Source organism: Sturnira hondurensis, unplaced genomic scaffold, assembly GCF_014824575.4.
Source record: "Sturnira hondurensis isolate 20B ecotype Veracruz unplaced genomic scaffold, ASM1482457v3 Scaffold0000256, whole genome shotgun sequence".
Classification (NCBI taxonomy): Eukaryota; Metazoa; Chordata; class Mammalia; order Chiroptera; family Phyllostomidae; genus Sturnira; species Sturnira hondurensis.
The window spans coordinates 2,808,282-3,096,639 of NW_028072887.1; the positions used below are offsets into that span (position 1 = coordinate 2,808,282).

The following is a 288,358-nucleotide window of genomic DNA, read 5'->3' on the forward strand; positions in this document are numbered from 1 at the left end:
GATAAAGTGCTTCTCAGATAAGGTCAAGTTCAAGGAGTTCATCATCACCAAGCCCTTATTATATGAAATGCTAAAGGGACTTATATAAGAAAAAGAAGATGAAAAATATGAACAGTGAAAGGACAGCAAACACACAGTTATTAACAACCACACCTAAAACAAAAGCAAACCAAGAGGACAGCTAGATCAGGAGTGGAACCATAGAAATGAAGAACACATGGAGGGTTAGAAACAGGGGAGTGGGAGGAGGAGAAGGGGGGAGAAGGCACAGAAAATAGCATAGATGGTAGGTAGAAAATAGATAGGGGGAGGGCGAGAATAGTGGGGGAAATATAGAATCTAAAGAACTTGAGACACGTGGTTATAAACTAAGGGGGGAGAATGGTGGGGGAGGGAGTGTACGGGTGGAGGGGAATGAAGGGGGGGAATAGAACAACTGTAATGGTATAATCAATAAAATATATTTAAAAAATTTAAAAAATTGTCTAATGATGCATTCCTCAAAGCGTATCCTGTCAATAAATGATGCAAGACTGTATAGTCTTTATTATGTTGAGGTACTTTCCTTCTATACACACTTTCTTGAGAGTTTTTAATCATAAATGGTTATTGAATTTTGTCAAATGCTGTTTTCTGCATCTATTGAAATGATCATATGATTTTTATCCTCCTTTTTTTTGGACTAAAAAAAACCAAGTCTTTATTGTATAAAACTTTTATAATAATCTTTTTTTAAAAGATTTTATTTATTTATCTTTAGAGGGGAAAGGAAGGAGAGGAGAGAAATATCAATGTATGGTTGCTTTCTTGTGAGTCCCCTGCTGGGAACTGGCCTGCAACCCAGGAATGTGCCCTGACTGGGAATCGAACCGCAATCATCTGGTTCGCAGGCCCGCGCTCAACCCACTGAGCTACACCAGCCAGGGCTTATCTTCCTTTTTTTTCAATCACAGTTTGTATCCAATATTATTTTGTGTTAGTTTCATGTGTACAGCATAGTGATTAGATGATCATCTACTTTACAAAGTGTAGGAGACCGGTTTGTCTTGGCCTGGCAAATGTGACTCAGCTCTGTATGGAAAATCTACAGATGGGAAGTGGTGGGCAGGAGCCAGACCTTCAAACCAAGTTTTTCCGTGGGAATCTGGCCTAGAAAATGCATACAGATTGTTATGGCTTGCTCTTGCTAAAACTCCATCACCCTGATCTAAAACAACAAATATGTATTGTCTATCTTCAAGGTAACATACAAAGCTTGTATGAGTTCTCCCAAGGACAGAGCTAATGAGCCCATCGCCATTCCCCTCTGCATGTTATTTTCATTTTCTTGATTGTACCCAGAATGTAGACAATAATATTCTATGTGATAGATAATACATCTTTCTATGATGTAAGACCCCAGGAAAACAATAAAAGCCTGTCTAGGCAAGGGTCGGGGCACTCCCCCCTTGAGGGAGTGGCCGAGGCACCCATAGGCACTCTCCCCTTGAGAAAGTAGTCGTGCCTGTTCCCTTTTTCCACACAGGATTGTTGTCGCCTGTGCATTCATTCTCGTCGTCAACCACAACAGGCGGACTCTGCTGGACAGAGTCTGCGACAACAAAGTGGTCTCCCTGATATTTCAAGTATCCACCTGGCACCAGATGTAGTTATTACAATATCATTGACTATATTCCGGATACTGTACTTTACATCCCCGTGACAATTTCGTGACTCCAAATTTGTACTTAATCCCTTCACCCTTTTCACCTAATCCCCCAACCTCCTCCCTTCTGACACCTATCAGTCAGTCTGATCTATGAATCTGTTTCTATTTTGTTTGTTCATTTCTCTCACTTTTTAGATTCCACATAAGTGAAATCATATGATATTTGACTTTCTCCATCTGATTTATTTCACCTAGCATAATACCCTATAGGCCCATCCATGCTGTCACAAAAGGGTAAACATTTAGTTCTTTTTAATGGCTGAATAGTATCTCATCACATACGTGTACCACAGTTTTTTTACCCAATTGTTTATTCATGGGCACTTGGGTTGTTTCCACACCTTGGCTATTGTACATAGCACTGTAATGAACACAGTGGTGCACATATTCTTTCGAATTAGTGTTTTAGGTTTCTTCGGATACATACTCAAAGAAATACCCCAGAAGTGGAATCTGTGGCTCATAAGCTATCCTTCATTTGGTTAATGTGAGGTATCACGTTGGTTGATTTGTAGACATCAAACCATTCTGGCATCCCTGGAATATCCATTTGGCCATGATGTATGATTCTTTTACTGTATTGTTGAATCCATCTTGCTAATAATCTGTTGAGGATTTTTGCATGTTAACAGGGATATTGGCCTATAATTTTCCTTTCTGGTGGCAACCTTCTCCAGTTTTGGTGTCAGGGTAATAATGGCCTGCTAACCTGAGTTTGGAAATGTTCCTTCCTCTTCTATTTTAAAGAATTTGAGAAAGATTGGTATTCTTTTTTTTTAAGAGTTAAAAATATTTATTTTTTAAAATATATTTTATTGATTATACCATTACAGTTGTTCTATCCCTCCCTTCATTCCCCTCCACCCTGAACACCCCCTCCCCCCTTACCTCCCCTTTAGTTTATGACCACGTGTCTCAAGTTCTTTAGATTCTATATTTTCCCTACTATTCTTGCCCTCCCCCCTATTTTTCACCTACCTCTATGCTACTTATTTTCTGTATCTTCTCCCCGCTTCTTTAAATGTTTGGTAGAATTCACTACTTAAACCATCTGGTTCTGGACTTTTGAAAGGTTTTTGATTATTGATTCAATCTCCTTCTAGTATTTGGTCTGTTCAGATTTTCCATTTCTTCATGTTAAGTCTTGGTAAATTGTATATTTCTAAAACTTTATGAATTTCTTCTAGGCTGTCAAACTTGTTGGTGTGTATAGTTGTTCATAGTGGTCTCTTATGATTTTTGTGCTTGTTAGCTGTAATGTCTGCTCTTTCCTTTCTGGGGTCCTTTTTTTAGTGAGTCTAGCCAAAGGTTTGTCAATTTTGTTTCCCAGAAAACTAAAAACCTAGCTTAGTTTCATTATCTTTTCTATTGTCTTAAAGTTGCTATTTATTTCCACTCTGATCTTTGTTTTTTTCTTTCTTAAACAAGCTTTGGAGGTTTGTTTGTTCTTTTTCTAGTTCCTGTGATATAGCGTTAGGTTGAGATCTTAATCTCGTTTCTTGATGTAGAAATTTACGCTTATGAACTGCCCCCTTAGGACTGCCTTTGCAGCACCCTGAGTTTTTGGTATGCTGTATTTCCATTTTCATTTGTTTTATTTTAAACTTTCTTCTGATTTTTTTCTTGATCCATTCAGTAGCATGTTTAATCTCCACATATTGAACTTTCCAGTTTTCTTCTAATTAATTTCTAGTTTCAGATGGTCAGAAAATATGCTTAATATAATTCCAATCTTAAATTTATCTAACTTGTGGCCTAACATATGAGCTATCCTGGAAAACATTCTATGCTTGAGAAGTAATGTTTATTCTCTTGCTTTTAGATGGAATGTCCCGTGTATGTCTATTAAGTCCATCTGGTCTAACATTTTTAGGGTCATTTTCTTATTGATATTCTTCTGCTTGGATGACACAATATTCATCCATTGACGAAAGTGAAGGGGGTATTAAAGTCACGTAGTATTATCATATTGCTGCCGCTCTCCATTTAGATGTTAGTATTTACTTTATATTTAGGTGCCTCTATGGCTATATTTGCATATTTTTTCCCAAGTGTCCTGGAGATATTCCCATTTCAAAGATATAGGTTTACCCATTTTTGTTTGTATATCCCAGGGGTCCCCAGGCCCCAGGCCTTGGACTCATTCGTCTGGAGCTGAGCCTAAGGGAAGCTCACCTGAGCTCTGCCTCCTGCCCACCACCACCCACTTCTGCCCGTGTCCATGGAAAGACTGTCCTTGGTGCCACAAAGTTGGGGACTGCTGGAATATCCCACAGCATAGCTATACCACAGCTTATGTAGTCATTTCCTTGCTGATGGACATCTGTTGGGACTTGGTTAAAAATACACTAACTTTATAGATTAGTTGACAATTTCAACATTCAAGTAGTCCCAGTCAGGAACATGTTACATGTACTCACTTATTAAATACTTCTCTAATTTTCTTCAAAAGATCTTATATGTGTTCCATCACCCATTGTCCACTTCACCTTCTTGACAAATAACATGTGGAGGTAGCGGATATATGGAAATGTAAGACTTTCTATTCAGATGTATTGTACAAAAACTGATTGTGTAGTAATTACCTCACCTTGCGGTGGAGTCTGCCCTCCCACTAATGGCAGAATTGAGAAAGGGAGGAAAGGAGGACTGATTCACCAAAAAGAAACTCATGTTTCCTAAGCTTCAAAGTTTTTCTCTGGGCTCCCTGACCAGGTTGCTCAGCTGGTTACTATTATCCTTATATAACAAGGTTGTAGGTTCAATCCCCAGTCAGGGAACATACAAAGATCAATGAATGCATAAATAAATGGAACAAAATCAATGTTTCTCGTCTCTAAAATCAGTTAAAAAAAGACTAGAGTTGTTAAAATTTTTTTCCTTTGGGCAAATATTTGATCAATTTAAAGTTCAAATTTCTGTCAGCCTGTTTCTCTTCTTTCAGGACCTCCTGACCCCATTTTGTCTACCAAGTTGGAAGTAACTACAGGGAGGGGGTCTGGCTATCTCCTACCTTTTCCCTAGAATGTTCTCCCTAATACCTGTTATTGAACATCCTGCCTGTTATTTGTCAATTTTTTATATCAGTATCTCTTGCTCCTATAGAAGCCTTGAGATCCTGCTCCCCGAGATTTCTTCATCCCAACAGCCTCTTACACCCTCATTAATTAGGAACATACTTTTAAAGAAGCTTATAACTCTTTGCCTGCTAACTGTGCAACTTCTCCATCCATTTCCAGTGCCCCTCATCCTATCGTTTTCAAACCAGTGAGAATGAAGTTACTCACATACCACACACAATCATTTCCTAACTGGCCCTGCAGGCTATAAGAATGACATCTGTTGTTAAAAGCTGCAACAATAGAAAGTGCTGTACTATCAATATACTGATCATAACTAAGCTTCAGGAAGCCAGTATCATAAACAGTAACAACTTTTACCTGGAAAAGAGCCACAAATTTAGAGATGGTTTATAATAGAGAAAATGACATACTTTTCTTTAAAAAGCAGTTAGAAAAGAACTCAGGACAGACAAGTTAAGCTTTTAAAGAGTAATGAAAAAGTAAAATAAACTTTAAGAAAATAAACTACTAAAAAACCTGGAATTAACCTTAGAAAGCCACCTCCAAGTCTCCCTTAGCATTCATACGAATTGTAATAAGGACTCCTCCCCACAGGACGGGATCCTGAAGGTTTAGCCTAATCCTTACAACCCCTTGCTTCAGAGTAAGCAAAAAGTGAAAGACTCATCATGGGGATGCATAATGCAACCTAGGGAATACAGTCAAAATATTGTGATAATCACATATGTGGCGCCAGGAGGGTACTAGAGTTTTTAGCAGGGAGATCATTTCGTAAATTATTTAACTGTTTAACCACTATGCTGTACACCTAAATCAAATACAAAATTAAAAAAGTGAAAGACTCATAGTCACAAGTATACAGAAATGATAGAGTACAAAGAAATCCAACAGACATGTGCAAAAGAGGTTATTTTATTTTGATCAAAAAAAAAAAAAGAAAGCAGTGGTTAGCAACTGAAAAAGTTATTTCCTCAATAAAACAGTACACATCATAAAAGGAATAGACCTTTTTTCCTACACACAAAAGCAAAGGTCTTAGTTACAGAATCCACACATTATCAGGTTCCAACTTCACGGAGATGAGAAGCACACTGAACAAAGTGCTAAAGCCCATGTTGGCACAGAAGTGTCATGAGGGGAATGTCACACACAGGACCATCAACTTGGTTCTTTTTATGCAAAAATAAATCTTCCCGAAGCATTTCTGTCCCTAGCAGAAAGAGGTAGAGGGCCACAGTTTCTCTGGTTAGTTGCTTCCAACATCTCAATCTTCAAGCAAGTAATTAGGGTTAACTACCAAGTAGGGATCTTCTTCATAGCTCTCACTTCCTTCGGTGGAACCTTTCAGTCCAGCTTGGGTGAGCTCAATCAGAACATGGTCCTGTGGAACACAAACACTTGTTCTCAGGCCTCCAGCATTATGATGAAAGCACCCAGGTACACAGCATTGACCCTTTGGAATGTTTGCTACTAGCATTTTCTTTGCTGCTAGCAGTTTCCCTCCAGAAACTGCTAGACAAAGGACTATAACTTCAGATCATTATAAAAGTTCTGCTAACCCTCCCCATTCCCATCAGGATGTAGACCTTTTCATACCATAAACCTTCTTTAAAAAAAGTAAAATATATGTAAGCAGGCTTAACACTGTGATTTTAATGAGGTTTCCTAGTGTATTACATCGAATACTTGTAAATACAATTTAAAAAAAGTCAAAACGTCATGTATGAATTTTAAGATTATGCAACTGGGTAAAATCCTCTGATGAATATGCTTATCCTTATGTTTATCACTCTAATGTAAGTGTTTGGTTTTAATTAATATTTGCTAATTTTAATTACTGGTCACTGAAGTCTTTCATATACTACCTATTCATTATTTAGTTAAGAAGCAGAATCTGAAGATAACATGCTGCCAGTTTGATTCTCAGTCAGGGCACACACCTGGGTTCTGGGCCAGGTCCTTACCCCCTCTCTAAAAATAAATCAATAAAAACGTGGGGGGAAAAAAGAGTATGCCATATGTCTTAAAAAAAAACTAATGACAAAAATTCAAGGCTATAATGTACCTATACATCAATCTAAAATATCCCAAATGAGAAGGTGGCAAAGTCCCAGAGAATGAGCACTAATGCTATTAAGAGGGACTGGACACTTTCAAGCACTCCTGTACTAACACACCTGCACAGAAAGAACATTTAATCAGCACAGTAGAAGTTCTCTAGTCTTTTGTAGCTAATTAACTCAGGCAGTGAGTAAAACTACCAATTTAGTTCAGTTAATTTCGCAATGTGTCCCAATGTAGATTTCTTGTACCGGTCATTTCATCTTACACTGATCCCAGGTGGCTCTAGGGAGAAAAGGGCTGGCCTGGTGCAGACCAGTGCCTACTGCTAGAAAGTGACTTCTGGGCAGAAGCTACCCTGATGCAGGTTTATTTTCATATATATCATTTACTAAAGTCTGATCTGAGAAGCTGTTCTTATCCGCCAACCCCATCAAAATCATATGCTCATTTGCATCTGCTCTCACACAGGTAAACAGTTTTTCAGATAGGACAGCTTTCCTATGTAACACCTATAATATTTATAAAGTGAGCACTGAAGTGAACTGTAGGACGGTTGAATCTCTCCCATTTGAACAGAAAAACTCAATCATTCAACAAATATTTGACTCCTCTTTGCACCAGGCAACACTGTACAACCTGGGGACACAGTGGTTAACAAGACAAAGCCCCTGCCCTCAGGGTGCTTGCATTCTAACAAAAGAGACGAACTAAACACTTAAATAAAGAATACACTGCCAGGCAATAAGTACGGTGAAGAAACACAAAGCGTGATTTTGAAATGTTAACCCTCACTCAAAATTTTTGGTGCTCAGAGCATCAAAAGAAGACTTCACTGGGTGTTGTAGTGGCTTTCTGATTTTGGTAGTCCATTGAAGGAGGGAGTTGAAAACTGTATACTGTTAGAAATTGTTTGCCCATGTCTTGTCTGAAACACCATGACTGTTCATGAAAAATATCTTTAATAAAGCTGGATATAATTTGGCTTGGGGGAATAAAAAGAAAAAAATGTAAGAATGATTGTTAGAATGCAAGCTGTGTAATGAAGGTAAGGATATGAGGAAGATAAAATGTAAAAAAAAATAGGTAATAGTGGTCGATGCTTGAAGGTTTATGGTAATTGGAATGGAAAACAAAGATTAAAAAGACACAGAAAATAAGACCCTAAACCCCTGTTCCCGGATTTAACTTATATTCTACTTATTTTAGTATAGAAGATAAGTCAATTACTGTTAACTCTTTTACAATTCATAATTCTGACTAGACCCCAATGATTTAAAATAAATGAGCATCTAATGAATCCACACATAAATAAGGCATGAGCTCCCTCCCCCACTAATACCCGAGCAAGCAGAGTTCTATACGTACATAGTGGGTGAGCCGATAAATGACCTTCTCAATGATTCTCTTTTTATTTATAAGTTCCTCTTCAGAATCTATTTCTGATTCAATTTCATTCAAGTACCAGTTAACAAGCTCACTCCTCTTTAAAGCCGACTCATCCTCTTCTGCAACAACAACAACAAAATTTTAATATGATTAAATTATCTTTCTAGAAAATTGTATTGTCAATCCTTGGGGTGTGCACACGCAAGAAATGTACAGATTAGATAACCATCAACCAGTCAGAAAGTACATCTGCTGAAAGAAGATTTGCAATGTTCTAGCATAGGCCTAAAATAACCTGTGATATTACTTGTATTAAACTACACCCAACTTTATCCTGAAGAGAAAAATCAAATTAAACAGAGACTGTAAAAAAATAAGTTTTTTAAAGCTACTAAGATTTCAGAGTATAAGGTGTTTCCTTCATCTTCATATGCTTCATCATCTATAAGAATGTTTGCCAAAAGCAACTGAAGGCATAAATTAGGAATGAAACAACAACAAGTAAAACATCTTAAATATAACTTTTCCTTTTTGAAAAAAGACTCTATGGAGGTCAACTGAGAAGTAAAAACCACAGGAATTCACTCAAAATGAAAAATTAACCATTTATTCCAGTAAGGTCTATTCATACTGAGTGAATGGGTATCAGCGGGGAGGGGGGAAGGGCGGGGTTGGGGAAAAGACGCAGGGAATAAGAAGCGTAATTGGTAGGTACAGACTAGACAGGGGGAGGTTGAGAATAGTACAGGGAATGGAGAAGCCAAAGGACTTACATGTATGACATACAGACATGAACTAAGGTGGGGGACGCTGGAGGAAAGGGGGGCACAGGGTGGAGGGGGGTAAAAGGGAGGAAAAAATGGGACAACTGTAATAGCTTAATCCATAAAATATACTAAAAAATACTTTGAGTTGGCTACCAAGTTTTATTAAGGCTGTATATTAAGTACTCACTTAACAATGTCCATAGGTTCTACAATTTTAAGCTAAATGATATGTAATAAAAACATTTTTACCATAGGTGAATTGATATAAATGAGAGTTAAGTTCCTATGGCATCTCATCAGTGCTATAACTAAAGGACATTATTTGAGGACCTGCTATACTGAAACTTGAGTGGTTTGTCCAACTGTTCTTGGTAAGTGACCTTGGTTTAAAGTTGTGATCCCTGTGCTGTCGACCTGAAGACTGAGAATAACTTATTTGATCGGATGAACAGCATTTTCTTTTTCAAAGAAAGGAAGATGTAGTAGAATTCATCTATGAAATGCAGACAGTGTCTCAGTGCTAATCATATCTTTGCCCCATCAATGGTCTGCCATATTTAAATCTTAGTTGTACGAGAGAGAAATAGAATAATAAAGTATTATGTGAACACAAGAATATGTGAGTTCTCAAATCTTTTTATATGAGAAGGGACTGAGGCTAAAACCTATCTGTCCCAGTAGCTTCTTTGCACTCTTCTCTCCCACTGGTCCACAGTTACCAGGAAACAAAGAGCCGAAATTACAGAGCTCAAATCTTCAGTAAGCTAAGAGAATCTCTGGCGTTCTTTTATTCCATCTCATAGGACACTATGATGACAGAATCTGTCTGAAAGTCAGCATATTAGAACTTTTAAATAAGAACTACCTGATGGTTAAACGCCAAATTAAAGTTTAAGCTTGACTCCTTGATTCCATTATTTTTCCTCCTACCTTAAGGCTAACTACAGGTTGATGCAACTTGGAACAGCACGGTAAAGCAGCTAAGGGTAGGAAACGTACTCATGCCCAGATATCACACTTTACCTATGGAAAAATGAGGGTTCTACTTTATTTCTTACTTTATTTCTAGTCTGGAATGTACTTGTGCTGATATAGGATTTTGAGTTCAATACTAGACTATCAAATATAATAACCCAGGAGTTCATACATTTTAAATAAAGTTGTTGTAAGGAACAGTGGTTTTACATCTGTAAAAACATTATAAAGTGCTTCTTTATGTATTATCAAATCCTAAACTCTGCTTTATAACTATTACAACTGGCCAACAACATCAATAAGTGTAATCTTTGACATTCTCAGACATAAACCTTTGTCTGAGAATGAACTTGTGGTGAAATGTCCAGGCTGGCAGATAGGCTGATGCCCTGCAGACTTTCTCTGCCAATGTGAGCTCATTTAACAATGTATCATCTCTTGTGACAAAACACAATCTTCAGAGATCAGAAATAGTCTACGTGACTAGAGCTTATGTAAACGAGCATACGAGCAACACCAGGTACAGCCTCACCTTCTTCCATCTTCCTGAGGTGGAGCACAATAAGGTTGGAGATTCGGCAGTATTCGGAGAAGCCCAGCCTTAAGGAGGCTTTCGGAACTGCATCTTGGTTTGTGTCTTCGCTGTGGCTGTTGATTCCATTCATAGGAGCAGGGCTGTCAGCATGACCTACGTGAAACATCAACCATCTGAGTCTTCTTTCTGTTCCTCAAAACTTCCCTATCAAATGTTTATAAATATACTACTTATATTTTAATACTAATTTCAAAACAAGCATACATGTATACTCAGTATTTAGTAATTTTATAAATAAAAATTAAAAGCAAATTTGTAAGTGCTGTTAGTGAAGACAAAGTAACTTGGAAGATATTGAAAGGGTAAGAGCTATAAAGATTTCATAACCTGAAAGTACATTTTCAATATTATATGCAAACTTTTAAATTCTGATAATTTCTATTTTAATGTACCTGAAAACATGTTTTTAAATCAAAAACAAAATAATAATACAAATAAGGCTGAGGAATTAAATCCACTATCACCATTTTGGTATATTTTGTCTTTTAAGCATATATATTTTATGTCAATTATTTAATTGAATTTTAACTGATAAAGAGTTAATTACAATTCAATATCCATTTAAAACCATCAACAAGTGCACTTTCTTTTTTTTAAATCTTATGTTTACTAGGATTTTTAAAAAAGATTTTTATTTATTTATCTTTAGAGGGGAAAGGAAGGAGAGAGGGAGAGAAATATCAATGTACGGTTCCCTGCTGGGAACTGGCTAGCAACCCAGGCATGTGCACTGACTGGGAATCAAACCGTGATCCTTTGGTTTGATCAATCCACTGAGCTACACCAGCCAGGGCTAACAAGTGCACTTTCACCACGACACATCAGAGAACATTCTGGTCTCTAACTCCAGAACTGTCATAAACAAGCACCTCACCATTGATGCCATCTGGGGCCTCATCTACCTCCATTTGGGCTTCTTCATCTTGATCTAGATTGACGTCGGGTGTTTCTACGCGAATGATCGACTTGTTCAATAACCTGAAAGCTTCTTTCACATGTTTAGGCTGGACCTAAACCAATCGAGATAAGGTAAATCAGGAAGTCAGTCTTCTTGATACACCAAACAGACTTTCTCCATACAAAATCACACTGGTATTTTGGCTCTCCCACACTACGCCTCTCTGACACACATAAAATATGAGATAGTACCGTAAAATCCCCAGCATGGCTAAAATGACCACCAATATTGAGTGTTGGATAAAATGTAGAACAACTTTCATTCACTGCTGGCAGGAATGTAAATTGATATGACCACTACAAAAAAACCATTTTGGTCATCTCCACTAAACTGAACACATGTGTACTACTACCAAGGACCCAATAATTCCATTACTAAGTATATATACCCAACAGAAATGTACATATAATAAACATCACATGGGCCAAAAGATACATATACCCCATAAGAACCCAAATTAGAAACTATTCAAGTGTCCATAAACAGAAGAATGGATGAATCATTGTGATACAGTCATTGATAGATTATCACATAGCAATAAAAACAGAACCATGGCACAAAAGTTAAGTAAGTTGTACAATATTAATCATTACAGTGCCAATCAAAATAGTGTTAATCAATATAGTGGGATTTACCCCAGAAATTCAAGGATGACTTGATATTAAAAAGTCTATTAATTTATTTTTCACATTAATAGATCAAGGAGAAAAAAAATAACAATGAACTCTATAGTCACTTAAAAGACACCTGGTAAAATAACCTTGTGGAAAATATTCAACATAGGAATAATAAATGTATACTTCCCATTGATAAAAACATCTCAGATACAGAGCCCATTAAAAAAAGAGAGAAAGAAAAAGATGGTCCAATGTCATTATTATTATTACACATATACTACAATTGCAAAAGCCAAAGTAAATTTGTGGAGAAAATGGAAAAATATTAAAATAAAGTTTATTTTTATTAAGACTGGAAAGATACATATTATTTGCAGACAAAAATCAGTATCTGGAAATCAAGAGATTTAATTCAACAACTAAAATAAAAGATGTTGGTAAAGTAAGAAACTAGATCAATATATACAAATAGATACACCATTTAAAAAGATAAAATAAAAAAGTCTATCTCATATGTAAAGAAAGAACCTTTATATTAGTCTGTATCTGAGTGACATGAAAAGAGCCCCTTGTTAACATGTAAACAAACACAAAGCATGAGCAGGAATAAGAAAGGAGACTTCTGGTCAAGATGGAGGTACAGGTAAACATGGCTAGCCTCCTTGCAAAATCACATAAAAAACAACTAAACTACAGACCAAAGATCACTCAGAACCATCAGAAATCAAGTTGAATGGAAATCCAACAACTATGGAACTAAAGAAACCACACCAATCCATAAGGGCAGGAGACATGGAGATGTGAAATGGGCAGGTCCCACACCCACATGTGGTGGATAAAAATTGAGGACGGATATCTCTGGAGAGAGGGGACCAGCCACACACTAGATCCCCCAGCCCTGGGTACCAGTGCCAGGAAGAGAAGCCCACATAATTCCTGGCTGTAAAAACCAGTAGGATTGGAGAGTGAAAAATACTACTGGACTCCTTGGCAGTTCCTCTTAAAGGGACATGCTGAATGTAATCAGACTCACTTCCTCTGAGTTCTGGGACCACCAGGGTAGCAGCCTGAAAGGGTAGCAGCCCCAAGGGCATACAGAAAGAAACTGAAGTGTCTAGCTAGCATCAAGGCGAAAGCTGGGAGACAGCTCTTTCCTAGACAGAAAGGTGTCAAAGGCCATTGTGCCTTTTTTGAGCCCTCCCCCAACAGAACCACAGGTGGGAGACATACCTGAGACTCCATCAACCTGGTTTACATTCTTTGTCCTGCCCCAGCATTATCTGAGTCTCTGCCCCGCTGATCTTATGCCAGCCCCCAGCCCCCATACCTCTGGCTAAACAGCCCCAGGGCCTGTACTAGCAGTAGTCAGTTTTGGATCAGTTTGGCTCTGCCTGGGAACCTCCAAGCCCAGCACATGTGGGCTTCTGGGGCTGGCAGAAGTAGCAGGAATCTGGTGATTGCTTTGTAGCTCATGCTGGGTGGTCCCAGGAGGGACACAGGTGGTGACCCTGACCTGTACCACCCAGGAAACCCCAGAGCCTGTGCACCCAATGGACAGCTATACATCGTGCTGGAGAACCATCACCCTGTCCCTGAACAGCTGATCCTCCACAGAGGGCAGAGATTGGCCAGTGATCACAGCCAGTCTTTGCGGCTGACTGGCCTGGGTAAACGCCTCCCATAGACCTGCCAAGAGCAAACAACGCTCAACTACGAGAGGAGGGTATACTCAGCCCACACAAACGGTGCACCTTGAGTACCCAGTTTGGGTGTTACGGAAGGCTGTGCCAGTGGAGCACATAGGGCACCTATTAAATTAGCCCACACTACTAAGACACGGAGTCAAAGCAGCTCTACCCAACACATAGAAACAAACACAGGGAAGATACCAAAATCAGGAGACAAAGAAACACGGCCCAAATGAAAGAACAGATCAAAACTGCAGAAAAAGAACTAAACAAAATAGAGATAAGCAATCTACAGTTGCAGAGTTCAAAACATTGGTTATAAAGATGCTCAAGGGGAGGACTTCCACCAAGATGGAGGCATAGGTGGAAACACTGTGCCTTCTCCCACAACCAAGTTTGAATACAACAAAGGTTTGGAGAACAAAGACACAGCCAGAAAACAGAAAATTGAATTATACGGAAGTACGACAACCACTAACCATTCAACGGGGACGGTAAGAGGGGTGGAGCCAGCAGCGGAGCAGGGTCGGGCAGGAAAGATCCCCAAACCTAGGTGTGCAAGTAGCCCGGACCCAGTCAGGGTGTGGGGCAGACTGACCTTGGTCCCACATTAGCGCACAGTGAGACGGACCACACAGGACACAGGGGGCGAGGGCTGACGGCGGTGGCACACTCAGGTGCAGTGGGACGAAACGCGTGGGCCCGGAGGCAGTGGCAGGTGCAGCACTTGTGGGGGCCCGCGGCGGGAGGCGGCAGACGGGACGCCGTTGTTCCTCTTTGACCCCACCCCCACATACAACTTCACAACCCAGCAACTGAGTTGCCCTGCTCTGGTGAACACCTTAGGGCTCCGATCGTGCTATGGAACAGGCACGAACAGCCCAAAAGATGGCGCAAGAAGAACTCAAAGTCCCAGAGCCAATTACTCTCAGCGACCAGGAAATAGCCAGCCTCTGAGAAGCACAGTTCAAAACACTGTTTATCAGGATGCTCAAAGAACCTGTTGATTATAGTCACAAATTAGAGGAACATATGAAGGCTAAACTAATTGAAATGAAGGGAGATGTCCAGGAAATCAATAGTGATGGAAAGGAAACTGGGACTCAAATCAATGGAATGGACCAGAAGGAAGAACAAAACATCCAACCAGAAAGGAATGAAGAAATGAGAAGTCAAAAAAATGAGGAGAGGCTTAGGAACCTCCAGGACATCTTGAAACTTTCCAACATCTGAATCATAGGGGTACCAGAAGGGGGAAAGAAACAGCCACAAGTGGAAAATGTATCTGAACAAATAATAAAGGAGAACTTCCCCAGTCTGGCAAAGGACATAGACTTCCAGGAAATCCAGGAAGCTCAGAGAGTCCCCAAGAAGTTAGACCCAAGAAGGAACACACCAAGGCACATCAGAATTACATTAGCCAAGACCAAAATGAAGGAGAGAATCCTAGAAGCAGCAAGAGATAAGGGGCCAGTCACCTACAAAGGAGTACCCATCAGACTGTCAGCGGATTTCTCAAAAGAGACCTTACAGGCAAGAAGGGGCTGGCTGGAAAGAAGTATTCCAAGTCATGAAATCCAAAGACCTACAGCCAAGATTGCTTTATCCAGCAAAGATTTCATTTAGAATGGAAGGACAGATAAAGTGCTTCACAGATAAGGTCAAGTTCAAGGAGTTCATCATCACCAAGCCCTTATTATATGAAATGCTAAAGGGACTTATATAGGAAAAAGAAGATGAAAAATGTTAACAGTGAAAGAACAGCAAACTCACAGTTATTAACCACGCCTAAAACAAAAGCAAACCAAGAGGACAGCTAGATCAGGAGTGGAACCACAGAAATGAAGAACACATGGAGGGTTAGCAACAGGGGAGTGGGAGGAGGAGAAGGGGGGAGAAGGCACAGAAAATAGCATAGAGGGTAGGTAGAAAATAGATAGGGGGGAGGGGAAGAATAGTGGGGGAAATATAGAATCTAAAGAACTTGAGACACATGGTTATAAACTAAGGGGGGCAGAATGGTGGGGGAGGGAGTGTGCGGAGGGAGGGGAATGAAGAGGGGGGAATAGAACAACTGTAATGGTATAATCAATAAAAAATGTTAAAAAAATAATTAAAAAAAAAAGATGCTCAAGGAACTCAGAGCTTCAACAGCAAAAAAAAGAGCCAGGCAGAAATGAAGGATATACTGATAGAAAGGAACAATCTACAGTAGAGTGGATGAAAGCCGAGAATCAAATGGATTGATACAGAACATACTGGAAACAAAAACAACCAAGTAGAGCAACAAGAAAAAAGAATCCAAAAACCAAACCAAAACAAACAAACAAACAAACAAATGAGGGTAGTGCAAGATGCCTCTGGGACAACTTCAAATGTTTCAACATTCATATCACAGGGGTTCTAGAAGGAGAAGAGGAAGAGGAAGAGTAAGAAATTGAAAACTTATTTGAAAAAATAATGAAAGAAAACCTCCCTAATTTGGTGAAGGAAATAAACATGCAAGTCCAGGAAGCACAGAGAGTCCCAAACAAGATGGATGCAAAGAAGACCACACCAGGACACATCATAATTAAAATGCCAAAGGTTAAAGATAGAGAAAATATTAAAAGCGGCAAAACCAGAAAATTACTTACAAAGGAGTTCCCATTAGACTGTCAGCTGATTTCTCAAAAGAAACTGTTCAGGCTAGAAGGATTGGCAACAAGTATTCAAAGACATGAAAAGCAAGGACCTACAACTTAGATTACTCTATCCAGGAAAGGTTTATTTTAGAATGGAAGGGCAGATAAAGTGCTTCCCTGACAAAGTAAAGCGAAAGGAGTTCATTATCACCAAACCATTATTATATGAAATGTTAAAGGGACTTATCTAAGAAAAAAGAAGATCAAAACTATGAACAAAAAAGTAATAAACACATACCTATCAACAACTGAATCTAGACTTCCGCCAAGATGGAGGCATAGGTGGAAACACTGTGCCTTCTCCCACAACCAAGTTTGAATACGACAAAGGTTTGGAGAAACAAAGACACAACCAAAGGACAGAAAATTGAATTATACGGAAGTCCGACTACATCTAACAGTTCAACGGGGACGGTAAGAGGGGCGGAGCCAGCAGCGAGCAGGGTCCGGCAGGACAGGGCCCCCGACCCAGGCGCGCAGGCAGACGGGAACCAGTTGGTGTGCGGGGCAGACCGCGGGCGCATATTTGCGCACAGTGAGACAGACCACGCAGGCCCCAGGGGGCGAGGGCTGACGGCAGTGGCACAATTGCGTGCAGTGGGACGAAACTCGTGGGCCCGGTGACGGCAGCAACTGCGGCACCGGTGACAGCCCGTGGTGGCAGGAGGCGGACAGGATGCCATAGTCCATCTTTGACCCCGCCCCCACATACAGCGTCACAACCCAGCGACTTAGTTGCCCTGCTCTGGTGAACACCTAGGGCTCCAATCCTGCTCCTGCTACGTAACAGGCACGAGCAGCCCAAAAGATGGGACAAGAAGAACTCAAAGTCCCAGAGCTGATAACTCTAAGGGACCGAGAAATTGCCAGCCTCTCAGAAGCACAATTCAAGACACTATTTATCAGGATGCTCACAGAACTGGTAGATTATAGTCACAAATTAGAGGAACAAAGTCACAAATTAGAGGAACATATGAAGGCTAAACTAATTGAAATGAAGGGAGATGCACAGGAAACCAATAGTGATGGAAAGGAAACAGGGACTCAAATCAATGGAATGGACCAGAAGGAAGAACAAAGCATCCCACCAGATAGGAAGGAAGAAATGAGAATTCAAAACAATGAGGAGAGGCTTAGGAATCTCCAGGACATCTTTAAACGTTCCAACATCCGAATTATGGGGGTACCAGCAGGGGAAGAGGAACAGTCATGAGTGGAAAACATATTTGAACAAATAATAAAGGAGAACTTCCCCAGTCTGCCAAAGGAAATAGACTTCCAGGAAATCCAGGAAGCTCAGAGAGTGCCAAAGAAGGTGGACCCAAGGAGGAACACACCAAGGCACATCATAATTACATTAGCCAAGACCAAAATGAAGGAGAGAATCCTAGAAGCATCAAGGGATAAGGGGACAGTCACCTACAAAGGAGTTCCCATCAGACTGTCAGCGGATTTCTCAAAAGAGACCTTACAGGCAAGAAGGGGCTGGAAAGAAGTATTCCAAGTCATGAAATCCAAAGACCTACAGCCAAGATTGCTTTATCCAGCAAAGCTTTCATTTAGAATGGAAGGACAGATAAAGTGCTTCTCAGATAAGGTCAAGTTCAAGGAGTTCATCATCACCAAGCCCTTATTATATGAAATGCTAAAGGGACTTATATAGGAAAAAGAAGATGAAAAATGTTAACAGTGAAAGGACAGCAAACACACAGTTATTAACAACCACACCTAAAACAAAAGCAAATCAAGAGGACAGCTAGATCAGGAGTGGAACCATAGAAATGAAGAACACATGGAGGGTTAGAAATAGGGGGGTGGGAGGGGGAGAAGAGGGGAGAAGGTACAGAAAATAGCATAGATGGTAGGCAGAAAATAGATAGGGGGGAGGGCAAGAATAGTGGGGGAAATATAGAATCCAAAGAACTTGAGACACGTGGTTATAAACTAAGGAGGGGAGAATGGTGGGGGAGGGAGTGTGCGGTTGGAGGGGAATGAAGGGGGGAATAGAACAACTGTAATGGTATAATCAATAAAATATATTTTTTTAAAAAAGGAAAAAAAAAAACAACAACAAAAAAACCCCAACTGAATCTAAAAACCAAACTAAGCAAACAAGAACAGAGACAGAATCGTGGATATGGACAGCAGTTTGATGGTTACCAAAAGAGAGGAGGGTTTGGGGTCATGGGTGAAGAGGTGAGGGCATTAAGAAGTATAAATTGGTAGTCTCAGAACAGCCATGGGGATGTAAAGTACAACAAAGCAAATGAAGTAGCCAAAGAACTTATATGCATGATCCATGGACACAAACAAAGGTAAGGGGGAGTGGAGGGGTGCTGAGTAAGGGGATGCAAAAGGGGAAAAATTGGGACAACTATAACAGCACAATCAATAATTTTTTTAAACGAAAAAAAAAAAAAACCACATACCATGAGCAAAAAATAAATGTTTCTGTTTAAAGTGGATAATACACAACCTAGATTCTAACTGCTATGTTTTCTTGGATAGGAAAAGCCATTATAAAGATATCTATTCTCCCTATTAATATAGAAATTTAATGTACACTTAACAAAAATATTAGTAATTATTTAAAGAAACTAAGCCAGATGATTAAGTTCATAAGAGCCAAGAGAGAACAATGCAAAGGGTATTAGCTGTATACTTAAAATACAAAATATAAATATTAAGAAGCACAAATAGGTAGTTACAGAATAGCCATGGGGATGTAAAGTACAGTACAGGAAATGGAGCAGCTAAGAACCCATAGTTGTGACCCACAGACATGAACAATGGTGTGGTGATTACCCGAGGGAGTGGTGGATGTTGGGTGGAGGGGGGCAAAGTGGGAAAACTTGGGACAACTGTAACAGCATAATAAAAAAATATATAATTAAAAAGTATAAAGCCCCATTGATTAAAATATTGTGGTACTGATGCAAACAGGAGGCTGATGGACCAATGGAACAGAACAGAAAGTCCAGAAAGAGATCCTAACAAATGCAAGAATTTAATGTATGACAAAGGCATACCAAACCAGTGTGGAAAAGGTGGATTGTTCAACAAGAGGTGCTGGAACTAGGAAACTGGCTGAAAAAGAGTCAAAGTGACTCATATCTTACATCTGACAGCAGAATGAATACCAAATATTTGAATAACTGAAATACAAACAACCAAACCATGTAAGTGCTTGAGGAAATCCTGGGACTACTTATAAAATCTTAGCATACAGAAAGGCTGTTTTAATAACATAAATAAAACATGGACGAAGAATATGATCACAAAAGGAGATAAAATAACTGTTACATATATGCAAAGATGCTCAATTTCATACTTCCGCCAAGATGGAGGCATAGGTGGAAACACTGTGCCTTCTCCCACAACCAAGTTTGAATACAACAAAGGTTTGGAGAACAAAGACACAGCCAAAGAACTGAAAATTGAATTATACGGAAGTCTGACGATGACGAACTGTTTAACGGGGACGGTAAGAGGGGCAGAGCCAGCATCAGAGCAGGGTCGGGCAGGATAGATCCTCAGACTTAGGCACGCAAGTGGCCCGTACCCAGTCAGGGTGTGGTGCAGACTGACCGTGGTCCCACATTTGAGCACAGTGAGATGGACCATGCAGGCCCCAGGGGGCGAACCCAGTGGAAGGCTAATGGCGGGTGGCGCACTCGAGTGCAGTGGGAGGAAAAGCGCAGGCCCAGGTGACTGTGGCAGCTGTGGCACCGGCCACCTGTGGGGGCCGTGGCGGGAGGCGGCAGACGGGACGCCATTGTTCCTCTTTGACCCCGCCCCCACATACAGCATCACAACCCAGCAACTGAGTTGTCTTGCTCTGGTGAACACCTAGGGCTCCAATCCTGATATGCAACAGGCACAAAGAGCCCAAAAGATGGCACAAGAAGAACTCAAAGTCCCAGAGCCAATTACTCTCAGCGACCAGGAAATAGCCAGCCTCTGAGAAGCACAGTTCAAGACACTGTTTATCAGGATGCTCACAGAACCTGTTGATTATAGTCACAAATTAGAGGAATATATGAAGGCTAAACTAATTGAAATGAAGGGAGATGTCCAGGAAATCAATAGCGATGGAAAGGAAACTGGGACTCAAATCAATGGAATGGACCAGAAGGAAGAACAAAACATCCAACCAGAAAGGAATGAAGAAATGAGAATTCAAAAAAATGAGGAGAAGCTTAGGAACCTCCAGGACATCTTTAAACGTTCCAACATCCGGATTATAGGGGTACCAGAAAGGGGAAAGAAACAGCCACGAGTGGAAAACATATTTGAACAAATAATAAAGGAGAACTTCCCCAGTCTGGCAAAGGAAATAGACTTCCAGGAAATCCAGGAAGCTCAGAGAGTCCCAAAGAAGTTGGACCCAAGAAGGAACACACCAAGGCACATCATAATTACATTAGCCAAGACTAAAATGAAGGAGAGAATCCTAGAAGCAGCAAGGGATAAGGGGACAGTCACCTACAAAGGAGTACCCATCAGACTGTCAGCGGATTTCTCAAAAGAGACCTTACAGGCAAGAAGGGGCTGGAAAGAAGTATTCCAAGTCATGAAATCCAAAGACCTACAGCCAAGATTGCTTTATCCAGCAAAACTTTCATTTAGAATGGAAGGACAGATAAAGTGCTTCTCAGATAAGGTCAAGTTCAAGGAGTTCATCATCACCAAGCCCTTATTATATGAAATGCTAAAGGGACTTATATAAGAAAAAGAAGATGAAAAATATGAACAGTGAAAGGACAGCAAACACACAGTTATTAACAACCACACCTAAAACAAAAGCAAACCAAGAGGACAGCTAGATCAGGAGTGGAACCATAGAAATGAAGAATACATGGAGGGTTAGCAAAAGGGGAGAGGGAGGAGGAGAAGGGGGGAGAAGGTACAGAAAATAGCATAGAGGGTAGGTAGAAAATAGATAGGGGAGAGGACAAGAATAGTGGGGGAAATATAGAATCTAAAGAACTTGAGACACGTGGTTATAAACTAAGGGAGGGAGAAGGGTGGGGGAGGGAGTGTGCGGTTGGAGGGGAATGAAGGGGGGAATAGAACAAGTGTAATGGTATAATCAATAAAATATATTTCAAAAAGATACTCAATTTCATTCAGAAAATATATTTCTGTATGTACATAAATATATGTGATTATTTTCATGTCATGTGAATTTGCTACCCATTCAAAGATGAGAGAGAGAGAGAGAGGAATCTATTAAAGATTTCCCAGGACACATGTCAATGTAATGAAACTTATTTCAGGAAACATCACAATGGAGAAAAAAAATTGCATGTCTAATATATAAAAGTAAGTAAAAGCAGGGTGGCTTTGCTTGAAGCAGAGATGATGGCTTGAATATCCTTCTACACTACTCTCTATTTATTCCGTAAACACCACTGACATGCACCTGTAGAACCCAGGGGTCAAAGAATACATTCATAACCATACATTATACAAATCAACAGAGAGCTCCTTTTGAAGGGGTCACATTTTTATATTTGAATTCCCAGCCCAGAGGTCTAGTGCATTGTAGGGTTTAAATAAAACTTTTTTTTCAATGAATGGCATTACCAGTAACTCAGTTCTATATGTATTCTGTAGTCTACCACATTACTATTAATCTAACTACTATTACTATTAATCTAATTACTATTAATCTCATTATTATTAATCTAACCACACTCAATAAATGCTTGGCAGCAACCCTCAAGGAAGAAATCCCCAAGGTCATGTATCCTATGAGCACTCAACAGTTATATAAAAATAAATCTGCAGCAAATGGTAGGATGTCCCAGATCAAAGATAAAAACATGTTTTAAGCCAACAAATCAATTTCTCTCCCCACCCGCTATGTTGGAGCAATTCTGGTACCTCATCGCAGCAGTGCATTCGAGCCATTGCCTCAGAGAGACGGATCATGCTCTCCAGCTGTCGCACTGTAATTCTCCATGAAGACTTGGCAACTCCAGAACCATCCCTCTGGCGGAGACGTTTATACTGTTCTACAATGAAGTCCTCCGACTCTCTGGAAATCTGTTTGAGGACATCACTGAAGTTGAGTATTTCTACTTGATGGTAGCTGTGTTAAACATACGTTCAAGGGCCTTCCAGGCAGAGATACTTTGGGGAACTAAGAAAGCCATAACTTTGAAGCCAATGACAAGGAATTAATACGGAAATGTCTTTCAACAGAAACTAATACTAAGGAAGGCTGTTAATTCCATGAACTAACTTCATGAACAGGAAGGCAGAAGGGCTGGTATTTAAACAAATGACCATTTCTAAAAGATATGTAACAAACCAAAGTAATGGGATAGGATATAAATAAATAATACCTTTTTACCCAAGATGCCAGAGCTCATTAAACAAATTAATGTTCAGGCCATTCTTGAGACTCAGTAAATAATCAATGTTTAAGAAAAAAGAGGTCAAAACACATAATATCATACACCAGCTATTTCAGTAAACCTTAATATTTGTTGAACAGTAACAACAAAATGAGGCATACTAAAGAACCCTCGGTTTTTCAGAACAAGAAACTCAGCATGTTAAGAAAGCGTGTGGAGGTCGCAGCAGGACCATATTCAGTCACAGAGAACAAATGCCCCTTCACACAAAAGTGACTCGTAACCCCCAGTTTTAAATGTCTCACTAAGCTTCTTTTGGGACAGTGAGAATCAACCCCAGTAGTATTGTGGATAATTAAGTGAAAATGATGGGATATTAAAATCTAAGAATAACTCCCAAAAGTCAAGCCAAAAAATAGTGTGTAAAAACTTAGAATCAACCAGAAGCAAAATTTTTTCTTTTCCTATTCTACTTTAGGAAAATGCCAAAAGAACCAGATGCATTATGAAGATTCTATTTATTTATTTAAATGGAGGTTTACTTAAAAAATAAATGTCCAAGTGAGTACCCTGGATCCAGTGCAGATTCAACCCAATGAACTACATCAATTACTATAAAATAGCAATCAGGTTCATTCACAATTACCTAGAGGTACCCAAGATTTTCCTTAAAGAATTGAGAGCATTCAGTGGACTACTGACTTAAACACATACACAGTTTTATGATTCTTAGGAATGGTTGAAATAAAGGATGTTCCACTTTACTTGGTTATTCAAAACCGTTACCACTGAAAAAAAATTTTTATTTTTATTTTTATCACCTAATAAGGAAAAGAAATGGGATTGTTCAGGTATTTTTAAAATGCCCTTTACTCACTCTTTGAAGAAGCAAATTGTTCTAAAAAAACGAAGAAAGAAACGACAAACAAAAACAACCCCCCCCAAAAATACTTAAGAAACCCCCCCAAACAAACAAGTACAGGTTCGGTTTTTTCCCTGCCACTCTTTTGTCTAAATGACACTTTAATATATCCATTATGATCATTCCAGTACAAAAAGAGCAGGTTACCTTTGGTTTAAACTGCCTTGCAAAGAGAAGGTATCTCCTGATATCATCAAGGGAATAGACACGATCAATCGAATCCTCAATTCTTGAATGCAAGTCTACTATGCGCCTGGCAATAGCATAATCTGTAACCTAATCGAAAGCAAAATAATCACTTTGATCAGTCATAGCAATATCCACTCCAGAGTATCCCAGGCATTAGGAAATTATTTATAGCTAAAAAAAAAAAACCCTCTAAGAGAGCAATGAAAGATGTATTCACAGGCACAAAGTTCCTGAGGAAAGTTTGGTACCGGTTTCATTTAAAACCAAGTTTAAACGTTTACCTTTGCCCCACTCAAAGAATATTCCTTAAAGAATTAGCTGACTTAAGATAACAATGGCAGAACTATGACTTCTATGACCCTTAGTATATGAAAGACACTATTGCCTGAAGGGTGTCTAACTCATGCGACCTTCACAAAAACCTTATTAAGGAAGTAGTTACTACCCACAGTTTACAAATGAGTAAATTGAGGCCCAGAGAGGTTAAGTAACTGGTCCAATGTCACACTAAGTAATGGGTCCAGGATTCGAACAGTCCAGCTTCAGAGTCTGTGCTGTTGGCTACTACATCATATTGCCACTTGTTAATACATGAAGATAATTATCATAAAATCATTAACATTGAGAAAAATCATACAAAAAATAAGCAATTTACTCTCAACTGGTACAGAAAAAACTATGTAGATGTAAAGAGAACAAATGATATAGTAAATGGAGCAAAATGTTAATATGCAAATAGAAAAAAAGGAAGGGTATATGGGTGTCATGTACACTATTCTGTTTCTTGCAACTTTTCTGTAAGTTTGAAATTATTTCCAAGAGTTAAAAAACTAATTTAATGGATTATATACAAACAGAAATATATACCCTCAGATAACTCCCAACTATGGGAGTTGGTTGAATTAAATATTTGTAAGGATTTATAAAGGAAAAAACAAACTAAAACATACAAAAACTAAAATCCTGCCAACACCCACATAATGGAACGTAGCTTTTATTTAGATAATAAAGTTTTGCTGTAAGCAAAAGATGTGCTGTGCAATATACGACCTCCATGCTTAGCAATTAACAGCACAGCTTACAATATTAGCTTCCACAGAATGTCATTAAAAAAATACTTCACTTATTTATTTCTTAGAGAGAAGGGAAGGGAAGGAGAAAAAGAAGGTGAGAAACATCAATATGTGGTTCCCCCCCTACTTCTCCCAGCTGGGGACCTGGCCCACAACCCAGGCATGTGCCCTGACTGGGAATTGAACCTGTGATCCCTTGGTTTGGAGGCTGGCACTCAATTCACTGAGCTATACCAGCCAGGGCCAGAATGTCATTTTGTACAATAGTTCTGGGCACATGTGGGCTGTGCAATATTGTTAAATATTTAAATATAAGTCTTAATAACTAACATGTTAGAATCCAAGTAAACTCACCACTTTATACTCAATCTTCAAACTGTTCCGTAATTAGGGAAAAAAAGTGATATACACTCAACTTCATGAGAACACATAGGAAGACTAATGACTCCTGATTTGGAGGGGAAAAAATTCTCCAATATTCCAATTTTTTTCAAGCTTACCAAAAAAACGCCAACAAGAAAAATTCTTATAAAAATCTTAGAGTATGGCTGGAAATTAACTGTAATGTTTCCTTTTTCTTCTGAAAATTAAAAAACATAGCAAAAACAAAAAACTGGATATTCTTCTACACAATTAAGTGGAACCAGAAATTCAAGTGGTTTTATTTTGAATTGCTCAACAAATCCTTGCCCAATCCTGTGCCACTCCGAGAGAAACAAAAGGTCTGTGCAGACACATGCATCGTCTGTTCAGCAGTATATATTCAAGCCTGTCTCAATCACTCAAACTGGAAATAGCAAAGGAAGACAAAAGTGACAGCTCATGTTGAATACCTCATTACATTCATCGACAAGTATAAAGAAGAGATCAAATCGGGACATGATGGGAGCCGACAAATTTATATTCTGTTTCAATGACTTTGATCTATCATAGTGTCCACCAACTGGATTTGCTGCTGCCAAAATGGATGTCCTGGCATTCAGAGTAGCCTGAAAACAACAGAAAGAATTGTGACAGGTTTAAAAAGACATCTGGAATGGCCAACATGACAAAATGCTCAATCTCTCTCATAATTAACTAAATGCTAATCAAAATATTGTTAACATTTTTCACCTACTGAATCATTAAAATGAAAGTCCAGTAACATATAGCACACAAGCACTACCATATGATGATGGGAGAGATGCTGTGCACACCCTTTAAGCCAGCAATTTCTTTAAAAAATTTTTATTGATGTTCAAGTAATTGTCTTCATCTTACCCCCCCTCACCCCACCCTCAAACCTACCCCCTTTGGCTTTGTCCATGTGTCCTTTATACATGTTCCTTGATGGATGGCCCGTCCCCTTTTATCCCCCATTATCCCCCTTCCCCGTCTCCTCTCTGGTTACTGTCAGTTTGTTCTTTAATTTGATGTCTCTGGTTGTATTTTTAAGCCAGCACTTTCTTGTTAGGATTTTATCTTGCAGCTAGGTAAAGGAAGATGTGTGTTCAAGGATGCTTACAATATTGTTTGTAATCAAAAGGCTGGAAATGACCCAAATGTCACCCTGTAGGAGTCTATTTGGGATACATACGATGGAAAACCATGCAGTAATGAAAACAAACAAACAAACAAACAAAAACAAACAACCCCCCCCAAACAACCACAAAACCCAGAGTGGATCTAATATGTGCTGATACATAGACTGCAAAAAAAAAAAAAAAAAAGAAAGAAAGAAAGAGACACACACACATTAAATGAGCAAGAAACAAAACTATGCATTATGTTTATTTAAATATAAAATATTCCTAAAATGGACACAAACTCAGCAGGTAATTCTGAGTATATACTAGTGCTGGGAGTTATAGAGGAAGATCTCTTTTTTTTACATTTTAGTGCACTGCTTAGTTTCCTTAACTATTTGAATGTATTACTTTATTTACAAAGTTTGATTTCTCTCTACTGTTGGTCACAATACTGTGCAGTCATGTGCCAATTAACAACAGGAATAGGGTGAGAAAAAGTTGTTAGGTAATTTCATGGCTGTGTGGAGATCACGGAATGCACTTACACCAACCTAGATGGTATAGTCTACTACACACTGAGGCCATACAGTATAGCCCGCCTACTGTCTAGGCTACAACTGTACAAAACAACATGGGCTTCAATCAAGCAAGAAAGAAAATGATATAATCAAGAGATACAAATGCAGATGTATGAGGCTGCTGCCTGTTTAACATGGCACACTGTTTTACAGTAAATGTTTTTTATAAGCAGAAAGAGAACACACTAAATTAACAATAAAAAGCGTGCCCTGGTTGGTGTGGCTCAGTAGATTGAGCGCTGGCCTGTGAACCAAATGATCGCAGGCTCAATTCCCAGTCAGGGCACATGCCTGGGCTGGGGGCGAGGTCCCCAGTAGGGGTGTGTGAAAGTCAATCACACACACTGATGCTTCCCTCTCTCTGGAAATGAATAAATAAGATCATAAAAAAGGTGTAGCATAATAAATAAATCAATAAAACAGTCATTTAATATCATTACCAAATATTATGTACTACACATAATTGTATGTGCTATACTTTATATAACTGGCAGCACACTAGGTTTATACCAGCATCAACACAAACCATGAGTAATGTGTTGTGCTAATATATTACAATTACTGAGATGTCACTAGATGATAGGAAATTTTCAGCTCTGTTATAATCTAATGGGATCACCACCATATACGTGGTCCATCTTTGACCAAAATGTTCCTATGTGGCACATGACTGTACTTAGATACTATTTTCATTTCAATAGTCTATGGATTATTTTGTTATAATTTCAGACAACTCACATTTTCTGATGAAAACATGCTTTATCAAAAAATGTAGAAGCTTTGTGGAAATTTTGAGAAGTGAAATGCTAACCTCGAATTTCTATCAAGCAACACATTTTCACAGCGCCCTAGAGAGCACAAATAGTTTGGATTAGTAATCATCAGGGCTGTGTTTTCCGTTTCAACAAACAGTATTTCATGTTGGAATAATTCATTTTACCCAGGGCAATGTCTCTAGAGCTACACTGATCCACAAGGCATGATGCAGTGGTACAGACGTGGACACACACATACCTTCACTCCCGCTTTAGTGATGGAGATGGTCTGCTGTTCCATGGCTTCATGAATAGCAACTTGATCCCGTATGTCCATCTTATCAAACTCATCAATACAACATACACCCTGTAACCAAACGTATCTAGCATGATACTGCCTTTCAAGTGTCAAGTGGGAAGTCAACTCAAAGTTTACACCAAAAATCTTTTAATATTCTCTAAATAACTCTAAGGTAGATAAGCAATCCTAATTCCCTCTATTAGATGAAGGTAGTACAACAAATCTCAGAGCTAAAAGGAATCATATGCTTTTGGCTCATTTTAAACTAAGATTAAGACTAAAGACATACATTTATTGCATTTTTACTCAATATAAAAACCTTGTGTAAATGTCAGGGTCAAAAATATTCTGGGTCGCTTCAGCACTGATTTTCAGCTGAAGAAGTAACAGGTGAAATTTACTGATATAATTAATGCCAAACACAGATTATTTACTAAAAATGCCCCCTTTAAAGGACATTTTAAAAATACAAATGTATAGGCCTTCACTGATAGGTAGGGAATAATCTGGTTTCTCTATATCCAAAAGTGTCAAATGTTCTTACATTATCAGCCAGCATCAAAGCTCCAGCTTCAATGACAAACTCATGAGATTCTTCATCTCTCACAACAGCTGCTGTTAAGCCAGCAGCACTGGATGCTTTGCCACTGGTGTAGACAGCTCTGGGGCTGAACTCCTCCACGTGCCTGTTCAAGATTATCATATCCATTAACATGTGACTACAAAGCATCCTTTCCAGGAATATCACCTGATAGCATTTATGACAATTAAGAATACAAACTTCTTTCTTTTAAAAAACCTAAGAAAAGCATTAAGCTATATAAACAATCCATAGATATATGCCATGAACTGAATATAAAGCCATAAGCTGAAAATAAAGACTTTCTCCTTTGGCCTTTTAAACAGATTTAAATCAATTCCTGTCAAATGTAAGATAAAGTTCATACATGATAAAAACATCAACTGTAAAGTTTTAATAACAGCTTAGCAATAATGATCTATTAGAAGGTCTTGCCCATAAAAAATAAGACAGAATTGGATATGAAATTTATTCTAAAAATGCAAGGTTGGTTTAACAGCTAAACATCAGTAATGCATCACATTAATAAAGGATAAGAACCATGTCAATGGATGCCGGAAAAAAATGTGAGAAAATCCAACATGCCTCCACAATAAAAACTCAACAAACTAGGAATAGAAGAGACTTTCTCTCGACCTGATAAAGGGTGCTAAGATCGTTCTAAAAGGTTAAAAGGCTGAATGCTTTCCCCCTAAGGTCAGGAATGTTTACTCTGCCACTTCTATTCAACATTATACTCAAAGGTCTAGCCAGGGCAATTAAACAAGAAAAGAAAAAGGCACCCAGATTTGAAAGAACAACAACTACCACTATTTGCAGATAACATGATCTTATAGATTGAAAACCCTATCGAATCCACTAAAACATTAGAATAAATGAGTTCTTACAAGGCTGTGAGACAAAAAAAAAAAATCAACAATTTTATTAAAATAGCACCAAAAAGATTATAAAACACTTAGGAATAGGTTTAACAAAAGAACTGCAAGTTTTTACCCTGAAACTTATAAAACATTGTTCAAAGAAATTAAAGAAGGCCTAAAAATGGAAAGATATTCCATGTTCATGGATCAGAAGACTTAAGATTTTAAATAGCCAATACACTTCAAATTGATCTATAGATTCAATGCAATCCCTATTAATATTACAACTGGCTTCTTTGTAGAAACTGACAAGCTGATCCTAAAATTCATATGAAAACTTGAGGGAACCAGAACAGCCAAAACAATCTAGAAAAAGTCAGACAACTCACATTTTCTGAATTTAAAAGTTAGTACAAAGCTATAGTAATCATGATAGTGTAGTGCTGGCCTAAGGATAGACACAGAGATTAATAAAATAAAACAGAGAGTTCAAAAATAAATCCTTATATTTATGGTCAACTGATTTTTGACAAGGGTAGCAAAAGAATCAGTAATACATCAGTAATTCAATGGGGTAAAAAAATCATCTTGATGTTGGGACAACAGGATATCCATTTGCAAAAGAATAAAGGTGGACCCCTACTTTATACCCTATTCAAAAATGAACTGAAACTAGATCAAGAATCTAAATTTAAGAGTCAAAATTATCCCAAAGAAACAAAAGCAGGGTCTTGAACAGATAATTTGCACACTGATGTTCAAAGCAGCATTACTCACAATAGCCCAAAGGTAGAAACAAACGGAATGTCCATTGATGAATGAATGGATAAACAGAGTGTGATAAATACACACAATTCAGTCTTAAAAAGGAAGAAAATTCCAAGACTCTACAACATGGATGACTCTTGAATATATTATGTTAACTGAAATCAACCAGTCATAAAAGGACAAATACTGTATGGTTCCGGTTCTGTGAGGGACCAAGAATAATCAAATTCAGAAACAGAGGTAGATGGTGGTTGCTAGGGGCTGGAGAGAAGGGGATATAAAGAGTTACTGTTTAATGTGGGTAGAGTTTCAGTTTGTGACGATGAAAAATTTCTGAAAATAGATGGTGGCAATGGCTGTGTAACTTGAATGTACGTAATGCCACTGAGCTTTTAATATCAGCACTGTTTATAAAAGCCAAAGTAGAAACAACCCAAATATCCATGAACTGATGAATGAACAATTAAACCAATTAAACAATTAATATGGTATATACATATGACAGGATATCAGGCAATAAATAAAAATAAAATTATTGATGCATGCTCCAATATGGCTGAACCTTGAAAACATTATGGGAAGTGGGAGAAGCACAGTCAGTCACTAAGGTTCATATAGTATATAATTCCATTTACATGAAATGTCTGGATAGAGACACCAAAGTAGGTTAGGGATTGCTTATGGGCAGTGGGGAGAATGAAGAGTGATGACTAGTAGTATAACACCTCTTTTTGGGAGATGAGAATGTTCTAAACTTACTTTAATTATGTTATACAACTGTGAATATACTAAAACCATTAAATTGTACACTTAAAAGGGTAAATTCTATGATATGTAAACTATATTTCAATAAAGATGGTAAAAAACTCACTAGGCTGAAAAGGCTATTTCTAAGACAGTCATGTACAATATAATACTGTTACCTGAGGCAACATTGTAGTACCATCTGTTGGTGGTGGTGGGGTGGGGGAAGTTGGGAGGTCGGAGCAGAAAAAAATTCCTTTTAATACAAGACGATTACCTTCAAATCTAGAAATTGATCTCTGATTTACTTGAAAGAAATATTTGATTATAAAACTTCAAACCAACTAAAAATGTTTTATGGTCTAGAAGAGCCACAAATTTCCCAAACAAAAAAAGAAAGACACCTTGAAATATAGTGTGGGAAACAGTAGGTTTATAGTTGTGAGTTCATGAAACAGTTTATACTGTATTATCTATTAATTATTGTATTATTTCCCATATAAACAACTATAAACCCACTTTTGCCCCATCCTGCAGTATGACCACATACTTTACAGTATACATCTGAGTTCTAATACTCATGGCTTAGTGTCACTTGTCAGCTATGAGAAAATGGGCAAGTTACTGAGGCTCAGAGAGGTTTTGTTTGCTTCCCTGAAAAAAGAGGGTAATATTACATATCTGCCTGGGTGCTGCTAGGATAAGACTAACACACACACCTTGATGAAAAAGGCTAAAAGGGTGCATCTCCACCAAACCAGCATTGCAAGAGATGCTAAAGAGACTGCTTTAGGAAGATGAAGAAATACAGAGAGAGAAACACAGGTACAAAGGGAAAAAATGACAATGAACACATACCCATCGATAATAACCTTAATTGTAAATGGTTTAAATGCTCCATTCAAAACACATAGAGTAAGAAATCATGACCCACATATAGGCTGCCTACAAGAGATCCACCTCAGAACAGAAGACCTACACAGACTGAAAGTGAAGGGCTGAAAAAAATATTCCAAGCAAAGAGACATGGAAAAAAAGCTGGAGTACCAATACTTTTTTTTTTTTTTTTAAGATTTTATTTATTTGTCTTTAGAGAGGAAGGGAAGGAGAGAAGGAGAGAAATATCAATGTATGGTTGCTTCTTGTGAGTCCCCTGCTGGGAACTGGCCTGCAACCCAAGCATGTGGCCTGACTGGGAATCTAACCGCGATCATGCGGTTCGCAGGCCCGCGCTCAATGGGTACCAATACTTATAATCAGACAAAATAGACTTCAAAACAGAAGCCATAACAAGAGACAAAGAAGGTCACTACATAATACTTAAGGGAGTAGTCCAACAAGAGGCTATACCTCTTGTAAACATATATGCACCCAACACAGGAGCAACTTAATACATAAGGAAAATCTTGGAGGACTTCAAGAAAGATATTGACAGCAACACAGTCATTGTAGGGGATTTTAATACCCTATTGTCAACAATGGATAGATCTTCCAAACAAAGAATCAATAAGGGTATTGTGGTATTGAACGACATGCTAGATCAAATAGACTTAATTGATATATACTGAAACTTTCACCCCAATGAAGCAATATACACATTCTTTTCAAATACACGTAGATAATTTTCAAAGACAGACCACATGGTAGGACACAAAACAAGACTCAACAAAGGTAAGAAAATTAAAATCCTATCAAGTACCTTCTCAGATCACAATGGCTTGAAACTGGAAACCAACCTCATGAAAAAAACTCAAAAGCTTTTAAGTACACAGGAACTGAATAACATGTTATTAAATAATGAATGGGGTAACAATGAGATCAAGAAAGAAATAAGTATCTGGAAACAAATGAAAATAAACATACACCAACCCAAAACCTGGGTTCTGGGACGCAGCGAAAAAAGTCTTGAGGGAAGTTAATAGCAGTACAGGCCTACCTAAAGAAGAGAGAAAAATCTCAAATAAATAACATACCCCTACATCTACAAGAACTAAAGGAAAAACAACAATCAAAGGACAGAGCCAGTAGATGGAAGGAAATACTCAAGATCAGAGCAGAAGCAAATGACAGAGATGAAAAAAACAATTCAAAGGATCAATGAACCCAAAAGCTGGTTCTTTGAAAATATAAACTAAATTGACAAACCTTTAACCAAACTTAAGAAAAAAGAGAGATGACCTAAATAAAAATCAGATATGAAAGAGAAGTTACAACCGATACCACAGAAATACAAAGGATTGTAAGAATCTACTATGAACAACATGTGCCAAGAAAATGGAAAACCTGGGCGAAATGGACAAATTTGTAGAAAAATACAATCTTCCAAAACTGAATCAAGAAGATGCAGAAAGCCTGGATAGACCAATAACAACTACTGATATTGAAACAGTAATTGAAAAAACCTCCAGGCACATGAAATCCCTGGACAAGGTGGCTTCACAGGTAAATTTTACCAAACATTTAAAGAAGAACTAACATCTATTCTCCTCAAACTATTGCAAAGAATTTAAGAAGAGGGAAGACTCCCAAAGTTTTTTTACGAGGCCAATATTATCCTAATTTCAAGACCAGGTAAAGACACAACAAAGAAAGAAAACTATATAGGCCAGTATCTCTGATGAACATAGATGCTAAAATCCTCAACAAATATTGGGATCCAGCAATACATTAAAAAGATCACACACCATAATCAGGTGGAATCCATCCCAGGGAGGCAAGGATGGTTCAATATTCACAAATCGATAAACATAATATACCACATAAATAGAAGGAAAAAAGTCACATGATCATATCAATAGATGCTGAAAAAATTTGATAAAATACAGCACTCGTCTATGATAAAAACACTTGGCAAAGTGGGAATAGAGAGAGTATACCTCAACATAATTAAAGGCCATTTATGAGAAACCTACAGCTAACATCATACTCACAGGCAAAAACTAAAAGCTTTCCCACTAAGATCAGGAACAAGACAAGGTCGTCCTCTCTCATCACTCTTATTCAACACAGCACTGAAAGTTCTACTCACAGTGATCAGATGAGAAAAAGAAATAAAAGGTATCCAAATAGGAAAGGAGGAAGTAAAACTGTTGTCATTTGCAGATGACACGATAGTGTACATAGAAAACCCTACAGTCTCCACCAAAAAAACTACTCAACTTAATCAGTGATTTTGGCAAAACAGTGGGATACAAAGGCAATATTCAGAAATTGAGAACATTTTTCTACATCAAAAATGAAATATCAGAAAGAGAGACTAGGAAAGAATCCCATTTACTATAGCAATAAGAAAAATAAAGTACAGTATTTTGTGGTGTATAATGCATACCTTTTTGCCCAAATTTTGAGGGGAAAATAAGGATGTGCATTATATATGGGTAGTACCTGAAATACCTTATATCCTTTCTTGTGTTTTGTAATTATTTGTTACATAACTTCTCATACCATAATATGTTGAAAAGTAAATGCTAAAATTCCCTTACGATACAAAAATATCTAAATATAAATAAAAAATTGAATTAAAAAGTTAAAAGATTTTTTTACTGAAAGTTTGGGCCAAAAACATAAATGTACACTATATTGGGAGTGCATTATACATGGCAAAATATGGTACCTAAGAATAAACTTAATCAAGGAGGCAAAAGACCTGTACTTGGAAAACCAAAGAACACTGAGGAAATAAATTCAAAGAGATACACATAAATGGAAGCATATACTGTGTTTGTGGATTGGAAGAATTAACACTATTAAAACGTCCACACTACCCAAAACAATCTACAGATTCACTGCAACTTTTATTAAAATACCAATGACATATTTCACAGATCTAGAACAAACATCTCAAAAGTTTATATGGAACCAGAAAAGACTCTGAATAGCCTTGGCAATCAGAAAGAACAAAGCAGGAGGGATCATAATACCTGATATCAAACTATACTACAAGGCCACTGTAATCAAAACAATCAGGTATTGGTATAAGAACAGACACACAGACCAATGGAACAGAATAGAGAGCCTAGAAATAACCAGAGTCTCTATGGTCAATTAATATTTGACAAAGGGAGCATAAGTATACAATGGAGTAAAAACAGCCTCTTTAATAAATAATGTTGGGAGAACTGGACTGGTACATGCTATAAAATGAAGCTAGACTGCCAACTTACACTATATACCAGAATGAACTCAGAATGGATAAAAACTTAAATGTAGGTTGTGACACCGAAAAAGTCTTAGAGAAAAAGGCAGTGAAATTTCAGATATCCCATGTAGCAATATTTTTGCCAATATAACTTCCAAGGAAAGGAAAATAAAGAAAAAAATAAACAAATGGGACTATCAAATTAAAAAGCTTCTGCACAGCTAAAGAAACCACCATCAAAATAAAAAGGGTACCCAACCGACCATATGGGAGAATGTATCTGCTGATATATTGAACAAAGGTTTCATCTCCAAAACATATAAAGAACTCATCTGAATCTACACCAGGAAGACAAGAAATCCAATTAAAAAAATGGGCAAAGGACCTGAATAAATACTTTTCCAAAGAGGACACACAGATGGCCCACAGACATATGAAAAGATACTCAACATCACTAGCCATCAGAGAGATGTAAATTAAAACCACAATGAGATACCACTTCACACAAGTCAGCATGGTCATCATTAATAAGTCAACAAACAATAAGTGTTGGCCAGGAAGTAGAGAAAAGGAACCTTAGTGCAGTGTTGGTGGGAATGCAGACTGGTGCAGCCATTGTGGAAAACAGTAGGGAATTTCCTCAGAAAAATAAAAATGGAATTGCCTTTTGACCCAGTGATTCTACTGCTGGGAATATACTCTAAGAATCCCGAAATGCTAACTCAAAAGGACTTATGTCCCCCTATGTCCATAGCAGTGCTATTTACAACAACCAAGTGCTGGAAGCAACCTAAGTGCCCATGAGTAAATGAGCGGATCAAAAACTGTGGTACGTTTACAGATCTAGTATTGTATTAATTCACAAATTAATGTAATATTACACAGCAGAAAGAACTCCTACCTTTTGTGACATCAAGGATGAAACTCAAGGATATTATGCTAAGTGAAATAAGCCAGTTAGCGCAAGACAAATACCATATGATCTCACCTATAAGAAGAACCTAATTAACAAAAATAACTAAGAAGCAAAATAGAACCAGAGACATGGAAACATGGAGCAGGCTGACAGCAACCAGAGAGGAGCAGGGAGGGGGATAATGGTGGAAAGAAAGGGAAGGGACTAGTCAAAGAACATGCATGAATGACCCACGGACAGAAACAACGGAGTGGGGATTGACTGTGAGGGTGGAGGTGTGGCCTGGGTGGAGGGGGGCAAAGCGGGAAAATGGGACAACTGTAACAGTAACAATATACAATTAAAAAGAAGATATAACATGCACATATATATAGTACAAGAACACAGGAGGTGCTCAAAAACATGTTGCGATCATTTTGACCTCTAAGTTTCTTAAAAAGTTAAAAGTAAGCCAGTACTTGTAGTCAATAAGTTTAGCAAAAATGTTTCAGGTTTATAGTACCCCTTTTGGAAGTGTGTCTTGTTTAATTAATGTTGTTTGTATTCTTAATCTCAGCAATCCTATAGTTTGAATTTACCCAAAGAAAACAAAAAAAGTAAAAATAGAAACTTACATATATCATGGTGCTGACTATATCTGCACCTATAATCATTAAAATAAACTATGACAAGCTAGGAAAATGATTTTGAAAGTTACAGTGTACCAATAAAAAATAGCTGTGAAACTAAAGAAAATGAAAAATATTTAGGGTATATTAAAATTGAATATATGTTGTGATTTATAACCCTGAAAAGATACAAAGACATGACACAAAGATAAAAAAGTTCTATGTAGGAACTGGACTATAGGCAATTTTTCCCTATTCCAAAAAATTGTAAAACATTGTTACGTTCTACTAAACAAATTAAGGTGTATTTAATCTAAATGAGTTGTATATTCAGCACAGTCATATTTATACTGCTGCTCTAGTAAAGGCACACTGACTACATTCTTGGTAGCACAGAGAGCCTGGAACTATGCACACTGTTTTCCCTATTGTACTTCTTCAGGCAAACACTTACTTGAGAAACTGGCTCTTAGCTGTACTGGGGTCACCAACAATGCAAACATTAATGTCTCCCCGAAGAGAGGTTCCTTCCCCTGTTGTCTTTGGGACACCACCAAAGAGCATGAGCAGGACACCGCGTTTTACTTCATCGTTGCCTGAAATGAAAATCCAAGGTATTTTTCAACATGAAGTTAACAATTCTCACAGGATATTAGAAAAAGGCATGTTGACCAAACAAAAGAGCAGATAAAGCTGAAGCAACCCATACATCAGACTTAAGTAAAAATTCTTGGCTTCTCATCTGGTTCTTGTTTTGTGAACTTAGTCACCTAGCCACTGTCCTGAGGTCTTCTCCTATGCCGCAGGTGCCACAGATGCCAATGCGCACCCTCCTAAGAACACTTTCTGGTCCACAAGTCTTAGTAGCGTACACAAAGCTTTTCTCTACATCTCTCAAACATCTCTCCCCATAAATAAACTATGCCCACCACAGCTTATCATATTTCCTAGTTCTTTCTAATGGCATGTCTCTCATTTCCACCAACAATTTGAGAAATGGTCCATGATTGACTCCTTTTTGTATTACCAACAGGGACCAGAATACAAATACATGCTAACTTAACTTATTGAGCTTCTAAGAACTATTTATAAATCCAATATAAGAAAATGCACGATTAGCTTTCGGCCAAGATGGAGGCTTAGGTGAAAACACTGTGCCTACTCACACAACCAAAATTAAGGAACAAAAACACAACCAGAACAGACAGAAAACTGAACTGTGAGGAAGTCCAACAACCATTCAACCAGACTGGTAAGAGGGGCAGAGTCAGTGGCCACGGAGAGGGGTTGCTTCAAGGAAAAGGCAGTGGCAGGCAGACCTCCGAGGGCAGGCAGCACAGGGCTGACCCCGGTCACACATTCGTGTGCAGATAAACAAGGCAAAAATGGGCAGTAAGATGGACCGCACAACCTAGGGCCCCAGTGACAGAAAATAAAGCCTAAAAGCACCAATTGAAAAGGTGCTGGCTTGTGGAAAGCAGCAGAGGGGACTGAAACCTGAGAGAGTGGAACAAGCACCATTGTTGCCTCTCTGACCCCGCCCCCACATACAGCATCACAACATAGCAACTGGGTTGCCCTGCCCGGGTGAGCACCTAAGGCTCCATCCCTCACTACAGAACAGGTGTGACCAGACCAAAGATTGCCCAATTATAAGAACAAATCAAAGCCCCAGAGCCAATACTTTTAAGCGACCAAGAGGTAGCCAACCTATCAGATGCACTGTTCAAAACACTGGTAATCAGAATACTCACAGAAATGGTTGATTTCAATCACAAATTAGAGGAAAAAATGAAGGCCACACTAAGTGAAATGAAGGAAAATGCACAGGGAACCAATAGTGATGAAAAGAAAACTGAGACTCAAATCATGGAGTGGACTAGAAGGAAGAAAAAAAATGACCAAACAGAAAAGAATGAAGAAAAAAAGAACTCAAAAAAAAAAAAAAATGAGGAGAGGCTTAGGAACCTCCAGGACATCTTTAAATGTTCCAACATCCGAATTATATGGGTACCAGAAGAAGAGGAAGAGCAACAAGTGGAAAACTTATTTGAACAAATAATAAAGGAGAACTTCCCCAAGCTGGCAAAGGAAATAGACTTCCAGGAAATCCAGGAAGCCCAGAGAGTCCCAAAGAAGTTGGACCCACGAAGGGACACACCAAGGCACATCATAATTACATCAGCCAAGATTAAAATGAAGGAGCAAATTCTAGAAGCAGCAAGAGATAAGGGGACAGTCACCTACAAAGGAGTTCCCATCAGACTGTCAGCTGATTTCTCAAAAGAGACCTTACAGGCAAGAAAGGGCTAAAAAGAAGTATTCCAACTCATGAAATGCAAGGACCTACATTCAAGATTGCTCTATCCAGCAAAGCTTTCATTTAGAATGGAAGGGCAGATAAAGTGTTTCTCAGATAAGGTCAAGTTCAAGGAGTTCATCCTCACCAAGCCCTTATTATATAAAATGTTAAAGGGACTTAGAAAAAGAAGGTAAAAAATATGAAGAGTAAAAGGACAGCAAACTCAGTTACTAACAACCACATCTAAAACAAAAGCAAACTAAGCAGACTCCTAAAACAGGAGCAGAGCCACAGAAATAGAGATCACATGAAAGGTTAGCAACAGGGGAGTGGGAGGGGGAAAGTGGGGGAGAAGGTACAGAGAATAAGTAGCATAGACGGTGGGGAGAAAATAGGGGGAAGGCAAGAACAGTATGGGAAATGTAGAAGCTAAAGAACTTGTGACACATGGACATGAACTAAAGAGGGGGAATGAGGGTGGGATGGGGTGTGTAGGGTAGAGGGGACTGAAGGGGGGGGAATGGGACAACTGTAATGGCATGATCAATAAAATATATTAAAAAACAGAAAATGCATGATTAAAAACAACACTGGATATTTAGAAATGTGCTATTAGAAGTGTTTTCTGTTCTTATGATTGTGACTTTCTGTGAATTCCATCAACAAAGTGCTAGGCACACTTACAAAATCCACTTTGTAAAAGTATAAAATTAAATAACCCATTCCACAAACAAAACATCTGACTCATGACCTCTGAAAGAAATGTGTTGGAGATGTGTTAGGTCAAATATATATATATATGATTTATTTATCTTTAGAGGGGAAGGGAAGGAGAGAGGGAGAGACATATCAATGTATGGTTGCCTCTTGTGCGTCACCCACTCGGAACTGGCCTGCAACCAGGCATATGCCCCTGACTAGGAATCGAAATGCGACCCTTTGGTTCATGGGCCCAAGCTCAATCTACTGAGCTACACCAGCCAGGGCTGTTAGTTTTTAAATAGCCCACAAATTCTTTGATACTCCTCACTTCAAGATGGAGCTTAATTCTCTTTTCCCTAAACGTGGCAAGACTTAGTGACTTGCTTCTAACAAACAGTGTATGTCCAAGTGAAGGTACGTAACTTATGAGACTAAGTCCTGAGAAGTATTTTGCTTCCTCCTTGATTTACTTTCTGGGATGACACACTCTGGAAAGGAAGCCAGCTGCTGTGATGTGAGAACACTCAAAGGGCCCTATAGAAGAGATTTATATGGCAAGGAACTGAGGCTTGCAACCAACGACCAACACTAACAGGTAGGCCACTGAGTGAGCCCCCGAAGTAGATCCTGCAGCCCCAGCTGATGTCTAAGCTGCAACCTCATGAAAGACTGAGCCAGGACCACCCAGCTAAATCTCTCTCAATTCCTGACCCAAGACTGGATAAGATAATGTTATTCTAAACCACTATGATTGAGTTAATCTATTATGCAGCTTAATTTATAGGAAAAGTAAAGCAGCATCAAAATTCTGACCCAATTTGTCAGAAAGGAGGACACTCTAAAATCCATAAATGATTATTAACATAAAGAATTTCAGTTTGATTTCATTAACTAAGCATTTAAATAGAAAAAGTTAACTGTAAATGATTTAAAAATATGTACCTAAGAGAAAAACCCATTATCTTGAGTTCTTGCCCTAACTCCAATTGAGAATGGAAAATAAGGATTTAAAAAATGGGTAAAGCATGAGGCGTGAAAATTCAGTAATATCTTTCAACATACAAGGGAATTTTTATGATAGCGAGCAGCTAGCAACCAAGAGCCAAGAAAACACTGAAGAGACCACCAATGGTACAGACAGGTATAACCAAGGAACATCAAGAAATCTCTAGCTCTGAAAATTAAAACAGATATTAAACTAGCATATTGGAATATACTGAAGTGCAGTTCTGTCCTACAGCCAGAAAAAGAGGACTGTCCTTTTCTCCATTTTAAAAAAATTCTGATAAAATACATAAAATTCACCATTTCAACAATTTTTCCTGATTTCAACCATTTTTAGTGTACATTTTAGTGGAATTAAGTACATTCACTATGTTTTATAACCATCACCTCTATCAATGTCTACAGCTTTTCTTTGCCCCAAACAGAACCCCCCATTCCTCTTCCCCCAGGTAATCTCCTTTCTTTCTGTCCCTATGAATTTGCCTCTTCTCGGTACCCCATTTTAAGTGGAATCATGTATCTGCTCTTTTATAAATGACTTGGAAAGACCCCTTCTAAATCTACTAAAAAACTTTCACGATCCGTTTAAAGAAATCATACGTTGCTGTTTTATAATCATTTCTTTGGACTTCAAGTTTATGCCATAGATGGATAAAATTCTTACCATGTATAGTAGGAAACAGGCTGGTACAAAGATTGTGGTATAGATTTTTATCTTGACTCATTTCAAACACTTTCTCCCACTCTTTCACAGTCATTTGGTTCTTAATGCTCTCAGCTGTCTGTTCTTCATCTCGAAGCTCTTTCCCTCCAAACTGAAAGATGGAGAAGGAACAATAATAGCATAGAACAATCAAAATCAAAATAATGTGAAAGAGAATAAACTTCATTACAAACAAAATATAGTCTCGGAGGTTAACTGCAGAATCTGTTGACTATAGTTTTTTTTAAAAAAAACATCTCTAGCCCTGGCTGATGTAGCTCAGCGGATTGAGCGTGGGCCTGCGAACCAGAGGATCACAGTTTGATTCCCAGTCAGGGCACGTATTTGGGTTGCAGGCTGGGGGCAGGGGACACATGATACACTGTATGTCCTTGGCAGAGGCAACCATACATTGATGTTTCTCTCCCTCTCTCCTTCCCTTCCCCTCTAAAGATAAATAAAATCTAAAAAAAAACCCCAAACAAACAAAAAAAACCCCCAAACATCTCCAGCCCTGGGGTAGCTCATTTGGTTGGAGCATTATCCCACACACCAAAAGGCTGTGGGTTCGATCCCTGGTCAGCTCACCTACCTAGGCTGTGGGTTTGATTCCCTGTTGGGGCACGTACAGGAAGCAACCAATGGATATTTCTCCCTCTCTCTCAAACCAATAAGCATATCCTTGGGCAAGGATTAAAAAAATAAAATACCCCAAATCCACAAACTAGTAAGGCCTTGGTAAATGAAAAACCTCAAGAGTTTGTTGTTAGTTTTGTGAATTAAAAACAATAAAAAAGCTACCACCACATTTTGTGTTATTACCTAAATAAATCTGAATGGTCAAGTGATGAGCCATAATCAAATGTTAGTCAAAGATATGAAGATGAAAATGAAGTGACAAAATACAGAGTAGATCAAAAAGTAGGTTTATAGTTGTTGGTATGGAAAATAAAATAATTAATAAATAATAATACAAGAATAAACTGTGTTTCATGTACTCACAACTATAAATACACTTCTGTTCTACCCTGTATTATGTTCAGAACAAGGAAAAGTCTTTTTGCAGAACAAGGAAAAGTCTTCTTTTTTTTGTATGTAAGAGCTCATTGCTTTAAGAACATCGGTACAAATTATCCATGGTGGAGATTTTTGTTTTTTAATTACCATGTTTCCTCTCTCATGCTCCTGGAGAAAGTATAAGATTTCATTTAGGCTTTCCCATTTGGGACACAGAATTAAGTTCTGAACAATAATAACCTCAGGGGTTCATTCTTCTCAGAAGCAGTTTACTTTACTTCCAAGATTACTAAATCTTTCTATTTGTATTTTCTCCAGGAGCATGAGGAACCATGATAATTAAATAACTACCCCCCTTCAGTGGATAATTTGTATAAATGCTTTTAAAGCAATGATCTCTTACATATGAAAACAAGAAGACTTTTCCTTGTCAGAAAGACAGACATGAAAAGATTTGATTTCAAAACTAAAAAGTCAAATGTAACAACTCCACACCTTTAACACTAACTAGATAACTCAGATGTTTCAGAAATCTATTAACTTTGTGGCAGCCTATGGGGGAGGTCTTTCTCAAGCTTCGCCATTCTACTAAGACTCACCCTTGGGTTGGTTGGTGCAACACAACAGGCAAGAAAGACCAGCCTGTATGAAAGGTCCCTAACACCAAGGGCCCGGAGTCCTCGAATGCCTTCGGTCTCATATCCATCAACACCACTGACGCGAGAATTAGTTTCTGCACGTGCTCCTGAAAGATGGAATAAGTTGTTTCATATCTCAAATGTTGAAGGTGCTGAGAGTCAGAAATGCTCAAATAAACAAAACCTATATGTCCAAAGATTTCATTGAGGCTGATGTTTTTCAGACCAGTATCTTTTGTAGCAAAGTCAATTTGTCTTTATTCTCATCAGACTTCCTTATTTACTTTCTGATTAGTAGCCAAAAATAAGACAAGGAAGATACAAGAAGCTATTGTAGATGTCTGCAGTTCAGGTAACAGAATTTGAGCCTCAGATTACCAACCTGGTGTGCTAAGCTTAGAGACATCAGGCACAACAATCAGTGTCCCTGTAAAGTCACACTTATCACCAGCTTGAGCTGACTCCACAGCTTCGGCCCTCAAGATAACTTCTAAACTTCGTGGGATACTTCCTCGAGGAAGTTCAGCTTGAGTCTCTTGAATACGAACCTAAACAAAGCCAAATAGCCAAAAGTAAGAAATCTTGTTCAAATGCCATAGAATCTAAATTAAATATCACAAATATTGACATATTCTAAACTATCTTACCATTTGAAGATTTTTTATATGTAAAAATTCTGTACTCTAAAGCCCCCTTCAATTTTATAAAAGCTACCTATTTAAAATCTTCACTTTTACTCTTATTAAAAAAAACAGTTTCCAGGCCCTGGCTGGTGTAGCTCAGTGGATTGAGCACAAGCCTGCGAACCAGAGAATCGTGATTGATTCCCAGTCAGGGCTCATGCCTGGGTTGCAGGCCAGTTTCCAGCAGGGGACGCACGAAAAACAATCATACATTGGTGTTTCTCTTCCTCTCTCCTTCCCCTCTAAAGATAAATAAATACAATCTTAAAAAAAAACAAAACCCCACTGTTTCCTCAACAACCTCAGTTTGATTCCCAGTCAGGGCACAAGCCTGCAGTTCCCAGCAGGGGATGCACAAGAGGCAACCATACATTGATGTTTCTCTCCCTCTCTCCTTCCCTTCCCCTATAAAGATAAATAAATAAAATCTTAAACAAACAAACAAAAAAACCAAACCACTGTTTCTCTTTTTTCTTTGTTCAGTTTGACTACATAGTTAAATATCTGTTCTGTGTTCCATCTACCTCTAAACTTCCAGGAAAATTTAATGAAAAATTTCACATAATTTATACTATCCATCTCAATGCATCTATTAACATTACTTAGACACACATTTTTACTGTATGAAACAAATTATAAATTATCTGAAACCAATTATAAACATCAAGATACTTCACCCCTAAATATTTAAGCATTGCTCTCCTAAGAATAATCTCCTATAAAACTAATACCATTATCACACCAAGAGAATTAAATAATATTTACTTCCTTGCCTGTTATTACCCAGTCTACCTTCAAATTTCTCCAATCGTCAAGAATGTCCTTTATTACAGATGTTTTTTATTTTTTCCCCTTCAAACCAGGGCCCAATCCATTCATAGTTTGTATGGGATTGTTATATCACGCTCTTTTTAAAATATAAAGCTTTTCCTACCCAGAGTTGTTGGTAGAGTATGTGCTTCCTATAACTAAGTATCAGGTTAATATAAGAAATCTAAGTAAGGACTAAAAACTGAATTAAATATTAATACTTTAGTACTCATTCTTCCATGCTTTAACTATTGCAACTTCCCCCTTTTGCAAGACCCAGAGTTACTAAGTCCTGCAGAGATTTCAGACACCACCCCATGCCAGCCCTTCATTTTTACTGCTCCCATCCAAATATTGCCCAGGACTACAACTGCCTAATTTTTAGTCATCTCCTGTTAAATACTATAAACCATTGTCTCACTAATCTTCCCTTAAAAAGAAAAATTCATATCCCCTAAAAAATATACTTCCCTTATTTATGAAGATAGGCCCAAACCTCTCAATTTGATAGTTAAGGCTCTAAGTACCTCCATGCCTCATACCAAACCATCTCAGATAAGCTGCTATTCGGCCCCTCTACTTCAGTCATGGTAATCCTCATTGCTATTGACAAGCATGGCATTTGCACCTGTCCTAATCATTCACGCCTTCTCTCTCCTTACTACCTACTCGAAGCCTTACACCAACAAGTTTCTAGTTCTCTAAAGTTTTCTTAACTGTAGTTAATAATAATAGTTACTATTTATTCTTTAACAAATACATTTTGTCACAGTCTGAAGGAGTTTTCAATCCAAGTTATTAAAGGTTACAACACATTTACATACTGATCACCGAAGTCGGCATTAAGAACTATTGGCTTAAATCTGTAGTCACATTGGATGATCTTTGACTTAAACAAAAACTGAGTTTAGCATTATCTATATAAGCTTTCAATAATAATTACAGGTCTCAAGGAGTGAATTATTAGCAGAGGCTCAATTTGACCTAACAGAAGTTAATACATACCTTTTGAAAGTCAACAAATCTTGATTTATTTGTATCTAGCAGGAATCTCCTTCTGTTGGCACAAACTGGATTCCGGCAGATGTTTGGTTGTGTGTATTTGAACTGCTGCTCTACATCCTTGATCACTGTCTGACAGTCCAAGCACAGGAAAGTGCCACTCACAAGCTCTGGGTGCACTGGATGCGTCCGTACTACCTGTCCACTGATGCGAGTGAGCAAACCAATTCTGGATGAGGTGAGTTCTCGAATTCTGTTTAAAGACAGATGGACCATCGGTGAATAAAGGATACCAAAGAAATAAAATAATTATAACGCAGGATGATCTCATCTTTGTTTTATAGGCAAAATTTTTTTGCTTACCTACAATTTCAAAATAAGCATGTATTACTTTTCATAGTAAAGTTATCATGGGGAAAAATTCTTAAACTCAAAGTTCAGAAACACTTTCTTTACTTCACAAACCCATTTTATATTAAATAGCTTGGTAAAACTTTACAAGTAATTTCAGTAGTTTAAGTTTTCAAAATACCACTTAAATTTCTTCCAGTAAACTCTTTAAATAACTGCTAAAGGAAAAAACTGTTTAAAATTTATGTCACTTAAACTCTGACAAAAATTTCCACCAATTTCCAGAATTTCTGTGACTGTTCTCAGTTTTCAAATTTTCTCATTACATTTTATCCCCAATGTCCTCTAAAAGGTATCCTAAAATATGACAATACTCAAAAATTGCTTCACTTTTTTCCCCATCCTATTTTGCTAGAAAAATATATTTCTTTAAAATTAAAAAAAATCAAAATTCAAGAAGCTCCAACAAACAATCTAACTTTACACTTAAAGGAACTTGAAAATTAACAACAAATAAAGCCCGAAGTGAGTAAAAGGAAGGACATAATAAAGATCAGAACAGAAATAAAATAGTCTAAAAACAACACAAAAGATAAAAAAATCCAAGAACTAGTTCTTTGAAAAGATAAACAAGACTGACAAACCTTTACCAGATTCATCAAGAAAGAGAGGACACAAATAAATAAATGAAAGAGGAGAATAATAACCGACACCAAAGAAATACAAGGAACTATAGGAAAGTATGAACAACTATATGCCAACAAACTGGACAACCTGGATGAAATGGATAAAATTCCCCAAAGCACACAATCTTCCAAAGCTAAATCAGGAGGAATCAGAGAATCTGAATAGACAGATTGTACCTACTGAAATTGAAGACGTAATTAAAAAACTCCCAACTAAAGCAAGCTTGGTCCAGATGGCTTCACAGGGAAATTTTACCAGACTTTCTGAGAACTGCTAACACCTCTCCTCAAACTATTCCACAAAATTCAAGAGAGAAGGCTCCCAAATTAATTTTATGAGGCCAGAATTATCCTAATTCCAAAACCAGATAAAGACACTACAAAGAGAGAAAATTATAGGCCAATATCCCTGATGAACACAGACGATAAAATCCTCAACAAAATATCAGCAAACCAAATACAACAGTGCATCAAAAAGATCATACACCACGATCAAGTGGGATTTATCTGGGAATGCAAGGTTGATACAGCATTCACAAATCAATAAATGTGATTCACCACATAAACAAAATGAAGGATAAAAACCACATGATCATCATATCAATACATGCAGAAAAATAATTTGATAAAACCTAGCACCCATATATGATAACAACTCTCAGCAAAGTGGGACTAAAGGTAACATACCTAAACATAATAAAGGCCATCCATATAAGACAAATCCACTGCCAACACCACACTCAATGGGCAAAAATCACAAACGTTTCCCTTAAGATTGGGAATGAGATAGGGATGTCTGCTTTCACCTCTTTTGTCCAACATAGTACTGGAAGTCCTAGCCACAGCAGTCAGATAAGAAGAAGAAATAAAGTGCATCCATATTGGAAAGGAAGCAGTAAAACTTTATTTGCAGATGACATGATGCTATAGAGAACCCCAAACATTGCAGCAAGAAACTACTAGAACTGATAAATGAATTCAGCAAAGTATCGGGATACAAAATTAATATCCAAAAAATCAGTTGCATTTTTATATGCCAACAACAAACTAACCGAGAAATTAAGAAAACAATCCCATTCCCAATTGCTACGAAAAGAATAAGATACTTAGGAATAAACCTAACCAAGAATGTAAAAGACCTGTACTTGGAAAATGAAGACAGTGAAGAAAGAAATAGAAGGTACAAGTAAGTGGAAAAAATATCATTATCCATGGATAGGAAGAATTAACATCGTTAAAATGTCCATATGACCCAAAGAAATCTACAGATTCAATGCAATTTCTATCAAGATTCCAATGATGTATTTCAAAGAACTAGAACAAATATTTCAGAAATTTATATGGAACCACAAAAGCAATAGGAATCCTGAGAAAGAACAAAGTCGGAGGAGTCACACTACCAAATATCAAACTATACTATAAGGCCACAGTAATCAAAACAGCATGGAATTGGAATAAAAACAGACAACATAGGTCAATGAAACAGAATAGAGAGCCAAGAAATAAACCCACACCTTTAGAGTCAATATCTGAGAGGAAGTAAGCACATACAATGGACTAAGGAGTTTATTCAATAAATGGTGTTGGGAAAATTGGCCAGATCTGTGCAGAAAAATGAAACTAGACCATCTTCTTACACCACACACAAGAATAAATGGAAAAATAGATTAAAGGCTTAAATGTTAAGACCCCAGACCATAAAAATCGCAGAAGAAAACAGGTAGCAAAATCTAGGATGTTGCTCGTAGCAGGATTTTATCGGATATATCTCCCCAGGAAACAAAAGAAAACATAAACAAATGGGACTACATCAAACTAAAAAGTTTTTGCACAGCAAAGAAAATCATCAACAAAATAAAAAGTCAACACACAGAATGGGAGAACATATTTGCCAACCCATCTGTCAAGGGGTTAGTTAATACCCAAAATTTATAAATAACTTAAAAAATTCAACACCAAAACCCCAAACAACCCAATTAAAAAACAAGCAAGGGACCTGAACAACACTTATCCAAGAGGCCATACAGATGGCCAATAGACATATGAAAAGATGCTCAATGTCATTGAACCACCAGAGAAATGCAAATTAAAACCACAATGAGAGATCTTCCATCTGCCAGAATGTCTGTCATCAATAAATCAACAAACAAGTGTTGGTGAGGATGCAGAGAAAGGGGAATGCAAATTGATGCAGTCACTGTTGAAAGCAGTATGGAGATACCTCAAAAAATTAAAAATGGACCTGCCTTTCAATCTAGCTATTCCACGTTGGGAATATACCCAAAGAAACCCAAAACACTAATTCAAAAGAACATAAGTACCCCTATGTTCACTGCAGTGTTATTGTCAAGATATGGAAGAAGCCTAAGTGCCCATCATTAGATGAGTGGATAAAACTATAAGACATTTACACAATGGAGTACTAGTTGGTCATAAAAAGAAAATTTTATGCTCTGTGACAGTATGAATGGACCTGGAGAACATTATGCTAAATTAAATAAACCAGTCAGATAAAGACAGATAAATGATTTCACTTATATGTGGAATCTAATGAACTGGAATAACAAGGAAAATGGCGGGGGGGGCAGACTCATAGATGGAGAGCAGGATGACAGCTAGTGGGGATGAGGGGATTGAGCAATAAAAGAAAAAGGACTCATGGACATGGACAACAGTGTGGTGATTACTTGGGGGAAGCGGGTATATGAGAACTATATGGTAATGGAGAAAAAATACAACAAAGATTCTTAAAAAAAAAAAACAAAAAAAATTCTGACAAAACTGCCTACCAATTCACAAATTTCTGACTGTTCTGTTTTCCAATTCTCCCACTTGATTAATTTTCCCCCAAATGTCCCCTAAAAGGAATCCTAAAATATGACAACACTCAGAATTACTTCATTCCATTTACTTCTTACCCCATCTCACTAGAAAAATGTATTTCTTCAATATTAAAACTTCTTGGATAACTTGGCGTAACTTTTCAAATCTAAGACTATAACCTCCTGAGTTTCCTGACAATTAAGTTAATGCCTACACTATTTGGTAAAGTCCTTTTCTTTCAAAGAAGGGTTTCTTACTTGTGTCTGGTAGGTAGGTCTTGGAATGCAACATAAAAATCCTTGGCAAGAGGAATCTCTTTACGGTCTTTGACGAAGGTTTTTAAGGCCCGACATAGGTAAGGATAAACTCTGAAAAGCAAACAACAATAAAAAAAGATCAACTGACATCTTCATGAGGCTTATTATTAGCAAGGCCTCATTCCCCTTTCATCCTTGCCAGCAGCCGAGACTATTAATTTCATCTGGTTACAACCAAGCCTTAGAATTTAACTATGCAGGATACTTATGTTACCTAGTCCAGGTTTAGGAGCCTCTTTCAATCCTCTCCTATCCCACCACAAGTAGATCTAAGGCAGCACAATCACCAAAGATAAAATGCTTTGTCTGAATATCCATGATCTTTACCTAATCATTTAGCAACCACAATGCAGGCCACTTCCGTGTCGAAGACTCTACCTGAATAATCTGGGGTGGTGAGGGGTGCTGTTACAATTTAGCAAGGCGGCCTTTCCAAGTATAGTATATTTTTCTAGGCTTAACTGATAAGAAATGGATGAGGTCAGGCAAGGAATGTGTGTACATCAGAAAATGGCAGAAATGTCCCATTTGATTTATTAGACTTAAGTGGCACATGTCCTCTGGATAAAAGTCCACAATAGCTGCTGCAGCTTGGTCTAAGTAGTGGGGTCTGAAGTCCTTTGAAAAATTACCTACTTTCATGAGACAGAACTGCTCCATGGCCTGTGCATGAGGTATGGAGATAGTTTTTCAATCACCAACCCTGATTTTCTACTTCCCTCTTGTCAGTAGAACTTTTACTGCTGCATGCTTTCACAGTCAATTCTGCTGCTTATCTTTCCAACATTTCTTGATGGTCAAATATAGCCAGAAACATGGAGACAAGTCCTCCATTTCCCAGTCCACTAGGTAAAGGAACAGGACTGTGTTTCCTCACTCCTGGGTCTCTGTTTCTTTCAAAATGGTCCACAATATTTATTTTAACCTAATTTTATTTATACAGATTGTAATATTTATTTAATCCAAATACAAAGATTTGTGTAAGAAAATCCTTCTTGTTTTATATAGCAATTAAAAATAAAATTTAAGCCTAAATTATTAAATAATTATTAATAATTATTAATTTCTGCCCCCCAAATACCAATCAGCTATAAAATATTTTTAAGGGATTTTATATGCCATGAAAAAAATGTTATACTGTTAAGTGAGAAGGGCAGGATGCTCTATCTGTAATGATGCCAATAATTAGAGGCACAGAAATATATCAAAATGTGCCAGGAGATCGTCAGAACACTGCAGTTGTAGACCTACAAAGCTCTTAGAACTCTGCTGCCATAAACCTGTAGATGAGGTTATCTGTGGGTGGTGGGATTACAAATGTACAGATGATTTAACTTTCCCTACTTTTCTCTATTTTCTCCAACATTCTTTTATAGTAAGAAAAGATTAAATTTTAAAAGAACAATGCCATTGCTGAAAAGGTGTCCCTGATTAAGAAGATCCACACACTTTTTCAAAACACCTACGGCATGAGTGGGAATGGGAAATCAAATGAATGACAGCAATAGCATTGAATGCCTGACACAATGTAAATGGTCCTCCTAAAGCTTAGGCAAACTATACAGAAAACAAAAGTTTTTAATATTTGCATGTGAAAAATATTTGGCTCCAGAAAGGCCTAAATTAGTTCAGAGAAATATTAAAATGACCACTGGCTGTATCAAAGGGCCTCTGTGACAGCTGCCCTTCTGCCTCACAAATGAACACTTACAGTCCAAAAAGAGCTGGCCTCCCAGGCTCCACGCCTATTTAAAGTAGAGATGACTAAATGCCATACCTATAGAACTCCTCTTGAATTGTGGTAGAAAGTTGCTGGTTAAATTGCTCCAGGTCCACAAAACTCACAACCAATGTATTCCTCTCAGGACGAATTAGCTCCTCTGCTAACTGCAAGTATTTAGTTTCTCCATCACTGTTCTGGAATCTGCAGATATATGTAAGAAATAATTAGACAGTAAAAAGAAAAATCCGCCTGGTAATTGGGTGCACTGGTTAAAGATCATCAGCTTGAAGTGAGACAGACCTATTTTAGTAAGTTGTGTAACTTGGGGCAAGTTACTTACCCTCTCCAAACTTGTCCCTCCCCTTTAAAAAAAATCACAAGAAAACAGAACAAAACAAATCAGGACATCACTTTACCTTATAAGATTATTGTGAAGATTAAATGAGAGAATACCAGTGAAATGTTTTATGCAGAGCCAGAACACAGAAACACTGGGTGTTCAGATTTTAACCTGAATTCTTCATTTAATATTTTCTAATTAACAATGCTAACTATTAGTTTATTATTGTCATGTATCACTAAAATTAGGAACTTAAATCAAGAAATTCAGGTCAAAGCCTAAAGATTCGATTTTTGTAGGGAAAACTGACAGATTAGTTGTTGGTTTAAGAACCAGAGAAAAAAAAGTACACATATACACACACACAATAAAGCTGGTATTTTTCCCCCCAAAGGAGTATCATACAAATACATTTGCTTTTTGTTTTTTAACATATGAAAATTAGTTTCGAAGCAAAATCAATTCCTCCTTCAAATATAGCATGTTCTAACTCTAATAAATATTAACTGAACAACATCTATCTACACCAAAAGCTGCAGATGAAGTGAGTGTTGTTCCTGCCCTAGGGTTGACACTCTCATAGGAGACACTCCTACTACAGAGAGGTACAAGATAACTGAAATGTCCAACACAAACGACTGAAGAAAATGTAGTATACACATACAATGAAATACTACCCAGCCTTAAAAAAAGGAAATTCTTCAATGTGTCAGTATGGATGAAACTTGAGGATATTAAGTGAAACAAGGCAAACACAGAAAGACAAATATCACATGATTCTACTTATGAGGTACCTAAAATAGTCAAATTCATAATCAAAAAGTGGAATGGTGGTTGCCAGAGGCTGAAGGAAGGGGAAAATGCTAACCTAGGTATAAAATGTCAGTCAAGCAAAATGAGTGAGTTCTAACAACACTGTATTGTACCTACACTCAACAATAAGCTATTGTACAGTTAAAAAATTGTTAAGAGGGTACATCTCATAAGTGTTTCTTCCACAATAAAATTTTTTAAAAGGAGGGGGAAGGAGGAAGTACAAAAAAGTGATAGGGTAGACTACTAATTCAACCTAACATCTAGAAAGGCTCCATACATATAAAAACACCAGAATTCAGCCTTGAGACTTATCAGTTGAAAGAAAGACAAGCGATGGGAGAAGTGTGGATAACGGACTGGTTGTGGAAGAAACCAAAAAGAAGAGCCGTGGAGAACTTGGACGTTTTCCATATGCAATGGCAAATCAAAGTTGGTACAGTGGAACTTCAGTTCTCAAACTTAATTTGTTCTGGGAAACTTTTCAAGTAGCAATTTGTTCAAAAACCAAATCTCCTTTGTTACCTGAGAGATGAGTGACTGATTATACCAGGTATCAGCACGAAAGGGCTGTCAAATAAAAAACTTAAGACCGAAAGTTTTGTTAAGACAACCACGACATTTTTTCTGTGAACGACTTGGTTGGGAACTGCATTTTTGGAGAACTGAGGTTTGACTGTATTTTGAAAGGGAGTAACATTTTCCCCAAATGAAATACATCATTATTATTCCTAGCATCTAGGTGTATGGTAAGTGCAAAGTTGTAAAGGTAATGATTATATTACTTGCTGAAATGAAACATGAATTGAGGACCTTTGCACTACGATGAGGTGGCAAGGATGGGATTTACATGGAAGATGAAGTAGTGGACAGGTAAAGAGACAAGAAGTTCTATTAGCAGCTATAATGGAAAATGGTGACCTGCGAACATAAAGAAAGGACTGGTGCTGCCTGAAAGGTTTACAGTTTCACAAAGGAGATATGAGGCATTGCCAAAGGTAGAGAAATATAAATAAAATTATGGTTTTTTAAGTACATACAACAGCAGAATTACTCACAAATATGAAAGTGTAGAAACAACCCAAGTGTGCATGGACAGATGAATGAACACACAAAATGTGGTATATATATGCAATGGAGTAGTAATCAGCTTTAAAAAGGAAATTCTGACACATGCTATAACATGGATGAACCTTGAAGACATGCTAGGTGAAATAAGCTGGTCACAAAAGGACAAGTGCTGTATGACTCCAAGTGTATGAGGTAGATTTACAGGCAGAAATGATAATGGAGATTGCCAAGTATTGAGGGTGGGGGAAAAGGAAAGTCATTGTTTAATGGGTGCGGAGTTCAACTTTAATGGATGCAGAAAAGGCAGAGTTCTGGAGATGGTGATGATGGTTGCCCAAATAATAAGGAGAATGTCACTGAACTCTATGCTTACAAAAGGTTAAAGTGGTGAATTTTATGCTATGCATATTTTACCATAACAGAAAAAAGCATTTCATAGGACATTCCAAAATGTTTACACTTCACGCTGGAGGCAGCAGAGCCCATCCTCTAAAAGTGAGTATCTGCACCTATAAGAACAGCAACTGGTGGCAGTGGTGGAAAGCCGGAGAGAGAGTGGGTTAAGAGAGGCCAGGAGCTCAGAAGGCAACTGAAAGAAAAAAAGAATAAAAGTTTGTGTGTGGGGGGTGGAGGTTGGAAGGAAAGGAAGGGATGGACGGCGCCTGTTCAGCGTCTTTTAAGCAGGGCAGGGCTCACCCGAGCATCTGTCAAACCACAGAATCCATTCTAGTACTTTCATCTCCACAGACTGCTTGGACCGCCAGGGCCCTCGGTGCCCACAACACCAGGGTCCTGGCTGTCTGGCTCCATCAGGCCTCTGCCAGGATTCCAATGTCAGTTCGGCCTCCTGCTCGAACCTGCCAACCAGTGGTCTAGCGGGATAAGTTACTTACCCTCCCCGCACCTCAGTCTTTGCACAAGTAATCAGATTGTGAAGATAAATGATGGGAGTACAGCTCGTAGCTTGGGGCGCTAAGCAGAATAGGAGTTTAAGGAAGGGCTCGCTGTGGATTTCAACCCTGGAAACCGGCCCAGCCCATCTCAGGCGCCTCGCAACGGCCTGGTTTAGCCCCAAGTGGGGGGCGGGCCGCGGACCGCTCAACAAGACGTGCGACCCCTCGGTTCCCCAGTATGCGCCAGCCCCACGCTTCCCGGGCTCCGGAAGTGGGGAGGGGCGGCTCGGGAAGTTCCGCAACGAAGGGCAGCCCGCGACTTACTCCTCCAAGAAGTCCAGGAAGAGTTTTTGGCACTTCTCTGCCACCTCATCGCGGACTTCTGGGTGCTGGCTACCGGCGCCTGGTTCCGCTGTCGCCGCGAGGTCCATCGCTGCCGGGCGCTTCGGTGCCACCAATGCCACACTCGATCGCCAAGAGTTGCTTTACCCCCACGCCGCCGCTCTGCGCGCGCCTCTGCCGCTCCTCAGGCCCGCCTCCCCGTCCTGGGGCAGCCGGAGCCAATCACGGTGCAAGAAATAGGGAATTTCGCGCCAAGTCCGCCCAATGAGCGCCGCTTCTCATTCGCCCCGCCCACGGAGCGGGGATTTCGCGCCAAATGCAAAGACCCAGAGAAAAACCAGCTTCTGCCTTTGCGCCTGCGTAGTGTGGTTGGGTCCTGCAGGATTTAGCTTCTGGAACAGGGTTGGTTGTTTGGGTGTCTTTTCAAACGTTCTTCAAGTCATTCCATTTGCATTAAATGAACCGAAGGCTAAGGCTCCAGGTCGAGAAAAATGACTAAGATTTTGATGTCCTGCTTGAGCCGTCTAACTGGAGGAAATAAACTATAAACGAGCCGGTAAAACTAAGAGAGCCAACACTGAAGTATATACAGTACTGGGAATGGGGGAGGGAGGAGTTGACATAGTTGTTCTGCTACTGTTGACCTGGGAAAATCAGCGGAATATTTAACACTTGATTTTTTTCAATTAAATTTTTTATGATTGTATTTATTATCATTTTAATTAGTGTATTTTGGCATCTTTTAAAAATGGAATTTGCTGGGGTGACATTGGTTCACAAAACCATACAGATTTCAATTGTACAACAAAATAAAACATCTGCACACTGCTTCCTGTGCCCTTCCCCTCAAAGTCTCTTTCCATCTCCACTTCCCCCTCCTTTCTACTACCCTTTCCTCCCACCCCATTTCCCTCTGGCTATCACCACACTTGACTGTGCCTGTGTACATGTTTTTTGATTAATCCTTTCAGTTTTTCATCCAGTCTCCCAACTCCACAGCTGTCAGTCTGTCCCATTTATCCATGCCTCTGTTTCTATTTTGTTGTCAGTTTCTTTTATTCATTAGATTCCATATAGAAGAGATCATACAGTATTTGTCTTTCTCTGACAGTTATTTCACTTAGCATAATACTCTCCAGATCTATCCATGCTGTTGCAAAAGGTAAAGTTTTCTTTCTTTTTTTTTTAAACAGCCAAGGAGTATTCTATTGTGTAAACGTACCACAGCTTTTTTTACCCACTTATCTACTGTTGGGCACTTGGGCTGTTTCCAGATCTTGGCAGGAACAGATAACGCTGCAATAAACATAAGGGTGTATATATTCTTTCAAATTAGTGTTTCAGGTTTCTTTTGATGTATTCCCAGAAGTGGGCTCGCTGGGTCAAAAGGTAGATCCATTTTTAATTTTTTGAGGTATCTCCTTTTCACAGTGGCTGCACCAATCTTCATTCCCACCAATACTGCAAAAGGTTCCCCTTTCTCCACATCCTCACCAGCACCTGTTCATTTATTGATGATAGACATTCCCACAGGTGGGAGATGATACCTCACTGTGGTCTTAATTTGCATTTCTCTGATGGTTAGTTATGCTGAGCATAGTTTTATGTGCCTATTGGCCAGTCTGTACCTTCTCTTTCGAGAAGTGCTTATTTAGGCCCTTTGCCCATTTTTCAATTGGGTTGTATGTGTTCATCGTGTTGAGTTGTATAAGTTCTCTATATTTTGCAAATTAACCCCTTATCAGATATATTATTGCCAATATGTTCTCCCACTCAGTGAGTTCCCTTTTTATTTTGTTAATGGTTTCTTTCACATGACTGGATAGAGGGAGAAGTTGAGCTGCAATGTGGTTGTATGGAAGATTTAAGCCAATCTTACTGGGAGCTCAGGAGGTCAGATGATCCCATAAAGTTATCCCAAATAAAGGCATAGGGACTGGGCCTTTGACTCCTGCATTAATGAGTTACCAGGTGCAGGCTGCCCTTGGGGAAGAAGTGCAACTTTAGGTATAACAGTTTATTTTGGTCAAAAGCAATTCTCAGATGGGGATATGGCTATGAGCCTTCAACAGCCAACACTCCTAGCAGCTTGTGGGGAATTAAGTCCTGAATAAGGGTATCTGGGTGGCACATCACAGCATCCACGACAGCTCACCCTTGCACCTTTCAAATCCACTTACTTTGTATAGTAACTCCACTGCATCTGGGTATAGCACCTCCTGGATCCTAGTTGGCTCTTTTTGTAGAGAAACTTGTAAAAGGGAGGTTAGGATTAATCACAGCCCTTGCTACTGGAGCTAATCATTAGTCTACAACAGATACTCATTATGACTTCTCTTCCACCCATTCTAGGTTCTCCTCTCAGCCAGCACCTCTGCTGGTTTAGGTGGCTTATGTGGTGGGGAAACAAACATTCCCGAGGGGGCTAAGCCTTTAGTCACCATACCTTTCTCAGGCCATGGCTAAAATTGAGTGGTTGTATGAAAAGAAGCCCTACTGTATTATCTGGTGTCAAGTATTCTCCCCCACCCCCAACCCCGACTTTGTAGCAGCTGCCCTCCCTCCTGCTTATCAGGTCAATTAAACCTGTCAGTATCGTGACTCTTCCTTGTCTCCTGATTTCTGGCCTGAGGACCATAAAACGGCAGAGTGGCAGCTGTAGTTTCAAGTTTATGGTGTTCTGTTCTTGCAGTGGAAGTGGTAACTCTCTGGGAATCAGGATCTCTAGGTGCAGAGCCTCAAGCTGTAGGGAAGGGAGCACACATTTCCCAAGTGAATCACTGGAATAGATGGCAAGCAGGGCCACTCTGTCCACCTTTCGTATCCTGGACCCTTGTATTCTACCTAATGGACCATGTATCTTACAGAGGTTGTTGATTTTAAGGTATATACCACGTCCTGGTTAGGTCATATCCCCTCCTTGCACAATATATCCACACTGGCATTTTGGATGATCCTTGAAAAGTTCCCTCTATATGACTTAAAGCTTCTGGGTGACCCTATCTAATAGGATCAGTGTCAGGAGCTCAGCTGAATTTGGAAGGAGCTGTTATCAACTGGCCAAATAGCTCATTAAAGCAACAAGCCCAAAATGAAAGCGTTAATAAGTTTTTAATCATTTACTGCAATGGATATGCAAACAACTAAAACCAGGGAAAGGTTCTGTTTCCCCTCATGGAATGATGGTGGTGGATGTGACTGTTGAGGAAACCTCAAACAAAAGGCTCTGGCAGTTTTATGGATCCTGCGGTAAGGGGGAATGGCTAAGAATGGATGAGTACTGGGTACTAAGTTGAAGTGGGAAAAAGCATCTTCAAGGTTTCCTGATCCTCTCTTCAACAAACAGGTCTCCCCAGAGGTACCTGAAGATTTCTGCTCAAAGCCTCAGATAAGGAGACCTACGAATGAATGAATGCAAATGTATGAAGACAGCCAAAGGAGTCTGAGTCCTTGACTTCGCCTCTCTTCAGAGACTGCAGTGCGTTGGCTGTGTACCAACTTTGGTTTGGGGAGGGGAGCTTTGCCCTGTGAGGCCTGCCTGCCAAGTCACATCTTTGTAATTGCCTATGGCCAGGCCTAAAAAAATCATATATATTTTTTTTAAAAAAATATTTTATTTATTTATCTTTTTAGAGGGGAAGGGAAGGAGAGAGGAAAGAAACATCAATGTATGGTTGCTTCTCATGCATCCCCTGCAGGGAACTGGCCCCTGCCGGAAACTGGCCTGCAACCTAAGCATGTGCCCTGACTGGGAATTGAACCGCGATCGTCTGGTTCGCAGGCCCGCGCTCAATCCACTGAGCTACACCAGCCAGGGCTAAAAAAATCATATATTTTTAACCAGCAGCTGGATGCCTCAAATCAGTAGATCCCACAATGTTGTCTCTACTGCTTGGCTATAAAGTGGGGACTCTTAGTCAAGAGTCATAGTGTGAGATCCCATGTTGGTGCATCAAATTTTGTAACCGTATGGGTACTGCTACTGGAAGAGACTTCATGGGCAGGAAGGAAAATCCATACCTGAAGTATGCATTGAGTCAAGATGAATTGCCCTTTCCAGGGTGGAAAGGTTCAATGTAATCAACTTGCTAAAAAAGTGAATGGTTGGTCTCCTTAAGAGATGGTTCCACACTGGAGCTCAGTGTAATCAGATCAGCCTTGGTGAGTGGAAATCACCCTGGGCCCATACCCTCTCTCTGCCACCTGGCTACTCTGGTTAAACCACTCTACCACTGCCTCTTCTGTGGTGGATGTTTTCTAGTGGGCATTAATTAACATGTGATACTAAGATCTTTACATTTTGTGCCTACTCCCATAGATCCATTTCTATACTTTTTCTATAAGCTTCCTTATCCCCAGATTTCCAATCTTATTCTTTCCTGGCCTCTGACTAATCAGCGTTGCCATTCACTGATGTCCACAAATGTACGCATAGTCTTACCTTCTGCCACTTCTCTTCCACAAAAACCGATAACCAGAAGCACTGTCCATTGGGAGGACTTCTAGTCTTTCAAGGACATCCTTGAGTAGTAATAGTGCAACCAATAAGCAGCAGCCAATTGCGAAGTCAGTCCAACCATAAGCCAAACATGGCCCTTTTCCTCCCCTGCCAGTTGGCCTTAAGGGAGTCTCCTTTGTCCCCTCTACCCCCACACATGGCTGTAAGTTTCAGCTGAGAAACATCAAAGCAATAGCAGTTAATGACAAGCTTTGGGAGTCCTGATTATCCAGCCTTAGGCTATTTTCTATTTATGTACAGTCCCAGATGTACCAACCACTATCTTCTGATGGACTGCTTTTGACCCTCATAATTTGATGGATCTGACAGAACTCAAAGCATAATGGGAAGGTCTGGCCACATGTTCACTTGATGTACTATAGTCAGGTGCTCTATCTCTACCACAACCTTTTAGCAAGCCAGAGGCTATTTACTGAATGGTATATAGTTCTCTGATGCAGATAACATAGCCTTGCTCCACGGATCTATGTTGTTTCTTCTGTTGGGGTCCCCTATAAACTCTACATGGTGCCTTTTCTCACCACTGAGACCACTAAAATTGTGGGTTCTGCTGCTTGAACCACAACCTGGGCCTGTTTAAGTGCCCTCTCCTGTTCTAGGCACCACTCAAACCTGACAGCATTCCAGATAGGTCAGAGCAGCATTCTATTTAGTAGTTATTTCCATGTATTCTAGACTTGGAAAGTAAAATAAAGTAGAATATTATTATTATTATTATACTTTTTGAAGGCCTTATAAAAAGTGGGGCAGCTGTAAAAATGTTATGGACGAAATCTCTCTTTAACCCACAATGCATTTTGCAAGTAGTGCAGTGGAAACTTCAGGGCAAAGGTAAGGAATTCTAGTGAACTGATCTTTTAGGATGCTCTTCTATGATAGGTTTCTTTAAAAACATTCAAGAAAGGTTTTACTTTCCTATCACCTTAAAACAAGTAACAAAACCTTCAGCATTTCAGTTTTTCTGATCCACCATTTGCAGTGGAACCACCACCACGATGTAGATTTTTGTGAAAACCCTTGACAGGGAAAACCATCACTCTCGAGATGGCACCCTTGGATACAGTAGAAAATGTAAAGGTCAAGATCCAGGATAAGGAAGGAATTCCTCCCGATAAGCAAACACTGATCTTTGTTGGTGAGCCGAAAGATAGACATACTTTGTCTAACTGCACCATTCAAAAGGAGTATACCTTCTACCTTGTGTTGAGACTTCATGGTGGTGCTAAGAAAAGAAGTCTTGCACCACTGCCAAGAAGCAGCATAAAAGAAGGTTAAGCCGGCTGTCCTGAATGCTGCAAAGTGGATGAGAACAGCAAAATCAGTAGCCCTCATTGGGAATGCCCTTCAGATGAATGTGGTACTGGAGTTTTTATGGCCAGCCACTTTGACAAATGTTATTATAGCAAGTGCTGTTTGAACCATTGCTTCAACAAATTGGAAGTAATTGAATAAGGGTTAATGAAAGATAACTAACACTAAAACGACCTTCAGCATTTCAAATGATAGTCACGTAGCCATTTTCAAAATCCAATTTGTATATATATTCAACACCTACCATGTCTGCTTGCCTTGTTAAATATTCTGGTGCCAGCAATAAGAATACAAAAGAATTCTGCAATTAGCATTTTAATGCTTCTCACAAGTGTAAAATTCAATTAGGTCTGGTTCTGAAGGAACTACTAAGTTGAATATGTGGAGGCTATGATTAATAACCAGTCAGAGCAGCAATAAAACTATGTTTGTTAAGTCAATGGTTTTCCTTCAAACAGGAAAAGTTAGCTATGCCAAATTGGATCCAGTGACAGCCCAGATGCAGGAGTCTGTCAGGGCATAAAGCATGTTCTAAGTTACTCTATTTAAGAAAGCAGACAACTAATCTTATTTAATTCCTGTAACTTGTCTCTGCTCAGCAATTCCTTGAGGCATGATCAACTCTTCTTTGTTAGAAGAGCTTTAAAGAACATTCGTACAGAGATATGTCTGGCTGAATGTTAAATACTAGAGAAATGAATTTGGAAATTTCTATAACAATTTGACTAAAGTAGAAAAATTATTACTTTAAAACTCAAATAATCTATCAATGTATGTAATTTGCTTATTTTAAAAGCAGATAGGAAAAAAAGCAAAGTGTTAAAAATAACATTACTGCCCTGACCAATGTGGCTCAGTTGGGTGGGTGTTAACCCACAAAGTGAAAGGTTGCCAGTTTGATATGCTTCCTGGTCAGTGCACGTGCCTAGGGTGCAGGTTCAGTCCCCAGTCAGGGCATGTATACGAGGCAACTAATTGATGTTTCTCTCCCTTTCTTCCTTGCCCCCTTCTTCTCTCTAAAAATAAATTTAAAAAAGAGCCCTGGCTGGTGTGGCTCAGTGGATCGAGTGCTAGACTGCAAAGCAAAGGGTCACAGGTTTGATTCCCAGTCAGGGAGCATGCCTGAATTGCAGACCAGGTTTCCGATAAGGGGCACATGAGGGGCAGCCACACACTGATGTTTTTCTCCCTCTCTCCACCTCTCTTTAAAAAGAAAGAAATAAAAATTTACCAACATATATATATATATATATATATATATATATATATACCTATATTTATATGGTCAACTCTTTTCTAAAAAAGTACCAAGGTGATTCAACAATGAAAGGATAGTCTTTTCAACAAATGGTGCTGGATCAACAAAATATCTATGTGGGAGTTGGGGAATAATCTTGCACTTAATATATATGATATATAAAAATTAACTTGAAGTGGATCACAGACCTAAATAAATGATCAAATTACTAAAAATATAGAAGGTAACATAACAGAAAATACTTGTGACACTGGGTTAGGTAGAAATTTCTTAAAAGTCACAAAAAACACAACTGAAAAATTAAAAACCTTTGTTCTTTATAAGGCAGTGCAGTTAAAGAAAATAGAAAAAAAGGCAGAAAATTGTACTTGAACAACAATAAAAATTAAAAAGAAAAAAACAAAAGGTAAGCCACAGACTGGGAGCCAACACACACATCTGACAAAGGATCACATTCCAGTATGTAAAGAGCTCTTATAATTCAAGTAGAAGACAATTAACCCAATAAAAAAATGAGCAAAAACTATGGCCAATAAGCACATGAAAAGATGTTCAACATCATTAATAGAAAAATGCACATTAAAGTCACAGTGAGATACAACAAAACAAGCATAATAGCAGCTAAAACTTAAAAGGCTGACATTCCTAAGTGTTGGTGTGAGATGAAATAGCTTCAAGTCTCATTTATTGCTGTTAGAAATGCAAAATGGTACATTTTTTTCTACTTTAGAAAACAGTATGACAGTACCTCATAAAGTTCAACACACTTCTCATATAACCTAGAAATTTCACTTGTAAATATCTACCTAATATGACCGTTGCTGGTGTGGCCCAGTGGATTGAGCACCAGCCTGCAAACCAAAGGGTTGCCAGTTTGATTTCCAGTCTAGGTCACGTACCTGGGTTGCAGGCTAGGTCCCCAGTAGGGGGCACATTAGAAGCAACCACACATTGAGGATTCTCTCCCTCTCTTTCTCCCTTCCTGTCTCTAAAAATAAATAAAAAACTATTTTAAAAAATCTACCTAATATGAATGAAAACATGTCTACACAAAGACTTGTAAACACTCTTCTGGCCAAGATGGAGGCGTAGGTGGAAACACTGCCTCCTCGCACAACCAAGTTTAAAGACAACAAAGTTTTAGTAACAAAAAAGCAACCAAAACACAGAAAATTGAACGGTACAGAAGTCCGACAACAATGAACCATTCCGCCAGACCGGTAAGAAGGGCAGAGCAAGCTGCTGGCAGAGCGGGGTCTCGCAGAAAAAAGTGGGCTGACTGACCCAGGCGGTTGGCAGATCCCAGGCGTGGGGTGGCAACGGGCGGACCCAGTGAGGGCACAAGGCGGCTGTGGACCGCAGTCACACATTCTTGCATAGATAAAGCAGGCAAAGGAGCGACCAGTGAGCTAGACTGCATACCCAGGGCCCCAGCACCAGGAATTAAAGCCTAAAAGCACCAATTGGAAATACTTTCAGGGTCGAGGTGGCAGGAGAAGCTCCCAGGCTCATAGAGAGTTTGATGGACAGACCCACAGGGTCCTGGAGGGTGCACAGGCCCCCACACCTGGGAGCCAGCACCAGCAGGGCGTGGTTTGCTTGCAGGAAGCAGCAGAGGGGACTGAAATCTGAGAGAGAGTAGAACAAACACCATTGCCCCTCTCTGACCCTGCCCCCACATACAGCATCACAACCCAGCAACTGGGTTGCCCCACCCTGGTGAACACCTAAGGCTCCACCCCTCATACCTAACAGGTACAAACAGACCAAAATATTATGGCTTAAGAAGAACAGCTCAAAGCCCCAGAGCCAATACATCTAAGCAACCAAGAGATAGCCAACCTATCAGATGCACAGTTCAAAACACTGGTGATCAGGATGCTCACAAAACTGGTTGATTTTAGTCACAGATTAGAGGAACAAATGAAGGCTAAACTAATTGAAATGAAGAGAAATGCACAGGAAACCAATAGTGATGGAAAGGAAACTGGGACTCAAATGAATGGAGTGGACCTGAAGGAAGAAAAAATGACCAAACAGAAAAGAAGGAAGAAACAAGAATTCAAAAAAATGAGGAGAGGCTTAGGAACCTCCAGGGCATCTTTAAACATTCCAACATTCGAATTATAGGGGTACCAGAAGGGGAAGAGGAACAGCAACAAGTGGAAAGCTTATTTGAACAAATAGTAAAGAACTTCCCCAATCTGGCAAAGGAAACAGACTTCCAGGAAGTCCAGGAAGCTCAGAGAGTCCCAAAGAAGGTGGACCCAAGAAGGAACACGCCAAGGCACATCATAATTACACTAGCCAAGATTAAAATGAAGGAGAGAATCCTAGAAGCAGCAAGAGATAAGGGGACAGTCACCTACAAAGGAGTTCCCATCAGACTGTCAGTGGATTTCTCAAGAGACCTTACAGGCAAGAAGGGGCTAGAAGGAAGTATTCCAACTCATGAAATCCAAAGACCTACAGCCAAGATTGCTCTATCCAGCAAAGCTTTCATTTAGAATGGAAGGACAGATAAAGTGCTTCTTAGATAAGGTCAAATTCAAGGAGTTCATCATCACCAAGCCCTTATTATATGAAACGTTAAAGGGACTTTTCTAAGAAAAAGAAGATGAAAAATATTAACAGTGAAAGGACAGCAAACTCAGTTATTAATAACCACCCCCCCACCCCCCTCAAAAGCAAACCAAGAGGACAGCTAGATCAGGAGTGGAACCATAGAAATGGATATTTCTATGAAGGGTTAGCAACAGGGGAGTGGGAGGAGGAGAAGAGGGGAGAAGGTACAGAGAATAAGTAGCATAGATGGTGAGGAGAAAAATAGACAAGGGGAGGGCAAGAATAGTATGGGAAATATAGAATCTAAAGAACTTGTGACACATGGACATAAACTAAAGGGGGGAATGGTGGGGAAGGGAGTGTGCAGGGTGGAGGGGAATGAAGGGGGGGAATGGGACAACTGTAATGGCATAATCAGTAAAATACATTAAAAAGGAAAAAAAATTAAAAAATGCTTCTCCTAAAAAAAAAAAGACTTGTAAACAAATGTTCATATTCATAGTAGCATTATTCACCATGGGTTAAAAACTGGTGTTACTTACATGCCCAGCAACTAGTGAATGGATAAGCAAGCTACTATTCTGTGTAATACTACTACTTACTCATCAATAAAAAGTAGTACACTATTAACACATGTAACAACACAGATGAATCTCGAAAACATCATACTTAAAGAAAACAAAAGACTGTATGTTATATTGTTCCATTTATGTGAAACTATAGAAAAGGCAAAAAGAATAGTGACAAAATTAGAGATGGGGACTGACTATAAAGATATACTATGGAACTTTCTGGGACAATGAAAATGTTCTGTAGTTTAATTATGGTGGTTACCTGACTGTATAAAATTACCAAAATTCATCAAACTATATACTTTAGATGAGAGAATTTTGTTGTATATATCAGTAGTACATACATAAAATAATACATGGTGATCATGTAGTACTTATTCCAGAGAAATATCAGGAATTTCTTCTATTATGTAACCTATCATGCTCAAAAGTGAAAGAAAATAACTGTAGCAAGCACAGAAAAAGTACTGACAAATTCAAGTCACATGTAACAGAAACTTGTAACAAATAGAATCTTCTTGAATTTGATAGAGGGCATTTATTAAAAACCTACAGAAAATCACACTTAATCTTGAGATTTAAGTACCTAAAAAAATTAAGTCAAAAACCAAGAAAAGCATGCCCCCATTACTGATTTACTCAACATTTGACTGAGGGTTCAACTAATACATTAAGTAAATATAAGAATTAGATAGGAAGAGAAAACTCCTTATTTGCCAGACACTATTCTATGTGACAAGCATTGTTCTAAGTGTTTCATACTCTTAATCCCCACAATAGTTCTATGAGATAGGATTATGCAAATGAGGAAAGTTGAGGATAAGCAAGTTACTCAAGGTTATACAGCTAGTAAACAGTAAAATCAGGATTTGAAAACAGACAGTGTAGGCAGAGAATTCACACTTTTCACTACACTGCTATCCTTCACACCCACCAGTCTAGTTTGAAAATACAAGATAGTCACAAACTATTAGAACTAATAATAGTTCAGGAATTTGTTGCATAAAAAAAAGCAACATATAAAAACTGGTAACTCAGTGTTCTCATGCCTTACTAACAATTTAAAAATTTAATAGAAAAAAATCCCATTCCCAGTGAAAACAAATTGTAAGGTATTCCAGCATAAACTAAAAATTAAAAAATGATTTTGAAAGAATTAAAGAATATTTTATAATTAAAGAAAAAATATCAAAAATGAAGTGATATAACATTCATTCATTAAAGGTTTAAAGAGAGGAAAACTCCAAGGCCTTTCAAATTATTCTATAAATTCAAGATAATTCCAATCAAAATCCCATAATATATCTTATCCAAAAAACCTGCAAAACAGTATTAGACAGTGTTTATAGAAACATTAAATTTAGTTAAAATATAAGAACATGGCAAAAAATTAAAAAATACTGAGTTGATATAGTAGTTACCACTATGGTAGGAAGAAACAGAATTATGGTGGGTACACACAGGAAGACTAACATGTATTCACAATTTCTTTTCCTCTAAAAAAAGAAAATATACAAGCAAATACAACAATGTTAAGATTTTATTAAGATGGGTATCAATTACAGGGATATCCTTTTTATTACGCTCCAATTTGGTTGGCATGTATGAAATACTTTATAAGAAAAATAATGAAATAAAAGATACTATAAGACTTTACAAACCAATTATTTTGAAAGAAGCTATAATTCTATGAACTTGAGAAGAATAACTCTAGGGCCATTTCATTATACTATTTTAGGGGCTGGGGATCACGCAATACAGAATAAGATGAACAATAGTCTGTTTTTCTTGTGTGGATTAAATTTATTAAACACCGTTGGGGTGCCTACTATACTCAAATGCTCTGGTAAGACATAAAAGATGTAACAATTGTGTCTCTATTTTCAAAGAGCTCATAGTCCAGATGATAAGATAAATTAAACTTTTGAGAATAATGAGCAGGTATTTATGGTCCAGGGGTTGAGTCCTACCTGTAGAAAAACATTTGCATTACATTGTTTTGTTCCTGACTATTCCATATGATTTGCTGTAAAATTAACAACAGCATCAACATATTTAATAATCTAGAGGAAAAGTATTTTTAATTATAATTCTTACACAGGAATTTATTTTTGGTAGGAAAAATAGGAGTGCATTTTTGTGACATTCAATAAATACCAGTACCAGTTAAAAATAAAAATTCTGCAATAATTTTTTAATTTATGTGAAATAAACTATTAAGCAATCCAAGCTTTCAGCTTTAAGAGCTCTATCCTCACACCCATCTGAACATATATCTTGGTATGAATACATGTTGTGAATATATCAGTTTTCATTTGTTTTAGGTTATTTACATAAACCAGTTGTATACTTTTTCTTTTCCCAAATTATAAAAGCCAAGAGCCAGTTATCAAATAAAGTTATACAAAGACAACTATCAGTGGCTTTCAAATTTTATTGAAATTCAGATTTAGAACTTAATACAGTATTACAATGAATATTTTCTAACCAGTATTCTCACCTGCTTTATATGATATCTGGGCACAACCTCTATGAATTGATACCTTTTGCCTAATTTTCCATAATATGCCAGTTATACATTGATTAAAATCTCAGACACTTCTCTAAAATTGTTCTCATTTCAATGTCAGAATTTAAAAAAATAAGCTCAAATATTGAGAATTTAAGACATTAACGTTGCAGCCACTGTTAGTATAGAAAAAAAAGTTTATAATCTTAACTGCTTAAAATTAACATTTATTTTAGTAATGCAATATCAATTTTTAACACCATCATATGAATTTTTCATTAAAATGTTCAACTATTTCCTATTGAAGCATGTCCAAAGTTATAGAAAACTTCTCTTTTAAAGTAACCTATATTGAATTAATCCAAAAGTAACTGTGGCACTTTAGATTAAAGACATTTGTGTTACTGCATACTTTCAGGTACCTAGGGTACTGCCTGATCAATTGCAGGTTACTGCAAAAAATAGAAAACAGCTTTCTTTAAGGAGTAAGTCGTTTAGGATCACGGGGGAACATTGAGGTCTGACGAATATTGTGTAATCCCAAAAACAGCATAGTAACTCGTTCCAACCCTAGGGAAAACAAAATAAATATTAATTCCTTTCCTGAAACCTCTCAGGGTCTTACTTATTGAAAACTACCAACATAATATCACTGATCAACAAAATACTTTTCCTTGTTAGAAAAGAAAATGACTTCTATTATTTTGAGCTTATTTAAAATCAAATGTTTTAGGTATGATTCTGAAATATAGAATCAGAGATGATGCTGTATGTGAAAAGGACAAAATGCGATATCCTTAAGTGGTATGGTTGTGAAATGTGAACTACAAAAAATCTATGTAAATGTCCAAAATTTATGATTTGAACAAACAAACAAAACCCCATTGTATTAATATAAGCCTGTATGTTTTCAAATGAAACTAGATTCTAATTTTGTAGTCCAGGTCATCAGTATAAGATGAGAGTTATAAAATTGTTCAAGGAAGTCATTAATACAAGTACCAGAAATTCATTGTAATTCAGTAAGACACGTGACATGGTGGTTCCTAGTAAATGCTTTGAGTGTAGAAGAAATGGACTTTGACATGTGACTTAAATACTATATTACTGATAAGAATTACGACCAAGTACCAGGTAAGAAAAAGTGTCAAACTAGCAAATGAAACTTTGTATCTGCAATTTGATTTATCTATTTCACTAAAGTTGTAGGAGACTAATATTTTACACAAAGAAAGGTCAGAGAATATTTTTATATAACAAAACTTTTAATTTTAAAGGATATATTTAACTCTAAAACAAATGTAAATAAAAGAATTAACATTTCTATTCCTATACCTTACAAAAAAAATCCACAGACATAATATATTTGAGCCATGTATTACAGTAATCTAACTAACACTAATCAAGGTGGTATTTTGATAACTATTTAAATGTCCTCTTTTATGAGTAAGATTAAAATTTAGATCATCAATCAGTCACAAAAGTTTGTAATATTATACAAAATGCACATTACTGAATACTCTTAAGAGAAAACAGTCATAAACATCTCATTAAAACTTAAATTATATCTTCAATGTAGCTTGTTTGTAAAAACAAAGGGCTGGTAACAACCTCCAGGTCCATCAATAAGAAGCTAGTTAACAAGGTTATGGTGTACCCTCCCTTTCAATGGAGTCTATGCAGTGAAAAAGAATGAAAAAGCTCTTGAACTGATAAAGAACAAGTTATGAAATATAGTTAAGTAAAAAATGCAAGGTACTGAATGGTTTATATAGTATACTACAATTTGTACAAAAACTATTTTAAAAAATGTGTATATTTTTGCACACACACAGACTTTGCATAGGGAGGTAAATGCACATTCCTCTACACCCTTTTAATTTGAAGTTTTTTGTAAGTTTATTACCTATTCAGCAAAACTCTCCCAAACAATGAACAAATTCAACAAAACTGTAAATTTGGAATTTGTCTTTGATATGGACATCCAAAAATTGAGTTAAACATTTACTCATTGTTACCTCACAGAGCAATAGATTACATATACTCTAGATAAAAGCGGTCCTAAAAATCAATTAAATTGTTACATTTCAACAAAAACATTTAGCAGCAAACTTGAGGGACAGCTTTAAATTGGGGCTAATCTGAATGAACTCATGGATGTGGAAAGAAAACAGGACATTCAATTTATAAGACGGTTTGCTTTTAAGCTATTAAGACAAAAAGGATGACTAGAAATTTATTAACAGTATTTTAGTTGTTCATTTTGTTCTTTGGAAATCAAATTCTCATTAAGTTATTCACTTAAAAAATTCATGTAACTCAAATTTGGATTACACTTAGCACTTATGGACTTATTTGTAAGCAGTAACAATATACAAGATTTACTTTCTGTAGTTTAGTGCTGAAGAAATTTAGTTAGAACTGAATAAACACTTTGCTAAATGAAGTCTGGGTTGGAGATATCACTGTCGCAATATTAAAGGAGTGTTACCAATGCCTCCACCGGCATGCGGGGGGGCTCCAAAGCGGAAGGAATCGATATACGCCTTAATCTTCTCCAAATCTAGGGGAAAAAAACAAATATAATTCATCATCTTATTTAGCTTTAAAAAGATATAAAAGCAACTACTGTTAAATGTAGAGTAAAACAAATGACTCTCTAAGGAGTCTTTATAAGGTTTTAAATATGTTATCTTCAGAATATTCATTATTCTACTAAATATATTTAAGTTGTTTACCAATCCCATGATGTAAAGCTCTCTCTGTTAGCAGCTGAGGATCGTGTATTCTTTGAGCTCCTGACAGTATTTCTTCTCCTCTCATGAACATGTCATAAGAGTTGGACTGTTTCTGTAGGGTAAAAAAACTAAAAACATCACTTTCCAAGTGGCTATCATTCTATTTCCATTGCATGTATGGGGGAAAAAACCTGTTACATTAAGAGTAAGTTCATTTTTTCCTACAATTAATGATGTACCTGGCTCCAATGAAAATAACTGTTTTCTCTAAAACAGGATTAAATTAGTGAGGGTTGAATAATAACTTCTTCCTTGACTCTCAGATTTTATGCTTCCCTTCTTCCACAACTTCCAATATCAAATCAGAGCACCATATCTAACTTATAAGTAGTATAATTCTTTTTTAAAATTTTATTTATTTATCTTTAGAGGGAAAGAGAAGGAGAGAGGGAGAAAAAATATCAATGTATGGTTGCCTCTCATGCGTCCCCTGCAGGGAACTGGCCTGCAACTCAGGCATGTGCCCTGACTGGGCATCGAACCTCGATCGTCTGGTTTGTAGACCCGCGCTCAATCCACTGAGCTACACCAGCCAGGGCCTAATTCTTATTTCACTTTATCAATAGAAATATATATTTTTAAAGATTTTATTTATTTATTTTGAGAGAGAGGAGAAGGAGAGAGAGAAACATCACTGTGCGGTCACCTTTGGAATACTCCCTACTGGGGACCTGGACCAAAACCCAGGCAGGTGCCCTGACTGAAATCAATCGGAGACCCTTTGGTTCACAGGCCGGCCCTTGACCCACTGAGCCAAACCAGCCAAGGCCAGGAGAAATATTTTTAAGTGGGTCACTTTTGGAACTTCAAATTATCAATTAAAATTTCTTATTCTATTTTAAGAAAAGCAAATTAAACATCAATTTACCATAGCTCAATCTATTCCCTATCAGGTTCTAACTTACTTTCCCTGTCTTTCAAAAACCAGTTCTGAAAATGTGATTCCTGGATCAGGAGCTTCAATATTACCAGAAACTTGTTAGAAATGCAAATTACCAAGCTCTACCCAAACCAGCTAATCAGAAAGTCTGGTAATAGGGACCAGAAATCTGTGTTTTAGAAAGCCCTCCAAGGGATTTGGATGATACACACTAAAGTTTGGGAACCACTGCAATGAGAAAATAGTAAAAGGCCACAAGACATTATTTAGATGAACTCCCAGGACAGAATGTGAATTCTTAGTTCAAGGTCAACAACAGACTTTGCTCATGTGGAAGGAGGGATCCCAGATGATGGAGGGATTATGTAGGAGCTGCACCAACCTCCTCCCCGGACCAAAGTGGATTCTGTCAATGTCTGCAAATCTAGTAATACTATAAATTTACATGTTTCTTTCTTATAAGTCTTCAAAATATGACATGAAAATGATTTTTAATGTAGACTTTTGGAGCTAATTTGCTAGAATATTCAGATTTCACGTTGACCACAGCTGACAGAAACTAGTAGTAATACATATAGCAACATGAACATTGAAACTACAAGTTACTAGTGAAAACCATTATTCCCATTGTACAATTTGACATAGCGACAATAAAGTTTTCTTTCTTCCCCAAACAGGCTATTTAAAATAAAATTACTTACAGAATTTCTTGGGTCAGGCATGGTATAGAAAGGTCTTACAGCCAATGGGTATTTATCAAGAATATAAAAATCTGTATCATACTATAAGAAAAATAAATACAATGAAAAGATTTACTAAAAGTTTAATGAAAGTAAAAAGGCTAATATTTTGGTAATTAACTGTCCTATTTTCTTATACATAAGTTTTGTGCTTCAAAATGAGTGTAATTGCACTGTATACACAGTAAGTATTGTCATAATGTTACAAATTCTTCCAATATTTAATTTTTAGGAGCTGCTGACTATTCAATCATACTGTAAATGTTCATTTTTCTTTTTTGGGGGGGACATGTAATCTCCAGTTTCTCCCCCACTGAAAATTATGCTGCAATAAGTTTCTTTGATTTCCATTTTTTCCTTTGCTTTTCTAGTTCATTTAGTCCTTCAGATGCATTTTATAGATGTTTATATGTTGAATTACCCCAAATATCTTTGGGTTATACGAAGAGTGACGAAAATAAAAAATCTAAATTATTTTGGGAAAAACTGACACCTTTATAATATTCATCTTAAAAAAAAAACACTGCTTATCTTCCCCAAAATTAACATTTTAGTTTAGATATCTAAAAGAAATTTGGTAGTTTTCTTCAAGTGAAAACTACAATGGAGATAAATAACAATTAACATGAAATTATGACAATTTTGTCAGAATACTTCCTATGTGACCTAGATATAACTAAAGAAACCAGTAACATTTCAACTGCTTTGACGTTAAACATTTTTGCTGAAACTGGAGTGTGGAGGGAATGTCAACAAAGCCAACAAACTAAAACTGGCTATGCTGAAATAGCATTTTAAAGCTATAAACTCAAAACTGCAGTTTCAGAAATAGTTCCCCAGTCAGTTTAACAGCTAGAGTGCAACCAGCAGGTGTGCTCAAGGACTGTTTTTATTTCATCACACAATTCCCTTAATTTCTTTTAACATCACACTAAGTTTAGCTTCTATCTTCTTTGGAGTTCTAGAAAATGAGATAGGAAAGTAGCTTTCAAACAAGAGGCAGAAAGGAAATCCATTCTTCCTCATCTTGTGGTCCCTTCTAACCCATCTGACACTCTGATATAGATACCACTTTTAGAGATACTTCAGTACACAACTCAGTGCAAAAAATAGAATACTAAGTTAATCAAAATGGGGAAAGCCTATCAGAATATTTTTCATTTTTCCAAGATTAAAAAAAGTATTGTCCCTTTTGGTCTTTATTCTGGAACCACACTATTCTAGGAAAATTAGTAACTGTTCCTTAATGCAACTGTTCTTTAGTACAGGATATTTTTCTGATTTAGAAAAAGAAATACAGTATGCCTACCTTTTCCTTCACCAAACGACCCAACAGTTTTTCATTTGGCGTACTGAAAAAAAACAATGAGAAAACCTCCAGCAACAACATGAAATCAAGTGTTTGATTAGCTCTTAAAGTGTTAATAATGTACCTCTTCTATTCAAAGTTATTAAAGGATAAAAAATTCAGCCAAAATACACAGTTGTCTATTCTGATCATTTTTAAAAAGGCAAGTACTGCTGGAAACTACTTATAAGTGCACCTGGTACAAGGACTTAATATTTAGTAGGTGCTGCTCAGTAACATTTAAATAAAGTCATAGACAGAATTTAGCAATTCACTGATTCAGAAATAGCACAGGTGAAATGATTCCCTTCCATAACATATAATAAAAGTTCACTATACCAACACAGGGTATTCTTGCCATTAAATGGTTCTACTTCAGAATGATCTCTCCTTTTTGTTATTCTTTATCAAAGGTTTGTAAAACAAAAAAATTAGTATTTCTGAGCTTTAAAAATATAATATTATTTATATAGACCAGTTAAATTTCTATAGCCAAGAATTTGATACTTTAGCATCTACTTTATTTAAGAACAATTTGCAAAATACTATGAAAATATTGTCTAACTTAAAGTAATTATAGAATGTATGGTTTGCCTTAAGATGTCATCTAGCAATGTAGGGGATGCTTAAAACCACACATAGAGATATATTTGTTAGACAAAAACAAAGGGTTTTGAGAGATATGTTTTTTTAAAAAACCCTAAAAAATAACAATAATCACCTCTTTTCCTCTTACATTCATGCTGTGTTGTGATGCCTTAAGTATTCTAACTTAAGAACCCCGAAATAAAACAGAAGTAGATAGTAATTTCACATCTTTATTATACACATAATTTGTTTTAAAATTATAAGTTGCATGATCTGAATTTAGATAATATAGTTCTGTATGTCAAACAGAGAACAGTGATTTTCATAAACTTTTAGAGATCTTAACAGCTGTCCACCCTAATCCTGTGTGGGGATGATTTAGACTGCTGTCCACCTCCTCTAATAACCACTGATGGAAAAGACAGATGACATATTAGATGACAAAACTCATAGGCAAAAGTCTCTATATTCTTTAAAGCATTACAAATTTGGAAAGGTACTAAAATAGTGTTTATTGAAGTATAGGCAAACCATATTAAATCATTATTTCAGATCATATATTAAATATATCATATAAAACAGCATTATACTATATGCCCCAAAATTAATAAAACTGGACTTATCAGCTTGGTAAAAAATTACTATTCATTAATATATTAATTTTTGCATATCTTAAACCTAGCCACTAAAGTTTTAAAAATCACAAAGACAAACCTCAGATCTTCTTCATCTCCCATTTCAATTCCAGCTTCCCTAAGCATAGCCAATGCTTCAAAATACTCTAGTCTTAAAGTTGGCTCCAAAAATTTGAATGGCTCACATGGGAACTGTTTATTCACCGTCTGAATTTCAGTTTGAAACCTATTTGAATAATGATTTAGAGTTAATAAAAATGTGTGAGATAAGTGTATTCTTTCCCCACAAGAGGTCACTGTGGTCCTGGCTGGTGTGGCTCAGTGGATTGAGTGCTGGCGGCCTGTGGACTGAAAGGTTGCTGGTGCAATTCCCCGTCAGGGTACATGCCTGGGTTGTGGGCCAAGTTCCCAGTAGGGGGTGTGGGAGAGGCAACTAATCAATTTATCTCTTGCATGTTTCTCTCCCTCTCCCTTCCATCCCCTTGCTCTAAAAATAAATGAAACCTTAAAAAAATCATCTCCCCCCCAAAAAGAGATCACTGTGCCAATACCTTTAAAAAATTATTTTTTTACTAATACTGCTAAATAAGAACATTGTTTTTACTCTTCTACACATTTGATAAACTTTTTTTTTCTTTTAACAAAGAACATTTTAAACATTTCATGGGAGCTACTATATGTGTGATGATGAGGAAAAAACAACCCGAGAAGTTCAGGGGTGGAAGCTCCATGGTTAGCTAATGACCTGTCCAGCTGAGCCACTCAGCCCCACAGACCTCCCTAGCTATCCAGAGAGTCTGTTCCTAAGGGGCCAGTTGGCAGGGACCCAAGGGCCTATATATAGTATTAGTTTTACACATTCCACTGATAACAATTTTGGAATACAGAGGTAACCAAAAGGAAATGCTTTCAGAGAAAAGCTCTTTGTGTAAAATCAGCCTCAGTGCAGAAGTTGCCAGGGGACTTTTAGGCTCTTCTGTAGTAGTAGCAACAGTTAAGAATAAAAAATACCTGGTAGTTTTTTGTGTCACATAAAATCATCTTTGAACCAGTGTATGTATCAAACAAATGTTACTAAGAAGTTATTTAAGTATGAAACTTAATCACTTAAAATATTTAATATCACTTCTCAGACTTCCATTGTCTGTCATGATGGTGGCATTAAAGGATTAAAACTTTCTTTATAACTCTTATCAGCTAACATTGTTAGAAACACAAAATACCTACTTTATGAGTAGGTATTAAAAAAATCTGACTTTTAAATCCTTTGGTTCACAGCCTGTGTTCAATCCACTGAGCTACACTAGCCAGGGCTGACTTTTAAATCCTTTAACAACACTTGTTACCATCAAGGAAGACCAAATTACGGAACGCCTGTCCTATCTTTCCCCGTGCCCAGCAGAGTGTAAGTTTGTTTAGGAGAGCACCAATTTTCCTCCGTTTTAATAATCACTTCAGTATAGTGTCTACCCTGTAAACATAGGCATAAGACAAATGTTTACTGCACTGACTTACTGCTATGGAGGATGATATTTTATTAAGATTACAAAATATATTTTTGCTGAAGTATTTATGAATGAAATGATAGCTGGAATTTGCTTCAAAATAAAAGGGGGTAGGAGGAATGGGTAAAACAAAACTGGCCATGGGCTGGCAATGGTTGAAACTGGGTGATGAATACATGGGGGTCATTTTTTTTAGGCTAACCTCCCTACTTTTTTGTTTTGAAATGTTCCATAATTAATAAAATTGAAAAAAGTATGTTTACATGAAAACATACTTTGAAAAGAGTAGAAATTAAAAGACTATCACTTCTAGTCCTGGCTGGTGTGGCTCAGTGGATTAAGCATTGGCCTGTGAACCAAAAGGTCACTGGTTCAATTCCTGTCAGGGCACATGCCTGAATTGTGGGCCAGGTCCCCAGCTGGGGGTGTGTGAGAGGCAACCCATGATGTTTCTCTTCAAACATTGATATTTCTCTCCCTTTCTTTCTCTTTCCCTCTCCCTGAAAATAAATTAAGTAAAATCTTAAAAAGAAAGAAGAAACACTATCACTTCCTGATTAGTCTTAAAGACTTTTCATGGGAGCAATGAAGCTTAGCTACTGATTTATTCAAATCCTGATATAAGAGTTGAGAAGACCCCAATAATTGATTTTTAAATTGTTTTTCTTTGCTTTCGGTATTAACTCCCATCATGTTTTTCAGTGGTAATACAAAGGCTATCAATACCTTCAAATCTATTTGAATATTACTCTTCTATTAGAGAAAATTTTAATGAAAAACATGAAAGGGAAACAACACGAGCCAGGTAACCCAATTTACAATTCACACAGAAACTTAAAATTCCTAAATGACTTAACAGAATATAGAAAGAAGGCTTTTATTTTCAAGTTGCTCCCTCAGGTTTACTAAAAAAGCCCAGGACTCGATTTATGGTTGGTCTGTTGTAATAGAAACCAAAGTGGAAATTTCATATTCCAATAGAGAAAATATCAATACCTAAAATAAATAGGTTTCAGGAACCTTTAAAATTGTAAATGTGAAAAGAAAATAAGAAAGCTTTTACTTTGTTATAGTTTCAAAGAACATGTTGTTTTATAAGAAAATATTACTTGTTCCCAGATTATATCTGAATAAAAGTTGCTTAAAATATCCTGTACTGAAATGTCTCAGAGAACAGTTTTTTTCCCCCAAAGGCTATCTACAATTAACTGGTCATCAAGTATGCAATGCAATGTAGGTAATGCCTGGAAAATACTGCTACATATTCAACAGCATTTTAATAAGATCAACAATTAATTTTTGTGTTCTTGAAAACACTTATTAGCCTTGCAACAGAGTACGATTTATAATATTTTTGAACTCTTTTTAGATATCAATGAGGCATATCCAAATATATCAATAATTAGTAGTTAAATCAGTGATCTTCAGATAGAAATTTCAAAGAGTCCTTTGTTAGGAATCAAAGCACTAGGTTAAGTATAATATAGCCTGCTTAATATTGAAGTACAGCCACCAGTATGGGGAAAGAAAAAAAAGATTCTCTTGATTCTATTTAACTTGCTTTGCATTTTCTTCTTCTTTTTTTTTCCTGAAAGACATCATTACAAGTAAACAACTTTCAATGATCTTTAAGGAAGAAATTATTTGCTAGTTTAGAGGGTGTACCTAAAGTAAACATTTTCCATACATAATTCAATTTTCTGAACATCAAGATTATGTCTAATAATTTTCTGTAAATATTGTCAATTCACCAGGCTCAAATAAGTTGAAAGTCCCTTCAGTGTACTAGTTCCTAATCTTTATTGGTTATTCAATGTAAAAATCAATTGATCTAAGAAGTAAACATTCTTGACACAGGCTTAATTTACATAGACAGATTCAGTAAAGATTAGAAACTAGTAGACTGAAAGAACTTTTTGCCTCTGAGGTAAGAATACTATTACCCTCACTTATACTAGCTGAGGAAACTGAGGCATCAAGTTAAATAACTTGCACAAGGGTCCATACAGGTAGGTAGCAGTTAGGGCCTGATCTTAGCTACCTAGATCTAGTCTAATCCAAGCTCATAATCACTACTCCACAGTACACCTCCCAAATAATAAAACTGCTATAAATGTAACATAGGCTCTATTTCTTGAGATATTCAGGATGTCAGTATAAAGGAAAATACAAATAGAGTTAGGCTATTCACAAGCTGGTAAACTTCCCCACCAAACGTGAGGTTAACTAGTTGAAGACAAACTTGACTTGGATCCAGAGTATTTTCCAGAACAGTGCGGATTTTTTTCATTAACTCTGACTAGCAAGCTTATATAACAAACACATATGTTCAATAAAAATTTGGCTTACGTGTTTCAATTCAAGAATCGCTTTATTTTGAAGAACCCAAACTTATTTGAAATTAAGTCCATTTAGGGATATAAAAATACATATTTTTTACCTTTTTTGAAGTCCTTTGAATATTTGTACTAAGGTGTCAGCAATTTCTTCCACAACTTCATGGTAATGGTAATTAAAAGCCATTTCAATGTCAAGGCCAACAAATTCAGTTAGATGTCTGTGGGTATTAGAGTCTTCAGCTCTGAATACTGTAACATTAATAAAAGAAATACACAGTAAACAGTGTTTTAAATTTGGGGGAAATTGGGATTTAAGTATAAAATTCTATTTACTAGTACTTAAGTGGTACTATTTTCATTATCATTACAAGCTTGGGAAAACTTCTGATAAGACATCCATTTCAGCATTCTCTTGGATGGCAAGTTCATTACAAACTCCTACAGTCATGTAGGAGTTTACAGTCATGTAGTAAAAGCTGTAACAAATGTAAAATAAAGGAGAATCAGGAGAACCCGGAGGGAATGTGAGATCCTGATGTGTGTCTCATAATTAAAAATATTCAGTATAGTGAGTTCTCAATTTTATTAAAAATTAACTCAAGCTAAATGAAATTTGTACAAATGAAGTAATATTACACATATTTTAGCCATTACCTCAGTCCAGCTCTGACTATCCTCACTGTACTTTCATCCTTTCCAGTCTTCCGTACTCTAGCCCTGCTCCATCTTTCACATTAACATTCCTAAAACACATCCTTGCTCATTAATTTACAATGGCTCCCAAATGACTACTGTAATAAAACAAAATGACAAAGTCTAAAACCTTCATGTTCCCATAACTTAATCGTACCCTGTATTTCCCATTTCTTCTTCATACTAACTAGTCTTTTTATTTTCTCCCATGCACTTTACTCATCTTGCTTCTTCTGACTAGAATGCCATCTCTGCTGTCTTTATCTCCTACTCTGTCCTTAAAGCCCATTTCAGTTTGAATTTTTGTTCATGGTAACTAGCAAACTCTACCTCCTTCCTCTTTTTATACTACTTACCCCACATAATTAACATCAATCTGCTGACTGCACAGCACAATCAGATTATTTGCTGTGAAAATCAGTTGATTATTCCCTGTGGCTGCTATATGTATGCACATCTTATTGTGTCTTGGGAGCAGGGACAATATTTATTCCCTTATCACTCAAAGAATGGTCTGCAAAATCAGCAGCACCAGCAGTAGGAGCCCGTGAGAATGCAGAATCTCAAGTCTCACTCAGACTTACTGCATTTAAACAAGATTTCCAGATGACTTGTACGCTCATTAACATTTGAGAAGTGCTGGTTAGATCTTTTTCTATGTACAAGGTACCTAGTGCAAGGCTACATATGCAGCAAGTGTTTAACAAATAATTGTTTAGTACATTCAGAAAATTAAGACATTTAGTGATCTTGCTAGCTTTTCTATTAGGAGATATCTATCTAAAGTTATCAAAAACCTTACATCTATAAAATAACTTGTTAAGTTTTAAAGAATGAAGTAAAGCTCATCTTTTACTTCTAATTATCTTCATAAAAGAACTTGCTTCTTGATTACTGTATTTTTCGGACCATAAGATGCACCTAGGTTTTAGAGAATAGGCAAAAAATTCTAAAGCAAAAAATGTGGTAAAGTATTTAATAACATAAATAACATAGTATTTTACCAATATAAATGTAAACAGAACGCAACAGCAGTATTAACCACCATTATTCCTCCCAAATTGGGGGTGCGGGGAAGTTTTATAGTCCAAAAAATAAGGTATGTGCCTATACTTGACTTTTAGCAAATAAACCTTAAAAATTATGTTAATATAATCAATTAAATCTAGATATTTGTTAGTAATTTCTAATGGGCTCTATCATATTATCAGCACTGAGGACAGTATAAACAGTAATAATAAAAAAGAGTAGCTTTGGGATAAATTGATAGCAAAGTAAGCAGAGGTACATTTGTAAACTTACAACAGTAAGTAGTAAGGGTCTATTAAGGAAAACAAAATTTATTACTTGGAAGACTGTAACTATTTCTTCTTCAGTACTGATGGAAAGGACAGTCCAAATGGGGACTAGTTCTATTCTAATTACACTTAAGTATAACAAATAATATACTTAGATGTATTTCAGAGGGTATATATTTTCAAAGCATGCATTTTTAAAATGAGATAACCCGAAGATATAAGTTTTCTTCAGCATTATTCTGTAGGATAAGAATTATCCTATGCTTCTATTCACGTGACTAATCCTCAGCTGTTTGAAGAACTACTAAACACACACATATATATATATTTTATGAAATGTCTCAATGCAAGCAACATTGTCATTTTTACCTCAAAGTCTAGTGTTTGTGTAGTCAGTATATAAAAGGATATAAGCTTTAAAAATGCCTATGCAAATGTACCATACTTTTTGTGGGTTTGGAGGGGGTGGGGAGAAAATGCAGATAACTGTAATTGAACAACAGAATAATTTAAATTAAAAAAAAGTCTATGTAAAATCTTCTTCTAAAACCCTAACTATGGTATAATTAATGAATTTGAGAAAACCTTAACTACTAAAACCTTACCTGGTCCAATACAAAAAACCTTCTCAAAATCAGCACAAATACACATTTGCTTGTATAGCTGCGGGGACTGAGCCAGATACGCATTATTTTTAAAATATGACACAGTAAATACATTGGCTCCTCCTTCACTGGCAGCTGAAATATAAACATTTAAGTTATTATAATTAATTAGAAGCTTATCAATGCAAACCTCTAGTAAACACAGTTTATATTTTTGATTCAAGTTCTTCACTTTAAAAACTAGAAAATCAAAAGTTGCAGAGAAACTATAGTCCAGATATCGAGTACACTCTGTATCTAGATATGTTTTATACCTGATTCTAAACAGTTTATAATACTAGGAGAGATTGGCTTCTCTGGCTCTATGTTCATTTTACTTATCTGGACATATATGCTCCCTTTGTGCATCAATTTTAAATCTATTAAAGCTACTTTAATAATTTTTCTAATTATCAAGAATTCAATGTTCCATTTTTAATTTACACCAGTGACACACTTTTTAGTATTATTTAAGCACCTCTAAAAAGTGTGAAATAATTAAGATAAGGTTCTCATATAAGAATGAGGATTCATGAGATTTCCCCCAACTCCAGTATTTAGTATTAATTTTACAAAAAAGTTTATACAAAACAAAATTGTAATTCCAACTTAAAAAGAAACCTTTATAATGAAAGTAGTTTCTGGTGCAACTTATATTATAAGAACGATCTTCCTTGGTGTGTTATTGCCTCATTTTATAATCACTATCATATAATTACACATGTTAGTGAGATGTGATTGCTGCTATATAACATAGTCTTTGAAATAGTCTCACAGCAATAAACCTTAAGAGATACTTAGCATTCTCAAATTAAAAACAAAACTAATAGTAAGCAACTTGGGCTAAAGTAATTTCTTAAAAAATAACAGAAATATCTTAAAGCATACCTGAGATAATTTTAGGAGTTTGAATTTCCACAAAACCTTTGTTAGTTAAAGTTTCTCGGAAAAGATGGCAGATGCCAGACTGGAGACGAAAGACTGCCTGACTAGTTGATGTCTACAAGACAATAATAAAATCTAATTAAAGCAATTTGACACATAAAGGAAATAAATCCGTGATGCCTCCTGGGTGGGGCAGGGCTTAGTAGAAAACATAATGCCCCGTCTAGAGTGCTAGCTAACGCTGCCATGAGGGCCCACTACTGCCACATTCACCCCTAACTTTTTAAAGAAAGCCATTTAGATCTAATGTGAAAACCCCCATTTTACAATGGTGGCAATGAATTTAAATTAAAGAAAAAAATGATGTGGGCCAAGGAAAAATATTCTTTGAGTCAAATTCTAGTGGTATAACCAATAACTTGTATGAACAAAGAACACAGGCAAACACAGCATTATGTTTAACCACTGTGGCCAAAATTATGAAAACCCTGAGGTTTCTAGTCAGTATCAAGAGGACTTTTGATTATTTCTAGCCTTTTCTATACACTACAAATTAATATGGAAAAGGTAGGAGTAGACAAAAAGCAAATAATCAGGGGAAACATGGGTATATGATAGATAAGGGCAGACCCGTGTGACTGCAGAAATGTTAGAAAAAACTTATAAAGTGACAAAGAATTTAAGCTGTAGGTGGAATATGTCATGGAAAGGAGGAAGATGCAATCAAAACATTAAGAAAGAAAGATGACATTGGTTTTACTACAATGATGAAACCACTGAAATCTTTCACTTGCCACCAAACCAGAAAGGGAAACAGAAGCCTATGAGATTACTGTATAAACCAAAGGACTAACTACTTCTCTATTATTAATTCTGTGCTCAGATCAAATTCAAAGGATGGAGGGATTAATTACTAATCTTTATCAGGTTGGTCTAAAATGTGCACATAATGTATTTCACAATTTTGTAGTGATATTAATGGTTATTATATTTTCACTTGCTTACTAATTTATCTAAAACAAGTATCACCCATTTACTAGCTTCATGTTCCTTTATTATTTTAAAACAATGCAACTCAATATCCTGTGAACTGTCACCTGAGTGCCCTTGCCTGCAATTCTTTATAGGGGAAGGGTCAGCTGGAAAGGTAAACTGGTTCTTGTATTACCATACATACATATAAGCAAATGGCAATTACTTCATCGAGCTTGAAACAGGTATGTTATCCTAGCCCTCCTTGATTTTAGCATAATCAAATCACTTAATAAATAAATGAGGCATACCCTAAGATCAATGACTCTGTTGTCTAATCTTGTATCCTGGTTAACAGTAGCTCTTCCTTCCTAAAAAACAAACAAAACCAAAAAAACCCCACAGCAGATTGTACTTTTTTTTTTTTTTGCAACATGAAAAACACTGTTAGAAGCCATGTTTACCACCCCCCCTTTTTTTAACCCTTACCTGAGGACATTTTTTCATGACTTTGAGGGGATGTGGGGAGAGAGAGACAGACAGACAGACATCAGTGTAAGAGAAAAACATCAACTGGTTGCCTTCTCATCTGTGCCTTGTCTGGGGATCGAACCCAAAACCTGGGTAAGTGCCCTGACTGGGAATCAAACCCATGGCCTTTTGGTCTACAGGACGTTGCTCCAACCAACTGAGCCACACGAGCCAGGGTAGCTGTGTTTACTTTAAAGTGACAGGTGCGTTTATATATGTTAATATTATACTCTAATCTGGATCCAAAAAAACAGGAGTAGGGCTAGAGAGAAGTTACTGTTAAGATGGGAAGAACAGAAATGTGAATGAACAAGGATTAATGATTTCTTTCCATCTCCACCCCCAAAAGCCTTGTCTCATTATTGAGACATCAGAAGAATTAATCACCTGTACCTTCATTGATCTTTGGACTCACCTGCTAGTTAAAGACTAAAGTAGTAAGCAGTTTTCTCATTGTATGTTCTGGACACCAGTGAGAAACTTTCAGAGAATCAATGAAGTCAACTTATTTTTCATTAATACCTTTTCATTCTCATTCTCTCCTGACTATACTGAGAGTCTTTCAAAGGCTACTTAAGGTATGCTAGCACAACAAATTGAAGCAGAAGGAAATGAGAATCTAACTATAATGCCTATTAAGTCAAGCATTACAAAGATCTGTAGATGTATTTATATTATTGTTACTTCTAATAAATAAATATTAAAATTTTTGTTATAACTTCTAATACTGCAAATATTGACAGATAAACCTGTAAAACAAAAGCTTGTAAAGTCAATTATTTTTAAGAGTAAAGGGGATTAAAAAGTTTGAGAATTGCTGATGTAATAATAAGTTTAAATAAACATGAAGCTCTTATCAACAGGAAATCAAGTTTTCCATGTTTTGCAAACTAAACATACAGAGGAGGCACAGTATTTCAAAAGCACACTTTTTACCTCTTCTCCTTCCACCTCAGGCCGAACGGCATCATCCAGCTGCAGGGGCAAACGGGGTTCAGCCAAACTGATCACATAAATCTGAAAGTGAGAGATTACCAAAAATACCACAAAGCACACAAAACCTGTTATCTTTTGCTCAAAAAAATCTACTTGAACATGAAGCAGTATTTGCATATATCTTTAACTGAAACCACATGCTAAAATCAAACAATATGGTACATGTTTTTTCATCTATAAAATGGGGATAATAATATTTCTTGCCTACCTACCTGGGTTGTTGAAATAGTTCAATGAGATAACATGCATACTAATACTTCGTAAATCCTAAGGTGCATACCAATGTGGTAAATAAGGAATAACTGTCAGGGCACATGCCTGGGTTGCAGGCCAGTTCCCAGCAGGGGACTCACTAGAAGCAAACATACATTGATATTTCTCTCCTTCTCTCCTTCTCTTCCTCTCTAAACATAAATAAATAAAATTAAAAAAAAAAAGGAATAACTGAAGTTGAGAGGCCTGGGTTTAACGCCTCATTTTGTCATCTGAAATTTGTTGTTAGGCAAATCAAACCTCAGAACTTCAATATTCTACTCTGTAAAATGAGGTCAACGGTAAAAATCAAATGGAATAATGAACATAAAAAGTTTGCTCATTTGAAGGGGCCATTAACAAGGGGCCATTAACAAAGGAGTTATTATTGTTAACAGCATTTAGCCATTTCTACCATTAAAACTAAAGTCAGCCCAACTCTGCTATACCTCTCCTTCCTTTTCTAATGCTTTTCCCAACTACCCCTTCATTGCCTTCTTTCATTGAACATACCTCCTTTCCTGTTGCTCTCCTGGTTGGGAGCAACGTAACAGGGTATTCCTTTAAGATGTTAAAAATCCCTCAATATTCACTCACATTAAGTGCACATTTTAGTGTGAAAAGCAGTTAGGCCACAATGAATTAGCTACCATTAGCTAGTGTTAATTAATAGGGTAGTACTACCCTATTAATTATTCCCAACTACACCTGGAAATCCTGCTAAAAGCACAAAGGAAAACAGACCTTAATGAGTTAATTCAGGAAGTTATATTCTTCCAGTTGGTAGGTCACATTAAGCATTCAGCTGAGACATGTCAAGAAAAAGTGTCAGGAGGATCCTCTAGTCCTCCTCACAGTGAAACAGAATTATTTGTCAACACTTCCCACACCCAAGCTGTAGCACTCCCCTTTGATGAGTTAACAGAAACTTGATCTACAATGCAAAGTTGGAGAACTAAACAGCTACCTCTTTTGTTTTCATAACTAGTAGAAACTCATCGTCCCCTTCACTAGGTTGTGAGCATTCAAATCCCCAGAACCTCACATGGTGCTTGGCACAAAGTATATTTTCAGTAACTGCTGGCTGAATAAATAAATAAGTCATTGCTTATTATAAGGTTTAACTTACTATAAAATATTTATACTTTGTGAGATAATTTATAATTATATTTATTGAAGGAAAATTTGTAAGCTGTTTGGGCTTTGTATTTATTATTAAAATTTATTAAGCTCACACTAAATGGTAGATAATTAGAATATTTTGGAAGTACATTTATTTGCTCTAGTCACTAAAATTTTATTTATTAAAGTACTGAAAAAGATATGTTGCTTGAAAAATAGAGGGTTGTTTTTCTTGGTCAGAATACCTTTATATTTTTCTTTATTATGTTACAAACTTCCTGGTGGGTTGGTTTAAAGTGAGCCTTGCACAAAGAGAACAAAGTAATTTGGCAAGTTAGTTCAATAACAAATACATGATATTCTACATCCTGAAGAGTTTCATGACAATCAATTCCAGTTAAATAATCTTACTCCCAAATAAGTGTGCATGTATGAGTCTCTCTGCATTTGTCAGTCTGCCTGCCTGCTTTATCTTAAGTATGTTCACAGGTGTGTGTGTGTGTGTGTGTGTAGCATATTTAAGATACAGCAGTCAGGTAGACTGCTTAAGAGAAGTTACTGCTGGATCAATATGGTATTCTCTCTTAATTTTTCTATACTGTAAAACATCAGAAATAAAATAATTATAAGAAAAGATAATGATCAAGATTAGTATAATTAATCAATATTTAGAAGCACATCATCATAAGGAATTTCATAGCAGATTAGATTCATAATAGTGACTAAAGCTTTTTCAATGTGTTTTATATATTTTCCTATGAGACTATGATAGATTGTTGCAAAAATGGCTGCTACAATTCCTTGTGCTCCCCTATAAATGTCCCTTTCCAGTGATATTGTCTCTCCTACCATCAAAAGGTGGAATCTATTTCTGCACCTCTTAAATCTGAATTTGGCCATGTGACTTGCTTTGACCAATGAAATTCTTAGCAAAGGTGACAAAAGCAGAAGCTTGAAAAGTGTTTGCACCCTAAGGCTTCCCTCTCTTGTTGCTAGGACCCATTCTGGTACCATGCCAACAAGCCTGAACCAGCTTGCTCGATGAAGAGAAACCACAGGAAAAGATGTTGTAGAAACACCAGCAAGCCCAGTCGACAACATATGGAACAGATGAGCCAATCCAGATGGGCCAGCCCTAAACGCCCGATACACAGAAAAGTGAGCAAATCAATGTTTGTTATTTTAAGCCACTGAGTATGGGATCCTTTGTTATAAAAGCTAATTGATTCAGCAATCAATTTATAAATCTCAACATTTTATATCAATTCTAATTTTTAAGAAATAGATTTAAAAGGAATAGTTATAAGAACTACTCAAATCTATTTCTGTACACAATTTCATATTTTGGAAAAAAGTTACCTTTTGAACATGTAACTCTACATCTTGCTGTGTACAGCTTCCGATTTTCTGATTGACTTTTCTCACAACACCCTCTACATCTACGATGCTCTCTTTGTTGATGCTGTCAAAAGAAAAAAATCCCAACTTTAATCACCTCATTAGAAGTGTCAGAACTCATTTGGAATTTCAACAGTGAAGCCGAATATATTAAATTCTTCTTTAATAAGGTAAACCACTTGAGATAAACCCAGTCTATTTAACACCTTGTGAGACTCCTTGAAGAGATGATTTTCTAGATGCCATAATTTAGTTACCATTTATAAAATATTCTGGACATAAAAAGCAACAGGATCAGCACTGAATCATGAAAAACAGGAAAAGGTCTTTCAATTATTTATTAAAAAGCATTTCCCTCCCTACAGATGAAATTTACTAAGATCAGCATTTCCCATAACAAGAAACACTGGCTTCAATAAATGCAATTACTCCTGGCTAGTGTAGCTCAGTGGATTGAGTGTGGGCCTGCGAACCAGAGGATTGAGGTTCAATTCCCAGTCAGGGCACATGCCTGGGTTGCGGGCCAGTTCCCAGCAGGGGATGAACGAGAGGCAACCATACATTGATACTTCTCTCCCCTCTCCTTCCCTTCCCCTCTAAAGATAAATAAATAAAATCTTAAAAAAATAAATGCAATTACTGGTATGTAATACAATTACATAAAAAAACAAGGTCAACTGAAAAGATTTCAAGGTAATAAAAGGACCCTGGGGTGCTGCAATTAAACACTCATTGGCCATAGTACACACTGTCATTGACTAGATTTACGGCAGACAGCCCAATGGATGGTGTAATCCCAATTAAGAATGTCTCTATGAAGCTTAATATACACTAAAATCATCTTCTGGGCATTTTAATTCTACAGCAAACTAGAATTTTATACAAAAGACACTCAAATTCTGAAATATAAAATTTATAAAGTAGAGTAGGCAGGGTTGGGAATATAAGACAGAAAGCTGTACTTGAACAAGAATTAAATTAAAAATTATTAAAAAAATTTATAAAGTAGCTTATAAACTCACCAATTGATTATTTTTGGTTTCTCATACATAACCAAAAGAGGAAGAGTATAATCCAAAAAGGTGGTTCCCATACAAAATATACCAGTTTTACTTTTGTGTATAGTCTTGTACTGTCACACTGTGTTTGTGGGAATGGACAAGATTTAACTTTCAAGTCTTGGAGACTGATGGCAGCATCATGGTAGCTCAACTAATGTACAACTATCAATTAAAACTCTCAGGAGGTACTGGAGCTGCAGAGGGAGGTGAAAAGAGGAGGAAAGAATAATGCCAGTGTGACACCTGGGACAGAGTGGATTTCCTGGGCAGCCAGAGTAATAGAGATGGCAAACATGTATTCAGAAACTGTCTTGGACTCTCTATTTATCTGCTATGTCATAAACCCTAGTAACTTTTATATTAATCTCTCATGGTTCAATTCCATACTCAGAATCTTACAAAATGAATGACCAGAATCTAAAGAAAACAAAAGATGTAACTCTCATAGTGACAATTCTATTCATTCTCCTGAGATAGAGTCCTTCCTTATAGTTACAGTGCTACTTGACAAGATTCCAGAAATTTAGCAATGCTTCTTTACAAAAGAGAACCTCATAATCCATTTCAATGAACACTTGCTCAGAGTTGGAAAAAGATCAAAATGAGAATATATGAAAAATGGTGAAAAAATTTTCACTTTGCTACACTGCCTAAAATTTTGTCTGTTACCAACCACCTTTAAAAAAATCAATAGTACACACATCTCTATGCTCTCATAAATCTTCTAAACTAGGGCTATTGCCTAATGTCTAAATCTTGTGTATTGAAGAAACTCACAATTTGCTGTGGTAAAAGAGAGTTGGTAGACTAACATAAGGCTCCTCTGAGACCTGAAGAAATCAAGAGGCTTCAGTTATTGTTAAAAGGGCTAATAGTGGCAATCTAATGTCACTGCATCTTCAATATGCCAGCTACCTACCAGTTTGCCTTGTCTATTTGCAAGAGCAAACTTAATATTGGAGTATATACAATTCAGGCCTTGTGAGAATTCTGCTGCTCATGTTACACATTTCTCTCAGAAAGGTTTTCTCTGCCTTACTGATTTGTGTATTGCTTCATTGAGTAAACTGCCCTGCCCCAACTAGAGTTCTACCCTGCTCACCCTGGCAATGTCCCTGGCCACCCTGGTTCTCTTACCTCACTTTACGTGACTCCCTAGGGAGGCCTTCCAGAGTCTTCTTCATGCCTACTCAGGTCAAACACACCTACTCATAAGAACTGAGCACTATGCTACTATCTTTCCAGAAAGAAAGTGGTAAAGATATCCTGCCCAAGGCTAGCTAAAGTTTCATTTAAAGGAAACAAAATTTTGTCTTCTTTCTCCCTCAAAAGTGCCAGATGATTCCTTTTATCCTGGAGCTGAACTTGGAACCAAGTTTACCTTTAGTACTTTACTTAATTCAGTAGTATTGTGTGCTGAAATATTCAATCAGCTAGATTAGAAAACAACCACCATTTTAAACATTGTTTCCAAAACTAAACAATTTACAAAAGAACTTCTAAAAACCTGACCTGTTTCTTAAACTAGGACCAAAGTTAAACCTCTGTTATCACAAATTAGTCTGTGGAATCAATTAGAATATAGGATTAATCAGATACAGAGAATGCTTATAATTAATATTTTTTTGCCCTTGCAATCTGAATATTTCCCCTAATTGTATCTAGTAGTTACATGCTGTTAATAGAATAGTCTATTTAGTTATTAGTAAAATCATTCCATAATTTTTTAAAACTTGGATAATTTAGCTATATTCTGTATCTATCCTTATTTATTTTTAGACGTGAATTTAGAAAAAAACATTAAAAGAGTCAAATTTGTGAAGGGTCAGACTAGAACTTGCTAGTTAGAACTAATAAAAAATTATACTGGGTATTACTAGAGTCCATACAAGAGGGATAGGAATACTTAAATAAACTACTGCTAGTATCAGATAAAATTCCATCTTGTAGGAAAAAGTCTAGTTAGTTTAATTGACACTGTATGTTAAGACGGCTTAATACTTTATAGTGTATATTCTATAGCTTGACTGTTATCACAGAGAGACCCTATTTTAAAATTAATATGCCACTATGTCTATATTTTGAAAGAATGCTATGACTAGCAAGCAACTAATAGCCTTGGCAAAAAAAAAAAAAAAAATCCATGGTGAAAAGCAGAGGAACTCCTGGGAGCTATTTTTGTTGAGGACAGCTCTGCCTGGTTTCAGAAATAATAACTCTACTCAACCCTCCTCCCCCCCCCGACCCCTGCCCGCCACAGCTAAGGATGAGCAAGTGACCTCCGGAATGCGAGCCACAGGAGACAAAGCTTGTCTCTGGTAGCAAATGCTGCCTCAGTTTCCTCTCCCTGCCCCCAAAGCTTGGTCTATGTTATTGACGGATGAGTCCCCTCAGAGGAGGGGCAACCTAAGCCAGACATGATCACTTGGGACGCCATCATGGAAGGACTCGGGGGGGCTGCAACAAAGAGCGAGCAATAGACCTGTGCCCTCCCTCCCCACTACGTGACATAGCCCGAGTCCCCATGTCCTCCGGGAGAAGCACTTCCTGGCTCTAATCCCTTTAAGCCTGAATACCTGATGGGGAGGGGTGCAGCTCCTTGCCTTGCTAGAGTGTGTCCTGGGGAAAAATCTGGCACCACAAAGATTTCCTGATAAACCTGGGAAATCTGCTTTGCTAAGAATGCTTTTAGTCACATGTTAAGGGTCTGAGTAGGAAACCCTAAAAGTTTCTGCAAAACTCCCTTCCTGACAGACCCTGATTCAGACTAAGTCCTCAGATACCTTTGAAATGTTATCTACTGTTTGATCCTTGCTGCCCTGTATTCCTGTGTATTTCAGCCCAATAAAAGCCCCTGGAGGAAGGGGCTCAAGGCCTTTCCCTTTTGAGGGACTGGCCACCTCTCCTCCGCAAGCAGATCATGTCTTGTTTACTTTCATCCATAGCGGATGAGGGGACTTGCGGGAAAAGTCGCCCCCACATATTTTATTGTAGGAGAAATGGATGAAGTAAATAAAACACATTTTTTTAAGAGTTAAGTCAGCTATTTTTATTACCACCACTTTCCAAAATACACTATTACTACCCTGTCTTATACCTTTCATTTCCCAACTACCCTTGTGACCCTACATATAATTAATCACTCAACAAATATGATGAATAGAGTCTTGATATTAAAAGTTAAAAAGAATGTGTAATAGGCTTCAAAGACTGTTAAAATTGTCAAACAAGTTTCAGAACTCGAAGGAGGTAAGCTTCAGTCTACAATAATGAGTAATGTGTTATTATTTAATGTTTCTGAAAAAATTTAAAGTTTTTCACATATCTCTGTGGTATACTAAATTATTTGTCCCAAGTCTTCATTACCCTCTGGTAGTAGTATGCATCCACACCTTGCCATGGCTTCAGGACAGACAGAAGGTACTTCTCTGCCCCTAAATTTTGGGTTTGGCCATATTACTTGTTTTATCAATGAGCTGTTGGTGGATGTGATGCCAGCAAAGGTTTGAAATGTGCTTGTACAGTTGAACTTGCCCTTCAGCATTTTTGCTTTTCTTTTGAGGAGATGATACTCAGGTAGCTGCTGGTCCATGGAATCTGAGAATCAAGGAACATACCAGGACCTAAACCACAGCTTCAAAACAAGCCTAGATGAGCCAAACTCTAGATAACCCACAAATGCGTAAGTAAGAAATCAAAGTTTATTGTATGTTGTTCAGGGTTTTCTTCCTTTGCAAGTTCTTTTTAATTATAAAACATGTAGTATGTAACATTCACTATCTTAGCCATAGTTAAGTGTATAATTCAGTGGCAGTCACAATGTTGTGCAATGATCACCACCTCCCATTTCCAGAACTTTTTCAGTATCCCAAATAGAAACTCTGTACTCACTAAACAATTAACTCCCCATTCCTCTCAAGTACCCCCAATACTAGCTCTTGGTTACCTCTATTCTCTGTCTCTATGAGTTTTATTATTCTAGGTACTTCAGGTAAGTGGAATAGTATCTGTCCATTTGTGTCTGAATTACTTCATTTAGCATAAGGTTTTTAAGGTTTATCCATGTTATAGCATATATCAGAATTTCATTCTTTTTTTAGGCTGAATAATGTTTCATTAAAGGTACATACTACATTTTGCTTATCCATTCAATTACTCATTGATTGTTTCCATCTTCTTGTCACTGTGCATAATGCTGCCATGAACAACGACAGAATACAATGATCTCTTTGAGTTCCTGCTTTTAATTCTTTTGGGTATGTATCTTGAAGTGGAATTGCTGGCTCAAAAAAAAAAAATTCTATGTCTAACTTTGAGGAACCATAACATTCCTCTCCAAAGCAGTTGTACCATTTCACAATACCACTAGCAATGCGCAAGGATTCCAATTTCTCCATTCCTAACCAAGTTTATTTATTTATTTATTTACTTTCCCTATAATGGTCATCCTAATGGGTATGAAATGGTATCTTATTGTGGTTTTGATATGCATTTCATTAATGACTAGTGATATTGAGCATCTTTTTATGTATTTACTAGCTATTTTGCTTATCTTCTTTGGAGAAATGTCTGTTCAACTCCTTTGCTCATTTTGAAATTGGGTTTTTTTTACTGTTGTGAGTTGCAGGAGTTCTACATGTATTCTGGGTACTATCCTTTCTCGGATATAGGATTTGCAAATATTCCCTCCCATTCTGTGGGTTGTCTTTCACTCTCTTGATAGTGCCCTTTCATGCACAAGTTTTAATTCTGAAGCCCAATTACTCTAATTTTTCTTTTGTCACCAGTACTTTGGGTGTTATATCCATAAAGTCACTGATAAATCTAATATTATAAAGCTTTTGGCCTATGTCTTCTTCTAAAGAATGTTAATAGTTTTTGCTCTTACATTTAGGTCATTGATCTATTTTGAATTAATTTTATACATGGTATAAGGTAAGGTCTTTGGCATGTGGAATCCAATTTTTCCTGTACCTTTGTTGAAAAGTCTGTTTTTTACCCACCAAATGGTCTTGGAACCCTTGTCAAAAATCAATTGACCATGAGGTCTCCCAGAAAGTATCCAGTTATGTAATATGAAAAATATTACATTAACTGAAGACACAAGACATTAATTGAAGAAAATACAAGACACATTGTACATAGGACAATGACACGTGAGCCCCTTCAAAATAGGCACCTTGGGACCTCATACAGTTCTCCCAATTGCAGGCAGCTACCCCACTGTATTTTCCTGAATTTCAATGATGGTCTGAAATGTTTTTCATTTCAAAGTGAGTTTAGTTTTGGGAGGAGCCAGAAGTCCTAGGGCACCAAATCTGGGCTGTAGAGGGTCTGAGTTACCTGGGTGATTTAACATATCACCTAAAAACTGCATGAGACATGATGCATGAGCTGGCATGTTGTTGTGATGAAGCTGCCAATCATCAGTTGCCCAGAGCTGCAGCCTTCTGGATCGTCTGAAGTTTCCATGGAGAAATGTTCACACTTAATGTGAAATCTGATGCAGATTTGTTGTTCTACTACCTCAGTCATTTTGAATGCAACAGTCACATAATACACCTGCTCACTCAATGGCGTCTATTGTCCCCACTGACTAGCACAATGAGGTGGTCAATGTTCACACACGCACATCCAGTCTACTCTCCTTGGCTGCCAGGTTACACAGATGTTGTGCAAACCTGTCCTCATCATATTAACAATGGGGGCTTTTTCTGGATAGACCTCATTATGTTAGGATTTATTTCTGGGCTCTCTATTCTATTTCATTGGTCTGTATGTCTATCCTTATGCTAGCACATTATTTTGATTACTGTAGCTTTGTAGTAAGTTTTTTTTTTAATCCTCACCTGAGGATACACTTATTGATTTTATTTTTTTTTCAATTTTTTTATTTAATTATTTTTCAAGTACAGTTTTCTATTACTCCCATCCCACCCCACCCCCCACACTTATTGATTTTAAAGAGAGAGGAAGGGAGAGAAGAAGAAGGGAGGGAGGGAGGGAGGGAGGGAAAGAGAGAGAGAAGGAAAAATATCAATGTGAAACAGAAACACTGATTGGCTGCCTCCCATACACACCCTGAATGGAGACCAAACCCATAACCCAGGTATATGCCCTGACCAGGGACAGAACCCACAACCTTTTAGTTACGGGACTGCCCTCCAATCAACTGAGACACCAAGCCAGGACTGTGGTTAAGTTTTTAAATCAGGAAGTGTGAGTCCTCCAACTTTGTTCTTCTTTTTCAAGATTGTTTTGGTTAGTCAGGGTACCTTGAGATTCTATATACATTTTAGGAAGGATTTTTCTATTTCTGCAACAACAACAACAACAACAAAAAACCATTTGGATTTTGACAGGGATTGCACTGAATCTATAGCTCACTTTAGGCGGTACTGTCTTGCTACTGAGTTTTAAGGTAATTTGTTACACAGGTTTTTTTGCAACAGCTGACTAATACAGTTAGTTATGAAAGCTCAAGAAAGTTATGAAATTTTAATAAATCCCTGAGTTCAAAGCTATCATCTGATCATAATAAAGGTCTCTAAAATAGTAAAAGTCTGTTTAAATTTCATCATGTACACATTGCAAACCAACAGTGTGTATTATTCACTGTAAAGATATATTCACTGTAAAAACCAGATACACAAAATTTTACTATAAAATATTAGTGTTGATTTCTTATGAAACACAGCAGAATTTATCCATTCAAGGGCATACTGTCCTCTTCAAAGTGACTGCTCAGGGAAAGAAGGTTATAAACACACTTCAAAAGCAGAATTGCCAGAACTGGAGACTATCCTGTTAAGTGAAATAAGCCAGCTGGTGAAAGACAGATACCATTTGATCTCACATAAGAGGAATCTAATGGAAAAAATAAATTAATGAGCAAAATAGAACCAAAATAGAACAGCAGTAAGGGGGGAGGAAGGAAGGGTGAATGGTTTGAAAGAAGGTGAAGGAATTAGTCAAGGAATATATATGAAGGACCCATGGACATGGACAATGGGGTGGAGACAACTTATTGACCCTTATTTAGTAATAAGTTGACTCATGGACAACTTATTACTAAAAGTTGACTATGGAAGTGGAGGGTGGGCTGGGTGGAGGGGGGCAAAGAGAGAAATAATTGTAACATCTGTAAAACATCAAAAAAAATCAGCACTGCCTAAAAATTATGAAAATAGCTTACATGGAATTACTTCTTGGTTTTGGCACATACATATTCATTTTTTGAGGGGTCAATCTCATTTATATATATATTTACTGTCCTTCAGAAACACGGAAGACCATGGTAGAAGTGTGGTTGTGAGAATACAGGAGACATTTAAAAAAATATCGAAAGAATGGAACCGCCTTTCGACTGGGCAATTCCACTGCTGGGATTATTTTCTAAGAATCCTGAAACACCAATTCAAAAAAACCTATGCACTCCAATGTTCATAGTAGCATTATTTACAATAGCCAAGTGCTGGACACAGCCTAAGTGCCCATCAGTAAATGAGTGGATCAAAAATCTGTAGTACATTTACACAGTGGAATACTATGCAGCAAAAAGAAAGAAGGAGCTCCTACCCTTCGCAACAGCCTGGGTGAATCTGGAGAGCATTATGGTAAGTGAAATAAGCCAGTTGGTAAAAGACAAACACCATATGATCTCACTTATAAGTGGAACCGAATCAACAAAACAAACAAGCAAGCAAAACAGAACCACAGACATAGAAATAAAGAACAAACTGACACTGACCAGAGGGGAGGGGCGAGGGGGATAACAGGGGATGGAAAGGGAGGAGGTCAGGTCAAGAAACATGTATAAAGGACCCACGGACAAGGACAACAGGGGGAGGGGAGGACTGAATGTGAGAGGCAGGAATGTGGGAGGTGGAGGGTAGGGGAGAGTAATAGGGGAAAAATATAGACAACTGTAATTGAACAACAAATTTTTTTTATAAAATCAAAAGAGAATAGCATTAGAAATGCAAGGAAGTTAACATGTATCGAAAAGAAAGGAACAGTTAATTTATCAACTATACAGGATTAAAACAGATAGAAGATATTAACCTTATATATAAGGTTAACATAAATATAGATAATATATCAACTGTAGTACTAAGTACCTGTCTCTGAACATTTTTGATAATTATAAAAGATTATACTTATTACTAAAAGTTCCAATACTAAAAATTCCAAATAAACATGTGAATTTAAAAGTTTAAGTACCCCCTCATATATCTAACCCTTTTTCCTATAATCACTGTTTACTACTTGGTCTATAGGCCTCCATATTTTTTCTCATTTGCAAAAAATGTGGAATACTTCATAAATTTTCTGTTATCCTTGTATAGTAGTTTTGTTCATTTTCTCTGTATTCTTTAATGTTGACAAAGCTTAGTTCTTTTATTATTTATAGCTGAAATGAAACTGGTCTTAACAGACATATATACCTGAACTATCACTATTCCCACATCAATTTCCTTTTATGTTTCTGTTCCTACATGAAGTACTGTACACACATACCATCTCACTTACACTTCACAAGGGCCTACAAGGTGGGTATTACCATCGTTTTATAGAGAAAACTGAGACTAAAAGGTCAAGTAGTTGGATTAAGATGATATAGCTTAGTGAAATCATGTACAGATTACTGTACTAAAGTTCTGTTAGGTTCAGAAACGAGCACCCAACTGTACGAACTCCAGAATGCATCACCAGCTCACTTGCCCTTCGTGAATAGTTTCCAGAACGCCCCCAAATCGTGCTACCTTCTCCAGTAATGCTGATGCATCTTGATGTCTGTTGTTCTTGCCAGCCTCAACAGAAATTCACGAGAATCTCTGTACACAACAACATGAAGTTATTACTTAAAGTTATAGTTAACGGAGAAAAATTAATACCATGAACTGTCTAGAACTTTGACCCTAGATTTTAGACCTACTTTTAAAGTACAATATATCTTTATCAAAGTTTTTGATATAAATGTTGAACTGGACAGGACAAAGTTGTTTTGTCTCTCCTATAACAGATAACCACCTCATTCCAACAAAGAGGTGTAAACCATGTAGGTACAGTTGTTCAGAGTTACAACCCACAACAGTATAATGACCTAGTAGCCTATGTTCACCAACTTATCCACAGCATGCTCAAGGGGTACCCACATGCCCACCCGCCTCTGGGCCTCAACTGTAGATGATGTATACATATACTTCTACCACAGCACCTGTGCCATGTCTCTGCGTGCAGCTGATTACCTATTTTTACCCTCTCCCCAAATTAAGTTCCTTAAGTGATATATGTGTCATTGTGTTCCCTAGCCTAGCAGAGTGCCTGTACCAGAGCACAGGTAAATAAAAGTTTTCTAAGTCAATGAGACTTGAGTATTTTGATATTTTAGAGTTTTAAAAGTTAATGTAGCAAACTGAAATTTTAATCTCTGGCTAAGTAAAACACTTATTTTTATGTAAAAGATCTAAAAAGGAAAGTAAACAAACTTGTATGCAACTAGGTGACTCATTAGAGATGAGTTTTGGAAAGATAGTTGTGACTCATCAGTTACCTATAAACCACTTAACCACAATGACTAATACAAACAAAAATTAAAAAAAAAAACACCTATGTATACAAGTAACAGTCTGAAAAAGTACTCCCCCCCCTCCCCCCAAGAATGCAAACACTTCTGTGCTGGGAGGGAGGCATGTTACACAAGCACACATAGCAAAATACAATTTTTAACTTTAACAACTGCCATTCAAATTAATGGTAGCCCTTTATAGTAGTCAATGTAACTTTAGCTTTAAAATTCAAAACCCTGAATTACGTTCACTGTAGACTGTAATAGCAGTCAAAGCAAAAAGGCTGCCAGGGCTGCCTTTAAAAAATTTGTCTTTAAAGTCTCAACCGCAACTAACACAGATTACTCTTTGTTCACTACTTTAAAATGGCGCTAAAAAATAATTTTAAAGAGAAAAAAATGATGATTTGTCTCAACTCAAACACCAGCTACTAAACATCAGAAAATTAGTATCAACATAAAATGGAGGTCGAGAAACACAGGCCTGAATGTGTTTCTGGACCTCCAAACATTTCAGTTAAAGATCTCAAACCATTCTGGACACACTATTAAGGACCTGTTCTTAAAGATCTCCAGGGATGCTTCCTACGTAACCCATTTGATTTGGAGGCTTCATTTTCAAATGCATTCAACCCTGAGAAAATTGGTCTTTCCAACAAATTGATTAAAATAATGTGTTGAAGAGTCCTGTGGCACTTAATCCAATTGGTAAATCAACTTTTCAGATTAATACATTAATGAATTAGATATTCCTAGAAAAGGTAATTTTGCAAAAAAACAACTGATCCCCACAGTAGGCTCTAAATTTTGGTCTTAAGGAAAATACACAAAAGCTAGAAACTGCTAGCTCTGTAAGGCAAAGATAAGATCTCAGATTTAATATCTAAAGTAAATGCTAAGATAGTTATCTACTTAAGATATTAGAAGTGACCTCATATTCTGCTTTTTAAATGATTAGAAAACCACAGCTGGAACTATCTGATTTGATATTTTTAATAGTGGAGTCCTTGCTTTATTCCATCTGGTATATGGCCAGAGGGAATAGAGTTAAATGTAGGGCCTTATGGAATTAACATATAAATGTTATTATTTCTCCCATTTGGTTATGTAGAAAGTTCACATGTTTTAAATGTCTGCTCTTCTGGTAGCACTATTTAAAATGGGAACACCTTGAGAACAGACAGCCCTTAGGCACTGCCAGAAGAGAAAAATTTCATATGTAAAAACTAAAGATAAAAATTTCATATGTAAAAACTGAGACAGAATGAAAATTAAATGAGAATAAACGGTCTTTTTCTCATGAATGTATTTCTACCTATGCTATTTTCCAAACCAAAGATTATAGCAGAATGGTTAGCTGGCTCACTAAGCTGCTAGTTTCTCAAAGTAAACGTTACTAAATGTTCATTTGAATCACTTCATAATTCACTGGTCCTCAAATTTCTGAAACAAGCTGGAAACATCTACAAGAAGGATTTTTACTTTATTTAAATAAACAGAATCCACCAAAATTTATGTTGTTGTCCATGTGCTTTTTTTAAAATCATAATGGAATTCCATCACTTAATATATTATGACTTCTAAGTATTTCCCAAATTTTCCTTTTCTAATTCTAATTATACTTAGAGAGTTCTGTGGAGGCGTAGGTAGAAACCCTTTGCTTCCTCTCACAATCAAAAGGAGGATGAGGACCAATCTAAAATCAATAAACAACCAGAAGCACCAGAAAAATCAAACTGTATGGAACTCCAACAACCAAGGAATTAAGGAAAAAATCAACCAGAACAACCTGCCCGGTAGGGCAGACCCCGCTGGGCGGTGACTCAGAAAAACTGCAGTGAGGTGGATGAGGGGCAGAGATGCGAAAGAGGGACCGACTTAAGGGGAAAACTGAGACTCAGAGCTGACTGGGGGCTACGGCTGGGGTTGCCTCCAGTGGGAGATGCTTCCAGTCTGACTGAAGAGTCATAGCAGCACAATTTACAATAGCCAGGAGTTGGAAGCAACCTAGGTGCCCGTCAGTAAATGAAGGATCCAAAAACTACGGTACATATACACATGGAATTCTATGCAGCAGAAAGGAGGAGCTTCTACTCTTTGCAACAGCATGGATGGAACCGGAAAGCATTATGCTGAGTGAAATAAGCCAGGCGGTGAAAGACAAATACCATATGATCTCACCTTTAACAGGAACCTAAACAACAAAACAAACAAGCAAGCAAAATATAACCAAAGACACTGAAATAAAGAACAGGCTGACAGGGACCAGAGGGGAGGAGAGAGGGAATTTCAGGGGAAAAGGGGAAGGATTCACAGGAACAAGTATAAAAGACACATGGACAAAAAATAAGGGGGGTGGAAATGGGAGGGAGGTGGGGAGCACCGGGGGGAGGTGAGCTGGGATGCGAGTAAAAGGCAGAAAACTGTACTTGAACAATAATTAAACAAAAAAATGCTTAAAAAAAGAGTCTGTTGGAAAGTGCACTAGAGAGGAGCAGGTGAGCTGCACTATTCCCTCTCTGGCCCCTCTCCCACAGGTAGCATAACAAAGAGGTTGCCCTGCCTGGGTGAATACCTAAGGCCCCACCCCTTACAACTCATCATGTGCGCCAAGACAAAGAAACACGGCCCAAATGAAAGAACACAGCAAAACCTTGGAACTAAGCTATGAGGGCACTGCCAACTGACAGAAATTTATAGCCATGGTAATCAAAATGCTCACAGATCTGATTGAGCTGAGTTGAAAAATGAAAGAACAAATGAAAGATACCCAAAATGAGATAAAACAAAATATTCAAGGAACCAACAGTGACAAGAAAGAAACCAGGACTCAAAGCAACGATGTGGAATAAAAGGAAGAAATAAATATTGAACTGGGAAATAAATCTCCAACTGGGTCAGAGGAAGAAACAAGAATCCCCCCAAAATATGAAGAGGCTGAGGACTCTCTGGGACACCCTGGAATGTTCCAAAATCCAAATTATAGGAGTGCCAGAAGGAGAAAAGCAACAGCAAGAAATTGAAAACTTATTTGAAAAAATAATGAAGAAAAACTTCTCCAGTCTGGCGAAGGAAATAGACTTCCAGGAAGTCCAGGAAGCTCAGAGAGTCCCAAAGAAGTTGGACCCAAAGAGGAACACACCAAAGCACATCATCATTAAGTTACCCAAAGTTAAAGACAGAGAAAATTCTAAAAGCGGCAAGAGAAAAGGAGACAGTTACCTACAAAGGAGTTTCCATAAGGCTATCAGCTGATTTCTCAAACCTTACAGGCAACAAAGGGCTGGAAAGAAGTATTCAAAGACATGAAAGGCAAGGACCTACATCCAAGATTACTCTATCTAGCAAAGCTTTCATTTAGAATGGAAGGGCAGATAAAGTGCTTCCCAGATAAGGTCAAGTTAAAGGAGTTCATCATCACCAAGCCCTTACTATAAGAAATGTTAAAGGGACTTATCTAAGAAAAAAGATTAAAAATTGGAACAATAAAATGACCTCGAACTCATAACTATCAACAAATGAACCTAAAAGAAAAACAACAAAAACAAAAACTAAGCAAACAGAACAAGAACAGAATCAGAGAAATGGACAGCACACAGAGGGAGTTCAGTGGGGAGGGGGAAGTGAGGAATGGGGGGGGAAGGTACAGGGAAGAAGCAGCATAACTAGTAGGCATAAAATAGATAGGGAAAGGTAAAAAATGGTATAGGAAACAGAGGACTCAAAGAACTTATATATAACCCATGGACATGAACTAAGGGTGGGGGGAATGCTGGAGTGTTGGGGGTCAGGGTGGAGGGGGAATAAAGGGAGAAAATTGGCTCAAACACAAGAACAAATCAAAGTCCCAGAGCCAGTACTTTTAAGCAACCAAGAGATAGCCAACCTATCAGATGCATAGGTCACTGGTTCTCACCAGTTCAAAACACTGGTGATCAGGATGCGCACAGAATTGGTTGATTTTAGCCACAAATTAGATGAAAAAATGAAGGCTATGCTAAATGAAATGAAAGAAAATGCACAGGAAACCAATAGTGATGGAAAGGAAACTGGGACTAAGATCAATCAAGTGGACCAGAAAGAAGGAAGGAAGAAATGACCAAACAGAAAAAAGTGAAGTTACAAGAATTCAAAAAAACGAGGAGAGGCTTAGGAACCTCCAAGACATATTTAAACATCCCAACATCCAAATTATAGGAGTACCAGAAGGGGAAGAGGAACAGCAACAAGTGGAAAACTTATTTGAACAAATAATAAAGGAGAACTTCCCCAGTCTGGCAAAGGAAACAGACTTCCAGGAAGTCCAGGAAGCTGAGAGAGTTCCAAAGAAGGTGGACCCAAGGAGGAACACACCAAGGCACATAATAATCACATTAGCCAAGATTAAAATGAAGGAGAAAATTCTAGAAGCAGCAAGAGATAAGAGGATAGTCACCTACAAAGGAGTTCCCATCAGACTGTCAGCGGATTTCTCAAAAGAGACCTTGCAGGCAAGAAGGGGCTGGAAAGAAGTATTCCAAGTCATGGAATGCAAAGACCTACATCCAAGATTGCTCTATCCAGCAAAGCTTTCATTTAGAATGGAAGGGCAAATAAAGTGCTTCTCAGATAAGGTCAAGTTAAAGGAGTTCATCATCACCAAGCCCTTATTACATGAAATGTTAAAGGGATTTATCTAAAAAAAGAAGATAAACATATGAACAGTGAAAGGACAGCAAACTCAGTTATTAACAACCACACCTAAAACAAATCAAACTAAGTGGACAGCTAGATCAGGAGTGGAGCCACAGAAATGGAGACCACATGGAGGGTTAGCAACAGGGGAGTGAGAGGAGGAGTGAGGGAGGAGAAGGTACAGAGAATAAGTAGCAGAGATAGTGAGGAGAAAATAGGGGGAGGGAAAGAGTAGTGTGGGAAAGGTAGAAGCTACAGAACTTATGACACATGGACATGGACTAAAGTGAGGGGAATGTGGGGGGAAGGGTATGCAGGGTAGAAGGGAATGAAGAGGGGGAAATAGGACAACAGTAATGGCATAATCAATAAAATATATTACAATACTACTTCATAAGCAATAAAAGTCTGAATGTGTATGGGAGGGTTTTTCTCCATGGCCTTTCATTGAAAAAATATATGGCACTTGCTCTGACTGGGTGGCTAAGCTAGTTGAGTATCATCTAGTACATCAAAAATGTTGTGGGTTTGATTCCCAGTCAGTGTACATACCTAAGTTGCAGGTTCAGTCCCTAGCCATGGCCTGTACAGGAGGCTACCAATCAATGTTTCTCTCTCTCTCTTCCTTTCTCTTTGTAAAATTCTTTAAAAATATTTCATTTATTTATTTTTAGAGAAAGAGGGTAAGGGAGGGAGAACAGAGAGAAACATCAATGTATAGTTCCCTCCTGTGCAGCCCCTAATGGGGGCCTGGCTTGCAACTCAGGCACGAGCCCTGACTGGGAATCAAACTGGAGACCCTTTGGTTTGCAGACCAGCACTCAATCCACTAAGCCATGTCAGCCAGGACTCCCCTCTAAATCAATAAACATATCCTCAGGTGAGGATCAAAAAAGTTGTGTGTGTGTGTGTGTATATATAAATTATACCCATAAACATATAGCACCTGTTATAGAAGTCACTGAAGAAGAGTATATTCCATCATTATTCATATAATTTACTCAATATACCCGATAATTATGAAATGGTTAACAGCATAAACTTTGTATAAATAATGGCTTTTACCTTTTATTTCAGATTGTTTTATGTACCACAGATTTAATCCCCTCAAGGTGCTTTATTATACTACATTGTTACAATAAAGGCCTAAAATATGTAAAAATCTTATATATTGATACATGCTGATGGTTACTTGTGAATAGTAAGGATAAACTTGGGAGTTGGTGAAAGCTAGGTGATGATCATGACTGTAAGTTTAGGTAATCAGCTCATATTTTTTAATACTATTTCCATTTTATTCCTATTTACCTCCTTTAGCCCCCTCCCTAATCAAGAATAGTGAAGATATTATTTTAAACATTTCTTTCTGCATATTTACATATTCTTGTATCAACAAAAACTTAAAATTTTAACACAATCTACAAGTACTTGACTACTAAATGCTTTCAGCAAAACTGGCAACAAATTTGCTAACCTTCTAGTTGTCAGAAATAATTTGTTGAAATTATTACTATACTCAATAATAAAATCTTACTATACTCAATAGTAAAAATCTTACTATACTCAGTAAGAAATGTGTCCCACAGATCTACACAACCACCCATGTTCAATTTAATAATTTTGAATCTCAGAAAAGGTATAAAATTAGTTAGATAAAAGGACAAGTTATAAGGTTGCCACATACTAGTTTTTTGAGTAACACACCAACAAAAAATGCTTCAATGACATAAATTAAATTGTACAATTCATTGAGGAAAGAATTCAAAATGGACAAATATGAAAAACAATGTATTTGCCATTTAAGTCAAACAGAACCCCCAAAACATGAATTATTTTTTAAAATAATAAACCACTCTGCAATTAAAAAAAATCTGTATTTCAATTCTAAGGCAAGCACAAACTTGCCTGTTTTAACATGTTGAGTAACTTCTTTCGGTTACAGTGAATTAATAGCATACTCAATCTCAGACTTCTACTATTTCCCAGGTGAGTAGAAATAAAGATTTTAAAAGAAGAGTCTTAGCTCTAAAAATAAAGTAAGGGTAGCATATGGTAAACAATTCATGAAGTCACATGGCTAGTTTAGTGGGGAGCCAAGCTTCTGTGCTCTCTGTTATACCCAGCATTGATTGGTGCTTTCTAAAAATGAAAGGTTTAAATCATCCTAGTAGTTCCGTAATGACTTATTATGTGAACTCATTTTTCTTCACCAAAAACTTCCAGAATTTTAAGTTAAAAATAAGCTCAGTAAGATTCCATTCAATATGCCATTGACCACTGGTTCTCAAACTATTGCAGGCTCTCTTTAGTGGAATAAAAAATGCCAGGAACCCTCAGTGAACATTTAAACAAGTTTTATTGTGTTATTTAAATATACTTTAGATAAAATAAAAACAAATACAAAAATATAAAATTCAAATAATATTAATTTAAAGTTTGCAAAAAACTAAACTGCAGTAATTTTATTCACTGTATGAAGCTGTAACCTTTGATCCAGTTCTACATTTAATCTGTTTCTGTAGTTTTACTTTAATACTAGTAATGTGAAGAATGCCTGTTCACAATTACATAAAACATTAACTTTGAGGTTGGGTTTGAATAATTAAGTCTCAAAATTAACCAAAATTCCTCAAAAAGTGATTTAAATATCAGTTGATACTTCTATAAAACTACCTCTTGTTCATGCAAAAGTTAATAATGTAGAATTATTATTATTACTTTACATTATTACTTTATTATTAAAAGTTAATAATGGTATATGGAAATAGAAACATTTTGCCTTGCATGGAAATGATTATACTTCTTAGTGATCCTGCGGCCCTTACACAGAAAACTGGATTCAATAAATTTGTTTGAATAGCACAGGCTATTAAAACTTTAGAATGCCTCTTTTATAAAAAGATTTTACTTCTTTTTAGAGAGAGGGGAAGGGAGGGAGAAGGAGAGGGAGAGAAACATCAGTGTGAGAAACATCACTGGGTTACCTCTCAAATGAGCAACGACTGGGGATCAAACCCGAAACCCAGGAATGCACCCTGACTAAAAATAGAACCGGTGACCTTTAGCTTTGCAGGATGATGCCCAACCAACTGAGCCACACAGGTCAGGACAGGATGCCTCTTAACTATCAAGTACCTCCTAGTAACCCAACTCGTTCAGCATGTGTCACTATTTAAACACAGTGAAATCTTAATTTGTACAGAACATGGACATCATCTGACTTTGTTTGGCATGAACAAAGATGTAACTACGACAGTAAACACTAAATGGAAGTACTAAATTTACAGTTATTCTGCTATAAGTTAGGCTTTAAAATGATATAGAATAATACCCTTATATAACCTGAAAACAATAATAAAAATATGTACCCTAAAATTTAAAAAATACCGAATACTTCCAAACTTTCAAGAACGTATCTGTGGACCCCAAAGAAATGATAAGAAAAAGTGATCAATGAGGATCATGACGGACATGGGCTTAAATTGAGAAAAAAGTGAAAATTTACTAAATAAAGCCAAAGCTTTTAGCATGAGCAGTAAAGTATGAAGAAGCCATTGCATATATGCAGTCTGCTTGATCTGAAGAGTATACCTTGAGAAGCAGTGGCAAATAACACTGTAATGAGGGAACCAGCAATCAAAATTAATATTGGACGTGGAAATAGAAAGCCATGAAAGATTTTAGAGAAAAATAGCACTTAAAAGGAAACTTCCAACAAGTATGGACTTAAAGCAGGAAGAGCTTGTATATACCAATAAATATTAGTCTAATAAATTATTGGACTATCCTGTTTAAAACCAACTAACATATGGAAGAAATTATAAAGAGCAACACTAAAAAGAGAAAAAAGAATTATTACCAAATACCTTAGAAAACTCACAGATAGAAGACTTTACTCTCAAATATTTTTTAAAACATAAGTTACTAATTATCATATTACTATCATTCTGGTGCCATAGCTGAAAGCTGGATTATCCCTCATGCTTCAAAACATAGAGGGTTTCATGTGAGCCATAGTTTAGGATTTTTGTAGTATGATGTAATGATAATAAGTTAATATAGTTAGACCAGAGCAAATTATACAAATATTTATTTTTCACCTGTTAATGTCAAACAGAACTTTTCTTTTTAAAAATATTTTTTATTATATCTTTCCCGTTACTATTTAACTCCCTTATACATTTCTCCCCACTGCAATCACCATACCACTGTCCATGTCCATGAGTCCTTCTACCTTTTTGCTCCATCCCTCCACCCTCAAACTCCCCATTCTCCCATCAGCTGTCATCCCTTTCTTTATCTTCATAAAGAACTATCCCTATTTTGCTTGTTAGTTCAGTTTGTTCATTAGATTCACATATAAGTGAAACTACATGGTACTTCTTGTCTTTCTCTAACTGGTTTGTCTCACCTTTGGATAAGGTTCATCCATGCTGTTGCAAAGGGTAAAATTTTGTTTTTATGGCAGAGTGGTATTCCACTGTGTAATGTCTCATAGCTGGTTTATCCACTCATCTACTGGTGGGCACTTGGGCTGCTCCCATAGCTTGGTGGTTGTAAATAACGCTGCAATGAACATAGGAGTGCTCACATTCTTCTGAATTAGTGTTTTGGGTTTCTTTTGGTCTATTCCCAGAAATGGGATTACTGGGTCAAAAAGCGTCTTGACCCATTTTTAATTTTTTGAATTATCTCCATACTGCTTTCCATAGTGGTGCACCAGTCTGCAACCAACCTCAAAGATAAATGTATGTGACTACCTTAAATCATGGTTTTCACAATGGAGCCAATGCACACCCATTTTACATAAAACATATTTATGTTAAGCCTAGTCAGGAAAGATAATTTTTAGGAAAAGGATTTTGAATGACAAAGGAAAAAACAATACATCTTTTTCTTAAATAAGTTCTGAAAGTTCTTTAGTATTTACAATATGACGTTACTCAATTTATTATAATTCATGAATAGAATGGGCAGCCATTTCAAAGTAAAAACAAATTTTTTAACATCCTCACCCAAGAATATGTTTTTCTACCATTGATTTTTATTTTATTTTTAAAAAATATTTTATTTATTTATCTTTAGAGGGGAAAGGAAGGAGAGAAGGAGAGAAGTATCAATGTATGGTTGCCTCTTGTGAGTCCCCTCCTGGGAACTGGCCTGCAACTCAGGCATGTGCCCTGACTGGGAATCGAACCTCGATCTGATTTTTATTTTAGATGGAGAGAGAGAGAGAGGGAGGGAAGAGAGGGAGGTGGGAGAGATAGACTACCTCCCTGCGTGTACTAACCCAGGCTCGAACCTGCAACCTATGTACATGCCCTCACTGGAAATCAAACCTGCCATCTTCTAGCGTATAGGACAATGCTCAAAACAACTGAGCCACCTCGCCAGAGCAAATTTTTCTGTACTGGAATTTCTTCTTTAAAAATTGGTACTTTGAATATAAGATCATACTAATAGTGTTTGCCACATAGTCCATGTGCCAATTTGTGAACTACCTTAAAGGTATAGTCTAAAATTCACATAAAAAAGATAACATGACTTCCCAGAAGCACAATATTATGTTTCTAAGAATAATCAACATAATCAACCAACCACAAAAATTAAAAACTCATCATTTTTCACCAGAGGGTCTTACTCAAGAGAATTCTCTTTTTTTTCACTAGGTAGCAAAAGCCAATAACACATTTACTCTTAATTATTCAGGTTACATGTTAATAAGTATACATGTTAAGCTTATTGTATAAAATTGGCTCCATTCACTTGTATATAAACAGTCAAAAGCTTCATAATCTGCAACAGCTCTATTGTGAAACCATTTTTCCCCCATACACTACTAATTATATAAAATCAATTTTTAAGGGATTAAAAATAGCTACATGTTTTTTGTTTAAAAAAAAAATCCAAGTCACGATTTAACTGTTCAGCCTAAATTACATCTTGATTGAGTTCCATTTAAGGATTATGAAATCCAAACTGAGTTATCTGAATCATTTTATTGCCTAAAATAAATACCTCCCTTTCATCATACCTTTTAGATGAAAGCCTTTTTTTAATTTATATATTATAAGGGCATTAGTAAACTAAGTTCTATTTGAGAGGCCATTTTTAAGTAGCTATTACAGTTAGTGCTTTAGTTAGTATCTGATATGATCAACTGCTATTAGTCAAGTCCCAGGAGTTTCTAAGAAGATCCAAAATAAGAAGAAATAACTATTTGTGGAGTATTTTTACATATCTACTTCTAAAGACATCAAATCAATAGACTGTTCTCTTGTTAGTAGAATGCCTTAGTAAATCTTACGGGTAAGTAGGATTTTCAAAAGATGTTTAGACTATAATCTTTTCTTCAAGAACATCAATAAGCTTACAATGCAGTTTAATGGAAAAAATAAAGTCTAAATAGAACTGCCATCTTTATATGTTAGTTTTCAGAACCACTTAAAATATAAAAACAAAAGACATTAAGGTTATTTTTTTGTTGATTTGAAATTGACCTCCCAGTATCTTTCAGTATATTAAATATAATTAGCATATATGTCTAGTTTCCGGGGGCTCTTTATATCAGAAAGCCCTGCATATAGAGTTTACATCTAGGGACCAAGTTTATTTATGCCCTACTACACAGGATATAGATTGACCTTAAAAGGCTAGATGATATATGCAACTCACAAGCACAAACCCTTACAAACTATGAGATACAAACAGCAAACCTAATTACAAGATATAAGTAGAAGAGATGAAAGTGATAGTCTCTGGGCAACATGGCTGGGAGCTAGGGAGAGATGGGGTTACTATAATAGTAGTAACTAAGTAGTAACTAAGAATACTATTGAATTCACTGGTGAATTGATGCAATTAATGGCACTGGAATTTTTAAACCAGAGAGCAGGTATTGCTATAATACAATAAAACTAAATTGATAAATACATCTCTAAACCAAAACCAGTTGCTGATCATCCACTCACTACATTAAAACACTGTGATATGAGATGATAATTAATTTGATAAATAAATCTCTAAACCAAAACCAGTGGCTAAGCATCCACTGTACATAAAATACTGTGCTGGTGGAGTCGGGGGGGCCCAGACATAAATTAGGGTATTATATTAGATCACTTTTTAGTTTCTTTCTAGTTCTAAAATTGGTAATTTTACCTATATTAATAATTCATGTTTTAAAGCATAGGTCTAAAGACAAGACATAAAAATCAACAGAAAAAATATAACATTTACTCTAGATTACACTTCTTTCTTTGAAAAACATGTATGTCTATGAAGAACACTATTACTTAAAATATAAAGATCATCTTTTCCAAGTCTTCTTTGATCATTATCCTGGAAATAAAATTTTAATTGAATTGAGAAAAACATACAACAAACAATACTAGCCATATCACCAACTAGTATTACCTCAGAGCTACAGCATGTACAACCACTACACTATCTCTGTATCCTGCTTCCTGTAAACTAGACAAAACGATGTGCTTCTTCAGGTACTCTGAGCCAGACAGCAAGACTTTGGGGAAGAGAAAGAATAATTTTTACTTTTTTTTAACCTTTTGGGTATCAAAGATGCATTTTACTTCCTTCAGGAGAGAATCATTTGCAAAGGATTTAACTACATTTTTTAACTTTATATACTTTTATTCTGTTAGAAAACTTGTTGCTTAATATGCAAATCAAACTAAAGGAGGGAGGGAGGAAATGAAGCTCAACAAACGTAACAAAATAAAGTTGCTCTGCTATGTTGAGACTGCCAGGCTTTCTGTCATTCTCCTTGAAAGTAAATGTGACTTGTCTATAGAGTGCTGCTTCAGCAGTTCTGAATGAATTTCAAGTCTGTACTCCATATTTTCTCTTTTGTTAAGTTTAATGTATTCAGCAACACTGAACTGACAATTTAAATAACTCCATTTTTAAACAAACGGAGCATTGATGTTAATGTATGAAAATGGTCCAAACTGCTGGGAGTCGTGGTTCCCACCATTGTTTATTCTGACAACAGGATATAATTGCTTACTTACTTGGCAGCAAATTTAACCATCTGTTTGCTTGCATGGTCTCCCACTGCCACAAGAGCCTGGACATTAAACTGCTGCTGACGTAGGACTAAGAAACACTGTTTTCCTGAAGACAGAAAGAACACAAATGTATTAAGGACATGTTAACTCTGGTTTTACAAAGAAGGAAAATGCTTCTCTACTTTAAAATAGGACCAAAATTCACTACATTCATCAGGCACGTAATATGCGTGTACACTGCTTTCGGTCAAAATACTTGTACTCAACTGTCAAGTTTTAAAGAAACCCAAGTTTCTAAGGGAAACAAAAACGCTTTTAACATGTTTGTTTTGAGAACACCAACAAATCACTAACTTAAAAAATGTTATAAATCAACAATTATTTTGTCATTGTTTTGATTTATTAAACAAATTTCAAGTAACTTCAGATCACTTTCAACATTCATTAATAGCTAGTATATTCTACAGGCAAAGGCATTATGCTAACCACCATGGACTTCAATGATGCAACCACGGAAGTACTAATAAAGAGCTTAGGAACAAGAACACAGGCATTCTATGGGGGTGGTCCATTTTACTTACTACCAAAGTACATTTTAAAGAGCATTTAGAATGACAGGCTAGCTTCTTTCATGTTCTATTTCCTTTATTTTTCCTTTATCGTCTTCCTAACCCTTCGCCCTTTATAGTAGTTCCAAATATTTTTACTCCAAATAACTTTATAAAAGATCATTCTCGTTATGCCCTACAATCAGTTTTATTTTTATGTATTCTGGGCCTTTTGGTGTCTCCCTCCTTTAATAAGGAACCATCATTCCTATTCTTAAGCTTTTGAAAACATTATTTGTAATAGATTTCAGTCACTATGTATCCTTGTGACATCTCTTTTCTTCAAAGCAGATCCTTTTTAAGTCTCTGGTCAAGTTTTGGGAAACTACTTCCTCATAAAACAAAATAAATCTTTCAAGACCACTTTTCTCATCAGCTTGTCTTGCAAAACATCAAAAGATGATTTTGGTTTTTAAACTAAGAATTACCCTTGCAAAAAACCCCAGCAAAAGTGCAAGCAGACTTATAGTGATTAATACTTTCAACATAGAGTATTTCGAAATGAAAATCAGACAGCAATCATGAGTTTAAAAAAAAAGTTGCAAATAAAATGCCAGCATAAACATAATCTACAGACTTCCAGGTCATACATGATTAACCATATTTTCACCACTAAATAAACATTCATTTTCTTTCCTTTGGAATATGATCCAGTCAAAAAGTAAAATTTTGAAAAAGGAAGTTCCATGTACTAAACAAATTCAAAGGGATATCAAGACACTGGATGGATAAAGACTGATAAAGTTAAGAGAGAAGTCTGCAAGAATAGATCAAAATGACATCCTAGGAACTACTGAACCCATAGCCAGATATTAGCACACATGGAACAGAATGTTAACGTGAACTGGAAGGCAACATGCATGACTTAGTATTTTAGCTGCTCTAACAGGACAGACAGGCAGCCCAGATTTAGCTGCACTACAAAGCCATCTTACAATGAAGTCTAATACACAAAAGACTTTGAAAGAAAATGGAGCGCTCTACAGGGCATAGAAATGGTGAGCACAGGAAAATGTCTCTCAAGGTGGACTGGGAAGACAGTGACGGAGTAGGATGGAGTGGATTCCATTTCCCTGTACACATGAGAGAAAATTGTGGCCCATCTACGGAGGAACAGCACAAACAGCCAACAGTTCCCCAGCATATATGAAAATAAGAGACCAGAAATCGTAATGGACACGGAAAAACCAGATGGTAAGGAAACGGCTGCAGGACAGTAGTGTCTAAGGGACCAGAGCAAAGACAGGAGCAGCAGCAGCAGCCTCAGCCAGTGCCCAGTGCCTGATGCCTCTATCACAGACTCTTTGGGAGCCCCAGGCCTGCAGAAGAGTCCTCCAGAGAGAGTTGGGTTATCAGCTCCCTCCCTCCCTGGCCAAGCAAGGTTGGGCGCAGGGAGAGACCTGTTGGCTTGAGTTTGCAGAGAGGGTACTAAGGACAAAGGGCCGTGATCAACCACAGAGTCTGTGATCCACAGCTTGGGAGAATTCAGAGGCGCAGTGTAGGCTCTGACTCTGACAGTCACCTGTCTGGCTGGGGATTAGGCTGTGCTGAGGCAGGCTTTCTTAAGGAGAAATTTTTTGGAAAGTAAACTGAAAAATTCTCTTGTGACAGCCACTTGGCCTGCTCCCCACCCAGCCTGGCAGTGATCCCGAGGTTGGGCGGAAGCCCTTGCGTTACCCCACAGAACTGGGAAGGGTCTGCCCCGGAACCCACCCACAGGACCCAGGCAGCCTGGCTGGTGTGAGGCACACCCCCACACCCCAGCCCACATCAAGGACCCTGGGGGAAAGTGCTCTGAAGAGGACCTAGATCCCCTTTGTGGGGCTCTGGAGAAATGCACCAGGTTAGCTCTTGGGAGAGCGCTACAGAAAGACCACACAAATCTCCCTGACTCAGCCTGCTGCAGCCAGCAAGACCAGAAAAAGCAGTTTGGCCAGTTTGAAACCAAGAAGAGATTTTTTTTAAAGTAATCTTTTATCTTTTTAATTTTATTATTGTTTTATCTTTCGATACTTTTTCCCTCTCTTTTCTTCTTTCCTATTTTATTTCTTCTTTCTTTCTTTCCAAACTTATCGCTTCTTCCTCCCTTCTCCTGCCTCTTTTTTCTTTTACCCACAAGTGACACAAACAACTTGGAACTGCGAAAAGACTAGAGCTGGACCCAAAGAGGGGGCATCCCAATAGTAGAGACAGAGAGACAAATTTCACTTTGCTATGGCAGAGAAGCCACAGGTGCTGCATATTTGTATTATTATTATTTTTTTCATTATTCTCACTTCTTTTATATTTTAATAGTATCTCTGTATTCCTCCTCTTTCTGTATAGGCTTCTTTGTGTTGGCTGGTTATACTGTATCATTTGACAGGTTTCCCTTGTTCTCTCCTCCTCGGTGTATTGCTAATTTTCTATACTTCATGCCACTTGTTTTCATTTAGCACACTACCCAAAGTTCTATACCCCCTATTCATGTTATCCAGATCATAAAGTCTGTCATATGATTGTTGCTCTAATATTACTGTAAATAATAGCTGTTCTATACAACTGTAAATACTTCACAACATAAGATCTCCTGATCTTAGCCCACTTCATAGTTTCCTGAACTATGTTACTGTAGTAGCTAACTCAATTTGCTCACACACTACACCTATTTACTATCCTTTACTCTCACCTTACCTCAGAATCTGAACTCCCGAAACCTCACTGCTGTCTAGATCCAACTCTCAAGCCTTCCCTCCCAAATAAGAGACTTATCTTCTGTCCATTCTTTCTTAAAAGTGGTTGGGTTGGGTTGAAGATTACAGTTAACATTACACATAGCTTAAAGATCTCCTATCTCTTCTCTACAGGCTATGACTGTAAACATCATAAAATACTCTCCTGCTGTCATAAACCATTTTGCCTCCCCCTTCAACTGATCACACACACACACAAGGAGTAGGTGGAAGTGGAGAACACCAGGATACCCACTGGAAGAGGAAACCCAACAACAAAGGAACAACCAATACATAAGAACAGAAGGTGAAGGAGGAAGTAGAAACCACACAAACCTCAATCCAAGACCTATCCGGAAATACAACTAAATAGTGGAGAAACCTACCCAATACAAATAACTAAACAAGAGCAAAAAAGAATCCCCAAAACCTTGCACAAATGGAAGAACTAACTTCAACACAACCTGCCCTCACCAGCAAAACAACTTAAAACAGGTGGTGGACAGAAGGGCCATCAGCTAACCAGCTGATGGGAAGGACCCAGCAAAGAAAGACACCAAAGCAACGAAAACCCAAAAACAAACATAGAGCCAACTTAAATGACAGCCCAAGACAAGTGAGCTTGAGAGACCAAGGAGACTACACCACCAAAGTTCACAGGTATTATACCATAGAAGTTCACACCATAAACCCAAGAAGCCAGAACAAATCAATTTAAGACACTGAAGCTAACAAGAAAAGTCTCACAAACAATAAGAAGACAAAGAAACAATCCCCAAATGAAAGGAAAGAAGGAAGCCTCAGAAAGAATGTTAGATGAAATAGAGGCAAGTCAACTATCAGATATTGAATTCAAAGCATTGGTTATCAGGAAGTTCAAAGAGCTCACAATGAGCTACCAGAAACTACAGGGGAGCTACAATGAACTTACTGCAAACTATAACAACATGAAAAAAGAAATAAAAATTATCAACAAGGGACAAGAGGAAATGAAAAATACAATTTCTGAACTGAAAAACACAGTGGAAGGAATCAGAAGCAGGATCGATGAAGCAGAAGATCGGATCAGTGAGTTGGAGGACAAAGTAGAAAAAAACACCCAGAAAGAGCAAGAAAGAGAAAAGAGGCTCAAGGCTCAAGGAAAAGAGGGATTAAGAGAAATGCAAGACAATATGAAACATTAATAATATCCGAATAATAGGGATACCAGAAGGAGTAGAGAAGAAGGGATAGAAAACCTATTTGAAAAAGTAATTAGAGAAAAATTCCCTAATTTGATGAGAGAAAAAGTCACACAAATCCAGGAATCAGAGTCCCAATCAAGAGGAATCCAAAGAGGCCCACTTCAAGACACATCATCATTAAAATGGCAAAATTCCAAGATAAAGAGAGAATCTTAAAGGTAGCAAGGAAGAAAAAGGAAGCAACACACAAGGGAGCCCTGATAAGGTTAGCTGCTGACTTCTCAATGGAAACGCTCTAAGAAGAGAATGGCAAGAAATATTCCAAGTAATGAAAACCAGAGGTTTGCAACCAGGGCTGCTTTACCAAGCAAGGCTCTCAATCAAGATAGAAGGCCAAATAAAGAGCTTCAAAGACAAAAGAAGTCTAAAAGAATACACCTCCACAAAACCAGCTATGCGAGAGATGCTAAAAGGACTGCTCTAAGGAAAGGAAGGAAAAGAGAGAGACAGACAGAGAGGAACACAGGTACAAAAATGGCAATGAAAACATGCCTATCAATAATAACATTAAGTGTAAATGGATTAAATGCTCCAATCAAAAGACATACAATAGCTGAAAGGATATGAAAGCATGACTCACACGTATGCTACCTATAGGAGGCCCACCTCAGGACAAAAGACTTACACAGACTAAAAGTGAAGGGCTTGAAACAAATTTTTCAAGCAAATGGACAGGGGGAAAAAAAGCTGGGATAGCAATACTCTTATCAGACAACATAGACTTCAAAAAAAGGGCCATAAAGAGAGACCCAGAAGGTCACTTCATAATACTCTAGGGAAGAATCCACCAAGAAGACATTAACATTGTAAATATATATGCACCCAACATAGGAGCACGCAAATATATAAAGAAAATCTTAGAGGACTTCAAGAAATACATTGACAGCAGCACAATTATAGTGGGGGATTTTAACACCCCACTGTCAAATATGGACAGACCCTGGCTGGTGTAGCTCAGTGGATTGAGCACGGGCCTGCAACTCAGACGATCGCGGTTCGATTCTCAGTCAGGGCACATGCCTGGGTTGCAGGCCAGTTCCCTGAAGGCCAACTCCCAGCAGGGGACACACGAAAGGCAACCATACATTGATGTTTCTCTCTCTCTCTCCTTCCCTTACCCTTTAAAGATAAATAAATAAAATCTTAAAAAAAAAATATGGACAGATCTTTCAAACAAAATATCAACAAAGATATTGTGGCATTGAACAATGAATGCCCTAGATGAAATGAACTTAACTGATATATATAGAGCCCTTCATCCCCAAGAAGCTAAATACACATTCTTTTCAAATGTACATGGAACAGTTTCAAAGACAGACCACATGATAGTACACAAAACGAGCCTCAACAAATTCAAGAAAGTTGAAATCATACCAAGCATTTTCTCTGACCATGAGGGACTGAATCTGGAAACCAACCCCAAAGGAAAAAAACCCAGACACCCAAAATCATGGAGATTGAATGCCATGCTATTAAACAACGAATGGGTCACAAATGAAATTAGAGAAGAAATCAAAAAGTTTCTGGAAACAAATGAAAACGAACTCACAACAACCCAAAATTTATGGGACACAAGAAAGGCAGTCCTGAGAGGGAAGTTCATAGTGATACAGGCCTACCTAAAAGAGGTAGAAACATTTCAAAAAACAACCTAATTCTACACCTATAAGAACTCCAGGAACAAAAAAGACAGCCTAGAGCAAGTAGAAGTAAGGAAATAACCAAGATAAGAGCAGAATTAAATGACACAGACAATAAAAGTACAATTCTAAGGATCGATGAATCCAGCAGCTGTTTTTCTGAAAAGATAAACAAAATCGACAAGCCTTTAAGTAGGCTCATCAAGAAAAAAAAGAGTAAGAACCCAAATAAACACAATCAGAAATGAAAGAGGAGAGATTACAAACTGATACCACAGAAATAGACAGGACTGTAAGAAATTACTATGAAGAACTCTATGCCAAGAAATTTCAAAAGCTAGGTGAAATGGACAGACTTCTAGAAAAATATAATCTTCCAAAACTCAATGAAGAAGAAGCAGAAAGCCTGAACAGACCAGTAACAGCAAATGAAATTGAAGAAGTAATAAAAAAACTCCCATCACACAAAAGCCCTGGATCAGATGGTTTCACAGGAGAATTCTACAAAGCATTTAAGGAAGAGCTAACCCCTATTCTTCACAGACTATTCCAAAAAATCCAAAATGATGGAAGACGCCTATACCCTTTTTATGAAGCCAGCATCATCCTAATTCCAAAACCAGATAAAGACACCACAAAGAAAGAAAACTTCAGGCCAACATCGCTGATGAACACAGACGCTAAAATACTGAACAAAATATTGGAAAATCGCATCCAACAATACATTAAAAAGATCATACATCATGACCAAATGGGATTCATCCCAGGGAAGCAAGGATGGTTCCATATTTGCAAATCATTACATGTAATATATCACATAAATAAAAGCAAGGACAAAAATCACATGATCATATCAATAGATATGGAAAAAGCATTTGATAAAGTACAGCACACATTTATGATAAAAACACTTGGCAAAGTGGGAATACAGGTAGCATTCCTCAATATAATAAAGGCCATATATGAGAGACCTACAGCCAATATCATACTCAATGGACAAAAACTTAGATCTTTCCCACTAAGATCAGAAACAAGGCAAGGATGCCTGCTTTCACCACTTCTATTCAACATAGCATTGGGAGTCCTAGCCACAGCAATCAGACAAGAAAAAGAAATAAAAGGCATCAAAATTGGAAAGGAGGAGGAAGCAAAACTGTCACTGTTTGCAGATGACATGATAGTATACATAGAAAATCCTATAGATTCCACCAAAAAAACTACTGGCCCTAATAAATGAATTTGTAAAACAGTGGGATACAAACTCAATATTCAGAAATCAAAGGCAGTTTTGTATACTAACAATGAAACAGCAGAAGCAGAAATCAAGGAAAAAATCCCATTTGATATAGCAAAAAAAATAAAATATCTGGGAAGAAACCTAACCAAGGAGTTTTGTAAAAGACCTGTATACAGAAAACTACACAACACTGAGGAAAGAATTTCTATCAAGGAAGACACAAACAAATGGAAACATATACCGTGTTCATGGATCAGAAGAATTAACATCATCAAAATGTCCATACTACCCAAAGCAATTTACAGATTCAACGCAATACCTATTAAAGTACCAATGGTATACTTCACAGACATAGAACGAACACTTCAAAAATTTACATGGAACCATAAACGACCCCTAATAGCAGCTGCAACTTTGAGAAAGAAGAACAAAGTTGGAGGGATCACAATACCTGATACCAAACTGTATTACAAGGCCACTGTAATCAAAACAGCCTGGTACTGGCATAAGAACAGAAATATAAACCAAGGAACAGAACAGAGAGCCCAGAAATAGACCCACGTCTCTATGTTCAATNCAGGAAGTTCAAAGAGCTCACAATGAGCTACCAGAAACTACAGGGGAGCTACAATGAACTTACTGCAAACTATAACAACATGAAAAAAGAAATAAAAATTATCAACAAGGGACAAGAGGAAATGAAAAATACAATTTCTGAACTGAAAAACACAGTGGAAGGAATCAGAAGCAGGATCGATGAAGCAGAAGATCGGATCAGTGAGTTGGAGGACAAAGTAGAAAAAAACACCCAGAAAGAGCAAGAAAGAGAAAAGAGGCTCAAGGCTCAAGGAAAAGAGGGATTAAGAGAAATGCAAGACAATATGAAACATTAATAATATCCGAATAATAGGGATACCAGAAGGAGTAGAGAAGAAGGGATAGAAAACCTATTTGAAAAAGTAATTAGAGAAAAATTCCCTAATTTGATGAGAGAAAAAGTCACACAAATCCAGGAATCAGAGTCCCAATCAAGAGGAATCCAAAGAGGCCCACTTCAAGACACATCATCATTAAAATGGCAAAATTCCAAGATAAAGAGAGAATCTTAAAGGTAGCAAGGAAGAAAAAGGAAGCAACACACAAGGGAGCCCTGATAAGGTTAGCTGCTGACTTCTCAATGGAAACGCTCTAAGAAGAGAATGGCAAGAAATATTCCAAGTAATGAAAACCAGAGGTTTGCAACCAGGGCTGCTTTACCAAGCAAGGCTCTCAATCAAGATAGAAGGCCAAATAAAGAGCTTCAAAGACAAAAGAAGTCTAAAAGAATACACCTCCACAAAACCAGCTATGCGAGAGATGCTAAAAGGACTGCTCTAAGGAAAGGAAGGAAAAGAGAGAGACAGACAGAGAGGAACACAGGTACAAAAATGGCAATGAAAACATGCCTATCAATAATAACATTAAGTGTAAATGGATTAAATGCTCCAATCAAAAGACATACAATAGCTGAAAGGATATGAAAGCATGACTCACACTTATGCTACCTATAGTAGGCCCACCTCAGGACAAAAGACTTATACAGACTAAAAGTGAAGGGCTTGAAACAAATTTTTCAAGCAAATGGACAGGGGAAAAAAAAGCTGGGGTAGCAATACTCTTATCAGACAAAATAGACTTCAAAAAAAGGGCCATAAAGAGAGACCCAGAAGGTCACTTCATAATACTCAAGGGAAGAATCCACCAAGAAGACATTAACATCGTAAATATATATGTACCCAACATAGGAGCATGCAAATATATAAAGAAAATCTTAGAGGACTCCAAGAAATACATTGACAGCAACACAATTATAGTGGGGGATTTTAACACCCCACTGTCAAATATGGACAGACCCTGGCTGGTGTAGCTCAGTGGATTGAACACGGGCCTGCAAACCATACGATCGCGGTTCGATTCCCAGTCAGGGCACATGCCAGGGTTGCAGGTCGGTTCCTTGCAGGCCAACTCCCAGCAGGGGACGCACAAAAGGCAACCATACATTGATGTTTCTCTCCCTCTCTCCTTCCCTTCCCCTCTAAAGATAAATAAATAAAATCTTAAAAAAAATATGGACAGATCTTTCAAACAAAATATCAACAAAGATATTGTGGCATTGAACAATGAATGCCCTAGATGAAATGAACTTAACTGATATATATAGAGCCCTTCATCCCCAAGAAGCTAAATACACATTCTTTTCAAATGTACATGGAACAGTTTCAAAGACAGACCACATGATAGTACACAAAACGAGCCTCAACAAACTCAAGAAAGTTGAAATCATACCAAGCATTTTCTCTGACCATGAGGGACTGAATCTGGAAAGCAACCCCAAAGGAAAAAACCCCAGACACCCAAAATCATGGAGATTGAATGCCATGCTATTAAACAACGAATGGGTCACAAATGAAATTAGAGAAGAAATCAAAAAGTTTCTGGAAACAAATGGAAATGAACTCACAACAACCCAAAATTTATGGGACACAAGAAAGGCAGTCCTGAGAGGGAAGTTCATAGTGATACAGGCCTACCTAAAAGAGGTAGAAACATTTCAAAAAAACAACCTAATTCTACACCTATAAGAACTCGAGGAACAAAAAAGACAGCCTAGAGCAAGTAGAAATAAGGAAATAACCAAGATAAGAGCAGAATTAAATGACACAGACAATAAAAGCACAATTCTAAGGATCAATGAATCCAGCAGCTGTTTTTCTGAAAAGATAAACAAAATCAACAAGCCTTTAAGTAGGCTCATCAAGAAAAAAAAAGAGTAAGAACCCAAATAAACACAATCAGAAATGAAAGAGGAGAGATTACAAATTGATACCACAGAAACAGACAGGATTGTAAGAAATTACTATGAAGAACTCTATGCCAAGAAATTTCAAAAGCTAGGTGAAATGGACAGACTTCTAGAAAAATATAATCTTCCAAAACTCAATGAAGAAGAAGCAGAAAGCCTGAACAGACCAGTAACAGCAAATGAAATTGAAGAAGTAATTGAAAAACTCCCAACACACAAAAGCCCTGGATCAGATGGTTTCACAGGAGAATTCTACAAAGCATTTAAGGAAGAGCTAACCCCTATTCTTCACAGACTATTCCAAAAAATCCAAAATGATGGAAGACGCCTATACCCTTTTTATGAAGCCAGCATCATCCTAATTCCAAAACCAGATAAAGACACCACAAAGAAAGAAAACTTCAGGCCAACATTGCTGATGAACACAGACGCTAAAATACTGAACAAAATATTGGAAAATCGCATCCAACAATAGATCATACATCATGACCAAATGGGATTCATCCCAGGGAAGCAAGGATGGTTCAATATTTGCAAATCATTAAATGTAATATATCACATAAATAAAAGCAAAGACAAAAATCACATGATCATATCAATAGATATGGAAAAAGCATTTGGTAAGGTACAGCACACATTTATGATAAAAACACTCGGCAAAGTGGGAATAGAGGTAGCATTCCTCAATATAATAAAGGCCATATATGAGAGACCTACAGCCAACATCATACTCAATGGACAAAAACTTAGATCTTTCCCACTAAGATCAGAAACAAGGCAAGGATGCCTGCTTTCACCACTTCTATTCAACATAGCATTGGCAGTCCTAGCCACAGCAATCAGACAAGAAAAAGAAATAAAAGGCATCAAAATTGGAAAGGAGGAAGAAGCAAAACTGTCACTGTTTGCAGATGACATGATAGTATACATAGAAAATCCTATAGATTCCACCAAAAAACTACTGGCCCTAATAAATGAATTTGGTAAAACAGTGGGATACAAACTCAATATTCAGAAATCAAAGGCATTTTTGTATACTAACAATGAAACAGCAGAAGCAGAAATCAAGGAAAAAATCCCATTTGATATAGCAAAAAGAAAAATAAAATATCTGGGAAGAAACCTAACCAAGGAGTTTTGTAAAAGACCTGTATACAGAAAACTACACAACACTGAAGAAAGAATTTCTATCAAGGAAGACACAAACAAATGGAAACATATACTGTGTTCATGGATCAGAAGAATTAACATCATCAAAATGTCCATACTACCCAAAGCAATTTACAGATTCAACGCAATACCTATTAAAGTACCAATGGTATACTTCATAGACATAGAACGAACACTTCAAAAATTTACATGGAACCATAAACAACCCCTAATAGCAGCTGCAACTTTGAGAAAGAAGAACAAAGTTGGAGGGATCACAATACCTGATACCAAACTGTATTACAAGGCCACTGTAATCAAAACAGCCTGGTACTGGCATAAGAACAGAAATATAAACCAATGGAACAGAACAGAGAGCCAAGAAATAGACCCATGTCTCTATGTTCAATCATTATTTGACAAAGGGGGAAGAAGCATAAAATGGAATAAAAATAGCCTTTTCAACAAATGGTGTTGGGAGAGCTGGACAGCTACATGCAAAAAAATGAAACTCGATCACCAACTTATATCACACACACAAATGAATTCAAGGTGGATAAAAGACTTAAATATAAGCCGTGATAATATAAAAATCCTAGAGGAAAACATTGGCAGGAAAATCTCAGACATTCCATTCAAGAACATCTTCACTTATGTGTCTCCTAAAGCAAGGGACATAAAGGAAAGAATAAACAAATGGGATCTCATCAAAATAAAAAGCTTCTGCACCGCTAAAGAAAACAGCATTACCATGAAAAGAGAACCAACTACACAGGAAAACATATTTGCCAATGATACCTCAGACAAAGGTTTGATCTCCAAAATATATAAAGAACTCATATGACTCCATTCCAGGAAGACAAAAAACCCAATTAAAAATGGGTAAAAGACTTGAACAAACACTTCTCCAAGGAGGACATATGGAGGGCCCAGAGACATATGAAAAGATGCTCAGCCATACAAAGATGTAAATTAAAACCACAATGAGATACCACTTTAGACCAGCCAGAATGGCCATCATAAATCAACAAGTGTTGGAGAGGATATGAAGAAAAGGGAACGCTAGAGCACTGTTGGTAGGAATGCAGACTGGTGCAGCCACTGTGGAAAACAATATGGAATTTCCTCAGAGCACTAAAAATGAAACTGCCTTTTGACCCAGCAATCATATTGTTGGGCTTATATCCTAAGAACTCTGAAACACCAATCCAAAAGAACCTATGCACCCCAATGTTCACAGCAGCACAATTTATAATAGCCAAGTGCTGGAAGCAACCTACGTGCCCATCAGTAAATGAGTGGATCAAATACCTGTGGTACATTTACACAATGGAATACTACACAGCAGAGGGAAAGGAGCTCCTACCCTTTGCGACAGCATGGGTGGAACTGGAGAGCATTAAGCCAGATGGTGAGGGACAAATACTGTATGGCCTCACCTTTATCTGGAACATAATGAACAAAAGAAAGCAAGCAAAATATAATGAGAGACACTGAAAGTAAGAGAATCTGACAGTAAGCGGAGAGGATGTAATGGGGGGGAAGGTTTTTTAGGAACTACTATAAAGGACACATGGACAAAAGGGAGGGTAGAAGCAAGGGATGGAGGTGGGTTTGGCTAGAGTGGTGGGGCGTGGTGTGGGGGAAATGCAGACAACTGCAATTGAACAATAAAATAATTTTTAAAAAAATCTTAAAGACATGTATGTAAAAAACATTGTGATCCCAATAGATGAAAGTGCAATAGACTAGAACAGATTAATTTGAAAGAAAAAGAAAAAAACCCTAGTAAAGAAAAAAATGTTACTGGAAAAGAAAGTAATTCAAGTTGAAGCAAACAGTGATGACACATTCTTTACCTCTCAAATTAGGCAAGATAAAAGAATTTGTAGTATCATCCATTACTTGAAAGAGTTAGGTGAAAAATGTTCCTTTCTAACTTGCTGACGGCAAGGTAAACTGGCCCAATGCTTTCAGAACAGTTTGGCAATGGGCATTAAAAGTCTTAAAAGATATTCTGTTGGACTCAAGACATACATTTCTTAGAATGTATATTAAGGAAATTAAGTATGGAAAGAGTCTTAGTTACAAAGATGTTCATAAGTGTTACTTAGATGAGAGACCTAAACTTCTATATTACTTACTTCATACTAATGTAGTCTTTACTACTGGAGCAGATCCACATGTGACTCTAATTCCAAAGTCTCCAAACTTTGTTTTCAAAGCACTTTCAATACTAGAATCTTGACAGTCCACTCAAAAAAAATTTTTTTTAAAGACTCAAAACAAAAAGTATCAGTACTGGTTTCCTGGTAAATTCAAGTACTTTTGAGAACAAGTTCTTGCCAGGTGCTGGTAAACAAAATTATTCTTTCTTTGGCTCTGGTTGGTAACACACTGCACTTGCACAATCTGCTTAATTCAATTTTTTCAAATTATTTTATAGACACTGGTGAGTTGCTAACAAGAAGCAGAGTGTGTATAACTGTTTTAAACTGTTATATAAAATTTTAAAAAAGGAGATATCCATGCTTGTAAATACATTGTTTCCCTGGAAGAACCCACAAAAAACAGCAGAGGTTATTTTGGGGGGAGTTGACTGTGATAGGATAGAGGAGCTAGAATTGTAAAACCTTTGCTTTTCATTTTATATCTTTCTGTACTAGTGAAATTTTATTTATTTTTTATTCTAAGAATCAGGTGCATAATATCTCAGTTTAGCACAAAGTCCTTACTGCACTACAGTACAGAAAGTTTATTGGACAGATAAACCAACTGCTAACTACTATTTATGTTTCTTCTTGGAACTTTCTAACCAGGAGATAGTTTATGGAAAGATGTAAGTCAATGCTCAAAACAACTGAATGAAGTCAATATATTTAGAATGTTTAAATTTAAGTCATTCACAGTTAAAAATGTGTTGATTTTGATTCTTAAGTTTTCGGAAGCACTTTACTTCTTAAATTTCACGGAAGTATTGTTTCAGAAAAATGTAAAGTTGGAAACTTTCTTTTCCAGCACCATGAGTGCCATCTTTTTCTCTGAGCTGAAGAACAAACGTGGTATGTAGTCAGGACAAAGAAGTTTATTCTCATCTCCATTTTGGCAATGTCCATAATGAAGTGGGCCTTTGTGGAAGAACCAGGTTATCAAAGACGATCTTGAGGCGATCTTGTTTTCATCTCTTCATACACTGTCTCTTAGCTTGCCAAGCTCTTGAATTCATTATTTAAATAATGTACCATAACTCCTTAATTCCCTCATTAACATTTTTCTACATCATTTATGTTAATCAGGGAATAAGGCATCAAAGACCTGTTTTAAATACTTTCCATTTGTTATTTCCCCTAAATTATTTTTGGCAAGCATATAAGTTGAGGTTCTGGCCTTTGGTATTAAGAATCCTAAATTATGTGTTTACCAAAATAATTTAGCTATTTTCTAAGTGTAAGTAAGTTTTTAGAAAAAAAGATTATTGAGAGAGAATTATTTAATGCCGGTGACTCCCATGTAGTATACATAATATTTGAAACTGCTGATATTTCAATTACTCTTTCAATATACAGACTTAAACTCAAAAGCTTTCACAATGCAAAGTAGTTTTAAATGTTCGCATTAAGAATTACAAAATTTCTCCCTGCTCCTATAAAAAACTTATTTTAGAAATGTGACATGTAAAATTACTATAAGAAATCTGACTTTAATATTTAAGAATGTAAAAAGCACTGCCCTGTAAGGCAAGACATAGATATTTGTTATGCCAATTGACTCTTTTTGTTTGCACAACAGGATTTTAGTTGTAACATACTTTTGACACTATGATTTTGACACTTCCATTTCCTTACAGTCTTTTTATAGCTTTGCTCTTGAAACTGCTAGCATAGTTTGTTTTTCCACAGCCAGTTTTAATGTGTTATTACTTTGAAGTTAAAGCACATGAATGATTCCAAATATGTCATATTTACTGACATTTTTACAATGTAAGATATGAGAAGAAAGGAATGGTAGCAATCAGGGTTTGGCAAATTCTAAGCATAAGATTTCACTGATATTTTTTAGATGACCTACTTTGGCACAGACAGAAACATTGACAGTCACTATTAGCAAGATGTGAAGCCAGTGGTGCTGTCACATACCTGTAGGATAACTGAATACAGCTTTACTAAAAGGTTATTTTGGTATAAAATTTTAAATATTCATATGTGTACTCTTCAACCCAGCAATTTCACTTCTAGATATCTATCTTGGAGAAATACTGCCTTATACACATCTATAATGAGTATCATGGAAGAATCTCCAAGAAAAATTGTTCACTGAAAATTTAAAAGTTGCAGAATAACCTGTTAAATGTGTCACCTACATAAAATAAGACAAATTAAAACTCACACACAAAAACAAATAAAAAACTATGTATTTCTGTGTGTGCATGCACATACATATATATTAAAAGCAAGATTTTTGGAAAGATGCCGAACAAATTTTTAAGAATTAATAGAGGGGAGGGGTGGGGGGAGGAATTAATAGAAAAGGTTAAAGCAAAAGACAGTAAAAAAGAAGAGATTATCATTTCTGTATTCTTTGAAAAATTCATGTGAAAATATTACTTGAATGACTTATAACTTAAACTCACACAATTTAAACACGCACACTTTAAAAACAAGATTTTCCAATTAAAAATTATGAAGATCACAGCCAAGATGGAAGCGTAGGTGGAAACACTATGCCTCCTCACACAACCAAGTTTATGAACAATAAAGATTTAGAAACCGGAATGCAACAAAACAGAGAGAAAACTTAACTGTACCGAAGTCCAACAATGAACCATTCATCCAGACTGGTAAGGGGGGCAGAGTCGGTGGCTTGGCAGAGAGGGGTCATGGCAGGAAAAAGTGACCAGACCGACCCAGGCGTGTAGGCGAGGTTGGCGGATCCCAGGTGTGGGTGGCAACAGGCAGACCCAGTGAGGGCGCAAAGCGGCTGGCTGACCGCAGTCACACATTCGCGGGCAGATAAACCAGGCAAAGGAGCGAGGAGACTGACAGACCACGCAAACGGGAAATAAAGGGCCCCAGCACCAGGAAAGAAAGCCTAAAAGCACCAACTGGAAAAACTTTCGGGGGTTGAGGTGCTGGGAAGGCTCCCAAGCTCACAGAGAGTTCGTTGAAGAGACCCACGGGGTCCTGGAGGGTGTACAAGCCCACACAACCGAGAACCAGCACCAGAAGGGCCCAATTTGCTTGCAGGAAGTGGTGGAAAAGACTGAAAACCAAGAGAGAGCAGAAAAAAAACACCATTGCCCCTCTCTGACCCTGTCCCCACATACAGCGTCACACCCAGCAACATGGGTTACTCTGTCCTGGTGAACACCTAAGGCTCCACACCTCACACGTAACAGGAGCAAACAGACCAAAATATTATGGCTTAAGAAGAACAGCTCAAAGCCCCAGAGCCAATACGTCTAAGTAACAAAGGGATAGCCAACCTATCAGATGCACAGTTCAAAATACTGGTGATCAGGATGCCCACAGAACTGGTTGATTTTAGTCACAGATTAGGTGAAAAAACGAAGGCTACACTAAATGAAATGAAGCAAAATGCACAGGGAACCAATAGTGATGGGAAGAAAACTGGGACTAAGATCAATCGAGTGGACCAGAAGAAAGAAAAAACATGACCAAACAGAAAAGAATGAAGAAACAAGAATTCAAAAAAAATGAGGAGAGGCTTAGGAACCTCCAGGACATCTTGAACGTTCCAACATCTGAATTATCGGAGTACCAGAAGGGGAAGAGGAACAGCAACAAGTGGAAAACTTATTTGAACAAATAATAAAGGAGAACTTCCCCAATCTGGCAAAGGAAACAGACTTCCAGGAAGTCCAGGAAGCTCAGACAGTCCCAAAGAAGGTGGACCCAAGGAGGAACACACCAAGGCACATCATAATCACATTAGACAAGATTAAAATGAAGGAGAAAATTCTAGAAGCAGCAAGAGATAAGAGGACAGTCACCTACAAAGGAGTTCCCATCAGACTGTCAGTGGATTTCTCAAAAGAGACCTTACAGGCAAGAAGGGGCTGGAAAGAAGTATTCCAAGTCATGAAATCCCAAAACTTACACCCAAGATTGTTCTATCTAGCAAAGCTTTCATTTAGAATGGAAGGGCAGATAAAGTGTTTCTCAGGTAAGGTCAAGGTCAAGGAGTTCATCATCATCAAGCCCTTACTATATGAAATGTTAAAGGGATTTATCTAAGAAAAAGAAGATAAAAATATGAACAGTGAAAGGACAGCAAACTCACAGTTACTAACAACCACACCTAAAACAAAAGCAAACTAAGTGGACAGTTAGATCAGGAGAGGAACCATAGAAATGAAGAACACATGGAGGGTTAGCAACAGGGGAGTGAGAGGAGGAGTGAGGGAGGAGAAAGTACAGAGAATAAGTAGCATAGATGGTAGGTAGAAAACAGATGGGTGGGGGTTAAGAAAAGTATGGGAAATGTAGAATCTAAAGAACTTGTGACACATGGACGTGAACTAATGGGGGGATGGGGGAGGGGGTGTACAGGGTGGGGGGGAAATGGGACAACTGTAATGGCATAATCAATAAGACATATTTAAAAAATTATAAAGGTAAATGCAAAATTGTTAAAAAAATGTTGAAACTTAACCTAGTACTATACTAAAAGAATACTACCCACACCTTTGCCAAATTATTTATTTCAAGAACCCACAAATGGTTCAACAAGAAATTCATTATTGTAAATCAAGACAATTCCATGTAGTTGATTCTTGTTATTTGTGGTAATTATGTTGTATAAAGTCTCCAGAACAATGAATTAGCAAATATTTAACCTTTGCTCCTAAGGGAAATAAAGGCCTAGGTTCCTGTGAGCCTACCTGGTCACAATATTTTCATTAGTCCATCAATACTTAAGTTGTTTTGTGTGCTTCTGTTTAAAGACATCTTATTTAGTATATGTAGAGTTCATTTAGTAACATTGAACTTACAGCCAACAGCACTACACCTCATGCTAATACAAAGCTTATCTAGAACATGTATTTTCTCCATAACACATATTACAGTCTTCTTGGACTTAGTAACACTATAAAACACTTCAGCACTATGCTTGGGGACATTTTAAACAGCGAAATCACCATCAACAAGCACAAAACTGAACAATGTGGTATTAAACACACTGTGACAAGGACACCTGCTGGCGAGACCTGATTCAGCAAGACAGAGTTTCATCACACTTGACCTCAGTTAGGAATGTATGCCTGGGCAACTTAAAGCTTTTGCCACTCTCATGTGTGCATGTCTGTGAAGACAGTGAAAGTGTTGCACATATTTACTTTGGGGTTACAAATATATTTTAGCAAGTAGGCAAATTTGTAAATACACAAACCATGAACAATGAGGGCCAACTCTATTTTTAATTTTTTATTATATGGAAAGTTTCAAACAATACAAAAGCGGAGACAAAAATATAATAAACCTCTACATAAATACACAAAAAAGTCTGGTAAAATTTAATATCTATTTCTGGTAACAGAAAACCTGGACTAGAAGTTTAATATTTTTTAAAAAGTGGCATTGTTTCTACTGACATTTTATGTAGAACGCCTAAAGCCATGAAGTAATTCATCAGGAATTTAAATCTCCACTGTGTGAAAAACCTTCATTGTGGGAATCCCTACAGCAGGGGTGTCAAACTCATTTTCACTGGGGGCCACATCAGCCTTGTGATTGCCTTCAAAGGGCTGAATGTAATTTTAGGACTGCATAAATGTAACTACAAGAGCTTGGCGTTCCCATCATGTAGAAACAAGGTAGAGGGCTGGGTTCGGCCCGTGGGCCTTGTGTTTGCCACCTGTGCCCTATAGGATTAGAAATAATGTACTAATTATTGTAAAGAGAAACAGTAAGAAATGAGATAAACATTTGAGAGAAAAGGACAAAATTATCATTATTTGTAAATGATACCAATGACCTATAATCCTCATGTGCTTTAACTATGGACTCATGACCACGCTTTTCTCCGCTTTAACCCAATCCACTTATCCCTCAATGCCTGTACTATTTGAAGCAAACCCCAGCTACAGCAGTTCATCCCTGTATAATTATGAATCCCTAAGAGATAAGATCTTTTAAAAACAATGTCACCGCAGTACTATTATCTCAACTTAAAAAAAACCCCACCACATTTTAAATATCAAATATTCAGTCAGTGTTCTATTTCCATGAGTCTCAAATATACTGTATGTTTAAATTAGGATCCAAATAAGTGATTAGTTCAGAGACATCCTAAGTCTGTTTAAATCCATAGGTTCCCCCTCTCCTTTCCTTTCAATTTATTTGTGAAAGAGATGAGTTTGTTTTTTGCCCTGTAGTTCTCTACGGTTTAATTTTGCTAATTGCATATCCACCATCATTTAATATGTTCCCTTGTTCTATGTCTTTCCTGTAAGTTTGTAGTTAGATCTAACTACAAACTAGATCTAAAGGCTTAAGGAGATTCAGGTAAAATTTTTTAGGCAAGACTAATTCATTGGATGGTATTGTATTCTTTCACAAATAGATATATTTCTGGTTATTTCTTTATTCTGTTGTTAGAAATCACTGATCATCCATGTGCCTAGATAATATACTAGGGGCAAAATTGGTGATGGTCTAACATTCCTTTTTTTCCTTTTTTAATTGAAATACTTCTCTAAAGAGATACTTCCTTAAAAAATAAAAATATATAAATAAAAAGATGCTTTCCCACATCTATCATTTGGTTAACCGCTGTTACACAATTCACACAGAAATAATACTTTCTCCTTATTCACCAGTTTCCAAAATAATGAGATGTTCCATTGGTGACCAACTAGGTTTTACTTGTTTGTCCTAGCACTAATGGATTTAAACATACCACAACTGATGTTGCAATTCTTACAGTTATCCTTACTAATATTCAAATTGTTCCATTTTGGGGATAGGTGTCAAGAGAAGAATTTTTGGTTCAGCCTTACAAGTAGCATGCATTCTATCTTTTAATTTGCATTTTAAATAACCATGTTTAGGAAACAAAGTGCATCTTTGGGACAGAAAAAAGGTCCTAAGCCAATGGAAGACAGACAACTAAATTAGGGATTACAATACAGTATGATTTATCTGTTGGTAGAATAAATGGCCCGACCTTTCAGGAAGACAGGTCAACATTTTCAAAAAAATTAAAACTCCACCAGCATTCTTCTCAAAGTCTATTAGTATTCATCTACTTGAGGGGAGAATACTGGAAGAATAGACAAACTCTTATAGTAGTGACCCTGAGACAGTGAGAGACATGTATAAAATGTTGGGAATTTTCAAATGAGCCTCTAATTAACTCTATAACAAGTATTCTAAAATACAATGTAAGAAATGGTGTGACATAGAATATATTTAATACTGTAGAAGCAATTACCTCTTAGGGAGACAGACTGTGTCTTACAAAGCTTCTGGATTGTTTGTATTCTACCAGCTACTACAAGTTGGGCAAGTTGTTTTACCATTCTGAACCTCAGTCTCCTCATTTATGCCTGTTCTGCATACATCACAAATTTATAGGGATAATCAAATGTGAAAAAGTATGTGAAGAGCATAAAGTTATAGCCCTTGATGGTGTGGCTCAGGGGTTGAGTGCCGGCCTGCAAATCAAAGGGTGGCCAGTTTGATTCCCAGTCTAGGGCACATGACTGGGTTGCAGGGCAGGTCCCCAGTAGGGGGCACCTGAGAGGCAACCACACATCAATGTTTCTCTCCCTCTCCTCCCCACTCTCTAAAAATAAATAGATAAAATCTTTTGTTAAAGGCTATTAATAAATGAAAAGCTTCTCAAAAACACTCTTTACTTAGAAAAACTAAACTCAGATATCATCTAAGTCTTTAAGGAAAAAACTTAGTATTTAAGTTTATACTAAGACTTAGTATTTGTACTTAAGAATGTCTTATAAGAACCTAAAATTAATTAGCCACGGACTAATACTTTACAGTGATTTAAGAAAACTCACAGGTGTTTCTGTTTTGAAGACTTACTTTGGTCTGTGAAATATATGCAAAACAAGAAATTCAGAGTCCTTACCAAAAGGGTCTTCCTTTAGTCATTAAATCCATCTTACCTTTAGCTCTGCTTGTATGAACCCTTGCACGAACCCAAACAACTTCATCAGCTTTTTGTACTGTCAAATCGCTAACCCGAACCAAAACTCGATCTACAGTAAATAAATGAGACAGTTCTTGTCATTCAGAAATTACAAAGAGATCATAATTATTTTGCTTTGACAGCCAGCATAACTACTTCATATTATCTTAGTTTTCCACCTGACACCTTTTAAAAAATCAACCCCCACATGCAATTTGTGTTTTGTGAATTTACTTTCTAAATATATCTTTAAAATCTACTCAATCCTCTTTTGCCTTCACTGCCACTGTCCCAGACCAAAGTACTATTATCTCTTGCCTAAATTATAGCAATAACCTTCTAACTGGCAATCGCCGATCCCTATTTCAGTGTATACTGGGGTTAAAGACATCGTGTCAAAATACAAATCTGCTGAACACTTCAATGACTTGTAAGGCCAACAGCCCACCTTCACCTGCCTTTGCCTAAGTGGACATGGTATTTTAGCTTGCCTGCCAAAATATGTAAGTCAGCTAGCTGGTCATAGGGGTGGACTCTCTGCCAGGCCTGGATAGTAATGGTAGCCCAGTCCCTAGGACCCAGCAACTCATCCAGGGAAAGGGATATTGCTCAAACTGAGCTAATCAAAGTCCTTCTCTGGGACTTAATATACAGATACTGAGAATGAAGCTCTCCCCTGCGGTTGCTGAGCTGAGGTGGTACAGGCCCAGGGCTGTAGCCACCATCTGTTCCACTACCTGAGTTTGCAGGATGAGACAAACCAATAACCAACTGGTTACTGGTTATTGGCTTCAATAACCAAAAGAAAGCAGAGTCAGAAGTGGAGACAGAGCGCTGAAAATATTGCTTGAGCCTCTAGATCCAATCGCGCCTCCTGCCATCTCACTTTGTTCCCTATAGCTATGTAAACCAATCAATTCTGGCTGTGAGGCCCAACAATTGTCCCCTACTACTAATATCGAGTACCATATCCACCTAGAGTCCCCAAACAGGAAAATTGACAAAACAACTATTATGTGACGATAATATGAGGCAATCATGATCCAGAAATCATTTTATTTTTAAAATATGCAATTTGAATATTTTTTAAAAAATTTAACTATTAATTAAAAGCATAGTAGTAGACAGGACATCACATCAAGAGTAATAAAAGATCTCTTTGTCAAGGGTTTTGTTGCCTAGCTAACAAAATCTGTCAATATCTCATGTAATAAAACATAGTTACAACAATATTTCGGTGGTGATATTATAATGAAATCAAGAGATATTTATTTACCTACTTTGTCTAAATGTACTTGTAATTTGTGTCTTGAGATGTAGATTAGAGAGAATCTGATTTACAGGAGAATACAATAGTTCTCATTGCCAAAAGCAGTGAATGAATGAGGAATTTTCAAGTCATTGGGCATCACAAGAGAATTTCTACAAAATATTGCCTATAGCCCTGGCTGGTGTAGCTCAGTGGATTGTGTGCGGGCCTGCAAACCATACGATCGCGGTTCGATTCCCAGTCAGGGCACATGCCAGGGTTGCAGGTCGGTTCCTTGCAGGCCAACTACCAGCAGGGGACGCACAAGAGGCAACCGTACATTGATGTTTCTCTCCCTCCCCTCTAAAGATAAATAAATAAATAAATAAAAATCTAAAAAAAAAAGAAATTACCTTCTAAAAAAAAAAACAAACAAAATATTGCCTATAGACCTTATGAGATAAACCAACTCCCAAGTCTGCTGTGTAAACTCAGGCAAAACAAAGTGTGAAACAAAAAAGACAGAAAAAACAGCATAAAAATTTAAATGTCAGATTTGGAAATGCCAAAATTGAAAATGCCAAAGACATACTAACTAGGCAATAAAAACTCATAATCAAATGAATCATGGTGACACAAATTTGAGCAGACTTATAAATGCCCTGATTAGGGTAATTTTAATATTACTTTGAAAAAAACAGAGTAATGGCTCTTCTTTCATGTGGTATTCCAACTAATTAGCATTGGGGTTCTCAACCTTGAACATATCTACACACTTGAGGCACAGATCACACTCTCACCAGTACGACCAGCTTAGGCAATGATTAGCGGCAGTAGGGTTTCAGTTTGAACAACTACCGCCTCCTCCATGTTTTCAAGTCACTGGCATTTGAATAAAGAAATCTGGAGAAACTGAAACAAATAGGGGAGGAAACTTTGCCTGAACAACGTACTAGGATTTTAGCAGAGGTAAAACCAAAAGCAGAATTTTACTGTTATGTTACTGTAATGAATGGAGTTACACACATAGCTTTCTGCTGGTGGGGAGAGTTTATAAGTGGAAGTCAGTTGTCTGCATTTGCCAGTCAAATGGGAACGGTAATTATGACAAGGGGTGGTTGAGGCTCAGAAACTCTAGTGAGCTTGCGTGTGTTACACCTCAAGGAAGGCCAGTTTAGGAAGAGAGTTAAGCTAAAAATTTCAAATGATCCCGCTTGCTTGCCCTGGCAGAAGAATGTCATCTCCAAACTATATTGCTTCTATCCCATTTTATACTAGATTATGTTACTACAGTATCATTATCTTTCAGAAATGGTTTACTTTTAGCAAATTATTTTGGTCTTTTACTGCACACTTTCCCATAAAGCTGGGAAGGAAAGTGATTTTGTGATCAGGCAATAAACTAAATTAAAAATAACAACATAATCGACCTGGAGATACGTTATTTCCAAAGCATAAAATTCATAGCCAAGTCCCTAAATTAGAAGTACTTAAGTACTTCCAAAGGGCGAGAACTTAAAAGTCTGCAGTTGTACCAAAGATTGAATGACATAATTTGGGGTGTCTACCAAAAAAGAAATGATTGTTCAATAGTTGAGTAAGATAATTTATTGAAAATATCAAAAAAATTAAAAACAAAAGGCAGGCAAACGTCTACAAAAGAAAACCTACAGGTCTAAAAGAAACAATATGACAAGTCAATTCCAAAGAAATCTAGTAAATTCAAGGGGAAAATAAAGAAGGTAGCTTCATAGAGCATGCAAAAAAAGGCTGCATATGATGAAGGCAGCTATTATTTACCATTCTCTTGTCTCCTAAGCCAGAGTTAAACCTTAAATATTTTACCTGATCACTCAGGAATATCTTTTTAATATAATTTACCATTTCAATATACTCACTTAACATTTTTTTCTTCCCTTTCTAGAGTAGGGACCCTAAACTGATATTTATACAGGGTATGATATCTGCTTAAGTTATCACTGTGATTTAAGTTTTTCAGAGTTATACCAATCTTAACTAACACTTCACCGAGACATTTCCTAGAAGGAAACTAGAAGGAAAAAAAGCTTCATTACCACATACTACTAACCTGATTTTTCTTGTGACTGTATCATTGAAGATACTCCATATCTTTCTTTAGCATAATCCTACAAAAAATGTTTTTGCATTATGACTTTTTATTTAAAAATTAATACTATAGTAAACACATAAATACAAATAACAGAATGTGAAATTAAATTTGTTTTAACTTTCAAAATAATTTTATTAGTTCAGAGAGTCATAGTTTTAAAGGATGGAAATCTGTTATATTATTTACATATGTACTCTATAGAAAAAGAATAAGCACCCAGTTTCTGGTTAGTTTGTTTTGAAGACCACTACTCTTGGGTGAATATACCATATATAACAACACTCAGATAAAATTTACCCATGTACAACACATCTTAACTACCCTCTTCAAAAATAAGTACTACTTCAAACAGGGATATAAACTGCCTCTGTGAATAGAGTAGGATGAAGTAACAGTTTTATTAACTTCCTATTACACTAAGAGATGTTTAAAGAAAACCAACATTTTTGGGGTAAACTTTCTGAGCATCAGAGGTCCACATTTTTAGAAATCAGAGATGCTGGGTATAAACTAAAACTTTCCTTTTGGAAAACATTAAAATCCACCAACTTCCTGTCTCTAAAAATCCATTTCAGCATACCATATTGCAAGTGACAATGACAGTATCAAATTTCTTATCTGTTGGAATCCTCTCCTTTACATCTGAGATACTGGGTTTTTTACTTACATATAAACTAAGAGACATGTTAAGATGCTTACTGCATTTTGGGGGGAGGGCGGGGGACGACTAATATAAAAAAATACACCTTATAAAAGAGATATATAAATATAAAAAGATAAATAAGATAAAGATAGATATCTATCTTTATAAAGATACATAAAGATAGATATCTTTTATCTATTTATAAATAGATAAGATATCTATTTATATCTATTTATAAATTTATAAATAGATAAAAATATAAAAGATATATAAATATAAAAAGATAACCCCAGCCCTAGTAGATATGGTCACACAATATAGCATTAGGGCAGCGTAAATAGATTACTGGTAATATTAAAGCGACAGTTATTCCATCTAATATTCTTAAAATGACCTATTCCTTACGTAATTCCTTAGTTAATCACAAATTCATAAGTCCACAAGAGAAAAATCAGGAGCCAGGTAGTGACTAAACGCTCAGTTTTAATACAACACACTGTATGATGGTATCAAACTTTCATTTCTGAAAAGCACTGCAGGACCCCTGGTTGTAATGAATTACCCATATGATCTTGGGTCACTTCATCTCAAATGCATTCTCTGCAAACTTCCTACCACACTGAGACACTTAGAGGGAGAAGGAAAATAAAGATGACAAGTGTTCTCTAAATCCGACACAGAAAACTGTTATTAAACCGTTCTACGAAGTACTGTCATTACTTGCAAAAACATTAGAGTAAAGATGGATTACTAGTGGACATCAAGATATTCCGAGGTGGTGGTGGTGGTGGATTACGCGAAGGACGTGCCTAACTCTGGGAGGTTTCAGTGTTGCCCCGCCGCTCCTACTTCCGGGGCAGGGGGTGCTTCAAGTCCATCCCACCCCACGGCACGCTTCCAGTAAGCCAGGCCAGTAAGAAACGCAATCTGGAGTGGGTCTGAGTGGGTCTGGCCACGCTGCTCTGGCCAGGGCAAGGGCCCTGGAGCGCCAGTGAGGGCTCTCTCCGTCCGGACCCCAAGCTCGCGGCCCGCAGGCAAGATGTCGACAAGGACCCCGAGTGCAGGGCCCGCTCACCCTACACCCTCCCTCAGCGCGATCCAGCCCAGGGGTCTGTCCTCCCAGGCCCGAGGAAGGTGGAAACCCACTTCCGCCGCGTCCATGACCTCCCGCGGCTTCTCCGGAGTCTTGCGGCTGGCGCTGGGCATCGGGACAACAGGAAAGGGCAGCGATCACCACCCTCCCTCGCAGGATTCCGTAGGGTAGGCCAAAGGGGATTCTCCCTTCCACACAGCCTCCACCCTCTCAGCACTCTTGTCACAGCACACACATTCCGATTCCGCGTGTACCACCGGCTCCGGAAATATCGCGAGAAGCACAACTCTCTCGAGATCCCAGAGCGCTGTAAGGGGCGCGGCCTCGTGCCCCTTTATCCTCTTCTGGCCCCGCCCCTACCGGTGTTTAGCTGGAGTTGGAGGAAAATCCTGGGAATTGGCTGTAGTCTCGCAGGATGGCCCCAGAGGCCGGGGCCCCAGGGTGCCAGCTGGCGCGCGGTGGTGCTTTTCAGCTCAATCTTAGCTGCAACTTTGGGTTGGTTCTCTTTCAGCCTTCTGTACCCCTCCTGGCTCCACCCGCAGAATGTTCACTAAATTCAGCCCTCTACTTTTCTTTCCTTGGACTACTCACCTTCAACTCACCGCAGAGGCAGTGTAGCTGTCTGGAGTCATAAGCTCCCTGCTACTTTGTGTATTAGGATGCAGTATTATAAGTAGTTGGCTTACTTAGGTAAGGATAGGGTACCGGTCACATGTGGTAGGTGAATTGTAAACAGTTCCCAACATCCCCCCACCCCCACCCCAACACACAAAATTGCACTGATTGCTTAGATGTGTTGCATTGCATAGTGTTGGCTGTCCAGGGGATGAATCTCCATGAATTAGGCTTAAGAGGATAGTCATTCATAAGCCTTTTATTGCAATTTAAAGTACAACAACTTGGGGGACTGGTTAGATACTGTCTTCCCTGCTAGACTTTTTTGCACTCGGTTCAGTTTTAACTATTAGTAGTGTTTTAGCTTGGCACAAAGTAGCACAGTTAATACTTGTTAAGGAGTGCAGCGAGATCCTGGTGCGAATGAAAGGGCTTTGGAAGCAACCTCATTCATTTCTCGGGATACAATAGTGAGAAGACACACATGGTGCTTGACCTTGAGTAGCCTAACTGATTGCAGGTGTGAAGTAGAGGTACCGTGTACTAGGAAAGTTTCTTTGAGGCTGTTCACCTCAGTCTTCCCTGAGGAAAGAACACTTAAGCTAAAATCTAGAGTAGTAGTAGGGGTCAGCCCCTACTACTTCAGGTGAAGAGGGGCCAAAAGAATATTAAAGGCAACGGAGGTTGGGAGAAAAAAGTTCATTGCTCAGTTTTGCATGTGGTGCATATGAGATGCTTTTGAGACATTCAAGAAGAGATGTCTGGGCCAGAGACTGGCCTTGTGAGATCTGGAGAGTAGAAGAAAGGTCTGGGTTACAGGTAAAGATGGGTAAGACACCAACAGGTAAGTGGCAATTTAAGCCATGGACTAGGAAAGAGAATGTTCCAAGAAGAGAGTGTTAACTTTGTCAACAGCTGCCTAGATCTCAAGATGATAACTGAAAAATATTTGTTAGAATTAGCAACATAGGTCATTGGTGTTCTTATATAAGTACTGTTTATGGTAAAATGATATGTCAGAATGGGTTGAGAAATGAATGAGAGGGAAGAAATGAAAGTAAAAGTGATTAAAGCAAACCTTTCTATCATGCTTACTGTATGCCAAGCACAGTTGTCAGTGTTTTACATATACTAACTCATTTAATTCTTACATCACTATTATCAGAGATACAATCTTTTTACATGTGGGGAAATTGAGGCATAGAGAGATGATGTAATTGGCCATGGTCTCGGACTCATTAAATGATGTGTTTCAGTTTGGGTGGTGTGGTACCAGAATCATATTCTTAACCACTATACCTCACTGCCTTTCCTGTCTTTACATGTGAGGGGAAGGAAAACAATAGGTGGTAGCTAATGGGGATTAAGTTAGGTGAAAATTTTTTTGAGAGAGAAACTTGAATGCATTTAAGTTAATGGGAAGGGTTCATGAAAAAAGAAGATGAATATGCAAGACAGAGAAGGATTGAGAGACGGTGTAAGATTTTAAAAATGAGATAGTATTCAAAGCATAGGAGTGAAGACCGTTCTGTCACAACTGGAGAAGAGTAGGCTAGGATAATTATAGATGTTCGATTACAGGAAAAATGAGAGAATTTCTATTTGATGATTTCTGTTTTCTCTAGGAAGAGGCTAAGTCTTGAATGGTGGAGTTGAGGGTTAGAGGGCAGTATCAAAAAGAAGTTAGGGAATCTGAGCAAAATAGGAAAGATTAAAGTAATCCTGAAGGTTGCTTGGTGTGTGATAATTATTTCGGAGCACTGTAAAGATGTACTTGGTAAGGGAACACGAATTGGTCGTGGAAGTGAGACTCCTCTGGTGGCCCATGGCTTGTCTGGTGTGTTCACAGAGAGGCGAATAGTTGCTTCACTCATTGTGGGGGTTTTGGTGCTGATGTTGCTCAGTAGAAGGGAACCCAGAAGAGATCTGCCTGAGAAGCCATACAAATGCCATGAACACCACAGGTAAAGGAAAAGGAAGTTTTTATCTGTAATTTTTTGAAAGTCAGATCATGTCCCTGGCCAGACAAGTCACATGGTCATTCCTGAGTTCAACAGGGTGGGGTAATTTACTCATTCCTTGGGGGAGCAGCACTGAATGTTTCTGATCAATAAACCATTCTATCATACTTAGGAGAGTCCAGCATAGACAGGGTCTGTGAAGCTGCTTCACCTTGGGATTTTTTAAAAGCTTATATTCCCTCAATTACATATAATCCTATGTATGAACTGATGGTCAGAAATCTGAATAGAAATCCCATATATTGTCTGTTTGCTGGGGGTAGGGATCTTATCTTTTCATTGCCCACAAGGTCTTTACCTGTACCTCTTAATTTACTTTAGTTGATTTGATAGGTTATTCTTATTTAGAACATAGCTTTGGGGAAAGACTAAATATATACTAATGTTCTGGCCCTCTTTCCTGACAGTGATGAAAAAGAAGAACTTGCCTGAGCAATGGCCACATGTTATATGCCTGAGGTCTTATGAATCTGCTCTAAAAACCTACCACGGCTGCAAGTGAGGCTACAACTTCATTGAATTTGCAATAGTCTATTGTCAGTCTCCTGAATCTGTCTGTTTTTGTGGGAGCCAGACTGGTGAAAACAGATATGATGGGGACTATCAACTACCAGGTCTTGAAGGGCTGCACTAATCTCTGTCATTCCCCCTGGAGATGTGACATTGTTTATGATTTACTACCCTACCTGGGGACTAGGGAAGAATTCAGAGGTTTCCTTTTAAGCTGTCTGTGATATGCTAGCCTTATCCCACAGGCCAAGGAACCATAAGCAAGCAGCTCTAGCCATGTCATCCAACCGNGTCTCTTTGCTGGGGGTAGGGATCTTATCTTTCCACTGCCCACAAGGTCTTTACCTGTACTTCTTAATTACTTTAGTTGATTTGATAGGTTATTCTTATTTAGAACATAGCTGTGGGGAAAGACTAAATATATACTAATGTTCTGGCCCTCTTTCCTGACAGTGATGAAAAAGAAGAACTTGCCTGAGCAATGGCCACATGTTATATGCCTGAGATCTTATGAATCTGCTCTAGAAAACCTACCACAGCTGCAAGTGAGGCTACAACTTGATTGAATTTGCAATAGTCTATTGTCAGTCTCCTGAATCTGTCTGTTTTTGTGGGAGCCAGACTGGTGAAAACAGATATGATGGGGACTATCAACTACCAGGTCTTGAAGGGCTGCACTAATCTCTGTCATTCCCCCTGGAGATGTGACATTGTTTATGACTTACTACCCTAGCTGGGGACTAGGGAAGAATTCAGAGGTTTCCTTTTAAGCTGTCTGTGATATGCTAGCCTTATCCCACAGGCCAAGGAACCATAAGCAAGCAGCTCTAGCCATGTCATCCAACCGCCTTGTATGTATCCAAATAAGCCATGTAGGCAAGAGCTGGCTTAACGACAGCTAAACCTGTCTTGGAAAAATGCCCTGTGATCCTCCTGAAACAGAAGGGGACAAAAAGCCATCTCCCACTCGCTTCCCTGTCTCCCCTAGGAGATGGTCTGATGAGGTTGTGGGACTTGTGTCACTCCCTTCCCACCTGTGGAGGAGGTACACCGTGTAAAACTGCACAGCTAGAGTCTACAAGTGGCTCCTTAGCAGCAGTGCATCCCCTAACTCACCCTGCAGTCGTAGGATCCCTTTTGTTTTAGTGTCGTCCTTTTTGGTGTGTAGAACAAGGATCACTCAGAGTGGGCACCTCTGGCTTATTCTTTTCACTGTCTAAATAAATAACAGAGGGTCTATCTGAAAGTGGCTTTTTGTATGTTTCTGATTGAATCAACCAGAGCTTGACCTTGGCCTCACTGTCTCGTGTGTTCCTGTCTTGACAGGAACCAACTGTAGGGTTCTGCCAACTATCAAATGTGTCTATTCCAAACTATACATTTTGGGACCAGGAAAGTGACTAGGGGTAGGCCCCCTAAGGACCAGTTTTAGGCGTTGCTGTTGAGAGGTTTGAAACACCATTATGATTCCTAATCCTTTGCACAATAGTTTCGCCTTGCCTACAATTTCACTTTCTGTATTTTAGTTACTGACAGTCAACTGTGATCTGAAAATTTTTAATGGAAAATTCTAGAAGTAAACAATTTATAAGTTTAAAATTGTGCACCAATCCAAGTAGTGTGATGAAATCTCACGGCATACTGATCGGGACTTGACTCATCCCTTTGTCCAGGTCTCATGGTGTTGAGGTATGCAGTGCTTGTGGTCAGGTTACCCTTATTTTACTTAATAGCCCTAATGCAAAAAGTAGTGATGCTGGAAATTTGGCTATGCCAAAGAGAAGGTGTAAAGTGCTTCCTGTAAGTGAAAAGGGGAAAGTTCTTGACTTGGAAAGAAAAAATCTTATGCTGAAGTTGCTAAGATCTAGGGAAACAAGGAATCTTCTGTTCCTGAAATTGTGAAGAATGAAAAAAATTTCTGCTAGTTTTGCTGTCTTGTCTCAAACTGAAAAATTTATGTCCACAGTGCATCCCCTGAAGGTCTTGGAACGTATCTCTGGTGGATAAGGAGGGCTACTTTATGTGATTCTTTTTCCCCTGGCAAAAAACAGTTTTGCAGTATATCTACTGAGTAAGTTACCACAGGTGCTTCTGTTTGTTCCTACTGCCCTGAAATTTCACAGTGTTGACCATCTGTGGGTCTAAATTCACCACGGTGCTGGAGAGGGGCCTGTCCATCTGGAAACTCACATTACTTAGTTTTGGGACATTTTCCTAAAACTTTTCTTTGATTATTCTCTCCCTTTCATTTTCTCTTCTCTTTTGTGAATTCTCATTATTCAAATATTGACGTTTCTGAGCTGGTCTTCTCATTTATCTTTTATCTCCATTTTCCATCTCCTTGCCTTTTGCACTGCTTTTGGAAGATTTCTTCAACTTTACCTTTCCATTGGGATTTTTTTCCTTTCTGCCATCATGTTTATAATTTCCCAAAGCACCTTTCTGTTCTCTCAATGGTACTTTAAAAGAATAGCATTTTGATCTTTTTACATGAATGTAGTACCTTACCTTTTTGAGAATATTAATAAGGTGATTTGGAGAGGGTACTTTTTTTTCTTCATTTTTTTCAAATTCAATTCTTGTTCAAGTACAGTTTTCCATCCCCCATTCCCATCCCAGCCACCCCCCACCCCCGCCGTGCTCCCCACCTCCCTCCTGTTTCCACCCCCCTTAGTTGTTCTCCATGTGTCCTTATACTAGTTTCTGTGAATCCTTCCCCTTTTCCCCTGAAATTCTCTCCCCTCTCCCCTCGGGTCCCTGTCAGCCTGTTCTGAGTTTCAGTGTCTTTGGTCATATTTTGCTTGCTTGTTTTGTTGTTTAAGTTCCTGTTAAAGGTGAGATCATATGGTATTTGTCTTTCACTGCCCTGCTTATTTCACTCAGCATAATGCTTTCTAGTTCCATCCATGATGTTGCAAAGGGTAGGAGCTCCTTCTTTCTTTCTGCTGCATAGAATCCCATTGTGTAAGTGTACCATAGTTTTTTTATCCATTCATTTACTGATGGGCATCTAGGTTGCTTCCAACTCTTGGCTATTGTAAATTGTGCTGCTATGAACATTGGGGTGCATAGGTTCTTTTGGATTGGTGTTTCTGGGTTCTTAGGATATAATCCCAGCAGTGGAATTGCTGGGTCAAAAGGCAGGTCCATTTTTAGTTTTCTTAGAAAATTCCATACTGTTTTCCATAGTGGTTGTACCAGTCTGCAATCCCACCAACAGTGACCTAGGGTCCCCTTTTCCCCACAACCCCTCCAACATTTGTTGTTTGTTACTTTGTTTATGATGGCCATTCTGACTGGTGTAAGGTGGTATCTCATTGTCGTTTTAATTTGCATCTGGATAGGGTAATTTTTAAAGTATTCTCTCTGCATAGCTCATTTCTTACAAGTTGCTTTTTTGTTTGTTTTGGGGCTCTATCTTCCATGTTAGAGACTCACCTCAGCTGTCTGATGAATTTTTGTTTATTTTTATTTTCTGTATATTGTGATGTTTTTGGTGATTCCTCAGTTGTCTGCATATGTTAAAAGTGGGCACCAGAAAGCTAATTAGAAACTCTGAGCTCTTGAATGGGATTTGTCAGTTTTGAGTTTTACTGTACAATGATCTTGTTGGGCCCTTTCATGGTCAACTCCAGGTGTCGGTATTTGTAGTTCTTTCCCTAGGGCTGGTCCGATTATTAGGAAAAACTCTCCTAATCCCCTGCCTGAAGAGTGAAGGTCTGCCAGTATTCTGGGAATGTGCAGCATTCAACATGCACTTGGTCACTGAATCCCCCTAGTTTTGGCATAGTACTCGATTTCTAAAGTCCGAGGACCTACCCTTTTGGCCTACCCAGAAAAATACATCATATCAGGGTGGGAGAAGACTCTTGCCAAAAGAGGGGAATAGGAGGGATATAGGGATCAAACTTCCCATGTAGCTCTCCCCAAATATTTATTGTAATTCCCACTTCCTACCTGCATTTCCAGGGGTTCTTGGTGCTGCTTGTCATGAGTCTTTTGAGATTTCTGTGGTATAAATTGGGTTGATTCTCAGCTTTCCTGACTGCTACCTTAAGATTCAGCTTTTCGGGACTTCTGCCAAGATGGAGACATAGGTGGAAACACTGTGCCTTCTCCCACAACCAAGTTTGAATACAACAAAGGTTTGTAGAACAAAGACACAGCCAAAAAACAGAAAATTGAATTATATGGAAGTCCAACAACCACTAACCGTTCAACGGGACGGTAAGAGGGGCGGAGCCAGCAGCGGAGCAGGGTCGGGCAGGAAAGATCCCCAGACCTAGGCGCACAGGCAGCCCGGACCCAGTCAGGGTGTGGGGCAGACTGACCGCGGTCACACATTCATGCTCAGTGAGATGGACCACGCAGGCCCCATGGGGCGAACCCAGTGGTGGAGGGCTGACGGCGGTGGCACACTCGAGTGCAGTGGGACGAAACGCGTGGGCCCGGTGATGGTGGTGGCTGCGGTGCTGGTGGGGGCCGTGGCGGCAGGCGGCAGGCGGCAGACGGGACGCCATTGTTCCTCTTTGACCCTGCCCCCACATACAACGTCACAACCCAGCGACTTAGTTGCCCGGCCCTGGTGAACACCTTAGGGCTCCAATCCTGCTACAGAACAGGCACGAACAGCCTAAAAGATGGCGCAAGAAGAACTCAAAGTCCCAGAGCCAATAGCTCTAAGCGACCAACAGATTGCCAGCCTCTCAGAAGCACAGTTCAAAACACTGTTTATCAGGATGCTCACAGAACTGGTTGATTATAGTCACAAATTAGAGGAACATATGAAGGCTAAACTAATTGAAATGAAGGGAGATGTTCAGGAAACCAATAGCGATGGAAAGGAAACTGGGACTCAAATCACTGGAATGGACCAGAAGGAAGAACAAAACATCCCACCAGAAAGGAATGAAGAAATGAGAATTCAAAAAAATGAGGAGAGGCTTAGGAACCTCCAGGACATCTTTAAACGTTCCAACATCCGGATTATAGGGGTACCAGAAGGGGGAAAGAAACAGCCACGAGTGGAAAACTTATTTGAACAAATAATAAAGGAGAACTTCCCCAGTCTGGCAAAGGAAATAGACTTCCAGGAAATCCAGGAAGCTCAGAGAGTCCCAAAGAAGTTGGACCCAAGAAGGAACACACCAAGGCACATCATAATTACATTAGCCAAGACCAAAATGAAGGAGAGAATCCTAGAAGCAGCAAGGGATAAGGGGACAGTCACCTACAAAGGAGTACCCATCAGACTGTCAGCGGATTTCTCAAAAGAGACCTTACAGGCAAGAAGGGGCTGGAAAGAAGTATTCCAAGTCATGAAATCCAAAGACCTACAGCCAAGATTGCTCTATCCAGCAAAGCTTTCATTTAGAATGGAAGGACAGATAAAGTGCTTCTCAGATAAGGTCAAGTTCAAGGAGTTCATCATCACCAAGCCCTTATTATATGAAATGCTAAAGGGACTTATATAAGAAAAAGAAGATGAAAAATGTTAACAGTGAAGGGACAGCAAACTCACAGTTATTAACAACCACACCTAAATCAAAAGCAAACCAAGAGGACAGCTAGATCAGGAGTGGAACCATAGAAATGAAGAACACATGGAGGGTTAGCAACAGGGGAGTGGGAGGAGGAGAAGGGGGGAGAAGGCACAGAAAATAGCATAGATGGTAGGTAGAAAATAGATAGGGGGAGGGCAAGAATAGTGGGGGAAATATAGAATCTAAAGAACTTGAGATACGTGGTTATAAACTAAGGGGGGAGAATGGTGGGGGAGGGAGTGTGCGGGTGGAGGGGAATGAAGGGGGGGAATAGAACAACTGTAATGGTATAAGCAATAAAATATATTTTAAAAAAAGATTCAGCTTTTCATGTCTGCAAAGTTGGTCTGGTCTGTCTGTCTGCTCTCCGACTTCCATGTTGTGTCCTTTTTATTCTTCCATCCTCTTGATTGTAGTTTTTGTAGAACTTGGGGCAGGGGCAAAACTGGATTTGCCATCTTAGCAAAGAAGTCACTTTTCATGTTTTATTTTACAGTGTCAGCATATACAAGGTTTTTAACAGGTGACCTGTAGTTACCATGATGAACACCAATGCTCATTTATTCTTTCAACAAATATTTATTGAGTGTCAACTATGCGCCAGGCATCAGTCTAGGCATTGAGGATACAATGGGGAACAAGGTAGAAAATGATCCTGGCTCTAATGGATCTTACTTTTCAGAGGGGGAAGGCAGACAATAAATAATAGACATAATAAGTAAATTGTGTAGCACGTTAGAAAATGGTAGTAAGATAGGAAGAAAAAGTAGGGCATGGTATAGGGGAATGCGTGGTGCTAGAGGCTCAGGAGGACTGCAGTATTAAAAGTGTGGTCGGGGTAGGCCTGACAGAGAAAGTGACATTTGAAAGTTTGAAGGCAGTGAGAGATGCAGCTATGTGCATATCTGGGGGAAGAACATTTTAGGTGGGGGAACAGTCCGTGCAAAGGCTGTAAGGTGGGAGGAACAAGGCCAACGTTCTATGAAATAGAGTAATGTCTTCCAGTCTGAAGTGCATGCCTAAATGACTCCTGTTTTTTTAAAATTGTGATTTTTAAAAACTCCACATAATATATTCTCACTGGGGAGGGAAGAGGGACTGAGGATTGAGTTAATCGCCAATGGCCAATGATTTAAGCAATCATGCCTACCTAATAGAACCTCCTCCATAAAAACCCTAAATGAAAGAATCTGGACAGCTTCTGGGTTGGTGGACACATCCATGTGCCAAGGGGTGGAGTACCCCAAACTCCAGAGAGACATAAGCTTCTATGCTCCGGATCCTTCTGGACCTCGATGTCCAGTTGTATCCTTTATGATAAAATAGTTATACTAAGTAAAATGCTTTCCCACACTCTATGAGCTGTTATAGCAAATATCAAAACTGAGGAGTGGGTCATAGGAACCCCTGGTTTGTAGCCAAGTCAGACGGAAGTGTAGGTAACCTGGGAACCTGCTACTTTCAGCTGGCTTCTGGCAAGTGGGACTGGTCTTCTGGACTGAGCCCTTCACTTGTGGGGGCTGTGCTAACTCAAGGTAGTTAGTGTCAGAATTATTTTCAGTTTCTGAATACCAGGCTGGTGTCTGCAGGGAACTGGAGAATTGCTTGGTGTGAAAACCCCATATATTTGGCATTCTAAGTGATGTGAGTAGAAGTAGATCGTAACAGTAACAGCTCAACCGCTAGTGTCTTCTATACCAGCTATGTGAATTGAGGAAAGTTGTTTAACACCTCTGCTTCTCATTTTTATTGAGAAAATTAATATAATGCTATTTTTCTCATGTGAGGATAAAAATCAGATAATAATTGAAATGAGTAACCATATATATCAATGCTAGTTGGGTAGTCCTGAAATTGTGTCCCTGGATGAACATTGTCAACATCAGGAGTTTGGGCTGAATTGTGTCTCTCTCCTCACCCAATTCATATGTTGCAGTCTAACTTTTAGTACCTCAGACTGTGGCTGTATTTGGAGATGGGGTCTTTAGAGAGGTAATTAAGTTAAAGTGAGGTCAGTAGTGTGGGCTCCAATCCAACTTGACTGGTGTCCTTATAGGAAGAGGAGATTAGGACAGAAACACATCCGGAAGGATGACTGTGAGACGCAGGGAACAGACAGACATTTGCAAGCCAAGGAGAGGCCTCAAAAAAACCCAACCCTGCCTACACCTTGACCTCAGAATTTAAGCCTCCAGAACTTTAAGAAAATAAATTTCTGGTTTTCTAAGCCACCCAGTCTGTGGTATGGCACCCTAGCAAGTAATATACCTGGGAACTTGTTGGAAATGTGAAGTCTCTGGTTCCATCCCAGATCTGCTGAGTCAGAACCTCGGAGGTGGAGCTCAGCACTCTTGTGTTTTCTTTTTCTATTTATTTATGTATTATTATTTTTCTATTACCATTTTTCCTGCTTATACCCCCTTGCTGTTTTTTGATTTATTGATGGCCATTTGGATGGGCATGAGGCAATATCTCATTATAGTTTTAATTTGCATTTCCCTGATGATTAGCGATGTTGAGCACCTTTCCATATGTCCATTGGCCATCAGTGTGTCCTCTTTGGAGAAGTGTTTATTCAGGTCCTTCACCTAGTTTTAACTGGATTCTAATTTTTTTGGTGTTTGAATTCTTTATAAATTTTGGGTATTAACTCTTTATCAGATATATTTATCATTGGCAAATATTTTTCTCATTCAGTAGGTTTGTCTTTTTGTTTTATTGACAATTTCCTTTGCTGTGCAAAAACTCTTTAGTTTGATGTAGACCCTTTGGTTTATTTTTTATGTTGTTTCCTTTGCCCAAGGAAGCATTCTGTTTTAAAAGCCCTTTAGATGATTCTGGAGCACATTCAGGTTTGAGAAGGGCTGGCCTAGTTGTTAAGGATGTAGGAACCTGATTAGCCTGAGTTCTTCTTCCAGCTCCATCACTTGCTAGCTGTACAGTTTTAGCTCCTTCTAAAACCTCTGTTTCAATCTCCTCATCTGTAAAGTGGGGATAATCCTAGTCCTTATCTTTTGGGTTGCTACAGTGACAAACGAATCCATCTAGATAGAATTTAGAATAGTGCTTGGTGCATAGTTAATACTCAACAAGTGAACTATTGTTATGGTGCATAACATGTAAATTTTGAATCTGAATCTCATTTTAAATGGTTGGGTTTGGAAAAAAGAGATAGTAGCCAACTTTATTGGAATTATTTGTAAGGTAAGGACCTGGGGACTTACTTGAGTGAAGTTGACTACTCCAACCCCTAGTTGGCTTCTTGAAACCCTTTTTTTCTCTCAACTTCCTGGTTAATGATTGTGGTGTGGAAAATGTAGCCAGTGCCAAGTTCTTTGGAGCTTATGCAAATAATACATAGCACACATTGTTATGTTGCTCTTCGTCTTCTATGAAGGCCCATTGTCATCAACTTTATATCCTGTTCCCATGAGAACTTTACCTTTTCTCCTCTTTGCATTCTGTTCTTGATGGATTGTCTTGTTTCTTACTTAGACAACTTATTCTTTTTCTCTGCTGGCTCATTTAAAGCCACCTTCAATTGGGAAAAAAAAAAGAGTTTCACCCTGGCCACCTAGCTCACTTGGTTAGAGCAAGTTTGTGGGTTCAATCCCCAGTTAGTGTACATACAAGCAACAACAAATGAATGTATACACAAGTGGAACAACAACAGCAGTGTTTCTTTCTTTCTTAAAAAAAAAACAAAAGGGAATTTTGCACTGAAGTATCTAGATACTTATTTCCGTTGTTTTTCATTTGCTTTCAGTCTGGGGCATTTCCAAATGCTTTGCAGTGTGCAGCTGCCACTTGGTAGTGATGATATTTTCACGGGTTGAGTTGCATTTCCAAGCATTGTTTATATTTGATTGTCTTCAGTATTTTATATGAGTCGTAAACACACTGGGTAGAAACAACTCAATAAATGACAAACAGCAAAATGAATAATGAAAAGTTACAGTCTCATAAAAGGAGAATGAGTGGGGTCCCTCTCCCAAATAATGTCAGCTGGGGAGATCAGCATGTTAGGAAAATGCTGGCTGGCTGCTGCTTTGCCTTAAAATGTCCTTCCAGTCACAGACTGGGTTTTGCAATCTTCCCCTGCCGTACACAATTTACTTTCCCTTCTAATTACCTTCGTAATAACTTGAGGAAATGTGATCTAGGCCCCAAATCTTGGTTTGATTTCTTATTGCTTTCTCTTCTCCACAACATTGAGAAATCTACTAAAATTGCTTTCTGCTATTTCCTTTTTAAAACATTATCTATCTCTAACTTATTTCAAAGACCAGGCTTTCTACATTTGTGGAGAATTGGAGAGTTCAGGGTAGATCATTCGTTTGGCTAGATTACCTCCAATCCTATTTTGTAATTCCATATCCATATCCAGTGACTATAGCCGTATCCAGAAATTCCACACAGGACTTTAAAGCCCCTTCCCCCAATAAATTGAAATGTATCACAGTTTTAGAAGAATTGGGATCCAGGAGGTTGGGAAAAATCAAAATCTCAGTGTGATTACAGAACTACTCTTATGGGCCTCTTGTCTGACTTCTTGTTCATTATTTGGCTGCTACTTTGTTATTTTCTGCTTTGTTTACTTTATTCACCTTATTTTTTCACTAAAACCTCCCAATTGTTACTATTTAGGGAGTCATCCATCTACCTTTCCTTTTAATTTGAAAAATCTTTAAAAATATATTTTATTGATTATGCTATTACAGTTGTCCCATCCCCCCTTTATTACCCTCCACGCTGCACACCCCTCCCACCTGCATCCACCCCCCCTTAGTTCATGTCCATGGGTCATACATATAAGTTCTTTGGCTTCTACATTTCCTATACTATTCTTAACCTCCCCCTGTCTACTTGCTGCCTACCATTAATGCTTCTTATTCCCTGTACCTTTTCCCCTACTCCCCCCTCCCCACTGATAACCCTTCGCATGATCTCCATTTCTGTGCTTCTGTTCCTGTACTAGTTGTTTGCTTAGTTTGTTTTTGTTTTCTTTTTAGGTTATTGTTAGTTGTGAGTTTGTTATTATTTTACTGTTCATAGTTTTGATCTTATTTTTCTTAGGTAAGTCCCTTTAACGTTTCATATAATAAGGGCTTGGTGATGATGAACTCCTCATTTTTTTGAATCCTTGTTTCTTCATTCTGATCTGGTTGAATGTTTATTTCTTCCTTCTGGTCCAAACTGTTGATTTGAGTCCTGGTTTCCTTCCCTTCACTGTTGGTTTCCTGCACATTTTCCCTTATTTCACTTTTTATAGCCTTCACTTTTTCCTCTATTTTGCAACCATACTCAACCAATTCTGTGAGCATCCTAATTATCAGTGTTTTGAACTGTGCATCTGGTACATTGGCTATCTCTTCGTTGTTTAGTTGTATTTTTTCTGAAGCTTTGATCTGTTCTTTCATTTGGGCCATATTTTTTTGTCTTGGAGGCCTGTTACACAGTAAGGGGCGGAGCCTTAGGTATTCATCAGGGCAGGGCAGCACAAGGTGGCTGCAGTTTGGCCATGTGGGGGAGGGGTCCAAGAGGGAACAATGGCACTTGCTCCACTCTCTGCCAGATTGCAGTCCCTTCTGCTGCTTCCCCCAAGCAAATTGGGCCCTTCTGGTGCTGGTTCCTGGGTGGGTGGGTTTGTGTACATTCTAGGACCCTAGGGTCTCTCCAATGAACTCTCTTCAGAGGCTGGGAGTTTCACCTGCTGCCTCAACCTCCACAGGTGTTTTCAGTCAGAGATTTTGAGGCTTTATTTCTCCATGCTGGAACTTTGGGTTGTGTGGTCTTTCTTGCTCCCCAGTTGTTCCTCCCATTTTAATCACATATGAATGTGGGACTGCCTGATCCACCAGTCGCCATCTTGAGTGGTCCATCTGCTGCCGCTTTGCCCACTCTGATCCTCCAGTTGCCGTGGGTACTCTTGTCTGGTTGCCCATCCCTGCCCTCCCCATCAGTCTGGATCAGTCTGGATGAATGTTTCTTCTTTAACTCCTTGGTTGTCAGACTTACATATGGTTTGATTTTTTTTTTTTGCCAGTTCTGGTTGTTTTTGTTTAAACATCAGTGTGAGAGAGAAATTGATCGGTTGTCTCCCTCGTGCGCCCGGACCAGGGATCGAACCTGCGGCTGTAGCCTAGGTAGGTATGTGCTCTGACTAGGAATCAAGCCACAACCTTTTGGTGCATGGAATACCTCTCCAACCAATTAAGTCACCTGGCCTGGGCTCGTTTACCTTTCCTTTGAGGAAAGGTTTTTACTTTTAGAAATGCTCTTCACTGATGATAATTTTTTTCTAACCTAATGTCCTCATCTATTCTCATTAATGTTTCTGAATGACTTCAGACCCAAAGGAACTACTTTCCATGTTCTGAGGATAAATCCTATTTGAATCACAGATAAATAAGTTATGCTATATTAAAATATGTAATTCCATTTACTTCTTCATTTTAGTAGGTAACTCTGTGATTCAAACTCAGAGTGGTCTTCCTGATTGAGTTGCTCAATCCAAATTTTGGTAAGAAAATCTAGTTCCTCACTATTCCCTGATCTGTGGTAGATCATGTTTCTAAAGATGGCAGCAGTAACATCTCCCACCCTATATTTCCTTTGCAATGTGACTGTGCCACTCTGTCATCAAGAAATAGAGCAGTTTTTTCCCACTGCCTTTGAATCTAGACTGGCCAGCAACCTATGAATCCTCAGGTTTCACATCTGTGGATTCAACCAACTGTGGATAAAAAAATATTTGGAAAAAAAAGTTACGTTGTTGCTGATGTATACTATGTAGATAGGCTGACTGTAGTTGTGCCTGTACTGAACATGTACAGGCTTTTTTCTTGTCATTGTTCCCTAAACAATATAGGATAACAACTATTCACATAGCATTGACATTGTTTTGGGCATTATAAGTAATCCAGAGTTGACTTAAAGTACATGGGAGGATGTGCAGGATTGTATAGGTTATATACAAATGTAACGCCACTTTTTTAAGGAACTTGAGCATCCACAGAGGTCCTGGGGCCCATGTATTTTGCAGGATGCAGCAGAACTGGTGCTGTGCAACTTCCAAGGCTGGGCCTTAAGAAATCAGTATCTTCTGCCTTCATATCTTGGAAAATTTTTTCTTAGAACCAGCTTGCATGCTGTGAGAAGACCCAGGAAGCATTGTGAAGAGGTCTCATGGAGGAAAACCCAAGCCATGGGCCAAAAATCCTAGCTAAGCTCCCAGCTAGGATGTGAGTGAGGCCTTTTTTGGATGTTGTAGCCAACTCAGGACCCTAGCCAACACCCTATAAACTAGAAGTGCCTGCTCAATCCATAGAAACAAGAGAAATAATAAATAGCTGCTGTTTTATGCCTCTACATATTTGAGGTAGTTTGTAATGCAGCAACACCTAACTGGACCACTGGGGCTCCACTCATCTTGTTTTTGAGGCCTTGCGTGGGTTCATCTGCTTGCCACAGCACCCTTAGAACTCTGCAAGGAAATGTAACTTACTTTTTGGGTGTTTACAATCTCCTTCTGGCTCTGTGGGTAAATTAGTTCACTCTTCAGTGATTATGAAAATGGCTAACTGATAATCACAATACTAATGAACACTTTTTGAATGCTTGTGATATGCCAGGCACTATTTTAAGTGTAATATATTTATTAGGATATTTAATCTTTTGAACAGCTTTTTGAGCTAGGTACTATTATCATACCCGTTTTACACATGGGGAAGCCAGGGCATAGGGAGGTGAAGTTACTTGTACAAAGTCCAACAACAGGTGGTGGAGTCACCATCTGAACCTAAGCGTCAGATCCCAGAGTGGTAGGCTTAACCGCTGCCCTGTACGGGCCTCCTGTAGACAATGCCTCAAGTTCATCAGGTTAACCTGAAAGCGACTTAGGTGAGTGTAGTTTCTTTCACTCATGTTACTTGATCCTTTTACTTTAGTTACGAAAGTTCTTTGAGATTTTCATTGCCTCATTTATTTATACTACGTTCTGGGCTATGCCTCATGCTATCACTTACATTTAGAAAAGCCTAATGTTAAAAGTCTAAATGCTTGACTGTTTCTATGCTCACAGTTCAGGGAAGAATAGAGCATTTGCCTGGTTTCCCCAGGTTCCTTCTCCCCTGCAGCCACCGCAGAGGGCAGCAGAGTGACAGGCAGGCAGCGACCAGGAGGCAGGGGTGGAGAGGCAGGACCGACCCGGAGGACCAAGGAGGTGCTAGTGTGAGGCAGAGCTCTTTACACACCTTTCGACAGGGAGAGCCAGGTGGGAGCATAGCACAAAGTCCCTTAGCACCCATCAGACTGAAGGAAGGAATGGCTGTTGCTTGAGGCAGCCCAAGACATGCCACGTAGACACAAAGTAGAGGGAAGTGGAGGCCTTTGTGCTCCTCATTCAGTGGGATCCTTCAGACCAGCCCCCAGTGTCACTTTCCAAGTAGACTCCTGCCTTCAGGGCCCTCCTTGGCAGCTGTTCTAGAGATGTCACTGTAAGAGGGCTGATTTTGCTTCAAATAGCATTAGTATCTTTCTGCTTGCTATCTGCCTGATAACTGCCTCCAGATCTCTGAGGGAAATAAAAAAACTAATTGTGAAATTCCATGGGTCTGTAATTTTGTGCTGAGTTGAGAGCAAGTACTTTGGAAACAGACAGTCCTGGGATCAGAGCCCCATCTCTGTTGCTTAATTGCTGTGTGGCTTTGGGAAAGTTGCTTTTTACTCTGAGCCTCACTGTCCTGAGCTATTGAATGGGTTAGTAATATTTACCTTGTGTGGTTGTCATGAGGAATAAGTAAGTCCTATAGGCAAAGCTCTTGGCCTCAGACACACCAGACAGCCACCAGCATGCTATTATTTACATACACAAGATATACCAGACATCTATATAACCATGAATTACCTACCATGCAGCTTAAGAATGTGAACAGCAAAAAGTGAAGCTGGTGTTTCATGCTGTGCTACACAATGTTCAGGAAAAAGACAACCATCACAATCTATTTTAGAAAAGTACTCTTTTAGAATCTTCCCTTTTACTTTCATTGCTTAAATGGTTTGGAACTATGTGGTATGAAATTAACTTTTATGAATTAAAAATATCTAAGACTCCATGGAATGTTCTTAATGAGACGAGTCCATTCCCTCCTGGAAATGGTTTGCAACGTTTTGTGTCTACATGTATGTACATTTTGGGAGGGGAGATGATTCATAATTATCAACAGACTCTCAAAAGAGTCCATGCTTGGAACAAAGACTAAGAAGCTCCAATACAGAAATAGCCTTTTAAGTCTTCTCCTGAAAGTAACTTGGAGGCCTTCCCTGACCGAAGACAGAGCAGGCAAAGCTTTGGAAAACACTAGAAATGGGTCTTGTCTTTCAGCTAAAGCTCAGCCTCTTTTCCCCAGTGACAGAGTGGGAGGCTGCTGTTCCCACTGGCACAGGTGATGCTGTACAGACAGAACCCCGTGGATGAAGTGGTGTTGCCTTCTCCGGTTACCGCTGACAAAGACCAAAGCCTAACCTCAGCTGCACCTTCTCTCTCTGGGATGTCACTTAAGGAAGGTTTGCTACCTGAAACTTAATTCTCAGGATGATAAATATATAAATTATGTCCCCAGACACATACCTGAGGCAAAGCCATAAGGGCTGATGGCCATAAGGGGTGGGGGTTGTATTCTTCATTCAGTGGGAATTAATAAATGAGGATGATATCATTCGGAATCTCAGAAGGGCCAGGTGTCCAAGAGGCCCTTTCCAATTCTGCAATAAGGCCTGACAGCCTGTGCCCTGGGCTCAGTACTCTATGCCTCCAGCACAGAATCTGCACAAAGCAAGAAGAGCCACATCAGCATTTTTGGATTTAAGGCCAGATTCTCTTATCCATAAACCCTTTCCCCAAAATTGTAAGGATGATTCAGCTAGTTGATTTTACTCTTATTTTTAAAGAAAATAATGTTGCTGTATAAAGTCAGTGAAAGTACAGACCTGGGGGAGGGGATTTAAAGTCATTTAATGGGTGATGACTAATTTTGCAATTGTTATGATTACATGTTTTAAATGAACAGATAATTCATGAATTCTAGAGTATATGATATAAGCCTTGTGAACTACATTAGGGAAACAGTTTTGATCTGTGTAAATATTGTAAGTTGAGATAAACAGTGGGTGCACCTGTTCCTAGTGCGTCCCAAGAATATGTGAGACTCTGGCACAGGATGAACGTCTATTGGTGTCAGTGTGACAATAACCAAACAAAGCTGGCACTGGGGTCAGGAAGTCTTTGGTGGGTGGGGAGCCACTGTCTGCAGCCAGAGCCCAGCACGGCTGTGTGTTCTGAAACCCATCAACAAGGAAAGGGAGTCTAAGGTTTCCAAAGGAGTTTTCCCCTTCACAAAGCTGTTGTAAAATAAAATACAAATCCTTCCTGAATGTTCCTAGCTTTCCTTCCTTTAGGAAGTTTTTAGTCAATGGGAAACAAAGCCTTATTCAAAGGATTAAAACCATAGTCATTCTATTGTTTACAGCTTCAATAATGTGGCTTTCCTTCCACGGACAAAATTTTCAATTTACAAATCATCTAAAAAACAGGAAATTTGGGGGAAACGTGTGCTTATGATAACAAGTAAGGCATCTATCATGTGGTATAGAAATTTATGAAGAGAGGCATCTGATTTTGTTTAAGATTCTTTTTTTGATGTGCTGTACTTCTAGATGCAGTCTAGGAAGATTCCTTAAAACAAAAAGCCATATGGCTCATTACATAAAATTACTCAGTTCCCACGACAGCAGGAGGATAGGAGAGGGGGGGGAAGCAGATTCTTGCTGTATTGTCAAGGCTGTGCTCCGGGTCATCCTGTAAAGGCAACAGGCCTCTGCAATACCCTTTTCTGCCTGTTGTCTTAGTCCTCTGCTTCCCCTCTCACCCTGCAATGTCCTGAGTTCCTACCCTGGGGGATGGAGGGAAAAGGGCTGGAAACACTGGGTAGCAGGACTGGAGAGGATGTGGCAGGCCACTATGAGCTCTGACTGTGGGCAGTGGCCATTGGGAGCCATTGAAGGTTAAAGAGGCTGTGGAGACAGTCATTAGTTTTGCGAGCAGAGGAAAGTAGGGGTGCTGGGAGCCAAGGATAAAGCAGCAGCACTAACCAGTGAGCAGACAAACATTCTGGAAATCATTCCAGTTGCTTTTAAATAACCTATCAAGAGAATTCTTATTAAGATTCTTTGTTTTGGTGATAATCTTTTCATATTTTTATCTGTATGCTTAAAGGAATACCATATATCCTCCTGAATACTACTTTTTAGTGTCCGGAATTCCCCAACATCATGATGTTTCCTCAGGTTCCCATCTACTACTATTTCCTTTTATCCACACTTCCAGGGGAAAAAACCACTTTTTCTAAATTCAAGGATGACAAGTTATTTACTTCCCTAACATTTTCTTTTATGCTGTTGCTACTCAGTGTGGTCTGGATCCCAGCAGCAGGATCAGCAACATCTTAGCTTGGTAGGAATGGAGACTCTCAGGCCCTTTCCTATGACTACTGAGTCAGAGTCTTCATTTAAGGGGATCCTAAGTGATTTGCATGTCTGTTTAAGTTTGGGAAGAGCTAGTATGTACCATGCTACAGACCTGACTCATAGTCCACACCACCCAGCCCTGAAGGATCCTACATTATCTGCCCTGCCCACTTCACCAGTCTTATCCCACAGCATTCTGCGGCTCAGTCACTGCTTCCAGCCTCTCAGGGTTTGCACTCACTGTTCACCCTACCTGGAGTGCCCTCGCCCCCTCTTAGTATGGCTACCTCCTTTATTTCATTGTGTTTTCACCTTCGATGTTACTTCCCTGGAGGCTTCCCTCACCATGTTGTAGGAGGAACCACCACCAACCCAGCCATTCTATCCCATTACTGGTTCTGGATTTTTCATGGCACTTATTGTTATCTGGATTCATTTTATTAATTACTTTTTGGGTCATTATGTTGAGGATTGTATTTCCAATGCCCAAAGCAATGGCTGGCACATTGAAGATGCACAGTAAATATTTATTGGATGAATGAATAAAATTTGGAGTGTCATGAACAGTGAGAACTTATGCCCAGACAATTCTGAGGTAAGATCAGGAACCCTCTGAACCAACTCAGTAATTTTCAGTTAACTGGACTAAGGACAGTGCTTCTGAGTGATCCCCAGACCAGGGTAGCATCAACCCTTGGGAATTTGAAAGAAAGGCAAATTCTCTGGCCGTGTCTCAGACATACTGAGTCAGAAACTCTGGTTCTGTATTGTCAAGTCTAGCAATCTGTCCTAACAAGGCCTTCAGGAGATTCTGATGCCCTGCCCTAGACAATACCAACATCTTATCCGTGTGGAGGACACACAATATTCCAAGTTTTTGCATATATCACTGTAGTTCTGGATATCAAAAAAGGCCCCCAAAATAGGTGAGGAAGGTGTTATTCCCATTTTACAGATGAAGAAACTGAGCCCTAAGGAATGGTTTGGTATGCCATTGGTCATACAGTTTTATCAGAATCACCTGGGATACTTGTTAAAATTGTAGCTACCTGGGCCCTGCCCCATACCTACTACATGAGAATAACTGGTGCTGAGGCTCTGAAGTCTGGATTTTAGAAAGCTTTCTAAGAGATTCTGAAGCTCCCAAAAGTTTCAGAACCAATTATGTTGGATAGTAGGAGAATGGGGATTAGAACTCATAGCCCCTCCTTCCTAATGACTGCTCTTATAGGGACTTGAGAAGAGGAAGTACAAATGATATTGATCTTTGGTGAAAATAGTTAAACCAATTTCAGTAATTCTGTCACTTTTATTAGACCCTAACTCTATGTGCTACCCTGGAAGAATCAAATTCCATTTCCATGAACTGTTTTGGGAACAGGCATACTTCATTTTATTGTGCTTCACTTTATTGCCTTTGCAGATGTGTTTTTACAAATTGAAGGCAAGACCCTCCACTAGCAAAAAGATTATGACTCCCTTTCCTGTGGGGGTCTGGAAATGAATCCATAATATCTGCAATGTATGCCTGTAAATGATGTAGTTATGATTATCATGGGATTAACTAAATGAACCATCAATTAAGGTGTGATGGGTACTTTTAGTTTGTAATATAGGAATTAAAACAAAATTTTTTTCTGCTGTGGGAATTGTCAGCTGTTTGGTCTGTGTAGTATATGAGGTCTGTCTGGAAAAAGCTCAGTCATTGTTAATATAATGATAATGGTTTGCATAACATTGATGTAACCTGGCAGCCAAGGAGAGTGGACTGGAATGTGCATGCATGAACAATGACAACTTCACTCTACTAGTCAGTGGGGGCAGTAGACACTGTAGAGTGAGCATGTGTACTGTGTGGCCATTGCATTCAAAATAACTGAGGTAGTAGAGCAACAAATCTACATCAGATTTCATGTTAAGCTTGAACATTCCTCCATGGAAACTATTCAAATGATTCAGGAGGCTGCAGCTATGGACAACTGGTGATTGGCAGTATCATCATGACAATGCACCCACTCATGCATCACTATTTCGTGCAGAGTGTTTTGGTGAAACATCAAATCATCCATCCAGGTGACTCAGCCCCCCCTATAGCCCAGATTTGGTGCCCTGCAACTTCTGGCTTTTCCCAAAACTAAAATCGCCTTTAAAAGGGAAGAGATTTCAGACCATTGATGAGATTCAGGAAAATACAACAGGGAAGCTGATGGCAATTGGGAGAACCATATGAGGTCCCAAGGTGCCTACTTTGAAGAGCACTGAGGCATCATTGTCCTATGTACAGTGTTTCTTGTATCTTCTTCAGTAAATGTCCCTATTTTTCATGTTAAATGGCTGGATACCTTCTGGACAGACCTCATACTCCTGCAGTTCTTTACTGACTGTTATGCTTACTTTCCTTTGTTTACATTGTTTAATTAAGTAGAAAATTTTAGAAAAAGAAAAAGTCTTTCCAGCCAAAAGCTAAGGCTGTTAAAACAATCCTTGCAACCTCAGACACCATTTATTTGCCTGGCTAGCCTGGAAAAGAGTAACTTTGAAAAAGACTTCTTCAAATTGTCAAGTAACTCCCAAATCTGTCTCTCCTGCCCAACCAACTCCCACAAACTCCAGACTCATAAATTCAACTAAATGTGGAACAATTCTTTTTGAATGTCCTGCAGACATCTCAAGCTTGGTGTGTTCAAAACAAAGTTCATTAGCACCCACCCATTCGTCCTTCACTCTATGAGCTATGCACTCTGTAAGCTAACGAGTATGCCATCCACTGCATCATCCTAGCCAGAAATCTAGGCAATGTGTCTGGATTCCTTCTTTCCTCCCTTTGGATGGCTAGCCAGGCCTTTCATTTTACTCCCTAGATCTCTCTCTAATCCCTCTCCTCTTCATCTCCACTACAGTTCTGCCTCAGTCCTTTCTGCTCTCTTGCTTAGGCTACCATGACAACTTCCAAAGTAGCCCCCTTATCTGTGCTTCTACCTGAATTCATCTCCCACTGTTCCTTGCTTCAGCGCTACCAAATGGCTTTCACTTCTTGGTGATATTTTGTACTTCTGTGCCTCTGCACCTGCTACTTCTGCCCTACTGATTTTCCCTTTCCCAACTCCTGCGTATGGTAAACTCCTGTTTTTTATGGTGCTGCTCATTGTTCTCTTCTCTGCGAAGCCCTCCCTGAGTACTGCCTTATAGAGTGGACTGTTTCCTCCTTTGTTCTCCCAAACTACCATGTAGTCTACGTACATCATAGACCCTCACCAGTGTACATGCATGTTTCTACTTTCTCCCCCTACCCTTCTCCTCCCTTTTTCCCAGAATATGAGCTCCTCGAAGGAAGGGAACATGTCTTATTAACCTTTGAATCACCATCTCCTGGCAGAGAACCTGGCCCACCAGACACTCAGACATGTGTTCAATAGATACCTCACTAGATTTCTGGATTCCAGAGATGGCCGAGGGTAAGAGGAAATAAATCTGTTGAGCAACTATTATGTGTGAAGAGATTAACCTCCATTATTTAATTTTTATAGATCACACTTTGAACCAAATGTTATTCTAATTATATATGCATTGAAACTTAGATTCAAAGTAATTAAATTACTTGTTTGAGGTCTCACAGTAAGTGATAGTGCTTGGCATGGAATTCAGGCTTTTCTAACTCTAAACTCTATGTTCTTCCATTATTACCCTAGCATAAGTCATAGATTTTAGAATGACCTCTTATTTTGGTTTATTAATATATTAAAACACTTCATCTCTAAAGAGTAATGGTGATGTCATGTGCCATTATTAGTCTCCAAAGATGGTCCGCAGTGAGCTCTGACTACTAGGATTCATGCCCTTTTACGGTCCGTCCCCATGTATCTGGGCTAGTCCTGTGTAGCCCTTAAAATCTAGCAGAAGTTGGGCGATATGATGCCTCAGAATGTCCTCCTGAAACGTGTTCTGGGGGAAGCCAGCTGCAATGTGTGAGAAGTCCGTCCTACTCACCTGGGGAGAAAGGGAGGTTTGACCAGCCCCTGGCTTTTCTAGACGTCCACTCAGGTACCAGATGTATGAGTAAAGATTAAAAAAACGTCTTCTTAGATGTCCTACCCATTCCAACTGCAGGAAACACCCAAGTGGGAACTGCTCAGGTGAGCTAAGTGTTATTCTCTCTCAGAGAACCACAGCAGAGAATAAGCTGTTTTTTGAAGCCACTCAGTTGTGTGGTGGTTTGTTAGGCAGCAATAGGAAACTAGAATACCATGACTTTTTTTTTAAAGAAAACAATGCTTATAAGCAAAGTTTCTAAAGGCTTTTTCTTGTAATTTTTTCTTTCTACAGGTACTCTCTGCAATGTAAGTAGATTTCTAGCTGCCTCCTTAACAAAAGTTTATGATCTTGAGCAAGTTTCTTTGTAATAATGTCAATGAGCTTCAAATGCCTCAGTTCTAAAGTGAAGGGTTGGACTGGTTAATCATGAAGTCCATTTTAATTCCAAAATTATATAATGCCCTTCAAACTACCGGACAAAAATAGAGTCTTTGTCTGATAAGATTAGCCTGCACTAAAATTTTACAGGCACAAGAATTTTCAGCAAAGCAATGAATGCCAGGGAAGTGCTGACTCAGCACAATGCTCTCTGTTAGCAGGGGAAAAAAGTCAGGAGCAACTATACTCCTATATCTGATCCTGTGCTGCTTCTTCCTGAAGCAAAATTCAAAGAGATCATTATCTGCAACAAAAGACTTGAAAGAGGATTCTTAGTTTTCCCCCTTAAAAATCTGTTTCTCAGGTCTGTGGGTGACTTGAGGACTTTTGGCAGACAATTCAGTGTTGCATAGTTGAATCAGTCTCCGGAAGATCCATACACACAAATGCTAAGTTTAGGGCAAGTGAACTGGGTAGATTCCTAGAGGAAATAAACTCTCGCCTGAGAACAACAGCTGAAGTAAAATCCCATAAGCCAGGAAAACAGCCACACAATCACAGCAACAGGTGGTTAGTTTCAAAACAAATTTCAAGGTCTGACTCGCACAGCACCTGCTCTAGAACCACAGACGTCAGGGTAGCTCTGTCTGGGTCTGAGTTAGGTCATCCCAGCCATGCCCTGAGGAAGATAAACTACCTTTATTAGCTGAGCTAAGGCCTGGAAGTTTCGATGACTGCCCCTCCGAGGCAGTAACCCTTGTGTTCTCTGTCAGAAGGGAAGAATGAATAAGAGAATTTGGGAACCAGAGGGAACTTGGAGATGATCTAGTTTAACCCCTTTGATAGCAGAGTGAAGTGAAGCCTGGGCACATGGAAACCTGCTCATGGTCACGTGATCTATGGAAACAAAACAATACTGTCCCCTGTCTTAGTACGAAAAATTTCTAAAACACAGCAAAGTGAAAGAATTTTTACAGGGAATACCTGTGTACCCATGACCTAGATTCTACCATTACCATATTATTGAGCTTGTTTATCACCTATCTATTCATCTACCTATTCTTCTATCATTCTGTCATTTTGGGGATGAATTTTTTAAATATATTTTATTGATTATGCCATTATAGTTGTCCTATTCCCCCCCCTTCATTCCCCTTCACCCTGCACACCCCTCCCCCACCATTCCCCCCTTTTATTTATGTCCATGTGTCACAAGTTCTTTAGATTCTATATTTCTCATACTATTCTTGCCCTCCCCCCTATCTATTTTCTACCTACCATCTATGCTACTTATTCTCTGTACCTTCTCCCCGCTTCTCCTCCTCCCACTCCCCTGTTGCTAACCCTCCATGTGATCTCCATTTCTATGGTTCCACTCCTGATCTAGCTGTCCTCCTAGATTGTTTTTGTTTTAGGTGTGGTTGTTAATAACTGTGAGTTTGCTGTCCTTTCACTGTTCATATTTTTTATCTTCTTTTTCTTAGATAAATCCCTTTAATATTTCGTATAATACAGGCTTGGTGATGATGAATTCCTTGAATTTGATCTTATCTGAGAAGCACTTTATCTGTCCTTCCATTCTAAATGAAAGCTTTGCTGGATAGAGCAATCTTGGATGTAGGTCGTTGCATTTCATGACTTGGAATACTTCTTTCCAGCCCCTCTTGCCTATAAGGTCTGTTTTGAGAAATCCACTGACAGTCTGATGGGAACTCCTTTGTAGGTAACTGTCCCCTTATCTCTTGCTACTTTTAGGATTCTCTCCTTCATTTTAATCTTGGCTAATGTGATTATGATTTGCCTTGGTGTGTTCCTTCTTGGGTCCAACTTCTCTGGGACTCTCTGAGCTTCCTGGATTTCCTGGAAGTCTATTTCCTTTGCCAGATTGGGGAAGTTCTCCTTTATTATTTGTTCAAATAAGTTTTCCACTTGCGCTTCCTCTTCCCCTTCTGGTACCCCTATAATTCGGATGTTGGAACGTTTAAAGATGTCCTGGAGGTTCCTAAGCCTCTCCTCATTTTTTTTGAATTCTTGTTTCTTCCTTCTTTTCTGTTTGGTCATTTTTTTCTTCCTTCTGGTTCACTCCCTTGAGTTGAGTCCCAGTTTCCTTTCCATCACTATTGGTTTCCTGTGCATTTCCCTTCATTTCAATTAGTTTAGCCTTCATTTGTTCCTCTAATTTGTGACTAAAATCAACCAGTTCTGTGAGCATCCCAATCACCAGTATTTTGAACTGTGCATCTGAGAGGTTCGCTATCTCTTGGTTGCTTAGAATTATTGGCTCTGGGGCTTTGAGCTGTTCTCCTTGAGCCATAATGTTTTGGTCTGTTGGCGCCTGTTATGTATGAGGCGGGGAGCCTTAGGTGTTCACCAGGGTGGGGCGACCCAGTTACTGGGTTGTGATGCTGTATGTGGGGGCAGGGTCAGAGAGGGTCAATGGCATTTGTTCTGCTCTCTCTCTCGGATTTTGTTCCCCTCTGCTGCTTCCTGCAAGCAAACCAGGCCCCACTGGTGTTGGTTCTTGGGTGTGTGGGCTTGTACACCCTCCAGGGCCCTGTGGATCTCTCCAACAAACTCTCTGTGAGCCTGGGAGCCTCTCCCGGCACCTTGACCCAGAATGTCTTTCCAATTGGTGCTTTCAGGCTCTAATTCCTGTCTCTGGAGCCCTAGCCTTCGCAGTCTGTCTCACTGCTCGCTCCTTTGCCTGGTTTATCTGCGTGTGAATGTGTGACTGTGGTCAGCCAGCCACCTTGTGCCCTCACTGGGTCCACCCATTGCCACCCCATGCTTGGGATCTGCCAACGGCCGCCTGTGCGCCTGGGTCGGTCCGGCGGATCTTTCCTGCCCAACCCCACTCCACCAGCTGCTGACTCAACCACTCTTACCAGTCTGGCTGAATGGTTCATTGTTGTTGGATTTTCATACAGTTCAATTTTCTTTGTTTTGGCTGCAATTTTGTTACTAAAACTTTGTTGTCTTTAATCTTGGTTGTGTGAGGAGGCACAGTGTTTCCACCTATGCCTCCATCTTGGCCTGAAGTCATCTTTTGGATGTATTTCAAAGTGAACTACAGATGTCTTTAGTCTTTTCCTTAAAGCAACATTATGTTTTATTGTTATTTGTCTAATTTTCCAATACCCCAATTTTATGCATATTATGGAACCAGAAGAAAGTTACCAAAAAAAAGTCACTGGACGCAATAAATTTAAGTTAGCATCAGCAAGCTGGAAAGGGAACCTTCTTCCTAACTCTAATGCCATGAAGGATTCTTACTAAGAGTAAATTCCAGAGAAGGCAGAAATACTAGTCAATACACAGTGCTGCTTATATTGTTCCCTGGATCTGGAATTCTGCTCTTTCCTACTCCTGCTGAAATCCTCTCCATTCCTCTAAGAATGACTTCAGATGTCTACAAGTAACACAGACTACTGTTATATATGTATTTCTGTTTTAGAAAAAAACTTACTAAAAAATTCTAAAATGCTGCCTCCTTCCCAATGCATTTCCTGAACCCTGAGTTTTCATCTGTCTCATTGGAATGCTCACAAGCCTTCTTTGTCACTTTTCCTACCTCATTCTACCTTGTTGCAGTTTAGTGGGGGTTTGTTTATCAGTGCCACTGCCACCGCTGCTTCTACCACTGTTACGATTAGTGTTATGGTCGATTGCTCTTGTTACGGTGATATATCTTAAGACTTATCCTGTATCTCCGGCAGTTGTTTGCATAGAGTCCATATTGAACACTAAGTAACTTCAAATTTTAAATCAACAAAATTATGTCCAGGAAGCTTTTCGAAAGTCAGATTTCAAGGAACACCTGTACCAGAGTCACATGAGGGTCTTATTTTAACATGCAGATTGAAATCCTGCTTCAGTAGGTTTGGGGAGGGATCCAGAAAGCTCAGTTTACACAAGTGCTTCTGGTGATTTCAATGCAGGTAGCACAGGGGTTGCACTTGGAGAAGTCTTAGAGGTCCACAATACCAACCAAACTTACTTTATGTTAGGCCTTAATCACCTGTAAACCAGCAGTACGAATCTGCCTGTTCTCCATGGGTTCCAGATACAGGTGTGGCAGACAAGGTGTGTGTCACGGTGGGGTGGATAGTCATGGCTTTACCCCTCACCACATCATGGGCTGCCAGTCACCACTTCTGCTGTTGCCACCAACCCCCAAGTTTCCCTTTGTCACTTCCCCTTGCCACCACCAACTGTCACTACACCTCTTGCCAGTCTCCCACCAAGGCTGAGTCAGATCCACTGTGGAGCGCTCGAGGAGCAAACACATTTTAGGAGACAGGTTGGAGGGTGTCCTCACTATGAATTTACCATTCCATGTCTGGGAACAAAGAAACAATGACTTCTGAACCTTAAGAAGCCTCTGCAAACCTGTTCAGAAAGTTGGGTTCGTGGTTTGAAGTTCCTGCCGCCTTTTATTTTACAATGAGTGGAAACCAAAGTTGAGTAACACATCTCTTGCCCAAGCATCAGAGCCACCACAAAGCATAGAGCAATAAGACGGGGGCAGATAAAACGGGGTTGTGGCCCTTCTCCAGGCCAGTATTTCTGTGTGTGTGGGGAATGCTGACTGCAGCCATTGCCACTGTCTGGTCTTAACAAAGTATTTTTATACTGTATATGCTAAAAATTTACTTTCTTTTAGGTGCCATCGGATAAGACTAAGAAGAACTATGGGCCAGAAGAGTTGTTTCATGAAGCATAATCTGACATATGTTTTCAGTTAAATATACTTGAAATCAATTTCTCTGAGACATTCCCAGCACTGTCGTTTTTAGTTCAACCTGTTTCTTTGTTGCAGGGGTTCCTAAACCACAGCAGGCAGGCCTCAGAGTCCCCTGGAGGGTGGGTTGCTGGGTCATGCTGCTGCTGCTGACCTGGAGACGATACTTCGTGAACTGCTGCTCTGAGAGAAAGCAAAATGATAGTAATTTTTCAACCAACTGCTGCTCTCTCTGCCTGTCTTCTCATATCCCAATGGCTTATAGCAGTGATTCTCAGCCCTAGCTGTCCATTAGAATCACCGACAAAGTCTTTAAACCATAGGGTCTGGGTGGCATGCTCAGACCTACCATAGACCCAGATAAATGCACAGCTCTGGGATGGGGCCTGATTATTTTTGAAAAAGCTCCCCATATGATTCTAATGGGCACCTAGGGCTGAGAACCACAGGCATCAGGCAAACTCTGGCCCTATTCTGTGTTAACATATGATTCTGACTTGACAGATTCTTATTGACCACCCAGTATATGCCATCGAAAATGACAAATTGTCTAAGAAATGGTCCCTGAGCTCAAGCAGAGATAGATCATATGCCCCAACATTAAAAAAAAAAGCTTTGTGTGTGGCAAGTGCCAATTAGAAGAATAAACTGTTACTGGGAACAGAAGGCTAGATAGTCCAAGGTACATCAGTGCTCTATTGAAGCTTCAGTGTTTGTGATAAGTTATGTGTGCCTTTGCCACACAGGAAATCGCTCCCTTTGGTGGGGAAAATTGCTCATTTATTGGTTCATTGAGGATGCTCCAACTGATTCACCATGGTAGGTGTGATTGAACCATGGAAATGATGGAGCATTAAATCAATAGCTAGTCAGCTGGCAACTATTCCTTTGCTAAGTATGCTATTAAAGTTCTATTTCAGAAACCCTGTGCTTGTCAGAGGTGCATCTTTTCTGTGAAGAAAATAAAATACGTAATATATTTAAAAACTACTTCAGTCTGGGGTTTTAAATAAACATTCTTTTTATATGTAAAAAAGAATCCAAATTTATTTGTGAATCAGAAGTACCTTAAAAATATATACTGTATTTTTTGGACTATAAGACATTTCCCCCCCGAAATTTGGGAGGAATAATGGTTGTTCATTCTGCTGTTGAGTTCTATTTACATTTACATTGGTGAAATATTATGTTATTTATGTTATTAAATATTTTACCACATTTTTTCCTTCAAAGATTTTGTTCCTATTTTCTTCCTCTAAAACCTAGGTGCATCTTATGGTCCAAAAAAAATACGGGTACTTATTTGCATATACTAGAATACAAAATAGTTTAATGACTTAATGATAGCAGAGTTTCTAGAGAGGAGAAAATATCCTCTTTGGGTGTTACTTATTTATTAAGGCATTATTTAATTTATTGTGCTATTTAATTTGGTTATATCTTGTTTGAGATTTTATTTTTGTGTGGGTAGGTTTTCCAAGAATAAGAGATTCCCCTTATTAACAACAAAAGATAATTGTTTTCAAGAAAAGGAAATAAAACTGTTATATTTATTCCCATTTAAAAATACTGGAGGTGTCATTGCTGCGATAACAAATATGGCAAAGTAACTTGCTCTCAAGGAAGCTTACCACCCAGTAGAAGGCAAAAATAAGTACAGATTTGAAGCAAAATATGAGAAATGCCTTTAGAGAAAATAAATTTTAGTGAGGCTTCAAAGAGCTGGAAGAAAAGGAGGTCAGGGTTCAAAGATCCTAAGATAAGGCGTGGAACTGAGGTTCGGGTGCAATGCATTACTGCACGGCCAATTTTCAAAGGCCAGCTGTTCCTAGTCAGATCAAGACCGAAGATGAGGATAGAGGCAATCAATGGGAAAATCAGGCCATCCTCCCTTATTTTCCAGGCAATATAGTTTCAAGATCAATAGTTTAACAATCTCATTTCAGGAAGCAAAATGAAAATGAATCTGATGCCTTCTTCTTCATTCACTTCTTACTAATAAAATCCAACTTAAAGGATTTTATATGTTGGGTGTATAGCCACTAATATTTGACAAAATGCTTAGCCTCATTAATAATAAAATAAGTGAAAATTAGAACTGTCATACAACAACTGTTTTTGGCCTATCAAATTGGTAAAGATTTTGAATGACTACCAAGTGTGGGGAGTATAGGAGGAACAGGCGTACTCTTTCTGCCTATGGGGTGCTCCCTGGTCCACCACAGTGGCAGGACAAGCCATATCCTACAGCTCTTCTAAGAATATATTTAAAATAAATAGTATGGACGTGTCCAAATGCTCATGGACAAAAATAATCCTCAGTGCTTTGTTATTGGGAAGAATCAATAAAGAAGTAGATAGGGTAACATTATAAAAGATTCTGCTAGAAAGGGAACAGTGGTGGTCCATATACCTAGAAACCTAGAAATTGTGGTCTGGAAAACATTTTCTTGAGTGTTTTAGGTAAGTCAGCCCCAGGATCAAGCCCCTTTCCTTCATTTGCTCCGCTTCAGATAATCTGTACTTCTGCCAAATTGCACCACTGGCTTTTTGGGCCCTGAATTGACTTTATATATGTTCTTGCCTGCCTGCCTGCCTTTGTTCATGCCTTTCCTGTTGCGTGAATGCCTTTTCTCAATCTCTGAGGTCTCACATCTTCGAGACCCAGTTTTATAAGCTACCTCACAAGATGTCATGATGCTGTTCTCCTGCATCACCTGGGCAGAAGGATTTATTCCCCTGCCGTACCCTCAGAGCAACTTGGTCATCTTCTGTGGCCCTTCTCACCCTCTGTCCCATGTTCAAATGATCTTATTCTAACATGTATTTTATTTTATTTTCTCTAGGAGATTTTGAATGACTTGAATGAGGGCCAGTTTTGTTCAGATTTATATCCACTACAGTTATAAAACATGTTGTATGAATACAGTTGTTGAATGAATGAATGAGCAAGTGAATGGATGCAGAAATGTACTTGGAGCCAAATTCTCATGTTCTCTGTAACATGGAATGAACTTGAACTTGACCAGCACTAAAGATGCTTTTTGGTACCTCCCCGTTTTGTGGCAGGGGTGCCAAGACGTTCCATCTGAGCCATGGTGATGGGAATAGTGAGGACCAGGACTGAGGAGTAGGGTCTGAGCGGGGAGACCACGATGATGAACCAAACAGCAGTCACTCACCCTCCTCCCCTATCCTTACTTCCCACCCCCCACTCCCCATTCAGTGCAAGAGGAGTAAATTGGAATTTTAACCAAGAGGGGGAACCTTTGCAAAGCAAAATAAGCACTCCTGATCAGTTGTCAGTTCTTATACCATTCCAATAATATTTGTTTTAATCAGCAGGTCTTAAAGATAGCACATTTGGCCCTGGCTGGTGTAGCTCAGTGGATTGAGCATGGGCCTGCAAACCACACGATCGAGGTTCAATTCCCAGTCAGGGAAGATGCCTGGGTTGCAGACCAGTTCCCAGCAGGGGACACATGAGAGGCAACCATACATTGATATTTCTCTCCTTCCCTTCCCCTCTAAAGATAAATAAATAAAATATTTTTTAAAAAAGATAGCACATTTGTCACTGAAATGATAAAGATTACTCAGATAATTGAGGGACAAAACAAAAATAAAATGCTTTAATTGAGAGAAAAGAGGAATTTGAAAGAGTTTTAATGAGGCACATTGATGTACACATCCCCATATTCAATGGACAGTGTAAATGCCATTCAAATCGATGGTGAAATGCCTTGATGCTGTTAGTGAGGAAGTTAATAAGCCAAGCAGCTAAACTTCTTTCTATTCAAAGTAGTCAAGCTCGAGTCTTGCTAAAGCATTTTCTGTCCCCAGCTGGTACAACCCATACCTACATGTCCTATTATACTTAGTAATACACCTGCTGGCGACTGTGGGCCTTCAGGAAATGCCTTTACTTCCTAGGGAATGCAACAAACTGAGCCAGCTGACGCCAAACTATGAACTGTATTCCCTTTCTCACGGGGTTAGATACTTGGGTGATAAGTATGTGTAAGGTGTACTATGGCCAAATTCACAAAAGAAATTCTTATATTTTAAAAAAGAAGAAATGTATATGTACATGGAGAATCCACATAGTATGAATTCTATATATGTATGTATGAGTCCATGTTTGTATATATGATGTATTTGTAATTGAAGGGGGTGTTACTTTTTTAAAAAACTCTCGGGTGTGACAAAATTAAGCTTCACTGAAGTGGATTATTTTGCTCAGTAAACAACAACAAAAACCTCTTTCCACCAAACAAAGATCTGCTCCCTCTGCCAAGTAGCTGTGATTTACAGACCTAACATCTGAGCAAATGGGAAATACTATGTTTCCAGACCTGGGTGATGAATAAGCTCTGAGGGCTTGAACCTTTCTGCGTTCCCACAGACTGCATCCACAGAGTGGTGCTCTTGGCCTGAAAGGAAGGATTGGCCCCTGTTTGGAAGGAAGTAGAATAAATAGAACTGGAAGTGGCAAGGTCACCCTTAATATCATATGAACTGCCTCTTAACAAGCTTCACAATTGCCTTGTTTCTTCCTGCCCTGGTGCTATAAACAGACAAAGTCAAAGTGGACTCTTAGAGCGTGCGGAGGGCATGGAGGGAGCTCCCAGAGCTGTGAAGAGGGGAGGCTGTGGCTTCCCGGGCCCATCCCACACGCCAGGGTCGCAATTGTATTGTGGTGTGGTGGCCAGAAGGGAACAGTGCTTGTTTTCAAAGGAAGGAGTTACATTGTCCTAAATTCCTGTGTATAACATTTAGGACAAACAAGCTACAGTGAGAATATTTAATTAGAGTATGTGGAATATACAGCATGTTTGCCTTTCACTTGGTTTTTCCCTACTAACTTCGACTATCACATGGTGGTTGAATAAATACAAAAATGTTATTTTAAAACCTCTTCTCCCTACAACCCCATTCAGTTGGCACTCCAAACACAGTGCAAATTCTGTACTGGCATTCAGCTTCACAGAAAGACTGCAAGCTCCTCCAGACACATACAGCTGGGCTTCCCTTTGCTTCTCTCTGCTGTTTCCCAGCACTTTTTGACTGTCTCCCTACTGAAGGCAGGAAAGTCTATGCAGAAGGCGTGGAAAGGGCACAGACAAGGTTGGGATGTCAGAGGGTTGGGCAACAGACAAGGCTGGAATTTCAATGGCCTGGCTTTCAGTAACTCTTCTTTTTATTTTTTTTTATTCTCACTTGAGGACATGGTTATTGATTTTAGAGAGAGGGGAAGAGAAAAAGAGAGGGAGAAAAATATCAGTTGGTTGACTTTCGTATGTGCCCCAACTGGGGACTGAACTGCAACCCAGGCATGTGCTTTGACTGGGAATCAAACTTACAACACTGGTTTGCAGGACAACACCCAACCAACTGAGCCACACTGGGGCAGAGCTCAGTAATTTTTAGATAGTCTAATATAATACTCATCTTGGAAGATTGGGCAAGCAGTACTGTCATTATTAAAACAGAACAATTCAGCTTGGGCCTCAAGTCTAAAAGAGATAATAACCTCACAGGGCTTAATTACAGATAGTCAAAGGGAGCAGGAAACAAACAAAATTGAGTTGATGCTTTCTCAAGTTTTATGACTCCTCTGCATGGATTCTCCACATTTGGCAGGGGTGTCTAGGAAAACCTCCTCCTGCACATTTTGAAAGTGCTACAGAGCTATGGACTGTTGTAATTTCAAAAAAGTGGTTAAAGGGATGTAAGAAAGATACAATAAAAATCTCTAAGGGGTAGAAAGAGAAAACTAAAGGGCAATTTCTGTTTAATCCGACTTCTGGCTATTTGTTTACAATTCCAAGATAATACGAGTCCTTGGCATTGCAGATAATGGACCAGAGCTGAGTGACTGTGGAAACTGCTAAATGGAGCTAGAGCTATTATGTGGCCAAATACTTTATCTGTGGATAACACATAGTATCAAGAGATTCTGAATCTCCGGTACGTGTCTTAAATTAAGTGTCAGGGGAGCAGACACGGAGGCATCAGTCTAGAAATTCTAACAGATGTGCTCTACTAAAATGGCATGCTAGAATGGACCTGACCAGGCCAATCATCCTCTAACGTGCCTCCTGCACTGTAATAGCTGAAAGACATTCCTCCCTGCCGGTGTGAGGGGTGGGGGCGGGGGTGGGGGAGGATGAGCTCTTTGTCCTGTGACCACCTAGGACAGCACGGCTGATTTGTTTGTCTAGCAATAGGAACCCTCGCAATATATTTAGCATGTGCAAACACACGTGCTTGCAGTCCCTTCAGAGCTTTGCCCTTTTTACCTTTCCTAACATACGAAAGCAGTGAATCCACATTCTAACTTACCACACTTCTCAGACAGTCCCTTTTCTCCAAGGACAGTGGGACCTTATCTAAAGGTGTCAGCTGGGCGGTGTGCTGTTTTTTCTTTCTAGATGACAAAATAACAGCATGTTTTATGATGATGAAGCCTAGTTGTTTTTTTTTTCTTTTCTCTTGTAGTTCTGTTTGTAGCAGCACTCCAACACCATTTCCTCTTTGGACAGAAAGGCCCCTAAGTCTGGACTATGTGATTGCATGAGCCCTGCTCCCTGTTCATTAAGACTGCCCCTTTGAAGGGGAATTAATGAGTTTTCAGTGGCCATTTGTAGCATCTGAGATCCACAGGCATCAGGGCTTGATGCATGGTCCTCATCTCTGTGGGCTTCTGTGCAATGATTCTCATCTGTCTTAGTTAGAAAGTGAATTAATCTTGACTTTGGCCTGTGGGGTGTGGTTCTTTGTCCTCTCACACATCTTCAGCTCACTTCTTTTTATCAGAAGCACTTCTTGTTTCAGGTCCAGGCTCTCCCCATTTCCATCATGACTGACCTTTTGTCTTTTAATCACATGGCTTTGATTTTAAACAAAATCTATATTTCTGGTATTATATTTCTAGAAAGTTCTCATTCTGAGTTATAATTTAGTTATATGGATCATTAAAGCTTTGGAAGATGCTAAAGGGCATAAATAGATGAACAAAGTGAAAGTTATTATAAAGAATTACAAATCACTTAGCATTTCAACATCACTCATCGGATGTGGGCATTTTGTTGAAAGAGACCTTGTTTTGAACAGTGACAGTGCAGAAGACCTATGCAAGAAACCTGATGTCTATTGTTAAAGCACACATATGAAATTGTCAGTTATATTTTATATTAATAATGTAGTGGATTTAGAAATACTGTTAACAGAAAACTTGATGCATTAATCAGTGCCAAACCACATCAGTCTCACCACACAACTATAGTTATTTCTTCTATACTTTGGATGTAAATTTCATTGGTATTTCACAGTGAAAATAAAGTTGCTAGATATTCTTATTTATACCTTCGGTAGTGACATCACTGTTGGTTAGGATGGTTAAGAAAACTTTAGATAGCTTAAGATTATTCTTATTAACAAGCATTAGTTAAAAGTTAAATTTAGGAAGATCTTACCCAAGTATTATAAGTATTTGAAGCATACCATGCTGTATAAGGTTAGTAATGAAACATTGTATGACTACATTTATATTTCTAGCAAATTTCATTGGGTTTACATATTTAATTTCTGTGCCTTAGGCAGTGACACCCTGAAAGTAATGCTTGTGTGAAATCAGGAGCAGAAAAGTATATGAGCACACAGAAAATAGACATGACTGGAACATCACAGATAAGGGGTTAGTTACTTGTGTCGAGTTTAAAGCAGCCCGGTTCTGCCGACAGCCCATGCAGAGCAACAGGATGGTTTCTAATAAGGATGTTTACCGCTACTGCACCCTGCCCTCACTCGCACTCAGCACGCCCTAACTTCATTTGCCCCCTTCATCATGGCCACTGCAGGGAAGGGTGCTGAACAGTAAGCAGAGTACGCTCACCACTATCTGGCCTTTACAATGGCCGTCAGTTCCATTTGATATAGCTAAAAATTGTTATGGCCGTATTTGGAAAATAACGTGCAATTCTGTAGACTGCTAATACTGAGTTGCAAGCCATTGGTTGTGTTTTCCAAGAAATGACCCCAATTCTGTGATAATATATGCACAAAGAAAAAAGAATATAGATCGATATAATGGCACATAGAAAAACACCATCACCTTGTACTGTTGTTTTTGTACCACCCAGGCATGGAAGAGGGAGAGAAACAACATAATTCAACACCAAGAAAACAAGTAATCCAATTTAAAAATGGCCAAAGGACCTGAAAAGACACTTCTTCAAAGAGGACACAAAGATGGTCAATACACATATGAAAAGATGCTCGACATCACTAATCATCAGAGAAATGATCGACATCAGGTTTGAGATACCATCTCACACCTTTCAGAATGGCTATCATCAATAAATCAGCAAACAACAAGCGCTGGTGAGGATGTGGAGAAAAGGGAACCTTAATGCACTATTGGTGGGAATGCAGATTGGTGCAACCACTGTGGAAAACAGTATGGAATTACCTCAAAAAATTAAAAATGACCCTGGCTGGTGTAGCTCAGTTGCCCTGGCTGGTGTAGCTCAGTGGATTGAGCGTGGGCCTGCGAACCAAACAATCGCGGTTCGATTCCCAGTCAGGGCACATGCCTGGGTTGCAGGCCAGTTCCCGGCGGGGGACTCACAAGAGGCAACCGTACATTGATCTTTCTCTTTCCTTCCTTTCCCCTCTAAAAATAAATAAATAAAATCTTAAAAAATATTTAAAAAAATGGAACTGCCTTTTGTCTCAGTGATCCCACTTCCTGGAATATGTCCAAAGAAACCTGAAACACTAATTCAAAAGAATATATACACCCCTATGTTCACTACATCATTATTTACAATAACAAAGATTAGAAAAGTGCCCAAATGCCCATCAGTAGATGAGTGGATAAAAAAACCTCTGGTATATTTACACAATGGAATACTACTTCACCATAAAAAAGAAGGAAACCTTACCCTTGCAACAGCATCAATGGGCCTGGAGAACATTATGCTAAGTGAAATAAGCCAGTCAGAAAAAGACAGACACCACATGATTTGAAGCATATGTGGAATCTAGTGAACAGAACAAGTTAACAAACAAAATACGAACAGACTGGTAGATACATAAAACAGACTGACAGATGTCAGAGGGGAAGGAGAGTTGGGGAGCTGAGTGAAAAAGGCGAAGGGATTAAGCCAAAACAAAACAAAACAAAACAGCCAGATATAGACAATCGTGTGGTGATTGCCAGAGAGAAAGGTGGGTCGGGGGAGGTGGGAGAGAGTGAAGAGGGAGAAACGACAGCAGAAAAAGACTTAATTTGGGTGCTGAGCACATGGCGCAGTGTGCAGATGATGTTATAGAGTTGTACACTCGACACCTGTATGGTTTTATTAACCAATGTCACCTCAGTAAATTCAATTTTAAAAAAAAGAAACAAGATACCCTGGCTGGTGTGGCTCAGCATATGGAGGACTGGCCTGCAAACAGAAAGGTGGGTGGTTTGATTCCCAGTCAGGGCGCATGCCTGGGTTGCAGGCCAGGTCCCCAGTGGGGGGCATGGGAGAGCTGACCAATCAATGTTTCCTCTCTCTTTTTCTCCCTCCCTTCCCTTCTCTAAAAATACATAAATAGAATAATTAAACCATTAAAAAAAGAAGATAAATTGAGGTGGTGGAAAAGCATCCATATAGGGAGAAATAGAGAAAGACAAGAATTTTGGAGGGGCTGATATAAAAGAGGGGAAGAAGAAGGTACAACCAACCCCCAAAGAATAAATGGAATCACTGTAAGAAGAGATTTTTTAAAAATGAAATACTGAGGTACCATCTAAGTGTAGAAGAAACAGAAGAAAACAATGTGAGGTGTAGTGATCAAAATGGAGGAAGAAGATAGAAAGAGGCAAAGTATGCAGAATATACTAAGTAACTTTTAATGAAGTGGAAGAATTTCTTTTATTTTACTTCTGACTTAGCCCGTAGAAAAAGTCCCTGCTTTGTTGATTCAGTGATCAAGGAGCTAATCATAGAGAGCTGCCTCAGAGGAGACTTGAACTAATAGCTTCTTCCCTTTTGGAACTTAACTGATCTAATTAAGTTATTTAAAAATTGCGCCAGAACGCATAATTTACCCTAAATTCCAAATTGTGTTAAACTACTTCGAGGAACTGAGAGTTGTATATTTAGTAATTCTGCACGCCAGAGTAATTTGTGGAGCCCTGGAAGGGAAATGTGAGTTCTGACACTAACTCAGCCTGAAACACATGAAGCGGAACCTGAGGTCACACTCATAACCAACCTACCAGGAATTAAAGGAAGTGATTCCACTTGAAAGACCCTAATACATGTCAGAACTGGAGAAAATAAGACCCTCCCCAGAGGGGGAGAGAGGAAGAATAAAGGTGGAGGGATGACCAAGAGGAAAAACAGTTATATGCCTTGTGTCTGGGTAGGTGATTATCCTGTTGTGCCCTAAACTCTGAACCTGAATGTCATTGATACATCCTGTTCAAACTTCCTCTGAATCCGCTTAACCGTTGAAGCTACTGCTCAGTTCCTGCACCAAGCTCATACTGTGTAGGTTAAAATCTGTAATAATGTCAACAATAAAAATAAAGTAAAAAAATTTTTAAATGTGCTTTTAATGGGCTGGGATCTCTGTTGCTTTTCAAAGAGCAAGCTGAGGGAAGATGAGACTGACTCCAAACCCTGAGGAGCACTGGGTTGCAGGCTGCATCTCACGTGACCTTCCAGAAAATTCTTCACTGGCAGTGTTTGCTTTCAGTTCTTTGTCTGAAGAGCATAGCTGGGCTTGGAACTAGTTGTCCATCCTTAGATTGCTTCCTTAGATCCTGTGCATACCTCTCTGATCGTTTCTTGTGGCTTACTAGAGAGCAGGTACTACCTTATTAAGAATATGGCTTCTGGAGATAGATCACATGTTCACACACAGGCCACACTGTACTAGATGTGTGACCTTGGACAAGTTACTTAATCTTGCTGAGACTCAGTTTCCACATCTGGGGAATGGAGATAATCATATATCTACTTCCTAGAGTAGTTGGAATTAATAAGTTAACAGTGTAACATGCTTGGAACACTGATTAAAATGTTAGCTATTTATGTTGTTATAATGCTCTCTCCCCTCACACTCCGTCTCCCTGTCTTTTTTTTTTTTTACTAGAATATAGGGTTCTAAAAGGTGGAGCAAATTTGTTTCTCTAATTCCAAGCATAATAGAACATTCAGTGTTTATTGACTGTTACAAGGTAGTTTAGGTAGGTTTGGTTTTAGAGATATGATCCACATTTGCATTTCTTCACTTAGTCACTCATCAAATGTTTCTTGAACACTTGAACTAGGTGCCGGGGATCTTGCTAAATGTTGGATGAACCAGAGAGAGAAGATCTCTGCCCTTGGGGAGTTTAGTGGTGGAAACTATTATAAAAGAGTAAACAAAAGTTAATTTATAATTTCAATTTGTTTTAACTGCTTTTGTTGTCCTTGAGTCCCTGACCTGCAATACCAAATGGGGAAAAGATAATAAAGGATGAAGAGGATTTGTGTATGTGCTCATATTATAGTAATAAATATGAGTGATCAAGGTAGAAACATCTGTAAAATGTTCTTCTGCTGTTTTGTTTTTGTTTAATGCTTTGGCTTAACCAACACATAATGCTCTCTGATGTCCATGACTGGTTAGCTCATTTGGTTAGCTAATGAAGTCAAGGTCAGAGGCCAGCAAGGGTCAATGAGCTTTTCTCTTTTCTGTGGCCAGATTGTCCTCTTAACCTCAGTCATCTTTCAAAAGTGCATGTTTGGTCACAGGAAGGCTGCGTCAAGAGAATGTAGTTAGAGGAGCCCCAGATTACTCCACTTGCAAACATCACTAATACTAGGTCTCCACTAGCATTTTCTTAAAGTAATGATAGTGTGCTGTAACTTACTATTCTCTGTCACTATGCATGGTCTGGTCCCATTTTTGACAAATGTGGCCAATAATTTGTACACTTTTTTTCTCAGAAAACTGCCATTTTGAAATAAGTAAACCACTTTTAAATATCATCTCCACTGAGTGGGTGCTTTAGACCAGAGCAGTGCTTTCCCAGTGGTACTGTGTGTAAAAAATCACCTGGGTTATTGTTACCATGCAGATTTGGGGTGGTAGTTGTGGGTTGGGGCTTGAGATTCTGCATTTCTACCAAACTCCCAGGTGACCCTGTTGCTGCTGATCCGCGGATTACACCCGTCGTGTGAGGAGCGTGGGACTAAACAGGAATGGATCAAAGCTAGCATAGTGAGTTTTACCACTAGGACATCCTTCTGGGACTGTTTACTGTTTAAGGTGCTTCACTGTTTATAGAGGAACTGTCCCAAACATTGTTTCCTTTTAGCTTTTTAAAACATAGTGTTCTGTTTTCCTGGGAGGGTGAGAAAGAATTCAGTATACTTTTATTTTAGACAATATATTTATATATACATGCAAAATTCAAAGGGATGGGGCTGGAGCTAATTTAATGTTATGCAACATAAAATGCCTTTGAAACATACGCAAAGCCTTCCCTTTTATGGAGATTTTAGTTTCTCCTTCAGCGTACTCTGCCATATGTGACAAGTGTAGTAAAGATCTTTTGTGTCTTCTGTATTTATTTTTGGTAATAAAAGGAGACAGCTCCTTTTTCCCACTGCCCAGAAGAGGCCTATTCCCCTGCTGACACGTCTGCATAACTCCTATTGAGAGTAAGATGGTTGTGAGCATTAAGTTGCCAAAGAAACTGCTTCTCTGAGGAAAATTTCCATGAGTGTGAAATCATGGGATCAAAACTGATGGGAAAGTTCCCCCAAACTTGTGCAAATTGCCAGGATTCTCATAGGAAAAGAACCTAGAAATATCATGATTATCTCCTTTACCATTGAGTGAGATGTATTTCTATTACCTTTGGAGAAAATGGTCAAGCTCTGCTCAGTACAAACAGAATGTTTCATTTGTTTTTCTTCAAATGCTTTTAGTGGATACACATTTGTAAAATTTGGATTTTTATACTTTAGACTACTTAGTCCAATCTCTGCATTTAACAGGCAAGGACACCAAGTATAGAGGAAATAAATGAACTTTTTAAGGCATTATATCCAAACTAGAGGCAGAACCCAAGTCTCCTGGTCCCTTCCCTCGTCCCCCCGTGCTGCAGGTGCCTCCAGACAGTCACAGGGCAGAAACTCCAAAACACATTGATGTGAAGAAAAGTGTAGGGTCTCCACATACACATATCTTGGTTCTGTAATGTACTCAGTCAATCAATACTACTCATTTAGTTGCTACTATGTGTCTTGCAGTTTTACATAATGTAAAGTAATTGAATTTTTTTATTGGTTCAGACTTTTTATCAGTAAACTACTCTGGGCAGTTAGGCACTTTGGTTGTTGGATTAACAGTTGGAGCTCCCTTGAGAGCAATTTATTATAGTAAACTGCAAATTTAAACCCCCCATCGCTTTTTCTTCCTTCATCTCATTTCCTCAAGTAAATCAGTGGCTAAGTCTCTTTCCCAAGGGCCTCTTACATCACTTCTTTCCTTTCTTCATCTGCTGGTTGAGGGCCCTGTTACACAATTGGCACCTCTAGCCTGTGGTTGAAGCTTAGGGCCCCTCCTTCCTGAGACTCCCCCATACCCCTGGCATCCTTACTCTCTATTCCTTCAAAACTTACTTATCCCATATTTGCTTCTCTGGATTTGCTAGGTAAGTAACTGAAGTAAGTTTAGTACCATCACCCTATTATCCTTCCTATAATACAACCTCTGGGTAAGGTACTTTTAAACTTCTCAGTGGCCTTGATTGCAGCACTCTCTTGCTCCTGTTTCTCTGCAAATAGTTACTAAATCCATGTTTCCAAAGTGTGGCCATTTGTATACAGGACCTATCTCTGTTGGAATCATACCCAAAACACTACAGACAATTAATAAACACCTCCCTCTTCTTTTTCTGTCTATCCCACATATACAAAAGCCAGAGGAAGAAGTCCCTAATGGTTCTTTAAGTTTTCATATATGTAAAATGGGGACAATAATACAACCAATAAAATTCCTAGGATTATTGTGAAAGTTTAGCTATTATTACTGAGGAAAGTTTCAAACTATGAATGGTTAATTTTATCGTCTATCACTTGGTATCACTCCATGTATGCTACTTTCGTTTCTTAAAACTAAATAATAAATACCTTGAGGAATAGACAATGTTGTGCCTTTTGGGACTTCCCTCTGCCCCGACTCAGTTGCTGGCACGGAGCTGTGATTGTGGTGGGTATCAGCAGTAGTGTTCAGCTGGTTCACACTCATCCAGGCTTCCCACCAGGGTTCATGCTCATTGCTAGGGCATCTGTTCTGCTGTGTCAGTGCTTGTGTCAAATAAATTGACAAATATTTGCACATCACTCCCTGCGTGATTGATTTATGATAACTGGAGTTTGGCATCAGCCAACCAAAAAAGTTAAAATAGATTCAAAGCATACAAGCTTTTTTCTCATTTCCTTCCACCCCCATACTATAATATGAATTCTGTATTAAAAATAAGTTACAACTGCATAGTTTGAATCCCTCTCATGACCTATTTCATTGTGCCTGGATTTTAACAGAATGTTATGGGGGAAGAAGCCAGAATAATGATACACAAAGTGATGGCAAGAGGCTGCAGGTGTAAGGTACGCCTGAATTCCCCCACTTAGCCAGAGTGCTGAGATACGGGGCCAAGTGTCTGCGCCTCGACCCCTGGCCTGAGGTTGGCTGTGTGTGTGGAGCCCACACTGGGGAACCCTAGCTGAACAACAGGCACTCCATGTTGGCAATAGTTAAAAAGTGAAAAAAAAAATTAAAGAAGCTAGGTAGCCTAGTTTTAGCTTCATGCACTTTTCTCTCAAGCAAAAAATTGGTATGGAATAGTGATCTTTGTCCAGGTCACGCTATTGAAGAAGAATAGACTCATATCTCGGGATGTTTATCCTTTGGAGGGAGATCATTGTCTACTTTTACATGCAATTGCTCCCAAGCATGGCTTAAAATTTCACTTCTCAATTTACCACTGAGTTTATCCGAATCCGAGAACGGTGTTGAACACCAGATCAGAGAATAAGAGGGTGGTGAATTAAATGTCTGTTCAGAGTGGAGGACGGGGGCATCGGGAAATCCCAAGGACTCTGCCCCGACTCTAACCTCTGAAGTTTGGAGACTTTGGCAGACACCATAGAAAAGCTCCCTTCATCTCTTACGTTGTTTGAGTTCCATGGCAACAGCAGCCTTAGAAACTTGAGAGAAAGAGGGGTGTGGGAGTGGGGGATGGTTGAAAAAGAGATAAGAAAAGATGACTAAATAGGCCTGGGATTTTTATACGCAGCGCTTAACTTCAGAGAGAAGGAAGCCAGTGGGGAGGAATGCCCAAGACCACAGCTGGAGTGATTTCATACCAGCCAAAAGGCAAACGAAGGCCTGGCCGCCAGCTGAAAGCTACAAAGGCGGTAGATGGGTGGATACTGTGAAAGGAGGGAGGGAGATGATGACTCGCCCACCCTTAAGAAGCCCTTCAGCTTGCGTGTGACAAGCCTGGAGTTCTGGCACCGGGAAGGAACGCATCTCGGCCCACAAAGGCTCTGGTCAAAGAATGGCCTGGCGCGTAATTCAATGCAGGCCCCACGGCCACACTGAAGTTGTAGCCTTTTGTGTTAGCTACAACAATGGAGGGGGAGAAATCAGGCCACAGGCGCGCTGCGCAGACGGGCTGGTGCGGATGTGTCTCGGCCCTGGCGGCGACGTGCGCTGCCTTTCAGGCTGTTGCCCGGCAACCAGACGCCGCCCGCCTGTGCCTGCGGAGCCCTGTGAAAGGCGCGGCAGCCGGTGAAAGGGAGAGCCGAGCTGTTCACAGGCCAGGCTGGGGAAAGAAGAAACAAAGGACTGGGAGCTGGGACAGGGGTTGCGTGGGACCAGAGGACACCGTACACGGAAGAACATTGAGAGCCCTTTTTCTGAAGGGTCTGATTTAGTATCCTGCCTTGGCCCAACGAAGGATTGTGTGAACAAATATAGCTCTTCCTCCATCCTCAAGTTGACAGTGTTCCTAGCTCACATATTGAATTAAATTGACTGGCTATTGTGTAAAACGTGTAAACAACCCCAAACAAACAGCAAAATCAAATCTGTTTAAGTGGCCATCTGAAATTCATTTGTTAGGCAGGATTATTTTCCACAACAGAACCTTGCACCTGGTGACTAAATAGAGGCTAACATAAAAAAATGTTTCTAAATGCAGTGTGGTATCTTGGATTGCGTTGTGAAACACTTGTGTTATAAGTGTGTAACTTATAACAGCTAGTGTTATAAAGTGTGTAACTTAATTAATAGTAATGCAACAATGTTAACGTCTTAGTTTAGACCAGGAGTCAGCAAACTTTTTTCTGTAAAATACCAGAAAGTAAAGGCTTTGGGCTTTGTGGCTCTCTGGTCCCTTGTTGCACCCACTCAGCGTGTCCACTATGGTGGTAAAGGTCAGCAGACAATGTGTAAAGGAATAGGAGTGGCTTCGTTCCAAAAACACTCAGTTTGTGGACGCCGAATTTTGAATTTCATATACTTTTCATGTGTCATGGAATATTATTCTTCTTTTGACTCTTTCGACCATTTGAAAATACAAAACCCTGGTTTGCTTGCAGAACCTACAGAAACAGGCAGCAGGCCAGATATGGCCTGAAGGCTGCTGCGGCGTGTAGTCCCCCGGTTTAGGCAAGTGGTCCAAAGTTATGGAAGGAGAAATTGATGAAGGGTACAAGAACTCTCTGTACTTCTTTGCAACCTTTCTGTAAATCTAAGATTATAAAAATTAAAATAAAATAAAAATTAGTTAAAATATTTAAATAGAAAGCTTTAAGAAGAGGGGTTTGGAAAGAGATTTGTTGTGAGGAAGGGGGTAAATCAGAGTTGGTTGTATGTGTGTGTGTGTGTGTGAGAGAGAGAGAGAGAGGGAGAGAAAGAGAAAGAGAGAGAGAAATGTTTTTTAGTATTTATTGACATAGGGTGTTAAGACCTCCCAAAATGAAACTCCTTGCTTCATTTGCTACTATATTGGTAATCAAGATACTGACATTAAGCAGCCCGAAAACAAAATAGCTTTGCAGTAACACAGAACTCTGTGACCCTGAGGGTTCAGTGAAGAATATGTTCAGCTCCCACTGAGCCCGGATGGGAGACACCAGGACAAAAAAAAAAAAAAATCAAACCTACTTTGCTTTATTAGGAAGCTAGAAAATTTTTGGCCAGCTCAGTTTTAACCACATACCCACATATGTATGTGCATACTCTTTTTTCTTTCCTAATCTAGCTAACATCTATACCAAAATAGAGCACACCTAAGATTTTGCTTTACAAAGCAGGATCTGTATTCCTTTTCTGGTTTTACTAGTTGTATAGAAACAGATTATTCTTCATATTTGTCTAAAAGTGTTGTGGCATGATATTATAAGACCTTCTTCTTGCCTTCTTTCAAATTGAGCTCTACAACGTTCTATCATTTTCTCAGGCTGGACACTACTGATTAAAAATGGATGATCACAAAATACAGGAGGGCCTTTAAGATGAAGCACACTTTCTTCCCAACTGCAGTACTAGAAGGATGTGGGATGCAGTATAAACATGATATGAAAGCCCACATATTCACCATCACTGGTGTAATACCAGGCATGATAGGCAAAGAGAAGCTCAGCAATGGGAGCTGATGCTGGAAGTGACGAGACTTGCAAGATGTGAAGAAAGTAGAGACTCCACTCCAAGGATTTTCCATGAATCTGTCTATTTCTTTTCCTGGCCTCAGCCTCTCAATTACTCCGTGTTAAGGCTGATTTGGTGTTTGTTTTTTCAACCAGAGATGTTTCAGGACACATTTATTCAACAACATTTTTCAAACATGGGCTTTCCCTGTGCCATGAATTAGTCATGGATTGGGGTTATCAAGATAAGTAAACACAACTTACAGCTTCCGGTGTCAAGGGGATTGGGGTGCAGACAAAGCCAAGTTCTCCAGCGTCATTGGTGGAGAGCAGCATCAGGGTTATTAAGGAAGGTTTTGTTTACAAATGCAATCTCCTGGACCTACCCACACTTTCTAACTCAAAATCTTTGTACAAGGCAGGAGAATATATATTTTTAGCAAATTTCCCAAGTGACTATTATGCTCGCTAAACATTTGAGATCCACTGGAAATGTGAATAGATGTGAAAATGTCATAAGTATAATGATGATGATATAACTGGTTATTATAGAACACAAAAAAGGGGTGAGGGTAGGGTCAAAAGGGAAGTTCTCTAAAAATGACGACTGAGCCTGATCTTCAAGAAAAGGGAAACTAGAGTAGGGATGAGGGTGAGCAATGGTGTGATAAAGGGAATGGGAGCAGGAAGCAGGATCCTGACCTGTGAAAAACCACACTTCCTCATGTAGCTGGAGAGGAAGCAGCAAGGAGGAGTCGGTGTCCAATGGTGGCCTTTCAGGCTAATGCTCAAAACGATAGATAGATAGATAGATAGATAGATAGATAAATAGGATAGATGAAAACCTATTTTGAGCATGGGATCAGCTTTTTATGTCACTCTGCCTAATTATAAAATTCAAGTCTATTCCCCTAGAAAGAGTATTGGTTTTTGGTAAAGACTTGGCCTTTTCTCTCACATTGTGTTTTCCGTAACATGGGCACATGGAAAGAAAATGTGTTCTGTGTCAAAGGCTGATAGCAGATAAGGGTTTATCAGATCAATCAGGCCACTCTGCTTCTAGACTCCAACATTCCTGGAATTAGGGTATCTTCCTTTTGATTAGAATGGGGCTGTGAGTCTGTGATGTCTAAAGAAGGGAGGGTATGGGTTATCCTGTGGTGCTTTTAGGAAGGCAAGCAATGCCTCTATTTGTAGGGGAATGGTTATGAGGTAGTTAGGGAAAACTACTGTCTCTCCTGAACCCCCAGTCTCTATTGATCTACCATTGCATCCTCATCAGTATTTCTGTCTTCTTCCATTGTTTCTTTTTCTGGACGTTAGCAAGTGACCTTGGCATTGTGAGACTTTGATTCTTTTGAAAAGGAGGGATTGAATGCTCAGCCTTATCTTCTTTCCCATGGTTTCATGTTTCCTTCCAGGTTGATCTGGTTTCTTTGACTACTCTATTTTAGGAATGGGACGTTTTGCCTGGTCAAGTGCATGAATTAATGTAGCCAGGCAGCTAATCTACACACACCACACACACACACACACACACACACTACAAACCTCTTAACAGCTGCAGAGACCATTATCTATGTTGTTTTTCTTCACCAGCTAGAGAAGAATCTCAATTCATCAAAATAGTTGAAGACACTTGAAAAGTTAGCACTGACCATTTGGCTCCTGAAAGAGAGAAACATTTGTTTTGTGCTAAAAGTGGTCCTCGGTGTCTGTCAGTAAGAAGGCATAGATTTAAGTGAAAGCAGAATGCTGACCAGCTATACAAAGGTAGAGGAGAGTTTTGAAGGGTGGAGAGAAAGGGAGCGAACAAATACATTCTTTTCCCATCTACTTCCACAGAGCAGTTGTGGAAAAAGAAAATTCTAGTTTAGAGTATTTTAACCTCAGCACTATTGACATTTTGGGCAAGACAATTCTTTTCTGCGGAAGGGCTGTCCTGTGCCCTGTAGAACGTTTAGCAGCACCTCTGGCCTCCACCCACCTGATGCCAGTAGCAACACCCACTGCCACCACCCCTCTTCTGGCCCTTCTCCTGAGTTGTGATCATCAAAAATGTTTTGAGACGTTGTGCCCTGGGAGATAAAAATCAGGCCCTGTTGCAAACCACTGCTTTAGTACAATCACATCACTTTAATAAATCAAGCAATATCCAGAGTGTTTATAGTAGGGAGAGGAGGGCAGGATGCTCCATTGGCTGTCTAGTTGTGGTTGGCCATTTTCACCGGCAGATCAAGCTTAAGTGGACATGGAGCAAAGGCTCGCCTCAAGAATTTGACAGTTACAGCTGTGAGTTGCAGACAGTTGAAAGAAGCAAATCCTTTTGGATATTATCCTGAGAGCATACATAATATGTAACAGTCATTGGTTTTCAGAAGTAGCTTTAGTTTTTTTCTTCTGAGGCTTGGTGGTGTTATCTTCAGGCATGTAATTGCAATTCTTCACAGTTCATAGGAGTTGCAGGAGAAACATTTTTCCCCCCTTTCTACAGTCTGTGGATCTCCTTAAAATATATGTGTATCCATAAAAAAGGGAAATTTGCCCAAACTTCCAATTTTTGGTATTAGGTTTTACCCAGAGTCAGGATGTCCTATTCCCCGGGGCCCATAATCTCATGGTGAAAATTGAGCTGTAGACTGGTACACCCTACAGTAGGAAATTCCCATGGTTCCAGGCCCTTGGGTGGGTGCCTGTGCTGATTCTGGAGGAAATCCATGCTGCCTTCTCCAAACTGTGTTAAGCCTTTCCTTTGCTCTTATCAGGCTTGCCCTGCCTTTTAATACAATAAGGTCCAAACAATGACAAAGTAATGGTGAGATTTAGACCAAAAAAGCACAAAGGAAGGAAATTTTGAATTACTGATTTCACTCAGGGTCTCATTCAACAGGTCCCAGTGTTATCAAAGGATCAGGGAATCATATTACACATCCCACTGCATATAATTATCTATAATATGCGATTATAGGCTTAGGATCTTAAACTGTCTCAATCCCTGAACAGTTAGGTAGAAAATTCCAGAGTACTAGCCAGGATGCCTAGGAAATTCCGGAAATATATTAGGGGTTTGATTATAATTAAACTTCAATGAATGCAGTTAAGATTGCTAGTTACAATGTCTTGGGTCTTTGATCAGATTTAATTTGGTCTAGACTTTAATGCCACGCTTAGATACCCTGACTTTCTTCCATTTTCTTATTGTCATCTAAATTGGACATGCATTGACATATTGACATTAATACACAGGGATCTAGTTTCTTTCATCTTCCCAGTACTGACGTTAGTTATGTCTCCTTAAAAGCAGCAATTTAAGTCGGTGGGGATTTTGGGTTTAAGTCAGTTGGAAATTGGTGATTGTAGTTTCCCTCTATTCTCATGAGTGTAACTTAACACTATCGGGTTTACCTTGGTATGTGAGATAGTCATAATAGCATAAAACTTCAAAATCTGTACAACAAAATCTAGGGTTCGAGTTTCCCTAACCCTTTGCAGAGCTGTAACTTAGCTGGAAAATTGCATTTCAGTTGAACATTTTATAATGCTCCCAGGTAGTGCATTAAATGAGTGTGAAATGCTGAGCACATCCCACCCTGGCACTTCTCATTAAGTATATAAAACTCTTGAATGGATGTAATATTGCAGAGTAATTTGGTTAGTAAGGCAACAATAGCATATCTTGTCCTTGTAATGAAGTCACCTTTTGTTAAAAGTTCTTCTCCATTTTAATAGCTGTGTTAATGAAGATGCATAATGAATTTTCTCTGAAAAGACTGCCTGTTCCCCATTATTTTCTTCTGTAAGATTCTACCGCTACGTGTAAAGCTGAATGACAAAGGACCATCCTTAGGACTTGTAAATCCGAAGATTTCACATAAATGGTTGATAAACTAAAGGCTTCTTAAGTCAGACTTAGAAGGCCATATTCCAACTACTTATTCATAGGTGGTAGGGTGATAGGTGATTTGTTAAAAAAAATCTTTTTCTTTGTGCTTACCTGTGTTTTCAAAGTTTTCAGCAATGAATATATACTGGTATTATTGTATGTTTCAAAGGCTTTATTGTAAGAGGGTTAATGGATCCATCCTCCTAGCTGTTTCAAGCTATTCAACCACAGAAATCCAGTGAGAGTTTTTTCATCCCATGAAGATATTTTGATTGCTTAAAAATACATAAAGGCAACACTTTCACTTCTAAAGCTTGTTTAACAAAGAAAGGAACAAGTCATTCTTAGGTTTTGGTTTAGGATATTCCTAGTGAGATGTGAGTATAAGCATCTCAGGTGAATCAAATTGAAACAAATAAAAGAGCTCATTATTCATTCAATTGACTTGCTTTTTTATAGTAACTCCGGTTTTTGTTTTACTTTTTTCATCTCTTGGCACACATAAACTAATTACTAAAATTCTGCGGCATACCAAAAAGTATATTTTTTTGCTGATCTGACAAAATAGGTATAATTTTGATTCATTCTCACTGTATGGCTATTACTGTGTTGGCTGTTGTCATTTATTATTTGACAATCTAAGGGAAAAGAGGTCAGTGCCTCTGGCTAGTCAGGTGCTGCATGTTTTAAGAATTCTTGTGGCACATTGGTTGAAAATCAGTAGACTAAATGATGCTTGGTATGTACTCAGATATAATCCTGATAAATGTTTTTAATTTGCTTAAATATGATTTAAGAAGGTCATATCTTCACAAAAGCATCCTTGTATTGTAAATGTACTATAAAATGAACACAGCTACCTGCCACTTGATTTGCTATAAAGTTTAACATTTTTTCTGTGCATCTATTATTACTTAGCTTAAGAAAAAGAAAGCAAGAAGAATAGAAAAACATAGGTAGGAAGCAAAAATGTGTATTAATAGTCAACAGTGTATAAATGCAAGTCATCTGCCTGATTGCTATGGACAGTTCAAAGTTATGCAAATGTCTTACCATCACAGGATCTGCCACATAATAGGTGCTTAATAAAATTTTGTTTTGAGTGAATGCATGAATTTATAAAAGTTAAATCATGATAATGAATAAATAAGTGTAGAAATTCAGAGAAGACCATGACTGTGGTTTGGGAAGTTTCCACCAAGAAGGGGAAACTTCAGCTTGGCCTTGAACTATGGGTATGTCTTATGGACAAGGCAGAGAATAGATGCCACAACTTGAAGGCCCTGGATTCACAAAGATCAGATGTTTTCTGAGTAGGAAGGGTGGCTGTCCTCAGGAAGAGAGAGAAAGCAGTCAGATAGGAGAAGAACTATTCAGCTGCGGAGATAAACCTGGCCCCACTCATGTCTTGAGGGGACTCCTGGGCCTGTCATCAGGGAGTTTGTTGAGGTCTCTGGCCTTCTGTTAAGTTTCTGGTTCTTGTCTAACTTTTCAGTTCCTCACAAATGTAACTCAGTCCAGCCCCAGCGGGGCTGACAGTTTAGGACACACAACACCTACCTGGCTATAGGGTTTCTATCACAAATACAAACTCAGACTCACTGCTGTCCGTAGCTTAATCAGAACTGAGTGGAGAAAGCAATCCAAAAGGCAGGTTGTCTAAAGAATTCCGCTAGCTAGTGGTTTTTATGGGAAAAATACATAGTGACTGTAATATATATTTATATATATCATGATGCCATTTGTATATCATAGTTACTATGCTATATATGTGCACACAAATACATATATATTGTATTTATTATATTAAATTATATGTATTTCATGTAACAATATGTATGTATTCACAACATTTACCCAAACAACACTTAATCTAATTGTATATCCTTATAAGTTGGCACTCTGATACATTCTAGCGTTTTCCATTTTGTGTTTCATTTTTAAAAAATACTCATCATTACTCAGTGAATTAATTTCACGCCCCATAATGAGTCTCTCCATAGACTAAAAACTTGTCTCTAGTCAAAGTTTCTCAAACATCAGTGTGCATCAGAATTACTTGGAAAGCTTTTTAAAAAACTAAATTTTTGAGGTCTCTTCCCCAAAGATTTTGATTCATTACACCTTAGAGGAGGCACAGAAATCTACATTTTAAAAATCTAGTACCTCAGTTTATATTGCTGGTGTATAGATCACATTTTAAGGAACTTGATACTTAGATATTTTTAAAAATCCACCCCCAAATTAAGTTAAATCAGCCAAAAACAGATTCTGTTGCTTTGAGCCTCTCATTTCTATTATTATTGTTTTTTACTGCCCCCCCCCAGTGTTATACTAATCGCCTACTTTGCTGAATGCATTTGCTTTAAGAATATTGTCGAGGACAGTTATTGTTCATCAAAAAGCACAGAATTTTCTGTCTGGAGACCTTGGAGATAAATTTCTCTCTGTTCTTGATATCAGAAACCATTGGGCTTATCTTGAGAAATTAGTTTTTTTAAAAAATATTATTTACATAATGATTCATGTATTAGGTTGTTTTCTCCTGACAGCATGCAATTTGAATAACAATCTTACTGTTTGTTTTGTCTTATTTTCTAACCAAATTATTCCTCTGTTCCAATTTCATGACCAAGTTATTTCAAATTTTGTGTTATCTTGTATGAAGTTTTGTAAACTGCCAGAAATTCTATTTTGAAGGAAGGAAGATACATAATTAAAGAATAAAAATGAGAGAAAAATAGTTAGGACTCACAGTCCATGTTGTGGTCCCGTTACCCACCTTTCTACCCACTGAGCCACCATAACCAGGGCGTTGTCAGCTTTCCCACCACGGTTGTGACCTTTCTCCCTGAGCTGCTTCCATTCCTGTCTTAATCCACAGCAGAAAGACTTCAATCCTTAACTAGTCCACTTGGTCTTTTTTGCCTCTAGTTTGCCCTTAATCCATCCTATATAATTCCATCAGAATGATCTTCCTAAAAACTGTCTTTCGCCTTGTCTTCCTCCTGCTTAAAGAGTTTTAGTGGTCTTCTACCCAGTCCAAACCCCTTGGCATTGCACAGGGGGGAGGCTCTTCAGTCCCACTGCCTGGACTTCTGTGACAACTTGCATACATCTTTGTGTTTTGTACAGGTCTAGCACGGGCATCAAGAATTAGCGCCCCACACACATTGATTTAAGCCCTTTTTATATAGTCTCTGAAGAAAGATTTTAAAAATGAACTATATTAAAAGTTGGATGTGTTTGATATGAAGACTCAAAGGGGCAGATACAGTCTGTGTCTTCAGTTAACTAAAAACTTTGTTGGGGAAAAAAGATCTACAAACGGAAAGTAAAAAATAGCAATGGTGTTTGCTAAGGTCCACATGAAAGTTTCTGATGCTATGTTAAATCCATGTTGCGTGGAGAGTTTACTGTTGTAGATAGTCTACCATGTTCTTTTTGAATTGAGTGCCTCTTGACGGACACATTTCAATGGTGTCAAGAAAGAAAAGCCAGCTTTTGGAAGAAAGAAGTGAAGAAGCTTGTTCACTGGGGAAAAGCTATTCAAGTTATCTGTAAAAATAGAAACTTTTAGAGGCTTTGCTTTATTTAATATCTTTACCAAACTTACTAAGTATTTATAAAATATATTAATCTTCCTCTCTCTTCCTTCTCCATGTAGTAGAATAGGTTTAAATATGATTAAGTTAATGATACCTAGAGGTGACAGGCTGAAGCAAGTTAAATGCTGGATGCACTGCCCTTTGCTTGAGAATCCCATAACTAAAGAGGCCATCAGCAGTTCTCAAGGGAAAGTCTGCAAAGGTACTTAAGTCTGCCATGAAAATGAAGGGCCATATGCCTAGAATCTAAAACATAGCTCTACAAAGTGAACCTCATGATATTCAGATAATGCCTAAGAGAATGGGTAATATTTGCCCATTTGCTTTTTTTTTTTTCAGAGCCCTACTAGGCCACATTTAAAAAAATATATTTTTTAAAAGAAACCCTTGCCCTGGCGGGTGTAGCTCAGTGGATTGAGTGCGGGCCTGCGAACCACACGATTGCGGTTCGATTCCCAGTCAGGGCACGTGCCTGGGTTGCAGGCCAGTTCCCAGCAGGGGACTCACGAGAGCCAACCATGCATTGATATTTCTCTCCTTCTCTCCTTCCCTTCCCCTCTAAAGATAAATAAATAAAATCTTAAAAAAAAAAAAGAAACCCATCAGAAACACTACTAGGTCCAAGAGATAGAATCTGCACTAACTTTATTTTTTTTAATTTTATTTATTTTAAATTTTATTTATTTGTCTTTAGGATGGAAGGAAAGGAGAGAGGGAGAGAAATATCAATGTATGGTTGCTTCTCATGTGTCCCCTGCTGGGAACTGGCTCCTGCTAGGAACTGGCCTGCAACCCAGGCATGTGCCCTGACTGGGAATCGAACCACAATGTTTTGGTTCGCAGGTCCACGCTCAGTTCACTGAGCTACACAAGCCAGGGCTAGGCCACATTTTTTTAAAGCAGCTACAAAATAACTAGATTTTTTAGAGGAAAATCTAGATTTGTTGGAACATCCTTGTTTTCATCAAACGGAGAGTTTAACCCCAGATGCTCAATGAAGCACTCATATATAAAGTGATTTTTGTCTCTAGAAGCTGATATTTGCAAGGAGATAGATGCTCAGTAAAAATGTAGACATAAAATACATTCTCGGAGAAATATAGTGTGCTGTCTTTTGTATAAGAAGATAATGATTCTGACCTACCATCACTTATTTTGAGGCTCTTTTCTCTCCACATACCCTCACTTTGCTATGGCTATAACCAAGTAAATATGTGCTAAAAAACAGTTTATGGAACAAAACAAAATGAGACAGGTTGCCTGAAGTTAGTTATTCATGTTTTTAAAATTTCAGTGGTCTGTGATCACCAGATGAACTACTCGGTAAAAGACACTTACATAGGAAAATGCTTTAATCTGGTTCAGGGGAAAGAAATACTTACATAAATTTAATTTTTCCTGAATCTTTGCATTATATGCATTTAATAAATAGCTTTCAAGAAGAATAATTTGTATATAATAAACTTCACATATTTAAATACAATTTGATAAATTTCAACACATGTATACACCCATGTAACAACTACCCCAGTCGAGATATTGAGCATATTCCAATTCATTACTCCCCAAAGTTTTCTTGTGTAATTGTCCACCCCCTTCCTCAACCAACATTCCCAGGCAGCTATTGATTTGCTTCCTGTCACTAAAGGTTCGTTTGCATTTTTGTCTGACTTCTTTTCCTGAGGAATTATTTTGAGATTTACCCAGATTGTTGTGTTCATCAATAGTTCATTCCTCTTTATTGCTGAGGAGTATTCCATTGTATAGATATATCACAAGTGTTTATCCATATACCCATTGAAGGATGTTTGGATTGTTTCCAGTTTTTGACAATTACAACTAAAACTACTAGAAATATTTATGTATGAGTCATTAATAAATAATATTTAGGAGGGAATGGCTAGAGCATGGAGTAGATCTATGTCTAAATTTTAAAAACCCTGAAATTAGTTTCCAAGGTGGTTGTACCATTTTAAATTCCCATCAGCAGTATGTGAGAGTTCCAGTTCTACATATCATAAACACTTGGTATGATTAGTCTTTTTCAAAGTGTCTTGTTTAATGTCCAAATATCTTAGGTTTTTCCAGGAATCTTTCTATTATTGATTTCTAATTTAATTCCATTGCGGTCTGAGAACATACTTCATGTGATTTATATTTTTTAAAATTTTCTTAGGTATGTTTTACCACCCAAAATATGGTCTATCCTGGCAAATATTCCATGTGAACTTGAGAAGAATGTGTATTCTACTATTGTTGAAAGAAATATTCAATAAATGTTAGATCTGATTGATTTGTGGTACTGTTTAGTGCAACTATATTCTTCCTGATGTTCTGCCTGCTGGATTTTTCAGTTACTGAAAGATGGGTATTGAAGTCTCCTACTATAATATTTGTCTATTTTTTTTCTTGCTGTTCTATCAGTTTTTGCCTTGTGTATTTTGATGCTTAGTTGTTAGGTGTATCTGTCTTAAGGATTCTTATATCTTTTTGGAAAATTTACCCCTTTATCATCATGTCATGGGCTTCTTTACCTATAAAAATTTTACTTTTTCTGAAGTCTGCTTTGTCTAAAATCATGTGTTTACTCCAGCTTAATTTTGATTAGCAAGAGAAAGTTGGAGTAAATAAATAATTTGAAAATCTTACTTTTTATTTTCTCATTTAAAAAAATGTTTCTGCTTCTTCTGGTTTTAATTGAGAACTTAATATGATTCCATTGACTTTCCTTTCTGAACATATAAATTATACTTCTTTAAATAGTGTTTCTAGTGGTTATTCTACAGTTCGCAATATATATTTAAAATGAATCTAAGTCCACTCTCAAATAACACTATACAACTTCATGGGGAATTGGTAATGAATTCTTTCAGCTTTTTTATGTTTGAAAGAAATTTATTCTGCCTTTGTTTTAAAAGATATTATCTCTGGGCATAGAATTTTATGTTCACAGTTCTTTTATTTCAGTTAATTAGAGATATTGCTCTACTGTCTTCTCACTTGCTTTGTTTCTAATGAAAAATCTTATTTTTGTTCCTCTGTATGTAATGTCTTTTTTCTCTGACTTTAAAAAATGATTTGTCTCTTTATCATTAGTTTTGAACAATTTGATGATTATGTGGCTTAGTATAGTTTTCATTGTTTCTTGTGCCTGGAGTTTGTTGAGAGCTTTGGGTTTGTGGTTTTATGGCTTTTCATCAAATTCTGATATATTTTGTGTGTAAGTTTTTCAAACATATTTTCTAGCCCTCTAAACAATTTCAGGGACTCCAACTACATGCATATTAAGCCCCTAGAAGTTATCTTACAGCTCACTGGTTCTCTTTCCTCCCCCTACCCTCCCCCTTTAAAATTTTTTTTCTCTCTGCATTTCATTTTGGATTTAGTTTCTATCACTATGCTTTCAAGTTGAATAATCTCCTCTTCTGTTCTGTCTCCTCAGCTGTTAATACCGTCCAGTATATTTTTCATCTCAAATATTGTAGTTTTCATTTCTAGACATTTTATTTATTATTGTATATCTTCTATGACTCAACTTTTTGCAATATGGAATATAGTTATAATGTTTGTTTTAATATCATTGTTAATTCTAACATCTAAATTTCAACTGAATGATTTTTTTCCCTCCTCATCATGAGTTGTATTTTCCTGCTTCTTATTTTGTGTGATAATTTTTGACTGGATGCCAGACATTGTAAATTTTATCTTGTTGGATGAGAATAGTATGGATAATGATGCTTTTCAGTCTGGCTGGTGGTAATACACAATATTCTCTCTCTCTCTTTTAGTTTTAAGTAGTTTATCATATTTTTCCCATTACATTACTATTTAGTCCCCTTATACTCCAGTTCCATGCCCGCCCCTCCACCCCCCACCCCCTGCCACAATCTCCACACTATTGCCCTTGTCCATGAGTCTTTTTTCCTTTTTTTCTCAATCCCTCCATCCCCTAAGGCACTATTCTCTACCCTATGTGAACAAAGGGAATTATTCCCTCTAATCCCTTCAGATAGCTCTTCCCTCTGGTTTAAGTAGTTTTCTCACAGGTATGTACTTATCAATGCTCAGCTGGATTTCCTGGGGGACCCCTGCACAGCTTCAGAATTTGCTCTGTAGTTCTCTCTTTTTCAGTATTCTGTATTAAGAAAGCTAGCTCTCTTGATCTCCTTAGAATTTCAGCTCTATTTCCTTGACTCAGTGGGGATGAGGGAGTCACTGGGCTCTGACTGGGGTCACCTTTTATGTGCTGCAGGATGAGAACTCTAAGTGGTAAGTTGGGGCAATCATCAGGTTCACCTCAGCACTATTGACATTCGCGGCCAGCTGTTCTTTGTTGCAAGGGTCTGGAGTACATTGGAAGATGTTTACCACCATCTGGCCTCTACCCACTAACAATAGTGCCACTAGTTGTGGTAAAAAATGTCTCCAGACATTGCCAAATATCCCCTGGGGGCCAAAATTACTCTCAGTTGAGTACCACTGATTTAGGGATTTGAACGCAGACCCCTCAACCTGGTATTTACTCCTCAAGAGCATGTTTCCATCTAATTTCTCCCAAGCCCCATCATCTAGTTGTTCACTCATTCTATTCTCTAGTCAAACAACTATTTGCTGCTCTCCTATTATGCCTTCAACACCAATGCCATTATGCCCTCCCTCATGCTGTTTTCTCTGCCTGAACCACCCTCTCCTATATCTCTTTCAAAATTCTCCCCACTTTAAAAAGGCCCTTTACAGGCCCTGGCCGGTGTAGCTCAGTGGATTGAGTGCGGGCCTGCGAACCACACGATTGCGGTTCGATTCCCAGTCAGGGCACGTGCCTGGGTTGCAGGCCAGTTCCCAGCAGGGAACTCACGAGAGGCAACCATACATTGATGTTTCTCTTCTTCTCTCCTTCCCTTCCTCTCTAAAGATAAATAAATAAAATCTTTAAAAAAAAGAAATGTTAAAAAATAAATAAATAAAAGGCCCTTTACAAACACCAACTTTTCCATGAACCCCTTCCAGATTTTCTGACCTGATATGACACATTCCTCTACTTGTGGATTTGTCTCATTATCCCCCTAAGTAATTGTAAACTTTTTCCCCTTGCTATCTACACATATGACACTGCCCTGAACTACACACTGATATGTATCTATTAAATTGTTAGTTTGTGTTTTTACACATTGAGATTTCTTTAAAAATATATATACCTACTATAATCCAGTGATAAAAAGACAAATAACCCAATTAAAAAATGGACAACGAATCTAAAAAGGATATTTATCCAAAGAAGATATACAAATGGCCAATAAGCACATGGAAAGATGTTCAGCATACTAGTCATTAGGGAAATGTCAATAAAAACCACCATGACATACCACTTTATACCCACTACAATGGCTATCAAAAAGACAGATAATAACAAGTATTGACAAGAATGTAGAGAAATTGGAGCCCTCATACTCTTCTGGTGGGGATGTAAAATGGTGGGGCTGCTTTGGTGAACAGTCTGGCAGTGTCTCAGATGGTTAACCATAGAGTTACCATATGATCTAGTAATTCCACTCCTAGCTATAGACAGATCTTACTAAAATTAAATGAAGCACTATTTTCATAGTACACAACTGTATCCAGCTGTGTCCTATGAAAAATAAAATGGAGCCATTTATTGAAGAAGATAGAAGATATAATAAACATTGTACATAGGAGAGTGATGCCTCGGTTCCCTTCAAACTAGACACCTTGGGACCTCACACAGTTCTCCTGATTGTCCTGTTGTATTTTCCTGAATCTCATCAATGGTCTGGAATCTCTTTCCTTTCAAAGGTGATTTTAGTTTTGGGAAAAGCCAGGAGTCTCAGGGTGCCAAATCTGGAATGTAAGGGGGCTGAGTCACCTGGGTGATTTGATGTTTTGCCAAAAAACTCTGCATGAGATGTGATGCATGCGTTGGCGTGTTGTTGTGATGAAGCTGCCAATCACCAGTTGCCCTTGATTGTGGCCTTCTGAATCATCTGAACAGTTTCCTTAGAGGAATGTTCAAGCTTCATGCAAAATTTAATGCAGATTCTTTACTCTTCTTGCTCAGTCATTTTGAATGTGATGGCCAAGCAGTACACATGCTCATTCAATAGTGTCTACTGCCCCCACTGCGTAGTACAGTGAAGCTGTCACTGTTTACACATGAGCATTCCAGACCACTCTCCTTGGCTGCCAGGTTACATTAATGTCTTGCAAACTGTTCTCATTATATTAACAATGGCTGGACTTTTTCTGGACAGACCTCATACATCCTCACAAAAAAGCCTGTATACGAATGTTCACAATAGCATTATTCATAACATCCTCAAGTGAAAGCAATTCAAATGTCCATCAACTGATGCGTGGATAAACAAAATGTAGTATATCCATACAATGGAATATTATTCTTAAGTAAAAAGAAACGAAGTACTGATACCTGCTACCATGTGGATGCTCTTTAAAAACATCTACCAAATGAAAGATGCCAGTCACAACAGACTACAGATTAGAGGAAGGAAGATGAGGACGAGTAGGAGGGAGCAGATTCCACTTCCCCCTACACAGGGGAGAAAAACCTAGCCCATCTGCAGAGGAACAGAGCAAATAGCCAACAGTACCCCAGCATATATGAAAATAAGAGACTAGAAATTGTAGCGGACACTGAAAAACCAGATGGTAAGGAGAGTGCTTCAGGATAATAAGGTCCCAGGGACCAGCTCAGGGATCAGGGTGGCTGTAGCCCCAGTCCCAGTACTGGGTCTAACACAGACTCCTTGGGAGCGGTGGGCCTGCCACAAGAGTCCTTGGGAGAGAGTGGGGTCAACTGCTCCCTCTCTTCCTGGCTAAACAAGGTTTGAGCAGCACCGGGAGAGACCTGGTTGCTTGAAGTTCTACTTTGGGTGAGTTGAGAGTCGCTCAGTGATGGACACTGACCCCGATAGTCACTGGTCTGGCTGGAGAATTGGGCTGTACTGAGTGGCAGGCTTGAGTAGGAGGAATTTCTCAGAAAGAAAAACTGGGGAATTTTCCTGCAACAGCCACTCGGCCTACTCCCCACCCTGCAGGGCAGCAATCCCGAGGTTGCACGGAAGGCTGCATGGAATGCCCTGTGTACCCCTATAGCACTGGGAAGGGACCGAAGCAGCCTGGCCGGGTGTGCGCACGCCTGCACCCCAGCCCGTGGTGGTAACCCTGGGGAAAGAGCCTCTGAGGAAGACCTGGATCCCACACCAAAGGCACCGCCAGGGAAGAGGCGCCAGACTGGCTCTAGAGACAGTGAGCCCAAGACTGGCTGAGTGCACATAGGGAAGGGAGAAAAGGTATACCAATCCCCCTCAGCTGCTGCAGCCAATAGGACTAGAAAAACTGGTTTGGCCAGTTTGAAACCAACAAGAGGTTTTTTTTTCCTAAGTAATCTTTTATTTTTAAAATTTGTATTATTGTTTTATCTTTCAATACCTTTTCCCTCTCTTTACTTCTTTCTTGTTTTATTCCTTCTTCCTTTCTTTCCAATTTATCTCTTCTTTCTCCCTTCTCCTGCTTTTTTTTTAAATACCCACAAGTGAGAGACTAAAAACCCTGGAATTGTGAAAAGACCAGAGTTGGACCCAAAGAGGGGGCATCCCAACAATTGAGACAGTGAGACAAATTTCACTTTGCTATTACAGAGAACCTGCAAGCTACTGCATATTTGTATTATTATTTTTTCATTATTCTTATATCTTAATAGTATTTTGTATGCTTCTTCTTTCTGTATCTTTTATTTTAATAGTATTTTTGTATTCCTCTTCTTTTGGCCTAGTGCTATTGCTGGGCTGTTTTTATTGTATCATTTGAAAGGTTTCCCCTGTTCTCTTTTTCACAGTGTATTGCTAATTTACTGTCCTTCATGTCACTTGTGTTCCATTAGCACACTACTCGAGGTCCTATACCCCCTATTCTTATTATGCAGACCACATAGATTCTGTAATATTATTGTAAATAATAGCCGTTCCATACCATTGTAAATACTTCACAACACCCCTCCCGGATCTTACCCACTTCACAGTTTCCTGAACTCTATTACTGTAGTGGTTAACTCTATTTTCTCACACACTACACCTATTTACTATCCTTTACTCTCACCTTACCTCAGAATCTGACCTCCCACAACCTCACTGCTTTCTAGATTCAACTCACAATCCTTCTTTCCCCAACAAGAGTCTTATCTTCTTTCCACCCTTTCTTAAAAGTGGCTAGTTGGGTGGAAGATCACGATTAACACTATACATAGCGAAAGGATCTCCTATCTCTTCTCTACTGGCTGCTACTGTAAATATCATAGAATACTCTCCTGCTGTCATAAACCATTTTACCTTCTCTTCCAACTGATTACAAAAAAGAGTAGGTGGAAGTGGTGAACACCAGGATACCCACTGCAAGAGGAAACCCACCAACAAAGAACCACCAATAGATAACAACAGAAAAACGTGAAGGAGGGAGTGGAAACCACACAAACCTCAATCCAGGACCTATCTGAAAATGCAACTAAATAGTGGAGAAACTACCCAGTACAAACAACTGAAGAAGAGCAAAAGAGAATCCTCAAAACCTTGTACACATGGAAGAACCAGCTTCAACACAACCTGCTGTCACCAGCACAACAAAATCCAAGAGATGGTGGAGAGAGTGACCCTCAGTTAACCAGATGGTGGGAAGGACCCAGCAAAGAAAGACACCAAAGCAATCAAAACCCAAAGACAAACACAGAGCCAACTAAACGACAGCCCAAGACCAGTGAGCTTGGGAGATCAAGTAGACTACACCACTGAATCTCACAGCTGTTCTACCACAGAAGTTCACACCGTAAACCTAGGGAGCCAGAACACATCAATTTAAGAAGCTGAAGCTAACAAGAAAAGTCCCACAAACAATGGGAAGACAAAGAATCCCCAAATGAAAGGAAAGGAAGAAGCCTCAAAAAGAATGCTAAATGAAATAGAGGCAAGTCAACTATCAGATATTGAGTTCAAAGCAATGGTTATCAGGAAGCTCAACAAGCTCACAATGAGCTACCAGAAAGAACAGGGAAACTACAATGAACTCACTACAAACTATATCAACATGATCAAGGAAATAGAAACTATCAATAAGGGACAAGAGGAGATGAAGAATACAATGTCTGAACTGAAGAACACAGTAGAAGGAATCAAAAGCAGGATCGATGAAGCAGAAGATTTGATCAGTGAGATGGAGGACAAAGTAGAAAAACACCCAGAAAGAGCAAGAAAGGGAAAAGAGGCTCAGAAAGAATGAAGAGGGATTAAGAGAAATGCAAGACAATATGAAACATCAATAATATTTGAATAATAGGGATGCCAGAAGGAGAAGAAGAACAAGGGATAGAAAATCTATTTGAAAAAGTAATGGGGGAAAACTTCCCTAATTTGATGAGAGAAAAAGTCACACAAATCCAGGAATCACAGATAGTCCCAATCAAGAGGAATCCAACGAGGCCCACTTCAAGACACATCATCGTTAAAATGGCAAAATTCCGAAACAAAGAGAGAATCTTAAAGGCAGCAAGGGAGAAAGAGGAAGTAACATACAAGGGAGCCCCAATAAGGTTAGCTGCTGACTTCTCAATGGAAACGCTCCAAGCAAGAAATATTCCAAGTAATGAGAACCAGAGGCCTGCAACCAAGGCTATGTTACCCAGCAAGGCTCTCAATCAAGATAGAAGGCCAAATAGTTTCCCAGACAAAAGAAGCCTGAAAGAATGCACCTCCACCAAACCAGTTCTGCAAGAGATGCTAAAGGGACTGCTCTAAGGAAAGGAAGGAAAAGAGAGAGACAGACAGAGAGGAACACAGGTACAAAAATGGCAATGAATAAGTACCTATCAATAATAACTTTAAATGTAAATGGATTAAATGCCCCAATCGAAAGGCATAGAATAGCTGAATGGATAAGAAACAATGACCCACACATATACTGCCTACAAGAGACCCACCTCAGGACAAAAGATCTACACAGACTGAAAATTAAGGGCTGGAAACAGATTTTCCAAGCAAAATGGAGAGGAAAAAAAAGCCAGGGTAGCAATACTCACATCAGACAAAATAGACTTCAAAAAAAAAAGGGCCATAAAGAGAGACCCAGAAGGTCACTTCATAATACTCAAGGGAAGACTCCACCAAGAAGACATAAACATTGTAAATATATATGCACCCAACATAGGAGCACCCAAATACATAAAGAAAATCTTAGAGGACTTCAAGAAAGACATTGACAGCAACACAATTATAGGAGGGGATTTTAACACCCCACTATAAAAAAAGGACAGATCTTCCAAACAAAATATCAACAAAGATATTGTGGCATTGAACAATGAATGCCCTAGATGAAATGAACTTAACTGATATATATAGAGCCCTTCATCCCCAAGAAGCTAAATACACATTCTTTTCAAATGTACATGGAACAGTTTCAAAGACAGACCACATGATAGTACACAAAACGAGCCTCAACAAATTCAAGAAAGTTGAAATCATACCAAGCATTTTCTCTGACCACAAGGGACTGAAACTGGAAATCAGCTCCAAAGGAAAAAACCCCAAACACCCAAAATCATGGAGATTGAATGCCATGCTATTAAACAACGAATGGGTCACAAATGAAATTAGAGAAGAAATCAAAAAGTTTCTGGAAACAAATGAAAACGAACTCACAACAACCCAAAATTTATGGGACACAAGAAAGGCAGTCCTGAGAGGGAAGTTCATAGTGATACAGGCCTACCTAAAAGAGGTAGAAACATTTCAAAAAAACAACCTAATCCCACACCTATAAGAACTAGAGGAACAACAAAGACAGCCCAGAGCAAGTAGAAGTAAGGAAATAACCAAGATAAGAGCAGAATTAAATGACATAGAGACTAAAAGCACAATTCTAAGGATCAATGAATCCAGCAGCTGTTTTTTGAAAAGATAAACAAAACTGATAAGCCTTTAATCAGGTTCATCAAGAAAAAAAGACAGAGGACCCAAATAAACACAGTCAGAAATGAAAGAGGAGAGATTACAACTGACATCACAGAAACACAAAGGATTATAAGAAATTACTATGAAGAACTGTATCCCAAGAAATCTGAAAACCTAGGTGAAATGGACGAATTTCTAGAAAAATATAATCTTCCAAAACTCAATGAAGAAGAAGCAGAAAGCCTGAACAGACCAATAACAGCAAATGAAATTGAAGCAGTAATCAAAAAACTCCCATCACACAAAAGCCCTGGACCAGATGATTTCACAGGAGAATTCTACAAAGCATTTAAGGAAGAGCTAACCCCTATTCTTCACAGACTATTCCAAAAAATCCAAAATGATGGAAGACGCCTATACCCTTTTTATGAAGCCAGCATCATCCTAATCTCAAAACCAGGTGAAGACACAACAATGAAATAAAACTTCAGGCCAATATCGCTGATGAACATAGAGCTAAAATCCTCAGCAAAATATTGGCAAACCACATCTAACAACCCATTAAAAATATCATACACCATGACCAAGTGGGATTCATCTCAGGGAAGCAAGGATGGTTCAATATTTGCAAATCATTAAATGTAATACATCACATAAATAAAAGCAAAGACAAAAATCACATGATCATATCAATAGATATGGAAAAAGTATTTGATATCACACACATTCATGATAAAAACACTCAGCAAAGTGGGAATAGAGGGAGCATTTCTCAACATAATAAAGGCCATGTATGAGAGACCTACAGCCAACATCATAGTCAATGGGAAAAAGCTAAAATCTTTTCCACTAAGATCAGGAACAAGACAAGGTTGTTCACTTTCACCACTTCTATTCAGTATAGTATTGGAAATTTTAGCCACAGCGATCAGACAAGAAAAAGAAATAAAAGGCATTCAAATTGGAAAGGAAGAAACCAAACTGTCATTGTTTGCAGATGACATGATAGTGTACATGGAAAATCTTATAGACTCCACAAAAAACTGCTCAACCTAATATGAATTTGGCAAAACAGCAGGATACAAGGTCAATATCCAGAAATCAAAGGCATTTTTGTACACCAACAGTCAAACAGCAGAAACAGAAATCAAGAAAAAAATCTCATTCAATACAGCCGAAAGAAAAATAAAATATCTGGGAAGAAACCTAACCAAGGAGTTAAAAGACCTGTATACAGAATACTAAATGACACTAAAGAAAGAAATCAAGGAAGACAAAAACAAATGGAAACATATACTGTGTTCATGTATCAGAAGAATTAACATCATCAAAATGCCCATACTACCCAAAGCAATTTACAGATTCAATGCAATACCATTAAAGTGCCAATGGCATATTCCACAGATATAGAAGAAACACTTCAAAAATTTATATGGAACCATAAACGACCCTGAATAGCAGCTGCAACTTTGAGAAAGAAGAACAAAGTTGGAGGGATCACAATACCTGATACTAAACTATACTACAAGGCCACTGTAATCAAGACAACCTGGTACTGGCATAAAAACAGTCACATAGACCAATAGAACAGAACAGAGAGCTCAGAAATAAACCCAAGTTTTCTATGGTCAGTTAATATTTGACAAAGGGGGCAGCAACATAAAATGGAGTAAAAATAGGCTCTTCAACAAATGGTGTTGGGAGAACTGAACAGCTACGTGCAAAAAAATGAAACTTGAGCACCAATTTACACCATACACAAAAATAAATTCAAAGTGGATAAGATTTAAATATAAATTGTGACACCATTAAAGTCCTAGAGGTGAACATAGGCAGGAAGATCTCAGATATTTCAGTCAGCAACATTTTTACTGATATGTTCCCTAGAGCAAGGGACATAAAGGAAAGAATAAACAAATGGGATCTCATCAAAATAAAAAGCTTCTGCATGGCTAAGGAAAACAGTATCAAGATAAGAAGAGAAGCAACTGTTTGGGAGAACATATTTGCCAATGATACCTCGACAAAGGTTTAATCTCCAAAATGCACAAAGAACTTACATGACTCCACTCTAAGAAGACAAGCAACCCAATTAAAAAGTGGGCAAAAGGACTTGAACAGACACTTCTCCAGGGAGAACATACAGAGGATCCAGAGACACATGAAAAGATGCTCGATATTGCTAGCTATAAGAGAGATGCAAATTAAAACTACAATGAGATACCACTTTATGCCGGTCGGAATGGCTGTCATAAACAAAGCAACAAACAGCAAATGTTGGAGAGGTTGTAGAGAAAAGGGGGCCCTAGTGCACTGTTGGGATTGCAGACAGGTAGAACCACTATGGAAAACAGTATAGAATTTTCTAAGAAAACTAAAAATGAACCTGCCTTTTGACCCAGCAATTCCACTGCTGGGATTATATCCTAAGAACCCTAAAACACCAATCCAAAAGAACCTATGCACCCCAATGTTCATAGCAGCACAATTTACAATAGCCAAGTGTTGGAAGCAACCTGGGTGCCCATCAGTAAATGAAGGGATCAAAAAAATTGGTACAGTTATACAATGGAATTCTATGCAGCAGAAAGAAAGAAGGAGCTCTTACCCTTTGCAACAGCAAGGATAGAAATGGAAAGCATTATGCTGAATGAAATAAGCCAGGCGGTGAAAGACAAATACCATATGGTCTCACCTTTAACAAAAACCTAAACAACAAAACAAACAAGCAAGCAAAATATAACCAAAGACACTGAAATAGAGAACAGGCTGACAGTGACCAGAGGGGAGAAGGGAGGGAATTTCAAGGGAAAAGGGGAAGGGTTTGCAGCAATTAGTGTAAAAGATACATGGACAAGGCAAGGTGGGTAGAAATGGGAGGGAGGTGTAGAGCACTGGGATAGAAGTAAAAGACAAAACTGTACCTGAACAACAATTAAAATGAATTTAAAAAAACCTACAGATTACATGATTCCATTTACATGAGCTGTCCACAATAAGCAAATGTACAGAGACAGAAAGTAAATTGGTGGTCGTCTAGAGCTTGAAGGGATAGGAAGATTATGGAGTGATGACTAGCAGATGGGGGGATTTTGTTTGAGTTGATAAATGTATTCTAAAATTGATTGTGGTGATGAATGCATTACTGAATATGCTAAAAGCCATTGAACTGTATACTTTAGATAGGTGAATTGTATGGTTTGTGAATTATAGCTCAGTAAAAAGTTTTTAAAGTGGATATCTGTAATGAAGATTCAAAAGAGAAATATGTAGTAGATGAAATATCATTATGTATAAACTACCTTGGTAAGAAAATGAAAGTAATTTCCTCTAAGATAACAATTAGACAGCAAAGCAAAAAGAAATTTACTGAAGCTTTCACAAATCTGCATGTGAATTAAACAGATGAATTCTACTAGGATGATGCCTCTTTTTTTGCTAAAATACCATTCTTTTTGGCGCATTGTTATTAATCTTTGGCTCATTACCATGTCTTATAATATTGATAAAAGTCCCACCTGCTGCACTCTCCTTCACAGTGTTTTATATTGTATTTTTTTAAAATATATTTTATTGATTATACCCTTACAGTTGTTCTATTCCCCCCTTCAATCCCCTCCACCCACACCCTCCCTCCCCCACCATTCTCCCCCCCTTAGTTTATAACCACGTGTCTTAAGTTCTTTGGATTCTATATTTCTCCCACTATTCTCGCCCTCCCCCCTATCTATTTTCTGCCTACCATCTATGCTATTTTCTGTGCCTTCTCCCCTCTTCTCCCCCTCCCACCCCCCTGTTTCTAACCCTCCATGTGTTCTTCATTTCTATGGTTCCACTCCTGATCTAGCTGTCCTCTTGGTTTGCTTTTGTTTTAGGTGTGGTTGTTAATAACTGTGTGTTTGCTGTCCTTTCACTGTTCATCTTTTTCATCTTCTTTTTCTTATATAAGTCCCTTTAGCATTTCATATAATAAGGGCTTGGTGATGATGAACTCCTTGAACTTGACCTTATCTGAGAAGCACTTTATCTGTCCTTCCATTCTAAATGAAAGTTTTGCTGGATAAAGCAATCTTGGCTGTAGGTCTTTGGATTTCATGACTTGGAATACTTCTTTCCAGCCCCTTCTTGCCTGTAAGGTCTCTTTTGAGAAATCCGCTGACAGTCTGATGGGTACTCCTTTGTAGGTGACTGTCCCCTTATCCCTTGCTGCTTCTAGGATTCTCTCCTTCATTTTGGTCTTGGCTAATGTAATTATGATGTGCCTTGGTGTGTTCCTTCTTGGGTCCAACTTCTTTGGGACTCTCTGAGCTTCCTGGATTTCCTGGAAGTCTATTTCCTTTGCCAGACTGGGGAAGTTCTCCTTTATTATTTGTTCAAATACGTTTTCCACTCGTGGCTGTTTCTTTCCCCCTTCTGGTACCCCTATAATTCGGATGTTGGAACGTTTAAAGATGTCCTGGAGGTTCCTAAGCCTCTCCTCATTTTTTTGAATTCTCATTTCTTCATTCCTTTCTGGTGGGATGTTTTGTTCTTCCTTCTGGTCCATTCCATTGATTTGTGTCCCCGTTTCCTTTCCATCACTATTGGTTTCCTGTGCATCTCCCTTCATTTCAATCAGTCCAGCCCTCACACGTTCCTCTAATTTGTAACTTTGTTCCTCTAATTTGTGACTATAATCAACCAGTTCTGTGAGCATCCTGATAAATAGTGTCCTGAATTGTGCTTCTGAGAGGCTGGCAATTTCTTGGTCGCTTAGAGTTATTGGCTCTGGGACTTTGAGTTCTTCTTGTGCCATCTTTCGGGTTGTTCGTGCCTGTTCCATAGCAGGATCAGAGTCCTAAAGTGTTCACTAGAACAGGGCAACTCAGTCGCTGGGTTGTGACGTTGTAGGTGGGGGCGGGGTCAAAGAGGGACAATGGCTCTCACTGGTCTTGCAGGGCAACTAAGTCGCTGGGTTGTGAGGCTGTATGTGGGGGCGGGGTCAAAGAGGGACTGTGGCGTCCTGTCCGCCGCCTGCCGCCACGGCCCTCACCGGTGCCGCAGTTGCTGCCGTCACCGGGCCCACGCGTTTCGTCCCACTGCACACAAGTGTGCCACCGCCGTCAGCCCTCGCCCCCTGGGGCCTGCGTGGTCTGTCTCACTGTGCGCGAATATGCGCCTGCGGTCTGCCCCGCACCCCAACTGGTTCTGGGCTGCCTGCGCGCCTGGGTCGGGGGCGCTGTCCTGCCCGACCCTGCTTGCTGCTGGCTCTGCCCCTCTTACCGTCCCCGTTGAGCAGTTAGATGTAGTCGGACTTCCGTATAATTCAATTTTCTGAACTTTGGTTGTGTCTTTGTTTCTCCAAACCTTTGTTGTATTCAAACTTGGTTGTGGGAGAAGGCATAGTGTTTCCACCTATGCCTCCATCTTGGCGGAAGTCTCTATATTGTATTATTAGATTGTGCACCCAAGGCTTATCTTCAGTCTTTACAAGTAGCCAGAGTAGCCATTACTCTCTGCATTCTTTTTTTTTTAAATAATTTTTTAATTTAATTCTTGTTCAAGTACAGCTTTCTGTCTTATATTCCCAACCCTGCCTGCCCCCCGCCCCATGCCCCCTGCCTCCCTCCCATTTCCGCCCCCCACCCTTAGTTATTGTCCATGTGTCCTTTATACTTGCTCATGTGAGTCCATCCCCTTTCTGCATTCTTAATACAGTCATCCTGAGTTAAGAGAGGTGGGCTTTCCTTGCATGAGGAATAGGTGTTTAAGGCAGAATAATGAAGAGGCAGGCTTGAAGCTCAGACCTGAAATATTCCTCTCTGTTTTTCTGACAGATTTTCTTAAATGTGGCTATTCCTTTCAGATACACAGTTATCATGTTAGATGTGCTTTGTGCAAACTACAATAGATTTATGCCTTGAGTTTCATGGATGGAAACAATCAGAGAAGTAGGAGCAATGTTTTAGAGAATTCCAAACTAATTTTAAAAATAACGTTATCTGCTGGAGAAAAGCTTTATATACCCTAAGAATGAGAGAAATGATCATGGAGTTTAATACACTGTAAATCTACATTTTGATATTATTATGATCTACATTAGTGCAAACAACTAGATACTTATTTTCTCCTTCTGTTATAATCAGTATGGTAAAAACTGAACTATTTAAATTCTTGTCACTAGCAATACTTTAAGTTATTAATCGGGAGATTTTCAGATACAAAATAAATATTTATCTTATACAAATTCATTTTAAGGCAGGCATCTTAAAGACCACATATTAATAAACACTGACATAGAATCATGTTGATTCTAAGAAGTTTTTATCTATTTAAATGCGCCTTGCTGGAAATTCATCTTGTGTATGCATGCATATATGTGTGTATGTGTTTTAGTACAGGATGTAGGAGGGGTAATTGTACTCTTTGATAGTTAATTAGTTTTAGATAATCTGCTTTACTGAAAGAGCCAAAAAATATATTAAAAGAGCGTTTGAATTTTGTTTTTTTAACTAGCTTTATCTTACTGTGTAAGTAGTAAAAGCTGCTTGGCTGGGAACCTCCTGGTAAAGTGATCAGCTTTGATGTCAGTCTTTTGATAATGCACATAATTTGGGGTAGAGGAAAGGCCAGCTCTTCAGGATTCACTTCTATTGAGCAGAGTCTGATAAACTTACAAATTCTAACTTTAAATGGTAGCACCTGATGTGCTGGACTTTGCCTGTGAGGAGGCAGTAATAAGCAGTGGGGAAAACGTACAGTATTCAGTGGAAATAATGAAAACAAGAAAAGAAAACAATAAAAAACATGTGGGAATAGGACACATTTAAATTCTGGGTTGGAAAAAAGTTTAGTGATAATATTGTTCAACATTTTAATTTTGATCATGGAGAAAATTCAGTTCCAAAGAGTTTAAATAAAATATCCAATTTCAGTAGAGAGTTAATGCTGGAATCAGAGTTGGAACCCAAGACCTGGAGGTGTTTTCATTCCTATACCAATCATTTATTCACTTTGTCATTTATTCATTTATTCTGAGTGTGTATGATGTTCTAGGTTCTGTGATAGGCTCTGGGCTTACAATAGTGACTAAAACGTAAAATGATTCTCACCCTTATGGATCTTACATTTGGTAATGGAGATGGATATTAATCTCTCTATCTTATGCACACACCGAACTATGAACTCTGGGGGATAGAGACAGGCGGCTATAAGAACATATCATAGGGAGGCCTGGCTAGTGCAGGCAGTCGGGGTGGGTTCCCACCTCTATGTAGATCCACACTCCATTTTTTCTAGTCCCTCAAGTCAACCTTCGTATTTTGACTTTCGGGCCTGATTTTGTCTATATTCACATCCTCTCTGCTTGAAATGAATTCTCTTCACTTCTTTACACGGCGAACTTCCACTTGTCTTTTTGGGCAATTAAATACCATTTCCACAGAGTGGCCTTATTGACCCTCCAGACTAGATTACACACCCACATTATATCTTCTCGTAGCACCATACACTTTTTCGTAGCAACACTTCCCCTAGTTAACATGCAGTTGTTTGTTTATTTAAGATCTGGCATCCTCACTAGACTGAAAGCCCCTTAAGAGCAGAGACCACATCTGCCCTGCTCAGTCCTATGAATAGTACTGCTGCATAGTATACACTCAACAAATATTTATTGAAGAGCTGATCGAATAACTGTCTCTGAGCTGTGATTGATAATGCTGATCGCCTTTTTCCTTGAAACCTCAGAAGTCCATGAAGCTGGAAGCCACTTGATTCATTAAGGGCCACCTTCACTGTCGCCCTTTTTCCTACTCTGAAATTTTGTAGTTCTTGACAAAGAAACAATCCTCTCCTTAGTCCTTGTTTTCTTCTTTTACTCTTTGGGAGAGTTATTTAAAAGTAGTCAAGGGATTGCATGAGTTTTAGTTGTGAACAGGATGCTCCTTATTTGAAGTTTGTGCATCCACTCCCCTCTCCTCCTGTAGCTGACCGATGTGCTATGGAATAAAGGAACCTTCTCCAATTGATGGAGTTGTGAACACTCCTTCAAAAAATATATTTCCTTGGTATGTCTGGGAAGGGGCATGTGTGGATGATAAGGAAGTTCTGTCAGTGAGTACTGGTCTGTGCTTTCCTGAGTGACCTAACTTTCTGGTACAGATAGTGACACAAAGGAAGAGCGGTTCAGAACAAAAATAAGTTTAAGAAATGAGAAATACAAAGAATTACAGAAGTCTGGAGGGGAAATACATGGAAAAAGCAACACGATGGTGTAGAAAACAGTGAAACATACTAAAAAAAGACAAATGAATTTTCATAGTCTGTCCATACTTATTGTCTATGTTTATTTAGGAGACACATTCAGGCATCTTGTTTGTTCTTCTTCGACTCAGTTCGAACATGTTTCGAGTATCTACTCTGTGTTAATCTAGCAGGACTAGAGAGATGAGTGAGACCATGACTCCCTTCATAAAAACAAATCTAGTAGGGGGTTTAGATACGTTTATGACTATAATGTCAGGTGTAGACAGTATCTGCCAAATGTGAGGCACAAACAAAATGTACTAGGACCCCAAGAGAGAGCATGGCAATTGTGACTAAGAGGAATCAATGACGCTTGGTCATGAAGGCTTTAATACTTAATTAGGCTTTAAAAAGTTGGCTTCCACAGTCACATGTAGTAGAGCAGAAGGATCGGTGGTAGGAAGAATGGGGGATATGATGTATGTAGGGGGGGAGGAAATTCTAGGCTAACAGAATGGCTTGACTAAAACCATGGAGTTACAGTACATTTGAAAACAGTTGAACTTCCAGCCAAGATGGAGGCATAGGTGGAAATACTGTGTCTCCTCACACAACCAAAATTAAGGACAACAAAGATTTAGAAACAAAAACACGACCAGAACAGACAGAAAATTGAACTGTATGGAAGTCCAACAATAAAACATTCATCCACACCAGTATGAGGGGTAGAGTCAGCGGCTGGCGGAGAGGGGTTGCAGTAGGAAAAAGTGGTGGTTGGAAGACTTGGGTGTGGGGAGGAAACCAGCAGACCCAACCCAGTGATGCACGCAAGGCGGTTGGCTGACCCTGGACACACATTTGCATGCAGATAAACCAGACAAAAAACGAGCAGTGAGACAGACTGCACAACCCAGGGCCCCAGTGATGGGAAATAAAGCCTAAAAGCACCAATGGAAAACACTTGCGGGGGTTGAGGTACCGGGAGAGACTCCCAGCCTCACAGGAGAGTTCATTGAAGAGACCCACAGAGTCCTAGAATGTACACAAGCCCACCCACCCAGTAACCAGCACCAGAAGGGCCCAATTTGCTTGTGGGAAGGGGTAGAAGGGACTGAAATCTGAGAGACAGCAGAGCAAGCACCATTGTTCCCTCTCTGGCCCTGCTCCCACATATAGTGTCACAACTCAGCAACTGGGTTGACTGGGTTGCCCCATCCTGGTGAACACTTTAGGCTCCACCCCTCATAAGTAACAGGTGTGACCAGGCCAAAAAATTATGGCTCAATCATAAGAACAAATCAAAGCCCCAGAGCCAAAACTTTTAAGTGACCATGAGATAGTCAACCTATCAGATGTACAGTTCAAAATACTGGTGATCAGGATGCTCACAGAACTGATTGATTTTGGTCGCAAATTAGATGAAAAAATGAAGGCTATACTAAGTGAAATGGAGAAAAATGCACAGGGAATTAATAGTGATGGGAAGAAAACTGGGACTCAAATCAATGGAGTGGACCAGAAGGAAGAAAGAAATAACCAAACAGAAAAAGAATGAAGAAACAAGAAGTCAAAAAAGCGAGGAAAAGTTTAGGAACCTCCAGGACATCTTGAAATGTTTCAACATTTGAATTATAGGGGTACCAGGAGGGGAAGAGGAACAGCAACAAGTGGAAAACTTATTGGAACAAATAATAAAGGAGAACTTCCCCAATCTGGCAAAGGAAATAGAATTCCAGGAAGTCTAGGAAGCTCAGAGAGTCCCAAAGAAGTTGGACCCAAAGAGGAACACACTAAAACACATCATAATTGCATTACCCAAGATTAAAATGAAGGAGAGAATTTTAGAAGCACCAAGAGATAAGGGGACAGTCACCTATAAAGGAGTTCCCATCAGACTGTCAGTTGATTTCTCAAAAGAGACCTTATAGGCAAGAAGGGGCTAGAAAGAAGTATTCCAAGTCATGAAAGGCAAGGACCTACATGCAACATTGCTCTATCCAGCAAAGCTTTCATTTAGAATGAAAGGGTAGATAAAGCGCTTCTCAAATGTGGTCAAGTTCAAGGAGCTCATCATCATCAAGCCCTTACTATATTAAATGTTAGAGGGACTTATCTAAGAAAAAGAAGATGAAAAATATTAACAGTGAAAGGACAGCAAACTCACAGTTATTAACAACCACACCTAAAACAAAAGCAAACTAAGAGGACGGTTAGATCAGAAGCAGAACCATAGAAATGAAGATCACATGGAGGGTTAGTAGCAGGGGAGTGGGAGGAGGAGAGAGGGGGAGAAGGTACAGAGAACAAGTAACATAGACAGTGGGTAGAAAATAGACGGGGAGGGCAAGAGCAGTGTAGGAAATGTAGAAGCTAAAGAACCTATGACACATGGACATGAACTAAAGGAGGGGAAGGGGGTAGGGGGAAAAGGGGAGGGGAATGAAGGTGGGGAAATGGGACAATTGTTCTGTTTTATTTTATAATCAATAAAATATATTTAAAAAAACAGTTGGGTTCACCTTAAAATGTATGGTGTGGGGCTGGAGAGGCTTTGTATAGGATAAGAACAGGAAGGTATTTGAGGCCAAATTGTAGACGGTCTTCAGTTGCATGTTAAGGTGATTGGATTGCATTCAGGTGAGCTGGAGGCATTGGAAAGTTTATGAGACTCAAAGTTTCATAAAGCTTAATCATCCTCCAAAACCATAAATTCTCCAGACAGCTGTTTCAATGCATTTCCAGTTTCTCCCTTTTAGATTTACTTGATGGAATAGATGGAATAGTTTTGGTAATGTTTGTCCTTTTCATTTCTGTGTTGTTGGCACTTAGCACCCAGCCAAGCTCATATAGACACTCAATAATTCCTTGAGTGTTTTCCTTCAGGCCTTGTTGATACGTAAATTAAAAACTTCTACCAGAACACATTAACTTCATTCTATACACACGATTGATCTGGGCCATTCAAGCTAAATGAACCTTTCCCACTAGCCTGTATTCTAATCTACCTGCATAATTGGTCTTGCTTTTGTGGACATAGCTAACTCACGTTTCTTTGGATTTTCCTCTGCATTTGCCAATAATCTACTTGGTAAGAAGACAGCCAACCTAGATAATTGGAGACAAAAAATTGTTTTTCCATCACCAGCAGTTCTTTAGCTCTTCATTTTCTGATAATTGCTTTAACCCTGCACTTCAGGTTGCTGAACTTACTTTCTGCATTTCAGGGTCTGATGCACAATTGCTTGGAATTCAGTAGGCATGTTAACACTGAACCTTCAAAGGAGAAAAGCTTTCACTTGTGCACAGTCACATATGCCTGAACGGCTTTCCTCTTTACATACAGAACAGGCTTCGTCGCCTTAGCAGAAAATTAAATAACTTATCCTCTTTATGCCAGTGCCAAACATCAAAAGGGCCAGCTACCTACTGAGTAGTGTTCAAAAACCAGCTTAAAAAAGTCAAGAGAGGAATGAAAGCCAAGGTTTCTGCAAAGCAAATGCTTGTGAGAAACCTCTGGTAGTCATGGAGTAAAATCCCACTTTCATAGTCTTACTCTGTGCTTTTAGATACATTGGGCTAGATTTTCTCATTATTTGTCTTATTCCCAGGAATAAATTGAGTAGTTTTGGAATTTATTTAGGTCTCTCTGATGAAATGTGCAGTAAAAATGTATCATAATGCTGATCTCAGGGAAGAAGGTGACAGCCCTGAGGGAAGAATGGTGTGACCCACGGTATGGCTGAGTCCATGGAATGCTTTCCATGGGGAAGGGCTATGTACACTGCAGGAGCCTGTTGGATCAGTCTAGTTTATATCACCCATTAAAACCTCTGTCTTCTGTGAAACCATCTCTATTTCCCATCGGTTCTGGGCTGAGTTGGGAGCTGACTTGGGCCTCACTCCTCCATGGCTTTGCTTTCTGTCTCCCTCTCTTGCCAACGTGGCAAGTCTTTGTCAACAGCTGTCTGTGCCTGTCAAAGGCAATTCTCTCTCTTTTTCTCCTTCCTCTCTCTTCTTTTCCCCCTCTCTCCTTCCCTCCCTCCCTCCCTTTTGTCCCTCCTTCTCTTGTTTTCTTTCTCTGTTTCTCTATCTCTTCTCTCTTTCCAGTTTATTTGAGAGCATCTTGTATTTTGTTTGCATGAGACAGAAATGCTTCCAGTAATAACAAACAGACAAAACATTTTAGAAACAGACTAATTTGGTGGAGGCAGGACAGAGATTAGGGATAAGAATGTAGAGTATCAACATCTGTACCCTTCTGCTCCCACCTGCTACTGTGCTAGACCCTGTGTGTCACTGTGCCTGACCAACCCACTGTCCCAGGCACAATCCTGTTGAAGGAGCAGCTTTGTGTGGCTCAGTTTTATACCAGGTGATCTTTTCCTCCAAACATACATAGTTGATTGGACCAAGACAGGGTACTCGTGCCAAAGACAACCTGTAGACTGTCCAGTGACCTGGGGAATGGCCTAGCAGCAAAAGATGTGCTGAGTCAATTATATTTTCTCCTTGAAGGTTTCAATGGAATATATTGAGAATTTCTAGTGGGAGCTGAGGATGAAAGATTATCATATTAGAAGAGGCTTAAGATGCCGTAAGTAAGGCATCTTTGATGATTTGTGACATTGAGCATCTTTGCATATGTCTACTATCTATCTGTATGTCTTCTTTGGAGAAGTATTTATTCAGGTCCCATGCCCATTTTTTAATTGGGTTGTTTGGGCTTTTTTGGTGTTGAGTTTTGTAAGTTCTTTATAAGTATTGGACATTAATACTTTATCAGACATATTGGTGAATATGTTCTGTGGGTTGTCTTTTTAGTTTGTTGATGATTTCCTTCATCAACAGAGGGTATAAGAGGACTAAATGGTAATGGAAAAATGCAATAAAATGTAAAAAATACTATTCTAAAAAAGTCTTTTATAAAACAAACAAACACCTCTCAAAGGAAGAGGGAAGTGACAGAATTGGACGGAAGAAAATGTTGACCTGCAATGCAGGCCCAATATAACCATGGCTGATGTGATGCAGGGCTGTGGTGAGCTGTAAATACAGATAATGGTCCGCCCGCATTTCCCATATTGGACTAAGGTGTCTGGGCTTTATCTCATTGCCTTGCTCAGTCACTAGAAGCACACTATACCAGGAAGGCACAATCTTGGGCCTCTCTAAGCACAAGTGGCTCTCTCTAGCCAAGGCTGGCCCTGAAGGAGCTGGCAGCAGGAGGACATCTGTCAACCTCTCTCCTTGAAGCTGGGCAGGGAGTCCCTCCTTAACAGGGGATCTGGTGGGGCATCTCTGTGTCCACAACACAAGCTGAATCTCCTTGATGGACATGGAGACGTGCTGCACATCATCCTTACAAAGGACTCGTTGCCTCAAGCTGCTGGAGGTGCAGCCAGTCTGACACTTGGAAGGGTAATAGGTAGAAAAGACCCCAGTGAACTGCCTGGGGAACTCCATATGAACCACTGCTATGATCTCATAGTCACGGGGTATGGAGACAAGGCAAGAATTTCCAAGAACTATACTACAGGGTTTACAGTCTTAGGTTATTTATGAGCCATCTTTATTCCAAAATTGCATGTGCAAGTTGGTTATTTGGAATCCTAAATACATTTGTTTCCACAGAAATCATAAGTAAAAATCAGGTTTCATAGTGAGCCCACAAAATACTGTAATGTGCCTAACTATAGAATGATTTCATCTTGAACAATTGGTATTTATTAAGCTGTTTCTTCACAGTAAAATGCATTCTGGATTCCAGGAAGGGACATGTCTTCCATGATAGGTGATCCAGAATAGAGCTATGAAAGAGAAGGCAGCACTTTATTTCTTAGGTAACAGAACCAAAGAAGGTTGGACTGGGAGTTAGGAGCTCTGGGTTATAGAGCTGGGTTACTCTGGCTTGGCTGCTTTCTTAAGGTGTCTTTTTCTGCTCTGTCAAAGGATGGAGTCTAAGTTCATCATCTCTAGAACCCCTTTTGACTCTAGTATTCAATATCTCTCTAGAGCAAATCATTTTAATTAGGGAACAAAAACATTTGTACAAATAGGGCAAGAACATGGCTACAAATTCATATTTTTCGGGGGCTTCTTTATATGCACAGAATTACACAGTGACATAATTAGTAAAAATGAGCCTTCATGCTAAGGCTGACGTGATTTCCCCTGCATATTACAAAAAGGCTTCTGTCTTTCTCCAAAGGACTGGGCTCGATTAGACAAGGACAATGTCTTTGCTAAGGAACAGGGTGAGGAAAGGGAAATCCTCCTTCCCTCCAGGCCCTGCCCAAAGTGGGAGCAAACTTTCTACAGAGTACAAGATCATTTCTCGATGCCTTTGCTTCTATAGTTGTTTGTAGCTACACGAGATAATCTTGGGAATCACCCATTTGCTCCTGCAGTACCAAGTCAGCTGTAGCCTGAACTTGCTCTTCAACTCCCAGACTCTTGTCAACAGCCCCAGTCTTCCCTTGGAGTGTCTAAGGACACTCAGAGCCCACAGGACCTGTGTCTGTGCCCTCAGGGCACAGGCTTATTGTGACCATTTAGTAAGGACAAAGCTTGTGTTGATATTTTGAGGTTGTTAATGTTCATACTAGAGTGTAATTTTGAAACTCTCACTTCCTTAGGTAAGCTACAAATTAAACAATGTAAAGTTGTCACTAGAAGTTTCCATGTAAGGTTATTTGTAGGACCATAGTGAATAGGACCATAAATAGCTATAGTTATCTAGGTCATTTAGTGAAGAGTCTCAAGTTTGGGATGAATTCCAAAGATGATTCAGGTTAATAATGCCCCTGCCTTTGTCTGAGCTGTTGGGCTATCAGACCAAGCTGACATGCTTCAGAAAAATAAAGTATATACTCTACTTAAATGTGTGGCTAAAGTTCTACCACCTGAGATCACATACAAACTTCATCGATCACTGATCTGCACTGTGTCATTGCATTTCCCCGAGACTTAACTGAAGTCACTGAAACTTGTTTAGCTTCAGCTCTTTTGTTCATGAAATCAGGGATGACAAAAATGTTTTAAAACAGTAAAGTATTTTTATGGTTTTATTTTTAAATAAAAATTTTGGATGGTAGAATCTCAGTTCTTTGTGAATTCTTGATGGAAAAGCAATTTACAACTAATTCCCCTGAATCTTAAGTGTGTGTCAGCTGACAGTGGCTGCAACTATGCAGGGATCAAAGATCCCAAATTAGCAGCTAGGAGTTTCAAAATGGCCCCCTTCATGTATCTTTTCACCAATGCTAATATCAAGTAGAAAGGTGTTGGGGTCTGTATTATTCAAGAAGATTCAAATAACACCTCACTTTTTTTGGTAGTTTCATCTATCTAATGCAGAAAACTTGCTTGCTTTTCTCCCCAGTGTGTATCCTCTTTCTTGTGATACTGAACAGACTGTGTTGTGATCTAATGGAAATGCATAGCGGGTCAGGCTGACCCAGCTCTTTGCTTTGGTTTTGTTACCAGCTAGCTTGTGGGTCCAACACACACTGGGTGCCCCACAAATGTTAAATATAACTTTCTTAAATTCTCTTGGCTTCAATTTTCTTATCTGACAAAGAATACAGTTTTTACCTGGGCCAGATACTATGGACTGGCTAACCCTGTAGTCATTACAATCCACCCCCGCTTTTCCTGCCTACTTCTCATTATGGAATAGAAACTAGAAAATGAAATATGACTTTGCTCAGCTCCTCTCGCAGCTAGGCCTGCCTTCTGTGACCTAAGGGACAGGGCAGAGTTCTGGCAGGGTTCTAGGATGGCTTATATTCCTAGATAAAGTGGTGGAGACATGGGAAGCAAGACTGTTCCCTGCCTTCTGCTTGCTGTCTCAGAGGTGGTAGGAGGGGAAAGAGATGCTTGGAATTGTGATGCCCAGCTTGCCTCCACTTGCAAACAGGCATGAAGGTGAAAAGCGAAAACTCTTAGGATGGTGGGGCCTAGAAAATAGGAAGAGCCTGCCCTGGGTCCTTGGTCACACTATTGGGCCATCACACCAACTTTTGAACTGCTTACCCATGGACTTATTATTATATGAGGAAATCACAGGTCTTTAGTTAGTAAAGTCAAATTTAACTCTTAAACAAAGTCATGTTTTGTCTTTCAGGCAAAGTCACAACTTAAGGCATCTTAACCACTGCAAAGGGATGACCTCTAAAGTCACTTTGTTTTATGGTTCTTTTTCTTCCAGTATTGGTGGAACAAATATTTTCTCAGTATTGTCTAATTATAGGTGAGTTTATTTCCTTTTTTGTGTTCTCTGGCAGAGGTGCTAATGAGCAGTGAAATAAAGTTAATTAATAGGAGAAAAAAGTAGAAAATTAAGATTTCAGAAATGAGCCGCATTTGTACCTAGGAAATAATCATGGAGAAAATACATGGAAGAAGCTGGGGAGTCTTGGGGAATGATCATGTTTCTCTACTTTGTTTCCAGAAGACCAAGGATGCTCCGTGAGCAGTAATATAATGAGAATTTTAGTGAGTCACTCTCTCTGTCCCATGAAAGAACTTTAGCCTTAACAATTCTCTCCCCAGATAATTTTGACATAATCCAAGGAGAAGTGTGGCTTCCCTATCTAGTGAAGAAAGTCGCACAGGACAGTAGGGGACACCTTTGATTTTATATTTGCATTGTGTCTCTAATCTGAGAATCTGATAGCCCCAAAGTTCAAGAAAATGGAATTGAAAAGAGACTGAAAACACCTGTTCAAAGCCATTTTTTTAACTTTCCACATGGGGTACTGGCTAGTTTCCACTGGGAGGCCGAGTGCTCAGTAGCATCAAGAGGGACGGTGCAGGTCTGCTTACGAACAGAATTTGCACCCCATTGTCTGCGAAGGTTTTGTTCTATTTGAGTCTCTGTGAATAATGGGGCTTTCCATAACCATGCATTATTATAACCATATATGTCAGGTTGACTAATACATATCTACTCCCGGAGTTCTTCCTGTAATCCACCTGCTCTGACGTGAACGCTCTGCGCGTGCCTTCTGGTGAGTTTGTTTGAGTCGTCAAAGCCTTTTAGAGCTCAACAACACATGTGATTTTTCACTCCATAGTATTTAGGTAATAATTTTTTAAGTGGATGAAATAGTCAAAGTCATTGATAAAACAAAATTATGTTAAAAGAATATTTCTCAACCATGTCACTTTTTTATGTGGTATTTTTTAAAAAACGAATCTCACATAAACACAGAGGTATAAATTCTCTTCCTTTGGGTGTGGTATATCAGTTCTCACATTTATCTACATTTACAGCCAGAGAAGAAATGTAATAGCTTGTGAATTTAGTGAAAATGAAAGAACTCTGGTCCAGAGATGTGAACAAGTAGTGAAGGACTGATCCTGAGCTACTTTTATCACCGTCCTGGGCCAGAGTTCCTAATCCATGGACCACTGTCCTAAAATTATGTGTAGGACGATTGCTTGCAGTTCCAACATGCCATGGTACTGATGAGTCTTCTGAAGAAGGCTAAGGTTAGTCTATTTTTTCCTAAAATTTTTTTAACTCTGAAAATCATTTCAAAGGAACAAACCCCTTCTAACTTCAAAATTGCTTTTTAATTATTTGTTATCACTTTTTCATCAGAATGGTTTCTGTAGGCAATGTTCATCTTGAACAAGCTCTCTCTATTTCTTTGGTAGTTGGTTTCTCCTTTAAAACAGTGATGCCTGCCACAGCAAATAATATGATAACCATTTTAAGATACTTCCAAAGCCAAGCCTTTCTTTTTTGAAAATAGTTTTGAATACATATTTCAATGTGCGCAATATAACAAAACTTAGGGATCTGTTTGGAATATAAACAGGATGCAAAATTATTTTCAGAGGGGACTGGGGAGACTTTGGGAGGTAATGTATATAGTTATGGCATAGATTGTGGTGACAGTTTCACACATGTACACTTGTCCCTAACTCTTCAAGCTGTATACAATAAATATGTACAATTTTTATACATCCATCATGCCCCAATAAAGTGGCTTAAAAATTGCTCCTAGGTTTCTTTAGTATATCATTGTTCGTTGGTAGGAAGCATTAGAATTACATGATAACATATACAAAGCCCCCATTAGCTTGCATAACAAAAGTTGTGAACTCTTGTAGAAAATCTTAGAAACCTCAAGAATATAGGTACTAACTGTCTTTTCAAAACAAGTGTTAACAATACGTGGAATACTTTTTGGAACATGAATGAAACCCAATTCATGATAATGACAATGATGATGAAAACTGCCATCATTAATTGATTTTTATATACAGCATTATTTCTAATCTTTACAACAATGTTATGGAGAAAGAATTGTTAGCCCCATTCAGAAATGCTAGGCAGTAGCATTGGCCCTTGAACTCAGATCTGCCAGACTCCTTCCCTTACACCAAGCCAAAGGCATTTTTGTTAATTGCTTTTGCAAAAATGATTCACGTACATTAAGTAGGCCTGTTGGACCCTAACCATGGTGTGTGTAAAGCTGTAAGATAAGCAGTGAGAATGAAAGCTATATTTTAGTAGAAAAGAAAATGTTAGGAGAGAGAGTAGGAACATGAGAAATGGTAGCAAATACTTGTTGATGCCACTTCGTATGAGGAAGTGATTTAAATACTTTAAGAATATCAACATCTCATAACAACCTTATGGGATAGGTGCTATTACCATCACTCTGGTTTTCCAGATCGAGAAACAGGCATAGAGAGGTTATGTACCCTGCTGGAGAACACTCAGCCAGTAAATGGTAGGGCTGGGATTTGATCCTAGCAATCTGTTTCCAGGGTCCATGTTCTTAACCCCTTCATTCTGCTACCCTTACCTTGTTTTTAATTCCTCTTATAAAATGCAATCTAATAGCAGATCCCACTGAACCTCTTATTAACCAGGGAAGGAAGGCATTTGAAGATCCCTTAGATGTCCATATTATTTTTTGCTTGGAGTGGAAGGAGGGACTATCGCCCCTCTCATGGCGGGGGGGGGGGGATTTCTGTGTAGTTGTATAATGCCGTCTGCCTCCTAGGGTTGCATTGGCTACTCCACCACCATGATAATAACCTCCCTCTCTCTATGCAGTCTCCTACACAGGCCCTGCTCCATATCATTAAAATGGAATATGCAGCAGAAATATGAGTTTTGTAGTGTTTTCCAGTGGTATGTAGAAGATATTTTTTCCTGTTCTTTGGAAGTTCATTGGGGGGAGGGGAGAGAGAGAGAGAGAGAGAGAAAGAAAAGGAACCGATTACATAAGAGACAACAGGAACCAATTTCACAACATTAAGGGTCAGTGTGATGCGGAACCAGTATGGGCTGCAGTTACCTAGGAGGACTTCACTGGAGATGTAGAATTAAGCTGGGTGTTGAATAATTACTGTTTGGCCAGGCCATCAGGGATAGGAAGGATGGTCAGAAGGTAGAATGAAAAGAAGAGGGCAGCCCTGGCTGGTGTGGCTCAGTGGATTGAGTGCCAGCCTATGAACCTAAAGGTCACGGGTTCGATTCCCAGTCAGGGCACATGCCTGGCTTTCAGGGCAGATCCCCCACTGGGGGCATGCAAGAGGCAACCTTCTCTCTCACACGGACTTTCTCTCCCTCCCATTCTCCCATTCTCCCTCCCTTCCCCTCTCTCTAAGAGATGAATAGGTAAAATCTTAAAAAAAAAAGGAAGAGAGCAGAAGAACTCTGGCTGTAGGGGTGCCATCTTTCCCAAACCTGCTGCATTTGTTTACAGCATGTGTCCTGATGCTGTGCTGAGTGTCTTTGATTTACCTTCCCGGAATCCCAACCCTTCCTTATGCTCAAGAAGAGGGATGGCTAACATATTCCTGTGAGCAAAATGGGCGATCTGGGTCCAATGAGACATTTACCTTCTAGTGAGTTCTCTATGAACAAGTGAAAACTCTGTATTTGAAGAAAGTCAAGGGAGTAGCTAAAATATGACTAAACACTGGCACAATGACTAGATAGATTGAAGCTTTAGGCTAGTAAAGTCCCAGTAATTACATAGTGCAATAGCATGAAACTGGACAAGGGCTACAGTTTAGTCTGCCCACAAGAGCTTATGGCAGCCACGTTAGTCCTTCACAGGAGTACACAGAGGCCAGTGCATTTCACAGAGTTTTCTCATCAGTAAAATGGGGATAATAACTGTACCTTCCTCAATGGATTGTGAAGGTTAAATGAATTGGTACACACAAAGTGCTCAGACCAGTCCCTGTTGGTTTGTGGTACATACACAAAGAAATATTCTTAGGATGATGTGCTATCTAGCTACAGAAATAATACAGGCCAAATGTCAAAAACGTCTGTTGGAAGAGGTGGTTTCAGAACGGGGACCAAAGGGACAGATTCTTTTCCTGGAGCCTAATGGGGGGCATTTAGGAGAAGACCTGCTAAGTCTCTGTTTCTTTTAGGTTGTAAAGTGAGTGATCTTCTCCAAGAAATGTAACATGAACCAGGTCTAGTTTGCTTTATTTTACACACATTTTTAATAGACTGGTAGTTAACAAAACCTTATTACGTTTCTTGTGAAGCAAAAACAAATGAAAGACTATAGAGGGTGATCCCAATATGATGACTCAGTAGCTCTAGTTCTTTTTAAAAATTGTCTGCATGTGGGGTGGGGAGAAAATGAGATCAGAAGTGGGGGCACTTCAATTAGATCTTAAAGATCTTATTCTTAAAACAAAGGAGTTAAAGAAAAAAAGGCATAATGTTAACATTTGTTTAATCTGGGTACTATAGGTTACTACCAAGCTGCATGTTTGAAAATTTTCATGTTTCATCTAGAAATACCTAGCCCCCAGCTATTTCCTCTCGTCGTCCAACTAACTTTTTACCATGATCACACCCCTACTCCCACTTTGGTTCCACAAATCTCTCCATCCCTACTAGAAACAGTAGTGCTTTGCATTTTTCTCTTAGGGGATTTCCACTTCAGCCTGACCACTTTCAGTAAATACTAACCCCATTTTTTCTTTCATCTCAGCCAGCCCGTTCGGTAGCAGCTATTTGCAGGGCTTCAGTCTGAGGCTAACATGTTTGTACCCTCTCCCCAGCAAGAGAGCAGACATATGAAACCTAGTAAAAATGAAACTCAAGGGCAGCCTTGATCAGTATGAGTGTCAACACTAGGGACAGCAACAGGTAGAAGTGTTGTGGAGGAAGCAAGGCAGTTAAGTCGGAGAGATGAGAAAAATGTCACCAAAGGTCAGGAGAGAGGACACTTGGCAGGCAGCTCCTACGTCTGTTGCCTTGGCTACCAGAGGCAAGCAAAGAGGCAACTTGTTGATTGGATAAGAGCTGATTAATGACTTTTTAGCCCAGCTGGTCCTCTAGCTGATGCTTACTTGAGTCCCCATGCAACTCTAGTTTGTTGGTGTCTGTAAAGAAGTTCTTTCAGTTGCATAGACTCTAAGAACATCTCTCTATGCTGACCAACCTGTAACTAGCATTGAGCCCAGCACATAGCAGGTCCTCCCAAATGCTTGTTGATTGACTAAATGACCATTGTCAACACCAGTGCACCCTTAATTGGAAATATTAAAATAAATAGTAGCCTTTCAGTGCATATTGACTTTTTGTGTTCCTTGATTTTTCCTCATTGTGTAGAATGGCCAGGGGCTGAGCTCCCCGGTGGAAATGTTACAATGTGTGAGAGCATGCTCTAAAGCTTGTCCTTTCACCCTCATCAAGTCCGTTTTCTTTTGAATTCTCATGGAGAATCCTTTTTTAAATGTAAGTCCTTGAAAGAGGCGCCCATGTCTTTTCAGGCTCTTGTATGACTTGCTGGGAACTTGTGGGCTTTGAATAAGTCATTTGATGGGTTCCAGGTGGTTGGCATATACAAAAAACAGCTGTGATTTCCAGAGAACTCTGTGACTGCTGAAATCTTTGTTATCTTTGACTTTGAATTGTCTTTTATCTCTTGCTTCAGATAACAGACTTCACTGTTTTGCATTTTACAGTCAAATGAACTAATTAAAGATAGTCACCTTTTGACTATTCTACTGTCCGAGTGCATTCACTTTAAGTTTCCCTTCCAATAGTTTGCTTCTAAAACTTTAATTGTGAATTCCAAATGGCATCTTAAACTGGCTTGAGAAAGAATATTGAAAAGGTTGTTTTAAAAAATGTGCACGTTGTTCTTCATCAATTTATTCTTTTATTTAGTGAAAATGTAAGGAGCTGCTCTTTAACTGTGTCATCCTGGATTAGTCGCTTAACCATCTCTCTGTCTGCCTCAGTTTCCTCCTATGCAAAATAGAGCCAAGTAGTAGTACTTATCTCATAAAGCTATTAAAGGCTTAACATAAAAACTTGACTTCAAGAATATGATCACCTAGTTGGGGAGCTATTGACTATAACTGACATTAAGTAACAGCACAGAACTGAGGTACCAAGTGAGTGCATGAATGGCAAATACTCTGGAGCAGTGAGCCCTTCTCTCTAGCTCAGAAATGATTTTCTCCATTCAGTCCTGTCCTTCTTCTACTACCAGATCAGGAAGAGCTTCCTGAGGCAGTCCCGCCAGTTTGACTCCAAGCTCACCCAAAGACTCCCATGTACTCCCATCTCCGCCCCCCAGCCCTGCCCAAGCAAGCAGCATCATTCCCAATCTAGCGCTGGGCTTCCAGGCTGGTGGCATCTACCTTCCTCTAAACCACCTTCTCTAAGAAAATTACCCTGTTCTTCCCATTCTGACACAGGCTCATCTAGTGAGAAAGTCTCTCTCTGGGTTTCCAAAACCAAATTCTTGCTTGTTCTTTATTAAACACTTAGAACCAGCTGTAGCCATCAATAGATATCAGCTGATTAGAAAGCGTGGTGCTGGGCAAGGGGGGTGTTATTTGACCACTCACGGCAAAGGACAATCAACTTGTGACATATTGTTCCTCTGAACACCCTTCGTTCCTCACCCTCAGAGGAACCCTTAGTCACCCTTAGACTATAGAGGAACAAATCCCCTCTATAGTCTAAATTTGTTTAACCTAAATTTATTTTGGTCTTTTCTATTGCCCTTTGTCTTTGAGGTTGTCGATTTTAGATATTCTTTTTTTTTAAAATATTTTATTTATTTATCTTTTTAGAGGGGAAGGGAAGGAGAGAGGAAAGAAACATCAATGTATGGTTGCTTCTCGCGCATCCCCTGCAGGGAACTGGCCCCTGCCGGAAACTGGACTGCAACCCAAGCATGTGCCCTGACTGGGAATTGAACCGCGATCATCTGGTTCGCAGGCCCGTGCTCAATCCACTGAGCTACACCAGCCAGGGCCGATTTTAGATATTCTTACAGTTTGCTCTTGAATCCCAAACCACACTGATTTTATGCACTTTTATCTTCTTTTCTTAGGTAGTCACTTTATTCCCTACGATATCCCTAAACATATTCTCAGTAATCTCTAATGCTGAGCCTGGGACACTCTGTACCAATATTTTTATTGCTTGCCATAGTGCAGGTTCTGCCATCTCTTTATAGTCACAAAATGAACTAGCCTAGTGTAGGATCTTTGGAATGACAGTTGCTGGGTGAAGAACTAGGAAATCCGACAACCATCTTGTAGGGAAAATGGTCTATACTGGACACAAAGCACAGCCCTGAGCAGACACCCCAGATCGAGTCAACTATGGCATTACATAGAACTCGCAAATGTGCTGAGACAGTAAGACAATGCCAGCTGCAGCAGCAACAGCAGCTAAAGCAAAGAAAATTTGCTGGTAAAAGGGGAAACATCTTGCATTATAATCACTAGAAATAGAAAAACACAGACAGACCCTGAAAGCCCTGTAGTCATCAGGAAGATTCAGATAAAAGGCAAGAAGCAAATAAGCTGGATCCCCTCTGTGGCATAGTCATGGTTGAAGCTTAAGGATTCTTTCTCCTCATTTACCTGGGCTTAATACAGTTGTATCTGGCAGACAGACCTGGTGCCATCCTATTCCCATACCAAAAAACCTGATTGTTTTCTTGTTTTGTGATTTTTCTAAGAGTCTGTGGAAAATTTCATGGGGAAACAGAAATAATTCCTATTGCACACCACAAAACAAACAGCTGTAGATACGGTACCAGATAAACATGTTTGCCCAAATCCCTTTCTCCTTCTTCAATCTCTTCCACCTTTCTCACCAGACAGCTCAGTTATGTTCCAAGCTTGTATACCTACTCAGTCTGCAGAGCAAAGGCCCTCTTTATTTTTAGGCTAACATTTAATGCTGCCAGAGAAAGCCCCTTAAGGGTTCCACCCCCAACTCAAAGAAGCAAATGAAATATTTCTTCATATATATAACAGTAAGTTGTTAAACAATGACCAACATGTAGGTCATTCATCCTCTTTCTCTTCATCTCATTCGTTTGCTTCCTCTCAAATCTCAAGTTACAGAAATCCCTCAGATACTGTCAACTAGAAGTCCCAAGTTTGGTAGACTCAACTCACCACCCAGCACTGATACATGTGCTGAGACAGGACAGCCTGTCTGGCCACCAGGCTGCCTGCTCCACAGATGGTGGGTACGGCTCAGGTGTCACCAGCGTTATATTGGAACAACACAACAGAGCAAGAAACATTGCCCTGAAAGAACCTTCAGCTGCTCTTCAAAAGGAGCATGGAAGAAAAAGATTATTTCAAAATGCATGGTAGAGACAAGACAGGTAATGGCAGAGAAGGAAGATGGCATGTGAATAAGAAGAATCAGATTGGAAAAGTCTTTGGGAGTATGTGGGTACCCAGGGGTACAAGATGCAGTTTACATGAGAGGCTGTGGTGCAAGAGTGAGGTGCATTTCACCCATCAGAGAGACATCTGAAGACTGGGTTAACGAAGAGCTTGTTGTTGTGCTCACAGGACAGAGAGAAGCATTTAAGATGTCTTTGAAGCTAACTCGGCACAAGCCAGTAATGGGGCAGAGGGAAGGCAAGTCTGGCTGAAGCAGTGAGCAGAGGAATCTAGCCCAGGGCTAGGTGGTAGGGAGATTGCCAGCGATGAAGGGGCTAGGAAAGCATATTGGCTGGAGAGCACATTGTCATCCTGTCCTGTCTTTGCATGGCCTTGAGAGCAGCATTTCAGCTGATCTGAGGGCCATGATCCGGAGGGGCAGTATTAATGCAACACTGGGTAAAATCATACTTTCTCTGAAAAGCCCCTTAAAAATCCGATCATTCTCAAGTTTTGTGATTTTTATAAAAAACACTTACTGTAAAGTTCTTGTTTATTTATGCCCTTTGATATAATGCATCTTCTTTCAACAAATTCTCCATGTCCATTTTTCCCTGCAGAAATAATGTAGGTGTGCGGCATTTTCTGTGCTTCAAAGGACATGAGCAGCCTGCCTTTTGGGACTATGTTGAATCAAAATAACCCCAGAATTGAACCAGTGAGGGTGAGGTTAATGGAGAAGTCCTGGTTGGGTGTGAACTCCCAGAAGAACTTGAAGAGGTTGGTTTGCTTTGGCTGGTAAACGTTCCCAACACTAAATTCTCCAGATTCAAGTTTGGAGGATAGAGAAAGGCTCACATCTGCACTACCCTTAGATTGCCTTGAGCCCAGGAGCCGGAATGGTCTAGGGAGCTAGCCTGTGGAGGGAAGCAGGAAAATCAGCCTGCAGTTGAGTGGGCTTTCTTAAACAGAGATATAATCCAGATCCGCATGGGCTGCACAATGAAATAGAGCCACTGATTTCGTAGCACATACTGTGCATGGGCGAATTCATGGAAACCAAGTTCCGTTAAGGTGTAGTACCACTGTGTACTTCCAACAGCACTGAACAACCTGAATGTTGGCCTGAGAGATATACTCTCACTGACAGAAGTTTCAGTGAGCTCCTTTGAACTGTTGAGAGTGTCTGAGGCAGTGAGCAAAGGGCAGCTGGTAGGCACTTGGTGGACAAACTTGACCATGGGAAGCTCACAAACCCTGCCCTGCACACAATTGCTCAGCCGAGAGCAGCTGCTCAGAAGAAAAAATATAATTACACACCATAAGGCTCCCTTATGGTTTAAGACTCTCTTTACCTCCTGATGTAACATAGCCCCTTCTGGTATGTGGTGCTTTGGGCTATAGTTCTTTGAGTTTCTGTCTTATTCAAAATGTCTTTGAAGCTGGATTCAGTGTAAGCCAGACTGCGATAATAGAGGGCAGGTTATAGCTTGATCTACATTCATATTAACAAAGGTTGCTTAAAAAAGAAAAGCTAATTGTGGCTTTCCAAATACTCAGATGACAGGAATATTGCTATGCTTTTCCTCCTTGGGTACAGTAATTCTGGGTGGTCTTCTGTTCTTTATCTTCACGTCACCTTACCAATTCCTTTAGGCTGTATTCCTCTCTCCTTCCCTTCCTTCTTTCCTTCCTTCCTTATTTTTTCCCCTTTTCCTTGCTTGTATATTTTACATAGGGTCTGACCCTGTCACTACTGCAGGTTTGATTAACTTAGGCCAACCCTTCATCATACCCAGCTGCTGATTTCAGATGCAGACTGGGGAGATAAAAAACTGTCAAGGGGGGAAATGGATGAGCAGCAGATAAATGGGGGGAACTGCAATTTGCTCAGACATGGCCTGCTGCTTGCCTGGCTTATAATTAGAGGCGTAAGAAATGTGTTTCTTTTCTCCATTTCAGACCTTGTTTTTATTTTTCACAAAAACATCTGAATCCTGTCTTTAGTGTGACCTTGTGCTAATTTTGCTGGCAGTTCCATAATAGCCACCAACTTCAGGACTGACGAGAGAAGCCAGATATCTCTGCCGGAGTAAATGCATTTCTGAACCTGACATCTGGGTCTTGCAGCTGGAGGGAAGGAGAAGACAAAATAGAAACAGTCCTGAGTGTCATCAAAGGCAGTTGATGATGCCAAGTGAGTATGGAAATTACATACAGTACAGATGCCATTTTCAACATCAGACAAATAATGCAGCTATTTAGGAAAAACAAAGATGTGCTTAGAAATTGATCATTCGTGTACGTGCAATGAAAATGTTCGAAGCTTCCAGAGTGACAGGAACGGGCTGACTGCTTATTTTCAAACAACTCACATTCTTTACTGTGATTTTGAAAGGGTAAGACTGAAGTAGTAAGATTTCTACCCCCAACCATTTGTGAATACAGAAGAAAAACACCCTATCCATTTATGAAAACAGGAGGGGAAAAAAAGTAACTTGAAACTGAACTCTACAAATAATCTCTACATAGATATTTAAGTTTTTAGCTTTACGCCAGCTTTCCCTGTAGGCAGCACTTTGCATTGCTTTGTGTGACAGACAAGAGAATATGAAAGCAAGAAGTACACCATGTTATCTACAGGCCATAATCAATCACAAATAATTCGTTCATTGTGTCTCTGTTGGAGGGAGAATGAGGAGCGGTGAAAGAGGAAATTGTAAATGCTAATGAGCATGAAAGCACCTAGGCCCTCTTTATATTTTTTTCTCTTCTGAGTTAGATCTGCTTAAGATAGGAGTCTCCGGGATGCCAACAGACACCAGTATACAGGTTTAGAGGCACTGTGCAGAGTCACTTTTGGGGTGTGCAGAGTGGACACTGGAGGAAGTGTGGGGCAAATACCTGCTCCAGGTCCAGGAACAAACATTTCAAAAAAGAGCTCTATTATTTTTTAAAATTATTGTTGTCTTCAAAAAACACATCTTCAGGGGCAAGGTATTTTCTTTGTAAAAGGCTCTTTGCCAGGGAGAAGCCTGGCAGGACATGGGATTTCTTTAATCCAATGATTTTCAACCTATGTGCCCCAAGAATTTTTCAAACATTTAATGCCCGGCTCTTTGGTTAGGGGCACTGACTTCTTACCTCTTAGATTGTCAAATAAAAAAAATGAAAACAGCCAACACAACCATAGCCATCTGGTGTGAATGGCCTGTCTTGAACAACAAATGCATAGATCATATAATAGAGTTACATCTTACTGATCATGTTGCATAATAAGGTTGCATCTGATTCATTAATTCTTGGTACCAGAAGTCTTATACAACTATAGGCACCTGATTTTTTTAAAAGTCATTTTGGAGCAAAAAAGAGTAGGTATTTTTTTGTAAAATAATTAAAAGTATACCTATTGTTTGTCAGACTGTCAAAAAGCATATTTTTTGTTGTGCTGCAGAATTTTAGTAATTAGTTCATGTGTGCCACGAGCGGAAAATCACTACTATAATATAAAAAATGACTTGAGACTTCTGGCCAAGATGGAGGCATAGGCAAATACACTTTGCCTCCTTGAACAACCAAAAGAAGGACAACAACATATTTAAAAACAAAAACAACTAGAACTGCCAGATAATTGAACTGTATGAAAGTCCAACAACCAAGGAGTTAAAGAAGAAGCATTCATTCAGACTGGTAGAAGAGTTAGAGATGGGCAACTGGAGTGGAGGACACGTGGCAAGGTGGCGGCTGAAGGATAGGGTGGTCTCACATTTGTGTGTGGATAAACTGGGAGGAACAACTAGGGAGGGAGACAGACAATGCAACCTAGGGTACCAGCATGGGGAAATAAAGCCTTAAAACCTCTGGCTATAAAAATCTGTGGGGATTGAGGTGGCAATGGGAGAAACTCCCAGGCTCACAGAGGAGTTTGTTGGAGAGACCCACGGGATCCTAGAATGTACACAACCCACCCACCAGGGAATCAGCACCAGAAGGGCTCAATTTGCTTGTGGGTAGTGGGGGAAGTGACTGAAAGCTGGCAGAGAGCCCAGCAGCTGGCATTGTTCTCTCTCTGACCCCTCCCCCACATACACAGAGACAGGAGTTGCTCCACCCTAGTGAATACATAATAAGATTCCACCCTTTACAATGTAACAGGTTCACTGAGACAAATAATATGGCCCAAATGAAAGAACAGATCAACGCTCCAAAAATATAACTAAGCATTGAAGAGATAGCCAACCTATCAGGTGCACAGTTCAAAACACTGATAATCAGGATGCTAACAGAAATTGTTGAGTATGGTCACAAAATAGAGGAAGAACTGAAGACTATGCACACTGAAATGAAAAATATACAGGGAACCAACAGTAAAGGGAAGGAAACCTGGACTTAAATCAATGATTTGGAGCAGAAGGAAGAAATAAACATTAAACTGGAACAGAATGAAGAAACAAGAATTTAAAAAGTGAGTAGAGGCTTAGGAACCTCTAGAACAACTTTAAAAGTTTTAACATCAGAATCATAGGGGTGCCAGAAGGAGAAGAAGAATGCGTATGTATATATGTAGAAGGAGATTTATTTTAAGAATTTGTTCATGGAGTTATAGAGGCTAGAAAGTTCAAAGCCTGCAGGTGGGCCAGCAGGCTGGAGATGCAAAAAGGAGCCAGTGCTGTTGTCCAAGTTGGAAGGCCATCTGCTGGCAAAATTTCTTCTCACCAATGTGTGTATGTGCATGTACACATGTGTGCACATGTGCATGTGCATCTTTGTTTTATTCAGGCCTTCAACTGACTGGGTGAGCCCCATTAATACTGGGGAGTGCAGTCTCCTTTATTCAAAGTCACTGATTTAAATGTGAGTCTCATCCAAAAACATCCTCCCAGAAGGATCTAGAATAATATTTGACCAGATATCTGGGTGCCACAGCCCAGTCCCATTGACACTGTCATTTTCAACTTTTTAGCCATTAAGTTCTAGATCTGAGAGACCTCTTTGACTCACTCTCTGCTTTGACCCCCCCCCACTTCTAAATAGTCACCAAGTCCTCTTCAAGCTTCATTTGAGGTCTTTTGTGAGAGAAAGTCATATCAATCAGTCTATTTTCATTGGCTAGGCCTGTCATAACAAAATACCACAGAGTGGGTGCTTTTTTCCCTTCTTTTTAAAAAATTGTTCCATTTTGAAGGATAGAAGTCCAAAACCAAAGTGTTGGTGGATTTAGTTTCTCCTAAGGCCTCTCTCTGTGGATAACAGATAGACACCTCTTTACTGTGTCTTCACATGGCCTTTGTGCATGCTCATACAGAGTGTGTCTTCCTCGTCTGATAAGGACACCAGTCATACTGAATTAGGGCCCCACTCTTGAACCTCATTTAACCTTAATTACATCTTCAAAGGCCCTATCTCCAAATACAGTCACACTGGGGGTTTGGCTTCAACATATGAATTTTAGGAGGGATACAATTCAGTTCATAACAGTTCACCAATCAGCCACATTGGGGCCAGGCTTTGACTCAGGAACTAGTGAGTGAAGAATACCAAGAGAACAACAGTGGCACAAACCAAGGCCAAATGGGCTTTTGGGTCAGAAGTCACAATGGGGCTGGCAGCAGTAGAGCTTGAATTACAGGTTCAAAAGTTGTTCGGAAATGGCACAAAATGGCAATGCAAGTTGAAATGCCTGGTGCTTGGTGGTGACAGCCATGATTCTCTTATCAGACTAATTCTGCAAAGAACTGGACAATATTTCCAGAGGTTTAACCTCAGGGGTAATTCTCCAGTCATCTGAACAATTCTACTTTGCCTTATGTACATGATGTTTATGGTACATGAATAAAGTAATGCGGTTCTAGTAGTAAGTTTATTTGGTACAAATAATCAGTTATTTATTACTACTTATATGTCACGAATATGTTCATAGAAAGTATTTTGTTCAATTTTTTATACCCATTGAAATAACATCATTTGGAAATTTTCAAGAACAAGAAAACATCTTTGTGATTGAGGTTATCTACACATTGGAAATGGCTTGGTCAAGCTGTAGGGCCTGGGTTGCCCATATTCTTTACATAAATTCTTTCTACGTAGTCACTTACGGTTGACTTCCACCACTTGAAATGAAGAAGATGTGAATGCCTAGATATGGCAAGTGACTGGCTACCTTGTTCTTTTACTCTACTTTAAAAACTATTGGCAAACAAATATTCCTAATATATTTCTTTCATCATGTGTATCTGTCTAAAAATTCTTAGTGAAACTTGGGTGTTGTTATCTTAGCTTTTTAATGTCTGTTGCAAGTGTCAGAACATAAGTTCAAACTAGCATAAATAAAAAAGGTTATTTATTGGGTGACACAGCCATCAAGTCCAAAGGGGTAGGTAAAACTTTAGACATTCAAATATGGCTGTAGTCATGAGCTCAAATTACGTTCTTAGGTCTGTGTCTTTCTTCCTTCCCAAATCCCTGCACTTGTCAGCAAAATTAGACCTGGCTACTTGATCTTTGAAGGAGAAAGAGATGGAGATATTCTCTTTCTCTTTCAATAGTATCTGTAGGAGTCATAGGTTTTCCACAGGGCCAACTACTGTCTGAAGGGATAGATTCTAATGAGCCAGCTTGGGCTGTGCACTAGCCGCTAGGGTGGGAGAGGTAGCCACAGTCCCTTTAGGTCAGGGAATGCCACTTATCCCAATGCAAAAATGTTTCAACAAAATAATAATTCAGAAACACATCAGTTTGGGGGTTGTGTATTTTCCACTCCTCCAAATCGCACTGGCTGTTTTCTTGTTCTGCCAGTGGGAGGTTAGCTCTGATGTTCTGGACACTGATGATGACCCTGGGTTTTCCCAGGAAGAAGCTGCCTGTGTCTGAGGAAAACGAGCTTTCTCTGAAAGTAAAGGAAGATTGTTCTCCTAGGCCAGAGGGCTATGTGCTGTGTTTCTGCTTTTCCATACTATGTAGGCTTTTGAAGCTTGCTTAATTTACTTTCCACTAGTGCTGCAACATCACCAACCCTTCCTTCCACTTACAGCCCTGCGGGAGACTCGGTCTTTTGACAGCCCACTCCCCACACCCAGGGACAATTGTCTCATTGTTTCCTGGGGTTTCCTTTAGGCTAATCTGAAGAGTGTGAAAGAACCCATTTAAAGGGGTCTGATGTATAAGGACGAAATGAAGATCAAACTCAGGCACAATCAAAAGCTGTTTGTTAACAGACAAGATGTTCTTCAAAGCCTTTATCGGGAGCCAGGGGAGACTTATCTTGCAGCACTATGAGGTGAAAGTAGGCGAATCTGGGGGCATTCATTTGAAGTTCTAGACAGATGACTGCTGGCCTGGCAGCTGGGCTCAGAACTATCAGTAAGTCTCTTGGATTAAGTGGGCAGCCCTGAGAGATAAGGGTCTGGGAAAAATAACAGCTCATGCAGTGGGTGATGTTTATTGGAGAAGTCCTCCAAACCTGCCTTTCTTTGCACCCACTTCCAGAAAGGAGCCACGTGTTGAAAGTTAGAGAATTTCTTTGCTAATCCTGGGTCCCTGGTTTAGGAAATTGAGCTATCCTGGTGTCATGTAAGCTTTTTACCTACTGTAGGGTGAGTGGAGGCAGTTTGGCTTCCTCACCCAGGTGTCTGGGTAACTAAGGGAAGCAGTGTTCCCACAGCCTTGGCGGGGCCTGATAACTAGTGCTCTCGCAGCCTTGAGACTGGGTCTGATAAACTGTTCCCAAACATGAAGTGAGCTCACATGCGCAGAATTATATTATGTTATGTAATGTTCTGGCAGTTTTCCATCGTTGTTTCCCACTAGTACTTAAATAGGTAGGGACTCCCTGCTGGGGATGATGATAATGAAAGACACACAAGGAGACAGGTGCCACAATGGGTGCCATGCTGGGGAGCAAGGGCCATGACATAAGACATGCAGCTAGACATGCAGCTTGCAGTGTGTGGCTTGCCTACCCATGAATAAAGGCATGCCAGACATCCCAATGTCTCCATGAGTATTTTTTCACCTGCACAAATGCCATGAACCTGCCTGGCCTTGAAGGGTGGCAACACACCTGCTTTTCAGAGGATAAACAAATTCACAGAGGCATTAGATTTTTAAACCAGCACTAGACTGGGACATGATGCTACTCTGGGTCTGGCCTAATGCCTTATGTCAATAGTAATAGGTAACATTTATTGAATGCCTACCATATGTAGGCAAGCACTGTGCCCAGATGATCTCATTTGAGCCTCACCATACTCTAGACTCTTATCATCCTCATTTTACAGATGTAGAAACTACGAAGTTCATGTAATTCATGTACCATTTTGCAGCTAATACATAATAGAGCTGGGAGCCGAATCTTTATGGCTTGCTATATCCAAACAAGCCTGTGCTTATTAGTTGTCTATCATACTGCCATTCTAACTAGATCCATCAAGGACTTTATCTGTCTTTTTCTTAGAAAATGGGAACTTGTGGGGACCTCTGTCTAGCAGAGCACCCCTGGCCATTGTGGATGAGAATAAGTCTACCAAGATGTGATCTGCTTGAAGAGGAAAGGTGGCTGATCTCTCAGAGGAGAAGGGCCTTGAGCCTGTTCCTCACTGGGCTTTTATTGGGTTCAGTTTGCACAGGAATACAAATAAAGCTTGTCACTCATTGTCAGACAGTAATGACCAAAAAGTAGATAACATTCAAAGAACTATGAGGGTTTATTCTGAGTCAGGGTCAGATAGCTAAAGGGCCATAAAACTTTGGGAAACAAACTCATTTTATGCTTGGACCCTTATCAGAAAATTGAGGGCATTCTTAGCAAAGCAAGTTTCACAGGGGTTTCTACATTCTTTCTTAGGCCTGATCGCCCCAGGGAACCACCCGTTCCTGCCCAGGGCTGCACCGCCCTCTGCCATTGTTTTAGGCTTAAATCCAGTGGGGTAAGTTAAGCAGCCAAGAGATAAGGAGACTTTTTACAGACAGAATGAGGACTCTGGCTACATCAAAGCCGAGGCATGAGAGTCCATTGCCCTCTTTTTCTATCGTCCCCCAAGTCCTTCCCTGATGGCTCCTTCAAGACCATGTCTGTTTTATGACACCCCTCCCCTGAAGAATCTTACCTGTCATAGGCTAAACAGTCATCTGCCTGGGACCACACAGGGTGAAGTAAAGGGAGCAGAGGCAGCGCCCCTAGTGGGAAGAGAAGCTTCGTCTCCTTAGTGGCATATGGTCCCGAGGCCTTTTTATTCAACCTTAGCCAGGGGGTGTTGCAGCTTTTGAAACCAGGCAGGATGTTTCCCAACATGAACTAAGTTATTCTCATTTCAAAGCTAAATCCTAGATGGACAGACTGAGTCACATAGAGGTCAAAGGGACTCACTTGGAGCTATAGTGGTTCATGGAATTGACAATTAGGGATGGATTTTTTTTTCTTGTTGTAAAAGACAAGCTAGGAGTCAAACACTAAGAGATTAAGGACGTGGTGGTGGTGATGTCAGAGATGCTACCCAGAATCCAGAGTTACCCAGGTACCCATTTGAGTTCATGTGGATAATAATTTCTACTGGCATGCATGTGTGTTTCAATATCACTCCTTAAAGGAACAATGAATACAAATAGTGTTGCCCAAACACTAGCCATTAGTTTTGTGTAACTATTTACATTAATTAAATTAATTAAAATGGAAAATTTAGCTCCTCAGTTCATCAGCCACTTTCCAAGTGCCCAATAGCATTACAGAACTTCCCCATCAGTGCAGAAAAGTTCTATTGGCCAGCACTGCTCCAACGCCTCCCTTGACCCATGCTTCATTTGTCTGCTGTTCTTCACTATAAAACTCTTTGAAAGAGTTAGCTCTACTTATTATCTCTACTTTCCTACTTCCCCTTCTCTCCTCAGTCCACTCCCTTCAGGGTTTTCACATCAGCCACTTCACTGAACTCTCTTTCCGAAGTCATTAATGATCCACATTCCGTCAAAGCCAGTGGCCTGTGTCCTTACCTTGCCCATCTTCTCAGCTGCAGTGGATACTATTGGTCATACTCTTCCTTTTTATCATTTATTTATTTATTTGTTTATTTAGAAACTGTTTATTTTCCATTAATCTTCTTTCCATTTTGTTTGAGTTTCTGGAAGAACAGCTTGAGACCCCTCAGTGGTTGGTTGTTGCTCACTGCAGCTGTTCCTACCATTCAGCGGCCTGCACAGAGGGGGCTGCAGACCAGTCTCCAGTGAAGCTGAGGATCCCAGGCTTCAGGAGGAAACTGCTGAACAGGGACAGAGGGAACCTCTGCCTTCAGACCAGTCAGTGACCTCAGGCGGAGCAGCAGTGAACTTGGAAGCTGGAGCAGTCCATTGACCTTGAAATCCCTCCTTGGTCACACCACAGCCTCTTCAGCAGAGGCCTGCTCTTCCTTCCCAACCTCTTCAGGATCTCTGTAGAAGCAGAGATCAGGCATGACCTCCCATGACTGCTCATGGCAGATGGTGCCACACATGGTCAGAAGTTCCCTGGCCAGTGTCCACCATATCAGACACATTCAATGAGCCCCCCTGTTGTTGCAAGGGATGCCAATGTCCACACAGGGCAGAGGAGAGTCTGTGTTACACAGAGCGATGGTAGGCAGGCTAACTTTAGCCAGCTCCATGAGAGGCTGGTGGTTAGCCCTGGGATTGGTAATCACCAGATGTCTTGGCCCCCCGGAAGACTGCCTGGATCTGGTTAGTGAAGGTTCCAGTAGTGACCTGGCCAGCAACAGGAGTGGCTGCAGGGGCAGCAGCAAACCTCAGCATAGTTCGCTGGCCAGTATCCCTGGATGATATGACACTGGCAGTGGATGGGTTTTCAATAGCAGCAATGGCACAGGCTGCCAGCAGAAGCATGTCCCAGGTTCTCTTCAGATTTATGATGTAGATGCCATCACTTTTCCTTCTATAGAAGTAATCCTTCCTTTGGAAGTTGAGGCTGGTGCCGCGTGCGTGGGTTCCTGCTGCGAGGACTTTGAAGACATCCTCTTCTTCCACTGGCAGGACATCAAGGGCTCTGGTCATTGTGAAAGTCTCCCTTTAAATCATGTGGGGACAGAAAACAATGCTGCGTGGGCCCCTCTCTGGGTGGCACAGCATTGGTTAAAAAGGATACTCGTCCTCTTTAAACAATTTCTCCTCTTTCTGGAAAACCACACTGTCTTGCTTCTCCTCCTACCCAAATGGGGCACCTGGCAGTCTCCTTTACTCCCTTTTCCTCCCGAACAGAAACTCATTGCAGACTCCCCGGGGCTCGGCTCTCGGACTCCCTGTCTTCGGTATCTACTTTCTCCCCACAGGTGATCTCAACTGCCAAAAGCAGAAACCACAGCACATACTTCCTGGGCTTAAAGCCTTCCAGTGGCTTTCTGTTGCAAGCAGAATAAAATCCAAGGTCCCCACTATGGCCTTCAAAGCCCTACATGACAGATCCTCTGCCCACCTCTCCCCCGTGCCACCTGGGCTGATTTTCTCTGTCCCTTAGCCGGGCCATTTGCTCCTGCCTTGTTGGATTAGACTGCTTTCTTTCACATCTTTCATTGGCCGTTACAGGAGACCGTTCCACGTGGCGTGGGCCCACACAGGACCCATGCCCACGGATAGATTCTCCCGTGGAGAATCAGGCCTACATTGTATTTAGGCCTCTTCGAGACTTGCTTTTTGCTAAAACTCCCTCACCCTGAATTGGGACAGCAAATGTTTACTGCGTATCTTTAAAGTAACTTCCTAAAACCTATGCTAAACCTTCCAAGGATGACTGTAACCAGTTCACCACTTTTCCCTTTGCATTTGCAAATATCCTTCTTCTGTGATGTGATTAGTGGCAGCATCTCCTTTGTTTTCTGTAAAAGGTAACCACCTGAAGTGAACCTGTGCATAGTAAATGTGGACCGTCATGAAATGTGCCCAGAAAAGCAATAAAAGCTTGTCAAGGCAAGGGTCAGGGTGCTCTCCTCTTAAAAGAGTTGCCGAGGTGCTCTGAGGAGTGCCCTGTGTGGTGAAGTAAAGGGAGAGTGGCTGTGCTGTCCCTTTTCCTCCACAGGACCCAGTTGTCCATGTGAATTTGTCTCATATATATATATATATATATGATATATATATATATATATATCATCCACAATGGCACGGACCCCACAAGCTGGGGGTTCACTTCAGGCTGTTCCTTGTCATCATTTGGATCATCTGGGTCTTAACTCAAGGACCACCTCAGAAAAGTCATCCTTGACCACTCCAGATTCAGCAGCTTGCCCTATCACACACTCATATATCTTATCCTATTTATTTTATTCATGTCATTTATTAGTAACTAAACTGTTTAACAGTTTGTTTTCTGGCATCAGCGTATGAACTCCATGGGAGGCAGGGTCTCTCTTTCTCTTGGTCACCACTCAGCTTAGTTAGGGTTTTTTGACTTGAAAGGTTTGCCGACTGACAGTCCGGCCAGGAGTCAGAGTGGAGATATCAGGACTGACTCCCTCGAGAGTCAGTCAAGGGCAGAGAAGGACCCAGTGGCATCAGTGGGGTGTACAGGTGGGAATGGGGAGTATTGTGGAAGAAACTGCCCTTGGTTGCTGGGCATGGCCAGTGTTTTAAACTGATTCCCTTTGTGTGTTGTGACTCTACCAAACCCTTAACAATGTTCCCTCATCCTTTTTGTTGATTTTCTTTCAAAGGTGTTAACCCAACAGCTGTATAACTTTGGGCAAACCGTTGATAGACCTTGGTTTCCCTATTCAATTTGGTTTTTTGGTAGAGAACTCCTAATTGTTCTCTCAGCATTTTATTTCTAATTGCCTGATGTCTCTTTGTAGAACCTCAACCTATGCTCTTTCTGAAAATGAATTAATTTAACAATAATTGATAAAGAGCTTTTGAAAAGTATTTGTACTTTTAGAACTTTATCCTAAAGTAGTCATAAACTTGAACAGAAATTCATTTGCAACTATGTTCATCTTAGAATTGTAAATAATAATTAAAAAGTCAGAAACAACCTTAATAATAAAGAGTAAGAAAGGTTAAGTAAATTCAGGTACTATGTATTTGAGTATTATAATATTGGAATATATTTAAATATTGGAATAAAAATGCCAAGAACCGTTAGAAATGAATGTTTCCTAAAATGTGATAATAAGAAAGAAATTTTACAATTCAGTATTAAGTTTTTTATCATTTCAATTTATAAAATACATATATTCATGCGAAGGAAAGCTGAAGGAAATAGAAATATAACTTAAAATTATCTCTGGGTCATGAGGTTAGTCTATTTTTTAATATTTGTTATTATATTTGAAGTCAATGAATATGTAGGTGTTTTTGCAGCCCATGAATTGCACTTTTAATCAGAAATGAATCTGATTTTGAAGTCAGAGTCTCAGGTTTGTTACAGTGTAGCTCAGCAAATATTTAACGAAGGCTTTTTATGAGGCAGGTGCTGTGCCATGAGCTGGGAATAAAACCAGGACGAGTAAGGCAGAGTCTGCCTGACAGACAGACTGGAAACTGAAACCCTGTGATGGAGGTAATTGCAGGGCACTGAGGGAGTGAGGTGAGGGAGAGGGTGTTTGGGAGGGAAGGGTGAATAGAACACAGAGCTTCAGAAAATGTGTCCTGAAGGTACTGGGTCCTGGGTCTTGTCTCACTCACTTGCTTGCTTGACTTTGGGCCAGTCATGTAGCCTCTCAGCCTCTCAGTTCTCCATCTGTAAAATGAAAACAGCACCACAAGCTCTGTCCACTAAACCAGGATGCGATTTTTGCAGATCATGGCAAGACAAGACAGAAAGGCCTTTGGCACCTGGCAAGCGCCATCAAGGGCGTACAGACTTCATCTAATGTGAGCAGAAGTAGAAACAGTGATTTAATGAGTAACAGAGCAGCAAGGCCTGGGGTCACTTGGATGACAATTCTCTTGTGTATTGGATGAGGTTGCCACTTCCTTTTTCCTGTGACCCTAGCAGCTATTTTGTAGTGTGCTATTGTTCAAAGAAAGTGAAAAAGAGCTGATAAGGGGATGAAATGGGAGAGATTCTTAGCTTTTATAATGCAGTGTCCCCTCCATCCCCTTCCTGAGCTGCCTCTGGGGGTGATCTGAAATCACCAAGTTTTATGAGTCCGAGGATATGGTGCGGCAATTGAGGATCTGCATTATTATTATTTTGAAATTAACACGCTCAGGTACTGTTTGGAAATAGACTGGGGTACTTGTAGGCCTTGCTGTTCGGTTTGCAATGGTTTAAGCTGGATTCTCTCGTGTCAGTGGCATCTCCTGTGGGCTTCAATCTCTAGGTCACCACAAATTTCAGAACAAAAGGGAAAAGCTGAAGCTCCTTCTTCCATGGCCAGATCTCAAATCTCACTTATGAAGGCAAAGTGACTAGAGATGGGATTAGGCATTGCCCTAAAAATAGTTCACTTCTTCTGTTGTTCTTTTGTGACAACGCTGGTTCTTTTCTCCCACAGACTGCTTGGTTCATTCTCTCTCAGTTTCTGTCTCTCTGTGATTTTTCTCTTTTTCTTATCTCCTCTCTTCATTCTCCTTCCTTTCAGTTTTGACAAACATTTACTAAGGATCTATTATGATCTGGCATTGTTTTAGGCACTGTGGATGAAACAAACTGAAAACGCCACCAAAAGTTTTAGATAAATGCCATAGAACTTCTGGAGAGATCTGGCTGCCAGGCAACATGACCCAAGGCTTCCCGATTGCTCAGGAATGGCTTCAAGGAAAAGGATTTTCTCAGCTGAGTTTAATAGTAAAGCGAGAACCTGGATATACAGGGAGAGAGTGGAGAAAAGAGCCCAAACGAGGACGTGAAAGGGGAACTGTAGAATGTGTCCCCAATACAGTACAGGGGGAAGTACCAGATACTGGCCTGCTTTGTTTCTCCAGTCTCTCATAGAGGATGAATAAAACCTTTCTTAGCCATGAGATTTCCATTTCTTAGCACAAAACCTTCCCCTCTTTTGGTTCTGAAGGCATAACTCTGCACACTTGGGATCTTCCAAAACTTTTAACCCACTGGCTGAAAAACGTTGGCATAAAAAGATCACAATAGCAACATTAATACATGCAGTTCAAAAAAGCTCTTTCCTTTTAAGTTATAGAAAACATTCACATTAAAATTAGCAACATCCATGTTTTTGTTTTAAGAGTCTGCTTTCTCCATATGACACTAAATAAAACCATTTTATAACCGCAGTCCAATCTTTAAGAAACTTGATTGTACCCTTCTACAAGCCATCAAGTATCTTGAGGACAAGGACTGGGTCTTATTTATTCTTCTAACCTGAATATGGTGCTTCATAAAAGTTTATTGATTGACAGTAATAATGTGAACAGCCACATAATGGCATGTATTCTGAAAAAGCTGGGAATAAGAATTAAAGCAATAGCAGCCCCATTTTCCAGGAAGACAAATTGAGACAAGGTGCACGAAAAGCTCTGCTCAGCTTCTCTGCCAGCATTTGACAAACTTCTCTTCCGAATTTTGGCCCCATGGCGGGTTCTGCATGGCCTTGGCAGAGTAGGGCTTGCCGTGTCTACCACATGGCAGCTCCCCTGCCGTGCCAAAGGATGAGGCCATTTGGAGACAATCACCTTCTGTCTCTGAGCTTTGACATCTGGAAGGTGGACAACCAACAGGCCTTGGCTGGGCTTCCTGGCCCTCAGCTTGCCGCATGTTGGTTGGAAGCCATTTTTTTTTTCAGGAGAAAGCCATGGTGGCGAAGGTTGCCTTCTGGCCAAATAATTTCGGTCCAGGGGCACCAGATGCAATCGGGAGTCTGAGGCAATGAACAAACGCACAAATGACTTTGTCTTAAAAGAAAATAAGATTTTGACAGAGTTGTGGTTGTTCTTTGCTCAATAGGATTGGCACTCATTCTGTAGAGAAGCAATGTAGTATGGCTTGGTTAGAATCCAATTTTAGTAATTAGTTCTATTCACAATAAGGCGTGTTAATAGGTCCCATGTTGAGCAGGCAGAATCCTCTGTCTCAGGTGCCAAGTACCAATTAATGAACTCAACATTCAGGTCCCACAGGTAAACAACCATTCTGTATCCATTCTCTTGGAGCGGTAGCACAGATCCTAGGTATACAGACTGTAAGCTCCAAGAAGACAGGGGTCATGCCTGTTTTGTTCACCACTATATTCTCAGTTGCTTAGGTTACCCCTAGCACCTATGTTAGGTTGCAAAAACATAGTAATTCTTCTCTGCTCTTTATCCTTGCTCTCTGTAATATGAGCTCGCAGCTCCTGGCCTTGGGAATTGCTTTGCCACATGACGTGGCAGAAGCTACATAATGTTAGTTGTGGGGTAGGACTCCAAAAGGCCTTGCATACTTCTGCACTCCTTCTTGGACCTTGCAGAGCCTCCATGTGAATGAACTTGGGTTGCCCTGCTGGAGAGACACAGGCCTGGTCAGTCTTATCACCCTAACTGACAACCAGTCAAGCCCCAAAAGTATTAGGGACAAAGCCTAGGTGACCAGTATCAGATCAAAAATGCATGAGTGAGTCTAGCTGAGTCCAAAAGAATTGTCCAGCTGGACTCAAACCAAAAGGTCACCCAAAGGAATATAAACTAAAGAAATGTTGATTGTTTTAAGTCACTAAGTTTGGAGTGGTTTGTTCTGCTATAAAAGCTAACCGATTAAGCACCTGATATATATTTACTGACAGATGGGTGGATTATTGGTTAAATGTCAATCAATCTTAAATGCTCCGCCCAGTCAATCTCTTTTATATTATTGTTTTACTTTATTCCTAATACTTACCATAAGCAGAAGTGACTTGTTCACTTTCTTTTCTCTCTTCCCAGTATGTAAGCCCTATAAGAATAGGAAAGGATCTTGCTTATCTTAACCTTTAAATTTTTATAACCTAAAACAGTTGAGAGCACACATAAATAGTGATCAAGTGAGTTGATTTCATTAATATCAGTTATAGTGAGGTTAGCTGAGCAAAGAGCTTGAAAAGTGAATATCACACATATTGACTAAGGTGTCCTGTTTTCTTTGCGTGTTTTCCTTGTAGGCAAGGAAAAACGTTTTTTTGTTTGTTTGTTTGTTTTTTGACCCTCTTAGGATCTCTGGTTGGGTCTGGAAATTAAACTGGCAAAGATAGAGTAACAGGAGAAAAACATATACATTTATTTATATGACACAGGATTCTTCATTAAAAAATAAGGACCTGAAGAAATGGTTAACCCTGAGCATTTTTATGTTAGATTTGATGAAAAGTAGGTAATTGAATAGAAATTTGATGAGGCAAAGAGTGTGAGGTAGGCATAGTAAACTGGAGGAAATTTAGCAAGGACTGTTTGGATTCTTCTTCCGTGACTGTTTGTCTTCGAAAATAAGGATGCTCCCCTCCTCTGGATATAAGGAGGCTTCTCTCTTCTGAGGGTTTTATGACTTGTTTCAGGGGAGAATTGGGGGAGGCAGTCAGAGTGTCCGTCCTGCTTCTGCTGTTTTCTCAAACTCCTTCAGCTTAAAATATTCAGTATGGCAATGTGCCATATTTGGGGGTAGTATGTGCTGAATCCTGTCACTAGAAATTTCAGACAGTTTTGACAGTGTCACGAATCATAGTCATTTTTAAACTTCAGGAGAAGGAGAAAGGATGTAGGGAGAGATTTCCTTTTCTCTGCTCAGATTGGCCCTCCCAGGTAACTGCTGGCATGGCTTCTCTCTAAGCCTGCCTCTGACCATGAGCCACACATGTCAAATGCGACACAAAGTATATGACTGGCAAAGTGCCCAGTACTCAGAAAATCTCGTGTGGAGGGATTCGGCTAGATGGGTTAAATCTGTCAATTATTAAAAGACAGTGTGTGCTGGTTCCCTTAAATGTATGGTTTTCTAGGACCTTTCTTTTTTACTCCTGCTTTCCATGTGGGGCTTGAGTATCAGGTTTCTCTTCCCTAGCCTGTCTTTTGGGGTATTTATTTGGCTTTCATAACAGCCAGCCCATCAGGGCACTGACTTCAGGGGGTGAGGAAAAAAAGGAATCCAGAGGCTGGCCCACCTGCACCTCTTCTTGTCAGTGACATCGTCAAAAGAGATTTATTAATCACTGACTTGTGCCTAATCTCCCTCGGAGTGTAAATGCATTGTTGAGAAATCTCAGACCTTAATAGGTATCCAAGTGTTTCAGGTTCATTCGTAGATGAGCCTTGCTGGCAATTCAAATGTCGGGAAACAATGTTCCACAAATTCTTCTCATCTTTTTATTCAATTACTACCTGTTATTATGGGATTGTAAACTGAATACATTCGACTTACACTTGCTGAGCACATTTGTATAGAGCTCTCCTTCCAGCAAGTCAGTGTAGGTGGCATTTTAAAGCTAACTCTTTTGCTCTGGATAGCACACCAGCCTCTCCTTCTCATTTGCCCATATCAGTGCCCTGACCCTTGCTTATAAGTAGCCAGGACATCAGATCCTGGGAAAGCCCAAGGACGGAGATCAAAATGTGGATGTCAGGAAGCTCAGCAGGAGGATATTAACACTAATTATAATACTTTTCCCTGACCACGGATAATGATGGCTTTCTTTGTTCAGTATCCCTAGTAAATCCCCTCACTACAGATTTCCATATTCTGAACCAAGCTGAGCATCTGGATGGAATTGTTGTTAGGGAAGAATTACCCACTCCAATTAGAGAAAATAGGGAGTAGCCCCCATGTTTCGATTCCCTGATCATCTGTGATAACTGGATTTAAGGGGTTTTAGGAAGCTGTCCCTAGAAAGAAGCATTAACTATGCTATGACCTATTAAGCATGTGCAGAAGTTATGAGCTCAGGAAGGGTAGGGGCACACTTAAGTATTTTGAATTGACACTTAATTTTTCTCCCTTCACTGTGCTTGCTTTGTGCTGAATTAATTCCACGTTTATTTTGCTTTTAAATAAAAACTTATAGATGGCAGCTGAGGTCCTTCTCAGGGTCTTTATGATCTGGGATTAGGATCCTTAACTGCCTGGGCAACTCATTAGCATGCGCACTCTAGCCACTTGTATGCAGAGTCATTGGAGGGAAGGAAATGAGGGAAAAGACAGCAGCAGAACTATCTTTTGATGGAAAGCAAAAATAGACTGGTATTTGAAAATAATAATAATAATAATAATAGTTTAATAAGAATTATAAAATTTAATATTTAAATTGTTTTACTTGCTGGGACAATTAATAAGCCTCCTGCAAGGGTTAAAATTGCATGCTACTCCCAAGTATAGCAGAATAAGTATCTTGGCCAAGATTTAAATTCATTTTGAAAGTGAGGGTTTAAACATCTAATTTAAATTCTAAACCTTGGACTTCTGGCCAAGATGGAGGCATAGGTGGACACACTGTGCCTCCTTGCATAACCAAAATTAAGGACAACAAACATTTAGAAACAAAAAAACAACCAACAGACAGAAAATTGAACTGTATGGAAGTCCAACAACCATTTATCCAGACTGGTAAGAGGGGTAGAGTCGGTGGCCAGCTGAGAGGGGTCACAGCAGGAAAAAGAGGTGGCTGGCAGACCTTGGACACAGGAAGGCCACAAGCAGACCTAGTGAGGCGCACAAGGTGGTTGGCTGACCCCAGACACACATTTGGGTGCAGATAAACCAGATGAAAACAGGCAGTGAGACAGACCACACAACCCAGGGCCCCAGTGACGGGGAAATAAAGCCTAAAAGCACTGATTGAAAACACTTGTGGGGGCTGAGATAGTGGGAGATACTCCCAGCCTCATAGGAGAGTTCAATGGAGAGACCCACAGGGTCCTAGAATGTACACAAACCCACCCACCCAGGAACCAGCACCAGAAGGGCCCAATTTGTTTGTGGGAAGTGGCAGGGGGGACTGATATCTGAGAGACAGCAGAGCAAGTGCCATTATTCCCTTTCTGACCCCGCCCCCACATACAGCATCACAACCCAGCAACTGTGTTGCCCTGCCCTGGTGAGCACCTAAGGCTCTGCCCTTCATATGTAACAGGCGTGACCAGACCAAAAAATTATGGCTCAAACACAAGAACAAATCAAAGTCCCAGAGCCAGTACTTTTAAGCGATCAAGAGATAGCCAACCTATCAGATGCATAGTTTAAAATGCTGGTAATCAGGATGCTCACAGAACTGGTTGATTTTGGTTGCAAATTAGACGAAAAAATGAAGGCTACATTAAGTAAAATGAAGGAAAATGTGCACAAAACCAATAGTGATGAAAAGAAAACTTGGGCTCAAATCAATGGAGTGGACCAGAAGGAAAAAAAAAAACCAACCAAACAGAAAAGAATAAAGAAACAAGAATTCAAAAAAAAAAAACTGAGGAGAGGCTTAGGAATCTCCAGGACATCTTTAAATGTTTCAACATCCAAATTATAGAGGTACCAGAAGGGGAAGAGGAAGAGCAACAAGTAGAAAACTTATTTGAACAAATAATAAAGGAGAACTTCCCCAATCTGGCAAAGGAAATAGACTTCCAGGAAATCCAGGAAGCTCAGAGAGTCCCCGAGAAGGTGGACCCAAGAAGGAACACACCAAGGCAAATCATAATTACATTAGCCAAGACTAAAATGGAGAGAATTCTAGAAGCAGCAAGAGATAAGAGGACAGTCACCTACAAAGGAGTTCCCATCAGACTGTCAGCTGATTTCTTAAAAGAGACCTTACAGGCAAGAAAGGGCTAAAAAGAAGTATTCCAACTCATGAAATGCAAGGACCCACATTCAAGATTGCTCTATCCAGCAAAGCTTTCATTTAGAATGGAAGGGCAGATAAAGTGCTTCTCAGATAAGGTCAAGTTCAAGGAGTTCATCCTCACCAAGCCCTTATTATCTGAAATGTTAAAGGGATTTATCTAAGAAAAAGAAGATAAAAAATATGAACAGTATGAACAGTAAAAAGACAGCAAACTCACAGTTATTGACAACCACACCTAAAACAAAAGCAAACCAAGCAAACAACTAGCATAGGAACAGAACCACAGAAATGGAGATCACATGGAGGGTTAGCAACAAGGGATTGGGAGGAGGAGAGAGGGGGAAAATGTACAGAGAATAAGTAGCATAGATGGTAGGGAGAAAATAGACAGGGGTAGGGCAAGCATAGTATGGAAATGTAGAAGCTAAAGAACTTATGACACATGGACATGAACTAAAGGAGGGAAATGTAGGAGGGAGGGGGTGTGCAGCATGGAGGGGAATGAAGGGGGGAAATGGGACAACTGTAATAGCATAATTAATAAAATATATTTTAGAAAAATGTTAAAAGCTAAAAAATTCTAAACCTTGAATCTAAAAAAATAAGAAAACAAACATATAAACACATTCTACTACACAAAAATTGTTTCCAGCTGTTTGGATTTGTGCTTGTTGGGCAGGGCTTAGTAGGTAATGAAGATCAATGTACAACTTTGAACCCTTAAGACCAAAACCCATATCTGAAGTGCTTCCATGCCAGACAGTCTCCTTTCCACCTCTACCAGTGATGAGGTACCAAAGCAGGTGAATGTCAAGATGCCCTTCCCTAGGCAGACACTCTGACACAATGGTCACCTGCTTGCAACAGCCCCATGGGGAGTTAGTCATGTAGAGTCACACAGCATGAAACATGAGACGTCTTTATGATACAGCTTCTTTTATAAGGGTTTTGAGCAATCTACCCCTAATCTTTTGGGATCTGGGCAAAAGAGTAAATGGGGGCTGCAGGCCACCCTTTTCTATCCACTCCCAGCTCCATCCCACACCTCAAGGGCCTTCTTCTTCCTTGGAGCTGGGGACATCCCAAGTGGCACATGGAAGTTCCATCCCTCCTGATGCCCCAAGCTATGCGTTCGCTGTCCTTGGGCCTAAGAATGTGCTATTGGTGATAGGTTCTACCCTTAGGAAGGTGACCCAGACAAGTGCCTTCAAGGCCCTAGCAGTAGACTCAGGATTGGTAAGGCACAGACTTCTGAGGTCCTGGGTATCAGGGCACGACAGGGCACCTGAGGCACAGGTTACGGTGGGAATTACCTTGTAATCCCAAGGATTCCGTAAGCAAGGCCCTCTACAGGGCAGGGGCCCCAGGAACTCAGGTGTAAGGGTGATAACTCGTCTTCAGAGCTACCATTGTCTCAGCCCCCTGTCTATTTTCTGTGAACCACACAAGTGGGTCAGTGTAAACTAATACTACACAGTTTCAGAACAGCTTCTTAAAATGTTCATAAGGATTTCCTGGAGAGGAGATTCCTTGACTCTTCTTTGTCACTTTTCCAGTGTTTAATAAGTTTTCTCTCATCTCTGCATCTACCCTGCAGTGGCTGAAAAGAAATACTGAGATGACTAAAAGCTGGTTAAGAACATTTCCAGTCCATAATAAACTTTTATTTAAGTCATCACGTGAAGGATTGACATGTAAGATCCAGAGAGGGCTTCTTGAATTAGGAAGTTAATACCCCTAATTACAAAAGTTATATAATACATAACTTATATAAAAGTTATATAAAAGTTAAATGCATTTATATAAAAGTTAAATACATTTATATACTCAACATAGTTTCCACTAAATGTGGCACAACTTATAGCATATGGATAGAGGGGTTGTAGTGAGGCAGGTTGTTGTTTTTACTAACTGAATCAATCAAGACGGGGCTTTATTTTATGTGTGTACATATGCTTCAGTGTTCCTGAGAAAACTGGCACGTAACTAGGCATCAGGAAGGTGAAATCAGTGCAGACTCCAGCTTCTATATCTACAGATTTCCCGAAGGCAGAGCTGGTCTTGGTCCTAATTGCAGAGCCTGACACCAGATACTTAACAGATGCCTGATGGGAACTATAGGAGGAACTGAAGCAAAGGGGTGTGTTGATAAAATACACAATTAGGGGGGCACGGTGTTTTAATGGTACGTGTAGATGAGGACGTGATTAAATATTAACCTTTATTCTGGTTTAAATACAGAAAACACATTTTCATGTTTCATTGACTTTAGATTTTGTTTTCATTTGTTAACTAGAGATTTGAATCAGGTAATCCCAAAGGTATTTCTACATCTAAAATGCTGAGAATAACCCTGACTTGTGTGGCTTAGTTGGTTGGGCATTGTCCTATAAAGCAAAAGGTCACCAGTTTGACTCCCAGTCCGGGCATATGCTTGGGTTGAGGGTTTGGTCCCTGCTTGAGGTCTGTTCAAGAGGAAACCAATTGATGTTTCACTCCCTTTCTCTCTCCCTCCCCTCCCCTTTCCGTAAAAATAAATAAATAGAGTCTTAAAAAATTAAAATGTTGAGAATATATTTTCAATTATTGTGCCCAGAAAGTATTATATTTATACCTTAGTCAATAAAACTTGGATAGCCATTAGCTTGGGTACCTGGTTAACCCTATTAGCTTGTTGAGGATATAGAATGAATGTAATGTGCTCTCCACCTTCAGGAGTTAGACCAAATACAAATGCACAAAAATACAAAATGAACACATGAAATGCAAAGTGAAAACAGTTAAGTGTTCAACTGTGGGCTCTAAAGATGGCTTCCTGAGTGGGGAGCCTTGAAGAATAGGGACAACTTGGGTAACTGGACAATGGTGAGAAAAATCAATCCAGGTTGAAGGAAGAGTATGCCCAAGGGTGGGGACAAGCGGATATGTTTGGGGACTCTGAGAATATGGCTCATGTGTGCACAAAGGCCTGGGGTGGGCAAGAGCTTGGATGTTTGAGGAAAAGAAGTGGGAAGAAAGCCACCATGCCTGAAGACTGGTGACAAGGAGAAAGCGACATAGATGAGACTGCAGAAGAACAGATACCTGGCCATAGAGGGTCAAGTTAATAGCAAATAGAAGAGACAAGATAAAATATGCTGTAATAGCATTTTATATAGAGGCTGTTTTATTTTTATAGGGTTGCCATAACAAAGTACCACAGACTGGAGAGTTTAAACAGCAGAATTTTTTTTTCTCATAATTCTGCAGGCTGGTCGTCTAAGATCAAGTTGTCAGCAGTTTCGATTTTTTTTTTCCAGAGGTCTCTCTTCTTGGCTTGTACAAGTCTGTTTCCCTGTGTCTTCACATGGTCTTCCTTCTGTGTGTGACTGTGTCCTAATTTTCTTTTCTTATAAGAAAAGAAAAATTGTACTGGATTGGAGATTGAAATCACCTTGGAGATTTCATTTTAACTTGCTGTATTTTTAGGACTATAAGATGCACTTTTCACCATATTTTTTGCTTCAAAATTTTTCCCTCTATTTTCCTCCTCTAAAACCCAGGTGCATCTGGGGTCTGCATCATAAAATGCACCTAGGTGTTAGAGGAGGAAAATAGGGGAAAATTTTTTGAAGCAAAAGATGTGGTAAAAAAAGGTGCATCTTACAGTCTGAAAAATACTGTAACTAACTTTTAAAGGACCCTGTCTCCAAATATAGTTACATTCTTGATGTGTGCACTGGCCCACAGTGTCCACAGAGTTATGGATGAGATACGAGATGAATTCACACAGAGTACTGAGTACTGTGGGGGAAAAGGGATGACATGGCTACTCCCTCAAGGGGAGAGCACCTCAGAGCAGCCTGGCTACTCTCTCAAGAGGAGAGCGCCCCAACCCCTGCCTTGACAGGTTTTTATTGGGTTTTAATTTGTATCGGAATACAGGTAAAGTTCATTAATCCTTGTCAGGCTCTAAGGATCAAACCATAGATAGTGTACGAAGAACTATGGGGGCCTGCTCTGAGTCAGGTTCTATTAGCTAAAGGGCTACAAAACTTTGGGAAACAAACTCATTTCCTGCTTGGACCCTTATCATTTAATTGAGAGCATTCTTAGCAAAGCAATTTTCACAGGATTTTACATATTCTTTCTTAGGCCTGATCACCTGGGGAACCTGCCCTTTCCAGCACAGGGCTGCACCACCCTCTGTCATTGTTACAGGCTTAAGTCAGGCAGGGGAAGTAAGGCAGCCAAGAGATTAGGAGACTTCTCACAGACAGAATGAGGACTCAGGCTACGTCAAAGCTGAGGGGCCAGGGTCCATCGCCCCCTTTTGCTATACCCTGCCAAGTACTTCCCTGGGACTTCTCCATGATCGTGCCTGTCTTAGGTCATCCCTCCCTTGAGGAATCTTATCCGTCATTGGCTAACCGATCAAGCATTGGGGGTCAGGCAGGGTGAAGTAAAAGGGGCAGAAGTGGCGCTCCTTCCAGGGAGATAAGCTTTGTCTCCTTAATGGTTTATGGTCTGAAGGTGGGTCACTCAGCCTTAGGCTTGTTGGGATTACAGCTTCTGAAACTAGGCAGGGCGGTTCGCAACACATTCTGAGGTACTGAGAGTTAGAGATTCAATGTATAAATCTCTCAGAGGCTCCATTTAACCCAGAACAGAGGGCCATAATACAGTGATAATAAACAACTCTTAGGCTTATAGTGTTTTTTTTTAAGATTTTATTTATTTATTTTCAGAGGGAGGGGAAGGGAGGGATAAAGAGAAGGAGAGAAACATCAATATGTGGTTGTTTCTGGCATCCCCCCAACTGGGGACCTGGCCTGCAACCCAGGCATGTGCCCCAACCAGGAATCAACCTTTTGGTTCACAGGCCAGAGCTCAATCCACAGAGCCACACCAGCCGGGGCTGGCTTATAGTGTTTTAAGTTGTGTTGGATGCCAATGGAAATGGAAATAAAATAATATGAAACATAAAAATTATATGAAATAAGGCAAAGGATCCTGTTCCTCAAATGTCTAATTTACAGCCAAAGAGTAATACAAGCATATCTAAGAAAAAACAGACAATGAAGTACAAAATCAAAATTCCTTGGTAATTCCTGAATGGATTTATAGTGTGCTATCAAGTAAATCATGCATCATAAAAAAGAAACACATTACAACTCATAAGTGACCATATGCTTACAACTACCAGCAGAGATTTTCTTATCATGTGGCTTTAAATACTAAATCAAATCAGATAATATGTTTATCACTAAAATGTATTTTTGTCCCTGACTGGGTGGCTCAGTTGGTTGGAGCAGCAGGACACCTACCCAGGTCCAGGTTTGATCCCCTGCTGGGAGGCAACCAACCAATGCGTCTCGTTCACATCCATGTCTCTCTCCCCCTTCCCCTCTGTCCAAAATGAATAAACATATCCTTGGGGAGGGTCAAAACAAAAACAAAACAAAAACATTTTTAAGAGAATGTATATTCATAAAAGGACAATTTGTTTCCCATAATAACAATAAAATTATTAAATTATCGCTTATTAAACATTAATTTTATTTTAACCATAGGAAATATGTTAATTTTTTATTTCTAGTCCCTGTTGTCTAACTGATTCCTGAGCTTGTCTCCAGTAATAAAAGTGAAACAGACTTGTATCCTCCCCACATTGGTCTTTTTCTGGTGGCATTTGCTATGAGAAACTTGCACGATGTGACATGCTATAAACCACCATTGCTGTGTGCTGCTGTGTTTTGGGGACTTATTAGAATGAAGGAAGTTCTTCCCCACATGACATTTCCTTTCTAATACAATGCAAAAATGGAGTATTTAGGGTCGACCATTTACACATTGTTCCCATTTCAGCCCCTACACTATTGCCGTCATGTATGAATGCCTAACCCTTTCAGAGATTTCCTTTAGGGTTTTCTCCTATGTTTACCTAACTGTGGATTTTGAAAGACTTGACCTTTCTAGGAGAAGTCCTTTCGGAAACTCCAGATCCCCATCACCCACACTAGAGCCTTGATGTGCCAGCCTTGTGAAGTTGGTGCCATGACTACGTATTGATTTGAGAGATTTGAAACAGCTTCACTCACCATGAGCTCATTCGGACCCACAGCCCTGAATTCCATTCTCCTGTACTTGTGGAATTCTCTGGAATACTTCCTTGAGATTATGACCTGCAGTTCAGAAACCCTGGCACTACCTGGAATACAATGTTAAGATTTCTGCTGCTAATAAATTTTACTACTAGACTGTAAATATCTTAAGTGTAACATATATTTCTGCTTTTAAAACTATTAAACTGTTAAAAGATAAACTGAGGCATATTAAATTTTTTTATGAGTCTATTTGAGCAAATATTAATTGAAGTCAGGCAGTACTGAGCCAGAAGGAATTAGAAATGCCCCTTGAGAGGAGCCAGGGGAAAAGCTTATATAGAAAAGGTAGGGAGCAGAGAAAGGAAATTATTTGATTGCTTATATCATAAAGCCTCATTGGCTATTCATGATTAGTTGTCCTAAGCATTTTGATTTCACGACCTTGAAGAATTTGCAGGCTCGGATTTTGGTTTGCTTATGCAGGTTGCCAGTGCATTAGAGCCACCTCAACCTAATGGTCTCCTGGTTTAGTTAATTTAAGACTACAATGCCTAGTTCAGTTCAATAGTCACTTATTTAGCACCTATTTGGGCCCTGAGCTCATTTCTAAAGAAGGAAAGGGAAAGATTCAGTTCCTATCTGGGAGTGTTTATAGCCTAGGAAGGAGCTTATATACTTTTCCCTCTCTGCTCAGTATCTTTTAAAATATGCCCATTATCTTTTCATTATTCCTTATAGTTGTTGGGAACAAGAACAATGGCCTCAGCCCCAAGGAGCCTGAAACCCTAGAAGAGACCCTGTAAGTCGATTGCCATCTGTTTAGTTTCAAAAATTTCCCTTCCAGTTGAGACAGACCCCACCCTTTTCTCGCGTGTGGACCCTGTAAGCCAATAATCTGCCTCTGTGTAAAAAAGGCCTGCTTGATGACCTGTATATAAGGACTTAGCTGTAAGCGCTAGGCGCGAATCCCAGACGAGCCCCCAGTGGGCACAGTGTCTCTGGAGGGATCACCCCTGCGCAGGTTAAACTTGGCCAATAAATTAACATCTTTGAATCCCTGTTCTCGTGGTTGGTGGATCTAACATTTGGAGGTCCCACCGAGATATCCCTCCTCGGAGACCGGATGGGTGACTTCAGCTGAGTAAGTAATTGGTTGGGATCCTCTTAGTGTTTGTCCTCGGGAGTTAAAAGACCCTGTGGTGTGAGACAGGACGCTGTCTAAGACCACCCAGGGATTGTCAGAGGCAGGACGCTGCTCTCTGAAATTTGGTATTGACGACTTAGATTGGGACCGGTCCCGTTAGGTTTCTATTTCCTTGCGCTGCGCCGCGCTGCGAGTATGCTTGGTGTGCCTGCAAGTGTGTATGTTTAGGGACTCAGATAATCTGTGTGTTCGTACCATCCTGTGCGTGTCGGGTCTTTGTTTGTCTTGTTTTGTGTATTGGTTTGGCCTCTGAGGTCTCTAAGGTCTCTCAGATGGGTCAGCGAGAATCTGTGCCCGATTCTCCGCTTGATTGCCTGTTGAAAAATTTTTCTGATTTTCAGAGGCGAGCCCAAGGATATGGTGGCTCGCCGCCGGACCCTGAATTCCTCCGAACCCTGAGTCAACTAGAATGGCCCTCCTTTAATGTAGGATGGCCCACGGAGGGAACTTTTGAGCTTCCAACCCTGTTTGCCGTCCGGGCTACTGTTTATAGAGTCCCCCACCCCGACCAATACCTGTACATAGATATCTGGGTGGATATCGCTACTGAGCGGCCTGGATATATTAGGAAATTTTTAAAAGGAAATCAGCGGGGCAGACGAGCCGTTTGTCTCCTGGCCGGAGGGAACAAAGAAAAGGGGGAGGAGGGGAGGGGCGGAGCTGCTGGTGCCGCCCGGAGACAGCCCCGGAGTCAGCGTAGGCTTTATCCTGTTTTGCAAGAACCGCAGGAGGACAATCTCGATCCAGATCCCGTGAATGCTCCTCCACCTTACCCACGCAAACAGGAACCTGATTCCTTGCATTGGGACCTTGGTGACTCCATGAGCCCGTCACACACCCGGGGAGGGGCACTCTACGGGGAGGGGATATTGCCTGTGGGGCGAAACCCTGCCGTTTTCTCCTCATTAGAGGGACACGCCCCTCTGCCTGTGGCGCGAAACCCTGGGGCTTTGTCCTCCTCAGAGGGACCTGCCCCTCTGCCTGTGGGGCCCAACCCTGCTGCTTTCTCCTCGTCAGAGGGATACGCCCCTCTGCCTGTGGCGGGGACTCCTACCATCTTACCCCTCCGAGAGGCCCCGCCCCTACCAGACGCCCCACCGCGAGCTCCTCCTCGATTTGTCTATGTCCCTTTTTCCACCAGTGATTTATATAATTGGAAACATCAGAATCCCCCGTTCTCTGAGAAACCCCAAGGGCTAATCTCCCTCCTCGAAACTATATTTAGAACTCATCAACCCACCTGGGATGATTGCCAGCAGATTCTGCAGACCCTTTTCACTTCGGAGGAGAGAGACAGGATTATTAGGGAGGCTGCAAAGGCAGTCCTGGGTGAGGAGAGGGACACCGTGGCGGGAAGGAGGGAAATTGAGGGCATCCTCCCTTCCCAGCCTCCTAATTGGGACCCCAACACCACAGGGGGGAGAGATTCGCTCATTCAGTATCGCCGGGCTCTAATCAGGGGGCTGAAGGCAGCAGCTAGAAAGCCGACCAATTTTAGTAAAGTCGGTGAGGTCATCCAGGGGCGGGAGGAGTCCCCAGCAGCCTTCCTAGAAAGACTCATGGAGGCCTACAGGATATATACCCCTCTAGATCCGGAGGCAGAGGAGAACAGAAGGCTAGTGAATATAACTTTTGTGACTCAGGCAGCATCAGATATCAGAAAAAAGCTTCAGAAGATAGAAGGGTTTGAGGGAGAGAATAGGAGCAAGTTATTGGAAATAGCACAGAAAGTGTATGTTAATAGGGATGATCCGGAGGTTGGCAGAGCAAAGGAAGTTGCCAAGATTTTGATTGCCGCTCAGAAGCCTCCTCCCAAAGGAAAAGGGGGACAACGAAAAGGCCAGGGACGGCGAACAGACATAGACAAGGACCAATGTGCCTTTTGCAAGGAGAAGGGACACTGGAAGCGAGACTGCCCGAAGCTGAAGGCTGTGAAGGCAGACAATCAGGGACAAAAACAAGGCCCTGAAGTCTTGCTCCAAACCTTAGACTGACGGGGCCAGGGCTCCATTCCCGTTGGCTCCCAGGAGCCCATGGTCACCTTAACAGTCGAAGGTAAGCCAATAGACTTCCTGGTCGACACGGGAGCCACTTTTTCAGTCCTGAAACAACCTCAGGGGCAAATTCAGAAGGCAACCACCAAAATAGTTGGGGCGACTGGCAAAGCAGAAGCCTATCCATGGACTACCGCTAGAATTACTAATTTGGGCCGAGGCACCATCACCCACTCCTTCCTAGTTATCCCAGACTGCCCTTACCCACTGCTTGGGAGAGATTTGTTGCAGAAGCTTCAGGCCACCATTACCTTCAGACGTGAGGAGAGCCCTTCGAGGAACAAGGGCAAGGAGGCAGAGGTCAGCTTGGAGATAACTGTCCCACTGTCTGAAGAATACCTACTTGCCGTTGTACAAGGAGGTAAGGAGGAAGGAGCAGGGGTCCCTGATGCCCTACTCACCAAGATACCTGGAGTATGGGCAGAGACCAATCCACCAGGGTTGGCCATCCACCAGCCGCCTGCCCTGGTGCAGCTGCTGAGCACCGCCAGCCCAGTTAGAATTAGGCAATACCCAGTCCCAGCCCGAGCCAAACAGGGCATTGCACGACACTTGCAACGCCTGCTGGAGGCAGGCATACTCCGAGAGTGTCAATCCGCATGGAATACCCCACTACTCCCTGTCCAGAAACCAGGGACTCAGGACTACCGCCCGGTGCAGGACTTGCGGGAGGTGAATGCGCGGGTAGAGACTATTCATCCCACGGTGCCCAACCCGTACACCCTGCTGAGCTCATTGCCCCCGACCCATACCTATTATTCAGTCCTAGACTTGAAGGATGCCTTCTTTTGTATTCCCCTGGCGCCCCAGAGCCAAGAGATCTTTGCCTTTGAATGGAACGACCCAGAAAATGGACTGGTGGGGCAGTTCACTTGGACTAGGCTACCACAAGGGTTTAAGAACTCCCCCACCATTTTCAATGAGGCCCTCGGCAAGGATCTGCAGGGTTTTCGCTCCTCCCACCCGTCGATCGTACTGCTCCAGTATGTAGATGATATTCTCATAGCAGCCAAGGATAAAAGAGAATGTGAAGAGGCCACCATAGATCTGTTACAGGATCTCGAGCGGATGGGGTATCGAGTCTCAGCTAAGAAGGCCCAGATTGTGACTCAGACTGTAAGTTATTTGGGGTATAACTTGCAGGGGGGACAAAGAACTCTGTCCAGCCAGCGGATCCAGGCAGTTCTGCAGATTCCTGAGCCCTCCACCAAAAGGCAAGTACGAGAATTCTTGGGCGCAGTAGGATACTGCCGGTTGTGGATACTAGGCTTTGCAGAACTAGCTAGACCCCTGCATGAACTAACCAGAGGAAAAGAAGAGCAGTTCACATGGACAGATAAGGAGAGGCAAGCGTTCCAAGCACTTAAGGAGGCCCTAGTGACTGCCCCAGCCTTAGCCCTGCCGGACCTGGCTAAGCCCTTTCAGCTGTTTGTAGCAGAAAAGGGAGGGGTAGCCCTAGGGGTGCTGAGCCAGGAGCTTGGGCCATGGAAGAGGCCCGTCGCCTATTTGTCTAAAAAGCTTGACCCCGTGGCCTCAGGATGGCCAACATGTCTGAGGGCACTTGCTGCCACCTCAACCCTGGTCAAGGAGGCCAGTAAGTTGACCCTGGGACAGGACATACAGGTGATTGGGGAACATTACGTAGAGCAAGTGCTACGAGCGCCCCCAGATAGGTGGCTAACTAACGCACGGCTAACGCAGTATCAGGCCCAACTATTAAACCCTCCGTCTGTTCAGTTCCTTAAAACAGCTGCCCTGAACCCGGCGACCCTGCTGCCAGTACCGGATTCCACTTTAGTCCACGATTGCAAGCAAATCCTTGACACAGTGACTGGCTCCCGCCCGGACTTAAGAGATCAGGCATATAAAAAGGCAGACCTGACCCTCTTTACTGATGGGAGCAGTTTTATCAAGGATGGACAGCGGTACGCGGGGGCAGCAGTGACCACAGGAGATAAGGTCCTGTGGCGAAGGGCATTGCCTGCAGGGACCTCTGCACAGAGGGCAGAGCTGATAGGGCTGACCGAGGCCTTACGGATAGCTGAAGGAAAAGTGGCCAACATCTACACTGACAGCCGTTATGCATTTGCCACAGCCCACATCCATGGGGCCATATATAAGGAGAGAGGCCTCCTAACAGCAGGGGGAAAGGACATTAAGAACCGCAGTGAAATTCTTGCCCTCCTAGACGCCATTTGGTTACCCACCAAAGTTGCCATCATTCATTGCAAAGGACATCAAAAGGGGAATTCCCCTGTTATAAAAGGTAATTGCCTGGCGGACTCGGCTGCGAAAGAAGCAGCTACGGGACAACAAGAAAACCTCCTCCCCCTACTGCCTCAGCCAACGCTACCTCCGGATCCTAAGTATTCCCCCGAGGAAGAGCAGGAAGGGATACAACTAAAGGGGCAGAAAAATCAGCAGGGATGGATAGAACTTCCCGACTCCAGACTCTACCTGCCACAAGGAGTAATAAGAGAGATAGTAAAGGATATTCATACCAGTACCCACCTAGGGCAAAATAAGTTGGAACAGCTTGTCAAGAAATACTATTTAGGGCCCAACATTAGGGACATTATTCACTCCATTGTCTCTAGATGTAGCATTTGTGCTAGGGTAAATGCGCAGAATAAGAAATTGCCTCCCCTTGTAAGGTATCGGGGAAAAGCTCCTGGAGAGTTATGGGAAATAGATTTCACAGAGATGACTCCTGGGAAATCAGGTTATAAGTATCTATTAGTATTAGTAGACACCTTCTCGGGATGGGTAGAAGCATTCCCCACACGAGGAGAGACTGCCTCCACCGTTTGCAAAGTTTTATTGAGGGAAATCATACCCAGATATGGCATTCCCATAGCCCTAGGATCAGACAATGGACCTGCATTTGTCTCAAAGATATCTCAAGAATTAGCTACAAAGTTAAATATCAATTGGAAATTGCATTGCATCTATAGGCCCCAGAGTTCAGGACAAGTAGAAAGGATGAACAGGACTTTGAAAGAAACCATAATGAAATTAAGGGAAGAGACCGGCGAAAACTGGGTTGAGCTACTCCCTTTCGCCCTTTTTAGAACAAGGTGTACTCCTTACCTTAAGAAATGGGCCCCTTACGAAATTTTATTTGGACAACCAATACCTCTTGTGCCTCGGTTAACTAGAGAAGAGATAGAAGTTTCTAACCACAACTTCCTCAAGTCCTTACAGGCACTACAGCACATCCGGAGCGAGGTGCGAGCCCTTCAGAAGACAGCTCTATCAGACGCTGATCGTGGCACCCGAATACCTGAACCACCAGAACCTGGACAGTGGGTGTGGATCCTCAATCACAGGCGGGGTAACCTGGAACCGAGATGGAATGGACCATTCCAGGTACTCTTAAGCACGCCAACGGCTATTAAAGTGGCAGAGAAACCCTACTGGATCCATCTCTCCCATGTGAAACCAGCCAACCCCCCTGACGAGGATCCCCGGAGATGGCAAGTCAAAAGAAAACCAGGGGAACCCTTGAAGTTGACTTTTTCTGCCAACTAAGACTACTGATTCTTTGTTCCCTGTTTGGTCAAAATATGGGGTTAAAAGGAGGAGAATGGGTACTAATTCGAACAGCCGATGGAAGTGCTATTGCTAAAAATTTTACTTGGGATGTGGGCCCAATAACCCTACAAGCTGATTTTTCTAAATTTTTTGGAGACACTCTTAAAGATTCCTCAGTGTCAGATAGGTTAGGGACTTCAAACCTTTATGTATCCACTGGGATAGTTGGAGGAGGGGCTCCCCCCAAACCCATACCAGTGGATGAAGAAGAATTTTTAAATAAACAATTAAGTAGAACGGGAGCCTACGGGTGTCCACAACCGGAGAGGAAAAGAGCCCGTGGCTGTGGATGGGAAGGAGATTTTTACTGCAAAAGTTGGGGTTGTGAGACTTTAGTCAGCAAGGGAGGATGGGTCCCAGGAGGAGGAAAAGATCCCCATATTAACTTAGATAGGGAAAGTAAATGGGGGAAACCTCAAGACTGTGGAAAAAATAAGTGTAACCCAACAGTCATTACTATTAAGAACCCAAAAGACCCTGAATGGATTAAAGGGAGAACTTGGGGTTTAAGATTATATGTTACTGGACAGGATCCAGGAACCCTGTTTACTATAAAGAAGCTCCCTACGAAAACTGAGTCACTCCTAAAGGGGGCAGGAGGTGGTCTCCCACCAAAGCCACCACAGCCCACTACAAGGGGGCCACCACGATCCACCACAAGTTCTCCCAGTCAGAGCAGGTTGCCTGTAACCCCCGTTGAAAAGTCAGAAGAATTAGAAGACCAGAGCCCTAAGCCACCATTCTACACTCCTAATCCACCGTTAGAAAGACCGCATCACCAAGAAATCTATGCCTTAGATTTATTGGATAAAGTTTTCCCATTCTTCAACAACACTCAGCCAGAAATTACAGAGTCCTGCTGGCTATGTTTAAGTCCCCGGCCGCCTTTTTATATAGGATTAGGAGCCAACACCTCCAGAGGAGGAGAATTAGCCCCTAAGACAGTCACTCTTACAAATGACATAGACCGAGATCAAGACCAGATGAAGGACTGTGTTACTGAAGGGTCCCTCACCCTTGCGGAGTTCCATGGGAGGGGAACCTGTTACCTCCAAGCAAATTCCACTCTAGACAAAAATCCAAACTATAGTGACTACTGTCTTAATCAAGAGGCCCTGCAAATAACCTCAGGGAACCCCTTCATAACCAAAGCTTCTGAGGGGTTATGGTTTGTCTGTACCCAAGGCATTTTTAAATGCATTGTCCCCACTCACCCTGAGCTCTGTGTTAGTGCTTATATTATTCCTCAAGTATATTTGTATGGAGGAAATCCTGAGTTTCTAGTTGCCTCCCCTAAGCGCACCAAACGAGCCCCATTGCTTATCCCAATTGTAGCCACTATAGGGATTGTAGGTTCCGCTGCTGTAGGGGCGGGGGCTTTCATACAAGGGGAGCTCAACCTCAGGCAATTATCCCAAACTTTCTCAAAGGACATATCCCTCCTACAAGATCAAATAATATATCTAGAGCACCAAGTAGACTCCCTTGCTGAAGTAGCCTTACAGAATAGGAGAGGACTAGACCTCCTCCTCCTCCAGCAAGGTGGGTTATGTGCTGCATTAGGAGAAGAATGTTGTTTTTATGCTAACCACTCTGGAATAATTAAAGAAAATGTCAAAACACTCACCAAAAGGTTAAAAGATAGAAATAGAGAAGAAGAAAGTTCTAATTGGTATGAATCTATGTTCAAAACGTCCCCTTGGCTAACCACCCTTATATCGGCCATTGCTGGACCACTCCTAGTACTCTTATTAGTGGTCACAATAGGACCTATTATCTTAAATAAAGTACTTGCTTTCATCAAGGAGAGAATAGAAATAGTTAAGCTAATGGTACTCTCCCAACCATACACCATCCTCCCAAGTGATGAAGAATCAAAGGTTTGACATACCCCCCAAAAGAAAACGGGGGAATGTTGGGAACAAGAACAATGGCCTCAGCACCAAGGAGCCTGAAACCCTAGAAGAGACCCTGTAAGCCAATAATCTGCCTCTGTGCAAAAAGGCCTGCTTTATGACCTGTATATAAGGACTTAGCTGTAAGCGCTAGGCGCGAATCCCAGACGAGCCCCCAGTGGGCACAGTGTCTCTGGAGGGATCACCCCTGCGCAGGTTAAACTTGGCCAATAAATTAACATCTTTGAATCCCTGAAAGTCTCCGATATTTGTTCTCGTGGTTGGTGGATCTAACAATAGTAAGTTTGGAAAATACAGAGAAATCAAAAGGAAAAAAAAACTTTAAAAATCTGCCCAAAAGCCTGTGACTTTACTGCGAAAAACATTTTCATTTTTCTTTTTAATATGTGTATACTTTAAAAATATTTATAATCAGCCCTGGCTGGTGTAGCTCAGTGGATTGAGCACGGGCCTGTGAAGCAAAGGATCACCGGTTCGAGTCCCACTCTAGGGCACGTGCCTGGGTTGTAGGCCAGGTCCCCAGTAGGGGACACATGAAAGGCAACAACACATTAATGTTTCTCTCCCATTCTTTCTCCTTCCCTTCCCCTCTCTCTAAAAATAAATAAAAAATATATTTTTAAAATATTTATAATCAGATAGCAGGCACAATGTTGTAAACTGCTTGTTTCATTTCACATAGCACAAACATTTTTCCTTTGTAAACATCATTTAAGAAGCTAGATGGGCCCTGGCTGGTGTAGCTCAGTGGATTGAGCGCGGGCCTGCGAACCACACGATCGCGATTCGATTCCCAGTCAGGGCACATGCCTGGGTTGCAGGCCAGTTCCCAGCAGGGGGCTCACAAGAGGCAACCACACACTGATATTTCTCTCCTCTCCTTCCCTTCCTCTCTAAAAAGATAAATAAATAAAAATCTTTAATTAAAAAAAAGAAGCTAGATGGTATTTCACTCTGTAGATTCACCGTATTTCCCTAACCCATTTTATTGCCTGATATTTAGGCAAGCAAGTTCCTGTCCTCTGTCATTCTAAATGCAAAACTCAACTGTGAGCAGAAAACATTTTTAACATGTAGGATTGTTTCCTGAAATGAAATGTCCAGAAATGGTCTCTCTGTGTACAAAGGGAAGAGCATCAAAACTTCCGGGGCCTTTGTCAGTGGCTTTGGGAGGGCTTGACCATCTTCAGCCCGACCAGCTGCGCTCAGAGAGGCCTGGCTCATGATGTCCTTGAACTCGGGACTTTGTTACTTGGAAAATGTTTGCTAGTTTGATACGTGAGAAGTAGTGTGCTGTTGTTTAGATTTTTAGTTATTTGGTTGCCAGTGAGGTTGAACGTTTCCTCATATTTTTGTTTATCAGTTTTGTTTCCTCTTTTATGTATTGGCACTTTGTGTTCTTTCCCATTTTATGTATTATTTCTCCCATATCTCTCTTCTTTTCCACTCCATACTGATAGGATTTTGGCTCATCCAGCAATTTTTTTCCAGGGCTGCTTTAGCCCATTTAACTTGTCTTCCTTTACTCCAGACCACAGTCCTTTTTGTACTGCCATACAGAAATAGCAGAAAACTGACTTTGAAACAGAAAGCATGTGACATTTTCTTCAGCTTTTTCTCTCATCTTCTCATCAAAGACAGAAGTTGAGCTTCTTTGGGGAAGAGTGTTCTATAAAGTAATGAAGTGCAGCCCTGGCTGGTGTAGCTCAGCGGACTGAGCACCAGCCTGTGGACCCGAAGGTCGCCAGTCAGATTCCCCCAGCTGGGCACGTGTGTGGGTTCTGGGTCAGGTCCCAGGTTGGGGCACATGAGAGAGGCAAGCAATCCCTGTTTCTCTTACACAGTATGTTTCTCTCCCACCCTTTCTCTCTCCTTTCCCCCCTTTCTAAAAAGAAGTAAATAAAATCTCTTTTAAAAAAAGTAATGAAGTTCTCTCAGAGACATTTTTAGTAAGAGACACAATAGTGGCAGCGCCTTGGAGATTAATTCCCGTGAGGCACCTGAAGTGTAAAAGGAAGGAGCAGAATTACTCTCATTCCTCCAAAAGCTGGGGTGAGGTCCAAAAAACACTTCTGCACCACTGATTTTTCTTGAGCTTTTGTGGCTCAGCTTGTGGCTGTAAAACACTATTCATCGCGTCAGGTTACGGCTTTTTCTTTTGTCCTGTTTACTGACAGTCTGAGCAGTGGCTGCCAGAAGCTGGGACTGGTGATTGTCACTCTGGAGGGACGACGCTGGTGTTGCTCACACCTGAGGAAGATTACTCAGTGTGCCGCAACAACCTTTACCAGTGGGCTGTTGCATTTCTAGCTGTAGGGATACCACCATCACAACCCTTCAGGAGGGGAGAATGAGAGATCATAACGGTAGCTACAAAAAGACGACTCTGTTATCCCAGACAAGTCTCCCCAAAATAATAGACCCAGTAAAGCAGCAGGACCTTGCCAACCAATATGGCACAGACCCACATTAAGGCTTTACCTCCTTATGTGCATTATATGTGGCAAGTGTCATATTTTTGCAAATAGGTGAAAGTCACTGGTTCACTGGGGTTCTTGGTGCCTTAAGCTCAAAGAGTAAACTTTCCTACATTTGGAGTTTTGCATGTTTATTCACGTTTATTGAATTTCAGGGGTCAGCAAACTATAGCCTGCAGGTCAGGTTTGACCTGCCACCTATTTTTCATAGCTGGGGAGCAAAGAAATGACTTTATATTTTAATGTAATGGTGGAAAGTATGAAATCAAAATATTTTGTGACACATACAAATTATATGAAATTCAAATTTCAGTGTCCACAAATAAAGAACACAGCCGAGCTCATCATTTATGTGCTGTTTCTGATGCTTTTCTGCTATGATGGCAGAGTTGAGTGGTTCGGATGGAAACGGTAAGAATCACTGAGCCTGAAATACTTACTCTCTGGTCCCTTTACAGGAAAAGCTTTGGGCCTCTGTTCTAGACACTGGAAATACAAGTACAATAAGGTAGACATAATCCTTGCCTTCTTAGAGCTTATATCCATATATAATATTGTTTTAAACATGTTCCCAGCGGGACTCACCCTTGATCCTGGCTTTAAAAACATTAGGTTCTAACCAACTGAGCTAGCCTAACATCCTTTTAGCCAATATTGGTACAACATTACGGACTCTGATTATTTTTTTCATCAGATCAAATCAAATCTACTAATTAACCATGTTAGATTGCAAAGGTCTCTTTAATTGAAGACGTTAAACTAGTTGCCAAGCAAAATTTATTTTTAAATGAAAAAGGATAATAATGGTACACATAATAGCTGCTTTTAACTTTTCAAAAGACTTCTTTTTTTTGTGGTAGTGTACATGCTGCAGACTTCATGTGCTAAGAATTCAGGATGGAGAGCTCAGTTTGGACTGATAGAGGCTGAGTAGACTTGCCAGGGGAAGTAGCGCCCCAAATGGTCTTAATTTCCTCCTTCAGTCCCAGGGGCCTAACAAGTTGTCTCCTATGGACAAAAGGCCAAGAAACTGCCTTTCGGACTCTTTCCCATAGCCAGTGGTTTGGCAGAATTTCTGCTCTTATCCTTATAAACAGATAGCTTCCCTTTGGCTGGTGGAGCAAAGACCAGGCTTGGAAGCTTCTCATTCAGCTTGTAAGGTGGGGATCTTCTCTCCACTAACTGAGGAATCAGTGGAAGCAAGGTTTGAAGGGGCATTAATTGGAAAATTGGGTAGGCTGCCGGAAACTTTAATTTTTTAAATGTAAGGAAGGTGGAAAGTCTGAGTTCCTTTAGCTAACTTCCCAGCACTTCCTAGAACACCAAGGGACTACATCTTTTACTCTACTGCGAACAATTTTCATACCTGTCCAACCTATGGTGTTCAATAAATGGATCAATAAAAGAATGTCTGAAAGAACGAAGAAAGTCAAGTCACGCCGAAACATTAATCAGAAGCTTAGAGCATGGTGTCGTCTCAGGAATTGGAATTTATGGGTGTTCATTCATTCGCACATTTGGCACTTATTGAGCTCCTACTATGTGCCAGACACTGAAACATGTTTTATTTTAATGACTCTTAGTGAAAATCTTTTTGAAACGTCAGTATCTGACTTTTCACTTTAAAAAGTGCAATCAGGTGACTGTCCAGTATTGAACCTTGAAGAACATGGAGGATCTTTTTGACCTCGTGGTTATGGTTCTGTCTAGCATCATAGAAAATAATAAAGTTACTGTAGCGTGTAAGAAGGCAAATTCTGGAGTCAAGCTGCCTGAGTTTGAATTCATGCTTTACCACTCATTGAATATGTAACACTGGATAAATTTTGCCTCAATTTCTCCATTTGTAAAACAGAGGATAATACCTACTCTATAGGGCTGTTGCGAAGGCTAAATAATCAAACTACTTTGGTGTATAGGAAGCCCTCAAGGTGAATAGTAACTGTTTTTGTTATTATATAGAATGGCACCTAGAAAAAAATGTCAAAGTTTGGATTGAATACAGGGTGGGCAAAAGTAGGTTTACAGCTGTGAGTACATGAGGCACAGTTTATTCTTATCTTATCATTTATTAATTATTGTATTATTTTTATTATTGTTATTATTAACCTACTTTTCCCTGCCCCTGTATATTGACACTTGAGGTTCTGTTTCAATTTATAATATGCATAATGGAAAAATTTATAATATGCATAATGGAAAGAACATAGCCTCTTTACCTATAGTTTAACTTCTTTGACTGTGTCCTTGCCTGGAAAAAAAAAAAGATAGCAATATTGACCAATGGGGCTCTTAGGAGGATCCTATGTACGAATGTGTCTGGAATTTAGTGGGCTCTCAAAACATATTACTTTCTTTCTGACTAAGTCAAATATGAGGAAGTAATTCCCTTTAATTAAAAGTGTTGATGAGTTTGGTTCTAGTTAATTGAACTGTAATATGCAAATCAATTTAATCGTGGACCTGCTGCGCCAGATAAACACCCAGCACCTGGTATGGTTTGGTTGAGCACCTTTATTTGTTTGATTTTGAAACTCTTTCCCCTTATGTAGCTTCTTAACATTATGGATTTCTTAAGTCAGGCTCTAAGCAGTTTGCATTTCAGTTGAAAGAAGGATTTTCAAAAGATTTTAGCACATTTTAATTGTTAAACTTAATAGGATAGGTTTAAACTAATCCAAGTCAGTTGCAGACAATGGAACAGTGGGCTGGTACCTCCTTGCTCTTTGTTTATTTTTTAAATAAAAGGAGAAAAATGGGAAGTGCTCCAAACTGAGTCACAGACTGTGGTGAGGATTAAATGAGTAAACATCCTGGTCTTCAGAGAGACGGATTCCAGGTGGGAACTAGAGGACCTTTAGCAGTTACCCTCTACCATTTCTTTCCCTTTGTGGGATGTCTTCTTAGCCATGAGGGAAGAAAACAGACAGACATGTTCATTACGACGAAGTCGTGTTGAAATACGGGTGGGAGAGAATTGTGTGACGTGAGAGAAGTGCAAGTAAAGAAGGCGCTGAAATAAGAATGAGTAATGGAGGCTGAAGGGAGATCGTGGAATTCTGTCCAATAAATCCATAGAATGATACTGGTTGGTGGTATCTTATTACCATATTTTGATGATTGTTATCACTGCATGGCCCTCATCCTTGAACAGTGATCTCAGTCATGACCTTGGGCTGGATAATTGTGGTGGTGGCCTGTCCTGCATATCCTGCAGGCGGTTGAGCAGCATCCCTGCCGCCTACTCACTAGATGCCAGTACCAACTACCCCCCCCCCCCCCCCCCCCCGCCGGCAATGATAATCCAAAATGCTTTGAAAAGATTTGATTCAACTGCTTTATGGGCCCTTGAGGCTCCAAAATCCTTCTTAGGCTGTGCTCATTGGAAGGTCACTCCTCCTGCTGACTTTGGATCTCTCCAACGCTGACTGGCAGCCAAATAGAAACCTTAAAGTGGGCCAGGCAAATCCCTACTGTGGCAGGCTGCAATGCTGAGCTATTTTTTAAGGTAACGTGCATTTTGTCGCCTTCCTCCAAGGAAGGTCCTTGCTCTTCCTGAGTGAGTAGTATATGGAAATGTGACAACTCAATTCTGTTTGTGGAGCCTTTATTCACATCCTGACAATACCCTGGGAGAAAGTCATGCTTAGTTGACGTACTAAAATAAAGCCTGTAGGCTATCCTCTTAAAAGAGCACCCCAAATTATTATTTTAATATGGGCATAACAACAAAAGGAGGTGGAGAATCCCACAGTAGAGGGAGTTGAATTTCCAAGTGGCATTTTAGGAAAACTGAAGGCATTGCAGGATAAAAACATTTACTTTCCAGTTAAAGGCTTAATGTTATTAACTCAAATGTCACATTTATGCCATTATTGGCAGCATGCATACAATTTAAATATTTTAGCCTTTATTATACAAGTGGATCTACATCACCTACCTTCAAGAGTCCCTTTCATAAGGGATGAGGAACGGGAATACTTAGCTACTTCATGCAAGGGCTGGCCAGCAGACTGGGTTTCCCAGCACTGCGGGAGAAACCATGACATGGAATGCTTTGGAGCCCCTTGGAACATGGCAGGGTCGGAACAGAGAATAATTGGTGGTGGTGGGAGGGGGTGGGTGTTCAGGGCAGAGAGAGAACCAAGGCATTTTCTCTTTTTGAAAAAAGAGATACCCCATCTTTGTTCCAAGGGAGAATGAAATATCCGTTAAGACTAGTGACACTGGGAATTTTGTTTCAGCTTGGCTCCTTTTGTTAGAACTCCAGGGCAGAGCAGAGGAATCCGGGGTGATGAGGTTTCAAGCCAAGATGTGAAAGAAAAAATTCCTTCCAAGGATTTCTTTTATTGTCTCCTCAAGAATAAATATTTATAGAGAAAGTTCAAGTGAAGGCTTTTACAATGGTCAAGGCTTTAGACTAAGCCTTTGAAAGGGTCCATGTAAAACTATGCTTAAATGAAGGGTGATCCAATTAGGCTTTCCAGGGAAAACCAATCCACAGAACCTCAAGATAATTTCCTATCTAAAATATAATTATCTTCTGAAGTGGAACAGGAACACCACTCTGAACTATCCCAGATCCATAGACTGCAGCAAAAACGTACAGCCAAATTGGATTCTGCTTTAAGTAATTAAGTTATTTCCCTTCACAGGATCTATAATTTGTCTTCAACAAATGTGATTTGCCTCTGAAAGATAAGACATTGCAATTTTTCCTCCAAAATGGATTTTCTGTGGCAGAAACAATTACAAAAAGTAGACCAAATATTCCTTTATTATATCCTGGTTAGTGCATGCCTGGAGTGCCCTGTTTGTACTCCAAGTGAGATAGGTATGGCCACTATAGTTCAGAAATTCTCTAATTTAAATGGGGACAGGAGCTGAAATTTACTCAAGGGCCTGGGACTTGCACAATGATAGTGCAAATAGCTATGGGTGATGTTACACAAGACTCCAAAATCTTGTGTAAAATATGAGCAATGGGAAGCTTGCTTCAGTTAGTCTTTCTTCTGAGCTCATGAGCAATGGGAAGCTTGCTTCAGTTAATCTTTCTGCTGAGCTCTGAAAGCATCAATGTTTTATCTGCTTGGTTGAACCCTTGAGGTGGTAGGTGTTGCAATAGGTTAAGTGCTGATATTTGCATGGAAGGTATTGTAAGAAGGGTATTTTTGGCGTGGTTAGTTATATAAAGAAAACATTCACTTTTGGCTTATTTTCAATAACAGTTCAGTTGACTTATCACCAGGTGTTCTGGATGATAATAGTGGGTAATGGTTAAGAGCAAGGGCTGGAATGATAAATAGAATTAATTCTTGGTATGACCCCTTAAAAAGTAGACAGAAGTCTCTGAACCTCAGGTTCCCGTGTCTGGGAAAAGGGAGCGATGCTCTCCGCAGAGTTAGATGAGTACACAGCAAGCATTTGATGCCTGGCCTGGCACAGACCTGGGCTACACTAGGAACAGTGGTAGTAAAATCTAACATGGTACTGTACACCTTTCCTCTTAACGCACATTTACCCTTCAGAAAGCTTATCTTTTGTAAGAATAGGTGCTGGCCGGATATTTCTAGATTTCTCTGCATTAAAAGTGCTTAAGACACCTGGCTGGCGTAGCTCAGTGGATTGAGTGTGGGCCTGCGAACCACAAGATCGTGGTTCAATTCCCAGTCAGGGCACATGCCTAGGTTGCAGGCCAGTTCCCAGCAGGGGACCCACGAGAGGCAACCATACATTGATCTTTCTCTCCCTCTCTCCTTCCCGTCCCCTCTATAGATAAATAAATAAAATCTTTTTTTTTAAAAAAATATTTTATTTATTTATCTTTAGAGGGGACGGGGAGGAGAGAAAGAGCAATGTATGGTTGCCTCTCGTGAGTCCCCTGCTGGGAACTGGCCTGCAACCCAGCAGGGGACTGGCCTGCAACCCAGGCATGTGCCCTGACTGGCAATCGAACCGCGATCGTAAATAAAATCTTTAAAAAAATAAAAAAATAAAAGTGCTTAAGACTTGAGATTTTGGAGTTATTTTACCTGGTTTGAAATATTGGCTGTGCTACTTACCAATGCCTTTGACTTACTCACCACAGCTCTCCGTGTTTTGGTTTCCTGCTCCCTAATATGCAAGGTATAGCAGAACCAGAGCCTATCGTAGGAGTTGTGACGAGGGTTAAGTAAAATATTATAACTACTATATCTAAGACAAGACTTGGCACACCATAAATGTATCTTTTACTGTTATTTTTGGTTTCTTCCAGCTAAAGGAATGTCAAGAGAAAGCAGAACAGTAAGTTTTTCAGGTACTTTTATTAACAACTTAATACAAGACTGTACATTGTATTTGCTGAAACCAACCCACTCCTGAAAAAAAAAACCCCGCATTTCTACACCACTTCAGCTTTTGGTTCTAAGTGCCACCTTCTATAGCAAAAATCACACAGTGTAACCAAATAGTTTAAGAACAGGAAAAGAAAATGTCCCACTGGAATGGAGAGATTATTTATACACAAACAGCTGAGGATCATTTCTAGCTTAAGTGATTCACTACACATCCTGGAATGCTCAATGCTCTTTTCTACAGTCCTACCACCAGACACACAGCAACTAAGAACTTGGGCACAGTTCTTGCCTAGACACTCATCAACATGAAACAAAAAATATTTATATAAATAAGTCACAAACACTAAACACAAGGTAAAAAATCCAACGGTCAATAAAAACTGTACAGTATTGGTCAGTCTTACAGCTGAAAAAATGTGTAACTTAAAAAAAGTTCTTTAATGTACGAAAGTCTTTTATATCAGTGTTAGCTGGAGTGAAAACTTGAAGACTCGGACTCAGTTGAAACAGAAGAATGTCCACCCCGCTTTCCTTTGGAGAGGATCTTGAGACTGGACCCTCTGCTCACAGAGGTGAGTGCATGCTGGGCAGAGGTTTTAAATTTGGCTCCAAGGAAGGCATAGAGGATGGGATTCAGGCAACAGTGGAAAAAGGCGAGGGCCTCGGTGACTGAAATCCACTTGTGCACAGTCTTCTCAAACTCACATCCTTGCTTGATGATTTCTAGGAGGATGAAGGAGTCGATGCTGAGCCCAATGTAGTAGGGGAGCCAGCAGGCAAAGAAAGTCAGGATGAGGATAACTGTGGTCTTGAGGGCCTTGCGCTTCTGGTACCCCTTGGAGTGGGACAGCTTAGAGATAATAATGCAATAGCAGGACAGGATGACGATACCGGGCAGGATAAGGCCAACCATGATATGTTGAAAGTGGAACACCACCCTCCACAAGTCATTGGGGTAGAAGCGGTCACACTCATACCTGTGATCCCCTAATGCCACGTTGGCAAAGATGAAATCGGGTATAGCCAACAGGAAAGCAGGTATCCAGACGCCAACGTAGACCACCTTTTCAGCCAACAGCTTCCGTGGCCTGTGACTGTTGGTGGCGTGGACGATGGCCAGGTACCGGTCCAGACTGATGAAGGCCAGGATGAGGACACTGCTATAGAGGTTGACTGTGTAGATGACATGGACAGCCTTGCACAGAAATTTCCCAAAGTACCAGTCTGCCACAGCGTCAACTGCCCAGAAGGGAAGTGTGAGGACAAAGAGCAGATCTGCCACTGACAGGTGCAGTCTGTACTTGTCCGTCATGCTTCTCAGCTTCTTCTGGTAACCCATGACGAGGATGACCAATCCATTGCCCACTATGCCAGTCAAGAAGATGATGGAGTAGATAGTGGGCAGGAAGATCCGGTTGAAATGGGCGCTTTCATCCTGGAAGCAGGGTTCCTTTATGGAGTCATAGTCGCCTGAGCCCGCGTCCTCCTCTGTGTAGTTTTCTGATGGGTATATCTGCAGAAGCGACAAGGGAACAGGCATTCACTTTCAAGTTCAGCAGGCATTCCCCAAGTTCAAAAAAATATTTCTGCTCTTTTAAGAAAGCAATTTATAAGACCCAACTCAGCCCAGCCTTCCTCAGGAAATTCTGCTCCTAGTGAAGTGCTTATCTTTCCCCCCATGTCCTTTTATTGAAGGAAATAAAACTTGCCCTGCAACGGCAATGGTACCTCAAAGCACGATAAGGTAGCCAATGGGGCTGACTCGACAAGCCACAATGCTGGCCAGGGGTCCTACCAGAGTTGAGAGGACCAAAAACCACAACCATAGCTTAAGGTAGCAAACCTCCCATGCACCCATGCAAGCGTTACCACAATTGGCCATGCATTATTCTAGAATCCTATAACCCTCCCTCCCAATCTTCCCCCATAGTCACTTTAGTGGAGCCAATTTTAAAATTCGTGGCTTAGAAGAAAAGGGCGCGGAAATTGTGAAGGTTTGAAAGTCGCGTTTTTGCTAACTCCTCTGCCACGCCCACTAGAGGTAAGAAAAAAACCTTGGGAGGAAAAAACCAAAACAAAACAGAGGCCACCCCTAGGAAGCGGGGCGGTGGTGGAGGGCGCATCAGGGTTAGGCTCTGAGGAGCTTTCGTTAACTTTCTGCTTGAAGATTTGCCAGGGTAGGGAGCAGGGGAGGAAGGAGCGTGGTGGAGGGGAGGAGTTCCCAAAGATTCTTATTCTAAAGCACAAAACTGTTTTTCCCACATTTGTCGGTTATCTAAACACAAACCATTCTGTCTGCTCTTAAAGCAACATGTACTAGTGAAGGAGAATGCAGCCTTAAAGCAAAGGGTGGGGATGTTAGAAGTGAGTACACCCTCTCTTGTGCCCCAGCCGGCGCTCCTCCGGGGCATGCCTCTTTAACCATACCCACATTTGTCATTTGGCGCTTTTGGGTCGTTAGAGAACCCGACATTTTCCTGGGAGGGGAAAGTCACGGGGTCTGCACCCGTGGTTCTAACCTCCAAGTTTCATTTCCTCACTCTCCCCGGTCGCTTTCCACTCTACCACTAATCCAGTTAATGAGGTCGGAGGTCTCCAGGTGGAGGGCGCGCTGGGGGCTGGGTGGTCTACCAGAGTCCCGCGGCTGCCCACCAGCCCCGCGTTCAATGCCTGCGGTCAGCGGGTCCCAGGGTTTCGCCGCGCCTTAGACGCCAGGCTCAGTCCGACAGGGTACAAGGGAGAGATTGGGCGGCTCCGCGGCTAGCGCCTTTGAATCGCGCGCCGTTGGGGGAAACGAAAAGCCTTCCAAGTAAGGGGTTTTTCAAAAGCCTCCAGGAAACCACCGACGGTTAAACGGTGCAATCGGGCTCCGTGAGAGCCAAACGGTCTTCCCACTTGCACCTGCCCGTCTGCACCCTGGCGACCGGCAGCCCAGGTGTCCTCCTAGACCCTCGCTCCACCCTCCCGTCGTTGCCGCGCAGACCTCGGGGTGGGGTTCTGCAGCGCAGGGACTGCTTATATTTCTTCGACCTCTGCACTATCCCAAATTTCCAAATCGCAGGGCCCACTAGAGGCGCTTCGGACGCCCTCGAGGTGTCTCCTTCAATTCCAAGGCTTACGACTGCTCCCCGCCATCCCCCAACTGCGACCAATACTCAGACCGCTGAGACAAACCGTACGGTGGGTCCCCACGCCTTTCCCTCCCTCCGCTCACTAAGTACCAACACCGGCGCAGATCTCCTGGCCATCCAGTTCAGCGAACACGCGCCCAACGGCAAGAGTGGTTCCCAGGTGCCTTTGCCAGGGAACCATCCCGGGCGCCGCTCCCGCTGGGAATTCAGTCCAGCGGCACGGCACCCCACCTCTAAATTCAGGTCTCACGTAATTCACACCGAACTAATTCCGCTCCCCCGAGGAAGAGATACATGGAAGAGATACATGGTCGGAGTCCCGGTCTAGCACGCGCACCTTCTTGCACTGGTGCACAGAATATTACGTTTGCAAACAGCGTACAAGCCTGGCGCACGCCGCAGGGCTCCAGGATCAGACACATTCAGCAACCAAAACAGTTGTTCCAAACTTTTCTCCTTTGCTTACAGAGAAAATTACTCCAATCTTGCCCAATACCCCCAAGGAGGCAAGTGCACGAAAACTCTTTTCCATGCCCCTTCTCCCAGACACCGGCACCTCCAATGTGCGGGACGCTTCTGCCCGCTCCGAAAAGAGGGTGCGCTCCAAGTTCATGTGTTTGTACATTTAAGAAAAAGCAGGTTTAAACTGGACTTACATGGAACCCGTCTATGGTAACCGCTTGCTCTCCAGCCATTCTGGCTACCGGAGCACTCAACCTCTTGGGACCACTTCGCTACCTGTCGCCGCAACCAACGGACTGAAGTTTCTGGCAGAGGCTGGACTATATAAAGACACTCTCCGCGGGCGGCGCATGCGCCGCGCGGGTGGGCGGGAGGGCCGGGCGGCGAGAAGGAGGGAGGGGTAGGGGTGGGGAGAGAGGGGTAGCTGAGCCCGGGAGTGGCAACGGTGGGCCAGGGGTACAAATCCGGGCGGCCCCGTGGGGATAAGCTTTGGAAACCCCTGATCTGCTGCTGTTTACTAGCTGTCACTTTGTGAGTCCAGTTGCGGAGGGCATCCCAGAGGCATCCCCAACTTGGGAAAGCGAGATGGGCCCGGAGAGAGGTGGGAAGCGCGGTCCTACTCGTCCCTGAGTGGCTCATCCGTTTTTGCTCGCGTGGATGGAATTCCAGTCCCGGGAATGCTACAAATGGAGTCACTGAGGCCCAGAGAGGAGAAGTGACTTGCCAGAGTTACCCAACCAGTAGGCGGCAATGCTGCTAGTGGGTCCAGCATCTGACTCCATTCCCTCGGCTTACAGCAGCTGCGGACCATTCAGAAAATGAGTACAGATCCTTTTTTCAGAGCACAACTGTATGTAGCTGTACATCTACACTCACAACAACAGTACCAGGGTCCGGTTTAGACAGCCAGGGAACACTTTCAGAAGAAAGGATGATTTGGCTTTGGAGAAAGCCTGCGATCTGTATGCCGAAAGAAGTAGTAGTTTTTGTGAGAGATCACAAGGCCCCCATGCGGAGGAAACACGAAGCAGCCTGAACTGCCCGAGCAGGACCGGAATTCTCAGCTGGGCTGGAACTCGGACCTTCGGGCTCCGCATTCGACTTCTTCCCCGGCTCTATTCTTAGGGCAAGCGTTGGCACAATGAAGAAATTGAATTGAAGAGCTGGGTGGGGTGGGGGTCCGGGCTGGACGTTTAAAGGAGCCCCAGACGGGCCAGGGTTTGCAGTGCGCGCCCAGACAGTCCTTTCCAGCCTCTCGCCACTTCCCGCGCGCGCGGAGCCTGGGTGGGGCCGGAGGGGAGCGAGGGGCGGGGCGGAGAAGCGGTGCGGCCACCGGGGCTGGGACCGCCTGGGCTGGGACTGCCGGGGTCGGGCGCCGCCGGAGGCGCGGACGGCGGCTGTTCTCCGTGCAGACCCCGGAGCCCTCACTCCGGGACGGTCCCCGGGAAGAGGGCACTGGGTTCTAAACGCTGCTACCCGCCTCACCTTTTTCTTCCACATAAAACTTTTAAGTATGGAGGTGTTCCGGAGGTGGTCCCCCGGGAACCTGTTCTCTGCAGACACCCCCTCCCCCCTTTGTCTGGGTCCGCTCTCCAGTGTTTGTCGGCGAAGGTCCTGCTCTACTGATGGCTGATAATGTTGAGGTCGGGAGGGGCGACTCTAGAAGCTGCCAATTTAAGACTACAATGACATCAGAATCAATCGTAGTAAATATTGCATCATGTAGAGTTTTTTAAAGCGTTGAAAAAGCACTTTCATTTAATCATTAATAAAAAGTCAGTGTTTTCTCCTTTTCATAAACCAGGTAGAACAACCTTTTTATTCGTTGAAGAGCCAGAATTTCAGACAGGTTCCATGACTGGCTTTTCACGAGGCTTGGTAGTGGCAGAATCAGAGTTTGACCCAGTAAGTATGTGGGCTGCGTCGTACCTCAAACTCTTCTCTTCACAGTGGCTGAAATCTGAAAGGCCGAATCTCCCAAACCCGCCTAAAAAGGGAGAGAGGATGAATCCAGGGTAAATGATTTGCATAATAAGTATTTTATTGTTTGTAGACAAAAGAAACCTCCTTCCTTTATCAAAAGACTACCTTTTAAAAGGAAGCAGATAATTAAGAGAACAATGAAATGCTATTTGCTGAGTATCAAGGTAGGTTAAGAAAATTTCAAAGAGATTTGATAAAACCAGCTAGCTGTATCTCTCCGTGGCTGGTGGGAATGTGGATTCAGACCTTCTCCCTGGAAAGCACCCGGTATTGAGCAGGAACCTTAGAACAGTAATTCCACCTATAGAAACGTATCCAAAGGAAGGTGAATTTATGCCACAAAGGTGTTCATGAAGACACTATTTATAATCGTGAAGTGCCTGAACAGCCCTAATGTCCACTGTCAGTGGAATAGTTGAGAAGATTATGGTACATCTGTACGTGGAATTCCATGTGGCCATTGCAAATGATGTTTGTTAAGAACTTTAAATGACGGGGAAATGTTTGTGACACAGGTGCAAAAAGCAGAATTCAAAACTGTGCGTGCAGTGTGATCTGTTGTGTTAAAATGTGTGAGGAAAAATTAGAAGGAAAACCAAAACGTCTATAGGAGTTTTCATTGGGTGCAAAGTTATATTTGGATTTTTCTTTCTTCCTTGCATTTTCTGTGCTTTCCAAATTTTCTATAGTAGACATGAAATATTTTCATGTTCAGTAAAAGTCAATAAATAAATAAGTTATAAAGAAAATAGAATGCCTCCCTTCTCCTACCTTTCTACTTCCTTAAGTATTCACTAGATAATGATGGCATTTTCCACAGTAGTCCTGTCTTCCTTTATTTTCCACTGGACCTTCCTTTATTTTCCACTGGACCAGTCCCACCTAAACATTCTCAAATACGCAATGACGTTGTTGAAAACAAAACAAAAACACTCAAACATTTATGGAGTGTTTGTAGCTGACATCATCCTCAACAACTCTGCAAGGCATGTACTGCCTCTGCATGGTGGGCAGGGAAACTGATGTCCAGAGAGAGTGAGTGGCTTGGCTGTGATCACACGGTGAGGATCTGCGCCTGGCCTGTCTTCTTTCTCTGACCACTGTGATTCACCCTCTGAAAGGTCATTCGATTCTCCTTGTGTGCTACTGTGAGTGGCATCTCTGGTGACGATATTCTTTTTTTTTTTTTTAAAAAAAATGAATGCATGCCTTTTCTTTTCCGAATAGCCTAGTTTCCTTAAAGTGAATGCTCAGATTTCCAGTGTGCAGCTAGCCCACTGATGAACAAATAATGGGCTTTCTAATCCTTTACTGAACATTTATGTAATGAATTAATGGCTTTCCTGTGTGGCTTTGGCAACAGAGCTAGGATTAGAGGCTGTCAAGGCTTTGGCAATGTCCCCAATTCTCACACTGGCTTTAGCCCAGGGAATAACTAGCCTTGGCCATAGTTTGGAGGGGATGGTTACAAACCCAGTGACATGGCGGCAAGCAATCTGCCACCTCCTGTTGCTCGCTCTGCAGCGGGTTGATTTGTGTGTGTGAATGTGTGTGCATCTGTGTGTGCACGACAGAGAGTTGTACACTGTCCCCAGATAGGCTCAAAGCCAGTACAGGAGAATGCTTAGGGACAGACTTCCTCCTGATAGTAGATGGCAGGTGGCAGGTGGCAGTGGAATGAAAGGCCTTTTGAATGTACCAAGGCCCTCTGTCCCCTCACCTCACTCTTGAAAGAAAAATATCTATTTTTGTCTCTGAAACAAGAGGAAAAAACCTTCCTTAATGGCAGTAAGAGACACTCAAGGGACAAAGTTAATATATTCCCAAGTGATAAAAAAGGAGGCTATTTCCCAAGGGGCATGTAATAGTAGCAAAGAGCTATAGATCTCCAAGAGACAATGCTATCAAGTGTCAACTATTTCTTTTTCTTTTTTTAAGATTTTATTTATTCTAGAGAGATGGGAAGGGAGGGAGAAAGAGAGGAGGAGAAACATCAATATGCAAGAGATACACTGATTGGCTGCCTCTGGCACTCCCCAACTGGGGCCCTGGCTAGGGCCCCAGGCTTGCGTTCTGACAGGGAATTGAACCTGTGATGATTTTGTTCACAAGCCAGCGCTCAGTCCGCTGAGCCACACCAGCCAGGGCCAAATGTCAACTATTTCCAAGCTGGTGTTAAATGGGAGAAATGGTGCTCCACCGCACCGTCGTACCCAACTCCACTCCTCCTTCCTCAGCTCCTTCTGTCTCCAACAACAAGGGAAAATGACTGGAAAATAAGCTTAAACCTTCCATTTTGCAGCTATATATCAATTTTAGAAAATCATTATTGTTTTTCTGGGTATGTAAATCTGCCATATCTTGAATCTCTAAAATATCTGACTTTATTAAAATGAGATTATTTGTGATAAGTGTAGTAGTCAACAAAATTTCCTATACAGAGAGAAAAACTAACTGGTAAACACGATCAGCCAATTCAGAGTCACCCCGGTAAGTCAATTTTAAGAAAGCAGCCACTTAACTAACCACGCAGTTACCATCACTCGACCAATTCCACTGCCCAAGGGATGCATTTCCCCCAAAGTCTGGTGTGCTCAGGTGGTAGGTGTGGTGTGGCTTTGCAGATCTGATGAACAGCAACAGACTCAATGCTGTTGCTTCAGAAATTATGGTGTCAAGCTGGGGGAAAGGGCATGACTTTAGGAAATAATTGAGTGAGAAAACTGTTCTCCATGGAAGAGGCTTGTCATTGTTTTCCTTAAACTAGTGATTTATTGGCAGTGACCTCAAGCAGCTGTATAACAAGAGGAAGTGCCCAAAGCCAGGTGGACAGTCTGCTTTATAAAGAGAACTGTGCATCCCTGGCAGAGTCCGAGTGCTTTCAGAAATGTGGTGATCTGAGATTTTGCTGACATCATTCTACCGAGAGCTTTACATTCGCAGAAGGACAGGGTTTCAATTGTGTGTGTGTGTGTGTGTGTGTGTGTGTGTGTGTAGAGGGACCCATGAAATAGTGTTCTATCATGAGCAATTGTTAAATCCCAATTCACAATTTTTCCCTTTGGGCTACTTGTAGGTCTAAGACACAAATGATAAACTAAAAATCTGAAGATATTGTAAATGAATGAGGCAATAGGGAGTGGTGGGGGCTGTGAAGAACCGGAGGGTGCATGCATTGTCTCTTAAAAGAAGAATATCTATTTTTGTTTCTGAAAGATGGGTGGCACCTTCCATAATGGCAATAGAGAATAATGAAAGGGACAAAGTTAATATATTACCAAGTAATAAAAAAGGAAGCTATTTCCCAAGGGGCATGTAATTGTAGCAAAGAGCTACAAATCTCAAAGAGACAATGCTATCAAACATCGACTATTTCCAAGCTGGTGTTAAGTGAGAGAAATGGTGCTCCACCCCACTGTACACACCCCAGAATGGGATCAAAACCTCAGCCTTATGGAATGACACTCCAAGCAATGAGCTACACCAGCCAGTGCAACATTATCTATTTTTTAATATAGGCTCATATGTATCTCAGCTGCTGAAATGTTTTTTCTTATCAGTGGAGAGCTTCAGTTAACCAGGCAAATGGCTTTCTCCACCATTACCCACTGAAGTGAGGTAAAAGGAATAGGGCCTTAAATAAAGTGTGAAATGTTCTAATTGTGAGGCAGAAGAAAGACATATGTGATAGGGGGAGGAAAAAGTAATAAAGCTTCTCATATGTGCCTTGAAAGCTCCCTTCTGTAGTTACAGGGACTCAGATCCAGGCTTGGAAGAGATCTTTGAACCCATTTGGTCTCTATTCCAAGGAGTGCCTTCTACAACCCCACAGGGTGGTCCCATCTCGGAACACTCCGGGGGATGGCAGACAGTTACTCAGAAAGGGAGCCCATCCTGTGACGAGCAAACCTGATCACCAGACAGCTCTTTTCCCCAGGGGCATGCCTCTCCTATTTTCTATCCACCGGGTCTAACTTAGCTACAGCCTCACGGGATAAGATGCCAAGAAAGGAAGGAAGCGGATGAGAGCAAAAACCATCCGAGGCTGAAGCAAAACCTGCCCTGCACGAGATGCTCATTTCTGCAGCCACAGGGATGAGTCTAATGAGAGGCCTCTTTGTTCCATTTGCAAGTTTGAGAGAGGAATCAGGCCAGGTTAGGATTTCTTTTCATAAAGAAAATTATCTCCAAACATGGAAGGCTTGTGGGTTAAGTGACTCAAAAGATTTAGTGCTGGACTTTTTAGGGCCTCCCAAACCTTCCAGATGTACTCGCTGTGGAGAGAAAATGTGGGAAAGCAGCAATAAAACATGGATGCTGGCTATTAAAGAGTGAGGTTTACCCCATCGTTGCTTCATGTTACATCAGGGGGAACTAGGTTAAAACGAGTACTTAAAAATTGCCTGAAGTCCCCTGTAAATGGGTCTTTGGTTTGCAGGCCAGTGCTCGACCCACTGAGCCACACCAGTCAGCATGTAAATGGGTCTTTCTTAGTGGGTGCTGACGGCCGCCCTGAGAAAGCATTGTGTCGGCATCCAGCCATCCCTCCAGTCCCTGCCAATCAAAAGCTCAGGGAATGTCTGTAATCCCTGTGAATTGGGGGTGGCTCTGTGTGAGAGTGGCTTCTTTTTAAACAAAACAAAACTGTTTCTGAGTCCTTAAAAGCACCAAGGTGGTGTCCCTGTGATTAAAACCTTGTGTCCTCATCCCCTGGGCTGTTTTGTCCGGGTCCACTTTGCTGAGTGCCACCCCCTGTGGCCCTGATTATCTGTGAGAGCCGGGGTTGGGCAGCCCTGAGAGGGTGCAGCCATCAAGTGTCCCAGGTGTGTCCTGGTGTCTTTTTGTGGTTCAGGAGTTGGCTCATATGTGGGTGGTGTGTTGCTTGTTTGGGGGTAAAGGAGAATGACCTCTGCAGTGGCATGTGAAGAACTTGGAGCAGCTTGGACGAGCCCTTTCCACACCCAGGTCTCCATTTCACACCCAGGTTGCTGAGAGCTTTATCTCTGATGATAAGTGGGAAAATGGGAGGGCATTTCAGTTTCCATCTTCAAGCTTCTCCCCAAGCTGGTTTAAGTTAGGCTCCTCAAGACTGGATAGGAGCCTGCGCCCTGGCTGGTGTGGCTCAGTTGGTTGGAGTGTCACCCTGCACACCAGAATGTTGTGGCTCCCGTCCCAGTCAGGGCACATACCTAGGCTGCTGGTTGGATCCCTGGTTGGGCACGTATGGGAAACAACCAATCAATGTTTCTCTTTCTCTCTTTCTCCCTCCCTCTCTCTCTCAAATCAACAAACATATTTAAGTATTAAAAATAAATAAATTGTCAATATTCCAGGCTAAAAACATACCCTCCTTTCTACAACCGAAGCTTCTCCCTCAATCCACCAACCACCATCCCCCTGACTCACCTCATAACCAACCACTCTAGAAGCCCACATTCTCAGTTATTTGATATCCTGGCAGCTCCTTTCTCTCTTCTGTGTCATATGCCTGCCTTGGGCCTCAGCCTCAATTTTATAAAGGGGAAGGAGCTCTCAGACATTGCCAGAGATTTTTGTCTAGGCTCCTGTTTGAGGTCAGGTGCTGAGGGTCACTAGACTGGTTTCCTGGTACCTGGTAGACAAAGACCATCTCCACCCTTTTATGCTAAACATAAACATTTAATTCATAGGCCCCATCAGAAATCTTCCTTGAAAGCATGAATATACTAAATGTATCTTTCTTCTGCTCATTCTCTACCATCAAAGGGGTTTTGTTGAACTTCACTTTCTGCAGTTTGTAACGTGAAAACTAGGTTGTTTTCCAAATCTGAAAAAAAAACCACATGGTCAAGTATGGTTTTTCAAATGGCATGCCGTATTTTCTCCTTGACAAACCTGTGCTTTCCCCCAACCTTGAATAGGAGAGAACTGCTTAGCATGCTCTGATCTTCTGAGTTCTCTGCGGTCTCCGGCCCCACTCCTCTGTGTCCCTGCGAACAAAGTGAGCTGTCTTGAATGAATTCAGCCAAAAAGTTGAAAATGGGGGCCTGCAAGACATCCACAAGAATCAGGAATTGGCAAAAATAAGCCAATACAAGGTCAAAGTCCTGTGTGTCCCCATCCCCTCCCCCCACCCCCGTCCCACTTTGTTGTAAATATAAAGAACTCTCTTCTTTTCTCCTGAGAACAAGGGAAGTGGGTTTTAACTGTGCAAGCCCTCCATTTTCTATGTCCCTGGGGGCACATGTGTGTGTACTTGTATCTGTGTTCCTTTACTGGCCAGAGGCAGTGTCGTGGGTCCCTTAATCTCTCTGGCCCTGAGTCCCCTTCCAGAATTTCCACAGAAGCTGAGGTGGTCACAGAATAAGAAGCATGCCTGTCTGGTCGTGGGCACCCCTTCTGGAGGTGAAGATTGTGAAAAGCTAAAAAGAATTCTGCCCAGAGAACCATACGTGCAAAGACATGGAAGTGGAAAGCTGCAGGCTGTGTCCTGGAAATGAGAGGATGGGTATCGCGAGCATGACTTGACATTAAGGGAGTAATGGAAATGGGCGTGGGCACCAAGTGAGATGATGGTGGAGGACAAGGAGCTTTGCAGACTCTGAAGTGCCAGACAATTTTCAGGGAATTCTGTGAACTATTTACCTGGCAGGATGGATATGAAGATCATACAAAGTAATCTAAAAGGCTACTTTGTAAACTGAAATAACATGAATTAAAAGTTAGTTATTACAAAGATAAAATGTTTTCATTAAATCTGGATGAAGTGTGGGACGAAGGTAAATTTCTACTCATTGTGGTTTCATAAATCACAGGGACCAAGTTCAACCTCAGGCCCCCAGCCCTGTTGCGAGAGGCAGGGGAGATAGTGAGATGATTGCGTCTGCCCCTAGGATCAAATCAAGGTTGATGCGAAGACCTGTCACGGTGAAAGCAAGATTCCTTGGACCGTCCCCCCTGCAGATGTGGAACTGTCACTCTCATACTGCACACAACCTGACCCATAGCATTTTATTTCATTGTTTTCCTTTCTCTTTGTGACCCATCCACTCTTCCTTGAGTGGATTCTCTTCCTGCTCTTTCTGGGTCCTTCTGAGCTCCTTGTCTTTTACTTCTGAGACCTCTTTCATTCCCTTCCTTCTTTCTTTCCACAAACTATTTTGAGTGCTTAGATGTGCAAAGCCTGCTGGGCACTAGATGAAGAGCATGGAGTCCTTGGCCTCAAGACACCTGAGCCCTTCATGGGTGATGACATAGGAACATAGATAACTGTAATGTTAAGTCAGAGCAAGATGGACAGCGAAAGCAAAGCAGAGATGAGGTCTATTAGGGACGGAGAAGGCCTTTCATGTAAGAGGTATATATGAAGAATGGTAAGGTTTTGACTTGGAAAAAATGGGGCAGAAAGAAGGACATTCTGACAGAAATGAAGAAGTATGAACAAAAAGTTGGAACCAGAAATAGGGATCGGCCAGCTTGATGGAATACAGGTTGAGGTTCTGCCTGGAGAGGTACCTCTGTCTGGAGAAGTGCACTGAAGTGAAAGGCAAGGCCGAGAAGTCTGGACTTTATTCTCTAAGGTAACAGGAAAATTGTGAAGACTTTGAGTTGGAGAATAATATGGTCAGAGCTATGCTTAAGAGAAATTAGTGTGTATGTAGAACGGGTTGGAAGGAGGAAGCTGAGGTGGAACAGACAGAAACCTACTTGACTATTTCAGGCAGGAGAATGGTCTCGGCTAACTGGTTAGTGGTGGGAATTGCAAGGAGGCTGATGGGTAGGAGAGATCTTGTGGAACTCACAACTGGCGACTCACTGACATGGAGCTGAGGAGGAAGGAGAACAAGGGGACTGGAGTTTCAGGTAGGGTGTGCTGACTGGAGGTCAGTGGGGGAGCCTATTTGAGAGGGGACATGATGCTGTGTAGAGAAAGTCTGAAGACTTACCCTTTTATTGTTTAAAGTTTGGGTGTTGGTTTCTCACCAACACCTGCGTGTAACTTGTGGGCTTTTGTGCATCACAGGGCACCCGATGATATCCTGTTACTGATGTCATTGGGTGACTTCATCTATTTGTACATCTTTAAAAGATAACTATCAAGAGGTGACAAACTTGGCAGACAAAAAAAGAGTAGATTTCAAGATCCTTCCCTTATACTTCTGAGCTCTCTGCCTGGGTACAATTTGGAGTTCGTTCTCCAGGCTAGGACACAGGTTAGATCAGAGCAAATCAATATGTGGTACCGAGCACCAATTAGAGCTGGTTACTGGGCTAACAGCTACAGGATAAAGGGCAGAAGGAAAGAAGTGACTGTCTTCAGAAACTTCAATAAGAGCTCAAGTCAACATCTGTATATAATAACAGTTCAAATACAATTTTCTATAATGTTTATCATCACAGATCAGATGAATTATGCAGAAAAGAAGAAGTTGATGGCACTCGCCCTTCTTAGACTTGCAGAATTAGAATTACCAGGGTTGGGGCCCAGTCATTCTGAGGAAAGAGGCATTTCAAACCAATATGCCCAAGGTGAGCTTTGCAGAAGCAATGGAATCTGAGCTGAGCCTTACAGGAAGGGCATAGCACCACAACACCACTGACACTTTGGTTGGGGTATCGCACCCATTGCACCTGAAGTTAAAGTGATTTCTGTGTCTCTTAAAAATATATACACGTATATATTTGACTTGAGAGGGAGAGAGGGAGAGACAGAGAAAGAGAAACATCAGTATAAGAGAGAAACATTGATTGGTTGCCTTCCATATGGAATCCAACTGGGGATTGAACCGGCAACCTGGGTATGTGTCCTGACTGGGAAGTGAACTGGCAACCTTTCAGTGTATGCGATGAGGTTACAACCAACTGAGCCACACCAGCCTGGGCATAATTTCTGGATTCCTTAACTGCAAACATAATTTTTAGGAGAACATTGAAAAAAACTTGTGCCATACACTTGTGCTGTTATTTGTAAATTATCATTTTAAAGGAAATAGATGTCTTTACTTCCAGCCCTTTATTCTGTTATAACCGTTTCTTTGCTGAGTCTCCAGTCTGCCTTTGTGTGTCCCACTTTGGTTTTCAGAGTGGCTTAAGGCTGGTCGTGGATATAATTTGCTATAAGAAGTTTATTTTCAGATTTATTTTCTATTTCCTTCTTGACCTCAGATGACTTTTCTGGCCCTTTGCTTACTCACTGGTGGCTCATTTCAACACTGTCACAGTTTCACAGTTGGATTCTTGGGGGTATTTACTGTTTAGGAGTGAGTAAGTACAGGTGCACGGACCACTGGACTTTGATCCGACAGGGAGGCACGTACTGGTTTGCAACCTTTGGGCATGAGATGCCCAGGAAAGATATTATAAAGAGTCCAGCTATCCTTGAGTCCCAAATCTTACTTCAGGCTGAATAAATAATGCTCCACAACTTTTCAAATATATGTGGATGCTCTTGTGATTAATAAAATATCACATTTATTTGAAATTGTCTTGAAATTATAGTTTGTTTTGGGTATGTGTGTGTGTATATGTTTAAGAATGTTCTTCATTAACATAAATACTAAAATACAATTTAAAAAAGAGAGAGAGAAAAAAAGAATGCTCTTCATTAACAGACACCAGCAGCATGACCAGCTTTCATCTGGTGATTTATGAAACTTTGTGGTTGTTAAAAGTGATCTTGTTTGGCAAAGGAAAGGAAGCTCTGGAGGGAGCATAGTTTTTGTCTGGTCCGCAGAGCCTACCCCTGCTGGGGCTGCCAGGGAGAGAGCTTGGGAAATAACAGATACAGAATGGGACAGAAAGGATATGTCTCTGTATACTGATTACTACTCAGCTTGCAGGAGTGAGCTACCAACCAGGAACCAACCAAACCAGAGGGCTATTACTTGGGACAGAGCTTCCAGGTCCTCTAAACCTACCTTCCCACTCATTCTGAACAGGAATCCCTTATGGAATTTTCTGGAAGAGTTGAACATCTTACTTCATCCAGGCCCCTCACACAAAGGGAGCTTACTCTCAGGTTACATTCAGATCCCTGGGCCTCTTCCTCAGTTGTTTCTGATTTGGTAGATCTGGGGTGGGGCCTTCGGCATTGGTGTTTTTAAAAAAGGCTCCAGGAGACTCTGACGTCAGCCAGAGTGGAGGCAGGAGACTGCTATGAAAGGACAAAAATACTCCACAAAGCTTTTTGTTGTGAAGTGCTCACCATGCGTGAACACTGTCATGGCAACTCTCATGCAGGCCTAATACTGATGCGCCTTTTCTTATTTCTCATACCCACCCTGGTAGATAGATCCCTATTTCAGAAAAATGTGTGAATTGGGGCCCAAGGAAGTGAAACCAATGTGCGGGCTGGGGAGTGACAGTTGAACCCCAATGTACAAATGAAACCAGGGTGGTCACTGGGTGTGATGAGCACTTGAGGAGGGACAAACAGATAGGATCCGGAACCTGTAACTGAGATTTGCAAACTTAAAATTGGCAATGGCTTAATGGTAGGAGGCTGATGCTGCTGAAATCAGGGGAGGGGAAGTGCTCTTTAAGAAGCCTCTGAC

The 288,358-nt window shown here is 39.8% G+C and overlaps 3 protein-coding genes and 2 pseudogenes across 4 annotated transcripts; 1 reads left to right on the forward strand and 4 right to left on the reverse strand.

The window, feature by feature from the left end:
• Positions 1–5,685: 5,685 nt before the first annotated feature.
• On the reverse strand, positions 5,686–55,232 carry MCM6 (minichromosome maintenance complex component 6). Its single transcript, XM_037028137.1, has 17 exons — positions 55,034–55,232; positions 51,647–51,793; positions 49,810–49,920; positions 45,696–45,945; positions 43,580–43,745; positions 43,159–43,304; positions 41,504–41,654; positions 37,285–37,426; positions 28,761–28,902; positions 28,175–28,282; positions 25,908–26,063; positions 23,960–24,088; positions 22,415–22,576; positions 11,453–11,588; positions 10,516–10,671; positions 8,221–8,360; positions 5,686–6,172 (listed from the first exon to the last, which is right to left on the reverse strand). Exons 1-17 carry the CDS (start codon positions 55,138–55,140, stop codon positions 6,056–6,058), a joined length of 2,466 nt encoding a protein of 821 aa, XP_036884032.1. The 5' UTR covers positions 55,141–55,232; the 3' UTR covers positions 5,686–6,055.
• Positions 55,233–60,581: 5,349 nt separating this feature from the next.
• Positions 60,582–61,084, forward strand: LOC118975544 (ubiquitin-40S ribosomal protein S27a-like; annotated as a pseudogene).
• A 5,780-nt stretch (positions 61,085–66,864) lies between these two features.
• Positions 66,865–137,735, reverse strand: DARS1 (aspartyl-tRNA synthetase 1). 2 transcript variants are annotated; one of them, XM_037028262.1, is made up of 16 exons: positions 137,513–137,735; positions 135,682–135,739; positions 132,321–132,413; positions 110,746–110,848; positions 87,371–87,473; positions 84,578–84,658; positions 83,422–83,481; positions 82,142–82,253; positions 81,215–81,349; positions 78,720–78,867; positions 74,854–75,000; positions 73,513–73,555; positions 72,165–72,245; positions 70,524–70,635; positions 70,277–70,348; positions 66,865–68,355 (listed from the first exon to the last, which is right to left on the reverse strand). In XM_037028262.1, exons 1-16 carry the CDS (start codon positions 137,570–137,572, stop codon positions 68,264–68,266), a joined length of 1,500 nt encoding a protein of 499 aa, XP_036884157.1. In that variant the 5' UTR covers positions 137,573–137,735; the 3' UTR covers positions 66,865–68,263. The 2 variants fall into 2 exon arrangements, with proteins under 2 accessions (XP_036884157.1, XP_036884241.1); XM_037028346.1 differs by lacking the exon at positions 137,513–137,735 and adding an exon at positions 137,118–137,222.
• Positions 137,736–238,044: 100,309 nt separating this feature from the next.
• LOC118975624 (40S ribosomal protein SA-like) lies at positions 238,045–238,910 on the reverse strand (annotated as a pseudogene).
• A 33,288-nt stretch (positions 238,911–272,198) lies between these two features.
• Positions 272,199–276,157, reverse strand: CXCR4 (C-X-C motif chemokine receptor 4). The gene is made up of 2 exons (XM_037028418.1): positions 276,038–276,157; positions 272,199–273,763 (listed from the first exon to the last, which is right to left on the reverse strand). The coding sequence occupies exons 1-2, from the start codon at positions 276,074–276,076 to the stop codon at positions 272,717–272,719; spliced, it is 1,086 nt and encodes a 361-aa protein (XP_036884313.1). The 5' UTR covers positions 276,077–276,157; the 3' UTR covers positions 272,199–272,716.
• Positions 276,158–288,358: the final 12,201 nt, after the last annotated feature.

Excerpts from the sequence above, each read along its gene's own strand:
- MCM6 (XM_037028137.1), bottom strand. The coding sequence starts at position 55,140 with ATGGACCTCGCGGCGACAGCGGAACCAGGCGCCGGTAGCCAGCACCCA. Across the intron at positions 43,746-45,695 it reads GATTTGTTGACTTTCAAAAG|GTTCGTATTCAAGAGACTCA; the intron begins GTATGTATTAAC and ends GGCTTTGTTTAG. Across the intron at positions 22,577-23,959 it reads CAAGGCAGTTTAAACCAAAG|ATTTCCAGAGAGTCGGAGGA; the intron begins GTAACCTGCTCT and ends GTCCTCAAACAG.
- DARS1 (XM_037028262.1), bottom strand. The coding sequence starts at position 137,572 with ATGCCCAGCGCCAGCCGCAAGACTCCGGAGAAGCCGCGGGAGGTCATG. Across the intron at positions 84,659-87,370 it reads TAGAGTTACATGTTCAAAAG|ATTTATGTGATCAGTTTGGC; the intron begins GTAACTTTTTTC and ends TCTCACTTTCAG. Across the intron at positions 70,349-70,523 it reads AGCTTTACATCATGGGATTG|ATTTGGAGAAGATTAAGGCG; the intron begins GTAAACAACTTA and ends TTTTTCCCCTAG.
- CXCR4 (XM_037028418.1), bottom strand. The coding sequence starts at position 276,076 with ATGGCTGGAGAGCAAGCGGTTACCATAGACGGGTTCCAT. Across the intron at positions 273,764-276,037 it reads TTACCATAGACGGGTTCCAT|ATATACCCATCAGAAAACTA; the intron begins GTAAGTCCAGTT and ends TCGCTTCTGCAG.